General features: G+C 40.5%; 2 protein-coding genes across 3 annotated transcripts; both read right to left on the minus strand.

Annotated features, from left to right (window-relative positions):
• Positions 1-71990: 71990 nt before the first annotated feature.
• Positions 71991-223996, minus strand: nectin1b (nectin cell adhesion molecule 1b; the record flags this gene model as incomplete). Of its 2 annotated transcripts, XM_083695735.1 has the most annotated exons (10): positions 223143-223996; positions 171526-171897; positions 166487-166786; positions 166012-166129; positions 155715-155866; positions 98861-99008; positions 96200-96266; positions 90340-90435; positions 88271-88372; positions 71991-72221 (listed from the first exon to the last, which is right to left on the minus strand). In XM_083695735.1, the coding sequence occupies exons 1-10, from the start codon at positions 223192-223194 to the stop codon at positions 71991-71993; spliced, it is 1638 nt and encodes a 545-aa protein (XP_083551861.1). In that variant the 5' UTR covers positions 223195-223996. The 2 variants fall into 2 exon arrangements, with proteins under 2 accessions (XP_083551861.1, XP_083551862.1); XM_083695736.1 differs by lacking the exons at positions 71991-72221; positions 88271-88372; positions 90340-90435; positions 96200-96266; positions 98861-99008 and adding an exon at positions 141862-144779.
• Positions 223997-238406: 14410 nt separating this feature from the next.
• LOC310822568 (putative nuclease HARBI1) lies at positions 238407-239635 on the minus strand. The gene is made up of 3 exons (XM_083694945.1): positions 239133-239635; positions 238720-239022; positions 238407-238491 (listed from the first exon to the last, which is right to left on the minus strand). The coding sequence occupies exons 1-3, from the start codon at positions 239480-239482 to the stop codon at positions 238449-238451; spliced, it is 696 nt and encodes a 231-aa protein (XP_083551071.1). The 5' UTR covers positions 239483-239635; the 3' UTR covers positions 238407-238448.
• Between the last annotated feature and the right edge of the window lie 48723 nt (positions 239636-288358).

A 288358-nucleotide genomic window follows, 5' to 3' on the forward strand; every position in this document is an offset into this window, starting at 1 on the left:
CCACTCAAGGACATTCACCTTTCTATCCTTAAGCCACTGCATTGTTCTTTTGGCGGTATGTTTAGGATTGTTGTCGTGTTGGAAGGTGAATGACCTGCCCATCTTCAGCTGTCTAGCAGAGGGACGCAGGTTGTCCTCAAGAATTTGGGTGTACTTGGCAGCATCCATTTTCCCTTCAATCCTGACCAATTGCCCAGTCCCCACTGAAGAGAAACATCCCCACAACATAATGTTCCCACCGCCATGCTTCACAGTAGGTATTGTGTGTTTTGGGTGGTGTGCTGTGTTTGGTTTTCGCCAAACATAGCGCTTGGAGTTCAGTCCAAAAAGTTCAATCTTAGTCTCGTCTGACCATAAAACCTTTTTCCACATGGCAACAGAATCTTCCAGGTGTGTTTTTGCATAGCACAAACAAGACTGAGTGTGGCACTTTTTCAGAAAAGGCTTCTTTCTTGCTACCCTGCCATACAGGCCAGCTTTGTGTAAAGCTTGTGAGATTGTTGTCACATGCACAGACAAACTCTTTTTGCACTGTTTAAATTATTTTTATTGAATGTTTTACTTTTAGTATGTGTTATCTGTTGTGCCTGGGAACTTTATCTGTCTCACCGTGGGAGAGTGAGAAACGTCCTCTCGATTCCTTTGTATGTCTTGACATGTGAAGAATTGACAATAAAGCCACTTTGACTTTGACTTTGAAACCAGACCCAGCCATAAAGACTTGTAAGTCCTTCAAAGTTGCCTTTGGCCTCTTGGTAGCTTCTCTGATCAATGTCCCCCTGGCTCGGTAATCCAGTTTGGACGGACGGCCTGATCTAGGCAAGGTGTTGGTGGTGCCATACGCCTTCCACTTCTTGCTGATGATGCTCTGAACGGTACTCAGAGGGATAGCTAAAGCCTTCGAAATCTTTTTGTAGTCTTCACCTAACTTGTGCCTTCCTACAACTTTATCCCGGAGGCCTTTTGAAAGTACTTTTCCAACCATGGTGAATTCTTTGCAGAACCATGCACTTCTAGTAGTGGAATCCTCAAGAAACAGCTGATTTTATTCTGAAGTAATCAAAACCACTACAATTGATGTCAGGTGGGGGGCAATTAGCCTGGTGCTTGATCTGGAAGTTGATTGGTTGCACCTGAGCAAGTTTATAATGGTATACTCTAAGGGGCTGATCACTTAACCAAACCAGGTATTTCACTAATTAATTTTTAATATTTGTCCAGAATTTTTAAAATGTTTATTTTCACTTTGATGATGAGGGTTATAATGTGTACATACAGCTCAAAAAGTTAGATTTGATTTATTTTAATTTCCAGGGTGTAATGTGACAAAAGGTAAAGATTTCACAGGGTATGATGACTTTCTATAGGCACTGTACATACAGCTAAATATCTGGAGAATTGTCAGCCTGAGTCAAGCGGTAGTCTCGGGTACTGGAGTGGAACACTGACTCTGGGGTGTTGCATTTAAGTAGGAACATTACTGTCCTTCTTCTGGTTTCACACATTGTTTGCATGATATCTCTTGTTTGAGTCTGCAGAGTAATGTATGAATATTCGGCTCCATGTATGTGTCTTAGAACACAGTAAACTATAGTTTGTGTATGTGTACTTTCCATCTGTGGTGATAGAATACATCAGTTCTCTCATAGATCTCATAGATCTCTCATTCTCTCACAGTTATTTGGATTCCAGAATACAAACATGTTTTAATCACAAGGCTCTTGCTAAACTTTGTCGTCAAATGAGGACCAAACTGGACAACAGTTGGTAGACAAAGTCAACAACACTTGTGTGCCTTACATTGCTGAATCTCCTTGAAGACTTCCTAGCCTAGTTGCAAATCTAATTATTCATGTGTATCATGTTTTCTATGTCTAGAGAGCCCCATAAATAACCAAGACACAGAAGCCTGCACTGACCGTGCCTATCTTTTCAACTGTGGGCCTTCAAAGGGTTCCTGAGAGTACCAGCCCACTATTCTCAATATCAGAAATGATCAAAAGCTTGAATTGCAGGTTGCTCTATCTCTCTCTCTCTCTCTCTCTACTCTGCCGCGCTGTGCTAAATACAGAAGTAGGCCAAATCATTCCAATGTCTTTCTGATATATAATTTGACTATCATTACTATTGTAGGTTTACATTTGCATGATACTAATCCTGCCCAGTTCAAAACGTCTACACCTACCCTCTCACATCCCTCAAGTTCTGTATTAAACAGACCCATGTACAATAATAATGGTGATGGACAACTGATTCACATGTATGTAAAATATCATCACATGTCATTTTGTTTTTGTAGATGCAGGCCTTCAGAGAATCTTTCCGCTCTTCAGCAAATCTGCTTCATGTAAATCACATTGACATTTTGACATTGTGAAAATCAGTCTGAAAGAGGTTGTTTTTTTAGAGATCTATTCTGAAATGGTGTTTTGTGTGATATGTTTTGTGTGAACACAGGCACATACATGACCACAATATTCTGATGCAATGCCAGGAAAATAAAACTTAAAGCAGACAAAATACATCTATGAAGCCAAAAGGGCTTTGATTGCTTTGACTTGACTGACAAAGAGTTAACTGTTGGATCGGCTGTTCCTTGAAGAGGAATGATCTGGTGATATATGCATGCTGAAAAGAGAGCAGGTGTACAAGGCATGGAATGATGTAGACATGAGTCAATTGGGTGTGTCTTCCACCTGTGATGGAGGGCAGTCTCATTTCTACTTAACAAAATAGGTACTGAAAGTTCATTGGGCAATATTGTTGTGAAGAAGAGCCAGATGGGACTGGATTGAAAATAGCAAATTAGTCCATCACACTGGAAATTTCATTAGAAATAGAAAAAGTGGAGGGCAACATTGTCATAAAGCAATACCATTGGATTTTTTTATTGAGGAAGTCAGTATAGAAGCTAAATATGAAAACCATCAAGTGTACTGGCAGAAAAGAATTTAAATTGTTCACCACACTGACACTGTATAAGTGAACTTGAAGTCTGAAAAATTACGCTTAATTATAATAACACCTGAACTGTTAACACTGTATATTGCACATCAATGATATTGGTTGGAAAGAGCTGTGCCACATACAGTGCCCTGCGTAAGTAATGGTACAATGAACATTTTTCTACTTCTTTTGGCTCTACACTCCAAGTTTTTATTTGAGGGTATTTATGTAGATATTGGTTTCACCATTCCGAAATTAAAGCACATTTCAGACCACCAAAAGTGATGGGACAGATTCATTAAATGTCCAAATTAATCACTCATGTTTAGTATTTGGTTGACAATCCTTTGCATAAAATAACAGCCTGAAGTCTGCGACCCATTGACCCCACCAGATGCTGGGTATCTTCTATGGTGATGCTCTGCCAGGCCTGTACTGCAGCATCTTCAGTTTTTATTTGTTTTGAGGACATTTTGACATTTTGTCACATGACCAACTAACACAGGTTAACATTACGTAATATATATAGCGAAGCCTATAGTAATCAGAACATACTTGCCACAACATTACGTTAACTTTATCGGCTATTCCTAAGATTGAAATTTCATGCATGATTACTGCTGCATCTTGTCTTTGACCAAGAGAATGTAGAATAGCTAGTGAAGGGTTAGGGTTAGAACAAAAGATGATTCAGAGGCTCTCTACTTGTGTACACTCGCCAGATATATAATGAACACAATCAGTTTACAGTCACAATACTCTTAAACAACGAGAGCAACATACTAGACTCTTTGAATATCAGATTTAGTCGGAAATCAATTTTACAAACTAGTTGAATAATAACTCACGTGATATGTTGAAAGTATCTCTCCTAATTATGAGATAACATTCTAATTGCCGAAATCACAATGCTGCAAACGACTAATTGACTATAAAGATATACACTCACTGGCCACTTTGTTAGGTACGCCTGTTCAACTGCTCGTTAACACAAATATCTAATAAGCCAATCACATGGCAGCAACTCAATGCATGTAGACATAGTCAAGACGACCTGCTGAAGTTCAAACCAAGCATCAGAATGGGGAATAATGGTGATTTAAGTGACTTTGAACGTGGCATGGTTGTTGGTGCCAGACAGGCTGGTTTGAGTATTTCAGAAACTGCTGATCTACTGGGATTTTCACGCACAACCATCTCTAGGGTTTACAGAGATTGGTCCGAAAAAGAGAAAATATCCAGTGAGCGGCAGTTCTCTGGGCGAAAATGCCTTGTTGATGCCAGAGCTCAGAGGGGAATGGCCAGACTGGTTCAAGATGATAGAAAGGCAACAGCCACTCGTTACAACCAAGGTATGTAGGAGTCCATCTCTGAACGCACAACACATCGAACCTTGAAGCAGATGGGCTACAGCAGCAGAAGACCACACCAGGTGCCACTCCTGCCAGCTAAGAACAGGAAACTGAGGCTACAATTCGCACGGGCTCACCAAAATTGGACAATAGAAGATTGGAAAAACGTTGCCTGGTCTGATGAGTCTCGATTTCTGCTGCGACATTCAGATGGTAGGGTCAGAATTTGGCGTAAACAACATGAAAGCATGGATCCATCCTGCCTTGTATCAACGGTTCAGGCTGGTGGTGGTGGTGTAATGGTGTGGGGGATATTTTCTTGTCACACTTTGGGCCCCTTAGTACCAATTGAGCATTGTTTAAACGCCACAGCCTACCTGAGTACTGTTGCTGACCATATCCACCCCTTTATGACCACAGTGTACCCATCTTCTGGTGGCTACTTCCAGCAGGATAAAGTGCCATGTTACAAAGTTCAATTCATGTCAAACTGGTTTCTTGAACATGACAATGAGTTCACTGTACTCCAATGGCCTCCACAGTCACCAGATCTCAATCCAATAGAGCACCTTTGGGATGTGGTGGAACGGGAGATTCGCATCATGGATGTGCAGCCGACAACATGTCAATATGGACCAAAATCTCTGAGGAATGTTTCCAGCACCTTGTTGAATCTATGCCACAAAGAATTAAGGCAGTTCTGAAGGCAAAAGGGGGTCCAACCCGGTACTAGCAAGGTGTACCTAATAAAGTGGCCGGTGAGTGTATCTAGGCTTAACCAGACACGCTGCTCGGTCACAGCTTTTCACTAACTTGGCACCCCACTGGTGGAACGAGCTTCCCACTTCATGACTGCAGTCACTACCTAATTTCCGCCATAGATTGAAGACCCATCTCTTCAGGCTACATCTTAACTGTCCTTTAACTGTCCCTCCAATATTTTTTATATGTAGTCCCTGTATTTCAGGGTAATGGGACAATTGGCTTGACAGGTGTTTCTGGTAAGTCATGTGTGTTCCGTCACATCATTTGTGGAGGCATAAGAGAGCTGTCAATGTCTAGTATTGATTCTAGGCTTTGCATTTGCCTTTGGAGTCTGCTGTTGGTGTCTGTCAACATGAGGACCAAATCTCAATCAGATTCAAGACCCTGGTGCTTGCCTACTGGGCGGCAAAGGGAACAGCCCCTCTGTACTAGCAAGCAATGGTCAGCCCCCAAACCCCTGCCAGATCACTTCGCTCTTCCACCTCGGCTGGCCGCCTGGCACCGCTGCCTCTACATGGATACAGCAATCACGCTACTCGGTCACAGCTTTTCACTGACTTGGCACCTGTGGTGGAAGTCTAGGATTTACCACTCTGTACTTTAGCTCTTCGGAGGTAAGAATCAAGAAACAAATCCTGAGTAGCCACAATATCTGAGTCCGGTATTTATTGCTTGCACACAAGAGACAAGAGCGTAACAGCAGCCCAGCGTAGATCCGGGGTTCCGTTTAGCGCAAGTCTAAAGAGACAATGATCAGGTTGGTCTTTTATACAGTTTGAACATAATGGAAGTCGCCGCCAAGGCTATCGGCTGATGGGCTTGTGCTTACGTGAGAAAGGGCGGGAGAGAATGAACAATGGGGAGACTCTCTCATTGATCAATCAGCGCTTTATTACTGATTAATCGGCGTTCAACATTTCACACCTATCGGCAGGATGCGCCTGTCCCCCCATTATTGCTCTCTCTCACCACTCTCTCCGACACCACCGCTGTTCACATGGTAAATTATACAATGCTTCTTAGAACAATGGCTACAGAACTTTAGAGGTGTGGCAAGAGAAAATGTAATCACAGTAGTTACACAAGTTGTATCAATCATATGAAAGTGTATAACCTGAAAATAGTTCTATGAATGTATTTTCCATAACACACCCCACTCGTGGAACGAGCTTCCCACTGCTGACATGACTGCAGAGTCACTACCTATTTTCCACCATAGATTGAAGACCCATCTCTTCAGGCTACATCTTAACTGTCCCTCCTAAAGACCTCTTCATCCCCACTACCCCCCTGTGCAAGTTTCTCTCCTGTAAATAAATTCAAATGAAATAAAAAATAAAATAATAACCTTTCCTCTAGCATTGTGACTGCCAATAGCCCCTGGTCCTAGCATAGATTAACTTTTCTTATGATGACCATTATGAGGCTGAAATATCAGAAGGAATCTATCAGAAACATAGCCAACCCCTTAGGCTAGCCAAAATCAACAGCAATCGCAAATGGTCTGTTAGGCCAACAAAGACTTGGATGACCAAAGAATGCTCAATGATTTTGAGAAGGCCATCAATAAATATCATCTAGAATTAATTTATAGATGCCTGGACTTTGTCAACTTCTGGGAATCTCTCATAAAATGGGTTAAAGTAATGTATGTAAACTAATAAATAATATAGGCTTTGCATTTGCCTTTGGAGTCTGCTGTTGGTGTCTGTCAACATGAGGAAGTTAAATATCCTGTATGTAAACTAATAAATAATGGTTACTTCACTGAGAATATTGAATTGACAGTGTCAAACAAGGTTGCCCTTTGTCACCATACCTGTTTATTATGACCATTGAAATGTTCATGAACTCTTTGAGATGTCTCAAAAATGGGAAGATGGCCAAAATAAACACTTAGAAGAATATGAGCAAACATGAACTTTGCTGCAGTATCATTAGTATGTTAAAAATCTAGAGAGTCATATGTTTTTGTTTAAGTGATTTTATCTTCCATGGTTTAAGTATTGTATGCTTACATTGCTGTATTGTATGAGTGAAAGTGACGGCCGCTCTAGTAATATATAGAACAGCCGTCGACTGCCACTGTGGCGTCGAGAGGGTTAAATGATCTTGCTACTATTCATTTTGATTAAAACATTTAGATTTTCAAACCAAAAATCTGGAGAGGGAAACATCTGTCCATCAATGGAAAAATTACCCTGATTAATTATCTAGTTATTTCACAGTTTACATCTATTTACAGTATGGCTCTACCATACCATGGAGAACCCTTTTTCAAGTTATGTAAGCAAAACATATTTACATTTATTTGGAATGGTAAACCAGAAAAAGTTTAAGGTGTATATATATATATGTACAGTTCCTTCAGAAAGTATTCAGACCTTCACCTTTTCCACATTTTGTTGTGTTATAGGCTCAATTTAAAATTGATTAAATTAAAAGAATTTGCCATCAATCCACACACAATACCCCAGAATGACAAAGCGAAAACAAGTTTTTATACATTTCAGTAAATGTATTAAAATTAAAAATTAAAATGTATTAAAAATTAAATACAGAAATACCTCATGTACATAAGTAGTAGCAATAAGTTGAATTGAGTCCATCTTAATGCAAGGACAATAGTTAATGTAATTTTGGAATTCATATTTATTTAGTTTTTATAGGGTCTCTGATTTGCAAAGGAATCAATTACACACTGTGAGGATCGGGTTTTCATGACAAACTGAGCAAATGGAGAGGAACAAAACTGCTCAGGAATGCGACCCTGGGGAGACTTACAAAAATCTACTAGGTTGAGGAAAAAGCACAGTCGATGGGACAACATCATCTCAGTCACTCTACAATATTGGTCTATAACCAAGTGGCCAAAAAGAATCCCTTAATGGAAAATAATCTCTCATTTTCATAATTGTGTTTGCAACAATGAATTCAACTGGTCATGGTCATCCCCCAAACTCCTGCCCGATCACTCCGTTCTTCCACCTTGGCTGGCCACCTGGCACCGCCGCCTCTACGAGGATGCAGCGGTCACGCTATTCAGTCACAGCTTTTCACTGTCTTGGTGTCCTAGTGGTAGAACGAGCTTCCCACTGCTGTCAGGACTACAGAGTCACTACCTATGTTCCGCCGTAGACTGAAGACCCATCTTTTCAGGCTACATCTTGACTGTCACTCCTAAAGACCTCTTCACCCCCTATTTTTTGCATAAACATAAAAAACAAAAATGTGAATGTCCCTACATTCTCCATGCCAGAAAAACTGATGAAGTCTGAAATACTTCCTTAGAGCCAGACAGGGTAGGAAAATAAGCAGGTCCATACAGAAGTGTAAAGGATGCATAATTTCAGATGCATTAAGCGAAACAAGATTCAATTTCCTCCTGCTTGCCGGAGCGTGTCCCTCTTGTCTGTGAATTCCGCGATTTACTCCTAGGTCTGAACGAGGGACGCCAAGACAGATTTCCCATCACAGCAGATTTGGTGGTATGTGCCCCTGCCCCTACTCACCCCATCCCAGACAGCACACCCAGTCAAATAAATATATCTCTACTAAACCTGATACCTGTCAATGTCCATTTGATTGAATGTTACTGTCCAGCCAGACTCATTGGCAGTTTCTGTTATTTAGAGAATTACCATGAAACATAATAACAATAACTATGTATTGGCAATAGGAATCAGCCCTGGTGAGACTAAATGCTAAACATATATCAGAGGTTATTCAAACAGATTGAATTCCAGGAGGCCAACTACATAGATTATTGGCCTTTCCAGGTCTATGACCCTGCGTACTACCTCTGAAATCCTTTCATTCCCATGTTTAATGAAAGGTTGACATCTGATGGAGTTATTCTCCAGTGGATTTGGGCCCTATACTTTCCTCAGTGGGGAGGGCATGGACTGAATCACTAATTTAAAGCATAAGTAATGCTGCTAAAATCATTGAAAAGTGATTGAAAATATGTGAATTGACAGGATCATGTCTATGTTCCCTCAGCTAACCTTTGGATTATGTCTTTATCTGGCAGGTTTGTATTACTGTCAGCTGATATGTAGTGCAGGAATAGGGCTCATAATGGGAAGATCATTTGTTTTAAGATTCTGGGGAAAAAACTGAGAAAAACAACAAGATAGCCAAAACCTGGAATAATTAATAATAATTTCTGTGATGCTACTATACTGTATGTCCGGTGATGGGTTTAATAATGAACCATTCTATGAATGTGAATGTACTGTTATATCCCCTATAGACACATGTATAGTACATGCATTCTTCATAGACATGCACAAAATGTCTAACTTTCTAACAGCAAAACATTTGTCATGCCATTTGCACACACGATTTGCATCATTTTTTGCATGTGTTTTACCATGTTCATTTTGTTAAGGATTTTCCTGTTGAGCTCATATTGGTTTTCGTTACATTCAATGCACACTGGAAATATCAAATGTGAAACTGCTAAGTCCATTTATTGGCATACATTTTAGGGTTTTCATACTCAGGCATAAAATCAATTGTTGGGAAAACAGTCTCCTCACCACTCCATCTTCTGGGAACAATTGTTCTTCATATTTATTCAAATCACCCCTTCCAGTTTTTCAAAAACAATCATGCATTGCTATCTTTACTTAGCACATATTCACAGTTGATTGCAAAATGTTACTGTTCATTTTACAATATTTCAATCCTCTCCTCAGTAGGCTTTGATTTATACCATGTATGTTATACATTACATACTAGTACTTTGCTTGAGTGTGAAAAGGTGCAATTGATGTGAACCTCATATTCATTATTTCCAGCACTACTAGTGTCTACATAGTGAAAACAGCGATTTTCTACGTTCTGTAGTCAAAAAGACAAGACAAAAGGTCCTAAGGAAATTACGCCCTATGGTGGGTAGGGTCTTGGGGGTAAAGTTGTAAAGTTGTTTTCTGGTGTTCATGGATTTTAATGTTTCAAGAAAATATTATAGAAACAGTAAATAATATAGAAACAGTGCAACAATAATGCAGAAACAAGCATCTTTCATACACAATAATGAGTAATAACAAGGTAATTCCTTTCTTGTTTCTGATGACATGGTAATAATTATGGTAATTGCCAGTAGTTATCACTCATGTATTCTGAGCTGTTAAGTAAATAGCTACCAGATAAACCAATGGACGAGGAGATTGGGACTTGGTGCTAATGAATTACAACTTAATCATCGTTCTATGCAAAATTCACAACAGTTGATAAGGAATTATATGGAAGTGAAGATTACATGGCTTTCTGCCCTGCCTCTCGTTTGCCATTCTTGCTACATTAGGTTACTTTGTGTCTGTGTAGTAATTAAAAGGCAGCAGCAAATCACAGATAACTGAAAATGTGAATTACCCAAATGAAAGCTGTCTCACTAAATGCATTTAAAATGACAGCCATTAATGCAATTCTCTCTGCTAATCTAGCTTTACAGCTAAATTTGAGTTTGCAACTAATTACATGGTTGAGAGAAACATTTAAAATGCTTTTTTGGGCAAAAACATAGTGAATATAAACATGTCAGTGATGAAGACAGTGGACTGTATTGTAGAAATACAGCAACAAAACTGCAGGTTCCAGAGTGATTTTTTTGAGAGACTTTAAAATTCCATCAACAGTGTACATGTCCCGCCATGTTCCTTAGTTTATGTTTGTCTTTGTTTCATGTTATTTCATTTATTGTTTCCTGTTTATTTTTGTGTTAGTCACCTTGTCTCTCGTTTCAGACACTTCACCACCTGCCCTTGTGTTTCCCACCTGTGTGATTGTCTACCCCACCCTGATTGGCTGTGTCTGTGCCAGCTCGTCTTTGTACCTTGTGTCAAGCGTTGCAGCGATTTTTCCTAGTGTTGAGTATTCCTGGATATTTTCATCTCTGATAGTGTTTCAGACTTTGTTTTTGCCTACCCCTTTTCGGATTATCTGCCTGATGTTTTGAACTGCCTACCTGTGTACCAAACCCTGCTTTGCCTACCCCCTTCCTGGATTATCTGCCTACCCATTGACTGCTTACCTGTGTACCAAACCTTTTTTGATAGTGAAGACTATTCTATTGGATTTAAGTTTTTGTCTCCGAGTTGTGCATTTGAGTCCTCTGCCTGAGTACTCCAGCCATTACAGTTGGCACTTACAGGCATCAAAGGGTGATTATTTCTCCTCTTTAATTTCAGTCAGAAGAAAGTGAATTAATGAGGGGACAAGTGAAGCACTACTAATTACATTTGTCATGATTTATTTGAGAATAAACCTAATCAAACTATAAAGAATTACATTTTTCTCCGTTTTTTACTGTATGTATATGTAACAGGTGCAATTTGAATGCACTGTTACATTATGTCCATTCACTTTGAATGTTGACCCCCAGTGTAATTTCACACATTTGCTAATATGCTATTTTTATGGTTTTTAATATTTTTTATATAACTCACATGATTGTAATGAAATCCCTTTGTGATTTTTAGCATGTCTGATCCAACTTTGGAATATAATATAGTTTGGTGTTAAGTTGTTGGGTCAGGGTAATGGTCCCGCCACTTGGGGGTCAAGTTAGTCCGGGCTTGTATCCCCTAGGTGAGTGTCTACTGTGAATAAGCACCATAAGCATTTTACCACTTTCTAAAAGGAATTCCTAATATGTACTCTATTTTGTTGCATTTCAAGTGTTTGTCTATGTATTCTAGTTAACATCACATGGATCTTGTTTGTTTAGAATGATTATATTGATCGCAGAGTATGATAAGGGTTGAGCTTAAGTTGCTAGCTCAAGAGCTTTGTAGAGCTAGCATCCTAGTGTACTTACTATACCAGCTACTGTATTTACTGTACCAGCTACTGAACGTACAACACATGGGCTACAGCAGCAGAAGACCACACCGGGTGCCACTCCTGTCAGCTAAGAACAGGAAACTGAGGCTACAATTCGCACAGGCTCACAAAAATTGGACAATAGAAGATTGGAAAAACATTGCCTGGTCTGATGAGTCTCGATTTCTGCCGTGACATTCAGATGGTAGGGTCAGAATTTGGTGTAAACAACATGAAAGCATGGATCCATCCTGCTTTGTATCAATGGTTGTATCAGGCTGGTGGTGTAATGGTGTGGGAGATATTTTCTTGTCACACTTTGGGCCCCTTAGTACCAATTGAGCATTGTTTAAACGCCACAGCCTACCTGAGTATTGTTGCTGACCATGTCCATCCCTTTATGACCACAGTGTTGATGTATGTAATACCGTTATTAAATAATTTAGTGTTTGAATATATTACTGAGTCCGGGCTTGTAACAGGTGGTTTCAGGTGGACCCAAGTGCAGAGAGGAGACAGGACTCAGAGTTGTCAAAATCAAACATAGCTTTACTTAGAATGTCGCAGGGAAACACAGGTACATCCATAGAACATTAGTTCACGACTGAACAACAGGTGAAACAAAAACCAGGCTTATAGGCCAGGCTGAATAACAAGACACAGGTGAGGACAATTAACTAAAAGAGAAGAATAAGAAAAACAATAAACAGAGTCTCTGGCGGCCACTGGTCTTGTATCCCCCAGAACCCGAAGTGCTTGTTGGAGAGCAATAAATAGCAAAATAGAGGGGAAAATTGATACGCTGAGCTCCCATGTTATGCAGAGGGTCGGGTGGCAGATGGAAGCAATTCAGGAGGAAATGCAAAAATGACAGGACTATATTCATGATTTGGATAACAGAGCGCATCGCTGTAATGTTAAAATGATGGGCATACCCGAGATAGCAGAAAACAAAGACATGATACAGTTCCTACAGAAGGAGATTCCGACCATGCTGGAACACGAGTTCGAGAAACCACTCAACGAGGCTTCATTCGCAACAGGTGCGCAACGAAGCCTCGTTTTCTTAAACCCCGGCCACGGTCCTGTAGCTCCCTCTACAGGCCGAACGCTGCATGTCCCCCCACACATTGCTATAATTATTTCTTATCATGTCAGTTAGAATGTGAAAAACTTTATTGGGCTACTGGAACAAGTATTTTTTTTAATGTATCTATTGGTCTCATAACCCATGCCTCCCTGCTAATTAAATGTTTAAGTTAACAGATTTTGTGGCGGTAAAAAGCAGGTTGCCTGCACACAAATTTACATTTGGAGAGCCCATGTGGCCCCCAACCTGGCGGCTCTTAGTGTTATTATTTTATTATTTTTATTATACTGCCCAAATAGAGGGGAAAACAGCATTTTGCGACAGACTGTGCCAACTTTATTTTCTATGATAGGCTGTACAAATCAATACAAATGCTGTGTACCTGGTGTAGTGGTTCACCAGCAAGCCCCACACAATGCTAGTTATGGCTCTATAGATGACAGAAAAGCCTAATATATCTCAAAAAGGGAATTGCAGGAGTGTTGGGTTGACAGAGACTCGAGTTTGGGTGACTCAAGTTTATGTTTCGGTTTGTGTTGTTTCTCTCCAACTCCTTAGGTTTGGCTGAGAGTTTACCTGTTGATACGTTATTATATGTTTTTTCTTTTGTTTGATTTTCATTATTACATATCAGATAGAACATATGATTATTATGACTTGATTATTTGTAAATCATTGACCGACAGCTGAAATAAAACTAGCTAACTGGAATCTTAAAGGGGCCCCATATAATTATAATAAAAGAAAATGTTAGCATATCTCAAATCATCTAAAGCTGACGTAGCTGTTGTCCAGGAGACACATTTGAATAAATGGGAATCGGAAAAAGTAAAATGTTCTTGGGTAGGTAAGTTATTCTCTAGCCCAGGTACAGGTAAAAGCAGAGGGGTATCTATTCTCATACACAAAAATATAAACTTTACTGAAACAAATGTAGTAACTGACCCAGACGGTCGCTATGTAATAGTGTGTGGACTCTTGATGGGAATATCAGTTGTTCGTTGTAATATACACGCACCGGCCACTTTATTAGGTACACCTTGCTAGTACCGGGTTGGACCCCCTTTTGCCTTCAGAATTGCTTTAATTCTTTGTGGCATAGATTCAACAAGGTGCTGGAAACATTCCTCAGAGATTTTGGTCCATATTGACATCAAAGTCAAAGTGGCTTTATTGTCAATTCTTCACATGTCAAGACATACAAAGGAATCGAGAGGACATTTCTCACTCTCCCACGGTGAGACAGATAAAGTGCCCAGGCACAACAGATAACACATACTAAAAGTAAAACATTCAATAAAAATAATTTAAACAGTGCAAAAAGAACAGTCAGTAAAGACAGTAAATAGCAGCCAAATACTGTGTATTCTGTGTACAAATAACAGTGCAATAGTAGATTGTAGCAATAGAATAGTGGATTGTGCAGAGTCCGTAGTGTTTTTAGGGGGGGGGGGCGGTGGTTTCAGCTTCCTGACAGCTTGGAGGATGTGGCTGGGGGAAGTGAAGGGAGAGAATTTAGCTTCCTGACAGCTTGGGGTATGAAGCTTTTCGTGAGTCTGGTGGTGTGGGCACGGAGGCTCCTATACCTTCTTCCAGAAGGCAGGAGGCTGAACAGACTGTGTGCGGGGTGGCTTGCGTCGCTCACAATCGAGGTAGCTTTGCGGGTGAGGCGGGTGGAGTAAGTCTCTTGCAGGGAAGGGAGTGGGGCACCAATGATCTTAGCAGCTGTGTTCACTATGCGTTGCATAGTGAACTATGCGTTGACTATGCGTTGACTATGCGTTGACATGACGCAGTTGCTGCAGATTTGTCGGCTGCACATCCATGATGCGAATATCCCGTTCCACCACATCCCAAAGGTGCTCTATTGGATTGAGATCTGGTAACTGTGAAGGCCATTGGAGTTCAGTGAACTCATTGTCATGTTCAAGAAACCAGTTTGAGATGATTTGAGCTTTGTGACATGGTGCGTTATCCTGCTGGAAGTAGCCATCAGAAGATGGGTACACTGTGGTCATAAAGGGATGGACATGGTCAGCAACAATACTCAGGTAGGCTGTGGCGTTTAAACAATGCTCAATTGGTACTAAGGGGCCCAAAGTGTGACAAGAAAATATCTCCCACACCATTACACCACCAGCCTGATACAACCATTGATACAAAGCAGGATGGATCCATGCTTTCATGTTGTTTACACCAAATTCTGACCCTACCATCTGAATGTCACGGCAGAAATCGAGACTCATCAGACCAGGCAATGTTTTTCCAATCTTCTATTGTCCAATTTTTGTGAGCCTGTGCGAATTGTAGCCTCAGTTTCCTGTTCTTAGCTGACAGGAGTGGCACCCGGTGTGGTCTTCTGCTGCTGTAGCCCATGTGTTGTACGTTCAGAGATGGTCTTCTGCATACCTTGGTTGTAACGAGTGATTATTTGAGTTACTGTTGCCTTTCTATCATCTCGAACCAGTCTGGCCATTCTCCTCTGACCTCTGGCATCAACAAGGCATTTTCGCCCAGACAACTGCCGCTCACTGGATATTTACTCTTTTTCGGACCATTCTCTGTAAACCCTAGAGATGGTTGTGCGTGCAAATCCCAGTAGATCAGCAGTTTCTGAAATACTCAGACCAGCCCGTCTGGCACCAACAACCATGCCACGTTCAAAGTCACTTAAATCACCTTTCTTCCCCATTCTGATGCTTGGTTTGAACTTCAGCAGGTCGTCTTGACCATGTCTACATGCCTAAATGCATTGAGTTGCTGCCATGTGATTGGCTGATTAGATATTTGCGTTAACAAGCAGTTGAACAGGTGTACCTAATAAAGTGGCCGGTGAGTGTATATATATATATATATATATATATATATATATATAAAATTATTCTTTTTTTCTCTTAATGTTGTTTTTGTCTGATTGTCATTGTTATCTTGGTGATGTTATTTGTTATTTTGGTTATTGTCCATTTAATTAATGTCGGAATTTGTGCACTGCTTGGACACTGTAATTGTATTTGTAATGCAATTTAGTCCTTTATATAAATGTTGGTCGTACATTTAATTTCCTGGTGATTAGATTTTAGGCAAAAGCCCTCAAAACAAACAACAACTGAAGATGGCTGCAACACACCAGCATCACCAGTGTAAGATGTAGACTGTCAGAAAATCAGGCCAACCATTTGGAACTGGTTTTCACAACATCCTGTGATGATGAGTGATCAAGTTAGGTGCGACAAGAACTATCAAACCAATTAAGATGGTAATGCTTTGTATACTGCTTCTGGTGATGGATCAAAAGGGAGAAGAGAGGATGTAAAACTCAGTTCTTGGCTCAGACCACACGACTGGACCCAGAGCTTGGACTGCTCTGCTGCCGAATACACCAAGTAAAATATTCCTTAAACACAGAAGTGTCCCTGTCCTCACAAATGGCGAGCCACCCAGTGAGGGAATTGCCAGAAGACAATTGTGGAATAACAGAGGATTTGATTCCGAAGCTCTGGAATGGAAAAGGAGGATGAACTGGATTCTGGACGTTGTTATCGAACATGTGAGTCATATGGATATTCCCCTCAGTAAAACAATCTAGGAATTGAAGTTCACTTTTGGAACGTTTTAAGTAACTGGCAGATGGAATTGGGTTTCTAAAGTACTGGAATCGGAATAGAAGATTAAAAAACAATAAGATATTGGTCTACTGTGCCTCAGAAACTGAGTAAGAGGTTTGTAGTTCCGCAAAGGCAGATTCATAGCAGCCTAAAGTAATTGGACCAGCTAGGCCCACAATAGTAACCACATTTGGTTGTTGTCTATTTCTAAAGCAACAGGAATACAAGGAGGTTTAAAGCAGTAGCCTTAATAGTACATGACATTTTGAGATTTGGATTGTTATGCCAAATAGTTTCCAATCCTAAAGTAAAGGGATGTGTTATTGTTTTTTCTTAAAGTAGTTGGGAAAGGAGAGACAGTATAAATCTTAAAGTAACTGGATTGATTCCGAAGTATTGGTGTCTGTAGTTGTACTATACAGTGGGGGAAATAATTATTTGATCCCCTGCTGATTTTGTTAGTTTGCCCGATTACAAAGAAATGAGCGGCCTATAATTTTTATGGTACTTTTATTTTAACAAATAGAGACAGAATATCAACAAAGAAGTCCAGAAAAAACACATTATATAAAGTTATGAATTCATTTGCATTTGATCGAAGGAAATAAGTATTTGATCCCCAAGCAAAACATGACTTAGTACTTGGTGAAGAAACCCTTGCTGGCAAGCACAGAAGTCAGACGTTTCTTATAGTTGGTCACCAGGTTTGCACACATCTCAGGAGGGATTTTGGTCCACTCCTCTTTACAGATCCTCTCCAAATCCTGAAGGTTTCAAGGCTTTTGCTTGGCAAGTCGAAGCTTCAGCTCCCTCCACAAATTTTCTATAGGATTAAGGTCTGGAGACTAGCTAGGCCACACCATGACCTTAGTGTGCTTCTTCTTGAGCCACTCCTTTGTTGCCTTGGGCGTATGTTTTGGGTCATTGTCATGCTGGAAGACCCATCCACGACCCATCCTCAGTGCTCTGGCTGAGGGAAGGAGGTTCTCGTCCAAGATCTTATGGTACATGGCCCCGTCCATTGGCCCCTCAATGCAGTGAAGTCGTCCTGTACCCTTAGCAGAGAAACAACCCCAAAGCATAATGTTTCCACCTCCGTGTTTGACGGTGGGGATGGTGTTCTTGGGATTGTAGCATTCAGCATTTCTCTCCCTCCAAACACGAAGAGTCAAATTTATGCCAAAGAGTTCAATTTTGGTCTCATCTGACCACATCACCTTCTCCCAAGCCTTCTCTGAATCATTTAGGTGTTCATTGGCAAACTTCAGATGGGCCTGTACATGTGCCTTCTTGAGCAGGGGGACCTTGCGGGCACTGCAGGGTTTCAATCCGTTACGGTGTAGTGTGTTACCAATGGTTTTCTTGGTGACTGTGGTCCCAGCTGCCTTGAGATCATTACCAAGCTCCTCCCGTGTAGTTCTGGGCTGATCCCTCACCCTTCTCATGATCATCCTTACCCCACGAGGCAAGATCTTGCATGGAGCTCCAGGCCGAGGGCGAAATATTTTGTATTTCTTCCATTTTCTAATAATTGCACCAACAGTTGTCTCCTTCTCACCAAGCTTCTTGCTGATGGTCTTGTAGCCCATTCCAGCCTTGTGCAGGTCTACAACTCTTACCCTGATGTCCTTTGAATGTTCTTTGGTCTTGCCCATGGTGGTGGAGAGGTTGGAATGAAGAGATTGATTCTATTGACAGGTGTCTTTTATACCCATAACAAGCAGAGATTAGGAGTACTTTTCCAAAAGTGACAGGACTAATCTGTGTGCCTCATGGGCATATAACTGGTCTGTATGAGCCAGAATTCTTGCTGGTTTGTAGGGGATCAAATACTTATTTCTTTAGATCAAATGCAAATTAATTTATAACTTTATATAATGTGTTTTTTCTGGACTTCTTTGTTGATATTCTGTCTCTATTTGTTCAAACAAAAGTACCATAAAAATTATAGGCCGCTCATTTCTTTGTAATCAGGCAAACTAACAAAATCAGCAGGGGATCAAATAATTATTTCCCCCACTGTACATCCTAAAGTGTAACTGGATATACATATTTTTTTAAGGTAACAGACCTAAAGTATTTGGTTCAGGACTTTTGAGCCCAAGGTCAGGGGTGGTAGATGCATGGTTTATCCTATAATAATTGGATAGACAGCTGTTGGGAACATTGTTTTTGAGAAAGAAACACAGTTTGAGTTGTTCATATTGTTTTTCATTATATTTGAGGGTGCCACTGGTTTCACAATGATATTGGGGCAGTATATTGATAAGCATGGGGTACATGATATACTTCAGCCAAGATGAGCCCTATGAATGGGCTATGTCCAAGCTCAACAGTAACCCAAATATGTTAAAGAATAAGAAAGAAAAAGGCCACAGCATTACAATCACTCCTTGTTTCTCACAAAAAAATTAAAGAGAAGAATATCTACACTAGAAAAGGAGAATAATGTACTACAGGATCGGTCACATGTCAATCCCAGACTAACCTTTGTGCAGATGTTCAGTTACATCTAATGAAGGACGTTTCTGAGCAAAAGGAAATCATTGCTGCCACATAAACCTTATAAAGCCTTATAGGACAGCTTGAGCAAAAGTACAGACAGCTTATGATTACTTATTAGAAACATGCAATAAGAGGTCTGAACACACTTTGGGATAGACAAACACAGCCAGACACACAAAGGCTGGGAGATAGATTATCTGTTGATACAGTAAGGTTCCTCATAGCCCCAGTGCAAAAGTCAACCACTTATACAACAGCTCATGGTGATAGACCAAGTCATCACCACAACAGTGAAACCCATTTCTCCTGGAGACAGATTCAATAGGAAGTTTGAACATGCTCAGCAGGACCCTGTGGAACTTTTTGCTATTTTAGAATGCCAAGCTGATTTACATAGCTTAACTGATTGTGACACGTGTGTTGTGTTGATGTCTTGTCTGCCCCATTCTTTGGCCAGCAAAAGAATATACAGAATATACAGACTAAGAATGCAGATGCAGAAGCTAGGAAAAAGGCTTTGCTTTCTGTATTGGGTACTTGTTCAGTAAACTGGCAAAAGATAAAGTTACTGACAAAATACAAAAGATACCAAAGGAAGATCCGGCATGATATGCATGTAGATTGTTGGAAGCTTTCAATTCATACAGTGGCATTGTTGGGTTAACTCAGCAAGACCCCGTTTTCAAGTCAGCACTGATTGCACAGAGTGATGCTAACACATGACAAGCCCATGCACAACACATAGATTCTAACACCCCGTACAGAGACATAGTGATAAAAATTACCAAAGTCTACAACACTCCAACACACGACAGACGTAGCAACAGTGACACAATTTGAAATTGATAATTATGATTGTGACCAGATATTCAATCCTGTTCAAGATTCAAGGTTCACAGCCAAGGGGGGAAGGTCTGGAGGTATAGAGTGGGTTATGCAATTGTAGCTCTTGATACAAGGCAGGGATTCAATAAGGTGTGATAGCAACCCCTTGGGGATACACTGGGATGTAGTAGATTAGTAGATTAATATAGACTTTACATCAAATTGTGTACTACTGCAGTCAATGACCATTATATAATCCAAGAAATGTTTTAAGAAAGAGCCGAATCAGATGGACTAATAGAATCACTCTAAAGACAAGTCAGACAACTGAGGAACACCTAGCCTCATCAAAAACAATAGACACTGTCACAGACATTGGACAATGCGTGGATACATCAGATTTTTTTTTTTTAGATGGATTTAACATCGAAGGAGATGAACATTACTGTAGTACAAAATGGAACCTCTGAAGGAGAATCCACAGCCTTAAATTTGAAGGACAGTATACATATTTTCTCTGATTGCATTCTGACACTGGAGGTTGTTATTTGGAGACTATGAACACTGTTCTGTTGCATAACATGGAGCTCAGGAGGGAGCAGCTGGAGCATTACACTTGAAGGACTGGTATACATATTTTCTCAGATCGTGGTCTAAAACTGGAGGTTGTTATTTGGAGACTATGAACACTGTTCTGTTGTATCAAATTATTATCAGTGATCACTACCTTTGTTAATACTTTGTAAATGTTTTGTTTTTGTATTTTTGCCCAATTCTGATTCATTTACTTTTGTCCGAGGCAGACATATTTATATTAATTTGGTTTAAAAGCAAGTGTTTGATATTTCCTGTAAAAAAAAAAATAGTATAACCTTATTTTAAATGTGCAGTGCTCTTGGAGCAAAAGGAATTGACTCCAGGGTAAAGAAAGAATACTAATCCAGAGACAAGTGACATTTGTATCCTGCTTTGTATCCTGCCTTAGACTGGGTGATAGATCAAAAGGGGTAAAACACTAGAAAAGCGGATGTAAAACTCAGTTCTTGGCTCAGACCACATGGCTGTTGTGGTGGAAGTCTAGGATTTACCACTCTGTACTTCAGCTCTTCGGAGGTAAGAATCAAGAAATAAGTCCTGAGTAGCCACAATATCTGAGTCCGGTATTTATTGTTTACAAACAAGAGACAAGAGCGTAACAGCAGCCCAGTGTAAATCCAGGGGTCTGTTCAGCACAAGTCTGAAGAGGCGATTATCAGGGTTGTCTTTTATACAGATTAAACATAATGGTAGGCGCCGCAAAGGCTATCACCGACAAGCTTGTGCGTGAGAGGGGGCGGGAGAGAATGAACAATGGGGAGACTTTCTTACTGATCAATCAGCGCTTTCTTACTGATCAATTGGCGTTCAACACACAAAACTACCGCTATCCATATTGTAAATATTCGCCGTTTCTCAAAACAATGGCTATAAGAGGTGTGGCAAGACAAAATGTAATCACAGTATTTACAAGTTGTATCAGTCATAAGAAAGTGTATAACCTGAAAACAGCTCTATCAGTGTATTTTCCATAACATTGGACCCAGAGCATGGACTGCTCTGCTGCTGATTACACAAAGTGAAATATTCCTTAAACACAGAAGTTGTTGAAGGTTATTTTCTTACATCAGAGAGGATATCCAGCGTCTGGTGAGGTCAATAGGTCGCAGACAGTTATTGCATGCAAGGGTTGTCGACCAAATACTAAACACGAGTGCTTATTATGGACATTATATTAATCTGTCCCATTACTTTTGGTGCCCTGATATAGGGGGACTATGTATAAAAAGTGTTGTGATTTCTAAATGGTGAAACCAATATGTACACAAATACCATTACAAAAGCTAAAAATCTATACTTAACCTCATAGTGATTGTTTGATTTCAAATCCAACTTACACAGGGCACAGGGGATGAGAGAGGGAAAAAAAAACATTTAATGAAAACAACACTCTTTGTAATCAAACTTATATGTATTTGACAAGTAGATTACAGACTGAGAAATCTGTAACATATATGATGGTGGTGTGGTGCAATATGCGAAGGGAGCTCCACCATCTTGAACTTTCCTGTTGCTAGGAATTAGGCACCAAGGACAGATCCAACATTCCACTGCTTCACAATAACCTTTATGCTTAGGAAATGTCAGAGTAAATGAGTGCATGATAAGTAGATACATGGTTTTAGTTATTTCTCCATAGTGGAAGGTCTCTGTTATGGAGTTGGAAGTAATTATCATTGACCTTCTCCTTTTATATGGTTAATTCACCTTAAATATCTACTCAGTGGCACACTATATGATATTTAATATTTGGTGCAGCATAGGCCACGGTCCGCTTAATTTTGTAATTGCCTCTCTAGGTCCATTGCTTCTTCTCTGGGATGGTTGTCAGAACTCATACTATTCTGTGTGACCCTGAGCTGTCAACTGAGTGCCTGTATGCACCTACACTTCCTTCTTACATAATCCTAAAACATTCAGCATGAGACTATGATTGGAAAATTAACCTCTTTCCTCTATGACTTCTAATGACAGTGACAAATATATAGAAGAGAAGTAAAGACGTTAGGAAAGTATAGGATATCAGGTCATACAAATACACCCTCAGTCAATTTCTTGGAATAGGTCAAATGGAATGACTACTCTAGTTCTGAATTAGCACTTCCACAAAGGTTCCATGTGTGACATAATGTAGATGCTGGCTCATTTCTGCAGACAGCTGTTTGATTACAATACTGATAAATGAGATATAATCTGCACCCCCATGCAAATTAATCCTTTTCATGTAGAACTGGGGTACTTTGTATACAGTTGGCAGGTGTTTAATCCATGCAGACCGCGCTGCTGAAAGCCACTACAAGGTGGTGAGAAGAGCTGTTAAGGATGTTTGAAAAGATAATGGTTTGCCTTATCAGATACATGTGTATTGGAAAAATCAAGTTTATTATAGCAGCTCATGAATTGCAGATCATGCATTCTCTCACAGCGTAAAGAAACAGGGGGAAATGTTGTAGCGCAATCTAACATGAATAAGTGCGAGTCGGCTTTAATAATGTAACAGAAGGATTACAGAATGTGTGACAGCAGTAAGTAATGATGCATTTATTTTGTATAACACTTTTTGAGGGATCGTTTGAAGGGGGAGAGTGAGCTGGATAAATTGTCACACCTTTGTTTGTTTATTGGAAATGATCAAGAAAAAGATGACCCTCCCCTATCAGTATATCCTAAGATTAAACATTCAACTCCTGGCTGGCTCAGGAACTTGTAGTTTCAACATTAAACAATTACAAAGACAAATCTCGCTCCAGTCACACTGGATTTTAGGCTTTAACCATCCATCATGGAGCAAATAAAATAATGTAATGTAATCTTGTCTTGTTCACACATTTTTTTTATCATAATGCCATTGCCTATTTGGGAGGTGCTGTTCAAGATTAGGCAGGACGATTATTTTTGTTATGAGCATGGTGTTATTTCTATTACAGCATATTGGATGACTGTCATTCATAGTCTATTCACCCAGCTAGTGCATATCAATCTTCTATGAACTAACAAAAATTGTTAATTGAAGAACTGTACTGTTCTAGGGGAGGAGTGGGATCATTCAAACTGCACTTCTCCAATGGCAAGATAAATTGTCATGCTTTTGTTTGCTAATGGGAAACGATTTGAGCTTGTTAACCACAAGTTGGTATGAATGGGGGGAGGTGTCTAAAATGTTGTGAGGGGGGTGTTGCATATCACATACTGTGACCCACTTTCTACATAATGTTGGATATCACAGCACTACAAACTAGCAGGTGTCTGTCAACACAATGTTTTGTCCCGATTCCGACAATGACAGAAGATGTCCCCCCCCCCCTTTATGTTGGTGACTTTGGAGGGGAGAATAACATAGTGGTTAGTGTAAGTGAAAAGTTAATCCTACAAATAACTCATCTCGACAGTTCTTTTCCAAATGCGAGGTGTTCAAACATATCCAGCATGCGCAACGATGCCTCCTGATGGTTGTTTTGATGAGGTGAACGACCTGGAAAAAATAACTCACCAGTGCCGTCGTGAGCCATCGCTATAAACTTCTGCCAACTGTATATTGTAATCCACTTCACAGACATTGTAGTGCATTGCAGTCTCTGTCATTTCTCTGAAGCCTAACAGGTCAGAATTAGTCTAAAATAATCTACACAAGGAGGGGAAAACAGTCTACTTCAGGTTATAATAAAACGTTTGTACATACAAAATCGGGTTTGTTTGGTTAAAGGGGCAATCTGGAATTAAATTAATGATATATACAGGAGCCATTGATTCTAGAAGAATATAATTGAGAAATGCCTCATGAGTTCAACTGTCTTACATCATCAGAACCCAAATTATAAAGCTTGTTTTACTCCATCATTTGTCAACAATGTAATTGTTAACAAACACTGTTTAGCTTAAAGGTGCAATATGTAGCTTTTTACCCTTAAAAATGTCACTAAATAAGAATGCAGAATCATTGGCTATGATGCACACAGTGTGTGCACCTGCCTGAATTTGCTTTTATGTTTGGGATGTTTCTGGACGTCTACCAATTGCTGTGGGCATGTAACCTGCAACTTGTGTTTGTGTGGCTCATTGGCTACAGGAAGCCACAAGCATTTCTCAGTGCTGAAAGCCAACCTAAGCAACAGAAGCTTTTGTGTGCAAATATGTTTGTAACATGTATTCTAATACATTTTGTTTGGGGATTTGTTTGAAACTTTGGGTTAGGCATCCATAGCATTGTCTATGAATTTGTGAGTGGTTACATTTCTCCAGCCCCATTCCTCAGACCACTTTGTTGTTGTTTGAATCCCAGATGCCCCTTTAAAGCCCTTTCCAAATATCTGTAGGTACAGTTTGTGTGCCATAAATGTTATTTCCAAGTATGTTTCGGCAATAGCAGTATCATTATTATAGTCTGTATATTTTGATCATCATTCAAGCAATGTGTAATGTGTGAGAGGTAAACTTGGGTTTAGTATACCAGATTCATATTAAGATTTGTCCTTGACTGAATTACAATGTTCATGGCAGTCCATGCTAATCCGGCAATATGTTTCATCTGTGTATGGAAAACCACCCCAATACTGTTGTTTGTCAACATAATAATTTTCTAAAATCAGAGACCTGACCTTTTCTGGTAAAAATGAATGGCATTAAAATGGAGTTTGCTTTAGGTCCCTTGAGACAAATAATAACACATAAATGCACCAACTGGAAGTAAAATAATTGTAACACAGTCTTTGTACCACAGCATGAAAGAATAAATGGATTTAATCTTCACAAACCTCCTCATTAGAATTATCAACCAGAGAGGGAGAGTGCGACTAAAGATGATACTTCAGGCACACCAAAAACAACACTAGCATGATGAAAAGCATAGATGGGCAGAAACTAAAATCATACACAATATCAAACAAACAAACAAACATTTATATTACAAAAGCTAGTCCCATTTACACATTCATTATACAAACCAATAGTCTTATGTGCAGAAACTATAGTACAAGGCCACCATAACATCTGTACATTACTATAGTGTGCATACTCAAAACTTCCTTACACCCGGCACTACAAGAAATAAAACTACAAAAATAACACAAAAACAACAATGTCCCGGATGTCTGATCACGATTATCATCTGGATACGAGAATCAAGTCCATATAATGATACAGATATGGATACAAGTATGACAACTCCGGCACACCCCTAGTGGAAGGCATTAGCAAACTAAAACCCTTGAACCATCAACAATGCAAGTTTTGGTTTTACAAATGTCAATATGCGTCACTTTGATTGTGTTTATATAAAGATCCATCTTCCATTGTTTTCATTCTGATAGAAGCACTTTGCTTTTCGAAATCGAATGACCATTATGACTGAATTTGCATTTAATGGACCCAAAACTCATGTTGATAACATGCTGGTCTCTTTCATTTTAATTTAAGAATTGTATGTATTGGCAATTGGACAATGGGACTTGCCATAACAACAAATCTTTTTTTTCTGTAATTGGAATTCCTGCATTTACAGTCGACATGTCTTGTAATACATGGATTGTTTTATACCTACTTACCCCATCTATGGATGTTGTTATGGACAGTCTGCTACATCTGTTCATATCAACCCACACATTGCACAAGTCAAAGAACTAGACATTGAGAATCTTGTTTAAATGAATTAACTAGAAACATAAGTTCCAGAAGAAGTTTTGTGGGCTTGCAAAATCTTATTTTGGTAGTGGACAAAGTTTAAAGAGTTGAGTTGGATGATTTGCTGGGTAGTTGAAAGAAAGTGAGAGTCTTATTATGATAGCAGATAAAGTTAAAAATGGTTTGGTTAGTTGGTTGGATGGATGTATGAATGGGTAGATGAGAGAGGGGAGGTATAGATAGATCAATACAATTCAGAGGTCAATCAGTATGGGTTATACTGAATATACTATGTATCTATGTATCTATCTATCTACAGTGCATTCGGAAAGTATTCAGACCCCTTAACTTTTTCCACATTTTGTTATGTTACAGCCTTATTCTCATGGCCTGTTTTTTGCTCTGACATGCACTGTCAACTGTGGGACCTTATATAGACAGGTGTGTGCCGTTCCAAATCATGTCCAATCAATTTAATTTACCACAGGTGGACTCCAATCAAGTCGTAGAAACATCTCAAGGATGATCAATGGAATCAGGATGCACCTGAGCTCAATTTCGAGTGTCATAGAAAAGGGTCTGAATACTTATGTAAATGTGATTTCAGTTTTTTATTTGTAATAAATTAGCAAACATTTCTAAAAACCTGTTTTGGCTTTGTCATTATGGGGTATTGTGTGTAGATTGATGAGGGGAAAAAATATTTAATCCATTTTAGAATAAGGCTGTAACATAAGAAAATGTGGAAAAAGTGAAGGGGTCGGAATACTTCCCGAATGCACTGTAGATAGATAGATAGATAGATAGATAGATAATCTTGGCCTAAATTTCAACATTCCACCATGTTAACTGGCTGAGAATTTTTGGAGTTACAAAAAGGTTAATAGTTTAAAAAGTTGAAGAGGTATCAGAGAGCTTTTATCAGGAATGATCATTTGGAGTTGTGTGGCACATTTTACAGTTAGATTTGTGTGAATAGCTTAACCTTTTCGCGCGTATGTTCTAGACATTTCCAACGCCCTCCCCAGCGTAAGTTCTTAATGCACGTGACATCAGAGTGCGCAGCTGCTGTTGTAGAATTTGATTGTTGTGCCATATGCACCTGCCCTGTGCACTGCATTTTGAATGTCATTGCCTCGGTAGGCTAAAAAGGTCTAGCTTGTATAGTTTAACTTTATCTTACATTTTGCCTGGATTGGATATCCAACAATTTTTTTCAGCCTAAGACACTGGCACTCGCTACTTATATCAATAAAGTTTTGTGTGGTGATCATTTCTTTATTTTCTGACAAATGACAGAAGGTTAGATGCATTGATGAGAGAAAATGAGAGAAAGTGAGAGAGTGCCTTCGAAAAGTATTCAGACCCCATCACCTTTTCCACATTTTGTTGTATTATAGACTCAATTCAAAATGGATTATATTTAAATAATTTGCCATCAATCCACAAACAATACCCCAGAATGTCAAAGTGAAAACACGTTTTTTGAAATTTCTGTAAATTTAAATACTGAAGTACCTCATGTACATAAGTATTCAGACCCTTTGCTATGACACTCTTAAAATTAGCTAAAATGCTAAACTGTTTGAATTGAGTCCATCTTAATGCAAGGATAATAATTCATGTAATTTTGGAATTGATGGCAAATTATTTTAATTTAATCAATTTTAAATTGAGTCTATAACACAACAAAATGTGGAAAAAGTGAAGGGGTCTGAATACTGTAAGGCACTGTGGATAGATAGATAGATAGATAGATAGATAGATAGATAGATAGATAGATAGATAATAACGGGACAAGAGTTTTTGGAGTTACAAAAAGCCTAATAGTTTAAGAAGTTTAATAGCTTTCAGAAAGCTGTTATCAGGGTTGATAATGGAGTTGCTAGTACATGGTGGGGGTTTAAAAATGTAATGTTTTGGTTCCCACACACCTCTGTGTTAAAAAGTGCACTTTCAAGTTTGTATAGTTTAAAATGTTTTACAGGTGTCAAAACCAAAAGCGACGTGACTCAACTTTACAGCTCTCTGCACGTTGTAAAGTTTAATTGGTGTGAATAGCTTAAAAGTTGGACAAGGAGTAGCGCTGGGAAGAATTGTAATAATAGTAATAATAATGTTCATAGTAGTAGGTTTATTTGTGCTTCGCAGTCGACTGAAATGTCACACCAATTAACAAACATTTACAATCAGCTGCTCCTGCATTGTTGAAGGCTGCTGCCACAGTCTGGATTCCAGATAGATGAGAGAAGGTTAGATATAGATAGATAGATGTAAGCAAGCTGAAGCAAGCCCACTAATTATTATACGTATAAGAAAGAATAATAGTTGGACTTGCTGATCAGCAAGCTACTAATAAGTTATCTGAAGAACTATAGCTGAAGTGTCAAAGCTATTTTTCACTGCAGTGAACAGGATAAATATCTCCAAGTAATGCAGTGTCTGTCCCTCACTCAATCTGAATGCACGCTGCCCCTATCTGCCTCCTCTCCCCTCAGGCTGTAACCCATCATTAGCAAGCAGAGCCAGCCTCACTCTTCCCGCTATCCCTTCTATTCTCTCATAAACATAGGCTTCCCAAGCTGGGCTTGGCATTCTCAAATGTCAGATGAATTGTCCCATGGCCTTCTAGGTTGTTAAATTAAGCATGGCATGCAAACATTTTCTTCTAATGAAGTGCATTAACCTGGAGTACTGGATATTCGTTTACAGTGTACAGTGCTATTTGCTTTCTTTTTGGACTATACTGTTCACCGTGAGAGTGAGAGAGAGAGAAAGAGAGACAGACAAGAAACAGAGAGAATTATCCTGTATTACCCTGCCAATGTTTATTAACATTATTGATTATTGTACAAAAGTAAGAAAAAAACATACCCGAGAAAATCTACTGCAACAAATTTGTCAGTTCAGCACAGTCAATGTGTTCCAGCAGTACTGTCAGAATGAACCATTGTGTGTCCAGCTGTTGAATTTTAAAATAGCATTTTTCCACTTTTGAACATTTGTAACACCTCAGTGACACTGCCATTCACTTGAGGGACAGGAGTGCAGACACACATTGATGTCTGTTTGGTCTATACACTCGCTCAACATCTCTCTCTGTCATGTATCCTTGGGTCACACAGTTGATGAAGTTCGTAACCATGAACTCGAGCTCTTCTGAGTGGTCTTGCACCCTGAATGGGGATGCTAAACGTGGACGTTGTTCATAGCAGACCTCCTCGCACACAGACAAAAGAATTGCCAGTCTTTTATCTTTCAGATATTTGATATGCATAATATTAATCATGTTTGAGCTGTACACATTCAGGTAGTGTGTTCAGATATCACACCATGCTGTGTAAGTAATTTTTTCACATGACCAGAATCAAATGGTGGGACTCACTGCAGCACTATCAATAACAAGGTGTAGTCAAACATATGAATGTAGCTTTCTGTAGATTCAACTATGGATTTAAAGTATGATACTTACCATTGTTAACCTCACTAGTCCAGTGATTATTTTTTCCCCCTCCCTTTTCATTGAGATAATGAGTGACAACAATACGTTTACTGAAAATATGTAATTATTATAGATATCAAAAAATATTGTCATTACAGTGCGACTGACTGAGGTAACGTTTTTAACACTAGCCTTACTAACTGGAGGTACATGTGTGACACTATAATAAAATAACTTGTGAAACCCATGTCCCTGTCCTTCCCTGACTTTTCCTAAAGGTCTGTTTTTAACAGAATAAACGATATGTAATCATTTTAATGATGACCACACCTTTTCTTGACAGCCAACATCTCCAAGTCGTGTCCTGAAATGGTCCCTTTGCAGAAATGGTCCCTTTACGCTTGCCTTACCATAGCTTTAATCTCATCAAGGTGATGGGAAACTGACCTTATAGTTATGAATTGTTTACCCATTTTATTCATAATGGGTTGCACACATAGACAGAAAGACTAACAGTTATTTGCATGATCAATGCACGATTACATGTGAATAGAAGCCAGTGTGCACCCAGCCTTCGAAAATGTTCTCTCAGTCTATTGAGACCTTGTTTTCAATGAGAATCCTATGATATCTCCTCCCATGTGAGTATGTAGGCTGCAGTATGTGTCTCTGTGTAAAGGCCAGTGATGTTGATAATACCGAAAGTGGGCAGTCAATGCATAATGATAATGGATGAGGCAAACAATTTGCTCTCCCATGTATGTGTTTGCGTGTTTATGTCTGCCGGGTTTATGAAAAAACACTTATTGCGCTCAGTTTTTCAGGAACCCACAAAAAATTCATAGCACGGGTGATAAAGAGTAAAGCGAACCTCAATCTGTAATGCTGTTCACATATGACTGAGGGTTGGTCCGTCAATATGTTATATTCAATATGTAGCTCTTTAAAATACAAAATGTTCTAATGATTCTTAAGTCCTCACTAAACACAACCAGTGTATTATTTTTTTCATGGTATTGATCTAATGATCACACTGTTCAATGATCACAACAAATGGACTTCACTATGGGAACTTTGGTAGTAATGATGGCTAGGCGCTTCTAGTGTTAATGATCCTCTCCTCCCAAAATTGTATGAGGTATTTTCCTATGCAACTTGGATGCCTGAGAGAGATGCTATAGATGTACAAATAGACAGATAGAGATAAATATACAGATGCTTGATAGTGTCTTTCAGAATGAGACATAACATTCCTCAGAGATTTGTCATAAGTGCGGTGTGTTTACAGCAAGGAGAGTTGAAGGATGGTAAATTGAAAGGTCTTGTGCATAATCTATCAATAACAAGCACTTGGAGGATTTGCTGGGTGCATTGGTATTTTTATTCATTTACTGTTCGAGGCATGCTACTGCCGTTTCATTTGGTTAATCTCATAGTAATGGTGAGAGGTCAGAGCATCGACCCTCATTTCGCCACTTGGGATCTAACCGATATGTTGTATTGTTGTTGCCAGAATTTGATAAATGTGAAATGTCTTGTAATACCACACTCAGTAAAACACGAGTAAAGACTAAACCAGTTGTCATCTACTACAAGCTGATATTGTGCTGAGCACCAGGCTCTGAAGATATTGTCCACGATTGAGAGTCCTCCCATTGTGAATAAATACTTTTATTCACAATTCATCATATACACTGCTCAAAAAAATTAAGGGAACACTTAATCGTCACAGTGTAACACCAAGTCAGTTAAACTTCAGGGATATCAATCTGCCCATTTAGGAAGCACAAGTGATTTGGTGCAAATGAAAGTGACAACAGGTGCACTGGAGACGCAAAAGCAAGACAACCCCCAAAAAGGTAATGGTTTTGCATGTGGTGGCCACAGACAATTGCTCTCTCCTTATCCTTCCTGACTGATTCTTCTCTAGTTTTGTGTTCTGCTAGTGTCCTTGTCACTACTGGTAGCATGAGGCGGTACCTGCAGCCCACTCAGGTTGCACAGGTAGTCCAGCTCCTCCAGGATGGCACATCCATATGTGCGGTCGCAAGAAGGTTTGCTGTGTCTCCCAGCACAGTCTCAAGAGCATGGAGGAGATACCAGGAGACCTGCCGTTACACGAGGAGAGCTGGACAGGGTCGTAGAAGGGCATCAACACAACAGCAGGACTGGTATCTGCTCCTTTGTGCGAGAAGGAACAGGAGGAGCACTGCCAGAGCCCTACAAAATGACCTCCAGCAAGCTACTGGTGTGCATGTGTCTGACCAAACTGTCAGAAACAGACTCCATGAGGGTGGCATGAGGGCCCGACGTCCTCTAGTGGGACCTGTGCTCACTGCCCAGCACCGTGCAGCTCGATTGGCATTCGTGAGAGAACACCAGAATTGGCAGGTCCGCCATTGGCGTCCTGTTCTCTTCACAGATGAGAGCAGGTTCACACTGAGCACATGTGACAGGCGTGAAAGAGTCTGGAGACGCCGTGGTGAACGTAATGCTGCCTGTAACATCATCCAGCATGACCGGTTTGGCGGTGGGTCAGTGATGGTCTGGGGAGGCATATCCTTGGAGGGTCGCACAGACCTCCATGTCATAGCCAACGGTACCCTGACTGCTGTTAGGTACCGGGATGAGATCCTCAGACCCATTGTCAGACCTTAAGCTGGTGCAGTGGGCCCTGGGTTCCTCCTAGTGCAGGACAATGCCCGGCCTCATGTGGCCAGAGTGTGTAGGCAGTTCCTGGATGAAGAAGGCATTGATACCATTGAACGGCCGTCTTGTTCCCCTGACCTAAATCCAATTGAGCACCTATGGGACGTTATGTACCGGTGCATCCGACGCCACCAAGTACCGCCACAGACTGTCCAGGAGCTCACTGATGCTCACTATAATGTCCATACTGCCCACACCATACTGTACAGTAGGTCACTGTTTTCAATATGCATGTTGTCATCGCAGCGGTGGACTACCTCTTTGTCTCTCATATAGTAGTTGTGAAGACGTGCTGCCGAAAGCCACCACCAGGTGGATGCAAGAGCTGTGAAGGATGTTTGAAAAGATCGATTGTTTGTTTGGCTACCAATAAATGAAACCCAAATTGGCCTGTGCTTTCAACCCCTCTCCTCATTACCATATTGTCAACGGGATAAATTCACAAGGATACGACCCTGCTATGATAAACATTGCTATACGAACAAAAGAGAATAGGAGCAATGAAAGAGAAATTAACTCAGTTACCTTGTTGCCTCAGATTCTTCTGGACGATAGTTCAGTGAAGTATAGGGAAAATGTTAAAAGCTATCAAAAGGTTAGTGTTGCAAATTACGATTGCGGTAGATTGCCTGTGAATCAATCTGTGTAATAAGTGACCTATAAAACTAGGTCGCTTATTTAGGTAACTAGAGTTTTTTGTTTTTCTTCAGAATGTTTTTGGTTAGCTCTGCATTTTGCCAATGCTTTCTCTGTGTACAGAAATTGTCCACTTCCCACTGATCAAAGTACACCAATTAAGGAATCGCGATTTCCATTGGCTGTGTTCCCATAATGGCAGGCTCGTCACTGCAAGTAGTGAAAGCTTTTTCAACTACGACTGTAAGGAGTAGAGCCATTTCGCTTACAGCTGCAAGTAGCAGAGCCATTTCGCTTATAGTCGTAAGAAATACAGCCTTTTAGTCTATGAGTGTAAGGATTAGAGCTGTCTTGCTTATAGCCGTAAGGAGTAGAGCCGTTCCGTCTATGGCCTTTTCATTTAAGAGAGTATGGTCTTACAACTGAGGTAGTATAGCTGTTTTATCTCAGGACTACATCATTTTCATCTGACAACTAACTATCAGCTGAGAACTGAAGATGTCCTAATATGGACACCATACTAACAACCTGCTTCCACCTAGCCCATTTGGGTGGGGTGAAGCGAGGGAAATTGTGGATGTGGATTTTTTACTACCACCTTGTTGTGGATAACTGCTCATGTTCAGTTTGTCAACATTTTCCTAAATAATTAGATGATGCCCTAATTAGATGATTTGAAACTGAAACCACTGTCAATTTCAAGCTTAGTGGCGATTAATCTCCATTGTTTGTAATGTCGCACATGGCCGTATTTATAAAGCAAATGTCCACATTTGTGCCTCTATTCAAATGTATTTGATAGCCTTTACAAGATTTGAAACATTTTCTTATGCACTATTTAGTAGGCTATCATAGTAGAACATCTTTTCTATGTTATTTGATCAATTAATTAAATTAAATAGCATACAATTTGTCACTTCATTTGTCAATATCTTTCATATCCTTGTATTCTTTTGACATCTCTTCATGATAAATGTAAACATCTCAACCTGATAAATTTGCTCAGAAACGGAACCCCATTACCCCGAGGGAATTTGGGGGGTTTATAGAAATTACGTAGAACATTACGAAGTCTGCATTAGGGAAGCTGTGTTCCTGCTGTAGAGCTTTGATTCAGGTCGAATCCGATGGGACTCCACCACGGTTTGGGTCTTGCTTGAATCTCTAGGAATAAATACGGACCAAAACGGTCAGTGCAGCCGCCTGGCTGAGATAGGCAGGCGTGTCATTTGGGTAATGCTCTATGGCCCAAGACCAACCCCTGAAAACAGAAAGGTGTCATGTTATCTTAATTTAGAAATTACCATTGGTTCTGTAGTAGCCTATCTTGCGAATTACATTGGTAAAGAAGACTTGTGTGGTAGTTAGGCAGTATTAGGTAATAACTGAGTGGTTAAAGTAAGGGTAAGTTGTCAGGGGAAGGCATTAGCAAGCATTAGCATTAACAACCAGAATGAGCAACAACAAAAAAATCCAACAACCAACATTTGTGCTGCAAGTCACGCGTTCTGCCTTTCATATTTACCTGCCAGTATAGCTAGATAATACCTTCACACAGAACATATTCTTTAATCTGCAAAAACGATCCCCCATGGTGTTTTAAGACTCACAGTAAGCATAGATAAAATACACAGCTTTGTAACAGCACACACTACACTTGCTCAACATGGTCTCGCACATCCATAATTCATTACACATAGGTGGTTGATTGCAAATTCTGAAAAATATATATTATCTCATGTTATTATCCTCCCAATACGGTACAAAGTGGGAAATCTTAGCAATATGAAAAAAAGAACCAACCCATTTGTTTTGCTCTTGTGAAGGTAAGAAGGACTATTGCTTCCTAATCATTTTACATTATATATACACTCCTAATTTGGAATTTGATAGACACGTTTTGATTTTCCTTTCAAACAGCTGCATTGTGAATTGAGCTTTGATGAAAGCTTTGTGTGGATTTATCAGTTGTGAGCTGGCCCCCTGCAGAGTATACACAAGATGACTGATTTGGACATCAGGGTGTTGAAGGCTGAAGAGTAATTCTGTGACACTAGAAGCCACAGGACACCCTGGCTTGGGTATAAGGGAGACAGACAGGCTGATTTGTCTTTTGTTGCTTTTAAAAATGGTTATGTCTCTGTGAGTGGGTGAGGGTGCATTTCTCAGCACTCTCACTACTCTGTGTACTATCCAGAGCCAAGTAAAATCCCCAAATAAATGTTATACAATTGTCTTCCATCATGACAGGATTCCTACTTCCCATGGGTTGGCGCTTTCCTGCATACATTGTCATAGTTGCATGGTGGGAGAGCAAGTCAAAAGCATGCAATTATAATTTAGAGGAAAGTCAAATGACCATAAATACTACTTTTACAATCTGTTATGATTTCCTCAAATGATCCCTCACAGGTCTAATCCCTTTTTCCCCACTCTCATAAGTTAATTTTTCATAACAATCCAATAAACACAAGCAAGTGTGATACATTTCCTTTTTCAAGACTTATTCAAGAATTTAGTTTTTATGAAAGTTGAAGTCAATCATAAAAGCTATAAATCATTTGACATAAGTTGGCAAAAACTCTATAAAGTAAATAAATGTAGTTGCTGATGCTTTGTCACGAGTTTAGGTTATCGGGTATGTATCATATTAATGTATGTATATTGGTATTTTGATATGGTGTCACAAACCTGAGAGGTCTGTTCTTTTGGTGGGGGGGTGTTACGTATGTTTTAGTTGTCTTGTGTTCTGTTGTGTTTCCCCACAGGTATTCTGGCAATCAATTGGTTTCAGCTGCACCTCATTCCCCAATCACCTCCATAGCCAATCAGAGGACGGCCCGGTCATACTTAAACCCTGCACTTCCTCCCCTCTCCCTCTTCTTCCATTTGTTTGTCCGCCTGTTCAGAGCCTGTGTTGGTGTAACAATTCTCTGTTCAGCCATAAGCGATGCTTTGTGTTTTCCCTTCAGGATACAGGAGAGAAGTGGTATAGATGAGAGCAGCCCATGGGTATACAATCCTGCACATAGGTTACTTTTGTCAATACACACTAGTTAGTTGGGGGCAGGTGCCATCTGCTGTAGTTTTTGGTCAGTGTAGAGTGGGGGCGCTAGATTGTGTCTAGCGGCCTTCTTAGACCTAGGTTAGCCTTAGATTAGGGACTTCAATTTATATTTGTTTCTTTCTTTGGGCACAATTTCCCCCCCCCCTTCTCTCCTTAGCCTTTGTTCAAATAAATTATCCTTATACTGTTTCCTTGCCTCTGTGTCATTGTTCTGCATTGTGCTCTCTCCACTGTGACTGTCTGCGTGTGTCCTATGTTACATGCCTCACCCATTCCCTAGACCTGGGCTGGGGTAGGTAACAATAACATTTAAAACTCATTGAGATGATTCCATAAGATGTTCACTCAAACAGAACTAATATCATTTACCAAAAATCCAGGAGAAAACAATATCAGAATATGACAATTTGCTGTATCTCAGGCTGTGGATGTTGCACAGGCATGATTTTCATATTGCTAGAATCGTCATGCACTTGTTCTTTGGATTCAACCACTTGACTTTGGAAGTCCCTCCCTCCCTTAACTGTTTGGCCCATCACAGCGTTCACACTGGAAATCTGATTTTCTGCAACACAAAGTCACTCTATACAAGGAGCACTCGTTGTCTCATGTTCATGCGGATCACTACTAAACCACTACGATCAAAGTTCTTCTCCCAGCTGGACCACTTTTCTGAGAAGCTGATGGCGATATTGAGGAGCAAAGGTGGAGTGAAGGGTCAAAGAATCAAACAGGTCCTGGATATCACAGATTCGGTTAGTAGAAATGCATGCACAAAATTCACTGTTTTAAGGAGCTTATTGGAAGGCTTTTTTGTCTTTAACTGTTCACTTAGACATGCATATCACTCAATTCTGTAATTTTTTCCTCTGCTCTAGTGTGGTGACATCAACACCAGGAGGGCAAGCCTCCTGAAAGGCCTTGTCATCTACCTCAACGAAGATCCAAACTCTTTCTTCAAGGAATACTTGGTAAGTTGATCACAAGTTCTCTTCTAGTGTAGATACAGCTTTACCCAAACATTGACTGCATAACATTTGCATCTAGAATTTGCTCGTATTTATTGGAACCCTTTATTCCTCTTTGCAATGTTATACCACTGGCTGTCACATAACCCCAAAACCTAAGATCCATCCCCACACTTGAATATCTTTTTTGAATGTTGAAGCATGTTGCCGCCTTGAAGCGAGCTGCTGGTCTGCTCCTCTAGCCTGTTGTTGATGATCTATGAATGCTTAATTATATTTTTGCTTAATATTATAGTTTGTGGTCTTATCTATTTGAAAAGAAATGGTCTGTGTTTGTGTTGTCAGACTTCAGCCCTTGAGGATGCCGACAAGGACATCGCAAATACTATCATGGGGATTTACACCATTCGCAGAGATGGAACGTCTACAGAGCCTGAGGATGAGGGGATAGTGAAAGAGGGCGTCAAGATCATGGGAAACCTCGGCTGTGTCATCATTGGCTTCATCATGTTCTTCGGACTGATTTATGCCCTTGACTTAAGCTTTCCAGTCAACCTGAAGTACACATTTGTCCAGAAAATTGTAATGAACTTGGATGGACACAATGTGAATGCAAAGATCCAGCAGCTAAAACTGAAGATGTTTGGATGATGAGACTTAGAGACTCTTGGGATATTGGACGCTAAGTAGTAACTCCAGCCTCTTTATTTTTTTTTTACTTTTATTGTGACTTACACACACCTAACAGCTGTTCAAAAGGAAATTCAATTAATTTGATTATTGAGGTTTTGGCATTGCATAATTACATTTTGGAAATAAAAGGATAATGTTTGTGTTGCAACTACTGGGGCCTGTTTGGATTTATTATTTTTCAATTGTTAATTATGTCTAAACGGCAGAACCATGCAGTGATCAAATTTTACCTTTAAATCCAGTCATATTACTTTGGACAAACGCAAACCAATTGTAGCCATGTTTAAGCAAAATACTTTGGATAAACTCAATTACATTACTTTACATGGATAAATAAATCAAATGGTGTTACTTTGGATGAACTCAATTACATTACTTTACATGAATACACTGTTTGATTTTGGTCTACGCATAATTATTGGATGCAAATCCTGCCCTCAATTAAATTGTGTTCATCCAATGGATTACTTTTTTGAGTGTATCAATAACATTTTGAATGTAAAATGATTAAATGATAATATCTGTAACTCTTAAATGCCAATAATCAACACCTTTTTCTTACAACCCAAGGCTTTTCACTTCTTGTGAGATAGGTATGACTAATTATTCATCTACCCATATGGTTAGTTACTTTTAGAACCTGATCTCTGGTTCTAAACAAGGATTTACTATGTTATTTAACACCTTGCTTTTGTATTAATACGACCGTAATTTCCGGACTATTAAGTGCACCTGAATATAAGCCGCACCCACTGAATTTTAAAAAAATAATTATTTTGAACATAAATAAGCCGCACATGTCTATAAGCCGCAGGTGCCTACCGGTACATTGAAACAAATGAACTTTACACAGGCTTTAACGAAACACGGCTTGTAACAAAAATAAAAAATTAGCGGTAAACAGTAGCCTACCAAGAAAGTCATTGGTCACTATCTTCCTCCTCCTGTGCACTGAAACCACTGAAGTCATCTCCTTCGGTGTCGGAGTTGAATAGCCTCAGAATTGCTTCATCCGATGTTGGATCGTTTTCATTGTCGCTCTTGTCACTTTCATGCGGAGGCAAATTCCCCGCTGAGCTCATGCTGCCCTCTTCAACACGCAGCAGTCCAGCCTTTCGAAACCCGTTGATGATAGTGGATTTTTTGACAATGCTCCACGCTGTCAGGACCCACTGGCAGACTTGACCATAAGTTGCCCTTCGCATGCGGCCCGTTTTAGTGAAGGATTTCTCCCCACTTGTCATCCAAGCCTCCCACTGAACACGGAGCGCCACCTTAAATGCACGATTTACACTGATGTCGAGTGGCTGCAAATACTTTGTTGTGCCCCCAGGAATCACAGCTGGAATTGAGTTTGTCCTCTTGATGGCTTCTTTCACAGAATCTGTTATGTGGGCCCTCATGCTGTCCAAAACGAGCAATGCCTTGTTCCTGTGAAAGAATCCTTCCGGTCGCTTGCCGTAACACTCCGTATGCCATTCATGCATTAGGCTTTCCGTCATCCATCCTTTCTTGTTGACTTTCACAACAATTTCTCTCGGGAATTTTTCTTTTGGCATCGTCGTGCGTTTAAAAATCACCATCGGTGGAAGCTTTTCTCCCGATGCCGTGCAGCTCAGAACACAAGTGAAGTGCGTTTTTTCATGCCCAGTTGTTTTCAGCGTGACGGATAATTCGCCTTTCCTGTTGACAGTCCGAGTGAGAGGCAGGTCAAACGTCAGAGGAACCTCATCCATATTTATGATGTCGTGCGGGCCGATGGAATGCTCCGCTATCTTTGCATCAGTGAATTTGCTGAACTTTTTCCTCGTAGTCGGGAGGGAGCTGCTGACACAGACTCATCCGTACCCTGATGGACAGGCCTTTACGTCTCATAAATCTGAGACACCACGATGGTCCACCTCTAAAATCCTCAAACTTCATTGCGGTGGCGATTGTTTTGGCTTTCAGTCGGATCTGCACAGTTGAAACACCTCGGCCATCTGCTCTCTGTGTGTTGACCCAGTCTTCGAGCTCATTTTCTAGTTCGGGCCATCTGCTTTTCTTCCCTCTGAAAGCTTTTGTTGTCTTTTTGCACTGAGTCAGTTCCTCACGCTGCTGTTTCCAACGTCTCATCATCGACTCATTAAGGCCAAGCTCCCGTGCAGCAGCTCTATTTCCTTTTCCAACAGCCAGATCGATCGCCTTCAACTTGAAAGCTGCATCATATGCATTTCTCCGTGTCTTTGCCATGATGAGGGTGACAAAATGACTACCGTAATCAGAATGATGGGAAGTTTGAGCGCGCTAGATTTAATCTAAACAGTTACATTGTTTCACCTTAACCCGTTCTGCAATTTCATTGGTCTAATGAAAGCTTCATGCCGCCAAAAAACTGAGCACCGTCACATAATGTGTTTTTTGCTCAGTTTTTTGGCGGCATGAAGCTTGTGAAAGCGGGAAAAATCCATAAATTAGCCGCGTCATTGTTTAAGCCGCGAGGTTCAAAGCGTGGGAAAAAAGTAGCGGCTTATAGTCCGGAAATTACGGTAAGTATTTTAGTTTAAGATACACCTTCTTTTTTTTAAACTTTAATCTATTTTGGTATTACCCAGTAGGTCTTTTGGTCTTTTAGTTATAATTAGTAATTATTAAACCTAAACCTGATGAAATCCAGGATCCAAAGGGAATGAACTCAACTCAACCAAAAAACCCAGACTTGCAGAACAAAGCCACAAGAAATAATTAATATCCTTTCTCTGAATTACATTCATTTACCTCTTAATTTCAACATGTTTATTTCATTGTAATCTCCTTTCTAATTTATGCAATAAAGATATTTAAATTCCATATCAATTCAAGTGTCAATTCTTTCCACTGAATACTAGTATTCACTCAACCGAATATACATTTAATTCCAATGCTTTAGCTTAATTTTAACCGGAGATACTGTATCATTAGCTGGAGTTAGCTAATTTAACTTCACATTAGCAAGGCTGTTGGTGGTGCTAACCATTGAATGCTATTACTATCGTCACGTTAGTTTATGACTAGCGCTGCTAATATAATGACAATACTGACTCACCAAGGGAAATATTTCCAAGGTTATAGCAGCTTGAAACTGGAACTGTGGAAGGGTGATTCGGAGATGGTGGGTTCGTGGAAGGCTCCCATGTCTTTGAAAACTGAACAACTCCATAGATAACTTTGTTAGCTATGAGGCTATCTGCTAGCGGAGTTATGCTACTCCACACTCTAGTTGACTCGACACTGGTCAAAGTAACACTAGTCTTTCATATTCTCAATAATGGAAGTAAGTAGGTCTAAGCAGATCTTGCTAAGGAAAATTACTTTTAAAGCATTTCTTCACACACGTGGCAGGAATCTTCAGTGCATAGTACATACACGTCTGATCAGTACAGGAGCTAACACGGAAAAGACAGAGTGACATGATTTTTCCATGACCCAACGAGGCGTATCTACACTTTTGATTGGTTAACTCACAACAAGACTAGGGTTCTCACTGGTTGATGGAAACCAAAATCATCAACCCATTGAGGGCTGGATTCGAAATCACACCGAAAATCAAAGTAAAAAATTAGAAAACACAGGCTGATCCAACTTTTGTGAATTTTATTACGGCAACTCATGATGTGATTCAGTAGTGTGTATGGCCCCCGCGTGTCTGTACACACTCCTGACAACGTCTAGGCATGCTCCTGATGAGTTCGCGGATGGTGTCCTGGGGGGATCTCCTCCCAGACCTGGATCAGGGCATCAGTGAGCTCCTGGACAGTCTGTGGCGGTACTTGGTGGCGTCGGATGCACCGATACATAACGTCCCATAGGTGCTCAATTGGATTTAGGTCAGGGGAACAAATGGGCCATTCAATGGTATCAATGCCTTCTTCATCCAGGAACTGCCTACACACTCTGGCCACATGAGGCCGGGCATTGTCCTGCACTAGGAGGAACCCAGGGCCCACTGCACCAGCGTAAGGTCTGACAATGGGTCTGAGGATCTCATCCCGGTACCTAACAGCAGTCAGGGTACCGTTGGCTATGACATGGAGGTCTGTGCGACCCTCCAAGGTACCTCCCCAGATCATCACTGACCCACCGCCAAACCGGTCATTCTGGATGATGTTACAGGCAGCATTACGTTCACCACGGCGTCTCCAGATTCTTTCACGCCTGTCACATGTGCTCAGTGTGAACCTGTGAATCTGTGAAGAGAACAAGACGCCAATGGCAGACCTGCCAATTCTCTCGCGAATGCCAATCGAGCTGCACGGTGCTGGCCAGTGAGCACAGGTCCCACTAGAGGACGTTGGGCCCTCATGCCACCCTCATGGAGTCTGTTTCTGACAGTTTGATAAGACACATGCACACTAGTAGCTTGCTGGAGGTCATTTTGTAGGGCTCTGGCAGTGCTCCTCCTGTTCCTTCTCGCACAAATACCGGTCCTGCTGTTGTGTTGATGCCCTTCTACGACCCTGTCCAGCTCTGACTTGGTGTTACACTGTGACGATTAAGTGTTCCCTTAATTTTTTTGAGCAGTGTACTTGAAGTGCATTATTAATAGGCTCTATTTGTCTGAGTTACACGACGGATGAAGAAAACTGTATCTTCCTTCTATCATAATGGGCAACGTGAGATCTCTGGGCAATAAGATGGAGGATCTTACGGCACTGGTGAGGGACAGAGGGAATACTATGAATGCAGTCTTATGTGTTTTACGGACACATGGCTGCAGAAGGTTATTCCTGACGCAAACACCACCACCGAGGGTTTTCAGACAGTCCAGGCAGACAGGATTGACTGTCAGTGCGGAAAAAAGCGAGGCGGAGGAGTTGCTGTATTTGTCAACAACAGATGGTGAAGGAAAGCATCTGTAGCCCGGACATTGAACTTTTGGCCGTAGGACTTCGCCCATATTACTTGCCACGCGAGTTCTCACATGTTATTGTTGTGGTTGCATATATCCCCCCTCTGCCGACACGGAGACAGCGTATGAAACTATGCACACTGTTATCGCGAGACTACAGACCCAGCACCCCAGTGCATTCATTGCAATCTCTGATTTTAACCATGTCACTCTGACAAAATCACTGGCAACGTTCTCCCAGTTTGTGAAGTGCCCCACTGGGGAGAACAAAACACTTGACCTGTTATATGCTAATGTCAAAGACGCCGACATCTCGACAGCACTCCCCCCCCGGGCAGATCGGACCACAACCTAGTCCACCTCAAGCCCATGTATGAGCCTTGTGGTGGAAGTCTAGGATTTACCACTCTGTACTTTAGCTCTTCGGAGGTAAGAATCAAGAAACAAGTCCTGAGTAGCCACAATATCTGAGTCCGGTATTTATTGCTTGCAAACAAGAGACAAGAGCGTAACAGCAGCCCAGCGTAGAACCGGGGTTCGTTCAGCACAAGTCTAAAGAGACAATGATCAGGTTTGTCTTTTATACAGTTTGAACATATTGCCAGGCGCCTACAAGGCTATCGGCTGATGGCCTTGTGCTTACGTGAGAAAGGGCGGGAGAGAATGAACAATGGGGAGGCTTTCTTACTGATTAATCGCCGTTCAACATTTCACACCTATCGACAGGATGCGCCTGTCCCCCCATTATTGCTCTCTCCTACCACTCCCTCAGAGATCACCGCTGTTCATATGGTAAATCATACAGTGCTTCTCAGAACAATGGCTATAGAACTTTAGAGGTGTGGCAAGAGAAAATGTCATCACAGTAGTTACACAAGTTGTATCAGGCATATGAAAGTGTATAACCTGAAAATAGTTCTATGAATGTATTTTCCATAACAGCCTCTAGTCCAGCAGCACTCTGTGACCACTAGGACTATGAGGAGACGGACACAGGAGGCTGATGAGGCTCTGCAGGACTCTGCATCTGTGTTTCTCGGACGATTCTACTATTGTGGGATGTGTCAGTGGAGGCCAGGAGACAGAGTACAGAGGACTGGTGGACAGTTTTGTTGAGTGATGTGAACAGAACCACCTGCTACTCAATATCAGCAAGACAAAGGAGGAAAGGAGGAAGACTAGGGTCCCCCTCTGTAACGTCTTGTCCTGTTCCTTAGTTTATGTTTGTCTTTGTTTCATGTTACTCATTTATTGTTTCCTGTTTATTTTTGTGTTACTCACCTTGTCTCTCGTTTCAAACACTTCACTACCTGCCCTTGTGTTTCCCGCCTGTGTGATTGTCTACCCCGCCCTGATTGGTTTCACCTGTCCCTCATCATCCTTCTCTGTCTATTTAGTCTGTTTCCATGCAGGGAGAGGACGTGGAGGTGTTCCAGAGCCTGTGGAGGTGTTCCAGAAGTACCTGGGGTTGCACCTGGACAATAAATTGGACTGGTAACACAGATGTCCTGTATAAGAGGGGCCAGAGCCGGCTTTATTTCCTGAGGAGGCTCAGGTCCTTTGGCATGTGCAGGACTCTGAACATGTGCTGAACATGTTGTACTAGTCAGTGGTGGCCAGCACAGTGCTGTAGGTGGTGGTATGCTTGGGGGGCAACATCAAGGAAGGTGACATCAAGAGGCTGAACAAGCTTATTAGGAAAGCTGGTTCTGTCCTCGTTGTCACCCTGGACACTGTGGAGGAGGTAGCCAAGAGGAGGATGAGAACCAAACTCCTGGCAATCATGGACAATCCCTCCCATCCCCTACATGACACTGTGGCAGAGCAGAGAAGCTCATTTAGCAACAGATTACCACAACCACGTTGCACTAAGGAGGGCTATAAGAGATTTTCTGCCTGCTGCAATAAGACTGTACAACTCCTCTTCCGGCTGGCTCGATCGGGGTGATCAGAGTCAGGCTGGGGGATGTTAAATCATACTGGACTGTTCTTATGTATATAATGTTTCCAGTTGTCTATTTTATTGTATTATTATATTCTATTGTCACTTTTTGTTGTTGATGTTGTTTGTGATGTGAGCTGCTGTAACGCCTTAATTTCCCCTCTGGGATCAACAAAGTACCTATCTATCTATCTATCTAACTAACACTGACCTGCATATTCTTCTTTATGCAGCCTGAGTCCATCTTTTTCAGTAAAGTTCAACTTAACTATATCAGATGCTTATAATCATTAGTAATCTAACCTCAAGAGAAACGTTACAGATATGAATGTAGAGAATTGGAAACTCCTGAGCACCAAGGAGGTCAAAACGTTCCATGCATAACTAAGAGGATAGCATCATTACAGTAAGACAAGGTCCTGTTTACATACATCATAATTGTCTTACAGTACACAGGTATATTACGCTAGGAGTTCAGCAATATGTTTCTGCTTTACAAATGATTTCCATCATTGAAAATACTGTAAGCCATTGTTGCAACTGGTGTTTGAAATGCGTACTTCGCCGGCCACAAAACGTGCTCAGTACTCATTCTCGTCTAGAAGAATGCGAGAAAAATTACGATGGCCAAGACATGAATTTGTATATTTAAAAGTAATTGTAGAACATGAAATTTAGCCAGGAACAATACCAAGTGGCCACTAGGTGTTCTGGCATGCCAGCTGAATAGCCGATTGATCCCCTGGGTAGAACTAAGAGGAGGTATATTTTATTAACTATGGATGGATAGATGGAGTTCAGAGCTCCTCTAATTGTCAATCAGAGATGTCCATGTCACCAAATCCTCTTTGCTCCCATCCCATTCTACTTCCCTGGCTAACATCTAAGTGACAGACCTTTTAGAACTCAGATGAGACATTTCAGGGTAGATTGTCTGCAGAGACTCAGGTCTCCTCAGCTGGTGATATTAATTAACTTGATGTCTAGGATGGGATCCCATTCTGTATTTCCCGTTATTAACAATATTTGGTGCAAAGCTTATAAACCAAATAGCATCCATGTATGTTGTTATATACAGAATGCAGTCCATTGTATGCAGTATTTGTGAAAGCAACAGCTTTTAAGGTGGGTACCCCATCAGCAGATAATTGTGGGCCAGATCTGGTCTAGTGGTGGCGCATATGGCTGAATGCCAGAAACGGCAAGTATTATATGGGCCAGACCTGATCTGAATGTGGGGGCCAGCCCTGGGTGAAAGCAATTTCCTATGGGCCAGCTCTGGATTGAGGAATGTGGCCCTGATACGTTCCTGTCATAACTGGGTTATGTTTGGTCTGTGTGGTTGATCAGTAATGGGGAACAAAGTCGTACCTGGGCCACATCCGGATGCCAGTAAAAAAACAGACTTGGGTACGATCTGGGTCGTCACAAAATCCTGACATGTGTTCGTGATAAACTTCTTTGAGAGAGAGTGGGAAAACACAAACTCACTGGTGACACAAATGCTGGTTGCTGAATATCCTCAATACCAAAGGGCAGGTTAACTCGAGCGCTTGCTGCTGAGAGATGAAGTGATTGCTTGAGAACTCATCCGGAAAAGCCCAGTTGATTGGATTAAAGACTCTTCTGGAACAAATCCTTCATGTCACTTTTATGTAATGCACTGCTCCCTTTCTCTCTGGCAATCTCTTGATTTGTTTTGTTACCTAGGTATCTGTGTAGCTTACATACTATATAGCCAACAGGACACAGAGGTCCTGACAGTACTGTATTTTTGACTCATAATTCAAACAGTCTTTGCTTTATAGGAGTGGATTTCTCACTCTCCCTCGCTCTCGTTGTCCTGTGCTTTCACCTGCCCACAAATAGTGCAACTTTGTATCAACAAGGTTGTTTTACAGAGGTTGCGTTACAGATGCTTACCATCATAGCCAATGAGGTCACACTGTTCCGTCTCCACTTAGAAAATTCCCAGAAAGTTATGATATACTGTATTATATGTATTATATTATGTGCATATTTCCTAGGCTTATATATTTTGGTAGATTTCAGCGTGTACATGCTTCCTTCTCTGTACATGAAAATATAGTAGAGGGAGTGTCATGCGAGGCCAGTGGAGGTGCGTTCGCCAATAGGAGTGGGAAGAGAGGCAGATAGACACTCAAGGACCACAAAAAGATGGATGAATTCTGATTAAATCTATCAAATTATTCATTATTTATCAAATTATTCATCATGTGCGCTGAAAAATTTGGCCTTGAAAATACCACAACCTAAGCGCCACTGCCAGTGCCCACACCTTTGCGCTAAGACATAGCATACAGTGTGTGTGTGTGTGTGCATTTGTCTGAGTGTCTGTGTTTATACTTTTACAATTAACATTTTGTACAGCAAAAATGGGGGACAGCTTCAGATGGACATCAGACTCATTTATTCTCATCATCTCTCTGATATTGTGTCAAGCTCATTGAGATGCATAGCAGAGAAAGGAGGAAATACAGATGAAATTGACAGATTTTGTTGCCTTGTACAAAATAGAAATAAATTCCAAGTGACACTGGCAATTCTAATGGTAAATTCTTATAGGAAAAGAGTTATGCTACATTCCTCCTACTACTGTACAGTATGCCATTGTTGTTTGCCAATCCTTCATAACAATAACTTCCTAAAATTCCTACAATTTATTAGGGAGAAGAGAGCAATCATCTCAGAGGGACATTTTGTAATAATGCTTTGAGTAGTTATTTTTTATTATGACCAGATTGTGACAAGGATAAGTCCAGAAGTGGACCAACTCTAGCTGTCATACCTGAGCCTGATCTTTGCCAGACCTTGGCTGGTAATGTGGATGTGGCCCAGTTATCATTTGATAAATGGCCCAGATATGGGCCATGCCTGGTTGCTTAAGGCTTAGATGTGGTAACCGTATCTGGCCTATTTCTGGGGTAACCGGAAGACTTGGCAATTTCACGGCTAGGATTTGGCTTAGGTATGGCAACCCGAGCTGGTCTACTTCTGGCCCAGGGAACAAAGTTAAGTTGTATCAGGGCCACATCAACATTCTGGCCCAGGCTTGGCCTTTGTGTGGCAAAGGACTGGCTTAGTTTTGGAAACCAGACGTGGCCCACTTCTGGACCATCATTCCAAGTGGTTACTGGGCCACAAGATACCATTTTCCACAGAATGAACAACAATGGGACATTTAGAATGACATGTTGAATGTGATGCCTAGTTTATCTCTGACCAATTAAAGGTTCACCTGGGGTTATGACCTCACACCAGGTCACCTCCCCCTTTAGGGGACATGTAGACCAGTTGTTGACTGGCCTAGACGGGGGCAGTTGGGCTAAAGTCACTCACCCCTCCTCCCCGCGTTTATCACACCTGGAACAAAGGACACACACCTGGAGCGGCTGCCACTGGACTAACCTGCCTGGAAAGTTAGCATTTCCTCCAGCTAAACGCAAGCAAGAAGCAATTATTATTATTATTACTGCTATGATACGAACTCTATACCATCTAACCAACAAGATTGCAACAATTGAACCTACGTCTTGCCAGAGTCCGCTCGCTGAACATTCATCTTGAGAGTGTCGGTGGACAGGACTCAAATGACGAAAGCTCAAGTCACCTCAAAGTAATTATCCGGGTTCATTCTATCTTTTGTACAAGGCATTGTGTGCTAGTGTAATTTAGATTTAGTCTTGCTATCCAATTATCAAATCTGCTGCCACTTAACCACGTGTTCTTAAGTTACACTTACATTTACAGCATTTCTCTAGGTCTCTAGGGTTGGGGTTAGGGTTAGTATGGGGGGGGGTAGTGAAGGTGAAGCGGTCTTTAGGAGGGACTGTTAAGATGTAGCCTGAAGAGATGGGTTTTCAATCTATGGCAGAAGATCGGAAGTGACTCTGCAGTCCTGACAGTCGTGGGAAGCTCATTCCACCAGCAGGGCACCAGGACAGTGAAAAGCCGTGACCGAGTAGCGCGGCCACTGCATCCACGTAGAGGCGGTGGTGCCAGGCGGGCAGCCGAGGTGGACAAGCGGAGTGATCTTGCAGGGGTTTGGGGGCTAACCATTGCTTGCAAGTAGGGAGGGGCTGTTCCCTTTGCTGACCGGTAGGCAAGCACCAGGGTCTTGAATATGATGCGAGCTGCTACCGGGAGCCAGTAGAGGGTGCGGAGGAGGGGCATGACATGGGAGAATTTGGGGAGATTGAACACCAGACGAGCGGCAGCGTTCTGGATGTGCTGCAGAGGCCTGATGGAGGAGGCGGCCAATTCATCAGTATTGTACTACCCATGAATATTCCCAGTTATCAAAACCCCTCATCCCCTTCAGCCATTCCTTGCTTACCTCATTTGTTTTGTGCTGTTTTATATTACTGTTTAGTTAGAAAATAAAGCTTTCTTTGTGTTTTGATCCCTGTGTCAGAGCTGTGTGTGAACGTTTGCATCCATGAAACTTTGAATCCGCTACCTTTGGAGAATTGAGACTAGATATTGGTAAAATTGGTCAAGTCAATGTAAGGATAATTCAGAGTTTAACTTAAATATCTCTTATCAAATCTTTAGTGGTGCCTTGCCTTTATAGTTACTGTTGGAATAAAAGCAGATAAATCATAAACAAATTGTATATTGATAATTCATAAGCTATTATACGTAGCAGATACCTTTTACACAGCCTATCACTACTTCTACTAATGCTGTCAATTTTGGTCTTCTGAATGCAAGGTCCCTGTCATTTATCTGCCATGATGTCATTACTTCTCATGGTCTAGACTTTTTTATAGTTACAAAGACATGGCTGAGCCAGGGTGACATTGTCGAAGCCACTGCCTCCGAATTTCTCTCACTTTCACCAACCCAGGCTGTCTGGCCGTGGTGGCGGAGTAGCAGTCATCCACAAAACTGATTTCAAATGGTCCCCTATTTCTTTTGGTAACTTCTCATTTGAGGCACTCTGCTTCACAATCAATAGTAGTGTCCAATTATTTTGTGTCTTCATATACAGACCAAAAGTGAATAGGGAGTTCATTGTAGAGTTTGGTGAGATTTGTCACTCATCATGCCCAAACATGGCAGAGTTTGTATATTAGGGGATTTTATTGTCCATGTTTGTTTCCTCTCAAATGCACTTGCCTCTGATTTCATTAACCTCATTGAATCATTTGATCTTGGACAGTCTATAAGAGATCCCACACATCTGAAAGGTCACACCCTTGACCTAGTGATGTCCACTCATCTTATTATTAATGATGTAGAGACAAAATATATGCATGTGACCATAAAGCTATTCTGTTTAATGTAATTTTGCCCATGGCTCCCACTATCCAGGATATTCCTGTTTGCTCTCTATCTTAACTCTGCTACAGCCAGTACATTTTCAGAGGCCTTTTCAAACAGTATTCAACAGCTCCCGTTCCCTCCCATCAGACTGTTGATCTGTTAGATAGTTAATAGTTGTGTCAGGTAACCCTAGATGATGTGGCTCCCTTTAAGACCAAGAAAGAAGGGTTGGACAGAGTCACTCCTGGCTAAATGAAAGCATCCACGCCCTAAAAAGGGAATGTAGAAAGGCTGATAGAAAATGGAAGGCCTGTAGTGACTGACTCAGTGTTTTTCACATTTGTTTGAAGGATCGGATGAAGGAATTGAATGCTTCTGTAAGGAAAGCGAGAGAAAAGTATTTCTGTAATCTGATTTTAGAGAAATCTCATAATAAATCTCATAATAAATATTCTCTCATAATAAATATTTTTCAATATGATTGACAGAATTGTAAATGCCCCATCAAGCAAGGTTACCAGCCATTCTCCCGAAGAATGTGAAAACGTCTTGCAATTCTTTATTAAGAAAAATGTAAATATCAGAGACCAGATCACCTCTCCCATACATGACCTGACTGTTACTTACCAATTAGAGGCACCTGTTAAGATTTTATTGATAACTTTTAAGGCTCGGCTGGGTCTGGCACTGGACCATATTTCTGACCATTTAATCCCCTATGAGTCTCAGTGCAACTTAAGATCCTCAGGCAGGGCCCTTCTGGCTGTTCCGGAGTCCAGACTGAAGACAAAAGGTGACCGTGCCTTTGCCATTAGGTTCCCTAGACTCTGGAACGACCTGCCTGAGGATATTAGGAAAGATTAGTATTCTCTTTTAAAATCTCTTCTTAAAACTCATTTTTATAGACTAGCCTTTAATTGGTGCTGCCCTTATTCTTTTTAATGTGTTCTGTTTGACTGTTTTTCTATTTTTATTTAGGGTTAGGGTTATTTTATAGTAACTGCCTACTTTTAGATAAGTTTTGTATGAAATGTGACGGTCTAAGCCAGCTGGCTAGCTGAACAATCTATGATTGTATTCATTAACATTTGCTCACTTGTTTTAAAAAAGAGAGGAAGTTTTTTTTAATGCTCTCTTTTTTTTTTTTTTAAAGGAAAAGCTATATTTCTATTAAAATAATAATTACATATTAAGATAAGTACAATTTAAACACTCATTTTAGAAAAGTGATCTTTTAATCAAACTTGCTCTAGTTTTACTAAAGACTATATTTTCTTTTTGAAAAATAACACTATCCAAAATGTAGTGCTGTTTCTTTTAAACATGCTTCTTTTTATTTTCTAATATAATGATTATTTCCCTTTTTTTATTTAATTATTATTTTATTTCTTTTACAGTTGAATAAGTTTAAACTTGCTCTTGTTTTTCAAAGAATAGCCATATTTATTTTAATATGCTCTCTTTTTATAAACGGTCACTCTTGTTGTTTATAACTTACTCAAAAATAATTTAATTACATTTTTTTTTTTTTAAATGTACGTGTTCATTTAAAAAGAAAACACTATATTAAAACGTTGCTATATTTCTAAAAGTTTCTGCCATTTCAAAAAGAAAAGCTAATATTCTTTTTATAAAGCTCAATCCGACCTAACAGAAACGATCCAACCAACCAGAGATTTTCTTTCAGGAACCCTCCTCCCACTACTGAGAGTGGCTTCCTTTTTTCATCTTCCTCTCTCTAAATAAGTGCGTGCTTGAAATCTTTTTCACAAGTGAAAATGTTTTTTTGTTGCAAGCTAACGGCTAAAGCTAACAATGTGCAAGGGATTGTGGGTACAATGACCCTGACCTGTCGTAGCGTACTACAATTACTGCTTGGGACATTGATTGTAGCCTATATGAAATTATTTAATTGCTTTACGAGCCTACATACTGGGACAAATGTAAGAATAGGGGCCAGCACTCACTACATTAAGTTAAATGCCAATGCCCTTAAATTAGGCCAAATTCCAACAGCTACATTATTCACTACATGTGTAACATGGAATGTGTGATAATCAGTTGTATTATCAATGAACATTTTTAACATGACATGAGGCCCTCAGACAATAGAATATAACCTATATAAAATGAATGTTAATTATAATCAAAGAGGTATGGCCTGCTAAACAATTAAAACATCTTGGATAGGGCAATGAATCTGCTATTGAATACATTGTTTCAAGGTTTCATAATTTTGTTCAGCAACTTGCTTTGACTTTTACGCACTCGTGAAATTTACTGTATAGGCTTATGTAAATGTGTTTGTTTTTTTTCAATTCAAAAGGTGTTATGGTGCTACTTAAAAACAATTCAGATATTGAAGTGCAATCCATTCAAAAGGATCCTCAAGGTAGATGGATTAACTTGAATATGCTAATTGACAATAAACAGATATGGCTCATAAATGTATGCAGACCAAATAATGACGATTCAAACTTCTTCAAAAATGTTACTAATAATTTATTGAGTCTCCAAGATATTAACAATCATACTATAATGGTAGGTGACTACAACACAACATTAAACACATCAAGAGACCATAAAGGCAATCATTAAAAATATATATAGAAATGTTAGATGGATATATGGAGGTTTAAAAATCCTGAGCTGGTAAAATACACTTGGAGGAGGCTTAATCAATCTAGTCAAATTGATTTTCTGGTAAATATGTGTGTGTTCTCGCTCTCTGTCCCCTTGTGCATGTGTGTATTCTCGCTCTCTCTCCCCCAGTATCTTCTGTGTGTGTGCGTGCATGTGTAGCATACGGACAGGAAGGTAGTGAGTGTCTTTCTCTGAGTAATTAATAACAATTTACTGACACGTTTAAAACATCTTGTGCTTTCCATTGCAGATATGTGACTGAACTGCTGGGGGGAGAGAAGTCCTGTTCAGTGGTGTTGCCAGCCTTGTGCCACTTGTTCAGAGTTATGGAACCCTCAGACGATGATCCAATCTACATAGTGAGATTCAAGGCAGTGTTTACCACAGACCTAGCTAAACGGAAGGACAGCACCAAACTCACATCACCAAAGATCGCTACTGTACTTGACCCCAGGTTTAAGGACCCGACATGTCTTCCCAAAGCTGAAAGGAGTGAGGTGTGGGCTTCAATAAGCAACCTGGTGATGGGAGAGAGGCCTGCACAACAACCATCTGCAGAAACAACAGAGAAACAGTCGCCAAAGTAGAGGAGGATGTCCGTGTTCTTGCTGAGTTCCTCTGATACGGCTACAGATGAAGGGGAAGAGTCCATAGAACAATGTGTGGACTGCTACAGTGGTGGTCAAAGAGAGAGAAGGACCACATGACAATTTGGCACTCATTGCACACAAGTACCTGCCAACCCCTGCAACCACAGTGCCTTGTGAGAGGTTGTTCTCACTCTCAGGCCACATCATCCAAAAGAATAGAGCTGCTTTGTCCCCTGATAATGTAAACAGACTGGTCTGTCTCAGTAACTGGCTGAATGTAAAGGAGGACTAAGCTGAATTGTTGTTGTTGTTCTATGGAGTGAAAAAGATTCAACATTCTGAACTCAGCAGAATCTTTCCTTGTTCTTTTTTTCATATTTGCATGAACTATTGTGGACCTTTTTGAAATTCAACTGGCCCTTGAACATGGGACATTTTTTGTTTTGTAAATTATCATTTACATTTGTGCATATAAGAAATGATTGCCTTCTATGCTGATATCTAATTTTAATGGCCTTGATGGTTTTGATTCAACTAGAACTTCAAAGGGGACCTATAAAATCCTAAAAGCTGGTTTAATATAGACTTCATAACCTGTAAAGTAAATAAATAAATGTAAAGACCCTAGGGAACATTTTAAATAGCCAACAAAGAGTAAAAATGTGTCCCCTTTAACAAATAGGCCTAGGTTTTGTTATTATTTCTGTTAGTGCATATAAGAAATATGCCTTTCAGGCTGACAGTAAATTTTGATGGCCTTGACGGTTTTATTGGAAATTTGTAGTTCACAGGAGAGAATCTGTGTTTATAAAAATATGCTATTAAACAATAGTATTTGTTTTATTTAAATATACTTCCTGTGTGTTGATTCTCTGTGATTTTACATTTAAATATCCATTATTACAAGCTTCAGTCTTAAGAAGAAAAAAGATTTGTGATTTGTGAGGAGAGTGAAGTGGGGAGGTTCTTGGAGGTTACATGGGGGGAGCGAAGCTTGAAGAAAGCAGATAGCTAGAGCGTGAAAAACAGGATATAGTAAATAAAAAGTGAAGGGGGATGTAAATATAATCAATTGTGGGCATTCCATGTGGGACAGGACAAATAAGCTAAGAGTGGGTTATGGAAACCAGATACACTTATTCCATGAGAAAACAGGATAAGGGATAGAGGGAGTGATGATTATGAAGACTCTAATAAACACATGCAGTTGGGAGGTGAAGAAAAGGTCATCAGTACCAGGCACTAGAATCACTGTAATAAATATATGAGCTTACGACCAATGTTGAAGTTAACACGAGAACTCTTTAGAAATGGGAAGGGAAACCAGGCCATGACGAGGTATAGGAATCGGGTGAACGATATTGGTGGCTACAGCCAGGAAGTGTGAATGATTTGCATATGAGGGATGTAACCTAACTTTGAACGGTATTAAGATGGTGGATAGGGAGAACAACGGGATCTACTTCGCGAACTAGGTCGGCTTATTACTTGTGAATAAAAGTCTCTGAATAAACCATCAGCTCTAGTCTTTGGCATTTTATTTCAAAGTATTTTAACTTGGAATTCCACCACAATTGCATCATGCAATTCCTACAGATTTTTCAGGTGCACTTTCAAATTGTGAATCTCCCATCCTACCACATCCCAAATGTCTTCTATTGGATTCAGAGGGAAGGCAGCTGAACAACACTGAACTCATTGTCATGTTCATGAAACCAGTTTGAGATGACTTTTGCTTAGTGACATGGTGCATTATCATGCTGGAATTAGCCATTAGAAGATGGGTAAATTGTGGCCATGAATGGATGCACATGGTCAGCAACAATACTCAAATAGGCTGTGGCATTCAAGTGATGATTGATTGGTATTAACGGGCCCAAAGTGTGCCAAGAAAACATTCCCCACACCATTACACCACCTCCACCATGAGAAGGTGTACAGGTGTTCCTAATGAAGTGCTCAGTGAGTGTATGTCTGTAGCTAGCAAGTGTTCTTGACTTCAAAACATTACCCAACTATCTAACTGACATAGGTAGCAAGTGAGAATGTGTGATCACGTTCCAGGCTGACATCAGAAGAGGCCTTTTAAAAAATAAATGTCCCTCAACAAATCCAGCGACTACAGATTTTCTTTCGAAATAAAAGTCCCACAGTTTTTATTTTTATTTATTGACCATTTTGCCTGCTTCTAACATTGGGGGAGACATGTCACTCCCGCATCCTATACCTTTGACGACAGGGTGTGCATAAACAGACGATATCCACACTTCTGGCAGTGTGGCCGAGTGTGCTTACACCCTGTCTGATCCCATCCTTTTTTGCAAAGATTACTGCTGAAACATTCTATTTCTGTTGTAAAAAAGACCAGATGAATGTGAATAACCTTGTTGATGCGCACCTCCAGTGTTCTTCACATGCTACAACCTCTTAGAATTTCTCAGTGTTAATTGTAATACGCCATGTAATTATAGTTCCCTTAAAATGCTTGGCAATCGGCATTAGCCTTGAGCATTGATTTGTATGCTATTTTGTATGTCTGTTCACCGTGCCAATGTCTACACATCCCCTGAATTAGTTCAGCCGTTTACGTTTACCAGGTACCTTAAAGAATTAGCATAAACATGAACACATTTCTCTAGTCAGACCTACAGCAATTTCCACATAACCAATTAAGATGCTGTTTTTTGGGCCCCATCATGTAATGTCCCAGAGCATTGCATCTAGACAGAGTTAAGTTTGTATTTAATACAGTTTTTATTAAATGTATAAAATATTCCATTCGCGCGCCCATAGATCATGTTTGGTGAAGACCAACATGCAAACTGTTATGTATGCAATTGATATTGTCAATTGTAATGCCTTGTTATTCCCATGCATTAGGTGGCACTCTACGCCACCTGTTAAGTGTAATTGGTAACAATGTTCTGGTGCTAATAAAGCAGAGTTAAAATGGATACCAGCGCCTCGACCTACCGGCAATGACGGTATTGTTTATAAAATTCTACTCAAACTAAGCAGAGAAAGTCGCACTGGGAATTAATTTTAGACAACAAAAACATCTGTGCTAAACATGCAAAAGGGCGCATGGCTAGCACATCAAGTGCAAGTTCAGAGTTGGAGCTAGGAGAGTTATCAAAAAGCCAGCACGGCAAGCACAGCCAAAAAGAGAACAAAGTAAAATGACGGATACCATAATGATGCCTTCGATGAGACTGTGGAGAAATTGGCAACATATATTGAAAGATTTGAACACTTTCTAATGCAAGTGACATAAAAGATGAGAAACGAGTGTCAGTGCTGCTTAGTGTTATGGGCACGAGAACGTATGGACTGCGGCATAGTTTAATTGCACTAGCTCGGCCCAGAGACATGACCTTTCAGTGCATTGAGGTTGAACTATGGGCCCATTTCTCTCCAAAACTGCTCATTATAGCGGAGAGATTTCGCTTTCATAAACAGAACCAGGAAGAAGGGGAGACTGTTTCACAGCAGCAGTTTTGAAAAGACTCTCGGAATATAGTGATTTCGCGGCGCATCTGGAAGACGCACTTCGGGACAGATTTGTTTGTGGATTAAAGAGAGAAGCTATCCAGAAACGGCTATTGAGAGAGGCGGCTCTCACCTTTGACAAAGCAGTGGAAAACACCATGTCAGTGGAGACAGTCTCAAGAGAAGCTCCATCAATGTAAACAAAGTGACTCTGTCCTCTCCCAAAACAAGACATAAATGTAAAAGATGTGGGAAAGGAAATCATACAGATGATGACTGCTGGTACAAAGACCAAGATTGCCATAACTGTGGGAAGAAAGGCCATATAGGGCGAATGTGTAAAAGTAAAAAGAACTGTGAAAGAGAGGGAAAGACCAAGATTAAAGGAAAAACATTCAAGCAGCATGAGAAAAGAGAAGAGTACATCGCTTGGAGGCACGTGACGTACAGAGTGACAAAACAGACACGGATACAGATAATGAATTGTCATTGCATATGATCACTCAAAGAGAGGAATTAACACACATCTTTGTTACACCAGAGATTGAAGGTAAACAGATAGAAATGGAACTAGACACTGGGGCTGCTGTGTCTTTGATTTCAATGGAAAAATATGAAGATGATATGAGACATTCCATATACTGAAAGCTTACACTGGAGAGGCAGTTTCTCCAGAAGGAGTAATTAAGTCAGCTGAATTACCATTGTATGTGGTGAGAGGTGATGCACCACCACTTTTTTGGAAGAGAATGGTTCAGGTCAATAAAGTTGAACTGGCAGGAACTAAAGACTGTACAAAGTACCTATTGACACTCGAGGCTGTTTTACAGAGACATTGTAGTGTTTTTGCGAAAGAGCTAGGCACTATGAAGGGAATTGAAGCAAAAGTGACGCTTAAACCAAATCACACACCAAGTTGTCAGCCACGCGTTTTACCCTACGCCATACGACCTAAAGTAGAGGCTGAGCTGACTACCATCTTGAGTCTTCAAAAGAGTGTTCCTTCAATGGCGGCAGCCAGAATGCAACGATGGGCGCTCCTCGTCAGCTCATGATTACACCATCGAGTACAAGAAAGCCGAGTTGCATGCTAATGCAGATGGACTTTCACGACTGCCACTCGAAGTGAAACACAAAGACAAAGTCGACACTGTGGATGTATTCTACACCCGCCAGATGGAAACACTGCCCGTCAGCAGCAGGGAGATACAACGAGTCACCATGGCTGACCCCACAATGTCTACTGTCTTGGACATGGTAACAACGGAATGCTTCCCAGCAAAAAAAGACACCAGAAGTGAGCTATCACCGTTCCTGGGCGAGCTCACGGTCCAGCAAGGATGTCTGATGTGGAGCATTCAGGTGATTGTACCTCCGAAGCTCCGCCCCATGTGTTGCAGAGGTACACATCGCACACCCAGGTGTGGTAAGAATGAAGAGCTTAGCTCACAGTTATGTATGGTGGCCCGGCACTGACTGATCAGTCACTCCTGCCAGTGAGTACAGAAAGCTCCATGCCTCGCGCCTCCCCACCCCTCGATATGGCCCGCCAGTCCATGGGAAAGGATTCACATTGACTATGTCCTCCTAATGTCAAATGACAATGCCGGTGATAGGCAATTTGTGTTGGTCATAAACATCCATAATATTTTGTTGCCATCTCAATACTGGCCTATTGTTGCATGCCTAGGGTGGCTGAAGTTTTGTATCCAAACATGTCAGCCACTGTCATGCTTATGACTAAGCCTAGTTCTTAAATGGAATTACTCACAGGCCTTCGTAGCAGAGGTTCAGTGTAAAACTGACTTAACGGTCCCTCCTAATGACCTCTTCACCCCCTCTACAAATTTCTCTCCTGTAAATAAAAAAAATAAAAAAAGTTCCTTCTTCTAGCATTGTGACTCTCTATGGCCTCTGGTCTGAGCATTGATTACTTTATCTTATGATGATTGATGGATAGATGATTCACTTACTTAAACAAATGTATTTATTGTAAGTCGCTTTGGATAAAGGTGTCTGCTAAATGCCATGAATGTAAATGTAAAACATGGAACTGGGATATTATTGTACCGTATTGTGTAAATACATGGACTGGATTTAGAATAATGTTCAGAAGACTACATCCCTCCCTTATTTCAAAATAAAGATAAATGCTATAATGCTCACTTTTCGCACAGTATCTCCTTAATTAGATATATGGGAGGTCTTCTGTTGGTTCTCATTGAGTAGCGGGGCAGACTCGCTGGATCTTGAAATTCCTGATTTGGATCTGGATCAGGGTCTTGATCTGGTTGTTCAGCAGCAGGTATTGGCTATGAAAGCTTTTTGAACAAGGATGAGTTTCTGGTCGCCGATGTCCAGAGAATGTCACTGTTATCATTGATCCTTTGATTCTCACAACTTTGTAGGGTTCAGTGTAACATAGTTCTTATTCCCATACCTATAACATATGTAACTAGAAAAAAAAATTCCAGAAAAAACCTTTTTGGGCTTGCAAAGTCTTATTTTGGTTGTAGAAAAAAAGTTTAAAGATGGTTTGGACGATAGATAGATTTGCTGGGTAGTTGAAAGAATGGGAGAGTCTTATTTTAGTAGGGGATACACTTAAAGATGGTTTGATTGGTGGGTCGGGTGGATGAATTAATGGTTGGTTGGATTGTTGGTTGGTTGGATGGACGAATTGATAGATACTGCAGATCGATAGATGAGAGTAGGTTATATAGATAGATAATGTAGATAGATAAGACAGATGATGTTAGATAGATGAGGGAAAGATATATAGTTAGAAGCTGGGTTGGTTGGATGGATGAATGGATAGATGAAAGAGAAGATGGATAGATTAGAGAGGAGGGGTATAGATAGAATGTATCATAGGCACCCACTGGTCCTCATAGAAACCCATGTTCGTTTATGCAACTTAAAAAGTCTAAATAGTATCAAAACTTGAATGGAAGTTATTTAAATGGAGTCAGTCTACACATGTTAAAGTTTAATTGAGGTGCCAAGATTAAAATATGAAAAGGTGGATGCATTTTGAAATGTCCCCATTCACAGCAAATGGCGATAGAAATTAATAGGATTTCAGGCAAAATTATTGGGACATTACTATTGAGGGACACATCATTTGTGGTCTCAGGGTGACATCCTGGGCCAAGAAACCAATCAAATTGACAGAGGGGTAGGACAAACAATAATCATAACAAGATGGTGGCTACTTCACTGGAAAATGAGGATGTCTTCCACTACAGTTTCCATAATTAATATATTTATAACTTAAAACTTTGTGGGCTTACAGAGTGTTATTTTGGTAGTGGAAACAGTTTGAAGAGATTTCGAGAGATAGGTTTGCTGGGTAGTTGAAAGAAAGGGAGATCGTCTTATGATGGTAGTAGATAAAGTTAGAGATGGTTGGTTGGATGGATAGAATGTTAGATATATAAATAGTACATAGGTTGAGCCAGGGGTACTTCAGTGGAGTGGGTAGAGAGTTGGTTGTAGTATTGATGCATTGTCTTTACATGTAATCAAAGCAATTGTGTTAAATTCAACAGGGTAAGATTACCTTATACAAGTGACTTGGGCATACATTGAATCAACAATCTAAACATGAATACACACCTTGGCTCTTTTTCTTTTCCAAGGTTCCTTTTGACAGCTGTGTGCCCACAGTTTTTTTTCTGTCTATTTTTGCTACTGTAACATACAGCTAACAATTTTGGGAGGCAGGCTAACATTACCTAAGAAGTATAATACAGCAGTTTATCAATTAAAAACAAATCTAACCCCTAAAGAAGCTAGTTAACTAGACGTTCTAGCCCAGCTATGCTAGCTAACGTTAGCTAGCTACATAACATTTTAATTGGATTGGGAAACAGCTAGCTAGCTAGCTACTTACATGTTCTAGCAGGCTCATCTGACCGAAAATGGAGCTTGATGTCGGGATACGATGAAGGAGGGAGGGTACAGCTCCATCCACAAGCTGGCTATCCAAACCAAGAGCTTTCTGCTTGCTCTCCCGTGCAAAATGGACGTTGAACACACAGGTGTTTTACTTCAAGTCACCGCTGTGACCGTGTCTCTACAAAAACGCAATCCATCTCTTCTTCACTACGTCATCTCTCGGGAGGTGAAAAAAGGTTCTGCGTTGGGTATCCCGGGACGACACAAACACGGGGTGACTGCATGCTAACTAGCTAGTTGAAGGGAGGGAAGAGCAGGTGAAATGAGGCGAGAGAGGTAGAGATAGATCAGAATAGACAAATGAATAGTTATAGATTAGATTACATAAATGGGTTGAAACGAGTGTCGGTCTCAGTCAGATAAAGAGGGACTGAGAAGTATTATTTGACTACTATTATTAGTCAACTTTCTGAGCGGGGCATCGTGACGAAAGGTTGCCCCCGCGTTGATTCCACCCAATTTAGGCCCAGTGATTGTATGTGAGGGAAAATGGGGAAATGTTTAGATTGATATATCTCGAAATTGCAATGTAATATATTTCTCATACCTTTGTTGTGCTTATTATATGCATACAAGTTCCCAAACAATATAATTACAAATAAATTATGGAATTGACTTTCCAGGACCTTTAATGGTTATTAGAAAGCTTTTAACAGGGTTGATGATGATTTCTGGGTAGTTCAAAGAAAGTGAGATAGGTTGGTTGATTGGATAGATGAGAGAAGGGAGGTATAGAAATATCAAAACAATTAAGAGGTTAATCAATATGGGTATGAAGCAGTAGTGACTGGTGAAATGATGATGGACAGGTAGTTAAAAGGTTAAATAAATATAAGGTTGGAAATATATAACATTAGATAGATAGTATGTTAGAAGGTCATAGATAGATAGATACGAGGAGCCATGGGTAGTTCATGGGTATCAGACATTTTTATCAGGGTTGATGATGATTTTCTGGGTAGTTGAAAGAAAGTGAGAGGTTGCTTGATTGGTCGGATGAATGCATAGGTGAAAGAGAGGATTGATAGATGAGAGAGGGGAGATATAGGAAGATCAAAACAATTAAGAGGTTAATCACTATGGGTTATACTGAGTGAAGCAGTAGTGACTGATGAAAAGAATAAATGATGATTCTAGGTAGTTGAAAGGTTAGATAGATAGAAGATCATAGATAGATTAAGAGGATAAGCCTGCAGTAGTTCAGTGGAGTAGGTAGAGGGTTGGTTGGTTGAGATTGGTAGAGTTGGTTGGTTAAGGGGTTGGGAGTGGTTTCAGTGGGGTAGAATTTACGAAATTACATTGGCCTAATTTTGACAAAACTATTGTGAAAGATGAGTCTTGCCATAGAGATTCTTTAGGAGTTGATGTGACGCCAATTCATCATTAAAAACATAATAATGAAGTGCAAAGTGGAGAGCTAGGAGTGTAGGCTAATCCAGTAGGCATATAACCATATGAATTTGGGAGTAATATTTTGAGAAATCAACGCAAAGCTGTAAGAAGCTGACCCCCTAAGGGGTGTTCAACCTTTGTTGAACCAAGATCAACTTTTAAAGTTGTCTGTCTGCCGAGATATATCAGTCCAAATAGGGAGCCTTAGCCATTACTGATAGCCTACTGTTACGAACCCAGCTCACTAAGGGATAGGGAAATGACATAACCCAAGGTTAAGGTAAAATAAAGTTATTTTTATTTAACAAAAGAACTCAGGGTGTCTTCCTGGTTCCAGACAATGTTTACACTAAATCAAACGATAACAGAAAAGGCCTATGGGCGCTGTTTAAATCAAAGTAATAAATATAACAAAAAGAGCTCTTACAAAAAGGTGAGCTATGGGCTAACTGCCTAATTGAAAACAAACGAAAACAAAACCCTCGCTGCCTGAACCAGATCGGATCCCCACTCCAATCAGGAACCGCTGACAACCAGGAAGTGGACGGAGCCTGCTGGACACACACATAAGAAAACAAACCTAAATAGACAGCATTCGTAACACCTACCTTCGTATTTAATATGCACAAAACAAACAGAAAAGTCATCCAGATATAATAAAAGGTAGTTCTCTAAGTTGGAAAAGTGGAAATAGATGTATTTCTCTACCTTAGTGGGACCGCTGGCACTGGGAGGAGGCAGCTAGTTTCTTGTAGTCAGGGCAGTAGTAGCTGGTTGCAAGCGTTAGGCAGGCCACAAGGTGGTCATCCGTCATTGTGGATCTGTACTTTGATTTGATTAATTTCATGTGAGAGAAAGCAGACTCGCACAAATAGGTTGATCCAAAAAGTGCTGTCAAGTTCAAGGCACATCTTCTGAGGTTGGGATACTTTTGCTCCAGCAGTAGGTTCCAGAACTCTCTATTCATGCCAGGTGTTGCCCTGGATTTGATCTCAATGTCATTTTGCAGTGTGATAATGTCATTCTCAACAGCAGAGCAATCCAGGTTGAACAGTGACACTATTTTGGAGGCAATGCAATCCACATCAATACTTGCACCAAATGGAAAACACAGATAGCTGGCAACAGGATTGATGGATGCAAAGTCAGTAAAGCGATTCTGAAATTCTGACAAGATGCTCTGAACTTGCTGCTCATAACGTGCATTGTCAAGCTGCACAAACTCTTTGCCCTGACGTTGAAGTTCTGCCCGCATGTGAGGAAAGTTCCGCAGGTCACAGCGTTGCAGCCTACTTGACAGCAGTTGTAGCTTGCTTATAAATATGTTTACTGAACTGATCATGTTGATGACATATTTATCCTTACCCTGCAACTCTAAATTTAACTCATTGAGCAGGTAAATCCAAAAGCCACTGGTAGTCCTCTAGCTGTGCATATTCTGCATGTTTTGAAAGCTTCAGAAAAGCTTTGATCTCAGGCAACAACTCAGTGAATCTCGCCAGAAATTTACCTTTGCTTAGCCATCTGACATCTGTGTGCAGCAGCAAGTCTGTGTGTTCTGCACCCGACTCCTCCAAGTGAGCACGGAATAACCTTCTCTGTAGACTCCTGGCCCGAACAGAACACACAATCTTCATCGCAGCATCCATCACTTCTTTCATGTTTAAAAGCTTCCCACACAATGCTTGCTGGTGAATTATACAATGATAATTAAGGAAGTCCGGGAAAGATTCACTTTGTTTGCACAATGCAATGAACCCACTAGTACGGCCTACCATCGCTGGAGCACCATCAGTTGTGATGGAGATGAGCTTAAAAAGAGGCAATTGGCTCTTGTTAACAAATTCCATGAAAGTGTGGAAAATATCTTCGCCTCTAGTGTGTCCTTTCAATGGCAAAATGGTGAGTAGCTCTTCAAAAACCATGTCTCCAAAAACCATTCTGATAAAAACACATAACTGTGCCATATCCACCGTATCAGTCGACTCATCGAACTGGAGAGAAAAACACTCACATGCGTCAATGTCCTTCTTCAGTTGCTCCACGACATCCTCTGCCATTCCCTCGCATCGCCGTGCAACGGTATTCCGGGATAATTGCACATCCTTAATAGCAGCCACAATATCAGTTTTATTCTTAAAGTCACCGAAGAGTGCGTCTGCAGCCTCGTCAAACGCTTCTTTAACAACTTCGCCGTCCTTGAAAGATTTCTTGTGTTTATCAAGAACGTGACTAACGCGATAAGATGCCATCGTTGCAGCCTTACCCTTGGTGTTGGGCCTGGTAAAAATGTACTGCTGTGCTGATAACTGACCCTTCAATTCCCGAACCTTTCTGTTGCGTTGAGCAGTTTTAGCAGGGAAATCCGTCTCGTAGCTGTTGTGCATCGTTTTGAAATGCCGCTCCAAATTGCCCTTCAAATTGCCGAAGGGTTAGACTGATAAACGGAACAAATAAGCACTACGCGCAAAAGCAAGTTTGATGGAGATGGCCCCTGAGGCTATAGGCCAACTGCATTAGGGGGCATGTCCAACAAACATGCATTTGCCTACAAAAAAGCGAGGCATGCTGCTTCTGTACTTATTATGACATTTTTAATGATGAATTGGCGTCACCTAAATAATCTTTATGGCAAGACACATCTTTCATCATAGTTTTGTCAAAATTGGGCCAATCAGTGTAATTTCCTAAATGGGGCATCTGTATGGCAAGAACCATCATTCAGTCACTTCGATGCTAACATCAGATGTACAGTATGTGCTCAACTTTCAAAACTCATAACTGATTGAACACTTGTAACATAACCTGTCTTAGTTAAAACAAACAAACACTGTTTTATTAGCCATACAATCAATCGAATCAACTGTTGGAATGTGGTAATTTTTGCAGACACCCCCCAAGACAACATACATGCACTCACACTATCTCAGTGATCTCATACTAGACATGTGTCTGTGTAGGTTCACAATTAGATTTCACCCCCCCAAGCTCTTTTTGAGTTACAAAAAGCTGAATAGTGTAAAAAGTAATGAGTTTGAAAAACATAAATGTCAGCAACTCAAGTTAGACCTCTCTGCACGATTTAAAGTTTGATTGATGTGAATAGCTTAAAAGCTGTAGGAGGAGTAGCACACTGAAGAATTTGAATAATAATAATAATAAGAAGAAGAAGATGAAGAAGAAGAGCAATAACAATAGTTGGACTTTCTAATTACACAAATCCTGTTATTTTCTATTGACACCTGATGTATATAGCTTATGTACTAGTGTAAGTTCCTGCATATCCAGGTCCCCTCCGTCTCCTGACCCATCATATACTCCCCTTTCCCCCTCACCTATTTCCTGTTTATTGATTGCATGGAAAGAGGTAGGTAACGGTATAAATCCTTCTTTAATATCTATGTCAGTCTTAAGTCTGCCGATTTGTGCTTCTCCCCACAACTCCCTATAGCCTGAGAGACCGCAGAGCTCATAGTCCAGCATGTCTTCCAGGTGTTTGATCTTCCGATGGACATCGTCTCCGACCAGGTTCCGCAGTTCACTGTCCGGTTCTGGAGGGCCTTGTGTACCCTCATCAGGGCAACAGTCAGTCTCTCTTCTGGATACCACCTGTCCTCCAATTCTGCAGCCTGGAGCAGTCATCTCGTCTTGGTTGAATATGCGCACAACACCCCAACCTGCTCCTCCACAGGCATGTCTCCCTTCCAGTGCCTGCTTGAGTACCAGCCTCCACTGTTCCCGGAGCAGGAGCCCGAGGTGGAGGGGTCAGCTGTCGAGAGGTTTGTCGCGTGCTGCCGTAGGACATGGAGGAAAGCTCGGTTGGCTCTGCTGAAGGCGTTACGATGGCAGCAAATCCAGGCCAACAGACGGCGCAGGTCCGTGCCACCACTCTGTCCAGGGTAGAGGGTTTTCTGGTTGTCTACCCAGGATCTCCCCCTGTGGGGGGAGTCCTGCAAGCTCTCCCCCTGCTTCATCAGTCCCTTCAAGGTGTTGAGGGGGGTCAACCCGGTGGCCTACCGTTTCCAGTGCCCCAGAATATGCAGATTAACCCTACCTTCCATAGATTCCGGCCTGGGACGTCCTGGATCCAGCCCTTGTCCGGGAGTTTTGTCACTTACACCCTGGGCTCCCCGGGTGAACTTCTGGTGACGTTCCTTAAGAAGGGGGTTGCTTCCCCAGCTGGCCACCAGAGACGTCTTTTGTTATTTTTGTTATCCATCCGTTTTTGTTAATCAACCTCACCTGTGCCTTGTTATTTTTGTCCAGCTTATAAACCTGGTTTTTGCTTCATCTGTGTTTCCCTGCGACATTGGGTCCACCTTAAACCACCTACCACTGCATCCGTGAAGCTTTAGTTGCACACATTGCAGGATGGCAGGAGGATGAAATGTTGCCATAAAAGTCTTTATACAAAATCATTTTCATGTCCTTGTTGACAACCACATACAGTTGCAAACAGGGATGGAAATTAAGTTCACCCGAGGCGAAGGGGCTAGAAAACAAAAACAGTAGCAGAAGGGGCAAGAAAGTATAAACAGCAGCTGACTGGCCTGTCAGACAAGTGAGATTTTCAGTGCGAGGAACACATTTTAAGGTGTTTGGCGAACTTCAGCCAAACTTTACTTCTGCTCTGGGGTGGGAAGGTTAGTTGTGGATAGTGGGCTGGCCACTGGAGACAGTGTTCATGATGACGTAGCTAGCTAGTTGATTGACATGCAAGTAGACCATTAGCTTTGCTTCTCTGCCTTCGCAACAGCCGGAAAATGCACACAAGCTTAGTTTGGTAGTCAAGGGAATGTTGTTGTGTTTGATAGCTGTGTTGTCGTTGACGTAAGCTAACGTTTGACAGCAGCAAATAGGCCTAATACTTCAATAATGTATCCCAAGAAATGTACCGCCCAAGAAAACAAAACCGGACAAACACAAAGAGTATGGAAAGAAAAGGGAGAGGTCGTTCTTGGCGACATGGAGGAAAGGAAGGGAGGACTGGCTCTTTACTGATGGTGAAATGATGTGGTGCTCTGCTTGTATAGCAGCTGCCCCAAACACTGGGAACAAAGGGCTAGCTTTTGCTTTTAGCTTTTGTTCTTTAAAGCAATAATACGTTTTTTGTTATTTTATCACTGTGTTATTGTTACACTCTTTTTGTTACAACCTAATTTAAACATTTTAAAACGTTCCTGGAACATTGCTCTTTGTACTAGCAAAATAAATGAGTATTTATCTACATAAATTATCAAAGAAAGAGAGCTTTGCCAAGATATTTTAATGCCTTTCTTTGACTCTTGACTTATTCTCAATGTCTTTCCCATTTCAAAGCAAATACAGCTCACCTAGCAGATACAGACCTATATGCGCTCAACTCGCATATACAACTACATAAACTGGGCTAGTAGATCTTAGCTGGGCTGTTTCACTACCCTACAGATAGTCTGGTTGTGTTGGCTCGTGGTAGGGTGCAAGTGTTGCCGATGAAGCTGATGGCATAGGAGCTCCATATAGAAACACATGGGGGTCCGTCGAAGGACCTGGTTGGGCTGGTCGGGGCCCATATGTAGGAGTGGGTATTTGAGGCTTCATGTACAGTAGGAACTGCAACATAATGTGGCGATTTTCTTGGGTACAACCTCTCTTCAGCCTTCATTCTCTAAGGCAAGACGCTCCCTCTCCAGACTGACGAGCTCTCCATCTTCAACACCAGTTTCCCGATCATGTGTCTGTCAAGTCCTTTTCCATCACCTCCATCATTTCAGTTCTTGGGCCTTTGCGTTTGCAAGCACCTAATGACAACAAAAAATAAACAGCCTATCAACAAAAGCTCATCTCTGACATACACTCACCGAGCCCTTTATTAGGAACACTATTCTAATACTGGGTAGGGCCTCCCTTTGCTCTCAAAACAGCCTCAATTCTTCGTGGCATCGATTCATTCATCGAAACATTCCTTTGAGATTCTGGTCCATGATGACATGATTGCATCACGCAATTCCTGCAGATTTTTCAGGTGCATTTTCAAGTTGTGAATCTCCCGTTCTACCACATCCCAAAGGTCTTCTATTGGATTCAGAGGGAAGGCCACTAAAGAACACTGAACTCATTGTCATGTTCATGAAACCAGTTTGAGACGACTTTTGCTTTGTGACATGGTGCATTTTCATGCTGGAAGTAGCCATTAGAAGATGGGTAAATTGTGGCCATGAAAGGATGCACGTGGTCAGCAACAATAAGCTCAAATAGGCTGTGGCATTCAAGCGATGATTGATTGGTAACGGGCCCAAAGTGTGCCAAGAAAACATTCCCCACACCATTACACCACCTCCACCATGAGAAGGTGTACAGGTTTTCCTAACAAAGTGTTCAGTGAGTGTATAATTGATAATTATATTGCAACAATTGCATCAATGAGATATCAACATTTTTTAAATAAACGTATAAAATGTACTTTGGATTCCTAAAATGATAAGAAGTGAACATACCAGTAGAACACCTTGGGTAGAGCCTCTAGGTGCAGGTTTGCTGGTGCTGGGACCCTCATCTTCAGTGTCTCCCTCATGAGAGGAGTTGTTGCTGGGTCCAGCAGAGGATGCTGAACTAGGACCTGAGGAGGAGAAAGAAGTTGGAGAATTCCACAGTGTAAAATATTTGTTTGACATTAAGTTGCAAAGATCATGAACATCAAAAATGTAATGTACACTCTACGTCACTATTTGTAGAAGATACAGTAATACAGAAAGAAGCATATATTTAGCTCATCTTACCAGGTGGCACCTCTTCAGTCTCGTCATCATAGCTGAAGGTTGTCAATGTGACCATGTCATGGATTGGTCATCGGGCGGCAACCTGTGTTGACATCAAAATCAAAAGTTCAGTTAGCTATCTTCTTACTCGGGGTGTCTTATTTCAATCAATAAAGAATGTTTCTAATTAATAGCCAGCCAATCAACTAGCCATCAAGCCAACTAGACAGCCAGCCATCCAGACAGCCATAAAGCCAACCAACTAACTCAGCTATAGCTGGCTAGCCAAGCTAACATGCAATACAAATATGCACTTACCCAAAACTGTGTCCATTTCTTTGTAGTACGGGCAGTACTGGGGGTCTGAACCTGTTTTTCTGTTGTGCTTTGTGCACTCTCGATACTTTCGATTGATCGTTTTAGGTAGTCGTCTGTCCACGTGGACTGAACGGATGGAGATTCTTCACACACCTGCTTAAATATTTCTTCCAAAAATATATGGTTATGAATCGTCTGTTCAAACCGGCGCTGGAAGCGCGGCTCACCACACACAGATATGAGGCTCAATGTCTCCTCTCTTGTCCAATGTCTACCTTTCTTAGACTTCGACTTCTTGGAGGATGCCATGTTTAGTTGCTGCTGATGGTACACGTGTGTAGGCAGACGTTATGTGTGACTTAAGTCAGGGAACGCACAGAAATGCCCATCTCAATAATTGTGGGGGGTAATACAGGATAATCTACATTGTCCTGTAATACTAATCCTGTGTCTGATGTAGAATATATTTTTCTCTCCATATGTATTCCCTCACTGTTTAACCATATTGGATTTGATGGTCAAGATTCTGAAAGTTTGGTCCAAGGTGAAGACACAAAAAGCAATATGATATACTGTAGTACAAGTGTCTGTATTCTTATGCACAGAAGACAACAAATACATCATTGCGAGTTTGTGAGGTTTAATGTTAAACTGCATGATTTTCTTTTCACACATCAGATACATTGTTAATATTTACATCAAACAAAATTCCAAGTAAAAAATACAAGTTCAAATGTTTCACATTATTTTAAATTACCCTAGACGTGCCAACACACAAATACTAAAAGCTTATGTTTCCACAATGATTCAGATATTCTCCTTCCAAGGATATAATAAAATAAATATGCCTCATGTAAAAAAGAAAAAAAAGAAAACAAAAATGCTACAATTTACTAAATAACAGGGGAAAGACAGCAAATAAATGCATGGCAATCATTTTCAATAGGACATTCAAAATAATTTAATGCTGTAGTGTAGAAAACCTACTGCTTCAACAGAAAAAAGCACAACTGAATAATATGCCTTTGCAATCAATAATAATAATAATAATAATAATCATTATTATTATTATCATTATTATTTGTATTTGTATTATTATTATTATTGATTGCAAAGGCATATTATTCAGTTGTGCTTTTTTCTGTTGAAGCAGTAGGTTTTCTACACTACAGCATTATGTATTATTATTATAATTATATCGAGAAAGAAGAGGAAGACTAGGAGGAGGTAGGAACACGACAATAGTAAATGTGTCACAAGAGGACAACGTGTTCCAGTGTTTGATACAGCAGGTACAGCAATAATACACTTCTTCAGCAATTCAAACCAGAGACCACTGGTAAACCTAATGAAATACTAGCACATACTGTATATATAGAGCCATTGCAAGACAAGAAGGTGAGCACAGGAGAAAGTCTCACAGGTTTTACTCCATCCCAAGAATCACTTTAAAAGTTACATCTTATTACCTTCAACACCTCTAAGGTAAATCTTTTTTTTTTCACACTGAGCACAAACACTATTATTTATTTATTTAAACATAACTCTGACGTGGAAAAACTATGTGAAATTTAATTGTATGGAAAAGGTTGTGTTCAGGTGGCAGTAACCTCACTGTCTTTTCAAACACAATCAGTTATGGATTCAAATCAACACTGTCACAGTGTAAAGTTGTTCTGTAAAATAAATGGTGTACTATATTATATAACTCTAAAAAAATACAATAACATATGCTATTCTCTGCCAGATACATTTTAGATTGTTTGATTTGAAACTTTTTATATCAATATAATTCTAAAACCCATGTTCAAGATAACGGTGTGGGTTGTCTTAGAAAATGTGTCTTTGCTACTGTACTTGGCATGATTAGAACATGTTAACAATATCACATCTCTTGAATGTAATGACAGAAATCAGTTGTGGGAACACTTTCAAGTTGTTCAAGGACAGCCCTGGTGTGTGATTGTCATATTCATCTATTGCACCTGCAGTCTAAGGAAGAAACTTCCTTTTTATGATAACCTTGTTATACATCACAAAACATAATGGGAGAGTATAGTATATTTTAAAGCAACTACCCATACTTCCCATCAAACAAACAGGTGGTTGAATGTAAACGTTGTCATGAAAACAAATGAACATCAACTGTATGGTACAGTATGCTCTATTTCTTTGGCAACTACCAGTAAAGAACAATAAGAAAATGAAGGAAAATGTGTTAAGCAAATGCCCTGCAAAGAAAAACATGATTAAAAAAAATCTCAAGAAAACTGATTGGATCTAGAGCCCTTTTGCTTTTTTGTTATCATGGTGAGGACGACATTCACTGTGAATAATCCAAAATAATCGAATCAGTCTTAATTATTTATGTTATTTATGTTATGAAGTGATCCAAGATTCAGATGAGACACTGCCAATTAGCGTTAGTTTAGAAGATATCATGTAATTTATTGTCATTGTAGGGGTAGTCCGTTTCATTATTATGATAAAAACAATGGTGACAGAAATTAAACGTCATATATTTTCACCATCACACACTCTATCACACATACTGTACGTAAGTATTTAAAGAAGCAAGCAAATGATTAGCAAACATAAAACAAAAAGCAGTACATACAAAAGTGTAACAATCAATAAAAGGTCACTACCACTGTGGGAAAAGTAAAAAATAGAATAAAATTAATTCTTGAGTGACACAATGGTGTATATTGTACATGGTTGGACACTTGGCAAAAAAAACATATGCAAGGATAAAATAAATGCAAGGATAAGGAAGCAATCAAGGCAAGTAGGACAAATGGCTAAGTGTGAGGAGTGAAAAGCTTGGGCAGTGGAATGTGAGGGCAGTGGTGTCAACAATCACAGGACAAGATGAGGGGTCCTACTGACAGCCTCTGTGGAACATGCAGTGCACAACACACAAGGTTTCAGGTCCACAAACTACTGACACTTTCATCATGGCAGGTGATGCCCACTTCTTTATTAGGCTCATGGGACAAACAGAGGCAAGGTGGGAATGTGCATACCCTTTCAACATAGCTTTGTCTATTTCAGAATGCATTGTGGTTCTTTTTCATATGCCTCTCACAGAGTTACTGTAAGAATGATTTAGGATGTCACACAGATTGCTCCTTAGGGAAAGTAAAGGGAGCCTGAGGACCATGAGCAGGGTAGCTGGTGTACATTGAGCTATTGGATGGATTCTGTGTGTAGGGGTTTTGGGGTAGGAAAGTAACAGGAGCGTAGGCCTGAACAGGTTGCAGCTCAGGACAGTCTTCCTTGTTGACGCGATGATAGATCACATATTCAATCGGGTTTGATAGCTCTTCGTGACGCTTCCCACAGTTCTGTGAAAACAAGAGATTGAAACAGAGAAGAAGAAAACACTGCAAGACCAAAGACAAAGGGGTAGGTACAAGATAGGGGTGCCTAACACATCATCGTCTGCACTTTTTAAAGAGTAAAATGTGCACTCATAACAGTTACAGCAAACAATAGCAAAAACACAGTATTTAACGTAAGTGGTATTGATCTACTGATATGGATATACTGACTCTTCAATCATATTAGAGTTGTATTTATTGGTAGAGCACAAGGTTAAAGCTGCCCTCCATAAGTAAGAATTGGCTGACCACCACTTTGAAAAGCTCAGTGTAGCCACTTTTAAAAGTAACTGACAGTTTTGCTAAATGACTGCCCTTAAACAGTTAGTTCAGAGGTAAAATCATAGTAAGATTTGAGGTTATCAGTAGCACACAGACCTTCTGCAGCGCTTGTTGTTTACACACCTCTCAGACTGCAGAACAGCAAGGAAGATGCATACTGTACTGCACTCAGTTAACCTTATACTGTATGCTGCTATCTCCAACAATTTCAACAACTTTTCAGGGTTGTTGTGTTTGTAAACTGTCTCACCGGTTATTACGCTCAAGGTCATGTTTTCCCGTTGTTTACCTGGAATGGTGGGCCAGCCAATTCCCACTTGCGGAGGGCAACTTTAAAAGAGTGATATTGTATACCGTAGGGATAATACACTCTTACAAAAAAGGTTCTTAGGGGTTCTGTATGGCACCATTGAGGTGCGACGAAGTCATTTATAGAACCATTTCATCAAAGAGAACTTATCTCATTCCTCGCAACGCACCTTTTTGAGGTTTTGGATGTCACATGAACATGAGCACGGATGTAATACATTTAGAAGCAAATAAGAACCAACAACACAACTCTTGTTTGATTCTAACTGTATCTGTGCTCATGTTCATGCATGTGTTTTGTTGGGGTAGTTTGTCCGGCACCCATTGGTGTGAAGTGTGTGTAAGTCTATCGGTGTGGCACTCCTCTTTTTATAATGGAAATTGAGGTTCACCTTTGAGGTATATTGAAGTTTTGTTGTGGTCTGCCAGTGTGAAATTTCCTGCACTCTTGCTGAAGCTAGGCTACTGCTTCTATTAGTTCAAATTAAAATATCCACAAAATAGAACCATTTAAGGTTCCTTACACTATAAAATAGAACCATTTAAGCTTCTTTAGACATAAAAAAGGTTCTATACCATGATTCATAAATCGCACAATCTTTCATAAGAACCATGTAAAATGGTTCTCTATAGCACTTTTATGGGTGCCTTATATGTATCAAAACATGGAACCCGGTTGGTTCCATATAGAACTGTTAGTTAGTTCTATGGTGTGTAGAACTAATAGTTATGAATATTTTGTCTCACTTACATTATTGTTCATATAAGTCATGTGTAATAAATAACTTTTTTTGCGTCAGTGACAATAATATTTAGACTTTTTCGAACTCTCTGTTGAGTGTAACCTAAACAAGTTTTTAAATTGATTGTTAGCCATTATGCAACTTATTTGCTTTTCACACTACTTTCCATTCCTAATATTTAGTTTGCATGTAAAGTCTGAGGACTGGAAAGAAAACTTTAATCAAAGAAAAAAGAGTAAAAAAATAGTAATTTAACATCCGAGTTACAGAAAAAAAATGTTAGATGAAATTATGTTTAACACAAACCGTATGTCCACATGCAAAAAAAAAAGTGAAATGAAAGATGAAAAATGGATGTGAAAATATAACTTACGAACTGTCCCCAAGCATCTTTACATCTACGATAACGATGATCCCAACTCTGTAAGTATTTTGGAGGGACAACACAACCACAAATAGACTGAATTCTATCTGAGCACAGTATATATTCACTAATTTCAGGCATAGAGAAAGAGGGAGGGAGGCCAGTTGGGCTGATAACGGCCCATCATGGTAAAAGCATGGAGAGCATGCATTGGCACTCTTGAAATGGGGTCATAACACAAACAAGCCCAACATGGTATCATTGATAAACTTTCCTATACTACATCTAAGGGAAGTACTATTTCATAAAAATAGAAGATGTCTAGGTTAGTGGTAGCCCTGTGTGTCAACTTTATCTCATCAATCATTCTTACGATATCAAAAGAAGGAAAAGAAAAAAAAGATGTGGTGGGTAGGCAGTATTTGGCATTAACTTCAAGGGGTTAGGGTTAGGCATAGCTTATGAAGTGGTTAGGGTAAGGGCAAATTGTCCGGGGATGATTCAGGTTGCAAGTCTTGGTTATACGCCCTCCATCTACCCTAACCTACCAAAGCATTATACCTTTTGTATCATAGCTTTGAAAAGAACATCTTTTAATCTGACAAATAGGGAAAGTGCTTAAACGTCAACATTTGCATGTCCAGGTTATGATGGGCAGACAAGCCATAGGGTTGAGCTCTTTTGCTTTTCACCCAAACCAATAAAACTAATAGCCTGAAATGGCTTAAATGATTCATCTTTTATTATTTTCTTAGACATCTTGTATAATACTATGACTCCACTGGCTGAACATGGACATCTAAAAGGTCTGAAAACAAAAAATATGAAAAAGTATGAGCGTGTCTTAGTAATGACATTGAAAAGTATAAATAGAAAGACAAACAAATACGATTTCATGAGGAGACAGAAATCTGTCTTGTCTGGTCACCCATTACTGTACTTTGTTTGGTAAAAAGCTGCGGGATGGGGCTGATGAAATGTAACCAATCTCAAATCCATAGACGGAGCTATGGATGCAAGGACTGACCATCCATGACATCAAAATGCTAGTTTAAACCATGTGTTAAGTTTGTTTACAATTTAATTGTTTACAAACAATGGAGTAAAACAAGCTCATACTTTGGGTTCAACTAAGCTCATGAGGCATGTATAAGTTATATTCTTCAAGAATCAATAGCTATATATAATTGATTTATAAATCCAAATATTGATATACCTATCCCAGAATGCCCCTTTAAAAGACTTGCTCAGTCACTGTCTTCAGGCACACATGCCCATGTCATTGATAATACTTTCTTAAAAGTTATTTTTTTCCAGGTTAGGAACGCTGACGTTGCCTGAGTAAACTTGACTGTCAGGTGATTAATTTTGTCACTGTTAAAACATCTAAAGTGGTGTTTTCAGAGCATGACTGGGAGGGAACATAATATGAAGTGGTTCCTGTGTTAGTGCATTTGTGATGATTTCATCAGGCAGCTTCAAAATTAAGATCAAATACCATTCCATAGTCATTTTGAGTTTGTGTTGAAAAGCCTGTTCCTTTCAAGCAATGAAACTTAAAATATTATAAGATGCTTTTTATTTTGTTCTAGCCTGGTTACTCAGTCAGTGGTAATGCGTAGGCTACCTTCAGTAGTATGGGTATGCATGCATACACTGTAATGTAATGGATTTCATACATTACGTTTTTTCATGGATGATTTCCATGCAGTTAATGTTAAGGTACCATCTGCCCTTCACTAGGAGGCCACTTCCTGTCAGCGGCTCATGTGCAATTGTTTATTTCAATAGAAGAAGAGCCAACTCACTGAACAACCGTGATACAGTACAAAACACTTTTATGCTATTACTATTATGTTATGTTAATTAATTAATATTTGTAGCTAATGTCTTGGAATTGTTGTGAATTAAATATTGTGGTGAATATTATCGGAAATATTATTCAGTCCAATAGAAGTGCCAATACCATCCAACTCTAACAACAAGTGTGATATGAAGGTTTTGAAGTTGTTGCCTTCATTCATTCTCCATCCACAAACGATTACGATTTTACAGATGTAAAAGACATGAGGGGGTCACATCTTCCCCTTTTCCTGTCATAAATCCTGCCCCCACTCTGAGGTTCCATTGGGGCTAAGACAGACATCAAATTGTTTTTATCTGAGTTCTCATCACCAGAGAATCATTTGCATAAATGCCCAACACTACCCGCATACCAAAGTTATCAGAACTTTCAGAGAAGGCACTCATACATGTACGTATAACAGACAAACGTGTTGGTGCACATGATTGGCTCATCATTGATCATTTCTTAACACATTAGAAATGCCAACGTATTACCTGTGAATTTATTTTGAACAGTGTGTGTAGTCCTTGCAATTGTTCTGCAACAACACTTTAGGTTGGATTCACTATTTGTTTGGTATCATTCTCTCCTAAAATATGAAACAGACTTTGGCAATAATTGCAGACATGCATATGCCCATGAGAACATTTTAGGAATTTTACCTCATGTACATAAATATTCAGACCCTTTGCTATGACACTCTTAAAATTAATGCAAGTATAATAGTTCATGTACTTTTGGAATTAATATCTTTGTTTTATAGGCTCTCTGATTTGCATAGGAATCAATTACACACTGTGTGGATCAGGTTGTCATTACAAACTGAGCAAATGGAGAGGAACAAAACTGCTCAGGAATGCAACCCTGAGGCCTGGGGAGACTTACAAAAATCTACAAAGTTGAATGGTGGAGAGGAAAAAGCACGGTGAGAGGAAAGAGTCGATGGTACAACATCATCTCAGTCACTTGGTCTATAACCAAGTGGCCAAAAAGAATCCCTTAATGGACAAAATAATCTCTTATATCCATAATTGTCTTTGCAACAATGAATTCAAGTGATACAGCAAAGAAAGTGGCTGGAAATGCGTTTATTTGGTTTTACTACAAAGCATTAAGCTTGGTGCAAATCCAGCCCATGCAATGCAGTTTCCGCACCATCTCTTGTGTGAAGAATAGTGGTAGCTGCATCAAGTTATGGGCATTTTTGTCACTGGCAGGGGCTAGGGAATTTGTCAGGATCAAGGAAAAATTATGAAATTTGCTGAGTTGGTCGTGACATCCTAATCTACACATTGTAATTGATGTAATTGATTGCTATACAAATCATAGATCCTATGAAAACAAAGATATTGATTCCAAAATTACATGAACTCTTATCAGTGCATTAATATGGACTCAATTCAACTTATTGAGTAATTTGTTGATGACATTTTTGCATTTGAGCTAATTTTAAGAGTGTCATAGCAAAGGGTCTGAATACTTATGTACATGAGATATTTCTGTATTTCAATTTTAATAAATTTACAGAAATGTCTAAAAACCTTTTTGCTTTGTCATTCTGGGGTATTGTGTGTGGATTGATGGCAAATTATTTTAATTTAATCAATTTTTAATCCAATTAAATTGAGTCTATAACACAACAAAATGTGGAAAAAGTGAAGGGGTCTGAATACTTTCCGAAGGCACTGTAGTAGCCAAATTAATAATTAAGCAACATTACATTCTGGACAGCTTATTATTACTAAAGTCATATTCTCAATGTGTTAATAACGGAACATGTACATTAACATTATATTGCTGTGTTAATGATGCAAGTGGATGCATGCATACCATGACTGTATTACCATGGACTGATGGTCTAACCATGGTAAACATGGTCTTACTTGTCAGATTAAGATGGAATATTAGCGTAGAACAAGAACAAAAAAAATGTAAACAGATAATATAGCATTTTCCTGCTCTGATACCACTTTATCTCATAGTAACTACCTTCTCTGTTTAGAGTCTTAGTTGTGAGGTTAAGATGGGATACAAGGCTAGAACAAAATGGAAATAGGCATTATAGCATTTTAAATTTCAATAGTACCTACCTTCTCTGTTTCTTGGCTATAAGTCAAATTAAATGTGTGGTCATCCGTTTCAATGATTCAAGAACAATATGGAAACAGTGTAACAATGATATGGAAACAAGCATCTTCCATGCAAAATAATCAAGTGGAAACTACAAAGTGCCTTACCTGGTAATATTATTACAATGTTATTACCCAATTATTCCGAGCTGTAATGTAAAGTGCTGCCAATTACTTTTTAGCTTTTATTTTTTTTGGTCTAAATCAGATCACTTTGCTTTATGCACTGTGACTGCATATTAAAAGTACTTGTACTTGGAATGTGCTAATTATTTAGCAAATTGTTGAGTTGGTGTCAGTCTTCATTATAAGCATATTGATTGACAACTGTCAACAAGGCAATAATAAGAATCACTTCAACCAACAATATCTATATTCTAAATACTTGTTTATATGATTTTAAAAATATATGAAAAAAAGCCTATCTGAGGCACCATTTGTAGCAGCCAGGCCTCTGATGCATCCATTCATTTAGAAGCAGAGGATTATATTACAGATACTGTTCCACATGCCTTTAAGATATCCATGCAAAAGACTGTCATGCAACTGCAGTACAGGTAAACCACCAAGATACTTATAGCTATCAATGCAGGAAACCATCAAGCCTTCAATGATAATTAAAGATGAAATGTGGCTATTCAGAAATCTCCTCCAAGCACAAATCATGCAGAGATGCTGACAGCGGGAAGATAGGGTAGGTTGACAACACTCCATTAAATTATGATATGATTTAAGCCAGAGCAACCTTGTGTTAATATCTTGCCTTTCCATGTTTATAATAATGCAAACAATGTATGTGTATATATATAAAGAGAGAGAGAGAGAGAGAGAGAGAGAGAGAAATAGATATTTGTATCTTATATTGACTGCCACTTGTGTTGTTTCTTCTTACATATAGTATTAAATGCTCTATAATACCGTAATGCTCTGAAATAGTCTCCATCTCAATCTTACTTCCAGGAGAGCCATCATGGAATAAACAAAACAGAATCAGACCAAGAGACACAAGGGAGAAGAGGGAGAGAGAAGAGGGAAACACAGAGAACATGAAGGGAGTTCAGGGTGTTGTGTGACAGTGAAGGAGTAACTTAGATGAAGGGGAGGGAAAGGGAGTGCACCGGTCTGAGTACCTTGAGGCCAGAGTTTGAGGGAAAAGGCCTACAATGGCATGCGCTAGTGTGAGCTAGGCTGGATGGTTGCATACTCGACAAGGTCCCCGCCAGTGTGAACAGAGCTTCGTGGGCTGGGAGAAGAGGCCAAAGCTGCAGTGTCCAGCTCTGCATACTGGACATCACAGTCCTTGTGGCCAGAGTTCTGGAGAAGAGAGGCGAAAGGTGTGTGAGGAGTGAGAGAGAGAGAGAGAGAGAGAGAGAGAGAGAGAGGGAGGGGGGGAGAGAGATTGCAGAATGACAATGAGTGAAAATATTCAGTAGGAGTCCCATGATAATGAAGACATACTGAAGAGTAAAGAGTGTTTTGTGTATCATGAACAAAGTAAGGAAAAGGATTGAATGGATTGAAAATGGTGTGAAAGTGGAATGAAAATAGTGAGAGTAAGCATGATATAGATGGAGAACACATAAATGATGATAGGAAACATGACAAAGTGAAGAGTAGACATGAAGACAGAAATAATACATACTTGACAGACGAAAGGACAAAAAATACATTAAACACATAATCATCAATAATAAGAGAACAAGAAACATTAGTGACAGGAAAAACAGAAAGGTAGACAGCCATTCAGCCCTTGCCATGGAGAGATAGAATTTACTGTTTCGCATTGAAACACAAAGATGTTACACATGACGCAAACTGGATATTCCAGGAATTGACTTGTGATTTGAGAAATATTAATCAGCATCCATCAAACATGGAACACTGCAGATAATATTCTATTCAATAATCTATTCAGCTTCTCTCATATGCAAAACACCTCAATAGCTTCTGGCCAAGGGTTGGCCACAGATGAACACAAACTAAAGGCAGTCAAAGACATCATAAACAACCACATAAAGGAGGGCAGACATGGGAAACAGATCAGACAGAAGAAAATTCAATGTAAGACCCATGACAACAACACAGCACCATATAGTATATGTGAAACATACAGACAAACATACAAACATACAGACTCAAAATATGCAACATAAAAAGGTCATACTGTACACAACAACCTTTCAACAAACAAAACTGATATTTTGATTTCCTAAGCCCATGTATTGAAGCACGATCTGATGAGAGTGTCCTGGAATTTAGGGTGTCAATTCAAAGGAGAAGATAAAAAGAACATTGCCTAGTCCTTCTGATATACAGTGGGGGAAATCATTATTTGATCCCCTGCTGATTTTGTTAGTTTGCCCGATTACAAAGAAATGAGCGGTCTATAATTTTTATGGTACTTTTATTTTAACAAATAGAGACAGAATATCAACAAAGAAGTCCAGAAAAAACACATTATATAAAGTTATAAATTAATTTGCATTTGATCGAAGGAAATAAGTATTTGATCCCCTACAAACCAGCAAGAATTCTGGCTCATACAGACCGGTTATATGCCCATGAGGCACACAGATTAGTCCTGTCACTTTTGGAAAAGTACTCCTAATCTCTGCTTGTTATGGGTATAAAAGACACCTGTCAATAGAATCAATCTCTTCCATTCCAACCTCTCCACCACCATGGGCAAGACCAAAGAACATTCAAAGGACATCAGGGTAAGAGTTGTAGACCTGCACAAGGCTGGAATGGGCTACAAGACCATCAGCAAGAAGCTTGGTGAGAAGGAGACAACTGTTGGTGTAATTATTAGAAAATGGAAGAAATACAAAATAACCATCAATCGCCCTCGGCCTGGAGCTCCATGCAAGATCTTGCCTCGTGGGGTAAGGATGATCATGAGAAGGGTGAGGGATCAGCCCAGAACTACACGGGAGGAGCTTGGTAATGATCTCAAGGCAGCTGGGACCACAGTCACCAAGAAAACCATTGGTAACACACTACACCGTAACAGATTGAAATCCTGCAGTGCCCGCAAGGTCCCCCTGCTCAAGAAGGCACATGTACAGGCCCATCTGAAGTTTGCCAATGAACACCTAAATGATTCAGAGAAGGCTTGGGAGAAGGTGATGTGGTCAGATGAGACCAAAATTGAACTCTTTGGCATAAGTTCGACTCTTCGTGTTTGGAGGGAGAGAAATGCTGAATGCTACAATCCCAAGAACACCATCCCCACTGTCAAACACGGAGGTGGAAACATTATGCTTTGGGGTTGTTTCTCTGCTAAGGGTACAGGACGACTTCACTGCATTGAGTGGCCAATGGATGGGGCCATGTACCATAAGATCTTGGACGAGAACCTCCTTCCCTCAGCCAGAGCACTGAGGATGGGTCGTGGATGGGTCTTCCAGCATGACAATGACCCAAAACATACAGCCAAGGCAACAAAGGAGTGGCTAAAGAAGAAGCACACTAAGGTCATGGAGTGGCCAAGCTAGTCTCCAGACCTTAATCCTATAGAAAATGTGTGGAGGGAGCTGAAGCTTCGAGTTGCCAAGCAAAAGCCTTGAAACCTTCAGGATTTGGAGAGGGTCTGTAAAGAGGAGTGGACCAAAATCCCTCCTGAGATGTGTTCAAACCTGGTGACCAACTATAAGAAACGTCTGACTTCTGTGCTTGCCAGCAAGGGTTTCTCCACCAAGTACTAAGTCATGTTTTGCTTGGGGATCAAATACTTATTTCCTTCGATCAAATGCAAATGAATTTATAACTTTATATAATGTGTTTTTTCTGGACTTCTTTGTTGATATTCTGTCTCTATTTGTTAAAATAAAAGTACCATAAAAATTATAGACCGCTCATTTCTTTGTAATCGGGCAAACGAACAAAATCAGCAGGGGATCAAATAATTATTTCCCCCACTGTAAACCATTATGACTACTGGGCAATTCCACGGTTACAGAATGACCCTGGAACTCGATTTTTCACTTTCAAACGTATGACAAACAAAAACCCTTGATAGCAAAGTTTAACAAACTATACAACTCTATGCACTAGGACAATTACTACTTAGAACAATTCCAACAGAAAACCCCCCCAAAAAACAATTACTTTAAGAACTGTGTAGTAACGGAATGACCCTACAATCTCCCCTGTTTTTTTAATGTAACCCGTTTCCCAAAAACTCTGTTAAATATCTGCTCCAAATTAAGATTCAATTATGTTTAGGATTCATATATGTCTGCAGAAAGAGTGGGGTGTTAGCTATCATATTATACCTTAAGTTTTCAAATATCTCTTTTGGTTGTTGTGCTACAGTAAGTGACGTGGATTTACAACCGGTAACAGAATGACGGTAACAAAATGACAAAATGAGCCCCCACAAAAATGCATGATTTATGGATTTTAATGTAATTCTGTACATGCTGATGTAGCTAAAATAGGGAAACAAAGAAATATACATTAGACACTCTCATTAAGGTAAAAATGTATTCTTTTATAAACGTATATATAACATTAAAAAGAAAAATTGAAGAAAAACCTCACAAAACACAAGAAACATAAATTGGCCTTTGACACGTTTCATTTAACATGATTCAAATCAATAACATTTGTTGCTCTCAATGTCTTTTTCTTCAATTTACAAAAAAGGCCTACACTTTTGTCACCAAAAAACTGAAATACAAGTAGGCCTATGACATGTGTCAACAATGAAGTAAATAAATAGGGATGATGGTAATGAGTTGGCCGGTTTGCAGGCGAACCAGGAGATTAGCCGCGGGTCCTGAAGTCAAACGCATGCAACTAGGGAGTCCATGTTTTTTTAATTGAGCTCCTCAGCAGTGTATTCACTCAAATACGGGATGTGAGAAAACTTGAAGGTCTGAGACGTACATACACTAGGCCGAAGTTTAGAATTTGGCCACCGGTGTGACGAGGTCACAGGAGTACCGCAACGGCACTAGTGAGTTTTAGTTCATTCACCTCGGCAAAACAACCAACAGGAGGCATCGCTAAGCATGATGGATATGTTTACAAACATTGCCGCCTGATGAATTATATGAAGAGTAAACATAGGTTGTTGTTTCAATTTGGAAAAGGACAAATTATTATCTGGTCGGAAAAATTCTAAATGATGTCCTTGGTTAAACCTTCATTTAGAACAAATCATGTCTTGATGAACACTTATAAAATTATGTCAGACATGGAATATGTGTGTCCGCAAAATTGCATATTATTAACTCATAGCGATATAATGTTTCTCAATTGATTCTGCACATTTCAGCAGTAGGCTATATGGACACAGCGTGCTCACGAAGCAAATAGTGCAGTTTTTGTCAATAATTTTCCGCTCTGGCACTGCAAGTTCACGTTGAAAGTATTTCACATGATTGAAATGGGAGCTTTCATGAATGAATCAAAAATGTTTACATGCCATTTACGTGCAATGACGAGAATAAAACAAATTATGTTTTCACTGTTTTACTGCCCGTATCCAACGAGTCATTTGTAGATGCCTACTGTCCAGAGATAGTATATTTCTTATTTTTATTATTGAAGTATATTTCGCAATGGGATGCTGTCTAAAATGTTGTGAGTGGGTGAAGTGGGGGCTGTGTTAAACAAGCTCTACCTTAACAAGACTGAGCTGCTCTTCCTCCCAGGGAAAGCCTGCCCTCTCCAAGACTTCTCCGTCACAGGAGAGAACTCTATTGTGACCTCCTTCCATACAGCCAAGAACCTTGGGGTGATCCTTGACAACCACTTATCCTGTGTGGCAAACATCACAGTAACAGCACGCTCCTGTAGATTCTTCCTCTACAACATCAGAAGGATATGTCCATTCCTCACCAGAGAAGCAGTACAACTTTTGGTCCAAACACTTGTGATCTCTCGCCTTGACTACTGCAATGCACTCTTGGCCGGTCTCCCCGCCTCCACCATCAGGCCTCTGCAGCTCATCCAGAACGCTGCCGCCCATCTGGTGTTCAATCTCCCCAAATTCTCCCATGTCACTCCCCTCCTCCACACCCTTCACTGGCTCCCGGTAGCAGCTCACATCAGATTCAAGACCCTGGTGCTCGCCTACCGGGCGGCAAAGGGAACAGCCTCTCCCTACTTACAAGCAATGGTCAGCCCCCAAACCCCTGCCCGATCACTCCGCTCTTCCACCCCGGCTGGCCGCCTGACACCGCCGCTTCTATGTGGATGCAGCAGCCGCACTACTCGGTCACGGCTTTTCACTGTCCTGGCGCCCCGCTGGTTGAATGAGCTTCATGACTGCAGAGTCACTTGGGCTGACATTCAGTGGGTAGAATCTGACATTCCAAATATTAACACGTACTGTATTAAATACATTTGAATAGAATCAGTGGCTATGGCCATGGGAGACATTCCAAACATAAACTTATCAAATAAAGGGTGGTAGGCCTGCCCACTCTATTCAAATACATTTTAATAGAATTAGTGGGGAAAGGTGAGCGAATTGTTGACTATTTGGCATTTATAATAGAGAACAGTGAAGTTCTTCATTTAACGAGTTCATAGAAGATTGACATGCAAACATTGATTTTACTGTAGCCTTTGATGTTACATATTTTAGACAACTGCAGCCACACCCCCCCTTCTGATGTGCCTGATTGTTATCATTAAAAATGTTGAACGCATGGCAGCTGTATGAATTGCCCAACAGATTGACTGCATAAACTTCCAGTTCATTTTGGCAGAGCCTATTGTGACGCTTAATGATAACAACCTACATAGGACAGCAGAAGATGACATCAGCCCACATGCTCAAAATGTTTTCAATTAACAAAAGCGTCACAATTTATCCAGCATGCTCTCCTTCTTGAAATGATCCCTCAAAAAGCTCAATACAAAATAAATCCATCATTATTATCATTATTATTACCTTGTGTGAACGAGAGAAGGCTGCCTTTCGGGCAATTGTGGACATTTGCCCCCTATTATGACGGTTTTAGTGATAACAACTGTTGGCTACTTTTCTATCCAGTCTCAATCCCACTGAAATCCAACATCCTTACTCCTGTCTCGCATGAAAATTCCTAACTTCATTCTGTCATCATTCTGTTACATTATTAAAGCCGATTATTAATGTCAGACTGCGCTAAAACATTTCCCTGTTTCTCTGCGTTGTGAGAGAATGCATGATGATGGCATGAGAGTAGATAGTTGGTCTCATTAAAATAACCTGATGCTTAAGCCATTTCCATTCTTCATCTCTGCAATTCATGAGCTGCTATAATAAACTTGATTTTGCCAATTTAAGGCAAGCTGATAAGGAAAATCAACCAAACATCATTCACAGCTCTTGTCACCACCTTGTGGTGACTTTCAGCAGCACTTCACACTGTGTTTCCGCTGCAGCAGCGGCATTGAGGTGGGTGTACCCCACTGCGGTGTTGTCGTGCTTGTATTCAACCCCTGCCAACTGTAGTTGATAGAAAGAATGTTACAATTCCTCAAATCCAAGAGTTTATGTGTGACAGCAATGAGGGTCATCGTCTTCATGCTGCATTAAGCAATGTGTAGATTCAACTGGGGACCAGGGGTGGCTCATACGGGAGAGACTGGACCCTGTTGTTGTTGATCCCTTTGTAAAATTCCCCCTCTCACTATCCTAAATGACTGCAAATTAATGCCCACAGTAGAGGATGTGGAAAGCTCGTACAACTTTAAAGCGATTCACACTAATCCAACTTTAAAATGTCCAAATTAAGCTCTCGTGTTTAGTATTTGGTCGACAATCCTTTGCATGCAATAAATGCCTTAAGTCTGTGACCCATTGACCCCACCAGATGCTGGGTATTTTCTCTGCTGATGCTCTGACTGTTTGAAGAAGGGCCATCCAATGAACATTGGATGGCATTTGCTTGTACTCTAACAGACCAGATGTTTCTGTACACTTCTGCTGCCGTCAGCAGCTACATAATCATTTAAGAAATTAGTCAGTTCTAATGGCAGCTATAAATGCCCAAACCATAACACCCCCTTCACCATGTTTCACAGATGAGGTGGTATGCTCTAAATCTTGGGCAGATCCTTTTTTCTCCAAACCCTCCACTTGCAATCACTCTGGTACATGATAATATTTGCCTTATCTGTCCACAATACCTTTTTCTAGACCTCTGCAGACTTTTTAGGTACTTTTTAGCAAACTGTAACCTGACCATCCTTTTTGAGGATAACTAGTGCTTTGCATCTTGCAGTGAAGCCTCTGTAGTTCAGTTGGTGACTGAACTACAGTTCGTATTCTGAGGATGGTAGTCTGACACATTCACGCCTACCTCCTGGAGAGTGTTCCTGATCTGTGGGACAGTTCTTTTAAAAAAAATGTTTTATTATGATGAGCATTCTTTAGTCATCCTTGGCCCGTTTGTGATTACTGAGCTTACAGTGCTTTTTTTCTTCTTAATGATGTTAAAAACTGGCTGTTTCTTATAAAAAATAAAAAATAAAGATTTCTCACATTGAATGACACCTCTTTGGTCCTCATGTTCATAGACATCAGTAGCAGACTCCAAAGAGAAACACAATGTCTAGAATCAATACTAGACATTGACAACTCTCTTATGTATGCACAAATGAAAACCTTCTAAAGCCAAATGTCACATTACTTTTGGTGCCTTGAAATAGGGGGACTATGTATAAAAAGTGTTGTGCTGAATGGTAAAACCAATATGTACACAAACACTATCAGATAAAATCTGAGAATCTCTACTTTAACCTCATAGTCATTGTTTGATTTAAAACCAAACCTTCGGAGTATAGAGCCAAAAGAAGAAAACATACTTCACTGTCCCATTACTTATGCAGGGCACTGTATTATAATGTAAAAATGCTGACATCTATATTGCATTTGATTTGAATCAAAATATGTACTACAAAATATGTACTTATTATGACATTATAATGAACAGCTCAATGTTTTATATCTCTCTTTGATGTTTGATGGGGAAGAATCAGGTTGACAGATGTCTATGGTCTTTACTTTGGATAGAAATGACAATGTCAAAATGCTGACATATGACGTCATCTAATTTGAAACAAAACGTACGCACAAAAAAAGCTTTTTTTACGTTTGATGGTGATAAATTAAACCAGTAGATGCATCCAACTGGGGTTCTGACCCAGATCACCAGATTGAAAGACATACGCTTTACCATACTAAGCTAAAGCCTAGACATACTGTAAGATCAGGGAGCTAACATGTCTTACTGTGTCAGGCAAGGCTACTCATCACACAAACATGATGACCAAACCACATCTGCTTCACCTGACCCCCAGTCACACCACCAATGTGCCTGACAGGGGTTCAAACTTGGGTCTTTGTACAAATTAGAATGTCAAAATACTGACATATGGGAAACATTTCCAAATTGCACAGTTCACTTGAAAAACCCATTGTATTGCTGTTATCCCTTAAAATGAACATATAGACATTTTATTATAAAACGTCACATTTTTACATGTCAGTTTTCACCTATTTGTTAGACGTTTGAATTGATGGAAACTTGCCCCCCTTTGACATTTGATTGTGAGATTGGGTTGGTGAGTTGACAAGCATGACATTTTTTAAACAAAACGTCAAAATAAATTGTCACATTTTGAGAGAAGTTGACAAACAATAAGCCTCACCCAAGCACAGGTTTCCCCTGAACTGCATGTGCAGCTGAGCAAAACCCCACTGCTAGCAGACATCTGTGATAACAAGGCAAACACTTCATAGTCAATAGTGACACACAGGGGTGATGATATATTACAGTGCAATCCTTCTGCACAAGGGTGCCATGTAATTGCAGCAGGATTACAGAGTAATTTAAGAGGAGGGGAATGGGCAGCAGAGTGGGAGGTAAGATACAGGGTCAGGGCATGAATAGCAGAAGCAGAGGACAATGGGTAGATTTGGGATTACATAGTAGGTGAATGATGCTGATGCAAATGATGAGATGAGGTGCTTAGTCAGACTACCTGCATTGGTGAGTGCCTAAACACACTTAACATGACGTACCTCTAAAATGTACAGACAGGACATCCTCACTATCTGCTCATGACACTTATCATATGTATACGTAGGAACCCAGCCCTAGTCTAGCAGGGAAAACACTTTCTATGAATTGTAGTTGTCTCCAACCCTGGACATTATTCACCGTTGGAAGTATAGTACTATAAGATGCTGATCAGCATAGTTATGCTCCATTGGATCTTCCCTCTCTGCCATCCACACATGATCCTTACCTGAGGCAGAATTTGCTTGTCCCATTCCTCAAGGAGCCAAGATGTGCAGCCCCTTTACACTTGCCCAAGACATTGCTACTCACCGGTTTATCAGTGAAGGGGGTCGACTCAGAGGGCGCCATGTCATAATAGGGAGGCTGGAGAGGAAGTTTCTGCATTTCCTCATCCTTGTCCAGATGAACCACCTACAGGAAACACCACAGCTCAGGAGTGATGTGAGGATGGCCATGAGCTCAAATCAGAACCCTCCATCCAGCACTATACACCTCTACCAAGAATAACCTTGTGAGGGGAGCAGTATTCAGCTCAGTTGAGCTCAGTACACCATTGAAGGCTTGACTTCCAGTGGGCTGGGTTATCTTAGTCACGTAGGATACGGCACACTTTGTTTACTACTCAGATACTTTGTTTACTACTGTTTGATAATCAGTTTGTCAGTGAAATGTTGTCTGTAAAGCTTTGTTTTCCTTGTTAACAGGCATCTGCAAACAGGAAGCACTTCTCTCCAGATGTGATCCTCCATCCCTAACTGAGGTCCCCGCAGGCATCACAACTGTTTGTGTCACTTTAACTACTGTAATTTCCACACACAACTTTGAAACAAAGTTCTATAATGGATTCAAACAGAAGACTGTTGATACAACATAATGTTCTACGATTATGATGAGACAAACAGTTCAGTTACAGTTTACTGTGCAGCAAAATAATAGTAAAGACAAAATGGAAAGTAAGAAATGCCAAGAATACATAGTGTAATGGTTTTGGTTTTATATGTATAGTAAATAACATCTGTCATTAGGGCTTGCAACACCACTGATTGTCTATACAGAGGGGTCCATATTTTAACAAAAACAGCAAATATACTGCCACAGCAACTAGAGAGTTTTTCAGGGCCAAAAAATGGAAAGTTCTTTTGTGATCAGCAACTATCCACAGTAAGGTTTATAGAGGCTCTTGATAGCTTTCTAATCTTTAGTAGATAAATAAATGATTTCATCTTACATTGTGGCTGCGGACAAAAATAATAAGTCAAGTTCAGTGTAAAGATAACACCAGATGTTGCTGGTGAGCTGGTGAGAAAATCAAACAAAACAGATTGGTCTTACTTTCTTGATTGTAATAGGTTGGTGTGGTATTTAGCTTGCTGGGAGTTTTTATGGTTTAATGTGCCTGAATGTGCGATAATCCTTTAGCAAAGAAGCCCTTTTAATAGAGATTTTCAATAATCATTACTAGGCTATGTCATATTTCAGTATAAAGAGGAAGCTTTACATATATAAGCTTTACAGAAGATATCTTGAGACACCAGAAAAAATAAATTTTAAAGGGAGGAAAAACTATTTGCCAGTGTTTGTGCACAGCGTATGTCCTCATGTCAACCATCCAGCACCATCCACCTTCATGCCCAAGGCCCCATACCAATATCACAAACTCTGGTATGTAAATGCATAATATGAAGCCACTTAACATCTTACTTCACATTGATGGGGCAATACATAAATTCTCAATAAAGACATTGTTAGGGACACATACAGAGGGACTGTGAGATGCATAAGGGTGGGAAAAGGTCAAAAGGTTAAGAGGGGTGTCAGTCAGGGTGCTCACCCTTTCATGTAGTTTTTCTCCACAACACATACCTGGTATACACAACACACACATAGGTACACATACTGTGCACTACTGTATATTGTATAGTGCTGTGAGACCCAGCTATGTCAATAATTGATGGTTTTATACATGTACTGTATAGGCCAGTCATGTTTGTGACCCAGAAAACAACAGCATGAAAAATAAATAGTAAGAGAGGGCTGTAAATTAAAAGCTAAACATGAACATTTATGACAGATGCTGGTGGTCTCTTTATCGTTCAATGGAGAGGGGTGGTGGGAGAGAGATGCCTTATGATTTAAAAAAGTAAAGGGCTCTGATCTTAACATTACAACATTCTGCCTCGTGAAGGAAAGGGGCTGTGACGTTAATATTTATTCAACTCCACACTGCTCACAATTTGTACATTTCTCATTTGTGTGTCATCAAAAGCTTTTTCTGTGCAACTGAAAAGAAAGTTAAGAGAGAAACATGGCAAGCTCTCAGAGTCTGTGACAGCACATCCACCGCTTATGGAGAGGATGAGAGTGAAGGAGGATCTTACCTGGATGTCATCAGATGTCAAGTGGCCCATCATGTCACTGGTCTTCTTTTTGGGTGGGGGGGGAGCTGGCTTGTGGGCGGGCGGGAGGTCGGTCCTGTTAGGAGAGGGAAAGGATAACATGAGACTCAGCACAGTAAGAGCTTTCCACTTTCCAAGACCCTTACCTTCTACACCACTCTATAATGAGAAGTCCTGCCTGCACTTGCCTTTTTGGATTTTGATAGACATCCTGTTTGTGGCTTTGTTGCAGTGGCAGCCATTTCCCCTGCCCTTTCAATGGCTCTCACTGATGAGACACTGCACTCATGAGACTGGGCTGTAATTGGACACTGAGGTGAGGGGATGTGGGGACAGAGGGGTGTGAGGGCAGGGAGAGTGGGCATTGTGAGTCAAGTCCTTAGGATGGGGGGGGGGCGGGTGCGAACAATAGTGTCGGGGGGGGGGGGGGGGGGGGTTGCCCTCTTTCTCTCCCTGTGCACATCCCTGGCTAGTAATGACACACCTGGGGAGGAACAAGAGCCTAACAAAGCCAGCACAAATACACTTTACCTTGATTATCTGTGCATGTATACCACCAGTGTAAGACATAATAAGTGTCCCCCCATTATTCATAAAAGCAACTAAATCAAACCATAGAATAGAGATGATTCAACAGAAAAAGGAAAACCCCACATGAAATACTTAGTATAATAATTGGAGTTATTATTTGGACTCATTGTTCAAATAGTTTGAAGAGAATCCAAATAATTATTACGGACAGGCAAGCATAAGGGTTGTCTCTGTGTAATTGCTACAAAGAAGAATCTCTTCCCTCAAACATGTTAGCAGTCAGATGTCATCAGTCATATTCTGACATGATATCAGTAGTGATCAAAGATAATGAAGCTGAGCACAAACGCAGAGCTGTGTACCTACATGCATTATCCCCAGCTCCTCCTGCCTCCCCATTCGCACTGGTCCGTGTCCTTATTGAATAACATGACCTTTCCACAAGGCCAAGCTGGCTCTTTCATGTGCTGGGCAATTTGCGCATGAGTATGTCTCTTAACTCTTTCTTTCATGCTCATTGTTTCCAGTCCGTAACAATTTGTCTCCAGACAGGGGCTTCTGTACCCCTGCCAGGGATTCATGTGGCACCCTTTACAGTCTGCCATCACGCCCGGCACAGCAGAGCAACAGAGCACATTCTGTGAACAACACCACACACAAGCTGTTCCAACAATCTCTCAACAGAAGCAACCATCCATTTTCTTTGAGGCAGATGAATTTTAGTCAAATGGAGAGGTTGTAAATACAATGTTTCTGCACATTTAGCAGAATGTTCACTGGGTAATGAAATGCTGGGATCCATTTCTTCTGATTGATAGCACTGATAGGAACATACAAATGAAAAAACTAAAAAATCACAAGATTTAGCAATCTGCTAGTGCATTGTCATTTACTCCCCTGCAATGTTTAGGATCAAGCATTGTTCTTTCAAGAAATGTACCGTATGACACTTTGATGCAATGTTGAAAATGTGTTAAATCAATGTGCAAACAGAGCATTCGTGAAACATGCACAGGTGCAATAGGAAGCTACATTAATGGACCTACTGGGCCCGGTTTTGACAATAATAAAAATTGGTGTCTGTGTCAAACTGTTTTTCACCCAATACTTGGAATAGTATACATTTCAAAATGCTTGTTGTTTGCATGAGAGCCTATTTATAATCTATGAAGTTTAAATCATTTGTGCAGATGGACAATACACAACGCGTATGGTCCAATCACATACTGTATATGTTGGATTCCAAACCAAGTATAACTGCACAGATCCACCCCAAGTATTCTGGGATCTTTAAATGTGTCCTCCTTTTCACATGAAGCATCAATGCCCCCCAAGCCGTCTTGTCATAGCTTTCTTTTTTTTCTTTTTTTTCTGCTATTTTTGTAATCACATTCCACATAAGCAGCAGCCTCAAGAGAATGAGAGAACATAGGCTGTCACAACTGGTTGACAGCAAAGAGATGTCCCTGAGTAAAAGACAACAGCATCAAGCCAGTGCACTCTCAAACCCTCAAAGCAACACTAACTATACACACACAGGCATGCCACACCACACACACACACACACACACAGATAGTGAATTGGCATGGTTTTATTTCATCATATGTGTTTATAAATGCAAAAAAGTGAACGCAGCTGGACATTATGGAATTTAGGGATCAGCTACAACAGTGTCTTTCTTTATAACTAAGTAAGTTAGTAAATGTCAAGGCTACCTATGGTTGGATGTATATGTATATTTATAGTGGTAGCAGAAAGGATGTTTTTTGGGGGGAGAGGTAGGAAACTAGGATGATGATAACAGGCAGAAACAGTCATAGTCAGGCAGTCCGTTATCCTGCTTCAAAGGAATACAACAATGAAAGGCAACTAAATAATTAAGTGACTTTTTCCTCAAAATTCCCTTCTGGAATGTGTCATTTTGATATACAGTGCCCTCCATAAATATTGGAAAGAGGGAGCATTTTGTCTTCTTTTAGCTCTATACTCCCAAAAGTTTGGATTTGAAATCAAACAATTACTATGGTGTAAAAGTAGAGATTCTCAGCTTATTAAACATACTCCCCCTATTTCAGGGCTCCAAAAGTATTGGAAAAAATCAGATAATGTCTAAATGAAGTACTCATGTTTAGTATTTAGTCGACAATCCTTTGCATGCAATAAACTGCCTGAAATCTGTGACCCATCGACCCCACGCTGGGTATATTCTCTGGTGATGTTTTTCTGCCAAGCCTGTACTGCTGACATCTTCAGTTTATTTTTGATGTCTAAGATGTCTCTTAGTTTGACAGACAGATGTATGTGCTTTGCTCCATATTCTCTACCTCAGTGGCAGGGGAAAATGACTATCACTGGAAGCTGTTGGATTATGGAGCAGTGTCGATGGAGATGCAGTCCTCCCAGTGGAAAGCTGTGTGAAGTGGTAGAGCTGATCCTTGGTGCTTCCATTGATTTCTGTTGATCACAATCTTATTTGGCAATTTAAATGCTAATGATACTTTTAATTGCATGATGGAATAAATGCAATCTGATCTTTGGGAGTCAATTACCTTCATGCTTTGTCTGGCTCCAATCTTTTCAAAGAGTGGACCACAATTGCTTTGCTTATGCAGTACTCAAGAGCCTAATGTGTTTGGTATTGACCAAAGAGAATATCACATTTCTGACAAGTCTATCAAAAACACCACTTTTGAATGTTCAAATTCAATCACAATTAGGATACAAAACATTATACACAGGATACACTACAATAGGTGTATCAGTTCGATTTTAATCACATCATTTGGGAAATAAGCACTGCATTTACCCATACTGTACTAATCACAGACTAATTAAAACAGTGTATGATTCAGATCCACACTCAATACTACAATGCTCCATGTTGAATGATCTTAGAGACAGTAAAGATATAATCATACTTCAGCCTTGGCTTACATCTAATAAGTGTCCAACATCAATAACCATTTATCATATTTTCATGGGTCTCAGCACAGCCTGCTGAAAAGCATTGGTGTCCACTCAGTAAATGTAATGGTACACAAGTTTGAATAAGCCCTCAAATAAATACAGAACATGTTCAAATCCCTGCCAGCATCATCTTTCAAATTGCAATATGAAACCATATAACCATATTGTATCTATACTGTAACTGCCACTTCTCATGTTTTTTCTCCGTCAAACCACAATGGAGTGCTTATCAGTTATTTCAAGTATCCTCTAAATCACAAAGATGCTGTGTTTCAGTGAGCAATTTCAGTGAGCAAATCAAATTATTTCCTACAAATAAATGTATATCAGTTTCCTCAAGGTAATCTTAAGAGACTAGCATTTCTATCAAAGCCTGAGAGAGTGAGAAGTAAATAAACTCCTCAGTCATAATTCTGTTGTTATTTTCCCTGCTGGTGACCTCTGACTATTACATTCTGCATGTGATTAATCTCAAATGCTGTCAGAAAATTTGACATCAGACAGATTTAGAGTATTGACTGTTTGCAACTCTGTCAATAGAGACTGCACTTTTTTTGAGGTTATTGAATTAATTAATTTAGCCTTATTTTGCAGTGCTTTTCAGCATTTTGGACATCATACATCATGTTACAGCAAGAGGCAGAGCGATGAACACAATATACGATGAACACTAGTTTTGACGATGCCCATCTATTCTGATCAGAGGATGATTACTGTGCGAATTCAGCCTCCAAAAAGGCTATGATTTATTAGGATTCACCAATGTTGAGTCCCATCATGTGATGTCCTATGAGGGCAAACACAAGCATGACTGGTGAAGCAGTCAGGCATGTTTTCAAATGCCCAGGTTTGATCAACAGCTTAGCAACATGCAGAATGAAATAAGCTAGCAAGATACTCCCTTCTCACCCTCACCTTAAACACTCATATAAAACTACATTTTATGAATCACTTATTACAGTCCTGAACAAATCCAATACTTCCACTTCCTTTCACAGCAATAAGTAATGCATTACCAGCATTTACATACAGTGGTTCAACATTAAGAAATATAATGTACTTGTTCTTAGACAGTGACCTTTTTTATGACAAGCTGCAACCAACAGACAATGAATACAAATATTCACCTGGAAAAATAAATAAAATGTCTTTATATCACATTTAATTCCATGTAGCATCTCTTTATCATGCCCATCACAAGAATGCAAAGACAAACAAACAAAAACAACAACACCACTGCAACACCTTTACCTTTGTGCATATTTGACAACCTGCGGTACATGCAAACAGAGACAAGCAGGGGCAAGAGGTAGATAAGGGTGGTAGACTGACCACTGTTACTGAAGGAAATGCTTACAAATAGAACTAAGATATACATTGTAATTATAAGACACATAGCATTTACTCAAAAATAAATATTTGATATGTTATACTTTTTCAATAATTTCGTATTCCTGTTTTTTCTTAGTTGATTAGAGTGTACGTGGTTTTACAGCTCCACAAACCTGAGATATAGGAATTTGTATCTAATTTCACATGAAATCTGGCTCCCACGAGTCGAAAATGCAATTACAATTGAGCTGTGTTTTTATACTAGCCATTGTTACAAGCTAGCTTCTATTGCAAAATTGGCTATCCAAATGATTGAGATAAGATCCCGACATGTCAAGTGAATAGGTAATAATACATATTTGCTATGGAGAGTTTTGATTTGCCTGCTTTCAGTAACAAGCTACGATTTGACAACAGAGTTGCCTGGCAAGTGACTCGAAGTCCGTCCCTGACTTCAAAGTCTGATGAGGCTCTTTAATGTTGTTGGCATGATGCATCGATAATGAAGGGACTGTGCCCTATGCTGGTTGGTGTACCACCTGTATCTTGTATCTTTCTGGTCCTGTGTAGCTCAGTTGGTAGAGCATGGCGCTAGCAACGCTAAGGTTGTTGGTTTGATACACACTGGGACCTACAGTATATACTAACATTTTATTGTATATACACTCACTGTACTGTAAGTCACTTTTGGATAAAATGGCATATATTATCTTTGCAATAAATGCAAGAAGAGTGCAATAAGATTGACCCTTTATCTTGATTTCACAAGTCTGCTCTAATTTTGTCCTTATTTTAAGCTATAACATTGCGCATATAGGTAAATGTTTGCCTTTTATATATTTTATTAATATGTTTATATAATGTTCATTTTCAATATTTAATTTACAGTGGTGTGCTCAAGTATGTCACTTGCAGGCCACCGTTACATGCAGGCAACAAAATGGAGGAACCTGAGGGGGGAGAGCAGGCTGGGGTGAGGGGTTGAGTGGGGGCAGGTGCCTCTACTTTCCTTGTGGGGGATTCTGGCTTCTCTGGAGCCTGTGTCACACAACTATCAGCAACAGCAGCAACAGCAATGCTGAGGGGGGGAGTGGGAAACAGAGAGTAGTTACTTTGGCAGAAGAGTGAAAAAGAGAGATAGATTAGCAGGGAGGGAGAAAGAGACAGAAAGCAATGGGAAAGGTGAGCACGTATGTGATTCATTTGTCCTAAAAGGCATTCCTGAGAGGGTTAGGATTGGGGTGGTTTTTTCAACTCCTCAGGGTTTGGCATGGAGATTAAGTTACCATAGAACATTGGGACAAGTTATTCAGTTTGGCACATACTCCAAACATTTCTGACGGTAATATCAACTATTTTAATATCAAATCAATTACATGGTTCTGGAGAGGGCCCCCTAAATAAGCATCTTAATCTCATCATGTGAGTTTATTATGGACTGGTGTGCACCCACAGCCAGATGTAATGCAACCCCACCTCTGTTGTCTTGGTGATATTTCTAAAGAGGAAGAGAGCCAACCCCTGCACAGACCTGTATGATTCCCATGGGCCAATAGCAAACTTTGAGAGTATAGCATTATGGCAACCATAGAAAGCACACTAGATCTTATAGGCAGGTGTTCTAGACAAAAGCAATTAGTATCATATTTCTTGCATCTCCCACTGTTTTTGTTCCAATACATCACCCATCACACTTTTTATATATATATATATATATATATATATATATATATATATATATATATATATATATATATATATATATATATATATATATATATATATATATATATATATATATATATTATATATATATAATAAGCACTGCATGTATATATTAATAATTTTATTTGCAACGCCTGTTATAGCTGTGTTCCCCTCTCCTGTTCTAAATTCTGAGGGCTCTTGGAGGCAGAGTGGTACCTGGCTCAATGTGGCAAGGAAAGTAAGTTAAATGCAGACTCCCTCCCCATATCTATCCTTAATAGGTTTCTGCTGAATTAATTAGAATAAATAATGCTGTAAACCTCATTCCAAAAAGATGCATGCAGCGCCATTTGATGAAGATGCTTTCTAAATAGAAACATTAGCTCGGAAGATAAGCGATTCTCATGAAACACAAATGTTGTAATGGAGGTAAAAAAAAAAAAAAAAAAAAAAAAACGTCACAATATTTCTACTAATATTAGTGTTTTTGCTCTCTAAATTGACATTACAAAAATTAATTAATACTTTTTTAGAGGAAACTCGTGTCTCCTCTAACATTCGACCGCAGCCTATGTTAAGAGGACCCCGTCGGTTTACTGCGCTTGCGTGCTGTAGTAACAACACGCTTTGCAAAGAGACGGAGAACACTTTATTCCATAGGTAATCTCATCTCTTGGATGTGTTACAGCTATGTAGCTGGCAGTCGTTGATCACAACAATGTTGTAAATGGGCTAATAACGACGGTGATCGCTATAAAAAGAAATTGTACTGATGACGACTACAACTGAACTGGGACATTTATTATTATTTAGAATTATTGGGATTCAACAAGCCCAAAGGCCAAACAATTTTGTCATCCCATCAATCGTGTCGTCGTCAAACTGCGTCAGCGAAGTGATGGAGAAACGGTGACGTGTTGAGGTGATCAATCACGCAGTTTACCGAGCTAACAATATGATTTGTTGGTTGTGCTGAGGTCAGATATATTTGGAAAACGAATGGTGCTGTGTATGCATTGCAATTGCTAGCTATCACTGTGTTCCTAAATAAGTGTTACCTGTGTCTTGAATGACGTATGAGGAGTTCCCTCGCGCGTGTGTCGCTATAACTACTGCATGTATGCATAGTAAAGTCCACACAGGCTCCTTTGTTTGGCAGAAAGCTCAAAAAAGGTACAATTGTAACCCACTACCCAATACTATCTCATAAAATGTATATGCCATATCTCAGAATCGACTGGGCTTCCCGAACATAGTCTGTTCACTGTGACAGAACGTTTCTTTTTTTCAGAGATTTGCTGTTTTCTACACAGTTCTATCTATGAGTGAGAAAAGTGTGCATGTTGACAGACAGTCTTCCACTGAGTCAGAGAGGTTAAGGCACATTGACAAATTTCCCAAATGTGCAGTTGTTCCCCTTTAATAAAGGTAATGGAGTAATCATTATCAACTTCTGTGTGTGGTCTATTGAAGAATTTGAAGAGAGCTTTGTTTTGCCATCATGTTTTTCACATATTAACGTAATATAATATATATGTGGTGACTGACGTGCATGCCAGATGCAAGGCAACCTGTTGCAAGAACCCTCCCATTATATGTTCTCTTGTTTTTTGATGGGTAACATAGTCAACGAACTCCGGTTTCAGTGGTCAGTCACAGTGTCACATTAATATAATGAGTGAAATTGAAAAATAGAAGGTCATTGGGTGGGCCTGGGTTTCAAAGTTTCCACCCTGGCACACCTGTGGCTACGCTAATGGGTGAGGCCCTATTACCCTGATTAAGCTGACCTCTGAAAGTTTAGGAGGCTGTTTGCTTATAAACCTCATGAACCACATTACTTGACATTACTGACATTGATTGACTCCTGCTGCAGTATAGTGTTGCATCCTTCTGTAGTGTTCTCTCCTAATCTACCACCCACCCATCCAATGCAATACAAACAGGTGGACCCTTGGTACTCACAGGTCATTATCTGTCTCAGTGCGGGTCTTCTGCTGCCGCCGGTAGACCATGAAAACGGTGACAGCTACGGCAATGATGAGTCCTGCAGCCACGACACCTCCAAGGATCCCGATGACACCCCCTGGGGGACCCTGTGGCATTGGCTTCTCTGTGGATGAGAGATATGATAAAGTTAGAACATCTCTTCTCAGATAAGTAATACAGTAGCAATACATCAAGTTAGGGTACTACTGGAATGACATAAAATGATTGTTGAAATCAGAATTATAGATTCCCATCTCCAAAGCAGGAAACAAATGTATATGATAAGTTCCATAAATGCATCCAGTACACACTTCATACAGCACAGTAACACTGACTGATTTGTGTATTTCTGCCTAGATATCACTTCTCACACATTGAGTCTAAACCTTCACTGAGCTTTACCACCCATGCAAAAGCCTTATATACATGCCCTATAGTCATATAGTGGACCTCTTATCAGATTTCATGGCTTGTTTGCCGACTATCTTGCTTATGACAAATGGAGCTGTTTTTCTTCAAAACACCACACCACACCACTCTCACACACACACACACACACACACACACACACACACACACACACACACACACAAAGAACACAATGTAAACAGAAGAATAAGCAGCAGTTGTTTTTTCTTCATTTTGGGGATAAGAACATTTTCCTCCATTCCTTGGCACTATATGAATATCTCACTGAAGGCTGCAGCAGTTTATGATGTCTACTCCACTGGTGGAAAAACAGCACAAATTGGCAAGGACATAGTGTAAACTGACTGCACTCTCAAGGGCATCGTAACACTATTGCATTGTAAGTACTCACCAGCAGGGGGTAATCATGCAATAAAACAAAATGTACCTGAACAGAACTAATATCACTGTCAAACTTTGGATGACATAGGCATTAGTCTGAATACTAAACCCATCCTATTGATTTATATACATTTTTAAATAGGAGCATTGGACTATTATGATCCAACAATCCCACCAAAATTGAACTTCCCAGCAATCCCACCAAAATTGAACTTCATTTAGAATGAAAGCCTACACTAAAAGTGGATTTCTTTGAGAGGTCTCTGAGAGTGTCAAACTTAATTTGGGACCAGTGCCAAATGGGACATTTGAGGTAGGGTGAAATTAAATGGTTTATTGGAAAATAGTTTTGATGCCCTTTAAATGAATAATTGGTTTCATAAAGGCCAAGAAAAGCTCCACTATGTGAAATTACTTTTATATAGAAACTAGATTATTTTTTTAAGTTTGCTTTAAGATCAAATCTGACCATTATTTTGATCAGAGTCAATCAAGAATGAAAGATTACGTGAATTAATAGAATGTGTTCAATGCAATTGGGATCCAGTAGAGAATGACTAAAAAAATCTGTCCTCTCCACAGTAATCAAGTAAAAAATTATGATGTAAACTCATATTCTCAGGGATATAGAAAAATAGTATTTCATTCATTAGGATATTAGGAAAACATAAATATTTATGTTCTCAGACACAACAGATTTCTTGACTGCATGGTTCATAATATAATGTTAATCAATGTCTTATGTCATTGGACCACACAGTCCTTCCTTTAAGACAAACAAACCTTGCAAAATAAGCTTTAGCTCATGGGTGTGGGGATGAGTACCCTTGTATACCCAATCAGGTAATTTATTTGTAAAATGTCTGTCGACCCACCTAGCTCAAGAGCTCCCCCATAGATTGAAAGTTCACAATACTGTTTAAGGAAGCTATGTGTACATTCAACCTAATATCTGTATTAGGGTTCCACAGTCAGTAGATGACTGCCATCCATGGTTAGACAAACCAGTGGGCCAATCAATGACTTTAGTAGCCCTGGTGTGGTGTGACACTGCAGAAACTCACCTTCCCCTCTTAGAAAAGCCTATCTCTAGCCCCCCATGATGTTTCCATTATTATGTCCTCGTCCCTCCCGGTACTGACAGGACAAGGCCTCACTCCCAGGGGGCCATTCCCAGACAGGCCCTGTCTGCTCCACTGATTCTTTCCACAATGATGGATACACAGAGGACTACTTCACATAAGACTGCACAATAGCAGGCACGTTACCCACTTTGTACCCAACACACCCTGCCTGCCTCAAAGTAAGCGATTACATGTCAGTCCCATTAGATTGCTTTGTGCCATGCCACGACTGCTGCTGGTCTAATTCCCTGCTTTGGTATTTAAAAATCGTGTCGTCAAATTTACAGACCTGAAGAAATTCAACAGGTTTGTTTAGTTAAAAATCCCTCTTTCTCATAATGCATTTCAATAAAACGTCTGAGCATGAATCTGATCTTGCTGTAGCATGGCAATGGATAAGGTGGAGACCCCAGCTGCTGTCTCATCTCAATGGACAGCAAAAGCCAGTAGGCCCGATTTCCTTGGCCATAATGCAAACGCCAGACACAATACTCTATTGTGTAACAATACTCTATTGTGTAACAAAAACACACAGGGGAGTGGACTTGAACAGAATGACATTTTCCTGTTATGAAGCCCCAGGCACACAGCAATACAGGATTAGGATATTCCCCTTTCCAAAACACAAAGAGGTGGGTTTGAGCATCTGTTGGTTATCAGAGTGCATTATCATACTGTAGCTATCAATATAGGAAGAGCGGGCACACATTGCTAATGTTTCAGTCACATTAGATCAAAGGCTATCACTGTTATAGCAAACATATTTCCAACTTGCCTCCGACATATGATTCCATTGCATCAAACAGGTATACTTCATTCTGTATTCAAAATGATAATGATGGTAGTTATTTAGTGTGACCTATACCTGTATTATAAAATGCACAGTAGTAAATGTAATAAGATACTGTATATAAGAGTATGAGGTTAGATAATTGTATAACAAGATAGAGGAAAGGTAGGTCCTACTTATTAATTACCTCTCTCAAGATCTGAGGTGGGAAATCAATACATTCCTCAGAATCTATGGTCGAGCAACACGGCAGCAAATTCAATTAGTTCAAGCAAAAAGGTAGAACTGTACTAGACGATGGATGCCAGAAGATTCAATTAAATGTATTGCTGAGAAACTGAATTGCTGAGAATTCAGTAACGTGTCTGAATGTTTTCTAGGGTCAACACATTATATTAAATGATACTGCCCAGTCTGGGACGGGGAGGGGGGGGGCGGTGGATTTGAGATTGGCAGCCTAGTGATTCAATGACAAATACCAATCTGAAACTTTTAATACCTGTGCAGTGCTCAGCTACAGAGCTGGAGGTTGACCTGCTACTATAAATCACGTTTGTTGTGATAGTGTGCTCCGATGCCCATTGAATTATCTCAGTGAAAGCAATGGCCTATCGCTTCAATTGCATTACAGACTACAGGCAGTATTGCATGGTAAGTGCAAGTTTTCTCCCTGCAGCAACTTAGAATGGTAGTGATCAATAGGTTTGTAATGGACTGTAAACTTGCAACAATTCCAGAGCAAGAGAGTAAACACAATGACCCAACTATCAGCCAGACACTGAACAGGATTTACATACAGTACATCACATCAGTTTGTGTGTGTGTGGGGGGGGGTGAACATACACATGGTGCAGACAGTGGAAATGTGTTTGTGTTTCTTGACAATTGTTTTGCTATGCATACAGTAACATACCAAATGAAGAAAAAAAAAAAGGGTTGTTTTAGTTTGAATTTAAAAGCCTGCGTGGGCGGGAGTTGGCATAATGACACACCTTGCCCGAAACATTAATTCAAGATTCAACTTCAATGTTTAACTTCCACAACACACGCGGTGGGCAGCCACTGGAGTTGCAGCAACTCCGGTTCTGACCTTCAATGACATCTTCGGTTTTGACCCACATTGGAAAATTGAGCCCAAAGCATGCTGAATTATTGCAAGCCTGCAGAAATGACCAGGAATGCATTTAACCTACCATGATTTTTACCAATGGAAAAACAATTCAAGCCACAGAAGAACATTTGCTCAGACTCCTTTGGGTTTAAATGGGTTGTTGTCAAAATACATCCTGTAGCTGCCACAGAAAGATTGTTATTGATTTTCAATAAGAGTAAAGCATCCACCCACTCATTGCTCTCTCTGCTGTCAGTCCCTTAGTGGGCAGCTTTGTGCTGATGGACTTGACCGTGGCTATTAGTTGTCCAACACCCTCTGAGGTGGCATGGACCTCATTCCCTTGTCATGTCTTCACTCCTCTGTGCTCTCATAGCTTCACTGGAAGTGTTCTTTGAGTGTCTCAACCATAGATTGGCTGACATACTCACATACTCTGTCACAACCCCAAACCCCCATATGGCCCTGCCTCTACTTTGATAAGCTTTGTGGAATTTTGTTCACATCAGTTGTTAAGCCATGGAGAATCAAATTTCCCTAGTGGTCAATCAAGGAGGTGACATTGGTAATGCAACTTCTCAGCAGGTCACTGTGCTCACTGCAGAGGTCAGACATTTGGCCAGCCAGTGGTCCCAGGAGAAAGAAGAACACATTGGGTAAGTGGTTTGCATATGCTTATTAGTCATTCATTTGTCAGACATACTATGGAATGCTTCCGCCTTCTCCCAACACAGAAGGAACTACTGGTTGAGTAGATGTGACATACTTTTCATTGATCATGGAGTCAACTCTGCCTAAATTCTGCACAGAAATTAATTGCCCTTCCAAACATGCATGTGGCATTTTCTCTGTTAGTGTCAAATAATGTTCACATTGATGATTGACAATGCAATGCAATCTCTAGCCTCAACACCAAAAGCTTTTGGTTCAAACATGTGGACTATAAAGTTACCAGCCTCACATGGACTCATTATTCACACATAACAAAGCAGTAAGAGTTCACATGAGAGGCCAAGGGTTGTGTAGTCCCCAGCTGGATACGGCTTTGCCCACTCCAAAGCCAAACAATCTGTCACAGGCTGCAGCGATGCAAGATTTAAATGGGAACAGGTTCACTTCACCAGTGCTAGCAACTCACTGCCATCTGACCATGCTGAGGTCTAGCAGGGTTAATCAAACAGTGGCATGGAGTAGAAAACACACAAGATAATGATGTCACACATACAGAATATGAGAGAGACGTGCATACAGTAAGTCTGATGAGTGAAATGCAATGCTCACACATTATGCTAAGTGTTTTCATTCTCAGTAGAAGTTTCATGATTGTTGTGCTTTGTGAAAATGTTCCAGTCACAATTCTGATCATATTCCAAGAGTGAATGTGGCTGCTGGCTCCCTCTCTTCCCATCAGAAATGTTAAATGGTCTCTTCTCCACAGGGGCCATAATACATTCCAGCAATCCTGGGGAGTTTTCAAGTGGACAGATTGGGAGTCTGCCTACTAACCCATGCCAGCTCAAGACAACCAAAGCCAGTTCAAGATGGCCACCTGTTCCAAAGACCACAGTGATGGTTATGCTACTGCAACCCTCCAGAAATTATGGCCAGGAGACTGAAAAAGAGTATATTTTCAAAACAGGAGGTAAATGCATTGAGTCTGTTTGCAATTTATTCCAAGGGAAATTTTTTATATCCTAGTTTTTTTCCATATGGGGTAAATACCGCAGGCCTCAATAAAGAAACAGAAATGCGGTTTAATGAAGTTCAGAAATCTGTGTTTTATGCTGCCAACTCAGAGCGGCACTTGGTGTTTTCTCTCCCGCTCTCCACCCACTCCCTCTGTAGAGAATCTCATTAAAGTTATATGTTTCCATAGCTGTCTCCTCTGGGAGTGAGGGATCCTGATGTCATCCTCTTTTCCACAGTAGTTTACTGTCTGGGGAGGGATGCACCCCATTTTCACCCCTACACTGTCAGCCAGAGACAGGGGCCTCAGGGGACACACACTGGGATTGTGTCTGATTGTCGTTTTACACCACTCCACAGAGGGCAGCACTTCATTAAAGATAAATTGCTAACACCTGGAATGTGTTTATTAAGATTAAACTGAGCCCATTATGGACCTAATTCTCTGGAAACCGCTAGGATGCCATGAAAAACACCTGAGGCCAAAGTGTTGCTCTGTGACTGTGATGAAAAATATAGAACAAAGAAATTAAAACAATAAAAAAAAACACAAACTAATATTCCCAGTTCCTTGATGAAGGGAGATTGATTGATGGATGAACAGTAATTTGAAAGCTTAGTATTGCAGCAGGAGCTTACTTTACCGTATGTGTTACTGCTTGTGCATTATTATCATCTTACTTGTGGTGTAGAATAACTACATCCATATCTTAAGAGTTGACATTGTGCTTTAATGTTACTACATTTAATACACCTTATTGCTGTTATGAATACCTAACATACTCATTAAGATGTAGTGTAAATATGATAGATTTTCTCCACACCTACTGTATAAAGATATAGAAATTCCCTTCCACTATGGACTAACAGTTCACATGGATTGTGTATGCAAGCATGAGATTATGTCTGTACCTACCCATCTATATCAGCTGTAAGCATCTGGCACAATACCGAGTCCAGCAAGCAAGATGAAGTGACTACAAGTACTACAGGCCCTGTCAGCAAATATGAGATTGCCGGCTGTCTGGTTGATGCTGTCAGGAGGTATTACCTCTCATGACAGCTGAATAACAACAGTTCTAATTAAACCACTGCCTCCTAATGGGGGAATAAACTGCAACATTGCTGCTCCATGTGAAATGTCTCATTTATTAACTTAAGCAACCTGGTGGCTGTTGTCAGGATGTAATAGCTTATTTAGAGCTGCGTACCTTTCCATCCTTCCTGCCGCCCACAGGCCAACACGACACCACACTGCAATTACAGCCTGTGTAGTAAACCTTTTAATGGTGTGCATCATTTCCAAGATAAAAAGAACATTCTCTGCAATGGGCAAAAGGACAGATTTCTTCATACAACCCAAACAACCCTTCACTGTTACCGATGCTGGGACTGGCAGATGGAGATCTCTTTTCCAGTGGTGTGATGGTGCGATTTGAGTTGTGACCCGTAACCCTGCTTGTGTGGGGAGCTATATACCATTGGTATGCATCACTAATCTCAATGCTAGCCGTTACTCCATGAAAAAGTGATCCCTTAGCTCTGTGCAGCACAGAATGGGTGATACAGCCCCAAGACTGCTTTAACTGGCAGTCTCGCTCCCCAGCCCTTTCAAGCTTCAGCTGGCCTCGTCTCTGTGTTGAATGTTAATTTAATGGAGGCTCTTGGCTCAGAGCTCAGGAGCCACAGTACATAGGCAGATCTGTACCCTCCCCTCCACCCCACCGTGTCTTCCATCTCCTAGCACTCTCTCTCTCTCTGTAAGCAACATTACTTGTTGGTGCTCAGAGTGTCTCCCTGGTAAGCATCAAGAGGTTACTGCTGTAATTTCCTTCCCAGTTAAAAACTAGCAGAGTGTGGATACAGTCAGTCTGAATATGTTCAAGAACAGTTTCACAACATTCGGGCCCATGTGTCTGCACAGCCCATCTTGACTTCTAACCACTTTCGTTCTCCCCTGTAGCTAAGCAAGCACATCATATCAAGCACCACATACGGCCAAAGGATTCATAAAACCACTTTGTTTGTCAGCTCCCTTGGAAATTACCATTGATTCTTTTATATATAAACTCGTAGCGATTATTTCAAGAGGGAAATATAAATTCATCTGTGGATATAAAATTATACAAGACATATTTTCCTCTCAGGCACCTTCATTTTATAATTTGCCACAGTTGATTATCCATTTCAAGATATCTATTATCATGTGTGAGCATTTAGCTGTATAGTTAGCTCTGTAAAAACTACCTACTGTGTGCCCCTTTGTTTACAGGAAGGCTTACCGTCTGAATGAAAATGAGCATGACTAATCTGTTTACCTTGTTTTACCCTAAATATCATTGGCTGGTTCTAATGTCTCCTTGGATACACACATTCACAGGGTCTTTGAAGGTGAAAAATAACACTTTTAAGGTGATGGAGTTGCTTCTGAGAAGAATAGTAGTTACAAGCACACAAGAGTAACCAAATACTGTACCATTTGTGAGGCTTGTTTTCTATTTCTCATTCCAAGGAGCAAGGAGGTAAAGTTTTTGAAGAAAATTACTGCCAGAACAATTGTCCTCTGAGGCAAAGTTCTCCCACTGCTCTGGTGGAATGTATTCCTCAGGCTGGCAGTAAAGTTGGGTTGATTGTGGTTTATGGAAAGCCAATTTGTTATGAGGACTCCATAGCTTGCTGGTTTATAACAGCACACATTACAGACAGAAACTACAGTTAAAAAACATGGTACAGTAGTTGGTGGAGGGAGTGAGTGATGAATGAAGCAATTCTTTAATCTTCCTGCCCCTGCTTCTTCAGAAACATTAACACAGAGTACTCATAGAGGAAGTAAACCTCCTTAAAGTCACATAGGGAATTATATAGGTCCCAACAATGCCTTCAGTATACTACAGCACACCTTCACTGGCAAAAAAGCTATTTTCTCTCCAATCTAGCATACTCTTTCCAAAGTCAAATCCCCCTGGTGAGCTGAAACAGCATATCTCATGGAAATAAAATCAGGGTAGAAACTGTTGAGACATAATTCTGGAAGAAAGAAAAGAAAGAAGAAACAAGATAACATCAATGATTAAAAGTTGCATTTAAAAGTGCAGCACTGATTAAGGTGATTCACGGCACATGACCAATTATCTCAACTTCAACATAACTAAAATTGTGCAGCATAATAATACATGACCAGGGTACATCCAGTGTTTGCATTGTAAAGTAGGACCAGTGAAGCGTAGAGTCATGGACCACATGGTATTTACTGTACTTGCACTGCTCACATGAAAGTAACAACAACATTTAAACAACTATATAAAAAAATACTTTGAATTACAGTATATTAGAGAAGTAAGAATTAAGAGGTGTATGATCTGACTGCTGGATGCCTCAACAACTCAGTGAGTGGTTTTCAAACAATGTCACCTACACTGTATGAGAGAAGTTTCTTTTGAAGATTTCTTTGGGACAGATATATGCAGTGCTCTGCGTAAGTAATGGGACAGTGTATAATTTTTTTCTTCTTTTGGCTCTATACTCCAAAAGCTTGGATTTGAAATCAAACAATTGCTATGAGGTTGAAGTAAACACATTGGTTTCACTGGGTATGCTGGTGATGCTCTGCCAGGCCTGTACTGCAGCTATCTTAAGTTGTTTGTTTGAGGTCTTTTTGCCTAAAATCTTATCATCAGGAAATGTCCACTGTTTGGCCCTGAAATGAATTTGGAGGCATTTGCTTGTACTCAAGCCGACAAGATGTACACTTCAGAATACATTCTGCTGCTGCTGTCAGCAGTTACAACATAAATTGAGTCAGGCAAGCCAGTTCTAGTGGCAATTATACATGCCCTAACCATAACACCGACTCCACCATGTTTCACAGATGAGGTGGTATGCTGTAAATCTTGGGCAGATACTTTTTTCCCCCAAACTTTCCTCTTGCAATCACGTTGGTACATGACAATATCTGACCACAAGACCTTTTTCCACACCACAGAAGGCTTTTTAGGTACAGTCATGAGAAAAAGTTAGGACACCCCCCAAAATATTAAGTTATTCTCTTAAAAATATGGACATATCAATATGTTATCTTCTTTCTAACAATGTCTATAGATAAAGGGGATGTAATTGAACAAAAAACTATGAAAATGTAACTTTGTAATCATTTATTTAACGAAAAATTAACAATAATGCCAATTCCTACTGAGGAAAAAGTTAGGACACCCTATGCCCTAATAGCTAGTATTGCCCCCCTTGGCTGAAATAACCTCAATTAGACGTTTCTTATAACTGTCTACAGGTCTCTGACATCAATTGGGAGAAGGTTTTTCCCACTCCTCCTTGCAGAATTCTTTCAGCTGTGTGATGTTCGAGGGGTGTCTTGCATGCACAGCCAGTTTCAAATCAATCCACAGCATCTCAATAAGATTAAGATCCGGGCTTTGACTTGACCATTCCAGAACTCTCAATTTATTTTTCTTGAGCCATTCCTTGGTAGATTTACTGGAATGTTTTGGGTCATTGTCATGTTGCATGGTCCACATCTGCTTCAGCTTCAACTTTCGAACAGATGGTCTCACATTTTCCTCAAGCACCCTCTGATACAATACAAAATTCATAGTGGATTCTATGATGGTGAGCTGACCAGGCCCTGCTGCAGAAAAGCAGCCCCAAACCATGACATTTCCACCCCCATGCTTCACAGTTGGTATGAGGTTCTTGTTCTCAAATGCTGTCTTGGTTTTGCGCCAAACATGTCTACTCTTACTGTGCCCAAATAGTTCAACTTTGGATTCATCTGTCCAAAGCACATTGTTCCAGAAGTTCTGGTCTTTCTCTAGGTGTTCTCTGGCAAACTTTAGTCTTGCCCTGATGTTTTTTTTTGACAGCAGGGGTTTCCTCCTTGCACACCTCCCATGTAATGCAAACTTGTTCAGTCTCTTTCTTATGGTGGATGCATGTACTTTGACATCAATTGTGGCAAGAGATACCTGTAGGTCTCGTGATGACATTCTGGGATTGTTGGAGACTTCTTTAAGCATCTTTCGGTCAGCTCTTAGGCTGAACTTGCTTGGGCGGCCTGACCTGGCCATGTTGGTGGTGGTTTTAAATGTTCTCCACTTGTAAATTATTTTCCGGACAGTGGAATGGCCAATTTCGAATAGTTTGGAGATCTTTTTATATCCCTTCCCAGACTCATATGCATCTACAATTTTTCTTCTGAAGGCCTCAGAGAGCTCTTTTGATCTCGCCATGGTGATGCAACTCACTTCAACAATCAAGAGCAAACCAAACTAAATATCTGAGGTTTAAATAGGACAGGCTCCTCCAAAATCCTCTGTAACGCTGTTCTAATCATTTGCACCTGATGTGGTGCTCTTTATTATAATTTTAGGCATTTTAAGTGGAACTAAATGTGGGGGTGTCCTAACTTTTTCCTCACAAGAAGATTGCATTTCTATTAATTACATTTTACCAATCATTTTTTAAATAATTTGTTTCAGTTGTATTTGTTTAGTTATATTACCTCAATTTTTCAATATTGTTCAAATGAATATCAAATGTCCATATGTTTGAATATGTTGAAGAAGACAAAGGTTTTCATAGGGTGTCCTAATTTTTTCTCATGACTGTACTTTTAGCAAACTGTAACCTGACCATCCTTTTTGAGGATAACTAGCCTCTGTAGTTTGGCTGGTGACATTCTGCAGTGGTAGTCTGTTCTGGTAGTCTCTGACACATTCAAGCCTACCTCCAGGAGAGTGTTCCTGATCTGTGGGACAATTGTTTTGCCGTTTTTCTTAATTCTGGTGAGCATTCTTCGGTCATCCACTGTAAAAGTCTTCCTTGGCCTGTTTGTGATTGTTAAACTCACCAGTGTTTTTATTTTCTTTTTAATGATGTTCCAAACTGTTGATTTTGGCAAGCCTACGGTTTTGGCTATGTTTCTGCTTTTTCAGATTTTTCAGCCTAGTAATGACTTCCTTGACTTTTATTGACAACTTTTTGGTCCATGTTCACACCAATAGCACTCCAAAGGCAAATGCAAAGCCTAGAATCAATACTAGACATTGACAACTCTTATGCCTACACAATTGATATGACAGAACAAACCTGACTAACCAGAAAATAGGGGGACTATGTACAAAAAGTGTTCATTTCTAAATGGTGAAACCAATATATACACAATATGATTTCAAATCCAAGCTTTTGGAGTATATAGCCTAGAGAAAAGCAAATGCTTCACTGTCCCATGTTCCTTATGAAAGCACTGTTTATAGGAGATATATAGGAAAACAGAGGACTGATGCATCTCTTTCTCCAATCCCCTTGTGTCTGTTCTTAAAGTTGAAGGGGTGAGCCTGGTCCTCTACTGCACAAACAGGGATATCTCTGCTGTCAACCCGGGAAGCTGTCTGAGCTCAGATCTGCTTCGGACCAAATAATAAGGGTGACTATTGCAATTCTGCACGCATACCATCACCCCCCTAACCCCAGCCCAGTGCAGCCCTGCTCCAAGTACACACAGCTCAGACAGACACTAGAGTTTCAAAGACATTTTATTTCACCACTGGAGCTGCTTACTTACACCACTAAATACCGCCTTGGAATCTCAAGACTGCTGCAGCCACAGAAAGTAATCTGTGAGAGGGGAAAACCAGGAAAAAGGCTTAAAAGAAATTGACCAACTGAAAAGCATTGGAATTGTGCATGTCCTTTGTTGGAAACATTGACAATGCAGTTGGGGAACACTGTGTGTTTTTCCTATTCTTACTTTGTTGGGTAACACTTTACATTAAGGTCACAATTATAATTAGTTAATAAATCACTCATAAGCAGTTTATTACAAACAGTTACAAACAGTTATAACTCATTAGTTTAGATTGTTCGATATATTGGTGCTTGCCAAATAGGGAAGCTTTTATAAAAGCTTTGAAAACTAACCCTGATGTGAAATACTGCAATGTTATTTGCAATTGTTGCATAGTGGTTGCACAGTTAGGAAATTGTATTTGCTACTTTTTTTCCCTGGATTTGTGTAATTAAGGGTGTAATTACTCTGAATTAATGTATCTAGCTATGCCTCTATCCTACAATTATCACCATGACCATCCTCATCAGACATGGTCGAAACTGAGACCCTCCACTTATTTATTTCTTCACTTATATATTTCTAGTAAGGCAAGACCTCAATGGACAACAGCGATAGCAGACCAGTTCTCCAAGCAAGAATAGGAAAAATACACACAGTTTTCCCCATCTGCACTGTCAATGTTTCCAACAAAGGACATATTACCCATTGTTGTTAGCACAGAAATATTTGAAGGGCTGATGACTTCGTAAATTAGCCTCAAATAACTGCAACCTAGACCCAGAAGGGTGACTGCACATGCACGCAGACACACTAAGGTAAAAGAGTAAAACGTTGATTTCACTCATCTTGTGACACCAGAGGTGATGACCAGCACTGTATTTGCATTTTCTGACTTCTTTAAGATCATATTTGTTGTCTCTGGATTGGGTTCAATTTACTTGTGGTAAATTATTGTGGCAAGAGAAATGAAATTTCAGTAGGACATCTCTGCCCAGTAAAAACATACTTAGGTATTCTGTAAGCACACTCACTCACTCACTCACTCACTCACTCACTCACTCACTCACTCACTCACTCACTCACTCTCACACACACACACACACACACACACACACACACACACACAGATAATAATGCCAAAATCTTCAAATCCATAGCAATGTGTGATGATTTCCAAGGATAACATTATCACACCTAATATTTTATTCCAGACAAAGGAGCGCTTATGCAAATTCAAAAAAAGGTATCATGTTTCTTGGGTACATTCAAATATAACAGGTATTTCCACTTGAAATGTGGTCAAACAAGACAGAAGAAAAACAAATCTTTTAAAAGACGTGTTGGGCTTTTAACACAAAATACAGTATCTTTTGGCTCTACACCACAAGCATTTGGATTTTAAATCAAATAATTACTATGAGGTTAAAGTTGATTCTGAGATTTTATTTGGTGTTATTTGTGTACATATTGGTTTCACCATTCAGAAATTACAACACTTTTTAGACATATTTATCAAATGTCCAATGTCCTGCAGCCATCTTCAGTTGTTGTTTGTTTTTAGGACATTTTGTCTTAAGTCTCCGCTTCAGCAAATTCAATGTTTGTTCAATAGAATTTAAATCTGGAGAGTGAACAACTTTTCACTTTTTGAAAAACTCCACAGTTGCTATGGCAATATGTTTTGGGTCATTGTCCTGCTGTATGATGAAGCAGACTTTGGAGGCATTTGCTTGTACTTGGGCTGATAAAACGTCTCTGTACACTTTTGAATTCATCCTGCTGCTACCATCAGCAGTTACATCATCAATGAAGACAAGTGAGCCAATTCCAATGTAAGCCATACATGCCTAAGCCAAACCCCCCCCCCCCCCCCCCTCCACCATATTTCACAGATGAGGTGGTATGCTGTGGATATTGAACAGTTCCTTGCCATCACTCTGGCACATGTTCATCTTTGTGTCATCTGTCCACAATACCTTTTTCCAGAATTCTGCAGGCTTTTTTGGATACATTCTAGGAAACTGTAACCTGGCCATCCTGTTTTTGTGCCTAGGTGTTTGCGCCTTGCAGTGTATCTTCTATAGTTCTGCTGGTGAAGTTTTCTGTGGGTAGTAGTCTCTGTCACATTCACGCCTACCTCCTAGAGAGTGTTCCTGATCTTACCTCTTCCTTGGCTTTCCAGGCCGTTTGCTCACAAGTGCTTCCTTTCCTTTTAATGATGTTCCAAACTGTTGATTTGGGTGTTTGTGATTTGTATCAGATTTTTTTCTGATATTTCAGCCTCATAATGGCTAATTCTCTGACTTTCATTGACGTCTCTGGTCCTCATGTTGACAGACACCATAGCAGACTCCAAAGGCAAACATAAAGCCTAGAATCAATACTAGACATTGACAGCTTTCTTATACCTACACAAATAATGTGATGTAACACACTTGAAGAACACCTGTCAAGCCAATTGTCCCATCACTTTTGGGTAAAATAGAGGGACTATGCATAAAAAGAAATAGGGGGACTATGCATAAAAAGTGCTGTTATTTCTGAAAAGTGAAACCAATATGTACACAAACACCATAGTAACTGTTTGATCTCAAATCCAAACTTTTGGAGTGTAGAGCCAAAAGAATAAAAAGTGTTTCACTGTCCCATTGCTTACGCAGGGCACTGTATATTAACCTTGTCTGCTGAATACGTTATTGGATTAATTTCCGCCTAAAAACCTGACCCAAACTAAACTGCTTATAACATTAGAAATATGATGATCAGATGCAAAAGCAGGATGCCATTTGATAGGTAACACCTTGAAGTTTTGTGTGGATATGCTCAGATCATAGTTCAGAATAACATACTACACATGACAAGGAGATAAAGTCATCAATAATCAAATTAAAGCAGAATTTGGGACCAATTATGGGCCTGTTCAGCTTAATAAGCAAGCACACAGCATTAGAGGCACCAACCATCACAGTACAAAAGATGATTAATCCACCTAACAATGTGATGTTTTGTTAAATCTCACTCTTGACAGCCTACTCTTCAGCAATTAAAGTTTCAGAAGAACTGGGAAAAGTTCAATTTAGCAATAGCAGAGTGAAACATTGTTTCATTTTATTGTCTTAATTTCTTTGTCATTTCTTATCTTCTTTTAAACTCGGCCACTGCACATGTTATCTATGACATTGCCAACAGAACTTATTCATTCTTCAATTGAAGAAGGTTCCTGGAAGTAGGTCTCCACCACCATCTTTCTCTTTTCCAAAACAATCCACCAACAACGGCTATCTATCCAAAGTAGCAGAGATTAGACCTCAGTATGACCTGGATCAAACACTTTAATCAGACATGCATACTTGTGCTTGCTTGCTTGCTCTCTCTCTCTCTCCCTCTCTCTCTCTCTCTAAAACACACATGCACTTATAAACAGGACTAGATGATTTCCAAAGAATCACATTTCTGATGAATCAATGCACAAAAACAAAACTTTTTTGCCAGAAAATCAACTGTTGATAAATGTAAAAAATGTGTAATGTCATACATTTACTTGTCACTTCTCTTTAGTAATGTTCGGCTAAACTGTCTGTGTCAGTTTCATGGTAAGAATAACGCATGTCTTGTATGTAGAATAGTCAGAGTGCCCCTTGTGCTTGATTAATGTTTTTTCCCTTCCCTTTTCTTCTCCCTCTCTCCATCTGCTTTCATTTCCCAAACAGCAAAGAAATTCACAAATTACGTCCCCTTAACCCAACTCCTCCCTTCCATCTCTTGGCAGGATGGCTCGTGTCTCACATTTAAATCATGATGGCTTTGCCAGGCAGCCTGGGCCTGTGGGAATTCAGAAGGGGAACAGGGGGAACCTGATCTGGGGAGGCAGGCAGCAAGATGACTCTACATTTGACCTGGGAGCTGAGCCAGGCCATATCCCCAACATTGTCCTGATTATTTGTTGTGCTCACTCAATGGCATCAAACCATGGATGAGAAGGAATAAAAAAGAAATGGAAAAGGGAGGGAGCAATTAGAAACTCTTCCCTCCTGGAAAATTAATTGAAAAGATGGTACAGTGTCCCTCCATTGATAGATAATGTTTTATCACTTTCTATGTACAAAATAGAGGACTCATGACTACAAAATAAAAATGTAGACATTGCCAAGCCATCTGCAATCTATTAAGCCCAATGAATTTGAGGTTCCACTATTACCACATCACACAATATCTATGACATCTATTCAGTATAACTGCATCTTCAATGAGAATGGTTTGAGGGAGAGATAATACAGCAACACTTAAGCCTACAGTACTCTTATTCTATTTTACATGGATGGGCAGTGGTTAACTCTTTATCTCAGTGTGTTCAAAGGAGAATGTCTCACTCTGCTCCCTGTTCTCAACAAGGAGAGAGATGACTGAGTCATTGACAGCACACACTCATGCCTCCTTCTTTCACCTCTCTTTGACTGTAATTTTCCATTTTGGGGAGCAGACAGTCCACCAATATTTTTACTTGATGCTTGTTCCACTGCAGTTCACAAGAAGTCAGAAATTTTAGTGAATTCAGGTCTAAAAAAAGAAATCAAGCCTTGTTGAGTGTAATTAATGTACCAAAGGCTTGATTCTAACTGTTCCCTTTCATGATTCATTAGTGACGGCAGCAGTTACCATGTCATCATTACTCACTCCAACATTGTGGTGCTGACAAAGCTGTTTTGCTGGAGACTGAAGCACTAAAATCAGACAATGAATGTGAGCCATGTTGGTCTTGGCTGACAGGGGGTACAGAGAACCCCTGCATTGCAGCCAAAACAGCCCAGTTGGGTTAGCGCTAACACAAGAGGGCTACAGGCTCAATGTTAAGCCATAGATTACATGTTTGGGGTGAAGCTGTGAGGTGAAACTCTCCCTCCCTCTCTCAAGGTAGAACATGTATAGAATTCCAATAGGATGTTGTAAACACAGAGCATGCTGAGTCTATAAAGCAAATATCTGAGAGGTTCTTCTCTGTTGAGCATAGCATCGAAATAGCTCCATGAAAGCATTTTCTTCCATACTGTACAGCTTATAGAAGAAAAGCAATTCATACATTTTATCAAGTGTGTATAACATTTTGTGTCATTGCCACCCGGAAGGCTTGACCATCTCCCATCACAAACATGAGATTAAGATTCAATTGCTACTCTGTGCACCAGATTGTATTGCAATCAATACTGATTTCTCAAGTGCAGAGGTATAGGAACATTTTAAAAAAATCTGTTATTTGTGGGTTTGAGCAAACTGCAGCTGTTGCTGACACAGGCATAAACTTCACAAATGTGCTCCTGTAACCCAAGCACGGGGTACATTGGGTCAACAGTATGCACCACAAACAAACATTGTTTTCAGCCCCTGTACAATAATAATAGACTTCAACATCTACTGTACAGTATGTGCAAGCATCTTAGGTCTCAGCTGTTATTCATGTGAATTCACAAAACAAACAGCCATCAAACCATTGCTCCCAAAATCATTATCTACTCAACTGGACTGTCAGATTTTTACCATGGACACTCATTACCATCTCCTTCCTCACACAATCAGTAGTCTTTAGCTTTTGTCCAAAAATATCTTGCACTTACATTTTCTCATGGTTCCATCTGACCACCGGAGGGCAGCAGACACTGCCCATGAAACTAATTAACACACAGGTGTTTCTGATTCCAGCTCATTCAGGCTCTCCTTAAGAGAGGTGTGTTTCTGTTGTATCTGTATTTGCCATGTGCTCTAGTTTCCGTACAATTCCTGTGACAGTCCTAGACTTTTCTTCTTCTTCTTCTTCTTCTTCTTATTATTATTATCATTATATTATTTTCTAAAGTGTTCCCTTGTACCATACTGTGGATATTCTCCAGTTAGTGGCCTATTTTGACCTACACCATCATTCCCTCATCTTGTCTCATCTCTGCTCCAGATCAAGAACATCGTGGCCCACCAAGGAGTATTACTGGGGCGCCAGCAAGAACAACTCTTACCAACACCCTCCAACAACTCCACACCACAGATCCCGGAGTGGCAACTGCCCAAACCTCAGTGCCCAGTGCTTCAGTCGTTGGCGTAAATCCCCCAGTGAACCAGTTCTGTGAACCTAAGATCCCAGCCCCCAAGCAGTATGACAGCAACATGGGAAAGTGCAAGGAGTTCCTCACTCAGTGCTTCCAGGCGTTCAAGCTGCAATGCTCCTTGTTCCACACCGACCGGGTCAAGATCACCTACATCATTTCTCTGCTTTCGGGGAAGGCCTTGGTGTGGGCAACAATGGTGTAGGAACAGCAGGCACCAAGCTGTAGCTCTATCTCAGCTTTCACCTTCAAGCTGTGACGAGTCTTCGATCACCCAGTCAGCGGATGGGAAGCGGCGAGTCAGCTATTCAATCTACACCAAGGGTCCAGGTTGACTTCGACTTTGCCATTGATTTTTTAACCCTGCAGAGAGTTGGTGGAATACACCCAGTCTCCTGGTTTTCCGAGCATCCCAAGGCACCTGCGCCAAGCCCTGATGAACCCACCTGATGAACGCTACCTGAGCACACGGGAATGAGACAGGCGTATGCGCAAAGGTTGCTGTCTCTACTGTGGAGGCCTCCGAAATTTCCGTTCTACATGCCTGGAGCTGACAGGAAATGCTGAAGCCTGCCAAGGCAAGGGGAGACTCTGACGAGTTGTGCATTGACTCCCAGACCACCTAGTCACCGTCTATTACTACCCTCGACTCTTCACTCCTTGCCTCCTTGGTCCGCTCCTCTGCCCGACAACAACAACAGGCAAACAACCATCAGCACCAAGTTCAGGACTTTGAACATTCTCCTCTATTCTGTGTTGGTCAATTAAATGGATATCAAGAATAAATAATATATTATGTTACAGCAAGCTGATTTAAACCGTGAGGGGACATATACCACCAATCAGGTGTACTACAGCTAGAGACACTAGATAAGAACAAATAATCAAAATGAATTGTACATTTCTATGTACTCTTCCCAGAATGATTATACTGACTGCTATCAACTTGCATTACCTGTATGTCATCTTCTTTACAAAGCTAGTCATGAATTCAATTCAGAAAGGCCAACACAATAGATCATCTGATTGATGGGCACTCCAGAAAGGACTGACAGAACAAAACAAGACCCTCCATTCCAATTCCCTCAGAAGAGATGAGTTTTCGGGCGGGCGAGAGGGAGAGAAGAGGCTGATTTAGACTCCCTGCAAATGGATGGCAGAAATAACTGATACAATGTACTACTGTGCAGTCTAGTACAAATCAAAGTAATTAACGCCACTTGCAGATGAGATAGACTGCTGGAAAACTCACCTTAAATGAAATGTATTACTTCACCTGCCTTTTTTGAAGACCTTATATATTTAAAGGAATGAGCCACAGCTTGTTTTTGTTGCCTGTTGTTTTTGTGTGGTTATGTGATGTTGATGCCGCATTGGTAGCGCTCCTTAAGTCAGACTCTTTTCGTTAGAACAGCCTCCCTCAGATTTTTTTACGTTGGTTTCATGCTTTAACAGTTAACATTTTTCCACAATGGCAAAAAACACAAACTTTGTAAGCATCCTGATCCTATACCCTCTTTGAATAGCACCTGACCCACACAGACCCACACAACCAGCGCTATCCTTTCTTTCTTAACTTTATTATCATTATTATTACTTGACTTGCTACTACTGCTACTGCAAAATAAAGTAAGCTGACCGAAAAAGACTGACCGAAAAAGAGAGAGAGAATATTAAAAAGCGCAGTGAGTTGTCACAACCACACAAAAAAAAGAAAAAAAACTTTCCAGCAAACGAAGCCCAGCCAGCCCAAATCAATTGTCAAAAAATCTGACCCGACCACGCAGATCATTTTAACTCAGAGAACTCTTAGTGGAACTTAACAATTGAACGGTTTAGTGTCATGTAGAGCTCAGTCTCATTGTATTTTGGGGGATTTTCAAACACTTGACATTGGGATTGTTTCCAGTTTAACCATCAAAAACATTCCACTATTAAGTTATAATACAACATACACCTACAACAAAACAATGATTATTTAGTTCCATAAATCCTCTGTTGGTGGTAGTCACGCCTACCACACAAGAAACAACTGTGATTCTAATCATTACTTCTTGTATGTATAGGCTACTGAGCTGTTTGGTGTACTTCATGTGGCAAGTTAATGCATGTGGCTTTTCATTGGCAAGTGGCCATGCAGTTCTGCAGTCAGGCCCACCGGGTGGCAATTGTGTTTATTGTAACAAAAACTCCTCACAGGATACCAAATGATAGTCAAAACAAAGACCAGCAAAACAAATACATTCTGGCATATATAAATTCTACCAGCACACCCTTGACAAAGCTAATGTTTAAAAATGATTTCTTTAACATTTAAGCCTAAATATACCACATTTTTGTGTTTTCCATTTCACCAAGAGTTAGTGTGGGATTAACAATACTGAATTGAGCAATACCTTGATTCAACTGAAGCAAAACAACAAATACAAAGACAGGTTCAACAGGAAACTCCCCTGCAACCAGATCTCTGGATGTGACCCATTGTCCATGCCGGTACTGTTTACCTTTGGGTTGAAAGTGGAGCTTAGCAACCTTTTGTCAAGAGGCATATTGTGCTATGTTTCTTATGGATTCAGAGGCCGGATCTCCATTCATTGATTCATTTTTTATGCTAAGAAATATATTTAAACAGGAAGCTTTTAGCTGACTCTGGCCATTTGTTATACGATTGGGATACACCAGTATATCATGTTTCTTTTTGATGTGATGTTATATGATAGAAAATACCTTCCTCCTTACACGTACATAAATGAATATCCACACAAACACAGTTCTATCAACTTGTGGACACTGCGTTCACGGTTAACATATTATAGTGGTTTCTGTTTTGTGTAACAAAAAGTGAATGCCCCCCATTGCTATTTCCAGTCACTGTCAGTAACAACTTCGTCCCATTCATGACACTCACCCCTATTTCCCAAACAGGCTTATGCATTACTACACGAAAACCACTTTTAAAGGAAAATTTCACAGATTGTTACCATACATTTTTTGGGTTAGGGTTAGTGTCCAGGTTTTTCTATTCAGACAAGGAGCAACTTGGGAGGATATGGACGGTGTTGTAAATATTCATTATATTTCATACACATCTAAATTAAAGCATGCACTTATTATTAAACATGTGTTCAATAATAGGAAAAGGAAAAAGGCTGTGATATGTAAAAAATAAAACATCCCAGTCTGTTGTGCCTTATTGCTTAATAATAATAAGTGTCATAACGCTCCATGCCTGCATCTATTAGGCTCTACGAATATGTACAAGGCTGTAGGAGATATAGTGTAACATTTATGCTTCATAAGAGGGTGTTTCAAATAAAGTGTTACCACAACACATTCAGTCTACAACAAATATCAACAACAAGTCTGCATAATATATTGTTCCTTGTCCTGTAGTTAAAGGGTTAGCTGTCTAGGCTCTCTGGGTAATGATGATCAGTTTGTGTAGGTTTTGCACGGATCAGCATTTAAAAGTTGTGCTTGCAAGTACAGCATAGTAACCTAATCAATGGAGCTCTTGGTTGTTGACTGCATATCGTGGGTAGGGGCAATATAGTGTCAGCAGTAATTTCAGGCACTTGGCGTTAGCTGGGATAAGAGACCCAGAAAATACATTTGGTTTGGCATTCCAGATACATGTTCTGTATGTGTAATGTAATACATTGAATATTTTGGGATTTGATTTTGAGATCTTTTGATGTCTTATTTAGGCTTATAGGGGCAATTTGGGATTCAAACAACAAAAGTGGTGACCCAACACTTTTTTTGGTAAACAGCGGAGTAAAAAACAAAATAGAGAAAGAAGTTCCTGAAGAAACTTTGTGGGCTTGCAAAGTCTTATTTTAGTAGTAGAAAAAGTTTAAAGATGGTTTGGACGAAAGATAGATTTGATGGGTAGTTGAAAGAAAGTGATAGTTTTATTACGGTAGCGGATAAAGTAAAATATGATTTAGTTGGTGGGTTGGATGGATGAATTAATAGATGTTACATATTTAGATAGATAGATCTAAAGATGGATATCTAGCGTTAGATGAGAGAAAGTTAGATAGATGATGGAATGATAGATAGATGACAGAAGGTTAGATAGTTGAGAGAAGGTTAGATAGATAGATCAATGGTGACACTTGCAGGAGATAGCTCCTCTTATCACCAGACCCAATAAATGGACACAGCAAGCACCACCACTCCAGTGAACCACTCTTCACGGGTCTCCCTCATCTCCTTCAGAGAACCTGGGTAACATCTGTAACCTTAAGTACTTTCAGTCAATTCAGTTCGACCCCTCACTATGGGACCCTGCAAAACACCCTGATTGCCTGGTCCTAACTGGAAACTTGTTTGTTGAAGTTTTAGTAAGCCAATGGACTTCATGTATGTCCAGTTTAGGCAAATCCTGAAGACAGTGGGAGAAAAATACAATATTTTCAGTAGAGTCAGAAGTCAGAGTGGAAACGGAAATTAATTTACAGGGGCAGGAAAATGTGGAAGTTCTTAGTGCAAATAAACTGAGAACAACTGGTAGCATTGCTATTTTGTGCTAGCTGTCTGTGCAAAGCATGCTTAAGTTGTAATGACTATGAGCATGTCAGCAATGGTTTGCTGAGGCTCACACTAGGGACCTAGGTTTGTAACACAAGGTAACTAGTAAATGCCCAGTAGTCTTGGAACTATGAACAGAAGCTAGCCAACCTTCCTGCCCACAGGGTGCTAATATTTCTCACACAAGGTGAGAAAAACATTGCTTGTCAAAGCTAGTCAAGGGCTCAGCTGTCCGGAGACAACAAGTCACTTAGTTAGCCAACCGGCCAAGAGCTAGCTGTAGCCTACACAAGGGACTTAGCCAGCTATAAGAATAACCTGAGGACTTATCATCGAGTTAGCAGGGGTTCAACAATTACAAAGAATTATTGCCAAGTCAGAGAGTTAACAGATTCTCACAAGGTGAAACTTGGCTTACCAAATTCTTTGATAATCTTCATTAGAATGTTGAGCTTGAGGTACACAATAGTGTGTGTCCTATAGTGAGGAGTTGAATTGAGTTGACTGAAAGAAAACCATGTTTTGAAGTTATACATTGTTTCTTTACAATTACATTGTTTACAAACAATGGAGTAAGACAAGCTTATATTTTGAGTTCTGATGCGGTAAAGCTGCTTACACTCTACACAATCTAGACATTTCTAAGGTTGTATACCATGGGACCACGCAGCCATCATACCACTCAGGAAGGAGACGTGTTCTGTCTCCTAGAGGTGGACGTACTTTGACGCAAAAAATGCAAATCAATCCCAGAACAACAGCAAAGGACCATGTGAAGATGCTGGAGGAAACAGGTACAAAAGTATCTATATCCACAGTAAAACGAGTCCTATACCGCTCCAAAACCGCCATAAAAAAGCCAGACTACGGTTTGCTACTGCACATGGGGACAAAGATCTTACTTCTTGGAGAAATGTCCTCTGGTCTGATGAAACAAAAATTTAACTGTTTGGCCATAATGACCATCGTTATGTTTGGAGGAAAAAAGGGGAAGCTTGCAAGCTGGGAACACCATCCCAACCGTGAAGCACAGGAAATCATGTTGTGTGGGTGTTTTCCTGCAGGAGGGACTGGTGCACTTCACAAAATAGATGGCATCATGAGGAAGGAAAGTTATGTGCATATATTGAAGCAACATCTCAACAGCCAGGAAGTTAAAGCTTGGTTGCAAATGGGTCTTCCAAATGGACAATGACCCCAATCATACTTCCAAAGTTGTGGCAAAATGGCTTAAGGACAACAAAGTCAAAGGTATTGGAGTGGCCATCACAAAGCCCTGACCTCAATCCTATAGAAAATTTGTGGGCAGAACTGAAAAAGCGTGTGCGAGCAAGGAGGCCTACAAACCTGGCTCAGTTACACAAGTTCTGTCAGGAAGAATGGGCCAAAATTCCACCAACTTATTGTGGGAAGCTTGTTGAAGGCTACCAAAAATGTTTGACCCAAGTTAAACAATTTAACAGCAATGCTACCAAATACTAACTAAGTGTATGTAAACTTCTGACCCACTGGGAATGTGATGAAAGAAATAAAAGCTGAAATAAATAATTCTCTCTACTATTATTCTGACATTTCACATTCTTAAAATAAAGTAGTGATCCTAACTGACCTAAGACAGGGAATGTTTACTAGGATTAAATGTCAGGAATTGTGAAAAACTGAGTTTAAATGTATTTGGCTAAGGTGTATGTAAACTTCCGACTTAAAGTGGCTTTCATACATAACCCGTTCATCGCAAAACATTAGGCATGAATGGAATGCGCATTGGGCACAATCAAATATCAACATGTTTCGATATTGTTCAGGGCGATCATCACAGAGCCAATTTATCAGGCTCACATCAGCTCACTTGTTCTGAGGTGGGAAGGGTGATGTTATGCGCCAACGTGCCAGCTGCAGTCAGTCCAACGGAGACATTTAAGACCCACCAAAACCACCTCTTAACACAAATGCAGCTGTTGTTGACAGTGGTGGTGTATAGATTTAAGTTGTTCATTTGAAAAGTATGCCTATAGTATAATAGGTTGGACATGTGGCTCAGACCAGAGGTGGTCCTCTGTGGCTCAGTTGGTGTTAACAACACTGAGGTTGTGGGTTTGATTCCCGCTGGGACCATCTATACTGAAATGTATGCACTCACTGCAATGTAAGTCGCTTTGGATAAAAGCGTCAGCTAAATGGCATATATTACATGTATTTCTAGCCTATATGTATATTAATGCTCTAGGCAACAAATGCATAGCTTATCTGAAAGCTTCACAAATTCTCAGAATGACAGGCTCAAATCTGTAACGATTGCCTAATTATGTCATTGTCATAGCAATTATGTGATACTGTATTTGATCAACTATCTGACAATTCAATATAGCCTATGGACTGGGGGACTATTCGTGTCCAGCCATTTAACGCTATCACAAAAGTAGTGATGTGCAGTCTGCGAACGATACGTTCTTTTTGAACAACTCTTTTTACTGACTTGAAAATCATGATTCGTTTTCCGAGTCACTCCTTAATTTGAGTCATTCATTTGACCTGCTGGTTGCAATGAATCCTACAGCAGGATTAATACAGGCTCCTCTGGCTCAGCGTCTCGGATACGTGCTTCGACCACCAACTGTTGAAATGACTTCAAAAGAGAGTTGTTTTTCACAATCTAGTCCGTAACAAGACCTTGTTTCAAAGGTATCAGGAAATAACCGTATTTGTATGTCTAGCAATCACAAGTTAAAAGAGTTTGAAGCACACTTTAAGTCTCAGTAAAAAGATGACTGCTCTAAAGTAATAAAACCTGTGGACCCCCTTTGCTGAACGAGAGGCTTGTAGAATCAAGAGACCTTTGAGTTTTCAGTTCATCGTCCGCCGTTAGGGGGGTCCTGCGTGTTCTGGGCATTACTGAATCAAATGAATGAATATAGTCGAACTAGTTCTCTATCATAATCTGTTCAAAATTGTTAGCGTGTTAAGAGGAAAATTAGATGTCTACGTTGTGTCAGTTGCAGCTATGTTGAGACAGGCATTGCATTTGGTATAGTATGGATAAGTATGGGTAAGTATTTCAAAATAGTGTTGATAGTGGCAAGTATCCCAGATGTAGCCCATCATGGTAATTGATGAATTGTGTATAGCTAGCTATAATGCAAATGTCTTGGCTGATAACAGCAGAAGAATAGCAGTTTTGTATGTGTCTAAAGGAGAAACATTACCATATTTACTGTTTACAGGAAACACATTCAACATCTTCAAAAGTGGTATGGAAAATAAGTGGGGTGGCAAAATGTATTTCTGTCATGGACTAAAACATTCAAAAGGTTTTATGATCCTACTTAAAAACAATCTAGATCTTGAACTGCAATCCGTTAAAATAGATCCTCAAGGAAGATGGATTAGCTTGAATATGCTAATTGACAATAAACAGATATGGCTCATGAATCTAAACGGACCAAATAATGACGATTCAAACTTCTTAGAAAACATTTATGATAATTAATTGATTCTCCTAGATATGAATAATCATAGTATAATAGTAGGTGACTACAATACAACATTAAACACCAATAGACTGTAAAGGTATTCATACTACCACACTATCTATCTTAGATGTATTCCTGTACTTCATGTTATTTCTTCATAGAGGTATAGAATAAATACTGCTGAAGTGTGAAATTCATGATCAGCACTGTTTCGGAGGGATTAACCTATGCAATTTTAGTTTTTTTTTTTTTACACGCTGTTACTTATTGTCTCCTGTTGCTGCGTCACCGCAGGAAAACTCGTTTTATTAGACCAATCACTTTGAACCTTGTATTTTTTGTACTTGTAGTTTCAGACTGATTCCCCGGCCTAATCAGAAGCAGAAGCAGATAAATAATGAATGCCCTTCCCAAAGATGCCAATCAGACTTGCATAGAATTTGTTTTTACAAGCTAATGCCAGCCCTAGTCAGTCACTTCCCTATCTTCGAGTGTGTACTGCACATATTTCAGCTGACTGTATTACGAACGAGACAAGGTACAATTCTGGATTTGCAACAAGGCTGGAGTTGATACCGGCAGCAATTCCTACTATTCAAGACCCAACTGCAGTTACAACAGCTAATCAACCAACAGTAAGTATCTAGCTTGATATATGAGTTGAAAACACATTTTGATTGAAAATAGATTGCTAGATAGCTAATAATAATGACATTTACATTTATGGCATTTAGCAGATGCCTTTATCCAAAGCGACTTACAACAATACATTTGTTTAAGTAAATGACTGATGCTAATAACAGTGCAGTGGACTAACGTTAGCCAACACAGCAAGCAGTTCCTTACCACATCAAGTTCATTAATGAATTGCATTTCTCTAGCCTGTCTGTGCTGTATAGGTAACTTAGACTGTTTTGCAAGCTTGGTTGTCACACATTTAACTAGCTTGTTGTCAAACACAAACTGGATAGAACTAGGCTAGGTTTTAGCCAGTATGATTTCAAGCCTGCCTGCTGACTTACTAGTTATTATTATGAATGCTAACAAAATACCCTGTTTCCTTAGGGTTACTTTACATGGAAGACCCCACTGTGACATTGGTTGCCAGACTGACCCTCCTCAAAGAAGATCTGTTGTTGAAAGGAACTATTTTTTTTATCAAGATCTGCCTTCCTCCTGCTGTCAGTGTCAAACATATTTATCAAGTCATCATTTTTATAGGCCCAACTACAGGCCCAAACTACTGAATTGAATATTAATTGTCTTTTTGTATATGTGTGTACACTGCAATGCAAACCTTTTAGAAAAAGGTATTAAATAACTGTGACCTTACAGCAGTCTGTGTCCTTTATTCACACGATAAAAGAAAAAATTGAAATACAACTAGCCAGCATTGCAGTGAGAAAGACAGTAGTTTGTTTATATTGTGAGGGTTGGTCTGCCATCAGCTGCCTACTTTCTGCCAATCACATAGTGAGCTCATGAATGTTAATATATGCGACTGAAACGGTCTTTGAGGGGAGAGAGAGGGGATGGAAACTTATCTAAAATATGTACTTTTTTCATTCAAATAACCTTTACACATTTACTTTGTATATAGTCAGGAATGATTTAAAATGTTAAATAAAGCTGCTGGATGTGAACATTAACAATCTTGACGTGGTAAGATACGCTTTCCCGCTGGGACCATATATACTGAAAAATGTATGCTCTCACTGCAATGTAAGTCGCTTTGGATAAAAGCATCAGCTAAATGGCATATTTTGTTAATATATTTACTTTATCAAGCTAGTTGGGTATATTATATTCTGGGATCTTTTTCTATGGTGCCGAAAGTTTAAAAACCTAATTACCTGCCTACACTCACATTCCTGGATTACACACCACACTGGATTATTGGTACAGCAATCTTGTCATGGTTTTCCCCTGCTATTTGCTTTCATTTGATAAATTACAGTTTCGTTTCTAGTTCGTTTTTAGTCACTTTAGCATGGTTATTTCTGTAGCCAGATAGCTAGGTGCCTTTGAGTAGTGACACGTTTTAGCTATTCCGCTATTTCTGAGGCACACAACAACAATTTAAATGGCCGAAATAAACACTTAGAAGAATCTGAGCAAATTTGAACTTTGGTGCAGTGTCGTCATTCCATGAAAAAACATTTTCCAATGACAATCTATGTTTTTTCCACTCAAATGTTAAAATAGAGAGTCATATGTTTTTGTTGACGTGATTTAACCTTCCATGGTTTAAGTATTATACCCTGAAATTACTTTATTGTATGAGTGAAAGTGACGGCCGTCCACGGGCGCTCTAGTAAAATATAGAATGGCTGTCGTCGGCCGCTGTGGGGTCTAGAGGGTTAAAGAACTCAGGTGATGGAGGTGAAGCCCTACATACAGTGATTATCCCACACACTACCAGTCAACACCTTCAAACCCAGCCAGATGGCCAATCTATTCAAAACAATAATATAAGCTTTTCAACAAAAACAGATAGACTAACCAATCCCACTTATTATACCAAAAACTGACAAAGTAACTAGCAAATCACACTTAATTCAAATACAGATGGAATTCTACCCAGTCAGTCCTGATGACAGAGAAGATTCCACAGCTCTAGACAAATGTAGGGAGTCAGTGTACATTTGTCTAGAGCTGTGGAATCTTGTGTGTCTTCAGGATTGGCTGAGTATGAATAACATATACAGTGCATTCAGAAAGTATTCAAACCCCTTAACTTTTTCCATATTTTGTTATGTTACAGCCTTATTCTGAAAAGGATTCATTTCATTTTTTCCCTCATCAATCTACACACAATACCCCATAATAACACAGCGAAAACAGGTTTTTAGAAATGTTTTCTAATTTATTAAAAATAAAAAACTGAAATATCACATTTACATAAGTATTCAGACCCTTTGCTATGACACTCAAAATTGAGCTCAGGTGCATCCTGTTTCTATTGATCATCCTTGAGATGTTTCTACGACTTGATTGGAGTCCTCCTGTGGTAAATTCAATTGATTGGACATGATTTGGAACAGCACACACCTGTCGATATAAGGTCCCACAGTTGACAGTGCATGTCAGAGCAAAAACCAGGCCATGAGGTTGAATTGTCCGTAGACCTCCGAGACAGGATTGTGAAGCACCTGTGTAAGGGTGAAAACAAATTTCAGCAGTATTGAAAGTTCCCAAGAACACAGTAGCCTCCATCATTCTTAAATGGAAGAAGTTTGGAACCACCAAGACTCTTCCTAGAGTTGCCCGCCCAGCCAAACTGAGCAATAGGGGGAAAAGGGCCATCGTCTGGGAGGTGACCAAGAACCCAATGCTCACTGATAGAGCTCCAGAGTTCCTCTGTGGAGATGGGAGAACCTTCCAGAAGGACAACCATCTCTGCAGCACTCCACCAATCAGGCCTTTATGGTAGAGTGGCCACGACAGCCCGCTTGGAGTTTGCCAAAAGGCACCTAAAGGACTCTTAAGACCATGAGAAACAAGATTCTCTAGTCTGATGAAACCAAGATTGGCCTGAATGCGAAGCATCATGTCTGGAGGAAATTGGGCACTGCTCATCACCTGGCCAATACCATCCCTACGGTGAAGCATGGTGGTGGCAGCATCATGCTGTGGAGATGTTTTTCAGCAGTAGGGACTGGGAGACTAGTCAGGATCGAGGGAAAGATAAACGGAGGAAAGTACAGAGAGATCCTTGATGAAAACCTGCTCCAGAACGCTCAGGACCTCAGACTGGGGCGAAGGTTCATCTTCCAACAGGACAACGACCCTAAGCACAAAGCCAAGACAATGCAGGAGTGGTTTCGGGTCAAGTCTTTGAATGTCCTTGAGTGGCCCAGCCAGAGCCCGGACTTGAACCCGATCGAACATCTCTGGAGAGACCTGAAAATAACTGTGCACTGACGCTCCCCATCCAACCTGACAGAGCTTGAGAGGTTCTGCAGAGAAGAATGGGAGAAACTCCCCAAATACAGGTGTGCCAAGCTTGTAGCGTCATACCCAAGAAGACTTGAGGCTTTAATCGCTGCCAAAGGTGCTTCAACAAAATACTGAGTAAATGGTCTGAGTACTTACGTAAATGTGATGTTTCTGTTTTTATTTTTAAGAGGCACAGAAGCCCTCAAATCAGCATCCATGATTGACTTTTAGGTTTTAGGTGGGGCACAACAGACCTATTCAATGGAACACTGACCATCATATTCTTCTGTATGCAGACTGACCTCTATGGGTTTGTATTATCACTATGAAGAGTATGAACTAGGCTGTTTGAGAGAAGCTCAAATCCTAAGCAACCTTCCCAGTGGTGAACTCTTTTGTGGCTTTTGACAAGTCATAACTTCTCACTTAAAACGTTTTTGGTCATTAATCTCCAGGGTTTTTACACCGGAAGGTGATCTGTTAAATGACCATCATTATCCTGTGAGACAAATGTGATGAAAAATCTTGTGCAGGGTGATTTTTACAATATCACCGGATCTGGATCTAATAGAACACCTTGGGATGTTGTAGAACGGGAGATTCATAGCTTGAAAGTGCACCTGAAAAATCTGCAGGAATTGCGTCATGCAATCATGTCATCATAGACCAGAATCTCAAAGCAATGTTTCCAACATCTTGTGGAATCAATGCCATGAAGAATTAAGGCTGTTTGGAGAGCAAAGGAAGGCCTTACTCAGTATTAGTAGAGCGTTCCTAATAAAGTGTTCAGTGAGTGTAGGTCAACGTGAGTTGGTAAACTGCGGCTCATGATACAGAGAAGTTGGTGTAGTTTGGCTGTTAGCCAATTTCGTTGGAATGGATCGCTGGCTGCAAGTGGTTGCGAAAGTTCACATTTTGATTCAGCCTATTTGACTTAAACATTTGTCCCAACTAGAATCCAGGCAAGGCTAGGCGGGGGAAGTGTATCTGTGCAGTGTAAAGTTGGACAAGGAAGTGCAATTCTGACTGCACGGTTTGAAAACATGACAGTGACAACATGATGGCTTTTGAAATTGTCAATAAAATGTCCTATGAAGTCTCTTTAAATAATCACCACATAACACAAGCATCAACTGAACATAAATGTGCAATCAATTGATCTGAAATACCATAATGATTTATATCCTACCACAGTCTACACATCGCAGCATATAGGGCTTTTCCTGATTCAGGTACACGTGTCAAGGAAACATTCATGATTGGTCAGCATTCAGCTGCTCCATGCAGTCTGTGAGAACTCCTCAGCGCCTTGCTCTAAAAATTGTGTAAGCCTCGATCTCGTGACTAACTCTCAAGCAGTCGTATTATTATTATCCAACTTTAAAACATGCAGAAAGTGCTAACTCACTTTTGGTTTTGTTACCTATTAAACTTTGTAAATGTTACAAACTTGAAAGTGCAGTTTTTAACATTGAAGTCTATGGAAACCTAAAGATGCACTTTTTGAACCACTGCCGATCTTACACCTTTTAAGCTATTAACACCATTTCAACTGTAAAATGGGCCTAAGACTCCATATTATTATCTCTGATGGATGCTTTTTGATACCTATTCAACTTTGTAAACTATTAAGCTTTTTATAACTCCAAAACCTCTAATCCTGTTAACATGGTGGAATGTTGATTTAGGCCAACTTTCTGAGAGCCCCATTGTTAGCCTTGAATAAAAACAACAGGAGACCTGCAGAACACATTCTAAGAATGATTACACAACAATACACTCTCTTTTCTACCCCATTGAAACCACTCTCACCCACTTAACCAACCAACTATACCACTCTCAACCCTCTACCCACTCCACTGAACGACCCCAAGCTCATCCTATCTATCTAACATTTTATCTATGACCTTCTAACATACTATCTATCCTTCCAACCAGATATCTATCTGACATTTCAACTACTTAACCATCATCCTTTCACCAGTCACTACTGCTTTACTCAGTATAACCCATGCAGATTAACCTCTTAATTGTTTTTGATCTTTCTACTGTATACCTCCCCTCTCTCATCTATACATCCTCTCTTTCATCTGTCCATTCATCCATCCAGTCAACCAACCTAACCAACCTATCTACTTTCAACTACCCAGAAAATCTTAATCAACCCTGATAAAAGCTTTATTAAATCTTTTAAACTTTTAAGCTTTTTGTAACTCCAAAAACTCTCATCCGGTTAACCAACCAACTCTACCACCCAATCAACCAACTCTCTACCCACTCCACTGAAGTACTCCAGGCTCATCCTATCTATCTATCTGTCTATCTAACATTCTATCCATCCATTCATCCATCCATCCATCCATCCATCCATCCATCCATCCAACCAAACCATCCCTGACTTTATCCGCTACCATAATAAGACTATCTCCCTTTCTTTCAACTACCCAGCAAATATTTCTATCTATCGAAACAACCTTTAAACCTTTTCCGCTACCAAAATAAGACATTGCAAGTCCACAAAGTTTCTTCTGGAACTTATTTTTCTAGTTTAAGCATACAATACCTAAACCATGGAAGGTAAAATCACTTCAACAAAAACATATGACTCTCAAAAACATAGATTGTCATGTTTTTTCATGTAATGACGATAGTGCACCAAAGTTCAAATTTGCTCAATGCTTAAGTGTTTATTTTGGCCGTTGCGAGACATCTCAAAGTGTTCAAAACAAAAGTGAGTAACAGATAAGCAAGAGGAAAAGTCAACCTTACAATTTAAATTGTTGTTGTATGCCTCAGAACTCGCGAAATAGCTAAAATGTGTCACTACTCAAAGACAACTAGCTACCGGCACTAATCTAGCGGTAGCTATCTAGCTGCAAAAGTGACTAAAAACGAAACTATAAGTTAGCAAACAAAAGCAAAATGCAGGTGAAGGTAGGTAATTCTGGTGAGAGCCATACTGTAGCTGGCAAGCTAGCTAATGTTTTCATCTGTAAATCCATTGGTATCAATAATGACTAGACTGCCAGATTTATTTCTTGTTTTATTTAGTAGCAATTAGTTGTATTGCTGTCCCATTGATAGCCATACTATGATAGTGTGGTTAGGATTTATGACAAATTGTGAAGGGGATTCTAATATGAAAATAAAAGTAAATGAACTTGTAATTGGCATTCATCCTTAGATTTTGAGTTATTCACCATTATTTCAGACATTACACAAATAGAAACATTGAAGGCAAAACCCCAGTAGAATGCAGGTATGTTCTAGAATTCTATTGGGGGCTAGAGGGTTAAACAAACAAAGTTTCAATCCAACAAGGATCTTTGCCAGATCATTTGTATTTGAGGCGACCTCCACTTTAATGATGCCAAGGTTCTTAAGAAGTATGAGTAAGCAAGTATTAAGTATAAGCAAGCTGCTAGCCTTTAGCAAAACAACTTTATATCGGTGTTGTGCTCGTCAACCGTTCATGGATATGCATATTGCTCTTGCCTTGGTTCTCACTGACTGGCTTACGCTCATTAATGCAATCAATATTTATTAGCCTACCCTTCTGTGTTGGTGGACAATGATTTCCATTGAGAATGAGCCCACATGAGTATCTTGTCATATGCTATACAGCCGTTGACAATTATTGGCTGTTCCGTTTTGAGCTGCCTATTAACTTGTTGGGAGTGTGGCAAGCATGATACAGGATTCCACCCCTCTGTAGTGAATTTCTGCCTCGAACATCCCCGGGCGTTTAATCAGGGTCACAAGCTCTCAGGTGAAAGCTTGTGTCCACCTGCCAGATACAATACAAAGGCACATTTAGTTATTGTAGTCAGTAAATACACATAAGATACAAATTCAAAGACAAATCATTTTGGTAACACACATTTAACAAAGTATAACTCATTGTGAGTAGCCTACAGTATGTATGATGCCTTATAATGTATTCACAATATCATAATATGTAAGTCAGTCTATTGTATCTTTCAACTGACGGAAAATGGCTAAAAGCTCAGGATCATTATGAGATGATTTAAGACATTATAATGCAGTCATACATACTTACAGTTTAACATGTTTTATAATATGTTATGAACACAATATGATCATGTTGTAAATAAAGTGTTACCATAATTCTTCTCTACCATATTTCTGTGAGCTCTTATAATATGCATTATTAGATGTTAGATGTTGCTGTTTTATGCATGTTTTTCTTCCAGTTTCATTGAGAGTTCAACTAAGGCAAGCACAAGGCATCCCAATACATCCAAGGGACTCAGTGGTCAAGCACATATACACACACACACTCGCTGCCTCTTTCTCCTCAGGGGGAATGATCACAGGGACTGAGTGTTCCTAGTAGGACTTTACAGAAGAGGGGTTTCAGCACTTTCTCACCAGATGGTTTAAGGCTTTCGTTCTGCCCCAGGATGACGAGTTTAATTGAAGAATACTAATGCACAGCTGGATATCAGAGCTGTATAAACCATGACTGGCTCTGTAATGTCCGGGCATGAAGACAGGGGCGGAGTGTGTGGAGGAGTGGTGTGTATGCAGTGGCTCACCGTCTCCCCAAAGACACTACCCAATTAATTAGAGGGATCCATTTGTTTGTGAGCCTTCTCATTAACAAAATGAAAGAAAATGTTTAAATAACAAGGCTTTTTTCCACTTTATTTAGAGATGGGTATACAAGCACATTGCTTGAGGGATTGACAAGCATGTTTTATCCTGGGTGTTAATTCAGGTATGGCTTTGTAAAAAATCAGGTTATGTTTGATCATCTGTGAATGTGGGGTGATTTTGGAATGTTGAGTGCATTACTGTACAATAGTAATTAATGTACAGCTGTAATGAGCTATGCTAGTACCGATGTTTTACAAGCTGACAATACACAAATAAATAACAGACACGACTTTATTTTAGAAAGTATGAATAATATACATCTATGTCTATACATAATTCAATATCAATATTTGTTTTTATATTTGAGTACAGAAGTATTTCTCATCAACACTGAGGAGAAAAAGACACAGGTGCAGGTCGGGTTTGAGTTATAAGGTGGGGTGGAGCTGGGGGCAAGGGTTGCATTATGGCTTCATGGTAATTCAGTACTGTCTATAGCTACCCAGTAGTATGTTTTACATGAAAGTGCATAATAATCACGTTTCTTAAGTGATCACAGATTTGTGTATGCCATTAATTTCTTATGTTGACGTATTGTTTATGTAGGTTTTTCAAGACCATTTAATGTACAAACAGCGAATGTTAACAATGCCTTAAACACATTACTTGAATTCATATAAGGTGAAGTGTGCAACACCTGTAAAGCAAAGTTGAATGTTACAGCATGGTTGAAAAGATTGCTATCCAGTTATCTTAACATAGAAACTACACTATAACATTAACTACCTACAGTATATAAATTAAATTAACATGCCATTCTCTTAATCATTGTCTGCCTGGCAAATAAGATGAGATGGGAAGGAAAATTCCTTCAAATACACATTGAGAACAAAAGGAGACATAATGTGACATTAGTAATCAATTATTGGCTAATTACAAAGAAGTTGAACTTACTCTACCTCTGTGATTGACATGTTGCCTTAGATTTAAGTCTTTTGAGAATTAATTGATGATACAATGAAGAATATTTGTTCTGTTGATTGCACTAAATATCAAGAAACAAGGATCTGTTGTTGGAATCTTTTGTGCACAATTCTGACAGCTATGCTGAAGGGGAAAACACTTCATGTTTCTGCATCTGTATCGTGAAACAGTCTTACTGTGTGATTCTTATTTTTTTTGCTACTAATACTATATAATTGAGTTTGTGCAAAAAAACTCTTATCTGGGGAACAGTTATCTTTGTTTGGATGTATGCCGTTTTGAATATAGGAGAAGCATTACACAGGCATATTTCATAATTATGAAAAGGCCACAAATTTACCATTCACATTAAAGGGGTAATCTGGGATTGGTACATACATTTTGGGACTTTAAAATGTTTGATATATACCCATTGATTCTGGTAGAATGTAACTTTGAAATGCCTCATGAGTTTAGCTTAACTGTCTTACTGCATCAGAATATATACCCAAAATATAATGGAGTTTGTAAACAATGTAATTGTAAACACACACTGTATAGCTTCAAAACATGGTTAAAACTATCATTTTAATCTGTACTTGCATCCATAGCTCTGTCTATGTGTTTGAGAATGGTGACGTTTCTCCAGCCCCATCCCTCTGCTGTTTACCAAATAAAGTGGTGAGGAGAAGACTGTTATTGTTTGAATCCTAGATTGCTCCTTTAATCTATGTAAAACACATTTAGACAAACAGTAGTTTAGGGCCAGTCTTGGGGTAATGTTTTTTTGGAATACTTGAATGAGTAATTACTGTTTTATTTTTCATGAACAGTAAACATAAGATATGCAGTATCATCCCATCCTAAGGTATGGATAATGGACACATTAAGGCACCTGTGAACAGCAAGTGAGATAGCTGCAGCAATGTCTCCAGGTGCTGTTCTGTTAAAGCTGCTCCCATTGTTTCAAATGAAAGCCCCGCCGCACACAGCAAGCGGGTGGACAGCTGGCGACATGGTGCTCTGGGATCAATTTGGCTACAAGTCTATTCCATCCTGTGTGTCGTTAACGGCAAACGGATAAAACTGCCTTCAAACCTACGTTTTGAACACAGGTAAGGCTGTAGAAACAGCATAGAACAGCTCGAAACATTGGCGTGGCTATTCCACTTGCTGTTTGCGGGTGCCTTTAAAGCTTTGAATGTGTGACCCCAAAACATAACACTGATCTTTGTAAACATGGGCTAGAAATTGATTTGGTTATGTTAAATCATAAATTACAATGCAAAGTAAGTGTAGGTACTATTAAACCAGCAACAAAAATGCAAAGAATGTCTAATTTGAAAATACATAAATACATGGTCTGACTAACCAATAGATGGAGTTGCTTTCATTACCTTACCTTCATTCTCTTTACTTTAGAGACACAATGTGTTAATTTCTGAGGACCTTGATGAAAATGTTATTATCTAGTGAATGAATATGCTGGCAAAGTAATTGCATCATAATCAAAGAATACGATAACAAAACTGTCTGGCTACAAACATAGCAAATTTGTATTGGAAGCACAATAGGACACTAGTAAACATAGCTATCATAACAATTTTTTGATTGTGATAAAACATTTTCTTTGATATTTGAGACATGAAAAACTATTTTTGAAAATAAATCTTCTAACCTGCATAGTTTTTCACACTGTCTCCATTTCTGAAATGATGGGGAAAGTGAAATAATGAACATTAGTCAGTTATATTATGGTGCAATAAAGTTTGACAACCAAATATCTGCATTATCATGTCAGCATTACAGCACTGTGCGCCTATGACCGTCTACCTAATCAACATATTGTGTAGGGGGCTTTGTTCAATGACTTCAATGATAATGGCATTTTGAACACAGTCTCCTAATTAAATTGTGTGCCTATACATGATAGTACACGTTCCCAATTAAGTGTCCTGGTTGACGCATAAGAGATTTTGGGACGATACCTCAACAACTTAAGATACGCTATGTAAGTGTAAGTGAATTTGCATGACGATTAGGCAGTATTAGGCATTAACTCTGAGTGGTTAAGGTTAGGGTAAGTTGTCAGGGGAAGGCATTAGCAAAAATTAGCAAACATAATTAGCAAGTTGTTACTAAATGATAAAAAGTCAGTGTAACTTTCTGAATTTTAGCATGTGTATGTGTTGAATACAAGAGCAAAAGCAAACAGTTCACTGCCTCTTTTATTATAGACAACTCCATGAGACCTTCAACTGCAAATATTTAAATCAAGTAGAAAACAGAGCAATAAACATATATTGATTGAACTCATTTACAATCTATGTATTTCGAAAATGATTAAGGGTAAGAACTATGCATAAAAGATACCATGGCAACAAAACAATTCACATCTCCTTATAAGTGCAGGCTACAGTACACATGTACGCTAGCTGTGCATTTCAATAACAAGGACAATACTTAAGCAATAACACACAAGAGGGTGTGCTATATCGTGGATATCAGAATGGTTGTGATGTGGTCATAGGCACAAGCACAGTACCACATAGTAGCTCATACAGTGGGGTACACTGTACATGTATGAGTAATTTTGTAGAGATGATTCATAAGATTACTATTGACTGTAAGTGGGTTGTGAGTACTCCATACTGTATAACCCCATATTATCAAAACCCAATATGCCATAAAAGGCCACGGTGACAAAGGGCTTATGGGATGGAAGGAAAAGAGCTGCAGAGAATGGCCAGCTTATTGTGAGCATGGTGCAGATGTCCACACTTTAGTGCCACAATCCAAGATTGGGTTCAAACTGGGTTTTTCTCACCCTCATATTGCCATCTCCACCCTCTGGATTTCAGTGATGTACTTCCATATCTCATATCATCCCTTAACATCTGTCTTGTAGAAAATAATTATGGAATACACTTATATATTTTATCTTATTCAATTTAAAACAAAAATGCATAGCTACAAATATTAAATTGATATGTTGTACTCTTAAAACTTATTTAGACCAATCTATGATGACAAAAGGGGAAAATACCCAGTTAATTTCTGAACAAACATTTCATGTCTTGACACTTAAGGCTCACAGGACTTGATAAGAAATTACCTATAAGGCTGAGAAGTGAATAACAAATAAAATATGACCATAGAAAAGAACCACTTGCACCACAGTAAACATACATATACATCATATCATTTGGAATAAATATTGTCTGAACATCTGATTTAAAATTATAATCTTAAGAGAAAGGCAGTGTGGGTTACATTACCGATGGACACATTTGGAGTACGAGCTGTTAAAAAAAAACTGGTACTGTGGTAAGAGATGCATCAAAAGAAGATGGACCATATTCCATCAGATATAGTACACACGTCTAACCATTCAGTGATTTGGGACAGAACATCATTGACTATTGAAATCATTGAATGCTTTAAAAGAAATAAGTTACTTCATTGGGTCATCACATGTGAGTCAGTTTTTTTCTGATTTGTAACACCCTCAGAAATACAGTGCCCTGCGTAAGTAATGGGACAGTAAATATTCTTTTCTTCTTTTGGCTCTATTCTCCAAAAGTTTGGATTGCCTAACCAGACGCTGGGTATCTTCTCTGGTGATGTTCTGCCAGGCCTGTACTGTAGCCATCTTCAGTTGTTGTTTGTTTTGAGGTATTTTTGCCTAAAATCTTATCATCAGGAAATGAAATGGATGTTCAATTGGATTTAAATTTTAAGCTTGACTTGGCCAGTTAAGAACTTTCCACTTTTTGTCCCTCAAAAACTCCCTAGTTGCTATGGCAGTATGTTTTGGGTCATTGCTTGTAATCAAGCAGATAATATGTTTCTGTACACTTCAGAAAACATTCTGCTGCTTCCGTCATCAATTAAGACTAATTAGTCAGTTTTAGTGGGAACTATACATGCCCAAACCATAACACCCCCTCCAACATGTTTCACAGATGAGGTGGTGTGCTGTAAACTGCAGGCTTTTTAGGTACTTTTTTTTAGCAAACTGTAACCTGACCATCCTTTTTGAGGATAACTAGTGGCTTCCACCTTGCAGTGAAGCCTCTGTAGATCAGCTGGTGACATATTCTGCACATGGTAGTCTCTGACTCATTCATGCCTACCTCCTGGAGAGTGTTCCTGAATTGTGGGACAGTTGTTTTGGTGTTTTTCTTAATTAGGGTGAACATTCTTCAGTCAACCACTGTAGAAGTCTTCCTTGGCCTTCCACCATTTGCGATAGCTGAGCTCACCAATTTTATTTTATTTATTTATTTGTAGAGTTAGAGTTATTTTTTTTAATTATTTTTTTTGTAGGGTTAGGGTTATCTGTCACCTCTGGCCACGGCAAAATTGAGTTGAAATGGACTAGTGTTGGACATTAGCTGTTGTGTTTCTGTATGTGCGCATGATTTGAAGAGGCAGCCACCAGAGACAGAGAGGCGAAAATAGAGTCTACTCCCCTAGAACAGCCCTGGCAATAACAACATGTTCATATGCAAACCGAATGTCGGGTAGGACACTCCATTTTAGAAAGCGCTTTTTCCAGACTAAAACAGCATTCGTAAATGAAATATTTCGATCAAGGGATCTCGTTCCCTGATCGCTACCAATTAAATGTAGTCATGATTGTTGATTTTGTCATGCCTACGGTTTTGGCTATGTTTCTGATAGTTTTTCTGATGTTGCTGCCTAATAGTGGCTTCCTTGACTTTCAATGACACCTCTTTGGTCCTCATGTTGACAGACATCAATTGTAGACTCCAAAGGCAAACACAAAGCCTAGAATCAATACTAGACATTGACAGCTCTCTTATGCTTGCACAAATGATGTGATCGAACAAACCTGACTAACCAGAAACCCCTGTCAAGCCAATTACTTTTGGTGCCCTGAAATACGGGCTCTATGTATACAAAGTGTTGTCATTTCTAAATGGTGAAACCAATATGTACACAAATACCATAAAATAAAAGATGACAATCTCTACTTTAACCTCATCATTTGATTTAAAATCCAGCTTTTGGAGTATAGAGCCAAAAGAAGAAAACATGCTTCACTGTCCCATTACTTACGCAGGGCACTGTATACATTCACATGGCTGCATACCGACAAGTTCTTTCTTTTGTTTTGTTGCAGGTATATACAGACAAGTTCTTTCTTTTCTTTTGTTGCAGGTATATACAAAGTCTGCATCATCCCTTTGTATAACAGAGAAGCCATCACCGGCATATCAACACCTACTGAAGTGGCATCTTAGGTGGGATTATGGTAATAAGATATGTACTGTATATCAAATCAATCTATCTGTCATAATTGTTTTGCAGTCAAAATCTGTCTATTATACATGAACAGGGTCCCTATTGTAGTTGTCCCTAAATAAAACCCAACTATTATCTCAACCGTATATACATTATTTACAGTGGAATGTTGAGCTCTGAAGCAAACATACATTATACAAAAGTAGATGGAATGAAATTGTGATTAATTATATATAACAGAACACTCAAACCAACCATAATGGACTGACAATACAAATGCCTGCTTATTTTCCTTTTCCAAGTTGTTTTCAACTATGCCAGTGGTTCCATGATGTACAGAGTGTAACGTCGCGCCCTGCTCCTTAGTTTAAGTTTGTCTTTTTCATGCCAGTCATTCATTGTTTCCTGTTTTATGTTGTTATGCTCACCTTGTCTCTCGTTTCAGACACTTCACCACCTGCCTTGTGTGTTTCCTGCCTGTGTGATTGTCTACCCCGCCCTGATTGACTTCACCTGTTCCTCATCATCCTTCCTTGTGTATTTAGTCTGTATTCCACTGTCTCTGTACCAGTTCGTCTTTGTACCTTTGTGTCATACGTCCCAGCATTTCCTAGTGATAAGTATTCCTGGTTTTAGATCTCCGAGTGTGTTTTCGACTTTGCCTTTTTGCCTACACCTTTTCGGATTATCTGCCACGACCTACCTGTGTACCAAACCCTGCTTTGCCTACCCCCTTCCTGGATTATCTGCTTACCAATTTACTGCCTACCTGTGTACCGAACATTTTTGAAAGTAAAGACTATTCTATTCGATTTTTGTCTCCGAGTCGTGCATTTGAATCATTTGCCTAAGTACAACAGTCATTACACAGAGCATAAGTCAATTAAGGTTTTTGCGAATGATACCCAAAACATTGACTTGTTCTTGAAAATAAATGGTAATTGACCTTTGTTATTGTAAGGATTTGGGCCACAGTTGATCTACAGAGGGGTATGTATTCTGTTTAAAATCTAAATTAGGATAAATTTAAGATTTTAAGTTTGTGCTTTCGCAACCAAAGGTTGACACATTTTCAATTCACATATATTCTCAAAGTTGATTATTTCCAGTTTGGACAGGGAAAAGTGCTGGAGGTCAAATTATGAGGCTGTAATATACACTCACCGAACACTTTATTAGGAACACCTTCTCATGGTGGAGGTAGTGTAATGGTGTGGGGAATGTTTTCTTGGCACACTTTGGGCCGGTTAATACCAATCAGTCATCGCTTGAATGCCAAAGCCTATTTGAGTATTGTTGCTGACCATGTGCATCCCTTCATGGCCACAATTTACCCATCTTCTAATGGCTACTTCCAGCATGATAATACACCATGTCACAAAGCAAAAGTCGTCTCAAACTGGTTTCGTGAACATGACAATGAGTTCAGTGTTCTTCAGTGGCCTTCCCAGTCACCAGATCTGAATCCAATAGAACACCTTTGGGATGTGGTAGAACGGGAGATTCACAGCTTGAAAGTGCACCTGAAAAATCTGCAGGACTTGCATGATGCAATCATGTCATCATGGACTAGAATCTCAAAGGAATGGTTCCAACATCTTGTGGAATCAATGCCACGAAGAATTGAGGCTGTTTTGTGAGCAAAGGGAGGGCCCTACCCAGTATTAGTATAGTGTTCCTAATAAAGTGTTCTCTAAGTGTATATCCACTTACTCCTTCATTTGATTAGAAATGATTGGAGCTACTTTTGACTTTAAAGAGACATTATGGAGATGATGGTTGAAATATGATATAAAAAAAAACCTTGGGCCTATCTATGCAAAATTATTCTCCCATCATTGTGTTTAAAAGTTATGAAAGTCACATTTTAGTACATGGATTGGTAACATACTGAATGACTGGGATGGAGCAGAAATGTCCATTACAAACCTCACATCCTCACAAATTTCATAGGCACTGAACACTAAAATACCAAAGAAATAAAAAAATACAATTATACACACTCTTTTATAAATCATTTTGTATGTAGTTATAATCATTACAGCTGAAACAATTATAGTGAAATAAAAAAGCTTCTTTGAGGACAGAATACCTCTTCCATGTGGTTATTTTGTTTATGACTTCCAAATAAAACACAACAGGGCGGTTTGTAAAGTGATATATACAAATATGTATATCTATATATCTTATACAGATATGTATAGATCTATATCTCTAGAATCTGGGTTTGTAATCAACATGTTCATCCAAAGACATAGATAAGGCATAGTGGCATGGTGGACAGTCAAATATTCAGTTAAGTCAATTCTAAGAGTTGGTCTTTGTCTCTGTAAGTGAAATCATATTGTAAGAAACTGCCCACCAGCTCACAAATACCATATCCCACCTCTCAACAAACACAGGCAAGAAGTTCACTGATAAGCTGCAAACACAAAGACAATTTTCTGGCTTGATACAAAAGAGAAACCATAACACACACATACAGTACTGTACTGTATATCCACTCCCTCAAAAAAAAAAACACATGCAAAAAATAAGGCTTAATACTCACATTGTTTAGAGTTAGACAGGTATTTTTTTCATGTCCCTTGCTTGACATATTTACCAACTTGTATTCTGTTCCATATTTTGCATTTATTTTTCACAATATATTCTGCTGCTTATATGGTGGATCTCAAAGCTGTGGTCAAAGGGTACTATGCTGTGGACCACAGCTCCTGGCACCTTTTTATTGTGGTTTAAAAAGAAGCCAACAAAACAATACCACTCTGAAAAATGGTTGTAGGCCCATCAGCAGATTACACTTTTTTGGGGCAAGGAGAACCAGTTCCTCATCACTGAAGAGCTGTTTGGAATTTACTTTGTGAAAAAAACACCACCCAAAGAAATAAACAAAAACATACAAGCTTCTGACTAATTCATTTACATAATATCTATCATGATAGTTTTGTATTCCCTTTGCTTGAAAAAGTTCTCTGTAGGCATAAATGTTCGCCCAAATAAAATGTTTTCCTTGTGTCCATTGAAGGCTCCTGATAGAAGGTACTGGGTCAATTTAATACATTATAGTCCTAATTTTCTCTGATATAACCTTGATAAAAGGTTACTTATCTGACACAGATTAGATCAAAACACATGATTATGATCTCTCAACACAAAAATAGACATTTCATTACAGTGATCTGTTTTAGAGCTCAATTACACAGGTAAACCATTTCAAGTTTAAGTGACATGAAATGAAATGGCATTTCAGAGCATTGTTGAAGCATTATGTAGAAAATACTGGACATGCCACATCCTTAATGAGTTAAGATGTTACTGGATGTGAGTGTTGGACACATTGAAATGTAGAATGCTTTAAGATAACAGCCCCCTTCTCCCCTGCTATCGCAGTCCTTTCATGTGGGCACCAAGACAGTTTAGCATCTGAAATGGGGCACATATGCACTAGCATCTCCTCCAAGATCTATGCATTACTGCCATGCCCATATGGCTTAGTGTGTTGACACATTCCTCAGCTCTCTGCACAGGCATTTTACCCTGAGTGCTGGGTCTTCAAATAAATATAAGGCATGTCTTTGGAAAGCAGCTATAATCTACACATTTGTCCACTGAGTGTAAAGTTAGAGATGTCCCAATCAGTATACTCTGCAGGGTGCTGTAATACATTCTCAAACCCAGTCTCCTAGTGTTGCTAACCTTGTTGATGGAGAGCAGGAGAAGAGAGGAAGGGCTGCCATGACAAACATCCATCTTTGAAAACATTGACGACAAAGTCACATACCTCAAATCTATTGCATCATGTTTCATACTTTACCCACAGGTTTCTGATCACCTCAAATCCATACAAATTATATATAAAAAAAAATATCATAGCAGAAAAGGCAATGGTAATGAGTTGAATAAAAAAAAGAATTCATACATCCAGTGTAAGACTTTCACAAATGTGCTCAGTAATACCTCATCCCTCAAATTCTCTTTTTTAATATATTTAATACATTTATAATAACATGAATAAAAACATAAAACACCAGTATTTTTCAAGCGTCCAGCTCTCTGCCCTTGAAAGTCAAGGGCGGTCGGCATGAGTCCAATTACAAACCTTTTTTTCTATTATTTTGCAAATTCATCTAATGGATTTCCGATATACCATGATGTGATGATGACATGTTGTTTCAAGCTCTTTAAAGTTGACACTGCATTTTCTAATGTGGTTTAGTTGAATGGTTTCTGATGGGGGAGGGACAGGGGGGATACTAGGCTTATCGACAGAGGAATGAGATCGAGGGAGATATTGGGAATGGACAAATGGAAGAGTTGGGGCTGATAATCGAGGTGAGGGGTGTGGTGGGATGCAGGTGGGAACAGAATGGGTTTCGTTTTTGGGGAGGGGGGGGTTCATGCCACTACACATACCACTCTTTCTTTGAAATGACAGAGCCATCGGTTTGGGAGACCATATCATCAGCAACCTCAGGTTCCGGGTCATACTGGAAAGCAAGAGTCCGTTCATCGTAATCTCGGCTTTCTCCTTCATCCACAGTGAAATAGGGCCTCTTCAGGTCCTCCGCGTCACCGTCAAAATCACGATCGCTGGCCTCAAAGCCTCCAGGGCCGCTGATCTGGGCTGGCTTCTTCTCGTCGTCAGAGTCGTCTGGGTACTGCAGGTTCTTGGGCATAGGTGGGTGGGTGGGTAGGCCACCAGCCTTGCTGTAGCCGTTTCCAAACACATGTTTTTTGGTGCTGTAGTCACCCTTGAAGGTGCGCTGGCGACGGCGCAGGAACACGAAGAGGAGTGTGGCTGCCACGCCCAACAGGACGACTCCCCCCACAGCACCCCCGATGGCGGCGCCTGCATTGGGCTGCTCCTTCGGGATCTCACGCTCCCCAGGGTTGTTAGGGAATTCTGGGTAGGAAAAGACAGATGGAAGGGGACAGTGTGTCAGTGCTCTGGTGGGAGGAGGTGCTCTGTGTGCAGGTGCTCTTTTTTGGGGGAAAGATGAGGGAAGGGAGACAGGGAAGGATAAGCAAAGGGAAAAGGAAGGACCCCCCCGACCCACCTCGCGCGCCCCTCGACGGAACCCCCACCCCAATGAATGCTTTCAACCCTGTCTGCAAAAGCAAGCTTTAGTCATCATCAGCCACATGCATCTCTCAGAGGCAGAGAAAGAAGGAAACAAACACAGCCAGTCTAGCACAAACCACCATCAAATAGGAAATAAAACATATATTGACATAGTAACTAATACACTGATTCCCAAGAAGCTTGGGAACTGCTGGTTTAATACAGTGTTCAAGAATATGAATATTTGTTTTCTCTGTGGTCTATATTTTATGCAGACTGTCTCTATCTTTCAAGCCTAAGATTGAGTTCACAATCAGTTTAGTACATATGAAACAACGCGTTTTGAACAAATCAAAAATGTATAGTCAGGCTGATACTGTACATAGTTAGATGACCATATAGTGAAATAATCAAACATTTCCAGTACCAGAATGAGAAATATGAAAGATCCTTCTTCAATACATAATATCATTAGCCATGCTGTATGTAATATCAGATATTCTAATAAGACTTACTAATCAGGAAAGGTGGCACAGAGAGAGTGAAAAGTGAGACACAGGTAGGTGTTCCAGTCTACGCAGTCCTTGCCAGGACAAGGTGGCCTTATGCCATAGATGTGAGATACTGCAAACAGGGTGCCAGCCTTCATGGGCTGAGTGGGAGGGGGTGAAGCCTACACAAAGACTTTATTCTTATCATCTAGAGCTTTGACCAAGCCCTCAAATTCAAAATGTGACATCTCTGTCTGCCACAAGTTATACAGTACCCCAAACTTCTTTAATACTGTATCTTTTCCTGCCCCCCCCCCCCCCCCCCCACACACACACACACTTTCTCCTAATTTCCATCACCGAATACAGATAAACTGTACTCGCCACAGTTCTTGAAGGCAGAGGCAGAATTCGGAGAGACAGAGTGAGGATTATTCGAAAATGATCAAAGCCCTGCTCAGATGTGGTGCTTGTCTAAACCTGCAGAGCTGCAGTACATTTAGCTTCAATAGCAAACAGCTAAACCTTCAACAGAAAAAAAAGAACCACCGCATCTAGTAAAAGGCTATCAGGGGAGAGGATTCAGAGAGCGAGAGAAAAAAGGGAAGAGAAGAGACAGCTCCCAAAAACATTCACCTACAGTGTATTGACTGTGACGCCTTGGCTAAGAAGACAGTAAAGAACAGCTTCACACATGCATGCAGCTTGGCAACACAGTAAGGAGAATGCTGTGAATCACAAGGCAACAAGGCTATCAGTTCTATTGGTAAACACTGTGTTAGAATAGCTTATACAGTTGCATTCTTCACAGGGATAATCTTAATTTCTTATAGGATACACAGTGCAAAAATGACAGAGTTATTGGATATTGCATATGGAAAGTAATAATATTGTGGGGATGAAACACACTTGACACATGACCAGTATATCTTCCATTCTGAAACTGTATCTATATTCATGATTTTCTAGGGAAAATTAGCTTGGCCAGAGATGTCTTGCTAACATATTCACACATCTTGTGGGATTACAGTGATAACAACTAAAACTTTTGAGAAATTCATATTTCATCCACAGGCAATCCACAATTATGAATTTAAATAGAAAAAAAGACTGACGAGGACAGCATAGAAAAACACATACATGCACATAAACATGGAAAAAAGGAAACAGCAAAGCAAAAGCGAATGGTGGTAGGGGTAGAGTATATTGCCCTAAGAAGGGATCGAACTCACAACCTCCCACTTGTCAACCAGCCCTGCTAGCTACTGTCCCAAGAGGGTTAATTCCATAGGCAGAGATACTAACAGGCGTTATACAGGAAACACTATCCCCTTCATTCGGCAGAGCGTGTCCTCATGCTTCACTATACCAAGTCCCACATGTGGACACACCTCTCCGAAGGCACATACAATCAACATCCCACTTCTAACACCAGTTACAATATGTAACTCACATGAAACAAACAAAAGACAAACCACTCATATTTTTGGTAATAATTGGTTCTGCTTCAAATTATTTTGATTTGGTCCTAACTCAAAGCCATTACATTAAATTAGAACTGCAGGCTCATTAGAAGAACTGATAAATGCTACAGCAGGCTAGGGATTGTTCTCCTGCCCAGTGGGTTGCATGACTATGACTGAAGTCTTCCTCTCACCCTTAATTACCAAGACACTCTAACAATCCACAATAAAAACCTCACAACCACAGTCACGGTCACTTCCTCTGCATCCAGCCCTACTCCCCAGGCTGATGAGAAAGCTCTGAGATTTCTCGAGGGCAGATTTCTCAGATATTAGCTCAGGTCTTAATCTGGACAACTAATGGCATTATTCAGACACAGGGGCTTCACTACACACATGAATGAGAGAGCAGTGCCAGGTCACAGTGCCAGGTCTCAGCATCCCCTTCAGACACTCTAATTGGTTGGATCTTTTTTTTTTTTTTTTCCCAATCAAGAATACTGAGGCTATATTTATACCAATTTCAAACGAGAAAACAACCAACCCAGACCATTAAAACAACCGAAGAGGGCCAATGAAAAGACGATAGCAACAGCCTTCAAAGGGAAACCCATTCACCTTAGTTTTTTCGTGGAAACTATAAAGGATCAAGTGACGACACTAACTGACACGTGTTGTGTACACATCAACACTAATAATTTCCGAGTGAGATGCTTCATTCAGAGTAGATACATGAAAACAACCTCCCAACACACTTGTGTGACACTCGCCAGTCCCACTGTTTATGCAACACGAAGGACATAAAGGATAACCTTGAAGGTTGCGATGGCAGTTGTTTTATAATGTCTCTTGTTTGTGTTTCAGCCTGAAAAGAAAGAATGGGAGTGGAAAGAAAGAGTGTTACTGTAACAGTGAACATACTTCTCTGAGAAATGGAATGCTTCCTCTGTCAAAAGGAGGATAAAGAGCAAGACCTCAAACCACCAGGCAGAACTCCAATCAGCCCTTTCTTTAGATCAGACTGCAGAGGGAGGCGGACACTTCCTTTCTGATAATTTTAAGAGGCGCGTCTATGGAGAGGATCGGTTCTCACAATGTGAAATGTTTATGGGCTGCTCAGTGTGAAGTCTTTGCTGTGTTTCTCCCTCCAGCAAGGTCACATTCTCCAAAATCTATGAGAGACCCATTCAATTCCCCTGGCCTGCAAATACACACAGTTAACAAATGCCAAATTCATACATTCTGCACAACCCTGGGGCATTTTCTCCTCCAGCGGAAAATCCATGTAGTCTGTACATTTAAGTATGTGAGATTAAAATGGCCATGGCACACACTAATCACATTCCAGAAATACTAATAATAAAACACAGTATGAGCAGATGAAATACATAGGGCTTTTCGACAGCACTGAGGAAGGAGGAGGTGTTTCTGCACCATGCTGTAGAGAGCGACAACACCTGCCAGGAGAAAGATACAAAAAAAACCTTAAAGCCGCTGATACTGTTCCAGCCAACAAAAGGCATTGTCTATTTACAAGCCTTTGGGAATTTGCAGATAGCGAGGTAACCTTGAGTACCAAGAGCCAAAAAGTTCTATTGAGATAAATAGGTGCCAAGATGTACTATGAAAGGCCATAATTCAATCCAGAGCCATGATAGATTTATACAGCAACATATGACATGAGCAACTGCAGCCCTTAAATATACTTACCTTGGTATATTCTATTTTATTAATCATTATATTTGTAGTATTTACATTTGAGTTTAGAGAGCATATTTAATTAATTATCTTTACAATGTTCTGATAAAACAGTTTTCTTCTAAACCTCTTAACCACCAATCAACAGCTTTTGACAGTTTCATTGAATGAAACAATGTGTTAATGCCATATGGTAAATGAGTGAATTGCGAAACAGGGAAACATCTCAAGCAAGTTTTTCTACACCAATGTGACGTGTCTGAGAAATATTCATCAAAGTACACAAGATACAGTTATGTGGGAAAGACAACACTATGGGAGAAGAGGATTCAGAGAGAAATTGTTTCGCAATTCTAACTTGCAGAGATAGCTTCTGGGTGTGCTAGAGTCCTGTCTCCACACGCAAGAGAGAAACAGGTACAAACATTCCTGACCCTTAACGCAATCACTTGGACAAGCTGCCGTGACAGAGATTGGGGGCAGCAGGGAGGATTTAGAAAGGCTCAGGGTGTGGTATTTTAATACAACTAAATGAGCTGAGGAACAAGAAAGAAATGAAGTAAGGTGGGTGAAAAGAAGATGTAACAATCCTGTCTGAGAGGTGGAGGAGAGCCCACACAAAATAGACAATGACATAACGAGAGTGTAGGAATGGGGACAATGGGGGAAGACACATTCATTCAGCGATTCGACAGATCGTTGTTACTCTCCTGTCTGGATTCGCCAGCGGTTGTGAAGTCATGGAAATATAATGCTGCCACAAAGAATAAAAGCTCATCAGTGACAGGAATTTAGCATGCTGTCTGGAAGTCAACACTGAAGCAAAGCTCTTTTTCTCCCTATCACATATTCCACTCACTATCTACTGTTTCATTCTGTGTTTGTCAACACTTTTACTGTCACCGATTTTGCGGCGGCATAAGATTTGGTTATGCGTAGGTAAATGTCACTGATGTCTTTAAAACCTTTGGACCTGAAATTCTAATTCAATTCCCTGGAAAAAGCAAATAGGTACTGTAGGGTGCAGTCTGTTCTGGGTGAGATAACAACACACAATGAAATAATACTGGCATCAAACATAAAAATCTGACCACTAACATGACGTCCTGAACATGCATTGCCTTCCATGTCTGTCTGAATACCTTGGACTGTGATTGGTATATATAATATATTTTATACCTTTTCTAAGACATTGGGATATAATGTGAGGAAAGTTGAAAGTATTCTAATGTATTATCTCCATGAAGCACATATCAAATACGTTGACATGCATATTACAATCATTGGAGTGGTTTTGCATGAAACAGGCACATCACAGGCACTTGTGCTGTGAGAGATAAAATGCATATATGCATTTCTGAGCCGATCTGCATGAGGGTGTGGACCATGTAATGAAATAATGGATAATAAGGTTAGCAGATGCGCTACATGTCATACACGTAGCGCAAGTCCTCTTTATCTGCATGTCAGTGTCAGTGCAGAGAGAAGAGAGGGAGGGGCTGAGGTTGTATACCAGCAGCTGACCATTTCTCTTCTTTGTTGCTTGTCTGGCTGTATTATTTTGAGACTGTAGTGTGTAATGACTGAATCACCACAGCGGCAGCAGCAGCAGCTTTGGAGCCAGTGGCCTGACCCTGGGACTCTGACCTACTTCATCAGCCTCCTAGGGTGGCGCATTGTGTACGCCATGAGAGTGGACAGAGAGAAGGAGGAGGAGGAAAGAGAATAGAGGAGCTGAACGGAGCTGAAGGGGCTCAGCCAATGCCCATCCTCCATCTGTCTGCATCTCCATGCCATCCCTCTCTTCTGCATATCCCCCCCCCGAGAGCAAGAACAGCTAGCAATACAGAAACAAATGTTAAGATAAATCACTAACATCTTCCCTGCTCTGCTCTCACACCATCCCTTGGTGACTCTGGACATTTCCGTTTCACCCCAGTAGCTACCCCCCACCCCCCCCACCCCCCGCACACACACACACACACACACACACACACACACACAAATAAAAAGACTCTTCCACTCTAAACAGCCCCTCCTCCATTTCATGCAAAGCTGCAACCACAGTGTTTTTTTCCCTCTCAGTACTTTTTCTGGCACAGCACATGATGGCTTTATGGGCAACCCATGGTGTGAGAGAGAGAGAGAAGCTCATGCTAATGTCTCATTTGGATAATGAGGCGTGAGCTTGGTGGGATCCTAACAGCGAGAGGCCCTTCCTGTAGAAAGGAGATGGAGCTTGTATCACGCTCCATCAGCCTACAGACCCATACCCACCCAGGTGTGTGCTGGCCTGGGACTCAAGAGATTCAAGGAGTTAGCCTGGAGATAGGCGATGGAGCTAGAGACCCCCACACAAGGGGCTTTGAATATGTTCTTCAATCGTCCCGACAGCACGTCGACTTACAGTAGGGTTTCATACATGCACAGACCCTTGATTCATGAATAATGCATGATACCATGTGAGGAAGTAATGGAGCAATGTGCCATATCAGGCGGATTGAGACAGGCTTGGTCATGACAGGCAAACACAAATAAATTTCACATTGCTGGGAGAGCTTTTGCAAAGCTGACATCGTAATGCCTCTTGTCTGAGTCAGGGAAAGAAAGAAAGAAAGAAAGCTGTAGAACAGCAAATGCAATTTGGCGTGATATATGGTATGATACTTGGTTTGTAGTACTGCTTAAATTCACATTTCCAAGTTTGATTGGAACACAAGCAACAATGACATACATGCACACTGCTATGTAATCACCTTGAGAAAACCGACAAAGGCACACAAGGCATACAGAGGCCCTTTCAGAGTTGATGAAAATTGACCACCCTAAAAGAGCTATGGCTGCTAGAGATATTTCTATAGTCCCTGGTATTTGAAACAGCTTATGCGGAGTGACAGTTTTAATGAAGATAGAACTTAATAGAATCTGCCAATATATTTTTAGAGTTAATGTAAATTAAATGATTTGTGACACTGTCGCCCCTCCTCCATCTCCGTGTCTCTGCCCATCATGGCATGTCTTTGGAGGATGGAATATGTGACAAGTAGTTAAAGCCAAGGATTGACTCAGTCGCTTACATAAAAGTATGTAAACATCATCCTCTCTCTCTCTCTCCCTCCTCTCTCAATCCCTGTTTGCCTATCTATTTCTGGCATCCATTTTATCTCCTCAACTAAATTCCAATATCAAATTCATTGAAGCATTTATTTTTGTCACATTCCTTTATTTATTTATATTTTCAGTGGTGTGTCTATGTTTTATTCATTCCATTTTCACCTTGTGGTGGAATTTTTTTCCCTTTCTCTCTCAACTTCATTTTCTCACAGAGGAACGGGTGATTGCTTGTTCAGGCGAGCGTGAAGAGATGTCTGTGCCAGTTGCCTGTGCTTACAGAAGCATCTATCCCCACACTTTCTTGCTGAATTGAGGAGAACTCAGTCACTACATCCAGTTTAACCCCAGTGGTGAGCCCCACAGCACAGCTGACAACACAGACTACCTCTGCTCTCCTAAGCAGCCGGGGTCCCACAATGCTGACAACAGGAGATGAAAGTTAGAAGGCCTGCTTAAGGCATTAAGGCATTGGCACATGCCTGCAAGTAAGCCTGCATGAGCCTCCCACACTGGCCGACCCCTGCAAAACATTTTGCCTTTAACTTTTGATCCTTTTAATAAGTCAAGAATAATTCATTTTCAGTGTACTACAAAGGTCACTACAAAGGTAAAGAGGTTGTGTGGGCCCTAAAACATCAATTGCTTGCAAATATCAATGCATGCAATCAAGTGGAAATGATTATCCCAACACAAGAACTGGCAGACATTTTCCCACAAAAACAGTCACAAAAAAGTCACTGTGTACAGAGAGGGCGAGCAGTGGAAAACCACACTCTACTCGTTTCTCAGGGGTGATAATGACATAATTGTTAGGCCATCTTTACAAAACCATCATTCATTCACCATGGCTAGCTTTGATTGTACACAGTGTGATGAGGGAAATGTTGATCATCTTAATTAAAGGCCAATTCTGCCCTCTTAAGATGTTTCTCATCTTTAAGGGTTAACCACATCATCAAACTTTGACCAAGCCTTTACTGTAAGTCTCTTCTGACTGCATCATTCAAAAGATTGCAAAGAAGTTTGACTGCTGTTCCTTATATTGCTAAAAAGCTATAAGTAAGTAAATTATCAAAAATAGCCTTCATTGTGCAGCTGTTTAATTGTGTCTATTCTTTAAGATGACCTCTTTGGCTACTTAATAATTAGCTGATGTGTTCTGTAGGGACTCTCTAACTACATGTCAACTCGCTCTCTTTTTGTCTCTCAGGGGATATCTGAACTGAATGTGATTTCAAAAAGGTATGGGAGGTGAGTAAGAACATACCCATTAGATGTGTCTGTCTTCTGGCACAGACACCTCTCTCTCCCCTCATCATCTCCCTTTCTCTCTCCCACTTTCACTGTCCTTTTTTCTCTCTCCCTCTTTCTCAACGTGAGGATTGATTAAAATAGAAAAGTGGTTCATTAGAGTCTGACAAGTGACACCATATCTCCATAACACATGTATTTAGAGAGAGTGGTTTCAGCCTACACAGCTTACCATGGTCGATGCCATGCCTGAGACAAACACTACCTCCAACTAATTGAAACATGGTGTTCTGTGCCCTTTTCTTGGGAGATGACAGTTATACAGCCACACCATATCCATCTGAGCAAACTGAAAGGAGGTTTATTAAAATAAACCTTTTTCAGTGCATCACTGGTGTTCCTCAGTGTGGGAAAATAGCTTTCCTATGACACAAACAAGTTGTGGGGGGTATTTTATTTTCCAGACTTTTCAAGCAGTGACAGATCAGTGGCTGGTTATATTTTCATGTCAATCAAAAAATCCCAAATTAAATGAGAAAGAGAAACTACTGCCAAAACGTACAGTATGCTACTGGTAGTGCTGAGTTTGAATCTCAGGAGAGGAATACTGGCAGTAAATCAAAAAGAGCTGGCCTAAAGTGCTTGGGAGTTAAATGTTCTTATTTGTCTCTACTTGCCCATCCCATTTACTGAATGTGTTATGTATCCTCAAGAAATATAATGTATAATACCTTATTGATTTTGTAGAGCAATATAACTCACCTGAATGCACTCAAGACCAAACACCTCTAAAATATTAGCCTTTTAATAAGGCAAAGTGGTAATTACTGTACTGTATGTTCAGCACAAAGCCAGTAATTAAACTTCATAATGCTACTCCCACAAAATAGGCTGTCTTGATCTATAAGGCTAGCAGGCATTTGTATACTTTTCTGAGAAGTAGGCTAGTCCCTCTCTCTCTCACACACACACACACACACACACACACACACACACACACACACACACACACACACACACACAGTTGTTAAACAATAGTGAGAGCATTATGCTGACAATCCACTGCAAGACAGGAAGGGGTTGAATTTCACAGAATCAGCAAAGACAGGAGGAGACTTTGTAAGAGAAGCCAGCCCTGTTCCTTGCTCCTTAACCTGTCAGTTGTTACTATGGAAACTGGTTGCATATCTTCTAGGGACCCTTTGGGAAATGGGGTGCACCAAAATGGCACACAAGGATTTTTGTCATCTAATAACATCAGAGAGTGACGAGACTCATCACTCAAAAAGTCAGATCACTAATGCTGCCTTACCTGTTAAAAGTATATTGGCAGGAAACGTGTATACTGGAATGTGAAAATGGATGAAGTAAAAACCTGACTCATGTCTCATGTTTAATGTTCATTTTATAGCATAATACAAAAACATTCTGCTCACACAAGATTACACACTCACCCACACACAGACATACAGTACACTATAGACACACATGCATGCATATAGTACTGTTCACACACTCACATTAGGAAAAGGGAAATGTATTAAAACATTCAATGACAGAGTAGAAATGACCTCATTGCAGGTTTTTTCTTTCTTTCAGAATTTCATGCAACAATCTCCCCTAGAACAAACAGTCAATACACCACAGTGTTTCCTTACTTGTTTGTTTGAGAAGCAAAAGCTATAATATGTTCCATTCAGACTTCAGTTATCATGTTGCTAACCCTGGCACCTCATACAGTCGGCTCACAATGCATAAGATGACATCACTGCATCCTACATGGTGCCTTATTCCTTGGCTTAGCCATACCAAGAGAAAATTGCTACCCTATATCCAGTCAAGAGAGAAAAAAAATACAATGCAAGAGCACTGTATAGGGCACAGCTGTTAATATCACGCCAAGCAGAGCGTCTTCAGAAACAGAACATGAGTCAACATGCAAAGCAATGCGTGTTGGAGCAGCCCACCCCCCAAACCAAGCAGAGGAAGACCTATCCAGTCAATCCAGAGCAAAACTGTGACAGTCTCTTGGCTCCACACACAGCTGGTACCAATAGAGAGGATCTTCACAGCCATGAATAGTATGGTGAGATCTGGGACATACTGCAGTGAGAGCTTTGATCGCAAAATTCCTTCCCGTATGTATCAGACCCCAGTGAAGCCACTGCAAAGTGGTTTGTCCGAACAATTAACTGGGAAGGCAAGGGAACTGTATCAGTTTTGTTCTGCATTTTGTTTCCCGCCCAGAAGACAAGAAAAAAAGAAAAAGGATTGATATTTAACTGCAAAGAGGCTAAGGCTGTTCTGAGAAATGTGAGAATGTTGCGAAAAAATATGATCAATACAACAAACTCCCCTCCCATATCATTGATGTTATTTTGGGTGCAGATGACAGGCATGCTTTATCCTGCTCCTGCCCATGTGCCTGGATGTGGGGCTCTGTACTGGCTCTGTGATGTGACAATGAGGAATGCATTGAGAGGCAGACACAGCAGTGCCTGTTGCCTCTAGCCTGTCACACACCATGACAGGGAGCCTCATAGCACAGGCAGGTGGACACCACATCCAAAACACAAGCACCGCCTCAAGCAACTCAACTGCTCCTATTGTATGTAATGGGGTGGGTTTTGGTCAGCCAATGCCACTGATGTCACTATCACATTTCCAGAACCCCTACTGCGATTGCATTGCCGCATGCCAGTCCTTAGAAACACATTCCGAAAGCCAGAGCAAAAAGAAGCATCACCCTTGTAACCTACCTGTGACGTTGACCTCCACAAGACCAGTGCGAGTCCCGATGCCGTTGGTGGCGTCACAAACGTATGTACCCGACAGCTCGTAGGTCACAGGCCCCTTGAAGAACAGTGAGTTGTTCTTGATCTCCACATTGTTGGGCAGGGAGCCATTCAAACTGTGGAAGAGAGAGGCAATATTAAACCCACCATAAAAGGATAGAATTACCCCAACCACAATAACAGCCTCATCTCCCAAATGTAGAAAAGCAATGCAAACATCATGGAAAACCCAGTCTCCAGTGCAAAACAACCCTACCAGCAATGACTTAAAATGTTACATTTCTCCCATCATCCATCAAGTTCAAACAAAGTTATGAGGGAAGAGAACCCAAACAGATCCTAACAGGCAAGCAATAGCTGATGCCTGAGGACACAAGTCTTCTGAGCAGAAGGAAAACAAAATGCTGAAAAAAAGCCGACCCTCAACTTTAACACAGCTTACCTGGCTGAACCCAAAACACAGGGGAACTGTCAGTGAGGCAGCTGATCAAGCGATAAATGCAGAACCTACAAAACGCTAGGATGTCCATAAACACCATGGCCCCTTCCACTGGCCTGAGCTGGTTATCAGTTTGTGGAATCTTTACAGTTCACTATCCCTGGAACATCCAGACCTGCACTGTCCTTTGATCAGGTCAGTACAGACAAATGTCAGAAATCTGTAACATACCAACATTAGATGCACTCTTTCACTTTTCAGTAACATTTTACGGTTCCCTTTGTAACTCTGTGCTTAGAATCATAAGCATGTATTGTGTATTGATCCTTTTATTATTCATCATTGCTTTATGGTGTCATCTTATTTTCTTATCATCAGTTGCCTATAGTTGATGACAAATTAGTTCAGAGATAGGATCACACCTCCCCTTGCACTGTAGATTGCTGAACATTATATACTTTAACAATTGTTATTGTTATTTTTACTGACTATGCTTTGGTTTTACTTTTTATTTATCTATCTATTATTGTTCTCTCCATGACTACTACTCTCTGATACTGATACAAAGTTTCAATATGTGCGGAATGTTCCCTTCCCTGGCGAATGATGCTGACAGGCAAACATTTTTAAATAATTATGAGGAAAATCTCTGAATGATTAATCAATTAGTAAAAAATAAAAACAAAAAAACAGAAATACATTTGACAAGGTGACACGTAGCCGAAAAGGGGCTTGAGTTCACTACCTAAAATGGTGACTCCGCCTACATTTTTACCTTATGTTCCCGGAGCTCGGCTCCAATTTAACCCGTTTATAGCGCGCGTAAACCTTGCACAAACTACGCGCCTCTCATTCTCTCATTTATCATGACTTCAAATCGGCTCCCAACTAACCCAAATCTGTGGGCTGCTTTTAAATTATGCTATCAAATAAAGTAAAGTAAATTCATATCTATTTCATTCGTATGACTAGTCGGCGTTGCCTTGGGCAACATAGAATGAACCTTGAAAACAAACATCCGATTGGCTCACTAACCTAACTAAACTAAATACTTGGAATGCTTCCAAATACTACTGTCAAATAAAACAACTGTTGAAAAGAATAAAAGGCTATACTGGAAAATATGCACTACTATCTTTGCACTAACTTTGACAAGGATCGCAATGACAGGGTCAGTTCAATATATTACATATAGCCTACTCTAACTCTTAGCTCCACGAATGAAATAACACCAACTAAAAATGCTTCACTGTATTGACTAACAATGGATACATTTGTAGGAAGGTACCCAGACATACATGTGGAGTTAATTTTGTTTACTATAGCTCACAAGCAGCAATGTTTTTAAATACTGAAAGGGGTCTATAACACATTGTAAGCCTATCCATTAGAATTGCTCAACGATTTTTTGCAGAGGTGGTTAGTACCTCAAATAAAACATGAATGCCATCGCTCAACCATGAACCTATTCAACTATGACCTACTGTATCTTTACTCAGTATTTGGTCAAAACTATCAAATGCTATATATCATTTACAAACGGTCCGTAGGCTCTGTCCAGCTTCTGCCTCGAAAAAAAGAAAGGAAGATGTAAATCACATAGCGCTGGTAACTTACTTCAAAGGTGATACTAACTAGCTACACAAGCTAGCTAGCTATACGTTTGTTTTGATGCTGTCATGACTGGCTAACTTAGAGCTACCTAGCTGGCTTGAAACAGGTTGTCGTTGAAACAACTTTTAAACACTGATATGCGGTGTGGGGCCACTGGTGTTGCTTACTAGCTAGCTAGTGTGTGTGTGTGTGTGTGGGGGGGGGTGTTATTTCACACATACAAAAACAAACATTTTCGTGACATATTTTTTTGATGGCCAACATTTCGTCACATCCTGAGGCGAGGTCACTGTTTAAAATATGCCTGTTGTCATCGCAGCGGTGGACTACCTCAATGCCGCTACTGCAGCAGATAGTAGTTGCGAAGACGTGTTCCTTCCATTGAACAAAATCATCACGAAAATAAACATGAGTATAGTTTATGATTGCAGAGCCATGCTTAATCAGCTTGCTAGAGAGATTAACTCATTGCACGAATGACAGGATATCTTTTATTTTTGGCCAAACAGAGTTGATTAGCAGATCAAGTCGTGAGTTACAGGAACATGAAGAGTGGACATTGTTAAAATATCAAGTTATCTTAACGGGGACCAAATTGTGTTTTTCAAATATCCTTATCTACTCTCATACTGTTTGTTAGTCATCACACATTCTCTCGTATGTACAGCACGTGACAGCGCAGATAAACGGGGAAATCTGACATGAGTAAGCGCAAATCGGCTTTGATAATGCAACCTAAACAAATAAATACATTTTGATTTGATTCTATGGGTTACAGACAAAAGTTAGGAATTTTCATGCGAGATTTGAGGTCTCAGTCAGATTGTGACTGAATAGAAATGTAGATAGGTTGTACAGTGAAGATTTTTTTTTTCTCTCCCTGCCGCTCGTGCTGGGACAGAGATGCCTATAGTGCATTGTGCATAGTATGCAAAACGTGTTTAGCAATGTTGAATTCCCTTCACCTTCCCACACCCATTTGTTAACAATGGGGTGCTAACAGTCTAACGACCCGCTTCAGGTTTTCACCACTGGTCATGTTCCTCTAGTGTTAGGGTCAAATCTGACTGATTTACAACTTTTCCTAAATCAATAAGAAATATTGTGTTTTTCAACTGATTGCCTCAAGACCTTATGTTTTCCTCCACACTAGGCATATGAACATATAAAATTGCTGATCACCACATTCATTGAATTTCAAGTGGTTTAGTCAACTTTGTCACACCTAAACTTTGTCACACCATCTAAAATGACTGCCATAGGAAATTAATGGGTAATGAAATGTAAAAATACATACATACAATATGAAAAAATACATAGAAATGTATAAATACATTTTCAGTGTCTGTTCTTGTATAATTCACAGCAGTTACTCATGTTAACCACTAGCTGAAGAAATTGTTTCACAGCTTAAAAAGGTGTTAAACTAAATTTGGTGATGATTTATGTTTTTTGTGTTAATATAAGAGCAGTTAAAACAGACCGGACACAACACTATAATAAGGGGGGAGTAATGAACACAGGAGAAAGGTTAAATCATTTGTATAGGCCCTATTGGATGATTCAAAACTGAAACCACTGTAAATTTCAGGCTCATTGATGACACGGCAGTATTCATAAAACAAATATCCACATTTGTGCCTCTATTCAAATGTATTTGATAGCCTACATGTTATTGTGTGATTTACAGAAATGAACATTGATTGATTGATTTCAAATAATAGTCCTTGGGCTGCTGATGAATCAACACAGAATGGGCCAAGAGGCAACAACCCTTGTGGCACAATTGACATGTTTCCTGGGTGCTTTACAGCGTTTTTTTCTGCACAATACTAGGCTTTTATTAGACGTCCCGTCTATATTATTTGATCTGATTTATTAAATTATATTAAATTAAATAGCATAGGTTACAATTTGTCACATCTTTCACGATTGCTTTATCGTGTGTTTTTATCATGTGTGTGACATTTTAAAACTGAATCTAACGTCATCTAATCAATATCTTAGAATAGATCATCAGTAGCCTAGAGAAGATGATACATTCACTCAGAAACACGATCACACCTTTCCCCCCACATTGTAGGCTTGATCGCTGCCCATTACAGACAGGTTGGATTAAGAGTCAAAGCCTGTTCTCGTCCACACTAATGGAAAACCTTGCTCAATCAAATTACATGATTTGATATTTAGGTGATATGAAATGACAGTGTAACTAGTGATAACTGACAAACCGTCTATTGACAGTTGAAGTTTATTTTTCATACTTTTTGACATGTCAAACAGCAGAGAGATGCATTTACAAACCAGTAGCTAGCTGTCTAAACCAGCTAACAGTAAGGGTTTTCAATAAACATGAGGCAAATTTCTCATTAACTGTAACTAGCTATCTACCGTACCTACCAACATCACAAGGAAAGAAACATGCTAGCTGCTAGTGGTTTGATATATCTCAACTATCCTGGTGGATTAGGCTAACATTGTTGTGAATGTATGGTGACTGTATCCAGACAGATCTACTGCATAAACATCCAGCTGATTTAGCCTGTGATGTGTTGTTGATTAGATATGGCTGAATTTACAGTAGCCCAGAGTTAAAAAGTTGGCTGCCGGCATGACGATGCCGTAGGCGTACCGCGACGGCAGTAGTGAGTTTTATTTCAGGTCATTCACCTCGGCAATACAACCAATCGTTGAACAATTCTAATGGCTATGCTTATGATGTGTCATAGTGTGTTTACAAACATTGCTGCCTGATGAATTATGTGAAGAGTAGCTCATTTGGAAAAGGACAAATTATTGTCTTGTCGGAGAAATTCAAAATGATTGGACAAACCTTAATTGAGAGCAAATCATGTCTTCATGGATGATGTCAGACTTATAGCGATATCATGTTTCTTAGTTGATTCCGTGCATTTCAGCATTCGGCTATACGGCTACGTGTCAATAATGTTTCACTCTGGCACCCAAGTTCACATTGAACGTATTTCACATGACTGAAATGAGAGCTTTCATGAATCAATCATAAATGTGTACATGCCATGTCAATGACAAGAATAAAACTAATTATATTTTCTCTGTTTTACTGCCCGTATCCAACAAGTCATGTATAGCTGCCGACAGTCTGTATTCGCCCTTATCCATGTCATGTATCATGTTGGCTAAAAATTAAGTACTTTCATAAAGGTGTCATATAATCGCTGTAGCCTTGGACAGTTGTTGATACAGTTTAAGGAGGACCGAGCAATGGGACCAACTACTTTACTCTCATACTGTCATCATGCATTCTCTCAGCGCAGAGAAACAGAGGGAAATGTTTTAGTGCAGTCTGACATGAATAAGCGCGAGTTGGCTTTAATAATGTAACAGAATGATTACAGAATGAAGTTAGTTAATTTTCATGCGAGACAGGAGGAAGGATGTTGGGTTGCAGTGGGACTGAGACTGACTAAAACAATTACATCCAGCTCCAATCACACTGGATTTTCGGTTTTTGACTGAAGTCTGTGAATAGAGACGTGCCAAAAGTGAGATTTATTGACACAGGTCTGTTTGCTACAGTTGCCATAGAGAACAACTATCACCAGTAGGCTAAATCTCGATTTTCGTTAAAATATGGAAGCAATAAAATAATATAATGTAATCTTGATTTGTTCACACATTATTTCTCATAATGCCATTGCCTTTTTGGGAGGAGTGCACCATCATACATTTTGGACACACTCTGCTGTATCCCGTTCTATCACACTCATTGTAATGGAAAAGATTAATCATACATCAGCCTTAACATTGACGGAAGTCTGTGAATAGAGACGTGCCAAAAGTGAGATTTGTTTCACTGGGATCTCTGTTGTAATTACACAGGTTTGTCATTCACAATCGCTTGCTTGATTGTGATTGTGTGAGCAAGTCTTCTCTCCCTTCCCCTCCCCTTCTAACTATACCTCAATTGCTCTGCTTTGATTGTTAATCTAAAATGATGAAGCAAGCGATTACAAATGACAAATTGAAGATAAAGTTAAGTTATACAAGCTAGACCAACCTTCCGAGGCTATGACTCAAAACGCAGTGCACAGTGTAGACACATATGGCATAACAACCATTCTCTTTTCAAAAATCATTCACAGCTCTTATCACTACCTTAAAGTTAAGCTACTGGATACAAGCTAGACCATCCTTTTTAGTCTACCGAGGCTATCACATACTGTATAAAACGCAGCACGTTTGAAACAACTTATTCAGCAAGCTACAATACAGTACTCTTGCAATGTAAACATATTCATCATGCTCAAAGATGCCTCCTGGTGGTTTTACTGAGGTGAATGACCTGAAATAAAACTCACAGGTGCCGTCGTGGAACTCCCGTGTCATCGTCACACCAGTGGGGACTTTCTAAACTTCTGCCTACTGTATGTGTGACATTCATGATCTGTAGGCTAAACATTTTGATTCAGCTCCTGTGTGTACATGCTTGAGCTCAGCTTACAACAAGCTCAAATCGTTTCCCATTAACAAACAAAAGAGTGACAATTTATCTAGCCACTAAAGAGATACAATTCGAATGCTGAGAGCCCACATTTGCTGAGAAATCCGCACACCTTCCCCCACTATATAATTTACTGCCCATCACCGACTCACTTATTGCAGCAGAGATGTTCATCATGGCTTTGTGATCTGTGTAATGTTAGCCTATGTATGCTGCCATGTTACGATGTAGTTGTCGTACAGAACATAAGTATTTACAAGTCACTCCAATAGCAACTTGCGCTCTGGTAGTCTAGATATCACACTGTTAGGCATCACTTTGTGTAGTGGTGCTTGTTGACATAGACTCCTGCTAGATTGTAGTTCAGGTTGGATGAGTTGGGATTGATATACTGACATACACTCACCGGCCACTTTATTAGGTACACCTTGCTAGTCTCGGGTTGGACCCCTTTTTGCCTTCAGAACTTCCTTAATTCTTTTAGCATAGATTCAACAAGGTGCTTTTTTGGTCCATATTGACATGATAGCATCACGCAGTTGCTATCATGATGCGAATCTCCCATTCCACCACATCCCAAAGATGCTCTATTGGATTGAGATCTGGTGACTGTGGAGGCCATTGGAGTACAGTGAACTCATTCTCATGTTCAAGAAACCAGTTTGAGATGATGTGAGCTTTGTGACATGACGCGTTATCCTGCTGGAAGAAGCCATCAGATATATATATACTTCCTACATCTCTGCATAAATGAACACAGACATTTTATTATGTTTGTGATGTAAAATGGAATTGATAACAGTTCTCTGAAATATGCAACATTTTGGCTATAGTAAAATCAACTGTCCAATGCTACAGCAATTATATGACACCTATACACTGTGAGTTAATTAACTTGCGCTTATTCATGTCAGATTGTGCTAAAACATTTCCCACGTTTCTCTGCACCACGAGAGAATGTGTGATGACGGTATGAGAGTAGATAAGAGTTGGTCCCATAGCTTGGTCCTCGTTAAAACAACCTGATATTTAAACCATTTCCACTCTTCATCTCTGCAATTCATGAGCTGCTATAATAAACTTGATTTTGCCAATCTATCTGATAAGGCAAGCTGATAAGGCAAAACATTCTCTTTTCAAACATCGTTCACAGCTCTTGTTACCAATGTGTGGTGGCTTTAGGCAGCACTTCACACCTTGTGTGTTGACCATCTTTCATGACGAGTGCTGTGCTACAAATATTCATGAATTTCAACGATGACTGCAGATTTTCCACTTGTCTATCTTTTACTACGCAACAATGGAAAACAGCATTTTGAGGGGGGCTTGGCTTACTCAGTAAAATTGCCTCACTATTTCTGTCCTAGTAACTGGAAAAAATATCTATAAAAATATATTGACTTTTTTTATTTATCGTCACCCACAGCACCATTCTATTTTTACCTGCTTTTCTTTTCAGGGAGACTTTTTACAGTGCCTTTAAGAGACGAATGAGAATAAAAGATATAAAAATAGGCCATTTACTATTGACTGAATCCTACTGCTATTAGACAGCTTCACGGCCATCTTAGAAATTAGGTTGCTTCAGTGGAGGTAAGAAGAGGGCTATAATAATATTGGACGCTTTCCCAGACCGACAACAGTTATTAAGCCGCTGTGCTTTACACTGCAGCTGCTAGAGTTTAAGCCCCATAATGATCTGCTCTTGATTTCTATAAACAAACTGGATGCTACAAACACTTCCACCTTAAACTCCTGAGCCTGTTCTCAATCAGAGGAGCAGTCGTGCTAGTGCACCAGAGCATTAAAAACAATGAAATGCTTAATTTATTACAGCAAAAGAGGGACAAAATGACATTAGAAAGAACTGACAAAATCAGGTCATACTGTAGCAATTGCCACACATTGAGCACTTGAGCTACAATAAACAGGTATGCGCTGAGGCTCTTCAATGTTAGTGGGAGTGACTCACTCTCTTTGCATAATTAATGACTAATGAAAGGTAAATTATAAACTCATCGTTTTACAACAACAACATGTGAAAATTTGAACAATAAACTATTAATGCTTGCTAAGTCTGGAGCGTTTTTCACAAATTGAGAGTTGAGATGTAATGGTTCATTTGATTTTCCTAACAGGCTTAATATACTCATAATGGCCCTGCAAACAACCTATGTCACAATTCAATAATCAGTTTCCTTGTGTGCCTATACAAAATGCTTCACACCCCAATTGATACTGCAGAATTGAAAGCCTAGCAAACAGAGACATTATTATTATATAATTATTTAGTTGTGTCTTGAGATGTCTCTTTGAATGACCGTGTGCGTGTTTGTGTGCGTGTGCGTGTGCTTGTGTGTGTATGCCTGGCTGACTGTTCTGGATTGTTCTGTCACAGCCTTGTGCTGACCTCCACAGAGGAGCCCAGGGGAACCTTCACAACAGATTTGGCATCTCGTTTCCACTGCTGCAATGGCCGTCCCATCCTATCTGTCAGTACAGTGCCCTCGTCTTTCTAGATCACTGTCTAACCCTCCTTTTCATTCTCCCTATCCTCTATCCATCTCAACCTCTCTTTCCCTGTGATAAAATACTAGAGTGGTACATCATCTCCATCTTGCCTCTCCTGGTATCAGTGTTTCTGCCCTGAAAGCAAAGTCTATGTAAAGGAAACTTCCCCTTCCTCATTAACAGTGGCCTGTTTTGCAGATACAGTGAGGGCACAATAGACTATTAATCCACATCCACATTTCGCTACCCAGCAATTACAGGACAAATTGTTACATTTATCTCTCTATTTCAATGTTTAATTCCCTCATTTTAACACTGACATCCTGAGAAAAGCTCCTATATATCTAAAGAGTTATACAACACTGTTTATGTAACTGACATACCAGTACAACACAACACAATGAAAGGAAGTTACAGCTGACGTGTGTACATTTTAATTGCATTTGTATGATGTCACGGTGCTCAATGTTTTGACTATATTGTTTGCGCAACACTAACCTTTATGCGATTAGTCAGAGTGGATCAAACCCATGGTTATTTGGTGAGCCCCCAGAGGCCTTGAAAGCATGTTCATATTTCTTCCCCCCCTCACACACAGCTATGTACTGCATTTGCACTGATCATTTGTAAGGCAAAGCACTGATGTCAGCTCAATGGTATGCAGTCCTAATCCACTGCTCCTAATTCAACCTAGTTCTAAACCTCTCCTCTATGCTGACGATAAAGACCTGCTTTTACAATCCTCTCTAGAGGACACACAATAGTATAAATCCTTTTCTCTATACCACTACCTGAATGGTAGTAGGGAGTCTTCATAGTGGAGACAAAAATAATGCTAGCCACGTAATGTTTGAATTTGTCTGGGGGCTCACACATTATCTCTGGCTATCAGGTAGAGGGATGTGTTTGCAGTTTTCTTAATAGGTCCATTGTGTTCTGCTCCAAGTCTCATTTTCATCAAATTAGCTATATGTAGAAAAACCAAAGGGATGAATTAATGATTTAGATTTAGCGAAGGAGGAAGTAAGGGATGCAGTCTAGAAGACTGAGAAGCCTATGATTTTAAAACACAGGTGGAGAGTGGAGAATAATTACTCACATAAAAACTAGCACTCTGCATTAATTTAACTTTTAAGAGCAATAAAAAAACATTTCCATCTAACAATAAACAATAATGTGCTTAAACCCATGTTGGAGATGTGTGTCAGACTCACAGCTTCCACTGGTATACAGTGACCGGGGGGTTAGCATCAGCATTGCAGGTGAGCTGCACATCCTCACGGTTCAGGTACCAGTTTCCATCAAAGCCTTCAATCTTGACCTCAGGTTCGTCTGCAGGGGAGATATATGATGTCAGTATATCACTCAGCCATTCACCAAACAACACACAACTGCAGATCACTACACCTCCACTGAGGCACAACACATGTCTGTAGCCACATCTGGCTAGTCGTTCATTGGATGTTCCAGTCTCATCAATGAATATAGTAAAACATATCTATGTGGTTATGAAATACTATGTTGTGACACATCTGTGAATAGCAGGATTTCCTACATAACAAATTAACAATGTAATATGCAGTGCAGAGTAGTCTAATGAATAAAGGCACTAAGACAATATGCATGCTGGAGTTCTTCTCCTTTTCTCACTACCTAAACCTTAGTAAACATGCCATGATAGATTCTTACACTGCACATTGAGCACAACGCTGTCAGTGAATCTCTCATTGCGATAGGTGACGATGCAGGTGAGTTTCTGTTTGTGGGTCTCACGGCTCGGTACCAGCATATAGTTGCTGCGCACTGTGACAGTGCCGTTGGCGTTCCGAGTCTCCTGAAACGTGGGCTCGCCCTTCAACCTGGTTTCCCATTTGATCACGCTAGGAGGCTTCCCATTGGCTGAGAAACAGGTGGCTACCGTCATCTTACGCTTCTGAGCCTGGGCTACAATGGTGGATGTGGTCAATGCCATACGGGTCAGAGGCCGAGCTGGAGAAAAGAGACAAAACAAATCAAAGCACAGTGATTAAGGAGTGATTAGATCTTATCAAAAGTGCAGAGTGTCAGCCTTACAGCAGTATGGCTCCATTATTACCTGGAGATACTAATATTGGAGAGGTCCACTGTCAGGATTCACAGAGCCAAGGCCTCCACTGTGTCTGTTTGGTCGAATGCTATCATCTTAATAACGTCCCATATAAGTATTACTGACTGTATTTTGGCTGTTGTGTTTCTGTTGTCGTTTTTTTGTCAGTTTTTGTTGTTGTAGTTTCTTATTATTTTTCATATATATATGATCATGTTGTCTGTTGGTTATTGTCCGACTTCTGATGCGTGTATTGTGTTGTTATAATTAATTATTATTAATACAAATATTATTAACAAAAAAAAGATTGTGAACAGTGTTAAAGAAATCAAATTAAAATAATACTTATCATAGTCCTTTTTGAAATCATGTCAGTACCCTTCATTGAAAGTAATAGCTCTGATTATGAAGTAAATCACTTTTTCTGCTTTTGCCTTTTTTCCCCAATATAATTATCATCTAAAGAGTATATTTATCTCTACTTCACCTAACGTCAGCCTAAGATTTGGTATAAATAACAATAATAACAGTCATTGAAAGTTATGAATATAAGGAGGTGTGATGAAAAAAAAATCTGTGGTGGTTCAACAAAAACAAAAACATATCTTAAACAGATGCAGAAGCCACTTGCCTTTCCAAATGCACCAATGTCATCCAATTTTAATCCTTTATGAGCTGCCAATTATTATCAATTTACTAGTGCTACATCAAAAGGCAGGCTTGAGCCTGAATAAATGCATGACTGCAAGGAGATATGAATAGCAGGTCTGTGCGAGTTGCAGATACGACATGAAGAGCAGATACGACTGTGAACACTGTCAGTCTGTTATCTACACACAGGTTCCTGGCATTCAATGAACTGCTGAGGCCTCAAAGGAACTGGGAGGCTCGCTGACACAAAATGGGGTTTTGGAGTTGACAAGACACTGGCAACAGGGACTACTTAAGCCAAGTGCTTTTCCTTTGCTGGGGTTTAATGGAAAACACAACACTCAATTTCTAATTAGATCTCTATTCAGAGTCAGCACACAACCTTTTCAAAGTTGCCTCTCTGTAAGATAAACAACACCTCTGCCTCTTCCTGGGATTACCACATGCACACAGAACCAACAGAAGTGGCTTTAATGATTTCTGCATATATACATAAACACTCTACAGCAACATGAAAGCAATCTGGCCCTCTCCTCTATGATTAAGTGCTGAATGTGGAAAATTGATTTAATTAAATGTTGTCTTTTTTTGTATTGGCCATTTCACAATTTAGAAATTACAACACTTTTTATACATAGTCCCCCTATTTCAGGACACCAAAAGTATTGGAGAATTGGCTTGACAGGTGTTTCTAGTTAGTCAGGTGTGTTCCATCACATAATTTGTGCAGGCATAAGAGAGCTGTCAATATCTAGCATTATTCTAGGCTTTGCATTTGCTTTTGGAGTCTGCTATTGGTGTCTGTCAACATAAGGATCAAAGAGATGTCAATGAAAGTCAAGGATGCCATTATGAGCCTGCAATATCAGAAAAATCTATCAGAAACATAGCCAAAATCTTGAACTTACCAAAATCAACAGTTTCTAACATCATTAAAAAAGTAAGAAACTTTCACTGGTGAGCTCAACAATCGCAAACAGGCTGGTTGGACAAAGAAGACTTCTACAGAGGATGACTGAAGAATGTTCACCATAATTAAGAAAGAAACTGTTCCACAGATCAGGAACACTCTCCAGGAGGTAGGCGTGAATGTGTCAGAGACTACCATCCGCACAATACATCACTAGTTATCCTCAAAAAGTCAGGTTAGTCAGGTTACAGTTTTCTAAAAAGTCCCTAAAAAGCCTGCAGAAGTCTGGAAAACGGTCTTGCTGACAGATAAGACAAATATTATTATGTACCAGAGTGGTTGCAAGGAAGGAAAGTTTGGAGAAAAAAGGATCTGCCCAAGATTTACAGCATACCACCTCATCTGTGAAACATGGTGGAGGGGGTGCTATGGTGTGGGCATGTATAGCTGCCACAAAAACTGGCTAACCTCTTAAACTCCAATTACGTCCTGATCTCTGCTTTCATTTTATATGTTTAGATGTCTGATCAGTTAGTCATAACACAGTAAACTAAATAGGTGAATGTTATATACCCAAAGAAAGGTGCGGATCTTGGCTTTCGATAGATGCCATAATATCTTTGTTTTGGTGACGGCACAAATTACATCACCTCGGTATATGGGCAGCGCTTCAAGTCGCAAAGTCCAAAAAGATGGTATGCTCCCATCTCCAGACGCTCTGAATACTTGCAAGAATATTACAGAACATACACATGTTTGGTACTGGTTGAAACAGGACAGTCTATTGGTTCTAAGTTACTGGTCAGTGTTGTGTGAAAGTGAAGTGAATCTACAGCCCAAAGTGTCGAGATGTTGATTTAGCGTCAAACATGTCATAACAGTCACCGTACAGGTCTCTGTGTTTGATCAGACATCATATGTATGCTATGTAGCTATTTATTAGCTTGTTATAAACATATCTAGTATAGTTTGCTGTGATCAGACAAAGATTGAGTGCGTGAGCACTCTAAATGCACAATAGGGTCATTACATTGAAAGAGCGCTTCCAATCAGAAGGTGTAAAGGTGATTATTCTTAATATTACTGTATTACTGTATTGTTTATAGTTGATGTTGTTGTTTGATAGTCACCCAGAATGTTGTACAGTTGGGTGGATTGATAAGGTTTATTGATTGTATTATGTTCTTTGCACATTTCTATGGTTCTAAAAGAAAATAAAGCATTTGGACACTTTGGAGAGATTTCGGGACACCTGGAGAGGTTTCAAGTAAACCACTCACAAAAAGCTGTATAACTTCTGTTCTGTTAGCAGTAGCAACACAATTCTTTTGCACACATGTTATTGACAAATTGCTGAGGCACTGTGAAGTGTTTTCAGCTCTTGTGACCTATAGTAGACTTGTCAATGTTGTGGAAGATGACTAGGAAAAGGAAAAAATACATTTTCTGAGCATACTATGATCTGAGCATATCCACACAAACTTCAACGTGTTACCTATCAAATGGCATCCTGCTTTTGCATCTGATCATCATATTTCTAATGTTATAAGCAGTTTAGTTTGGGTATATTTTTTAGGCGGAAATTAGTCAAATAGGGCATGGAGTTTAAGAGGTTAACCCTCTAGGCCCCAATAGAATTCTAGAACATACCTGCAGTATACTGGGTTTTTGCCTTAAATTATTATATTTCTCTAATGTCTGAAATAATGGTGAATAACTCAAAATCTAAGGATAAATGTCAATTACAAGTTCATTTACTTTTAAAGATGAGAGGCTAAACTTTATTTTCATATTAGAATCCCCTTCACAATTTGTACAATGTATCAAATCTACAGATGAAAACATTAGCTAGCTAGCCAGCTATGGCACTCACCTAATTACCTGCCTACACTCACATCCCTGGATTAAACACCGCACTGGATTATTGGCTCTAATATGAACAATTACTGGACACAAATCGATCACCCAAGGTACAGTAATCTTGTTAATCATTTTTCCTTTGACAACCTGTTTTTTCCACTCAAATGTTAAAATAGAGAGTCATATGTTTTTGTTTAAGTGATTTTACCTTTTATGGTATAAGTATTGTATGCTTAAATTACTTTATTGTATGAGTGAAAGTGATGGCCCTTCATCATACAGTAAGACATTGACCCCAAACATACTGCCATGGCAAATAGGGAGTTTTTCAGGGCCAAAAAGCGATTGGCCAAGTCAATCTTCAGATTTAAATCCAATTAAACATGCATTTCATTTATGATGATAAGATTTTAGGCAAAAAGACCGTAAAACAAACAACAACTGAAGATGGCTGCAGTACAGGCCTGGCAGAGCAACACTAGAGAATATGGGTCGCAGACTTCAGGCAGTTATTGCATACAAAGGATTGTCAACCTAATACTAAACATGAGCACTTTATTTGGACATTATATTATTTTTTTCTGCAATACTTTGGGAGCCCTGAAATAGGGGGAGTATGTTCTAAATGGTGAACCCAGTCTGAAAAAAGTAATTGTTTCAAATCCAAACTGTTGGAGTATAGAGCTAAAAGAAGACAAAATGCTTCCTCTTTCCAATACTTATGGATGGCACTGTATATCACATCTCCAACACATGAATACTCTGTGGCGTGGCGTGTTTTCTAAGGTAATGACACTGATCTTACAATTAACTCTTAATGGTCCAGTATATAGATTTTAGCTTTAAAAATAACCATGCTAAATAACCATGACAAATCGGTAGCAATCAAGGAATGAGATCACATGATAAAGAACGTTCAGTGAGGCTGCTGTTTTAATCATCAAGTGTCATTGTCCAGCAGTGGCCTCTACATACTTATTTTACACTTTGTTTGCAAGGCTATGCACATACAGTATATTCCTCTATTAGAAAACGTTGTATATTAACTACATGCTTCACCTTTAACAACTAAATTTGTTTTTATCATAAGCAGTGTTTATGTCCCTTTTCATCATCTCTCATAGCATACCAAAATGTTCTTTTGTTTCTGTTTTTGCTTTGCTTGCTCAATCATGGTTCATATGGCCTGTAGTGTTATATTGTGTTATACTATAGCCTTACCAAAGACAGTGAGGTTGACCATATTTTCACGGTTCCCTGCAGGGAAGGTGGTGTATTCGCAGATGTAGGCTGCCTCATCAGACAGCCGCAGGTTGTTGAACACAATAGTGGTGTCCTCAAGGGAGGGTGTGCGGTTACGGACAGCCGCATGCTTGAATGCGACCCGCTCCTTGAAGGGTGCCAGTACTGAGACGCCCAGGGCAGGGTTGGCTATGGCCACGTTCTGCTTGGTGCCATTGAGAAACTTCTGCCAGGTCACCTGGGAGATCTTCACTGGTGGGTTACTATTGCGGAAGATGCAGCGAAGCTCCACCTGGGAGCCCACAAAGCCTGACTTATTGGAGTCCATATCCACCATTTGTCCAATGCCAGCTGAAAGACATAGAGAAGAAGAAAACATTTTTTAATTACTATTTACAAGAAACCACGGCCAAGCAGAGCATTGCAGTCAATACAACAATAATGCACAACAAATCAATTCAGCCTACTAGGCAGTGCACAAACATTGCACACACAAGCACGCTCACACTCAGACTCAAGCTCACTTCTTAATCACATGGATACACCCATTCACTCACCCAACTCCCTCGTTACCCTATCCTCACACCACAACACTTTAAGTCAGTACAACTTGGCTTCCGTGGAAGGGGATCTGGGAGTTGTTATTAACAATATAGGTACATCTTTGCACCCTATTTCTTTTTTTCACTTGGGTAGTGTTTCTGATGAGATGGGAGGAGAGAGAGAACCAATGCATTACTAATGAGGGGGTGTGGGGAGGAGGGGGGGCAGTGAGCCAGAGCCAAGTCCCTTGTTGCCCTGCCTCCTCCAACTCCCTTGCACCAACCTGGCCAGAGTAGTCTAACTTTAATTACTTTTCAGTCGCAAACAGTTCAATGGCCGCCTGAAGCATCCATTAAAATAAACAATGTGGAGTCCTGTGTGAGTGCTCACACAATGATAATGCTCACATTACAGCAGCTACATAAAAAACGATCAATTAGCCAAATGAAAGGGCCCTCTTCCCCTTCATCACTGCCTGTAAAGGGTTCTGAGGCAAATCAGGTCAATGAGGAAACGGGTGCCTCCTACAAACTTGTGGTTTAGTCTCTCATTGATACACTGTGTATTCCTGGTCCTTTGTCAAACTTAAGCCTGTGAGTACCCCTCTCTCTGACTATAGCCTTGTCATCTGATGAAGCATCAACTGTCCCCTGCTACTTAACTTCCTCTATCCTTATCCCTCGCTTCCCCCTGCCTCCACTCTTGCCCTCCTCCAAGGTGCTGCACTTCATACAGACATACATTTCCATTCACATCGCCCCTCTCATCCCAAGTATCAGAGGCACAACAGTGCCCCAAGTGCCCCCCCTCAAGCTGCGGACAGATGTGTGTCCTTGGCTAGTTGAAGAGGCTGCTCTGGAGCCTTTGTGCCCTGTTTTCTTTAACAGATCTTTGTTATCTTAGGCGTCACATTGTAGATTTATGTCCCTCCTAGTCCCCCTCCAGGTGTTGTCTGATTGGTCCCATTTCCTGGTCAGACAAATCCCTGCATGGGTTTTTATTTACAACCAAACAAAGCTATAATTATCTCCTCCAGAGAGAAATGAACCCACAGGAAGAAAGACAGAAATTCCTGTGTTAATCATGTTGGACTCATAAAAAACCTACAACAGGACCAACTCTAAAACAGAGTGGAGAAGAAAAAACACCTGGAGTGGGTGCTAGTCTTAGTCTGAGCCAAGACATCACACTCACAGCAACTCCTTAGCAATGAGCAACAGCACTGCAGCGATGGGTATAATTGGTGTACTCAGAGACAAATCTTTGAGGCAGTCTTAAAATGTGTAAAAGGATCCCAGATTACTGCATCTATAAAGACACTGAGTGAATACTGAATCTGATCCTATACCTACAGTGGCATGCTGAAACTCAGGTTGTATTCAGACTGTATGTATCCATAGCTGTGTAAGAGTGTGTCTCTGTGTGTTTAAACAGATCGTGCTACACAGTGTGTGGATGTGAAAAGGCTCAGACAGTCAGCTGAGGGGCACAGGAGCACAATACATATGCAGATATGAAAGCTGAGTGATTCAAAAGCAAATGCTCTGGTTTAGACCCTGGATCTGTGACCATGAGAATGAACAATAGACACAGGTTTTCTTTGCTTTGCTCTTCAAGCATGGTTGTATATGTTCTCATTCAAGTGCAGTCTTTTGCTAGCAGCAGATCAAAAAGTGCCAACCTTATTAAGGGACTGGGCACACATCATATTTCATTTCCTCCAGACCACGTCAACAAGACATTCTCTACAGAGATTTAAAATCACTCCAGGGATTTAAAAAATGACAGATTGATTGACTAATACAGTTTGACAGGGAGGACTAGCGACCTCGTCTTTTCTACCTTGAGAAACACCTGTGTCCTTGTGCACTCTTGGCAATAGTTTATTTCATTATATTATCATTATTATTAGATTATCAGTAGTGGCAGTGGAAGATATAGTATGATGCTCTCTGAAAAAGCAATTCAATTTAGACTGTGCTGTGGTAAAACTCATGCATATTTAGCATTAACCCATTTGAACACTAAAACAATACTGGCAGAGGTTGGTTGCAGGAGCTGTTGTCGCTCCCTCCTCTTTGGGCCTGGTGGTCCCCGCTTAGACTGCAGCAAATAAACAGCAGCCCACGCAGATGAAGACCAGGGGGAGCGGCGTAATTACACAGCCACAACCCCCAAATCCTCTCTGTGAAGGACCAAGGGCCTCATGGGGACACCGAAGGGTTCCTTGGCAGTGCACAAGGAGAGAAGTTGTAATTAGAGCCTACACCATGGAGCTGCAGAACGACAGCACTGCAGAGAAGCTAGAGCAGGGTACACAGAGCTGGGGAGAGAGAACTTGGGAGACAGAGCTAGAGAGATAGAGCTCTGGGGAGTGAGCTGGGGCAAGAGAGAACTAGGGAGAGATAGAACTGAGGAGAGAGAGACCTGGGGAGAGAGAGAACTGGGAAGAGAGAGCTGGGGAGAGAGAGAGAGCTGGGGGGGTGTCTAGTGCCTGGCCAAAAGAAACATCCCTCTAACAGGATGGAACACACCTACCAGGCACCATTGTCTTACAAGTCCGATGTCTTACAAGTCCGATGTCACTTTACCTGAACTACGCCTGATGTCTTATAAATGATTAAACTTTTTTTTTTATTCTTGATTTTTAAAGATGTTCTGTATCTGTTGAAATATTGTGACATCACATCAGGCTAAACCAGCTGGCTAGCTGACCAATCTATGCTAGATTTTGTCTTCATTGCCAAACTTCATAAATAAATACTGCACACTCAACTTGTAAAGTCTTTTGTCACGCGATCATGTAACTAAGAAATTTGCTGGAGAAACTTGAAAATCATGTTTGGATTATTGTTTTGTTGTATAGTCATGACTGGTTTGACAGTCCCATTGTAACCATGGTAACTGTTTGAAAATGCATATTTTTGCCAAGCTACTTTTTATCCTTCCCATAATTGCTTGCGAATTTAGCAGACAGATCACTGAGGACGAAGTCGTGCTATCTGTTATAAGACAATGACCAGGCGCTTGAACTGAACTGTACACAGAATGTTCCACTGTAAGAAGACCTAGGCTGTCAGGCAACATGTGCTTTCTGATGTTTGAATATGGCGTTGTGGGATTCATTACATCACCAAGCAGCAGCTTTTGACAACTCAAATGACCTTGAGTGGTGCATAGCTATTATGCAGAGAGCTATAAGCCCAGAAGGCTGGCAGCAACAGATACCACTTTAAGAGCAATTGGACTGTATTTCACTAAAAACTCATATCAATTTGGATTAATTTACCATTTCCCAATGTTCTTCAATGAGCAGGAATATACCACAGACTTGTGCTATGGAGGTGAAGTGAAGAAAAACAAAGGCTGACACTAAACTCTTAAGACAATCGTTTTCCAAGGCTGGTCCCTTCGAGCTCAGAGCATAATTTCTGAGTATAACTCAAAAGACTCACCTTTAAAGAGTCCTCTGCAATGCTATGATAATGCAGTTAGAGGTAAATATTGCCTTGATGAGAGGTTATGGCTATTTAGACCCACACCACCCTGGGAGTGAATATGATTAAATGCAGAGGGTAAAAATGGCCATTGTGTCTTATTAGTGTGCCATTTTTAAACCCCTACTCATTAGGAGACATTTTTTGTCTGCATCCTAGATTCTGTAAGGGTAATGGCAACAATGCTGAAGTGGGATGCCACCAGAGGCAGTGTGGCCAGCACAACACTGGATAATGGCTGTTTAATGCAGTCCCAGTTCCCACGGCAATGACACAGGCCTCTGTCCTATTCACGGGCACACGTGGACTGTTCAGGGAAGTCTGAAGCACTGAATCCAAAACGCACGGGTCAACGCACGCGTGAGTACACACACACACACGCACGCACACGCACACACACATTAACACAATGACCATTCTCTCCCACTGGGCTCTTCTGTGTCCCTCCACCAAAATAACTTTTTTTTACCTGCATCAGCTCATAACACTAAGCCCAATTTTTCCATTCTTGGAAAACTGTCCACCCCATTAATTATCAAATAAGGGGAAGTTTGGACGCATTAGTAACTAAAGACTAATGTGTATACATATTGTGTAGACATAATCTAATGGTATAACTGACTGTCTTGAAAAAAAAAGAAAGAAACAAAACTACCACTGTGTAAACTCCCAGTGTGAAAGTTTGAGTTAACGTACAATGTTGTAGTAGTCTGTCTTTCAAGTTGATAATTCTATTTTTTTTCTTCCTATTTGTGCCTGTTTGTGGTGTGGTGGTGTATGTTGGAGAGGTGTCAATTTAGATTATTTACTATTAGGTACTGTAGATCCTAGTCTCTAGGGTAAACAATAGCCTGCCTGCTATTCTAGCTACCTTTATGCTCTGTGCCTCCCTCGGCTAACATTTCCTGCAACAGATGGTTAACAGCATCGCTTCAAATTTCCAACTCTGCTCTCAATACTCAAATTTGAAATGTTCTTTTGTATTACACACTATCCCACTCATGGAGAAACATGTAACATCTGCTGTGCTGTAAATGTAAATCATTATCCACAATATGTATTTACTTAGCCTACTTCTCTATTCAGGGTCACTGACAGGGTGTTCTCCATGGAACACTACGTATTTAAAAAAAACTATTCCATGGTTTTATCCAATAAATAAAAGTGTGTGACCCAACTCCAGGGTACATTAGTTGAATTATTCCACCAAGGATATACACTTACAACCCTCTGGTTCATAGTCCAGAGCACTGGCTAGTCAACCATATGCTACCATCTCTCACCTTATGAGTCTCCACCCACATGAGTATCTGTCCCAAACACAATCCCACAAAGATGCCTGTTGTCATCAGTTTGCCTGTACTCAAGCTCCTCAACTTATTTCCTCTGTAAAACAATAATTCATCTTTACATGTACCACTAGAATCAATGTTACTAAATGTTGATATCTGAGATGTGAAATAACTGTTACACAAAGATCAAACTGCCCCCACCCTCACTGCATTAGGGGCTTTTTTAAAAAACTTTTTACAATGACATAAAGTGCCTTCACATAGGCTCCTTGCCAAATATATGTTTTTTTTTTAATAATTAATGGTATTTATTCATTTTTGCAGAGGCAAATAGGAAATTGAAAAAGTGTAACAGTATCACAGAGCCCTGCCCCTCCCTATTTCCCCTCCAGCTAACTACAAACAAGGCCACTGTAGTTTCGGTTCTACTACGAAAAACAAACAGTGATTACATTACCTGACCAAATGGCTGGATGACATCAACCCTGACACAACATAGCAGGACAACTGTCACTGAGCAAAAGTGCAGGCAAAACAAGAGGGAGGGAGGGACAATGATTACGATACATGAGCAATGGTTTTGGTCCACAGAAACTGACAGAGACGAGCAATGCCCAGTTTCATTGCCTACAAATCTTGCTGTATCTGGAAAAAGAAAGCTAATAGAGTTAAAGAGTGTAAAAGAATATGCCATAATAAAAAGTATCTGATACCTCTGGACTTTGCATGGCATTTACAATGGCCAAACAATTACTTAACAAAGTAACAAAACCATAATGAGCACTAGTTATCTTTCAATAATTCAAAGGTATCCTCCGGCTTAAATGTATGGCAACTGCTGGACATCTTAACAGGAAAAAGCTCTGATCAGTAAACAAAGGCGCTATAGGCATTTTTAGAATGTGGTGCATGAAACATGTAGGGAGGAGTTAAGGGGGGGGGGGGGGTGATATAAACCTGAGGTAGAGGATTTTGGGGAGTTAGAGGGTGTGTGTGTGTGTGGGGGGGGGGGGCAGTAAAAGTGAAATGCTAGGGGTCAGCCATGGTAAACAGATTACAACTCTCAGGATTTTAAGAGGGACCATGGTGCATGGGGCACTACATCTCTTGTGGAAAGCTCAGTATTAGTGCAGGAAGACACAAAGGCTATGCCCACAACATTTGACATACTTGTGTGATCACATCAGTTGTATGTTCCTCTTATTATACGAGATAAAGAGCATACTCTGAAAGATTTGGTCTCTGATTACGGGCCCTACAGTATATCTCCTATTGTGGTAAAATATAGTAAGATATAGGTTATTATAATATGGGTTATTATAATATGTAGGATATAGGTTTTGATAATATTCATCACCATTTTGCTTGATTGAGTGCTGGATCAGTATTAACAGTAGCAGCCCCAAACATATGTACATGATATTTTAGGTTAATGTATTTACACTACAGTGCATTCATTATTTTGAAGCACAACTCTAAACTGAAAAGTAGTGTCTACTCCTGAGCCAGCAGTACAACTGCACCTTGCACTTGTACCGCAGATTCAGCAAATCCAGCAAATCCAGCATGAATTGCATATAAAGTACTGCCAAAAAAGTCCTGAAAAAGAGCCTGGACACAAACAACCACGCATGACAAATCCTCCTCTCTGCCCATCTGTTCCATGGTACACAAGTAAAGATAAGTCTTGCAAAAAGTACAAATATGGAATACTCTATGTCCATGTAATATCGTGGTCAATGGTGTAAGATACACAATAAAATTCTAAGAGGAACGAGTCAAATGAATGACTGAAATCGAACCACGTCTCTATTGAGCCTTTGGCTATTACCATACATCATTATCACTTTCTAAACAATTGATAAAAAATTCTAACATGCTGGTATAAAATGTGATGTCACATACATGACCTTCAAGAATGCTCAAGAACACAAAATGTTGACATCTGACCCATGCTGACCTTATCTGCCAAAGCACATATTTTTTACAAAGACCACCTGATGTCTTCCATGTAGGGGTTAATGTCTCTCCCATGCTAAAGAGAGGGATCAGCAAGACCGGGAACTAAACAAAAAATAAAGAATACAAATTTAAATAAATATTTGATAGGAGTCACTTGCAATATTCTCCACTGTGCCTTTTCATAGAGGGCGGTCTCCATATATATCTTGAAAGAAAGTCATGTTGCACATCTCATAAATTTTTAAAGATGTGTGGGGAAAAAGTGCAAGCTGTCATCAAAACGCATCCCTAATTGTGCCTGGGGCATAAACAGGACAGTGGGGGCACTGTGAACACAACTCTACTTGTTAGTATACAAAATAATGTTGTTCTTCTTCTACAGGGCTGGAACAGGCCATTTATTCTATCAGGCTCATTAACATGTAGGAGTGGGAATTCACACTCCAGCTGGAGTGGGCAGTGGGCTGACGACCCCGTCTGCTATCAATTAACAGGCACACTTAGTATGTGTTGGTCTAGCCATCCACAGGGGACTCTGACAAATGCCATCCTAATGCTGAAACTCAGTGCCGAGCCGACCCAAGTCATTCTGGAGAGGCAAGCAATGTAGTCACCATCCAGAAAGGCATTGCAACAACTATGTATTCTCAACATGATTTGTTAATGATCAGAACAGAATCCTGTGAAAACGGCTACAGCACATTATACAGTATAGTAGTAAATCATATAGTGTACTTGAAAATATACACTCAAAAGGATGCAGCACTTAAATAAACATAAACCTTTTTTAAAAAACATGATGATATAATTATCTGCCAATGAATATTGATGTTTACAAAGATTGTTATTACAATGAACACCATAGAGATATGACTTCACACACATACTATTGCAGAGTGTTTCAAAAGCACATTTTGGAACCATGGATTGCCAAATGTCCCCTTCTCACGTGCCTTTTGATCATAAAGCTCTATGAAATTGTGTGGTTCTAGGCATAACTCAGAGACCAGAACTGAACCATTTCCTAAACCGTGACCACAACAGATCTTTCCAATGGGATTGGGGTAATGATCCAGCCTCCATATTCCACACACACAACCATTGGAATGCTCACCACATCTCAGGACCATGTTCACTGCTGCATGTGTTATCCAGCTGTGATCAATTATTGACTTTCCCACCACTCACTGACCTTCAATACACACTCACTCTCGCTCACTCCCACACCCCAGTATGAGATAAACATGTGTTTACATGCATCTACATCTCTCACATATCAATTTCCACTTTTGATATTAAGAAATCTCTCTGATCCCAAACTCTGTTATTCTACAGTGCCTGATAACAGTTTCCACTGAATTGCCAATAGTAACTAGACATGTTAATATTGCTCTCCCGGAAAGACCAGTGAAAACATCTCAAATCACCCTATGGTCCTTGGTCCTTGTCGTATTAAGTCCCCTTATAAGTAGGTAAAACAACAACAATATAGGCTAGTCATATAGAATTGTGGTGCACAAGGAAAAAACTGAGGAACGTTGAATTGCAGTTGTAATGAAATTGATTAACTGTCAACCATTCAGACATTTCAGCATTTTAACTGCTGTATGGTACGTAATCGGCCTTTCAATTAAGTGAAAAGCAGCTGGCATGTAGACATGAGCAGGGAACCACAAAGCCGCAGAAAGGGGAAAGGAGGAGACCAACAAATTTGAGGGGTTGTGTGAGTTACACCAGTCTCCAGTGGTCTTTAGATGTCTAACAATGTACAGTAAGAGTATATTGACATAAGAGACCTATGATATAAGGGAATTCTACAATGGATTTGCATATGGAAAATGTAAACTACAGAACAAAGAAAATACAGAAGTCTAGATCTTTAAATGTGAGAGGATAATGGAGAATGAAGTTATAGCTAATTCCTGAGTAGTTTCTCTCACACCAAATCATGAGGTAATTGACTTGGTTTGTTTGTTAATGTTCCTTGAAAACAGCATGGTGGGTGGGCTGTGGGTAAGGGGGCACATGGAAAAGCCAGGAAATGGACCCATAGGTTTTCAAGGCCAGTGATGAAAACCCAGGAGATGGTCTCACCATGTTCAGCCCAGAGAATATTTTGCTAAACCTGAAACAACTGTGTGTTTTTCCGATACACTACTAAATAGTGAAAAAAAGTCACAAGTGTCTTCAAAAAATTGTGGAGTTCAAGGAAATGTCAGTGCAGTCACATTGTACTGTGACTGTTCTGCCCATGGGCTCTGCCATCAACTGCTATCAAGCCTCCACGATAATTACCCTCTTAACTACAGAATATATTCTGTAGTTAAACTTCAGACTGCATCAATCTGGACTTGTGGGATGCATAATAACAAAGTCCTGTGTCGTCCATAGAACTCTTAAAGAGTGAAATGAGTCTGCAAAAAATGGTTTTTGTCTTGTAGGCTTTGATGAGAAAAATAAGTAAATATATAAATAAGTATTGCTGACAAATCATGACAGTGTATTACTATTGATCTGGAGTGAGTGAGGCGGGAGGATTAATAATATATAATAGCTAGATGAAAACAACTATGGACCACCTACCGGATTCCTATTAGAGATATGTCGCAGTGAAGGCAGGAAATGCCGTTTATCAGCGCTGTCATCTTGAATTATCATGACTCGTCAACAACATCTGATTGGTGGCACCAGAACCTTGGCACCAATGCATACACTATATTTTATTACGCTAAACACATTACTGCAAATTTCACATTCAGTGTGGACAAATCAAAGCTCCTGGACCCTATTTGTCCAATTACAAGTAAATAAGTAGCCTAGCATAATGCTATACCATACGTGATCAATAGAATAACAGCAATGATATGTGACAAATAGTTTACAAACTTACTGTAAAAAAATAAATACATTTGAATGGAGTAGCGATAAGTAGGCTACAGATAAAAGCATGCCGGCATTGTCACAGATGAAGTATAACTAAAAAAGGCGTTACATAATTGTACAGTATAAGCCTAACTTTTCATTTTGGGGAAATTAAGTAAACAAACATCATAAGAACGGGGATAAGCAAGGTGTTGACATCTGGTCAAACATATAGAAAAGCTTTAAAGGTGTAGAAAAACATCAAACCTCATTAATGTTCAAGTACAGACCCCGGTCAACTAATATCAACACTCATATTTCATTATTAGGAAATGGTTTGGCTTCTGTTCGATTAAGAATCATTGCCCAGTCTCGGAGTCATTCTGTTACCAAAAAGCCACATAAGTGTAAAATATTTTCAAATGTCTCTGCTTCATGAGGAGTGAGGATATTGAAAGTTTAGAAAAGTAAGAATTATAGGTAGATCTACCAAATACTTGTAGTGTTTTGACTGATATCAATTTTGTTTATGAAATAATAAGTGATTAAACCTTCTGTTACCAAATTTGCGACAGAATGACCAAATCAAATCGGTAACAGAATTACTGAAAGTGAATGGTCTAGATTCATTTATTGTACAGGTTGTACAGAAACTAAACAGGTTCTTAGGCTGTCCCTGTGGGAGAACCCTTTTCATAGAGGGTTCTACATGAAACCTAATAGGATTCTACATGGAACATAAATGGGTTTCAAAAGGGTTCTTCCACAGGGACAGCCAAAAACAGTGGGAAATCATACTGTAGTAGTTAAAAACCACTGCATCAACATCCTCACCAAGCACTGAATCAACATTCCATGCTCCAATAAATGGAGATTTCATTGTTGTTGAGTACAGTGGGCAAAGCAAAGCCAGCAAATCACAAAAATATGGAGCGTAAGTAACTTCCATTGAGAATGATGACATACATGTTGCACACTTCTACAAAAAGGACATTAAGGGACTTATCTTCATCATGAAATAGCACACTGACGCATATAACAGATTATTTGGATCACTTCCCACACCAGTTGCAGACAGTGAAGAACATTTTCATTTTGCTGAGGCAAACTAGGAACAGCTTGGGTGTCTGTGTGTGTGACATAAACAGATGACATAAACCTATTTTATTTGTTATTTTTTAGCTGCTACGACATCATGTACAGAATGACATTCAAATTCAGAAATTATGCATTTCTGTAGGGGATCCATTTAGTCATTCTGTTACCGGATGTAAATCCACTTCACTTACTGTAGCTCAACAACCAAACAAGATATTTTCAAACTCAAGGTAACATATGATAGCTATCACCCTATTCTTTCTGCAGACATATTTGAATCTTAATTTGAAGCAGATGTTTGCTGTTTTGGGGAAATGTGGTTACATAAAAAACCGAGGGAGATTTTAAGGTCATTCTGTTACAGAAATTTGAAGCTGCATAGTTCTTAAAGTAAATGTATATTTTTTATTTCTCAACTGTAAAAAATTATGTAACTACAGTATGATCAAACAACTGTTTGCAAATCCAACTAGCTAGAACTCTAGCTATAACAAGCTAACAGAATTGCTGTGATAGCTCCATCTAATCTTAATACTGAAAACTGAAGATTTTGTGTTGAAACGCCAACAGCCGGTAGATGTTCTGAAACTCGGTGGTTCAGATCAATAAAACTGCATTCTAAAACTGCCAAAACAGTATTAATTTAGCCTATCATGCACTCATGTTCACACAAATGAAATCTATTGAAGCATCACCGTTTTGGAAGCATAGCTTTTCTGTTCAGTCTATATTAGCAATGGTTCAGTCCACCTCCCCCTATCATGGATCAGTCAGCAGCCTGTCAGCAGCAAGCAAGGCCAAGGCTTGTTCACAAATGTCGACACACACGTCTAAGATGTGTGTGTATCAGCAAAATGAATATGCTTCTACCGTCATTTCTGGGCTATGAAAAAAAAGACTAAATGCAAAATTAGGAAATAATAGAAATATAAATCGCAGTCTAAAAGTCGTATTTGGCCAGGTGGAGTACAAAGTTTTACATGGCTTTCAATGAGGAAACATGCTTTTTGGCACCAGCCACTGTAGTTCTCCCCTTGGCCACATGGTATAGCCGGCTTCAAAATCTCTCCACAGGATTGCTCCCCTGGGGAGGGAGTAACAGGGAGAATCTACAACTCAATTAGGCCGTATTGAAATAACTGTCACTCACTCAACTGTGCAGCCAATGGAGAGGCCCACTATTTCAGAAAATAGGGCGATTAGAATGCTAGGCTTGTGAACAGGGCAGGGAACCGTCTCCCAGGATGCAGCAGCTCTCAAAGCACAGCTGATAGTGGGATTCAACCTCAAGCTTAGCTCTCCACAAACAAGCTCCATCCCAGATGAAATGATTCACGTTACCACTTTCACTCTGCCATTAACAGCATTTTAAGTTTGCTGACACAGGCTTTGTACTAACTCTGCTGCTGGCTCAAAGACACAAAGGACTTACTTGTGGGAGACCATGCCAAATTGTTGTAAACTGTATGAAGTAGATACACTTTTTCCTCCTGATTTTAGAAGGTTATTTGGAGCCCTTCCTCCCTGTGTCTATAGGGTGGGCTGTTTATCGTTTGACAGGATTGACAAGCTCCCTGGCAGAGCTGATTAAAAGCTTTAAGGTCAGAGAAGTGGGACAGCTATTGAGCGAACACCTGTCTCCTCACTGTGAGCCGGCCCCCGCAGGGTGTGTCCTCCATCGGTGCAGGATCAATGGCTCCATTAAGCCCCTATACTGACTCCTGTTTGACAGCACTGCTTTGGTTTGCAAAGGACCTCTCACCTAACACCTCTATCTGCTTCCCTTCTCCACTGCACATTGTATGTAGTTCTTGAAATACTTTGAGTGTTTGCTTGATGGGCAGGGTTTGCACTTTTGGGACTATTCCACTGGTTCTATTGTGCCAGGCAAGTTAAATGAAGCCGAGCTAGATTTGAGCTCTTTGCTCAATACAGTAAAAAGTGTTATGTGATTATTCATTGTCAATTGATGATAAAAGAACTTTGATATCACTGTAGGTTGCCTGCTGGAGTTTTGTCAAAGGATTACAGATCATCAAAGAGATTTTCAAAGTTCAGTTGTATCTCCCCAAAGATGGCAAAATTGCAGAATTTGCCATCTCTATGTAACACATCCGTTCATCCTGCTATTGGTTTTCTTCTGAGAGGGAACATACGCACTGCGGCAGCTGGTACTGTTAATCCAAGCATGGACATTTCAATTATCTTTTGCTGGAGTTTGGCTGATGGTGGCTATACCTATACCTATACCTAATAAACTCAAGTTCTTATGTAGCCATTTTGAAGTGATTGCTCAGAACTACCCAAAAAGGGCTCATATCTTCTTTTATTTTTTATCTAACTATCATCTGGGAAAGAATCCGAATCCCATGGCTTTGGAAGTGGGGGAAGAATAGGGAGATTCTATTCACCTTAAATACCTCTAAGTATGTCATGCTCTGCACACTGCCAACATCCCACAGAATATCTCTGATTTCACAGGTTTCAAGATCCTCTCCCACACAATGCAGTGGTCTAACCGGTCCATGGTGATATGATTCAGTGCTGAAGCACAGAGGCGTATGTGCTATGGGTTTATCTACAGCAGCAGCAGACCTTGGTTCCGTGTCTCTCTACATGCTACTCTGGTAGTTTACCTGGCTTTATTCAATTGTGCTGATGTGGCTCATGACCTTGTTTCAATTTTATTGAAGAAAGTATGAGTACTGAATAGACAGAATAAACAAGAAGGAGGAATAAGCTTTTAAAAGAAACATCATCAAAGTGTTCAATCCCATCCTACATCCCACTGCACAACAGAAAATCCTTGTTTTGATAGCCGTAGTAATTTTGATGAACAGTCATCCTAGTTTTAACAGCAAGCAATATAAAGAAATTAACATTTTTACTTCACATTATATTCTCCATGCATTCATACATAATTTATAAATAAGACTGGCTTAAAATGGTTGCTTTCTTGACCTCATGAAGTTCAGTGTTGTGACTTATTTCAATAAATTGTGTATTTGGAAACCTCAGAAAGGACGTCATCACTTTGTGTTTCTACTTTTAGTTGCTAGGTAAGGATTGGCTATACAACAGCAAAGTGAGAGAAGTGATCTAACACTTCACTGGCAAGGTGTTTTCACATAGGTGTGGAAAAGCAGGGCTTATTCATGGGAAGGGTTGAGGCCTTAGTGATGTGCCAGAACACATACAAGCTATGTGTACTAATGACCTTGCACCCAAACATACTGTATCATTATGCATGCATTAATGACCATGGAGTTTCCATCATTATGTATTATGAGAATGCTTCATCATCTGCAGAAAAACATTGATTACCACTTATTTTGTTGCATACAGTTAAGTCAGTGCTCAAGTGATGTAGTCCAGTTGTGTGTTTCCAAGGGGCTGCCAACACTACATTATAATTGGTTGGTCCATGGCAGATCCTATGAGAGGTATTTGCATCAGGGATGAGTTTCTAATTCTAATGAGCTGCCTTTCTAGTACCATTGAGTGTGATTATGATGCTAATGTGGCAGCTAAGATAAGAGATTGTTTGGCATTCATAAGATTACAAATCAAACAGTGAAAGAAAAACATGAATCTGTATCCTTTGTTATATATACACTCACCGAACACTTTATTATGAACACCTGTGCACCTCATGATGGAGGTGGTGTAATGGTGTGGGGAATGTTTTCTTAGCACACTTTGGGCCCGTTAATACTAATCAATCATCGCTTGAATGCCACAGCCTATTTGAGTATTGTTGCTGACCATGTGCATCCCTTCATGGCCACAATTTACCCATCTTCTAATGGCTACTTCCAGCATGATAATGCACCATGTCACAAAGCAAAAGTTGTCTCAAACTGGTTTCACGAACATGACAATGAGTTCAGTGTTTTTCAGTGGCCTTCCCAGTCACCGGATCAAAATCCAATAGAACACCTTTGGGATGTGGTAGAATGGGAGATTCACAGCTTGAAAGTGCACCTGAAAAATCAGCAGGAATTGGATGATGCAATCATGTCATCATGGACCAGAATCTCAAAGGAATGTTTCCAACATCTTGTGGAATCAATGCCACGAAGAATTGAGGCTGTTTTTAGAGCAAAGGGAGGCCAGTATTAGTATAATGGTCCTAAGAAAGTGCTCAGTGAGTGTATATTTGGTTAAATAATAAATAGTAAAGCACATTACATATCAAAGCAAGCACCTGACTAACTTGAGCTTGAAGCATGTGTTGCTGTCAGGCATGTGTTTACATTTTTGGGAACCATAATGTTTAGTATATGATGGAATTAAAACCTTGATCTAAGTGATTCAACTGCCCTTCTCTCACTCTCACTGATGTGAGGAAGGGAATTATCATTCATTATATTCATTATAGTCTCTTGGCTAATAATGAGTTGAAAAGTGACTGCTGTGAATAAAAAGGTATTTCCCTAAACCACACTTTTCATTATTGCTTCATATTCCTTGCAGATTATTTCAGAACAAGAATAGTTTATTAGCATACTGTACCAGTTCATTGTGGTAACTGAGATTTGCTTTACCTTCAAATTCATAATGCATGCATTAGATTTCACAACAAAAGTATCAAAGGTAAATGCTTCCTGGGAGGTGGGTACATTGATGTTGTACGGCAATTAACAATGTATTTGTATTCCCAAAGCAGACATTTTTTGGGCAATTATCATGCCTTTTAAAATTTTATAATAATTGGAAATATTATCTATTCTCATGAAAACAATTGTCTTTTTCCCCTCTAATCCTGAAAAAATAGAACAAATAAAACTGTTTAATATTTATGTGCCTGTTTCCAAGCTACAAGCGGAATTCACTCAGCTGCACTAAAGCAAACCTTGAAGTGACCTAGTTAGAAGAATGCCAGATGACAAGGCCATGCCTTCTCTCCATCCCTTAGACTAGCCAAGCAGAAACTTCTACACAGAGCATTATTTTTTGCACAGGGATTCTTATCAACAGTGTTGTGAGAGGATGCAGTACAGTAAGTTCTGTGCCCTAGTCCTGGGCTGATTAGGACGGTGAAGGGCAGCTCCTCGGTGCTCCAGCTCTCAGTTGCAGGCTGGGCGGTTGGGCTTTGTTAATGTGCTGCCACTCCCCTCAAGGGTGAGCAGGCCTGGGCAGGCTGAGCTCCCCTGTTTCCCACAGCTCAGCCAGCTTGACTTTGCTTGGCTGATGAACTGTGACGAGACACAGCTCCAAGGTTGTTTGTGCTGCATATTGCCATGCAGACCAGTCAGAGGAGGAGCATGAAACATTGTGGCACACCACTGATGACATTCAGCCCTTATATCAGCTGGCTCTACAACACTCTCGACACAACACTAAACACCTTAAGGATTCTCACTGTCTGAATGCAAAAGATGTGGGCGGGTGCGCCAGCAGCTTGTGTTTCAATACATGCAGGTGAGGGCATAAACAAACGTCACCTTCATGCAGAGACATGATTTACCTGACACACCTTCACATGAGTTGATACTGTTTTTGTTCTGAACCCAGACTTCAGAGTAATTGCTCCATAAATGAGTCAACCGCAAAAAGTGGAGTGGGTGTGTCACATTGTGAAGTCTATCCCTATGCCATTTGTCCACCCCTAATGCCATTTCAGCTTCAAATTGTGAGAGCTTAACCCACTGTCTATGGGATCCCAAATATGAGGTTCCACCATGTTGCAGTGGTTGTTATTTTGAGCCTTCAGCTCTCTCTGAGTCACAGAGAGCCACCGTACAACATTACTTTAGGATTTAACTCTTGCTTGTGTGCCAAAACATGACCAAAACTGCTCTGGCCCTCTCAGGGTAATTCAGGGGCTGCTACAGCAGCAAATCAATGAGCCCATTGTACATTTTACAGGCAGCTCAACAGCTGTACAAAACTTTCCAAACAGTGTGTGAGAGTCTGCTAACATTTCTGTGGGCTTATCATGAATAGGACATATAGCCTCAAATTGGCCTTATCAGCCAGCATGGATTCATTTGGATATCAGGCATAAAATATATTGATATACACATTTATATTATTTTATTTTTTTTGTCACCACCTTCAACATTTATGTAAAGACCTTACATTTCTGAGCATAGGTCATTTACCTGAAATTGACTCGCTGTGGATTTAGGGTTAGTACTTTAAAAAGCTTCCAAAGGAGAGAGAGGATGCATCACGTCTAAATATTCACTTCAGTTCGGTTGTCAGATGGGTCAATAAAGCCACACTGCCCTGCATTAATAAAACAGCAGGGTCGAGTGTTTTAATGCTAAGGTGTGTACCCCTCTACCTCTGACAACACTCTCCCTTGTTGACCTTCAAGCGGTGGTCACCCTGGGAGCTGGCTTGGAGAGAGCAGTATCAAAGGCATGGCCTGTTCTCTCTGTCTCTCAGGGTCGTGTGGCAGATCCACCAAGGGGCTTGACAGGAACACTAATGACAGCAGCAATGGAAGAGTACAGACAATCAAACAAAGACAATCAAACTTAGGACATAAGAGTGCAACTCACCCCTTTTTCACCAATACCATTGGTGCTATACTGTGACAATGAAAAGGACCATTGTTTGTATTATCTTAATCTGTAATATATCATAAAGCTTAGAAAATAATTTAAGTATGTAAGCAGGGATACTGTACATCACAGCACCTTTTGTTGAGGGGCACAACCCATACATCTATTACCTATGGGCTTGAGTCCACAGGGCTTGAGTAACCTGCAGGTATCAAATTGTGCAAAGATGGCAAAAGGAAAGGTGATATGTGGCAAGTTTATAAAAAAAGGCAAGGCAAGAGAAAAAAGTAAATGGAGAGGGAACGTGTTTTCTTTAATAGCATGTGACAGTGCATTATCTTGAATGTTCTCTGTTGGCTGGCTTCGAGCATGTCTCTCTCTGTGTACTTAGCGTGACACACAGCACTCCCTTGTGATCCAATACCCGGAAGGAGGGTGTGAGTGAGAGAAAAGAGCAAGATAAATTGGAGAAAGAGAGAGAGAGAGAGAGAGAGAGAGAGAGAGAGAGAGAGAGAGAGAGAGCAGCTGGGGTACCAAATCAAAGGGGAGACATGAGGCTTGTTTTACCCAAGTGCCATGATGGGGGAAGACGAAGCGTGTAGTGCATCACATTTTCATATGAGCATCAGTGCACAACTGCATGGAACCAAAGCAGCAGAAAATATCCTTGAGGAATGGCTGAATACAAATGTGGCTTATTTATAGAAGCATGATGAGTACATAGTAGAATGATTTAATTCAGTTAATTAAAGGGCAGCAATGAACCATCATACAAATGTATACTTCTACCTCCATCTAATGCAGTGGATGCAGTGAGGCCATTATTTCTAAATATACCATATTAAATACACCAATCCAAAACGATGAAATTTCCATTGAGCTGTACACACAGTCTCAAAAACCTACACTCTGTTTCTGTTTCAATGATGGCCAAACATGGATCGGAATGCCCCGAAAAGAAGCTATCATCAAACGTGTTTGGACACGTACTGTAACATGGGAAGCATAGTGATAGAATTGGAAGCAAGTAATTCTGAGAACTCTTGCAGTTCAATGGCCACCACACTATAACACAACTGGCAACACCAACTAATTTAGTTATTGATCAGGTAATCCGCCCCGCAACCCCACCCCACCTTGCCACCAACATGAGCTAACATTTCTTAATGCACATATTAACTATTAACTGTTTATCTCAGTATGTTGTTATTGTATCTGTTTACCATTAACTATTGTTCACTCCTACATTAGTTCATGTTTATTCATGTACTATTATTGCAAAGTGTTACCAGTAATCCTATATGGAAGAAGCTACAGCATAGTATACTGTATCTCTCCAGTGTTTGGGCCTAGTTCCATGGCACACCTGGTTCCCCAGTCTTGGCACCTGCCCCCCAGATGCAGAGAGCAGTCGGAACGCTGTGATGTGGTGGAGGAAGGAATATGACAAGAGGAAAAACAGCCCACAGGATTACAGGTAAATAAAACAATCGTATTAAAAGGCATACTGCTGTTTAAACATGGTCTTAAATTTAGCATAGGCCTATAGCGTCAAACAATGTGCAAGGAAACAGGGAAGTACTTGTTGACACAAGAAGCAGTTATATCATGGGGCTGTATAGAGCAGGCATGGAAGTGATCATACATGATTTCCATATCAAGTAGTAAAGTAAATGAAAAAGCCTTATTGAACATTGAATGGGACTGGAAAGGGGAATGCATGCTTCTCAGAGCGGGCCAACATAGAGGTGAGGAAGCACACCATACTCTACCTTGAATAATGATGAGGCAGTAAAGGTCACAGCTCCACACAGAAAGCTTACTGCCTCTCAATGAAAGAGCAAATGTGTGACCCCATTTAGCAATGTGCCCCGCTGGGGTTGGCCTGTGCAAGCATGACCGTCCTAATCCTCAGCTCATTGTGTGTGAGCCTTATGCTCTCTCACTCTACTCCTCCCTCAAACCCATCTACTAATAAATGTGCACTAAACAAACACTTGACTCCCTAAACAAATATATGCACACAACAACACTGTTCTACCTGAGGACAAGTTTAACAACTCTCCCAGTTTATAATTCCCACCAGGGCACTAGCCCAGGCCAGTTGATGTTGCTCTGGATTTGTTTCCCTTTCAGCTGGAAGAACTGGGCAAAAAGGGTGTGGTCAGCTCTACCACAGGCTCACTCTGAGAGCAAACCTCTATGTAATTTCTACACATTTTGCTAACCGCGATATGGCCAATATGGGATTGTTGAAACCCCACTAGCATCCCTGCCAGCTGAATATGCCAGTGTCTCCTCTGAGCTTGCAAGCATCAAGGCTTGACAGCCATGACAGTTTCTAAAAGGGTACGGAAATGTTCTAACTGCACTTCCAATATTTGTACAAAGGACACTTTGCCTCCAGAATAAGGCAGTTCTGGAAGATAATGGAGCCGTACCAAGGGAAAAGAGCATTTTCGCTCTCTCACACTCTTCCCATCTGTTTGGTCCTTTTTTATCACATGCAGGTGGCTTTGTTGTAGTTTTTGGCCAGCTCCTTTATTGGCTCATGCCCTGTTAAACTAAAGTGTACCATCATCTTTCATTGTCTGCAATCTGATTATGAAATAATGTGGGGGTCTGTGTTACCTACACAGAATGCACATCCAGAATGAATCATAAACGGAACTAAACAGGATAATTATGTGACAGCAACAATGGTTCTATTCATATCACCAATCTCTTAGTTTTTTTTTCCTGTAACGGCTTTTGAACAGTGGCCAAACCAGACTTAGTTCGGGGAAGTACTGTAGATGCAAGCAAGGACTTGTCCTACCTGTCATAGCGCACGTCTGAACTTGGGGGTGGGTGGGGCAGCGAGTGCAGAGCTGCCATCTGATAAGTGCACATTGTGATTATTTATTTAAAACCCTCCAATGACATTCTAGTGTGTGTGTGTGTGTGTGTGTGTGTGTGTGTGTGTGTGTGGGGGGGGGGGGGGGGGGGGGGGTAAACTGAGTGGCAGTGTCCTTATGGAAGAGACACTCAGATTCCCTGTGCTTTTATTGGATGGATAGTCTTGTCCCATGGTGCACCCTTATTTCTGCCATGCTTGCTCGTTTCAGGATTCCTTGTTAATGAATAAAATAATTCATTCTCATGAATAAAACATTGCTGACATCATGTATCTCTCACACCACTACGTAGGCCATACTGTACAGTACGTATCACATCTGAACTGGATATAGTAGACAATATTTTCAAGATACATACAACTTCAAATATGTTATTTCACATCTGCTCACTTGATCCCATTTGGAATATGTAGCCCTTTATTCCATGTGTTGCTAATGGGTAAGGTAAAATGAAACTTAGCTGAATGAAAACATAGCTTTTGAATGTTACATAAAACCAAATGCGTAAAGGTTTTTGCCGATTAGGTTCAATAGCATGCCTGATTAATTTCATTGTAGTTCACAAAACCCCATTATTATATAAACTATCATTATTTGAGACTGTTAAATATTTATTTAGTTCTCTTACACTATCCTGAGATCTAACATTAATTAGACTCTTGCCTTTCTCCGGTCTGACAGTCATCTTGAACAGCTGAAATCCTGGTTAAACATCACTGTTTTTACATGAGTAATGTTCAGGCTTACTTATGAAGTGCCAATTCAACATTGTTGCGCTCTAGAGTGGTACTAAAAACCACTGGTGCTCAAAACCATCTGCATACCGCAATAATTGTCCCCCACCGATGAAATCAGAGAGGGGACTATAAAACGATCTCTGTCCCTTTGTATGTCACAAGCTTTTTCTCCCACACCACTGGGATCATTTTGATTAAACTCGGGTGAATGATGGTTTTGCCATACAGATGGAAGATGAACATGAAAATTACACTGATTGGCCCAATTTTGATGAAACTACAGTGAAAGATGTGTCTTGCCATAGAGATTGCTTATGAGTTTTGAGGTCATTAAACGGTTCATAATAGGGTGCAAAGTGGAAAGCTATGAGCGTAGTATGGGGCCGTGTCCACAGCAAGCTTTTGTTTTTGTTAAAGCAGCACTGGGCTTTTGTTGTTGCTTGGCTACTTGATACAGTGCTTTAGCTAACTATTATGCTAACACAAACTTTGTAAGCATGTCTATGCTAGTAACAGAGTATCTTGCTAGCAAGAGGGAGTACAATACATTTAGAGAGTGTTTGTTTCATACAAAAATAGCGTGTATATTTTTTTCAAATGAAGTAGCCGCCATCTTGCTGTGAAATGTTTGTTTGAACTGCTCCTCTTTTAACCTGATTGGTGGCTGGTGTAAAAGTCACATTGATGGCCGCAACATTTATCAAAAAAAAAAAAAAAAAAAAAAAGCCTCAGCTCCATGCTTTGGTTTTACAGCGATGAAAAAGCGACCTGTAGATACTCACGGCGTGACATTTTACTGATGTACGGAAGTGCGGTTTACAGTTTGTTTTCCAATCGTCTTTTAACTATGATGCAGGTGATTGATGGCGATGACTGCTATTTATCAAAACTGTCATTATCAAAACTATTTTGATAATGACACCCCAAACTCATGAAAAACTTTATTGAAGCATAAAAATAACAACAGTGAATATCCAAAGTGGTAAGCTATTCGTAGTGAGGGTCAATGGGAAAACTTGACTTCCGTACCCCAGTAGTTTAAGATTTCCGGGATTTTAACGCTTCCAGCGTGAGTAAGGAAAAATAGCCGCTGTTTCAAATTAAAGCTTGCTGTGGACACAACCCCTTAAATGCAGTAGGCATATAGCCTAACAAATTTGGGAATAATATTTTGAGAAATCAACGCCACAAAATCAACGCCAATCTTCCGCTGATTGAAGACCCATCTCTTCAGGCTACATCTTAACAGTCCCTCATAATGACCTCTTCACCCCCTCTACAAGTTTCTCTCCTATTAAAAAAAAAAATCCCTCTAGCATTTTCCCTGGTCTGAGCATTGATTACTTTATTTTATGATTACTGACAGATAGATGATTCACTTACTTAAACAAATGTATTTGTTGTAAGTCGCTTTGCATAAAGGTGTCTGCTAAATGCCAGAAATGTAAATGAAAATCTGTAAGAAGCAAGACTGATGGTGAATCAAATAAGCACTACAGGTTCCGGTAACTTTCCAGTCTGGCTATGAATGCAGCTGTAGGCATATAGTCTAACAAAATTAGAAATAATATTTTGTTAGTGAAGTCTTTTATGCAGCATAATTTAATACCAAAAGTTGGCCGATATCAATATGGTCGCATTTGTAACCATATAATTTGCCTGTGCAAATATTTTGTTTTAGCTATCGAATCAACAAAAAGCTGTAAGAAGCGAGACCGATAGAAATATTGGCTGTGCAGAAATTTGTGTTTGAAGTATCAATAAGAGTTAGTAGTAGCCTAATGGTGCCAAAATAATTTTCTATTTGTTCACAGAAGGTGATCGCACCAAGAGAAAATACTTCCCTGTGCTTAATGGGGACACAGCACTGTAAAACACAGACAAGACAGAGTGTCATAGTAAAAAGTTTATGAATAAACGTCTTGCTTCATTCACAGGTTTCTCCAGCATTTCCTTTTCATAGAGGGGCGCTACATCATTTGTGGGGGACAACATGTTTGCTGTACACTTGTATTTGTCATGTTACGCTGACCAGCCTCACTTTCCCATCATACCCCTCCCCAAAAAGCCCCCAATCCCAAAGGCATGCTGGGTAGCATTCTTCCCCACCTCTGTTCCCATTCATTGTTTCACATACACTGCCACTCTGCCCCGGCGGCCAGTGCCCCTTGCATGTCTTTCCCTCGGCCCCAACAATCCCATCATAGTGCTTTGCCAACACTTCTGTGTTCCGTTAGTGTCTGGCATTCCTCCACTAATTGCATGCAACTGGGTCCTCAATCTCTTTTACACCCAATCAGTGGGGACAGAGGGCATCCCACTGTTGATTATATGCCACAGGAGCTTGGTAACAGCCTAGCAGAGGATCAGACACGAGGGGGAGGGAGGTTTGGCCTGATCTCCTCTTACCTCGTCGCATCAGTCTGTTTGTCGTCACTCACAACAGGACCTGGAGCAGGTGGGGGAGGGGTGACCAAGCCAATTATTTTCACCTATCTACCTCTTCCTGCCAGCAGACATGTAATCGTAAATGGTCCCAGTGATCCCTGGGCAGGCTTTGAGCCCTCTGAGAATATGATTTAACAGATGAAGCTGTCACAGGAAACAGCTTGTGTTCAGCAGTATTCTGAGCCCCTTGTAACCGGTCCTCCTATTAGACATTCTCAGAAAAAACACCTTATTATCTCATCTGGTCCTTCACTCCTTCATCACGCTGGCCTACACAGAAAAATAGACAACAATCGTTTTCTTTTGTCTATTAATATGTATGCTCTTGTATATGACAAAACAAAAAGGTTTGTCCAACTTGACTTTCTGTTGCTTTCCCAAAAGGACAAGAGTGTGTCTCTTCTTTCCCCAGATAAAAATGGAGAACTGCAGTATGGTGTATGAAATAATGATACCAGCAGTGCCAGCTCTCAGAGAAAGAAGGGTGGAATTTCAGCTCTGCCGCAGTGAGTGGCGAGATGGAGGGGGAGATGCTGTTACAGAGTGAGGAGGATCAGGTGATGCACGCTGACAAAAAAGCACTGTGGAGAGTACAAAGACAACCCAGGTTATTACTGTCAATATAAGGGGGGTGAATAGATTAATGTGAGACACTTTTTTCTTTTTTTACTTTCACCCTTGTTTGATGTGTCAGCGTTCCCTATGATGAGCAGGAAATAGGAGATGAACTGGCTTGTCGGGTTGGTCTCTGGGTTGTCAAGGCTATAGCTAAAGGCAGGGGGAAGCCACATGCTCAACATAATGTGCTATCCTTTAACAGCACAAAGGCAGATAACAGAGCAAAGCATTAAGCACAACAAATATGAGGAATTTGAGCTTTAAATGCTGGTTGATAATAAACAGGTATCTCTGTCCTTGGTGTGTTAAATAACAAATCATGTGAACGCAGAGGTCCACTCTCTATGGTAGTGCTGCCTCCCACAAATGATGACAGGTTTCCACCCCCTCAGTGTTCTCATATTGTCTAATTGTGAGGCTTTCTTCAAAAGCCCAGCCCCACTCCTTTGCAAGTGAAATTTAAAAAATGCATTAATGGAGAGAGTGTTTCTTATTGAAATGAACAAATTGAACATTTCGCAGGAATTATTCTCTAAATGTACCATAATGGCTGATTTAAGGCCATTTCACTTGGTGACAATACAAATGACACTATAGAATTCAATTCAAATGTGAATTTAATTCACATATTCAAATGTGGTGTCAAACTGTCACTGCTTGTTTCTTTGTTTTGTGTGCATCTGATTAGTGTTGGGTCATAATCCTAAGAAACACTTTCTTAGAGAGCCACCTCAGATCTACACATATCATGAATTCATATTTTCATTCACTTTACCAGAGGCAAATAAGCTTTTTTGACTCTACTGATGAATCATAAACAATGAAAGTGAGTGGACATCAAAGTTGCATAAAGAAAGCTTTCATTGAAACAAATCCATTAATATGAGCCTCAATGCTATTCTCAAACTAGCCACACATATGGAATAAAAAACACTAAAACATCTGAAAAATCGATATATCATTGTGTTTGCATATGGGGGTAGCCTGTTTAACTTGAATAGGAATTTAGAAAACAGTTTAGTTATATGAAGGTGCTTTCTTATGTGAACTTAAACAAGAAAATCTTTGCTGAGGAAGACATTGAAGTCTAAACTCTCACTTCAATATTCAAGTGATATTTTTACTGGAAGAGTGAGTAATGGAAAATGTGTAACTGGTAAGAAATGCAGAACATTCTTCTTTCCCTCTACCCTAAGATGTGTGACAAAACCACAGGGAAAGAGATCCGAGAGATTTTGACTGAAAGGAAAGACGTATACTCAAAGAATGTAAGCAATATACACATTGTCTAAAGGTGTTGGTTATGCACAATCTAATCAAGATGAAAATCAAGATAATAGCACATGTTCCAGCCATCCATGTATTAACCTTAGAATGAACAGCTTTGAAACTGCAAACTGAGCAAGATTGTGCAATTTGACCACACTGAGCAACACAGTGTATTGTATGTGTAGTCATCTGCAAGATCCTGACCACAAATATATGACTGCAGTTAGCTATCTGCATCTATTATCCATTTTATTATGTTGGCTCATGAGCAAATTGCACCCATTGCCCTCCATCGCATCAGAGAATATGGCATAGAATAAAGCATATATATTTTACAATTACATGTCTGCTGGCAGGAAGAGGTAGATAGGTGAAAATAATAGGTTTTAACCTGCTATTGGGAGATTTTGAGAGTAGGGACATTAAAACATTGCATTCTCTGGGTTTATCTGAGTCAAGCATACCCTTTTTTTTGTGGAAAACAGCCCTGTCAGGACCTGTATGCCTGGCCACCTCTTTGTGTCACTGTCATTTAGCATCTGCACATGCCCTGTCAGATAGAATGCCACCCTAGTGCTGGCTGCTAGCCCCCACATGGGACAGGATGCTGAACAAAGGCCCCTGGATGATAGATGATGTTAGCCAGTAAAAGGTGGCACTCCCTCACCAGTTGTGATGGATAGGACTCTGAAAGGCATCAGAGGCTACTGATAGACAGAAGGAGAGAGGTAGAGAGGGAGAGAGAGAGAGAGAGAGAGAGAGAGAGTGCGCACAAATCACATATCACTAGCATGCCACCTGACTATCACAGGAGCCAAGTGAGATTTGACATGCTACTTTCACTTTAATAAAACTGTGGTCCAGATGGTAGAATATACACAAAATAGTTCATCAACACAACCCTCCTTAACACTGACATATTTCCGGGCACTGCCCTGGACCATGGGCACCAAGACAAGACTTGTGTCTTCCTGGTGAGCTCTGGCACCCAGGGGGTTCATGTGTGAGTCATGGGCTGGGCTGATACAGAATGACAAGCCAGGCCTTGGGGTGATGGTCCAAATGCCATCACGCCACACTGCTCACAGCACTGCAGCCCTGAACACTCCCATTAGCTATCTAAGTAGGCAGCTGCTGCATTAGATTTTAAATTTTCAGCCCGAACCCGACAGGACCCGACGGGCTCGAGCCATGCCGGGCTGGGCTTGATATTCTGATTGATTCAGGCCGGGCCAGGCTCAGGTTTGCTGTGACAGAGCTGTCAACAGAGCTGGGTTTTTTTGTTTATATAATCTTCCTTGGCTGTGTGTGATAACTCACAGCACACTTACTGCTGTCTCTCCCTCTGCTCTAGTCAGTGATAGATGTACAGCAGCAGCATCTCACCTCGCATACAATTAAATGTTTTTGTTATTCTTATATTTGTTTCAACATTCTCAATTCACTAATGTGCTTCTGCTCTGTCATGCTGTCTTCACCTGCACCTGACAAAGAGTATAAGATCAATTGAAAGCATAACAAGTAGACTGAAAAGTTACCGGAGCTTGTAGTGTGTATTTGATTAATTTTCAAGGATTTTACAGTATTATTTGAAAACAGTCAATTGATCAAAAGGTGCGGTCTGAAGTGTGCTTTCCTCTTTGCAGCCTATTATGACGTTTTTAATGATAACAACCTATCAATTTACCTGCACCATCACAAGATTAATCAACGTCACCTCGAAACTCCTAACAGATCACTATGGCAAAACATTGTCCCAGTGGTGTCGTAGATAAAGCGTGTGATATACGAATGGACGACAGTAAAGCATGTGACATACAAACGGACAAAGACAGATCCGTAGTCCCCTCCCCGATTTCATTGTGGGGGACAATAACACACTTCTTCGGTCATCCACTGTAGAAGTCTTCCTTGGCCTACCAGGCTGTTTGCGATTTCTGAGCTCAGCAGCGCTTTCCTTCCTTTTAATGATGTTCAAAACTGTTGATTTTGATATTATTTTTCCGGATATTTCAGTCTCATAATGGCTTGTTGACAGGTTGCCAAAGGCAAACACAAAGCCTAGAATCAATACTAGACATTGAGAGCTCTCTTATGACTACTTAAATGATGTAACAGAACACACCTGACGAACCAGAAACACCTGTCAAGCCATTTGTCCCATTTCTTTTGGGTACCCTGAAGTAGGGGGACTATGCATACAAAGTGTTGTAATTTCTAAAAGGTGAAACAAAATACCATCAAATAAAAGCTGAGAATCTCGACTTTAACCCCATATTAATTGGTTGATTTCAAAAAGCCAAAAGAATAGAAAATGTTTCACACGTCCCATTACTTACGCAGGGCTCTGTAAAAGGGTTCCAAAAGGGTTTGTCCACAGGGATTGCTGAAAAACAGTGGGATGCGCCAATAAATGGAGACTTCATTTCTGTTGATTACATGCCAGCTTGTAGAAAGCAAAGCCAGCTAATCACACAAATATTTCTACCTTTGTTTCCCTATTTTAGATACATCATCATGTACAGAATTACATTCAAATCCAGAAATAAAGCATTTCTGTAGGGGAAACATTATTCTGTTGATTACCATCATTCTGTTTTCGGATGTAAATCCACTTCACTTGTGTAGAACAACTAAAAGAGATATTTTTAAACATATCATATGATAGCTAAACCCCTACTCATTCTGCAGACATATCTGAATCTTAATTTGGAGCAGATATTTAACAGAGTTTTGTGGAAACTCTTACATATAAAAACAATGAAATCGTATGGTCATTCCGTTGGTCAGAAGACATTTACAAATTGGAGCCCTATGAATGGTAGACACTAGTATGGGGTGGAACTAAAGTGGAACTGACCTTGGTCAAATATATTGTGTCACATCTTATCATATCAAAGTGGGGGAATACAGAACATTTTTCTCCCTGAGGCAGAGAGTCTCAGGCAAGATGTGTGATACACAATATACAAGGATACTTTTCAGCTTTATATGCAGATATTAAGTAGACATTGTGGCACTGGGGATGTCCTGTGCTTTGGAACATAAGGTCACACAGCTTACAGCTGTGTTATTCATGTGTTAAATCACCTTGAACACTGAACTCATGTGAATAGTTGTTCTGCTCATTGTCTGACAATGTCCATTATCCTTACTACATGTTTATGCCAACATGGTTTGGTCAGATACATGGTTTACAGAAGAAAAAAAAAACATCTGTTCTTCCAATTGAATAAATAGATTTTGTCACAGTGACTGAGTGACACACACTATGCTTGATGCTAAAGACAGGGGTCAAATAGCACAAACAACAAATGCCAAGTGTGCTTTGACTGTGACACACCTGGCAATAGTGCGGCCAACCTTTAAATAAGGGTGTAATTGACCCCTCTGGCCTGTTGGCATTGTTTGGTTCCAGCAGCGTCTGCTGCTTCAGTCAAGCAGCACAGACTGCAGGAGCTAATGTACCGATGAAGGAAGTGAACCAGCTGCATTTTTTTTAAAGGTCCAGAAGGGGGAAATGGAACTTTTGTATGGCCAAAAGATTGAGAGGACTGGAGAGGAGATAGATCTGCCAATGCCGGACCACCTCCGACTTTGTCCTGGGAATCATAACAGGGCCCTGAGTAATTTACGCTTGTATATCTAAACAAGGAGCAGGCAGCTCACAGATGGGCCATGTTCACTGACATCTGTGTTTACGTAGGGCCAATATGCTTTTGTTGTTGCTAAGGTCCAGGTGCCTTTACATTGCATGGTGGGGGGGGGGGGGGAAGGGATCCATTTAAATTTTTTACTACTTCCCCTCCACAGATAGACATAATAGGTAAAACAATTCTCTGTCTAGGATATTTGTGCCAATGAAATCAATCAATTAGCTGTAAGCGCTCAGATAAGTCCCTTTCTCATTATGCAGGGGGGAGCGGTGCACTGAGGCTCATGCTGCAGAGTGCACTTACTCGTGTGCACAATGAGGTCAGCACGTGACCCCCCTCCAGCGCTGGGTACACACATCCCTTCTGCAGAGCTATGGGCAAAGCGTTAAGGACCATCTGAGTGAACCCTTAACATTATGCCAGCCTGACACATCTCATTGGAACACAGATTGCTCACAGAGCATGCTGCAGAGTGCATATGACTAAATATACATATACACATGCAGCAATGCTCCAGAGGATTGCATAGCAGAATCTCTGCAGTGTGTAAAGGAATTTGGCATGAAAACACAGACTGAACTCTCAGCTGTAATACATGAGTTGAGCTATTGGTGTCTGTTCTGATTCTGACCTCAAATTACAAATACCTCTCCTGATAGAATAAGCATTTCTACTAACTTGATCCATTTGAATAATTTTCCTGGGATTTTTCCTGTGCCTTCTCTTTGACTTATAATCAGAGCAGTCTTGAGCTTTGAAACCTGGGTTGACGTCTTCTGGAGATTTATAGTTGGCTGACATCTTCTGACATTCTCCTATAAATATAAATCATAAGTCTGCATTCCAAGTCAAGGAGGAGGACGCGATGGCAATGGCAGACTTAGTTAAGAAATTAGCTGCTGGAAGTAGTATGTCAAAATGTATTTTGGTCTATATTCTTGTTACATGATTGATATTATGTAAAACAAATACGAAATTCAAACAAGAAAAAAAAAAGAAGAAGCTTAATATATCAGGGTTAAGAAGAAGTGTTAAGTGGAAGGGCCATTCAAGCCTCAATCTTCAAAATCGCTATACACTTGGGACGAAGCACAGAAAAAACTAAAACTACCTGAGGGGACCTGTTTCAGAGAATGAGATAAATCAAACAAAATTAGGTGGATTGAGACAAACATGTTTTGTTTTTTTAGAACAATCGTCTCTGTAATCCCGTTTTTCCTTATTTGGGAGTCAGTGCATCTCACATTCACTGCATTAAAGTCTGTTCTCTAAAAGAGCAAAACAAATGAGTCTACACATACAAAGGTTTAGTCATGCATCACAGAACCATATAACCATACTAGCCCTCAAGATTGCATTGACCGAGCTATGATGTCATGGATAACTTCTAGTTGATTGGTAAATTGAATAACAGCATATTCATGTTTATATGTATTAAATTGGATAACAGAATATTAATGTTTACATGAATTAAATTGGATAACAGCATATTCATGTTTACATATATTAAACATATATTAAGCTTCACACCTTTTCTTTCATCACATAGCTCATCACCTCACCCCTACTCATCCTGCCATCACACCATCTCTCCTCAAATCTCATACCACTCTCTCTCACACACCAATTTAATCTCACTTAATATCTGGCCTCGCTCTCTAAAATGTTCCTTAAGTGAGGGCTACCACCACAGCCATTTTCTCAGGCAGCAGGACTAACATGGATTTTGTCCAATCATTTTGCACAAATCTCTCTTGAGGCAAATCTAACTGGAGGCTTGACTGTATTTCCCTTCATAAATGAACTATCTGGGTGTAAGCATGCATCCCCTACTCATACTAGGGTAAACAAAAATGGCTAAATATGCACTTGTTTGCACATTGCATGTAACACAACCCAGAGGACTACTACAATAAGAAATAATTATCATCTAAGATCAAATCAAATATCAACCATGCAAATGTGCATCCCCACAGGGATAACACTAACTTAATCTGCATGGTAAGTAGTTGTAGTCTCGGATGGCACTGGGTTTTCTCCATGATGGATTTTCCGAACTTGGTGCGGGAAAGCAGTTGTGGATGTCAAGGCTCCCCTGACACTCATTCACTGATGATCAATTTCCCATCCTCCATCCTCTCGCATGCCCCCACACATCAGCATCAATCCAACACAAGTAAATACAGTGAGTGGCTTAATGCATTTTCCTCCCAGGGGACTTTTGTAGACCAAAATGGCATCTAGAAGTTAAATAAATAAATATCCTGGTGAGTGGTGGAGTGAATCGCTTTCCACAGAATAGTGAGGCAGGCATCCCACAGCTTTGTTTTGTTTTCTTACTCCCTCCAACTGCCTGGGATGTACACAAGCCTCTAACTACTAGTGATGCAAGGGCCGGCTCGAGACCTGCTTGGGTCAATAAAAAATAATAGTGAAATCAGGTCAGCGGGTTCAGTTCTATGGGCTAATAAATGTAGGCTATGTTATGGATTGGTATTTTATTTCCTACTTTATAGGCTTATATTCTTCTAAAATTAAAATGATGAAAGATTCTGTTTAATCAGATTTATATTCTGCTTGTTTGTGCTACTGACTAACCTACTTATCCTACATTTAAAAAGTTTAATATGTGCAGGTTCGGGTCAGTTTTGGATCATTGTTTTATCTGCATGATATCGGGTGGAATGGGCTTGGGCCATGTCTATGAAACTGTGGGGCGGCTGCGGGTCCATAAATAGCTGACCCGCGCATCACTACTAACTACTGTATCCTATGAAAAACAATAAACAGTGCCTTGCATAAGTAATGGGATAGTGAAGCATTTTCTCTTCATTTGGCTTTATACCTGAACATTTTGGATTTTGGATTGGAACAATCACTGAGGTTAAAGTATAGATTCTCAGCTTTTTAAATAGTATTTGTTTACATTTTGGTTTCACCATTTATAAATGACAACAGTTTTTATACATAGTCCCCCTATTTCAGGGCACCAAAGGTAATGGGACAGATCCCTCATATGTATTGCCTGAGTTTTGTTTGGGGAATAAGGGGATTTGTTTGAAACATTGGGTTTAGCGAATGTGAGTGTCTCTGCTGTCTGGCTCATTTCTCATGTTTCCGCAAACATTAACAAACATTTCTATAAAAAATACAATTGCACTTTCAACCACGCAGGTCCTTTGCACGTTTCAAGGTCATGTAACTAAGACATTCACTGGATAAAAATGTGAAAAAGACTGACAGATTAATTGGAGAAGTTTGTAGAGTGGCGCCAGTCATGCAACCGAATAGCGTGCACCCTTGCACTCTGTGGGAAATTTAGGGAGATACCTGTATACTGTGTACGGTATCCATGACAGGGTTTTCTGTCACAGTATGAATGCACAGCTGCTGGTAAAGCACTCATTTCATGTGAAGGGTGTCGTTTCAAGTGTCTCCGCTGGCTGGCTCATTTTTGTGTTCATGTTTATGTTTATATTTCCAAATGAAGTAACGGCTGCACTTTCACAAAAACATTGCTAGTTTTGAGGTCATATAACTAATAAATTTGCTGGATAAAAACGAGAAAATAATCGACAGACTCATTGTTTCAGTTAGAAGTAGTCTGCATTGAGTGAGGGGAGGCAGAGAAAAGGGGACACACTCTGAATTGTCATTGCAATTCCAATTGCAGTGAAAATAGGGTGCAATCCTGCATATCCTGCAAATTAAGCACTCATGTTAGCCGTCGGAAGTTACATCATAAATAATGACAAGTTAGCCAGTTCTAGGGGCAGCTATACATGCCCAAACCATAACACTCCCTCCACCATCTTTTACAGATGAGTTGGTATGCTGTAAATCTTGAGTGAATCCTCCTTCTCCAAACTTTCCACTTGCAATCACTCTGGTACATGATAATATTAATCTTTTCTGTCCATCAGACCTCTGCAGGCTTTTTAGTTTATTTTTTTTAGCAAACTGTAACCTGACCATCCTTTTTGAGGATAACTAGTGGTTTGCACCTCGCAGTGTAGCAAACTGTAACCTGGCCGTCCTTTTTGAGGATAACTAGTGGTTTTCACCTTGCAGTGAAGCCTCTGTCATTTGGCTGGTGATGTATTCTGCGGATGGGAGCCTCTGACACATTCACGCCTGCCTCCTGGAGAGTGTTCCTGATCTGTGGGACAGTTGTTTTGGGTTTTTTCTTAATTATGGTGAGCATTCTTCGATCATACACTGTAGAAGTCTTCCACGGCCTACCAGCCTGTTTGCGATTGCTGAGCTCACCAGTGCTTTTTTTTCTTTTAATGATGTTACAAACTGTTGATTGCAAGTCTAAGGTTTTGGCTATATTTCTGATTGTTTTAATTTTTTTCACTAAATAATGGCTTCCTTGACTTTCATTGACAACATTTTGGTCCTCATGTTGACAGACATCAATAGCAGTCTCCAAAGACAAATGCAAAGCCTAGAATAAATACTATACATTGACAGCTATTTTATGCCTGTACAAATGATGTGATGGAACTCACCTGACTTACCAGAAACACCTGTTAAGTCAGGTAAGTTAATTGTCGTATTACTTTTGAAATAGGAGGACTATGTATAAAAAGTGTTGTCATTTCTAAATGGTGAAACCAATATGTACACAAATACCCTCAAATAAAAGCTGTGAATCTCTACTATAACGTCATAGGAACTGTTTGATTTCAAATACATAACTTTTATAACTTTATATATATTCTTTTTTTTATAACTTTTGAAATGAGTCAAGAGCTGAATGATGAGAGCAGAATGATAAAACACAATTCAAACAGGAGGGATGAGGTCATCTCTTGTTAAACAAATCAAAAGGCAAGATTGCAGAGTCAGTGAGTGCACTTGGGGAAGACTAATTAAGAGTCCTTCTTTAACATGGCCCCCATACAAACTGCAATCAGGAGTTTGGCAATATGCAGACTGTCAGAATCAGTTCAATTAGCTGGCTTCATCCACAAAGCAACACCATGATAGCATCTCGCTTTAATTCAGAAGGATTTTTCAGTCATTTGGGAAGACAGTGTTTACTTCTTATTATGGTAGGGCTGCATGTCAAAATATCAATCTAATCCCTTGGCAATGACATGAAGGACAAACAAAGAGCTGTGGAGCACACCAGCATTCTAAACAGCCTGAGCTGCTGGTCAGACCTGCTTGGTGAGGCTCTATTTTCTCTCACTTCTACACACTATTCTAGCCAACCGTTTGATTAATCCCTTAGAGAAGGTAATCCAGTGCTACCCATAATCCACATCAGTTCTCTCGCCCCGTGGCAACCTCTGCACAGCGACAGCTGGATAAGCCATGTTCGGACTTAGGGTGCAGTGGCAGATCCAGCACGCCTAGTGCTCTATTACCCAGTCCGAAGGCTGAGATACAGGCCCTGTCCTCAACATACACCATTGATCTGGACCCAGCCCAATTGTGGGAGCCAGGTACATTAGATCGCACTATAGATTTAAGCAACTCAAGGATCAAGCACTTGAACAGTACAAAGCTACAGTCATGAGAAAAAGTTAGGACACCCCCCAAAATATTAAGTTATTCTCTTAAAAATATGGACATATCAATATGTTATCTTCTTTCTAACAATGTCTATAGATAAAGGGGATGTAATTGAACAAAAAACTATGAAAATGTAACTTTGTAATCATTTATTTAACGAAAAATTAACAATAATGCCAATTCCTACTGAGGACAAAGTTAGGACACCCTATGCCCTAATAGCTAGTATTGCCCCCCTTGGCTGAAATAACCTCAATTAGACGTTTCTTATAACTGTCTACAGGTCTCTGACATCAATTGGGAGAAAGTTTTTCCCACTCCTCCTTGCAGAATTCTTTCAGCTGTGTGATGTTCGAGGGGTGTCTTGCATGCACAGCCAGTTTCAAATCAATCCACAGCATCTCAATAAGATTAAGATCCGGGCTTTGACTTGACCATTCCAGAACTCTCAATTTATTTTTCTTGAGCCATTCCTTGGTAGATTTACTGGAATGTTTTGGGTCATTGTCATGTTGCATGGTCCACATCTGCTTCAGCTTCAACTTTCGAACAGATGGTCTCACATTTTCCTCAAGCACCCTCTGATACAATACAAAATTCATAGTGGATTCTATGATGGTGAGCTGACCAGGCCCTGCTGCAGAAAAGCAGCCCCAAACCATGACATTTCCACCCCCATGCTTCACAGTTGGTATGAGGTTCTTGTTCTCAAATGCTGTCTTGGTTTTGCGCCAAACATGTCTACTCTTACTGTGCCCAAATAGTTCAACTTTGGATTCATCTGTCCAAAGCACATTGTTCCAGAAGTTCTGGTCTTTCTCTAGGTGTTCTCTGGCAAACTTTAGTCTTGCCCTGATGTTTTTTTTTGACAGCAGGGGTTTCCTCCTTGCACACCTCCCATGTAATGCAAACTTGTTCAGTCTCTTTCTTATGGTGGATGCATGTACTTTGACATCAATTGTGGCAAGAGATACCTGTAGGTCTCGTGATGACATTCTGGGATTGTTGGAGACTTCTTTAAGCATCTTTCGGTCAGCTCTTAGGCTGAACTTGCTTGGGCGGCCTGACCTGGCCATGTTGGTGGTGGTTTTAAATGTTCTCCACTTGTAAATTATTTTCCGGACAGTGGAATGGCCAATTTCGAATAGTTTGGAGATCTTTTTATATCCCTTCCCAGACTCATATGCATCTACAATTTTTCTTCTGAAGGCCTCAGAGAGCTCTTTTGATCTCGCCATGGTGATGCAACTCACTTCAACAATCAAGAGCAAACCAAACTAAATATCTGAGGTTTAAATAGGACAGGCTCCTCCAAAATCCTCTGTAACGCTGTTCTAATCATTTGCACCTGATGTGGTGCTCTTTATTATAATTTTAGGCATTTTAAGTGGAACTAAATGTGGGGGTGTCCTAACTTTTTCCTCACAAGAAGATTGCATTTCTATTAATTACATTTTACCAATCATTTTTTAAATAATTTGTTTCAGTTGTATTTGTTTAGTTATATTACCTCAATTTTTCAATATTGTTCAAATGAATATCAAATGTCCATATGTTTGAATATGTTGAAGAAGACAAAGGTTTTCATAGGGTGTCCTAATTTTTTCTCATGACTGTATATTTACAGCACTGTCTTGTTTCCTTTGACAGTTCCCTTTGTTGCTCTGTCTGTGGTGAGTGAGGTAAAGAAAAAAAAAAGAAAAAAAAAATCAGAAATTACAACACTTTAGAAATTAGAAACATAGCCAAAACCTTATGCTTGCCAAAATCAACAGTATGGAACATCATTAAAAAGATGGAAAAAAAACACTGGTGACGTATGCAATTGCAAACGGGCTGGTAGGATAAGGCAGACTTCTATAGTGGATGACTGAAGAATGCTCACCATAATGAAGAAAAAACCCAAAACAACTGTCCCACAGATCAGGAACACTCTCCAGGAGGTAGGCGTGAATGTGTCAGAGACTACCATCAGCAGAATATGCTGAGCTAGAGAGGCTTCAGTGCAAGGTGCAAACCACTAGTTATTTTCAAAAAGGACTTCACTTACAATTTGTTAAAATGTACCTAAAAAGACTGCAGAAAAAAGGTCTGGAAAAAAGGTATTGTGGACAGAAAGATTTCTTATTAAAGAATATTATCATGTACCAGAGTGATTGCAAGTGGAACGTTTGGAGAAAAAAGGATCTGCCCAAGACTTGCAGCATACCACCTCATCTGTACAACATGGTGGAGGGGGTGTTTATGTTAGGCCATGTATAGCTGCCACTATAACTGGCTAACTAACAGCAGCAGTAGAATGTATTCTGAAGTGTACAGAGACATCTTGTCTGCTCAGGTACAAGCAAATGCCTCCGAATTCATTGGATAGCTTTTCATCATACAGTAAGACAATGACCCAAAACATACTGCCATAACAACTAGGACGTTTTTCAGGGCCAAAACATGGCCAGTTAAATTATTGACTGGCCAAGTAAATCTTTAGATTTAAATCCAATGCATTTCATTTCCTGATAAGATATTAGGCAAAAATACCTAAAAACAAACAGATACAGGCCTGGCAGAGCATCACCAGGTAATATACCCAGCGTCTGGTGGGGTCAATGGGTCGCAGACTTCAGGCAGTTATTGCATGCGAATGATTGTCGACCAAATACTAAACACGAGTGCTTACTTTGGTATTTTGTCCCATCACTTTTGGGTTCTCTGAAACAGGGGGAATACGCATAAAAAGTGTTCTGAATTTCTGAATGGTGAAACCAATATGTACACAAATATCATCAAATAAAAGCTGAGAATCTCTACTTTAACCTCATAATAATTGTTTGATTTCAATTGTTTGAAACAATCAGATGTTGCACACTTCTACAGTAAGGACAGTTTAATTTTCAGTGTGGATTGTTAGAAATAGTCATTGTGCATAGAGTTGTATGGTTTGTTAAACTTTGCTATCAAGGGTTTTAGTTCGGCATACATTTTATGTGTTAACTGAAAAATCTAATCCCAACAGTCATTCGGCTGCAGTAGAATTACCTAGGGGTAAATACTGTATAAACACAGCTTCTTAAAACAAACAAATGTGCCCATGGCAGAGGTCAATACCAAGGACCCATTAAAACCATTCAAATAAAACATTCCACTGAAATAAAATGGCACAGGGGGAAATCTGCAGTGTGAGCCATTGAAACAGGCCTGGTATATTTGAATATTTATCACACGGAGGCAGGCATGATGCAACTGCTGCTGACAGACTCATGGTGAGGGGCGACTTCAAAGTGCAAATTGTGACTGAACATTGCCTGAGTGTTAATTGGAAATGTTGTGCAACATCTTTCTCACTGAAGCATGTCATTAGGAAAGAAATAAACAGTAATCGTAATAATGCCGAAAGACAGCAGAAAGACAGCAGTGAAGATTTAAGAGCACCTCTCACCCCGCTCAACAGATGAGGACAGTGTTAAACACACTAATTGATGAGGACAGTGTTAAGTACACTATCTAATTGAGCCAAATGGGAAATCTAAACAGCAGACAAGCTCTACAAATTCAATTGTTACCAATCACTCAAAACGTCTTCAAGGTGGATAAAGGTCCTTGAAGACTTTCTAAGGAAAACATATTCTTATAGTACATCAACCTAAAAATGTCACCCATTTTGTTCAGTTTTAGCAATGCAAAGTATGTATCTCTCGGCCGAGTACTATGAATACAATGTTCAGATCCGGCCCGGCGCCACAGAATTTTGTGGCCCCTCAGTTTTGTGCCCCAAAAACGTTGATGAATCTGAAACGTCTCTTGTCAAGTCATTTTATCCACTCCACAAGGGGTTAACTGTCTCAAGATCCCCTCGTTGCTCCTCCCGCCTCAGAAAACAACACTAATTTGATTGACTTAGGCTAGACTCTGGAAAGACGCTCCCCTTAAATTGCCACTTGTAGGTCAGTCTTATTTGAGTGTGAGCCAGCCGCCTACTGAATGAAAGCCAGGTGCCTGGACTAAAGGTATTGTTAGGTAGTCAGCAACATAGTTAAAGTAAATAAACCTACCTACCTACCTAAAGAAATCACCAGCTAACTATAACCTATATATTTTGGTATATGTTTGAGTATAATCATTTGAATTGTTCACAAAGTGGTCTTTGAAATTCACTCTTTCTTTGTAAAGCGGCACAGTTAGTAGCCCGCTCTCAGCTGGCAAGACAGCTGTCTATGGCTACAAACACACTGTATGTTGTTGTATGATCAATTATCCAACCTGTGTTATGACCAAGCTCAAATGTTTTTTTTGTGTGTGTTTGTTTTGCTTAAATGGTTGTGCACCCTCTGAAATGTGGTCCCTTAGTTACTACTGAGCCTGATTCAGGTACAAAGCACCTGTTGGTATACTTACTTATTTCCAGTATATGTGGACAGACTTGCCCTAAGACAGATCTCATCTCTATTAACACGCTTAGAACATTTATAAGCCGGTTGAATCTGGACAATCTAAACAGTAATCTAAACAAAAGGTAAATTCAATTATGTACCAACAAAGTGTCAATCTTCCCCCAAAAAGTATTAGAAAACAATAAAAGAATTCAGAATTGACAGGATCAATAGACAATCTTATTAACATTAAGATGAATAAATTATACTATGTATCTTTTAAATCAATGTAGTAACAAGTGACACATTATTGCTAAAAGACAGCATTCAACCAGTGATGGGATATGGCTGTGTCTGCCTCCGATGTACTCTATATGCCCATGCAGGTGTAGTATTGCAATGCCATAGTGATAAGAGCACCCCATGCCACAGTTCTAGTACCCCTATGACTGTAGGCAACTCCCTACCCCCATTCCCTGACCCCTATTCCCCTGTTGGTCAGTCTGCCACAAATCCGAAAAGCCTCCCAGCATCTCCATGGCGACGGGCCCCAGTTGAACAGATGGCCTCAGTGTGTTGAGCGGCAATTAAAGAGGCAGTGTCGAGCAGGGGGAAAGAAAGTGGGTCAGGATCAGGAGGAGCAGGAACGTGAAGCCGCCTCTGCCTCAGGTCCGCTCGTGGACGAGCACTTGTGCACTCAGTTACTCATACACACACACACACACACACACACACACACACACACACACACACACACACACACACACACACACACACACCAACACACACACACCAACACACACACTGTACATATGTTCACACTTCACTGCACCCACTCCATGCTCTACACTATGCCCAGCAAAAACATCTACCCCTCCCCACCCGTCATGAAACATCAGCATTGTGAGAATGGAAGGTGGGGAGAAGAGAAAAAATACGTAACCTAAACATGGAACCACCTAACCTAAACATGGAAAATGTACCCATAGATAGAAGTCAGAAAAACTTACATTGGCAAATCACAGCACCCAGTCAATGGGATTAATCATTTAAACCCCACAGAACGTCACACAGAATCAGCCCCCTGTTGTCAGGATTACTTCCACAAGAGCGCCGCTCTGACAGGGATTGCATTTTCTCTTTCTGTTTTACCATTAATTCACAAACAGCAGGGATAAAACTCCCCATCAACCATGTGGGGCAAATCCAATCGGTTTCAACCTCACACTATTTTCAGGCAGTATTTTCCTGATCCATTTCAACCTGGGACTTCCATTCTGATGCAAGAGGGATACTGTGGCATTGTTTTTACTTATTTAAAAAGATCCCACATAGCTTCTAAAACCCACTTAACTAAAATTTAGAGTGGCTTGAATTAAACTAAGTCAGCATACCAGCATATTATTTAACTGTTAATCAATTTACAGTAGTTCTATTTGGTATAGGTTTCATACGATCTGGAAACAGAAAAACACTTGTTACCATTTTTATTCGAATGGCTTGAGGTTTTTTCAGCTTAACAAGCTGAAAAAAATGGAATTAACTTTTATTTGCACAGCTCTTTTCGTCCAGACAACAATCCCAAGGTGCTCAGTAACGAAGCTCCAGCCAGGAAGACAATTTCATGGTGAACTGGAGTCACCCCTGGAACACCACCTCATTCAAACCAGCATGCCCTGCACAGCCCCTCCAACCCCCGCAGTGCATACATGTAAATCTACCTTCCTCTTTTACCTTAAGGCTGTTTCCCCTTGCAAATAAGTTTTCCACAGTTCATCTCTGAACTTGGCAACCTGAATGGTTTGAGTGAACAAGCAGGAGCACAGTTTTTTTTCTTTATGGGGGTCTGCTGGAGCACAAAATGGCCTTGGTATCAAATTTCAAATGTTTTATTATTTGTTATTTTTTCCCCTTCCAGTTTCAAGCTTTGCAATGCTGACAAATAAACCAGAACAAACCACAGTATCAGAAGAACATGCGTGACCCTGCTTCCATCTGTAATACATATTTATAAACATGCATGCCATGTCTATATATTATGGGAGCAAAGCATTAGATAAACATTAAAGAAGAAGAATGAACCAACGGAAAAATAAAGTAGATGCCAAGACAACGTATGTGTTGTTCAAGCATAAATCTGCAAGACATACATATGTGGGGGCCATTGTGTGTAGGTTTTACTGTGCAATGCTGTATGTGTGCATGTCGAATTACTGCAAAGTGTAATTCAGATGCATGGCAGGCAGAAACCCTCTCCCCCAACCTTTACCAGTCATCCTGATGTAACTTCTGGCATCAAGGTCTGCCCAACAGAGACTTGGCCCAACTCAGACAGACACACTGTGCTGCTGTTAAAGCTCTCTCCAGCTCCCTGGCTGGTTCATTCCACCACCAATCATATAGCCATGTATGCAGTGTGCTGCCAGGGAGGAAGCTCCGATGTGGGAACTTCTGGCAAGGCTATTCTGAGAGAGAAGGAGGGAGGGGGAGAGAGAGAGAGAGAGAGAGAGGCTGCTCTGGGACATGGGGCCTAGAGAGATGAAGAGAGACAGGGTGAGCTGCAGCTCCTCTCCAGGGGGAACAGCTTCTCCTCTCTGTGAGTCAATCCTGGGGCTTAATGGGAATAATACATCAGCTATGCTGCAGGAGCCCAGTGAGCCCTCTGGTAGGGACACAGTGAGGTTGTACACATCATATATTTATGAGAATGAATATGGGGAGCATCATATTGACAGCTATACACGTTTGATTACACGTTTGATTGAGTAAATTGAGTGTGGGAAAGACTTCTTTAGGAGGGGCTGGGGGGTTGCTGACTTAGGACATTTAGAAAAATGAATAGACTGAGTTGACATAATAAAACCACACCCTAACACATACAGCTTCTGTGCATATGAATCAGACTGTCCTTTGGAAAGAGGCTGATGCAGTCTTTTGTCATTCACAACTAAAGATAGAGTAACCCCTTCTTCTCAGGTGGCTGGAATGACATAGCATGACTGTGCTGAGTGACAATAGGTGGAGTGATTCATCTAAACTACTAGAATCCCATTGTCAGTATCAGTGTCTTTTACCAATGTGACAGTGGTTAGCAAGGGAGTTTGTACTCACCACTAATCCACTATTCGTACCCCCCCCCTTTCTCTCTCTCTCTCACATGCACGCTCACACACACATACAAAAAAAACATCCACACTTCAGTGATGGTCAGAAAGAGGGATCTTACAGGTGGAGGCGTTTGGCTGACTCTGACTCAAAGATGCAGCTTTAAAGAGAAACTCAACCAAGCCTGAAACTGGGGAATCGATAGCAAACTGTTTGGCATTAGACCCTGCAGGGCCCATTGAGGGAATAATGCCAAGCTGCAGGCCATCTCTGTATATATCTTCTTATCTCTTTCTCTAAGGCTGTCTATTTGTCTATCTGGACTCTAGTCCACAGGGCCATCTCAAAAAAGGAAGATAGGAAGTGCATAAAATCTGCTAAACTCTTAAAAAACATTTCTTACCACAGACATATATGTGTTTTTATCGTTTTGACAAATAATTATATTGTTTCCTAAAAGACAACATGTTATGATTACCACATATAGTGCATTTGATTAAGAACTGTTGTTGCTAAAACATTAAGTAAGCTAAAGCATTGCAGTGAAACTATGAAATACAGTTAAATGGACTGCTATTAATCATAACCATTTTACTACAGGTATGTATACAAAATATGAATGATCTACTGTCCATGTGGATGAAATATGTAGTTGAAAGGAATAGTTGAAACAAGGTTCTGTAATGACTAATACCACACAGAGCTGACCAATAATTAGTCATCTGTCTGGCTGCACAGGGCTAGGGCTTTGCATTGGTGCATTGGGAGCTTAGCTATCTGTCCGGGAGAAATAAACATGTGTTTGTGTTTTCTAAGCAATATACAACCAAGCTGTTGCTTTGAAGCAGCCAGTTCCCAGAGAGATTTCAGCTCAGAATATTAAATGAGCGAACACCATCACTCATTAAAAAAGGAAACATTTTATGCAACAAACCACCTTTTGTATATTGCCCTAAGCAATTCGTCTTGCACCACTGTCAGAGATAGATAGAGAGAGAGAAAGAGAGATAGAGTCAGAGAGAGAGAGGATGGGGATCCAGCTCCAAGTTTTTGCTGTAAAACAAACAAGCACAGCAGAGGAGGCTGGTGGAGGTAGAAATCGGAAGAAGGGCTCATTGTAATGCATGGAATGGAATGAGGAATGGTAATGCATGGAATGGAATGAGGAATGGTATATTGTTCCATTCCATGCATTACAATGAGCCCGTCTTCAGATTTCTACCTCCACCAGCCTCCAGTGAAGCACAGGCAGTATATCAATTTTCTGTTTGTTTTCATCCTGCATATTTTTCCCTTATCCTCTGACAAGGTTTTGCAATAATCACAAGGCCTAGTCTCCTTAATGGAAGCCCAGTTGTCTGTAAATTGACTTGTTCATTCAGAAGAGAAGGAGTAGGGGCTGTAGTGATGAGATCTGCTTTATTTCAAATGCATAAAGGCTTTAGTGAGGAGACCAAGAATTATCTGCTCCTTCAATCCCAGATGACTAACCGCCCCACTCATATATGACTAATCTGTCCACTTGTAAACCCTGACACAGTATGTAAAGGAGGGCTTTTTGCCATATATTTCATTTGTTTATCTCAAAAACTATAGCAGAGAAACTCAACTAAATTAATCTGGATCAACCTGAAGCCTGAAATAGGGTGGTCAAAGTTGGTGGAGAGGACATACATGAGTCATTATTCATAATGTTTTTAACTTCAATGTAAACATTATTCGTAATGTTTTTAACTTCAAGTGAAACAGTTAGTAGCTAATTCAACAGACTAGTTTGAGTACTGTATAGCTCTGATTAGTCATTTGGGAGTCATTGTCAGTGTAGAAACCCATCATGTCAGTATGTGGACATTGAGGATTGTCAAAGCCTCTCAGATGAGTGATTGTTTACTTTTTTGTCTGAGAAGATTTAGTTACAATTAGAAACTCTAATGTGTCTAACGTCCGCTGCTGGAACAGCACTTTCAAAAATATCAGAAAGGGAAAAGGAAGGAATGTAGTCAGCCAAGGCCTCTTTCCCAAGAGCACCGAGGGATTTAACCATTTAATCACAAAATCAAGACAAGAATCAGTGAATCAGATTATTACCAAATCAGAACATTGGAGGCAAGATTGGATACTCTTTATTGATTTATTTTTCTCTACTATGCTGATTCTACAATTTAGGCTGAAACAGAACAGGATTTCAAGGGTTTGAAGCAAAACATTACATCTTCAGTTTGCAGATAAATGTGTACTCCATTCTGATCCAACATGGTGATCGTGGATTCAAGGAAGTGAAAGGAGATGGAGACACTCCACAATACCGGCTCCACAGTGAGCTCCAAACCTATGCTCAGTTAGGCCAATGGCCAGGTACTGTATAGTCTCATCATCAACAGAGACCAGGCGAAAAAAGGCCTACATGCTGAGGCTGCATCAGGGCATCTTTTAAAGATATTTTAAATCACTGATTTCATCCCCATTAATATAACGTAAACTACAGACTTCCAACAATAGAAGGGAACTTAATTTAACATTCACTCTTTAATACTATTTGTGCAGTCATCCATGAGCAGAGAACACTACATTCTGTCATAACCTTTCCATTATTTAGGTTCAGTGCTTATCATGATGTTTTATTCATCGGTTGGCTGATACACTGCCTTTATGCAGAGACCTCTGAGTGCACTAAATGTGCACAGTTGAAGTCATGTGAAAACAGCAGAAAAGATGCTTTATAAAATATTGTGTGGCACAATTGAAAATGTATCTTAGAAAACTGAAATTCTCTGTGAAAACACTGTTGATGATGAGAATTTATAGGCAACTGTTTGGTAATGATGACTGGCCATTTGCAGAATGCCAAGAGACAGACTTAATGAAAGTTGCACAAAAAAACTTACACTGTTTTGACAAGGATTTACTAAATAGCTGAATCAAAGCCACACCAAGTTTCATACACAAAGAGACATGGTTTGTGCCCAAATGTCTCTATTACTTCTTAAGGGAAATGCCAGCATAAATCCCCAGTTGGTTTCCCTCGAGCTGGTCATCCAGGGGCTGTGAGCTCTCTCCCATCCATCACCTCAGCAGGGAGGAGGTTCCATTTGCCTTCATACTCAAGCCATCAACCTAACTGAAGCATACTAAAGTCTCACTTTAACTACATCAAGACTGACACACCAAATTACATGTCTGACAATTATGGTTTTCTTTAGAAGGAGGAAAAACACAGACACAATGATAATGAGCATTCCAAACAACAGCTTTCCTCTCTGGCCCTGTCCTCAGGTTGAGAAAACACTTCACTACACTACTGAAGTGTTTAACATGTAACGCCATTCACCATTGCTTATTTGATCAAAATTTCAGTTTTTAACATAATATCGTTGTAACTATCTTAAAGATCACACTGAAAAAAAATTGGAAGCATTTTCATGACTACCACACCTTTTTTTGATAGCCAACATGTCCAAGTCATGTCCTGAGGCACTCCTCACTGTAGCTTTACCCCTCATCATGGTGAATCGAAACTAACCTTACAGTTATGAATGGCTTACCCAGTTCAACCGTAATGGCGATGTCAGCAACATAGATGGACAGACAATAAGAGTTATGTGCATGATCAAAGCGATTACATCTGCAGCATGCACCCAGCCTGCAAAGAGAAGACACGTACCCTTCATCACACCCATATGTCCAAACATAAGCTTATTACATTTGTATTACTCAATCCACAATATTTTTTTGCTCTCAATTAGTCCTGATCTTTCTCCACCTGTGTGTATGTAGGCTACAGTAGCTTATGTGTGTTTCACTGATGATAAGGGCAGGAGATCCACGTGTAGGAAGTCAGACAAATCTGCCCCCATTACAGACATTTGGAAAACTTTTGTGCATAATTCAATTGTTTGTTATAACTCAGGAGACAACATCAATATTTGTTTTGAATATGGTTTGCATGGTGGAGCATAGTAGCTGACAGATTTGTCTGTGGATGCATTTCCGTAAAGGCACAATGCCACTGAAAGAAGAAGCAATTTTGTGTCCACTTTAATTTTTTAAATGTTTATAACATTAGCAAATGACTGGTGTATAGACCTTCTTGCATACTGTAAAATCTTCTTTGGCTATGCACACTGCTAGCCAGCACCTCTCAGCTGCCCGATCACTCCATTCTTCCACCTCGGCTGGCCGCCTGGCACCGCCGCCTCTACGTGGTGCAGCAGTCCACCCCACTGGTGGAATGAGCTTTCCACTGCTGCCAGGACTGCAGTCACTAACTATCTTCCGCCGTAGACTGAAGACCCATCTCTTCAGGCTACATCTTGACTGTCCCTCCTAAAGACCTCCTCCCCACTACCCCCCTGTACAGTTTCTCTACTGTAATATATATATATATATATATATATATATATATATATATATATATATATATATATATATATATATTCTTTTTTTTTTTTTTTTTTTTTTTTTTTTTTAAATGACAAATTAAAAAGTTATTCTTCCTTCTTCTAGCATTGTGACTACCAACAGCCCCTGGTCCTAGCATAGATTTGTTTTTCTTATGATGATTGGTGTATAGATGACTCACTTACTTAGACAAATGTAATTGTTGGATAAAGGCGCCTGCTAAATATCTAAAATGTAAATGTAAATGCACCTGCATCATGCTTTATCCTTCATCAGCCTAGCTATACTTTTGTGGCCACTATAACAAATCGATTCACATAGCACCAACCAGAGCAATGGACCTAGATACTAGGCAGTAATAAGACACCATGCACTTCTTGCAGAGGAAAGAGCGAGGTAGTGGGGCTGTAGCTAGCTGACCGGGTGCAGTGGGAAGCTACACGGCTAGGTTCACCCCCTCTGCCCTGTCTGTCCAAAAGTGCATGTGAAAGCAAGTATTTCAAACTGACTATGCTACCTAATAATCACAAACCTTTTAGGCACAACTAAACTGCAAAAACACAAACTAATTGGGACCGAATCCATCTAGAAACTGTTTATTTTATACAAAAAAGCAAGATGTATTTTTTTCAGTCTTGTATGCATTGCCACACACCAGAATTAATATTAAAATAGTGACTACATTTTAGGCACACCCAAACTACTAGCAAACCAGCTAGCTAACTAGTTTCAGGGGACACAATACACACTGTTTGTTTCATAAACAGATGGGGTCAGCTAAATATGGCACCTCCTTACTTATTGACAAGATCTCTAGCAATTCGGCAAACAAGGAGCAATAGATTATACAGGCCCTCAGCTCCATGTAGTTAGCTCTCTGGCCAGCTAGGTTTCAGCAGATGCAAGTCAGTTAGCTAGCTGTAACACAGCTGACAGGAACTAATCAACTAGAGGGGTAAAAAAAAATAACTAAGACCACTGGAAAGCTTAGTTTATGATGCATGTTTATTTAGTTTTACTTAAATATTTAGTAAATAGTCACGATCAGTGAAGTCTGCATCACACACAAGTCACAACATTGTTAACCCTAACCCTAACCCTAACCCTAACTCTAACTCTAACCCTAAACCTGCACTTACTCTCAATCATGCACATAAACTCAGACACTTCTTGATAAGAGTTCAAGCAACCACCACAAACAATCTTTCATGACAAGCTCTGTGCTACCAATCTTGATGAATTTCAAGATGACTGCAGATTTTCACTTGTCTACCTTTTACTAAGCAACAATGGAAAACAGCGTTTTGAGGGGGGTGTGGCTTAAAGTTAACCTTTCCCAGCTTGAGCATGGTGTTTACTGTTTTTAGATGGACAAGAATGATGTTAAGCATAACATAGCACAGCATAGCACATCGACATACAGAGCTTGGACTCAGTATTGGCTGACACTCAAAGTTCAGTACTCAGAATCGGTATTGCAATGAAAATGTGGTATTGGTGCATTCCTAGTTGAAATCCATATGAAGGAGAAAGTATTTTATGTAGTTGTAAAGTGGCATTGTACATCTCTTGAAATCCTAGGGCTGGCATGGTAATTGTATAACTGTTGGTTACACAGTTATGGACAAAGGCTGTGAAAAAAAGTAGGAGGAATGAAGTCATATTTTGACTATTTGAATGATAGATTGAGATCTCAACAGCAACCCAGACAGACCACATTCTGTTAGGGAGTGGGGGCATTAGGTATTCCGAGGCAGATTTGGGACAGACTATTTGATCAGTGCCTCATCTGACATAAAAAAACATAATTCCTCTTATTCAAGGTTCAAGGTTAATTTATGGAATTGCTGCATGACGTCTAAGATCATTTTTACTATATAAAGAAAATTAGATACAGGTTTTATCAATCCATACTCTCCAACACATTACAGGCCTCACATTTTGAAATCACATTATCACATCACATCTCATATTATAAAACAGTCATACCAGTATACTACAAAAGTATAGAACAACAAACGTTGTAGTGAACAACAAAGGAACACAGAAACATCCACACAAAACAGCTGCACAACCTGAATAATAAAGTCAGACAAAAGACTTTTACAAGTAGGAAGGTTCAGAATGACATTAACTATGCTTGTTGATGGGAGAGGCGAAGGACGATTAAAATTCCATTATCCCCACACAGAGTCAGTTGAGAAATAAATTAACAATTGCAAATTTGGAAGCAATTAAAGTAATTCAGCAAAATCTCATGCAATACATATTTTCTAAAACAAAGGTGTGGTTAATCTGTGAGAAGAGCATATTGTCTAAATTGTACCTCTAATACGATTTTTTTTTTAAAATGTATTTTCCTATCCTGCATTTCTGAAGTACTTTCATGCATGATGTTGTGTTCTAATCCATATACAACAATGTCACAGATGTCTTATATTGTAAAATATATTGACTGGGGATTGTGTTTGCTTGCATTTGTTAGATCCAGTCCCAATTCTATGTGTTTTTGGGCAACCAAAGCAGGGTCCAAAGCATGTGGATTTAGCAAATTACTTGGGGCATCAAAGGCACATGGCATTTATAGAGACACCATTTAACCTCAGAGTGAAAGACTGAATTATTGTCTTTGCATGTCAAAAGAATGGACAAAGAATTAACTAAAGGTGTGCAGGCTCGTTGCAGACTTTTCCACTTCCTCAGATATGACTGAAGTGAATAATCAAAGCACCCTTTGGTAGTTCAATATGTGGTGTCAAACCAACTATGTGACTCTACATATCTCCTATTGTAATATAAAACAATAATTTATAGCCTAGAAATGAATTAGACTACAGACAAAACAACTCCTACATTACCTATACAAAACACTTTTAAGACACTTGGTGTAGCCTACAATTTGGAGAAATGTTCCACTCCCTTGATTGAACAGCTTCAAAAGATATCTAACATGAATCCCAAGAGAACCAGTTAATCTTGATCTTCCCCACAAGCAAAGGGATCATCTCAATGTAAATCAGACAGGGCCTCTTGATCAAAGTAGAGCATCAGTCTTAAACATGTCACAAGGCATAAGGAGCAAGGTCAACATCTTACGACCCTGTTTCTGCAGTCTTCATCTTCTGGATGAGCGTGCTGCTAATATAATTATCTTCATCCATCTATCTATTTATTTATTCATTTATTTCAAGTACATAAAACCAGCCAAAATACACAACTATTATCTAAAGGAAAAGTTTAAGATTTAGTGAAGTAAGAACAAGTGAGACCTCAACCAGATCAATGTATCCAAGTTTGACCCCATTCCATATCTTCCTCCACTGCCAAATGAAAATTTCAAACCATAATCTAAAAACAGAACATTACAGTTGCAAGCAAGCACTGTAGCTGAATCCCTTTGCATAATGGTTCCATGTCTTGACTCCAAGCCACATGCACAGAAAGGATTAGCTTTACCAATCCCCACACATATGATGTTACTCTTCCTTCAACAAATCTCACAAAATATCACACATAATACTGTATTTCCTAGAATAATTCAAAGTTGAAGCATTATCCATAATCATTTCAGTAACTGGTTTCCACGGCACAGTGTAAGTATGATAGAGGACCTTTCAACCATGATTTCTAATGAAAAGATGACTGATTCACAATGATGAAAACTGGTGTTAGGTTGTGGGTGGAGCACTTGCAGCTGAATATCCACACAAGTTTATGGATACTGCAACCTCGGTTCATCTAAACACACAGTATGTGAAAATGTATATACCCCTGTTGTATGGGTCTTAATATGCAGAAAAGACTTTATAGTGTAGGAAGAACTAGTTTAAATGGCCTTGTGTCAAAGCCTTGCATCACAATATCGTAGTCCTATTTCTTCAGCCTGACTTTTCAGTCAAGTAATTGTTAACAAGTACAAAATGCATTAAATGGAGCTGCTGTCACAGCTCTACTGCTAAACTTTATGTTTTTGTTATGGCAGGTCCAATGTTCTGGGCATGTGAGATGAGGAGCATACTGTAATTGTTTTAGATGAGACAATTCTCCTTACACCATACACACCTTATATGCTGACCATTTAATGGATAAGAGTGTAAACACACAAGACATAATGTAACTAAAAGTGTATTTAATTGTTTTTTAAACCTTCTACAGAGATCAATCACTCTATATCTGTATCTCAATATCTGATACAATGACCAACAACAACCACTCATATACAATACGGTTGTATATAGATTCTTTGTCTTATGAATTAATATGGGGTTTACTATAAAGTATGCATTAATCACAGAGTACAGAATATCATCATAATGCAGTTGAGTTTTGCAATAGCATGTGCATTGACTATCACCCTTGATATTTAAGCCTATTGAAGCTCTACTGTTTGCTTCATCAGCTGAGGGTTGTCATCATCAAACATGCTTTTCTTACATGAGCTACTCGATTTACCAAAGCCACAATTAATGTTGGCATCTAGCCTTTGTGAGTTGTATGGATCACCTAGGTTAGGAACTACGTACTGTCCGGAGCCTCTTCCTTAACGCCATCTGGCTGCAATCATGGTCATTTCACCACAGCTATTCAATTATTTTATAACCAATTGCATTAGTGATGGATTTGATTAATTCCATGGTTTTGCATTCACTTTAGTGTTCAAAAGTGGAATTAAACTGATTATAAAATCAAATAGGGCAACGAGGAATACTCTGTAGTGTTGTTTTAAACCCATCCTTCAATATTGAATACAGACATATGGATAACTAAGGAAACATGTGAAATGATTGAAATGTCTCCACTGCTTCTTACCTTGTATGTTCACAGCTAGCAGGAGTATCCAAACACTCGCAGACATCGCCATGGCACTTCAACTACCCGGACCTTCTCTGATACCCTGAGAGTGGATGGATATGGTCACTCTAGACGATTTGGACCAGGCATGCAATTTGAGCGCAAATACCAGTCCGTTGGTTTGGAATAGGCCTATGTAGTAACCTTGAGACAATGCTGATGGCAGGCACTTTCAAACCTTAAGTATTTCCAATGTTACGTTGCTTTGAGCTGTGTGATTCAAATCGACGACGGCGTAGCGTAACTGATGAGTAGAGATCTCCAGTAGTCGAGAATCCACAGCGCCTGTAATTTACGCCAATTGAGTTTTTATCTGAACAGGAATGGAGTTGGGTTAAGAAGAGGGTATATAATATCAGCAAGAGGGTTCAAAGTGTATATTTTATTCCAGTTAGGCAGATTCCTCCTTATACCTCAGTCATGTGTTTCATCCAATGCTGCAGATCGGCACTGCTCGACCCCTTTGGAATTGTGGAATAGAGACAAGAGGGCGGGAGGTGCTCGATGCTTCAATGACCAGTTCAAGAAAAACACAACCGATTGTTCTCAATTATGTGTACCTCTAAATGCTAAATATAGTGTATCCGACTTCTGTAGTGATCTTCTTTTGATCTTACTTTTTTTGAACAAAGCAATGCACGAAGTTCCGTCTTTTTCTCCTAGAAGGAACCTCTTGATGATGAGATGTTACTCCGTGACCGCAGTGGACTTTCATCCGTAAATCTATTCGATCAAATTGAGGTCTCTGGTAATAATCGGAGCCCTTTTCATAAAATACTCTGCAATCCCCGCTATGCGGACTTCCCCACAAATACGCCACAACCTGAACTGCCACACTGTAGCTGATAACCGCTGAGGAGAGATCTGAATCGGATGACGCTAGACAAGGAGGGGCTTGGACTGTCATGCAAACAAAGTAACACAGCACTCAAGTAGAAAGTTTGCCTTCCGAAAACTTCAGTGTAGAACAAATGTGTGATGAGTTGACACATTAGCCTATTGTTTCGGAAACGTTGAAACACCCCGCTTATAAAAGTAAATACATAGATTCAATTGCTCTGCAGATTTTTTTTAATGTTGGTAAGAGGCCTATATAAAATTACCACGTGTTTTTTTAGATTAGATTAGATTCAACTTTATTGTCATTGTGCAGAGTACAAGTACAGAGACAACGAAATGCAGTTTAAGTGGACAGTGGAAATAAAACTACTCAGCTCTTGATGTTTGTAATCACAAAAGTCATGTTAATGAAATGTTGTTACAGTGTTACTACCACAAATAAGAGCAATTTGTGGGGAGTTTTAGACCCAGGAACCATCAACAATTGCGTTTGACCATTGATAGTTTAGAGCTGGCTTCAATCAATCAATCAATCAAAGGGAAACAACCATGCAACAAATGTACATATACGATTAAAATAAAAGCCAGGCATATGTCACAGTCATTATGTCACAGTGATCATAATATAGTAGGGCGACTAGAGACAATAATACATCATATTATGAGTCATGTTGCTTATTAATAGTCATACATAATTGTAATCAGTAGACACTAGAGAAAAGTAATATATCATTTTCTACTTGGTACTGTAAAATATTGAAATAAGGGATGAAATAACCATTTAAAGGACACACATACCTGGCACACTTTTGGCATTTGTTTGTGTTCTCTACACTCTTACAAACATTATCAACCATCATTAGGCTCACTGCATCCAACATGTATTTAGTTCATTCAAAATGAGCGTGGTATTGGTCCCATAGCGCTGGTTTGAGGCCATTTTGAAAATGGCTGCCAGGGGGGTATAAGACTATGGCTGTGTCTCAAACCAAAGGCAGTTGCCTGCTGCCTCTCTGCCTCCAAAGTCACCATCCTTCCAATGTATTGTTTTTGAAGGTAAAGAATCTGATTTGAGACAGATTCTATGGTAGCGGCTACATCATACATGTTCACGCTTCACGCATGGAAAATACTTAATTCTTGTTGCTAGGTTACCAGATACAGTGATTAGCTGGCAAGATAGCTAGCAACGATTAGCGATTATGCTAACACAAACTTCGTAGGCACTTCTATGCTAGTAACAGAGTAGCTTGTTAGCATCAGGGGGCAAAATACATTAAAAGGGTGTATTTTCTTGCGAAAATTCATCTATTTATTTCAGATGCCTAATTTTCTAAAATGCCTAATTTTCTCCACCTTGGTGGATTTCGTCCACCATTAAAACGTATATCTAAGATAGATATAGATACAAATATATCTATACATAGATATAAATATAAAAAATATCTATATATATTTTGCATTTCGCAGTTAGCATATATCCTACCTGGTAAAGGACGCATGGTGCCTTAAAAATTGGCCTAATGAATGCACCTTAGACATCATTTTAAGGTACCTACTGAAAATACAGATTGTAACTTCCTGCCGTCAAATGCTGCCTTAAAAGACAGCATTCTTCCCGATTGAGACACAGTTTAGATCCGCAATGGCCCGTAAAGGAACATTTCAAGGATTGTCACCACAACTCATCAGCAAGTTAGTTGATTGTTGTCTAAAAAATACAGGATTTAAAAAATATATATATATATATGTTTAAAAGGTGCTAAAGTGCATTGTCACAAGAAGAATAAAAAGTTTCACTATGTTGATGGCATACAGTATAAAGGAATGTTCAGTTCTGTTGCACTTGAACTTTGGAAGTCTAAAATGACAACCTGAGGGGAGGAGCCTAAAATCAGTGAAGAGCCTTCCTTGTCACTAGTTTCTTGAATACCTCTGACAACTGCCTGCTGCACACCAATGACCTTGCCAGACACATTTACAACTCTGGCCAGCCTGACTAAATAGAAAAAATCTACAATGATTCAATAAACTATATGATTCTATAAAGGTTCAATAAACCTGGTCATCAGTTCAGCTAACATTAAATTGTTAATCTTTAAACAGATGTTGCTGTCCGTTCTTACAAATGGAAACCATGTTTTCCTCAAAGCTCAACGGTTTCCAGGTAGCTGTAGCTACTTACCAGCTCAATCTCCAGCTCCTTGACCACAGTGGAGCAGTTGTTGTGTCACCCAGCATACCTGCACTTTAGACAACTTCAGAGTGTGTTCCCAAAAAACGGTAAATTGACTGGTGCTTTCTAAAGTCAATGGCCATGTGTTTTGTTTGGGACACATTTAGTTGGAGGAAACAGTTGTCGCACCATGACACAATGTCATCCACGATAGGTCCATGGTCAAGATGATAGTCCTGGAGGAGACTGATGATAACTGAATAATCAGCAAACTATAATATATCTGTTCTCATATTGGCTGTGACATATTGGCTTTTGGCCCACTACAGAGAGAATCATTCCTGAAGAGGCCACCGTGCCATTGTAGTCCTGAACTGCATATAGCATTCCTCATTGAAAGGCTGTGATCCAAGGGAATCTACCTTCTTATACAAACAAACCATTCATTGTATAGATACAGTCCTGACATACACTTTATTAGGTACACCTGTTCAACTGCTCAATGGTTCAGGCTGGTGGTGGTGGTGTAATGGTGTGGGGGATATTTTCTTGGCACACTTTGGACCCCTTAGTACCAATCTTTTAAACGCCACAGTCTACTTGAGTATTGTTGCTGACCGTGTCCATCCCTTTATGACCACAGTGTACCCATCTTCTGATGGCTACTTCCAGCAGGATAATGTGCCATGTCACAAAGCTCACATCATCTCAAACTGGTTTCTTGAACATGACAATGAGTTCACTGTACTCCAATGGCCTCCACAGTCACCAGATCTCAATCCAATAGAGCACCTTTGGGATGTGGTGGAACGGGAGATTCGCATCATGGATGTGCAGCCGACAAATCTGCAGCAACTGCGTGATGCTATCATGTCAATATGGACCAAAATCTCTGAGGAATGTTTCCAGCACCTTGTTGAATCTATGCCACAAATAATTAAGGCAGTTTTGAAAGCAAAAGGGGGTCCAACCTGGTACTAGCAAGGTGTACCTAATAAAGTGGCCGGTGAGTGTATGTTTAAATGAATAGGTGAGTGAATGTGAAAATACTCCCCTCTGGTGGACAATAACTCTGAAGATGTTAAGATCAATTCAGTAATTTGGTGAGGTTGTTATAGCATTTTGGATTGGGTTCAAGATATTTTCCATTGTGCATGGTGAACATACTTAGCTCATACAGCTGTATATTTACTGAACTACAGAAAATGAGTTTAACCATCACTGGAACAAATGTGGAATACCAACAAGACTGTACAGGAGCCATGAGAAATTACCTGACCAGACAAAAGAGCTTTGAACCTCTAGAAATAATTTGGGGTCAGTGTATTGTATGGATTGTAACATTAATCACACTGACAAAACAAACAAACAGTGGAATCGGCTAAGAAATTGCAAGATGTGCTACAACCATGTACTTAATAATAAGAAAACACAATGTAACATGACATGCCATATAAACACTTGTGCACAAATAATCTCTTGTGCACATACTGTACCCTGAATTCAGAAAGCAGGCAGTCATCTGCAGAATATTGTTTAAAATTCCTAACACTCACCCAGAAGATGTCTCTTCATATGAATGTCTTTTTCTAAAACAACATAGTATATTAACTGTGGTCTAGTATATTACTGTGGTCCTCTGTGGCTCAGTTGGTAGAGCATGGCGCTAAACGCTTAGGTTGTGAGTTTGATTCCTGCTGGGACCATATATACTGAAAAACGTATGTACTCACTGCAATGTAAGTCACTTTGGATAAAAGTGTCAGCTAAATGGCATATGTTATTATATTATTATATATAGAAGAAATATGTTTGGCAAAATGCAGTAATATCAACAGAATGTGGTAGATAGAGTGAAAGGATGACTCAGAGAAAATACTTACTCATGAGTAATGTGTACCACAATGAAAATGTATGGGTAACACAGCAAGACAGTGTATGTTTTGGTAATTTAAGGTCAAAGAACATAGGATTTGAGTCTACAACACTGTACATTCACATGAGTATATTCTACTACCACCAGGAAGATCATAGTTTCCTCATCAAGCTTAACAGACCTTCACATTTGCATCACATAACTCTGATTACCCTTTTATTGATTGATTTAATGGATAGCTGATGTCATTCTAAACTACAGTAGGTTGTGTCAGGGCTCTGAATATAAGTTTTGAAGACTCAAATCAAAAGAACTTAGTGGTAGGATGAAGGTGTTGAGAAGTAAAAAATCACATTCATTTGGTGACACGTTGGATGTCACCGTCACCAGAACCATAACCTTGATTATGTATTTGTGTGGCCTGCTCTACTGTTCCTTAACTTACTGCTTGCTTTACACATTCAGTCACTGGTCACTAAATGACTGGTGTCTTTTATTGACATTAATGGCAACATCAATTATCAATTAGAGAGAGGTGGAGGATGAGATTTGTGTATGTGTGTGAGAGAGAAAGAGTGAATTAATTAGTAATTTAGCCTACTAAAACTGTACAAAGATGGATTTAATGTCAAGAGGGAGAGTTCAGGGGAATACTGATAGATATGAGCACAAGACAAAGAGTAGTCCCACAAACCTTTGTCTTACGGTATGTAACCCATAGAGACATTTGCACAATGCCCCAATTGAATTTCCCTCAATGGCTATGTCGATAGTGTACCTTGTGTATGCTAGCTAGCTCTGAATGCACGCAAACAAGACAGCAGTAACACTTGTAATGTGTTAATGCACTGTCTGACACACAAACTCAAGTTGAACCTGAAAGGAACTATGAGAGAAAGTAGCCAGGTAATGGTTTATCTTAATTACCTAGTGCGGGTTTATTACTAGCCAATTCATTCCGTTGTTGTTAGCCAGTTAGCGTAGATTCACATAGTGTGGTGAAGCTAAAAAGCCAGGCTGATAACAGTGAAGTGGGGGAAGCAGGCTAATGGTTGTGTACCGTAGGCTAGCTAGCCAAGCAATGCTGCGACCAAGTGTTAACTAGTGTGGAAAACACAAGGGAGCAAACTAAACTCTATCTTTTATCTGGTGTAGTAAAAGAGGTCTTTCACTTTGTGTAGTAAAAGAGGGGAGCACCTTGATGGCGGTGTACACAAGGAATGCTCACCCACCAGCTTGCAACAGAACTTGTTTGATAAAGTAGCTAGGCTAGTGACTCATTCAATCTCTTGTTGGCAAACCAAACTAGAGGGAACTTTGCTCGGTAAGACTGAAGCTTGAATCAGCAGGATTCCTGTGAGAAAGAATAAGCCACCTAATGCCCCGGGGAAAGCTGTTAACTTTCCTGTGGAACAGTTAAGCTAGGTAGCTAGGTTCTATTAGAACACTGTAGACAGGCTTGCGAATGATGAATGAAAACAATGAAATGGGCATGCTGTGCATGAGATCTTATAAGCTGACTGGGGAGGAGTCAGTCATTCAAATTGCTCCTGGCCTGTTCCATGCGTGAATTAATAGGGTTTCAGCAAATACGGTACACATGGGTTCATATCCCATAGTGAGATGTCGAACCGAGTCAACTGAAAGACAACCACTGTCATTATTTGGTATGTAAGGATGACAAAAGTGTAAATTCATGGAAGTAATTTATTCCTTCTCTTTTCCCCTTTGTTGACTTTGATGACAAAATAGTCAAACTCACCATTTTGTGAGACATAGGACTAATGCTGTAAGTATCCACCTGAGCTCCACACATTGTTTCCCATCTGAATTCCATTACAAACAGGACTGCTTGGTTATTCTTTCTCAGGCTGAAGGTGGGATGTTCAAGCACATAGAGTGTCCTGCTAATTAATGGGACAGTGAAGCTTCTTTTTTTTTCAAACATTTCAAACGATTACTATGAGGTTAAAGTAGAGATTATCAGCTTTTATAGGGTACCAAATAGTGATGGGACAATTGGCTTGACAGGTGTTTCTGGTTTGTCATTTCTGCAGTCATAAGAGTGCTCTCATTGTTGCACTCATTGATCCTAGGCTTTGTGTTTGCCTTTGGAGTCTGCTATTGGTGTTTGTAAACATGAGGACCAAAGCGACGTCAATGAAAGTCAAGGAAGCCATTATGAGGCTGAAATATCAGAAAAAAAATGATCAGAAACATAGCCAAAACCTTAAACGTACCAAGCTCAACAGTTTGGAACATCATTAAAAGTAAGGAAAGCACTGGTGAGCTCAGAAATCGCAACAGCCTGGTAGTTCAAGGAACACTTTGACAGTGGATGACTGAAGAACGCTCAACACGACTAAGAAAACCCCAAAAACAACTGTCCCACAGATCAGGAACACTCTCCGGGAGGAAGGTGTGAATGTGTCAGAGACTCCCATCCGCAGAATACATCACCAGCCAAACAACACAAGGCTACACTACAAGGTGCAAACCACTAGTTAGCCATAAACACAGGACAGCCAGATTGCAGTTTTCTAAAAAAGAACCTAAAAGAACCTACAGAGTTCTGGAAAACAGTATTGTGCAGAGATGAGACAAAGATTAACATGTACCAGAGTGATGGCCAGAATAGTGTGTAGAAAAAAAGGAACTGCCCAATATCCGCAGCATACCACCTCATCTGTGAAATATGGTGGAAGAGATGTTATGGCTTGGGCATGTATGGCTTCCACTGGAACTGTCATGGTTCCATCTGAACACTAGGGATTGGCAGAAACCACCCCAAGGACTTATTAGAACTCAGGTGCATCCCATTATTAATTAAGGACCTCTCCATTTAAGTTGTGTGTTTTCCTTGGTTCAGTGTCGTAGCTTTATACTTGTTATGTGTTCCAGTCTCTCTCCCAGGTCCTTGAGTACCTAGTGGACTGGGAAGGTTACGGCCCTGAGGAGCGTTCTTGGGTGCCTGCCTGTGATGTCCTTGATCCGGGTCTCGTCCAGGACATCAATCGACTGCGTGGTGGTCGTCCTGGCTCCACGGCTGGAGCAACTCCTAGGGGAGGGGGTACTGTCACAGTTCCAGCTGAACATTAGGGGGCAACAGAGACCGCCCCAAGCACTTATTAGCACTCAGGTGCATCCCATTATGAATTAATTCTCCATTTAAGTTGTGTGTTCTCCTTGGTTTAGTGTCACATGTGATACTTGTTATGTGTTCCAGTCTCTCAAGTGGCCCTCTAGTATATGGCTTAGTTTATTCTCTAGTATCCAGCATTCTTAGGTTTAGACATAGTCTTTGTTATTTTCTAAAAGTCCTTGCCAGTTCTATCCTGTGAGTAAATCCCCTCGACTGCTCCCCTCTGCTCCTACACTACACAACCTTACAGGAACTGGCTCACTTGTCTTCATTGATGATGTCACTTCTGATGTCATTAGCAAGATCAATTCTGAAGTGTACAGAAACATCTTGTCAGAACAAATGCCTCCAAACTCATTATACAACACTTGATGATACAGCAAGACAATAACCCAAAACATACTGCCAGAGCAACTAGGGAGTTTTTTAGGGCCAAAAAGTGGAAAGGTCTTGCCTGGCCAAGTCAATCTTCATTTGGATATTTGATAAATCTGTCCCATCACTTTTCGGCTGATTATTGAACTGGTCTGAAAATATGATGAGTATGCTAGAACAGCTGTTGGCTAAAATCAATCAAGCTTTATTTATATAGCGCCTTTCATACAAAATTGCAATACAAGGTGCTTAACAGTAAAATTGAAAATACATAAGTACAGAACATACAAGCATACATACATATATACATACATACATATATATATACATAGAGAATAGAATAGAAATAAGAATGGATTAAGAGGGTAAATAAAAAGAAAACAAAAATAGAAGTGCAAATGGATTCAGAGAAAGCTAAGCTAAAAAGGTGTGTCTTGAGGTTTCTTTTAAAAGTGTTAATGGATTGTGACACCCTAAGCTCATGAGGTAGGTTATTCCAGAGGCGAGGACCATAGACACTAAAAGCTGCCTCCCTGTATTTCTTTGTCCTCGCCCCGGGTATGACTAAAAGACCAGTGTCAGAGGACCTCAGAAGCCTCGATGGACTGTAAACTGAAAGCATATCTGACAGGTATTCAGGCGCTAGACCATTTAGTGATTTGAACACCAGTAAAAGGATCTTGAAATCAATTCTAAAACTGACAGGCAACCAATGAAGAGACTTTAAGACAGGAGAGATGTGTGCTCTTCGTCTGGTCTTGGTCAATACACGTGCTGCTGCATTCTGAATGATCTGTAGCTTGTTTATAGTTTTTTTAGGTAGACCAGAGAAGAGAGCATTGCAGTAATCTAACCTGTTAGTGATAGACGCATGCACAAGTCTCTCAGTATCTGCCTGGGAGAGAAATGGTTGCACTTTGGCAATATTTCTAAGGTGATAAAAAGCATTTTTAGTGACATTACTAATGTGTGATTCAAAATTCAAATCAGGGTCTAGAAGCACGCCGAGATTTTTTGCAAGGGGCTTGGTGTTTTGTGCTAGAGACTTTAAGCTAGTGCATAGTTTCTCTCGTTTGACCTTTGTTCCGATGATTAAGACATCCATGTTATATTTGTTTAATTGCAGGAAGTTTTGGGACATCCACGAGTTCATATGATCAATGCACTGAACTAGTTTATCAATAGGGCTGATGTCATTGGGTGATAAAGACATGTACAGTTGTGTATCATCGGCATAGCTATGAAATTAATCCCATGTTCTCTGATAATGTTTCCTAGAGGCAGCATATAGAGACTGAACAACACAGGTCCCAAAATGGAGCCTTGAGGGACCCCACACGTTATGCTACTGTTAGCTGAGGAGTGTTCACCAAGGGAGACCGAAAAAGCCCTAAACCAGTCTAAAATGGAGCCAGAGAGATCAACACAGTTTTGTAATCTGTTAATAAGTATGTCATGATCAACTGTATCCAATGCAGCACTTATATCTAAGAGTACTAATATTGTGAGTTTATTGTCATCCATATTCATTCTTAAGTCATTTACGACCTTAACTAGTGCTGTCTCAGTACTATGGTGGGGACGAAAACCAGATTGACATTTCTCAAGTGTACCGCTGAAATGAAGTTAATCATTTAGCTGTCTGAATACTAGTTTCTCAAGAGTTTTACTTAAAAAGGAAAGAAATTGAAATTGGCCTGAAATTATTTAGTACTAAAGGATCCAGGTTATTTTTCTTTAGGAGGGGTTTCACAACAGTATTTTTCAATGCCTCAGGGAAAGTACCAGTGAGCAGGGAGTAATTTGCAATCGCTAGAACTTCATCCTCCAGGCAATTAAACACAGTCTTAAAAAAGGTGGTGGGGATGGGGTCAAGTGAGCAGGTAGAGGGTTTTAGTTCCATAACTTCTTTCCTCAGCATTTCTTTATCAGTAGCAGCAAAATCATTCATAGTGATCTTAGGCAGAGGGGTAGTGTCCGAAGACAGGGGCTCACGCACATTCTGTAAAACATGTTTGAGGTCCAGCCTGATTTTTGTTATCTTGTCCCTGAAAAGTATTCTAGTTGAGAAAAGTATTCTAGGATTATTAAGATTATTAGAAATCAGCTTTGAGAAATGAGCTTGTCTTGCATTTCTAATTGCTCTGTTGAAGTTGGTGAGGTGTTCTTTAAAAATGTCAAAATGGACTTGCAGCTTAGTTTTTCTCCATTGTCGTTCAGCTCTCCTACAGTTTTTCTTTAAGTTAATAATATCCCCTGTTCTCCATGGTGGTTTCTGTTTAGATTTAGTCTTCTTAAGTTTGGCTGGTGCTACAGTGTCAATGGTAGTCTTTAACTTATTATTAAAATTGTTGACTAGATCATCACAAGAGGACAGAAGGATCTGTGGGGGTTTGTTATTAAAATGATTAACAAAAGTTTCAGCAACTTCCGGGGTACGATAGCGTTTTGTAACAACCTGCTCAGTAGCAAAGCTAGATGATGATAATAATGCAGTGAAAAAGATACAGTAATGGTCTGATAGTGCCAAGTCAATTACAGAGGATACATTAATCCTTAGGCCATGAGTAATAATTAGATAGCGTGTGACCGCAGTTGTGTGTCGGCTCATTAACATTAACATGAATGAAGTCCATAGAACTCAACATTTTTAGGAACCCAGCAGCTATAGAGTCGGCCACGTTATCCACCTGTAGATTAAAATCACCCAATAGCATAATGTTGTCATTATTTGTACTGACAATGGACAACAATTCAGAGAATTCATCCAGGAAGATAGGACACTGTTTGGGGGGTCTATATATGGTTATAACAAGTACAGGAGGTTGGGATCTTAACAGTATAGCATGATCAAAAGAGCGGAAATCACCAATAGGGATATTTCTACAGTTCAGGGCATCAGCAAATATAGAGGCAGTCCCACCACCTTTTTTACCATTCCTAGTAGAGTGTTCAAAACTATAGCATTGAGGGGACGTTTCAATAAGAACAGCAGGTCCGTCGCAATTTAACCAGGTTTCTGATCAGATTATTTTTAGTTATACCACGGGTAGTACATTTTAGCTGATGGTTGAAAGATCTAACATGTTGCCAATAGTAACTGGGATGGTATTAGAATGAAAACAAACATCTCTACTGTGAGAAATTAATGAGTATTCGTTAATTAGTCCAGGACCCTTGTGTTGACCATGACAGGCTGTAGGAATCACACAAGGTATCTGATTTGATTGACTTTGTTTTGTTGGAATGGGTGATGTCGTTACCACTATCTATTTACATGTTTTACTCTCTGTGTTTATGAGCCAAAGGGAATGCTTTGATAAACTTTACGAGTGTTTTGGGTTCATTAGATCACAGAAGATTGGGCACACCTAGCAGACATCCTGTCGACGATTAAATCAATACACCATTTTCTCTATTATGACATTTTAATGTTTCTTCGATGTGTATATAGTCATATTTGAACTTATCTTAGCGTGTGCTTTATGACTAGTATTTTGATGTAATTTTCATTATTGTGTGATGTTTCTTTCCAGTATTTGTATGTGTATCTTTTATAACATTCCACAGAGATTCAGCGAACTGGTCAATCAGTTCATTTCAATCAGTTAATCAGCATCCACTTATTTTCAGAGAATTTTAATTCAACTTTTGTTTAATGGACTGTCTTCCCTGTGTCTCGGAATTTCCTGTTATTGCAAACTTTTTTTCCTCCATTGTGTTTCATTTGCACTCTCTCTCTTCCTCTCTCTCTTACTCAAGAACAAACTTTTAACAGTGAGGTTTTTAATAAAAAAAAGAGTATCATTCAGAGCTAATAATGATCAGGTCTGAATGATGCATTATAGAGTTCAAATAATGCAACTAAAATCCCAGATGGTGCCTTTAATGTTATGGACGCCATACCCTTGATGAGTATGCCACATTGTTGAGGAGAATTGTCAGTCAAATTTCAGATATGTGTTGCCCCCTGCCTCACACGTACTGTGCTGCCACCAGAGCAGCCCCAATTTGCTTTTAAATTCCCATTTCCAGCAATGAATTTGTAAACAACTGTCTCTGTTCTTTCCACACCAATGCTTTGATGTGACCCAGAGGTGATGCGAATGGGATTGACAACACTCTCCTGCAGGGTCTTTTGCATTTGGAATAAATCACTGAGAGTCTTCCCCCTCTCAGTGTTCTGATCTTGGACACTAATACAGTACATCTCCCCTTAGGTGGACAAGGTGCCTTGGGGGAAATGAATCACATTCATGTGGTTCACTAATGCACAGCTGAGATAACACCTTGGGATTGTTGGTAGGCAAGAAGAGGGCAATATAGATTTGACAAAGATGTATTTATTCTTTCTCATGCTATTTGGACAATTCAAAATTAACTCCTTTCAACGCCAGGTTAAGATATGACTTGAGATCCCTGAGACATTCCATATGCTTATAACAGTGGTTTGGAGGTACAGTATACATAGGATCATACAATGTTGCTGACAATGGAACATACAGCAATGTTAACTAATGTCACACACAATAAGCACATACCGGATCAGTACAATAATGGCTGATAAAGGTGGAGAGATGGGATCACAGTATGCCATACAAAGCACAGATGGAAGCCATTATTTTCCAGATCAGTCCATCCAGAGAGGTCTTTTCCAACTGCTGAGAAATATAGAGTGGCTCCAAGTCAATTCTAGCTACTGTACCCTCCCCCCGTGGAACTCAGATCATTCTAATTTAATAAATATTCACACAGGCAGGGTTATAGTTTTCAGGTGTTGTTTGCTGAATACTCACGAACCATAGCTTTTGGTACAATAGAAATCCCTCTGAAGATTAGGTTAGAATAAATATTTAATTTGTAGGGATTCAAGGTCGTATATTGCAGTGTTGTAACATGCTGTAGATCATCCCAAAAATATATTTTAATGGATCAGTTTGTCTTCAGACATAGTATAATGTCTTATTTGATTAAAAGAAGAACATAAGAAGCCCTTTTCATACATTTAATCAAGCCAAAGTATTTACACACACAACATGATACAATGTTTCATTTAATATGGTTGTTAAGTATTTATGCCATAAATCACATGACTGATCTCAAAATATCTCTCCCTTTTTCATATTTTATGCCTTCTGCCTAATTCAAAGGAAGAAATTAGAGCATAAAATTACTCAGCACAGCTGTGTGGAGGGAGGAATTTTGGCCACAGCATCAACATAACTTTATCCTTTCTCTCACCCCAAGATAATGCGTGCACTGCACAAGGGAAATATGATTTTATAGGAAGGTGAAAAAAGTTATCCCATTTTGAAATGGGGGGGTGTAGTCTCAAACCTACTCGAAACAAGCAAAACAATTCAGGAAGTGGACAGTTGCGGGATCTGTGATGAGAGCCAGCTTTGTAGAGTGTGACCAGTCAGAAGACCTGGGCCCGTATCCTTAAAGATTCTGAGAATCCTCTCAGAGAGCTCCTAACTTAACCTAAAAATTCCTTGCCAGGAGTTTTAGCTTAGAAGTGATTCCAGAACATTTTCAGTGAACTCTGAGCCAGGAATGGATGAAAAATCCTATCTTAGTGAGGGGGTGTGGTTGACCCCGTTGCTAGGTATGAGTCATCATTTCAAAAGCCGTGATTGGTTGATCCTACAAGTTTGATGAAAATGAACTTTTGGTGATAATGAGCAAAGGATGTACCCTCAAATCAATAAACATAATTATACACTCTAATCTTATGCAGACTATAATTGTAAATAATATTTCACATTCAAGAAAATATCTGGAAAATGAATAGTAAGCTGTAGGGGTTATAGCCTAACATTAGAATCTAAAATATGTGAAAACTTAAGCTCATTACACCCTGTTCAAATAATGATTTGTGTCTCATTTGCTCATATTAATATCCTAGCTGGCATATTTTGTACTTTCACTTCCATATGGACCCCATTGAAAACAAGATGGCCTATCTCAAGGGGCTGTCCTTAATGAAGTAGAAATTGCAACGTTACAACTCAGTGTGAACTTAACGAGGGTAACACAGCTCAGCTTTTAACAATGTCTGTGATTGCTGGCTGGTCTATTTATGAAGGCTTGTTAACAAATATCCTACAAACACAGAAAATGGAGAAAAAAAGGAATCGCAAGCCGAACTGGACTGAGGAGCAAGGTTTGTTGCTGGCCCAGTTGGTGAACGAACATAAAGGTATGTTACGAGGAAAATTTGGCCCAACTGTCACTAGCCAAGGCAAGAGGCGCGCCTGGGACACAATATCCCAAACAATCAATGCCTCTTTTCCACTGGTGGTGCGGACAGGCGACGATTGTGAGAAAAGGTGGTATGTGCTGCAGTCCAAGGCAAAATATGAGATTGCAGCACACAAGCGGGAATCCTCACTCACAGGTGAGCAAAATACTATGGCCTACCACATAATCTGGCAACTTGCTCCTGCTGGCAAAGTTAATTTACATGCCTAAGTACTGTGTTCATTGACTGTTTCTTTCTAGGGGGTGGACCACCTGCAAAGCGGCTGTCCCAGGTGGCCGACACTGTCTTTCAAGTCCTGGGACACTCTGAGGTCAGTGTCACCGGGCTGCCAACAGGCATTGACACGTCAATGATGCAGGCCCTTGAAATGCAGCAAAGGTAGGACACAGGGTTATTCATATCAACAGTGTTTATTCATTGCAGAAGCCATTTCATGTGTTATCCATGCTCATTGTATTAAATTAATTTAATCAAAACAATAATTAAACTAGGCCTATGTATTTCTGTAGCATGGAGCCATCACAAGAACCGGGCCCATCAAGTTTGCTGCCTGAACCATCTGCAGCTGCTACTCAGGATAGCCCGGCGGATCAAACACCATTCCCATCCGCAGCACCTGCTCCGTCAGCATCCCTGCTGGAGAGAAGATTGCAACTCACAATTGATGTGTTTGAACAACAAAAAAAAGTCCTTTCCCTTCAGGAGGAGTACTACCGCCTTAAAATTGAACACCTAAAAAATAAACCATTTAGAGATTGTGTTCTGTGTCTTGCATTTAACAATTGCAGGTGATGTGCAGTAAAACTGTGGTAGTTCTTAATACCATCACAAGTTCTCAAATGACATGGGGCTACAGCTTGCCTGAAATGTAAATTTGTGAAGTTTGCCCTGTAAGGCAGTCCACTCTGGGCTAGGTTCCCCTGTGGAATGTGAATATCTTCTTCACCACCATCCTCATCGTTGTCTCCATCCTCATCCTCATCGCCATCCTCCAGAGGTTCTGCAATCTGTCTAACCTTGCAAATATTGTGTAATATTGCACAGGCTATGATGACTTTGCTGACTTTTTCAGGCCTCAGCCGCACCTCTCCGTGGAGAACATGAAAGCGCCTCTTAAGCTGGCCTATGCCACGCTCCACCACCGCTCTTGTTGTCTTGTGGGCCCTACAATAGAATACAGACCTTTAATTATTTGATGGAAATATTGCACTACTTGGATGCTCTAACATATTGCTTGCATTTCATTTCCATGATTTTTGTATTGTTTGGCTTACCTGTTATAGTTTAGTTGGGGCCCTTGGCGTGGCTGGAGGTAAGGTGTAAGGAGCCATGGTTTGCATGGATAGCCACTGTCCCCTAACAAGTGGCAATTAGCTGGCACATAGCGTCTCTCAAAAAGCTGTCTGATGCCACTCTCGGAGAGCATTCTCGCATCATGTGTGGAGCCTGGCCATTTAGCCACAATGTCCAAAATCTTCCAGGCCGCATTGAACACTATTTGCACATTGATGCTGTGGAAATTCTTCCTGTTAACAAAGACAGCCTCGTCCTCTGATGGCGCAATTATTCTCACATGTGTTCCATCAATTACACCCACAACGCCAGGGAATCCTGCAATGTCCATAAATGCCCTTTTATGTGTGTGTAAAGTGCGGGCATCCAGCGGGAATGAAACAAATTGTGTCACAATATTAGGTTGTGACAAAGCTGTCAGTGTTTGGGTGATGACTCTGCTGACGGAGGATTGGGACAGACCGAAGTCATCACTGCTGCATTGTTGCATTTTCCTTGTTGCCAAATACCTCAGGGTTGTGATTACTTTCTTCTCCGGTGTAATAGCGTTGTGGCGTCGAGTTGGTGAAGTAATTGCATCTCTAAGGAGATCCACCACAAACATGATTCCTGCACGATCCAATCTGTAGCGTCTCAATAATTCCCTGTCATCCAGTGTTTGCAGGACATCTCTCCTGACTCCTCTGTTGGCCATTTTGTGCAGCTGCTTAGGGTAACTCCTAAGCCACTAAAAGTCCTCTTCCCTGCTCTTAGCAGATCTCGCCTTAGGAGCCCTTTTAAGCGCTAGGACTCTTGAGGAATAGCTTTTATATTAACTGGGATTTTCGTGTCACTTTTAGGGGAAATTCTAAGAAAACGTCATGCCTCTGAGAATTTTCTTAGAATTTGGCCGCTAGGAGCCACTTTTTGCACAAAAATTCTTTAGAGATACGGGCCCTGATCATCACAGGTCTTCCCTCTCAGCGGACAAGACGGTGGAATGGAAGCCCCTCCCCTCCACTCAACCTGTGTTTAAAGAGCACAGTCAAGTGAGGCTTATGAGGAGTCCATTGCTGAATTGCTTTTGTAAAACTTCCTGCCCCCCCTAACAACAGAGTGGTTGGCTTTGGCTCTGGTTCTAGGGGCTACAGTCGAGCGCAAGAAATGGATGGAGCTCTGCCTGCTTGCTGACCACTCGACTAGTGCTATGGCTACTGGCAGAGTGATGGAGCGTGCGGTGGTTGGCCAGAGAACTAAACCATTGGAGAAGGAGAGGAAACATATCCTTGATGACCAAGGTCAAATACAGAAAGAAGGAAGTGGAGGGAATATACATGCCATGCACTACACAGGTGGTGCCCATCTCTGGTGGTGCCCATCTCTGGTGGCAGCGGCACCGGGACTGCCCCCGGCAGCCCAGGACCAGGACATTGGCGTCGCTCTGCCTCTCGCTCCGTTGGGACCTCCCCTGTCCCGCCAGGGGCTGTAGACACTGTTCCCTGGCCGAGGCACATCGTGTCACACAGGCACACTGTTTGTTCCAGGTGTAGTTCACAAACCCCCAAGCCCTGTTAGCCCCTTAGTGGGCGGGCGCACAACAAAGGCGCATGGGCCATTGGGGAAAGGAGCTTCTTCATAACAAGAGTTTCTGCAAAACAACATTTTTTTGCCGATCTCTCACAGGCAGGTCAGCCAAACCTTTCGGGCCAGGCAGAAACCCTGACCCCTCTGCAGGGCGGGGTGCCTGTGAATGCGACCCCGCCAAGGGGGCTGCCACTCCACGTACCCCCTGTTCCCTCCCGAAAGCCATGACAGAACAGCACGACCGCTGCATCCTCGTAGAGGCAGCGGTGCCAGGTGGCCAGCCGAGGTGGAAGAACAGAGTGATCGGGCAGGGGTTTGGGGGCTGACCATTGCTTGCAAGTAGGGAGGGGCTGTTCCCTTTGCTGCCCGGTAGACGAGCACCAGGGTCTTGAATCTGATGCGAGCTGCTACCGGGAGCCAGTGAAGGGTGCGGAGGAGGGGGGTGACAATGGCGAGAATTTGGGGAGATTGAACACCAGACGGGAAACAGCATTCTGGATGAGCTGCAGAGGTCTGATGGCAGAGGCAGGGAGCCCTGCCAAGAGTCTGTTGCAGTAGTCAAGGCGGGAGATCACAAGTGCCTGGAGCAAGAGTTGTGCTGTTTCTCTCTCGTGAGGGACAGACCTATCCTTTGGATGTTGTTGAGGAAGAATCTATAGGAGCGCACTGTCGCTCAGTGTTGGCGAGAGAGTGAAAGAGCTACTAATGTCATTAACTTTCTTTTCAAAGTAGGTGGGTTGAGGAGTGAGGAAAATGTTAACATTTGGGAGGCGGGTTTTACTCTATTTCCTCTCAGCTACCCGGAGCCCTAATCTACAAGCTTGCAGGGTTTCAGACAGCCAAAGAGTGCGTGGAGAGGATTGTGCCGGCCTTGTGGTCAGTGGACAGAGAGAATCAAAGGATGAGGAAAGAGTGGACAGGAGGGTGGATGAGGCTGCATCAGTAGATAGAAGGGAGAAGGATTCAACATAGGTGTGGGGGGACATGCAGCGTTCGGCCTGTAGAGGGAGCTACAGGACCGTGGCCGGGGTTGTGTCGGCGAGACTTTGTTGCACACCTGCTGCAAATGAAGTCTCGTCGGCGAATGTTTAAGATGTGTGTGCTTCTGCCATTTCAGTAGCGAAGCTAGGAGAAGGCGAGGTGAGCTGGGAACGGCGGCACGACACAGAAGTAGAGACTTATCGAGGAGGCTGGAAAGCCCAAGCTGAGAGAGAGAGACGTATCGACGAGGCTGGAAAGCCCAAGCAGTGTTGATCTTTTTGTTTTGTAATAAACGGGAGCGAGTCCCTTACCGCGACCTTGCGTCTGCCTCTGTGTACAAACGGACTTTACCACAATAGGGTAGGGAGGAAAACAGAGGAAGAGAGAGAGACGAGCGAGAGGGTTCGCAGGTTGCAACGAGTGGATACAGTATGGGTAGAGTCTGACTGGGAGCGGGTGGATTTGAGGGGAAGGGACAAGGATACAAAATGATGGTCAGAAGCTGGAAGAGGGGTAACAGTAAGGTTGAAGGTATGGGAGGAAATTAGGCTTCTGGCAGGATAACTACACCTACACACTGAGTCTAAACAGGATTAATTTAATTTACTAGTCTAGAGACAGAAGTTCACCACTAAAGTAAAAATTAACTTTGTTGAATACAGTCCCTGCTGGACAAGGGAGCTGTCCATACGGTGCTGAGCTACAGCTGTTATTAACAGGTCCCCAAGAAAGGGTTAGGGTTAGATAAATCATGCCAAAAGCTCGCTCACACCAACCCAAGAGAAAAACCTTGTTGGTGACTCTGAACTCAGTCTCAGCTCAGGCTCCAACCTTTTCACCTATGCTTCGAGGTTGACCACTGTAGAACTTTCCACTTTTTTAGCTCAGAAAAACTCCCTAGTTGCTATGGCAGTAAGTTTGGGGTAACTGTCTTGCTATACGATGAAGTGCCTTCCAATGAGATTGGAAGCATTTGCTCGTACTTCAGCAGACAAGATGTTTCTGTACACTTCATAATTCTTCTTCTTGTTCTATCGATCTGGAATTCCACTCTAACTCTCAAGAGGGAATTCAGTTCCACCCTGACTGAATCAATAGTTTTTTTCCTATCCTCTGAGATGTCCAGGTGTTGTTCTTGTTCCAAATAATGTAATGTTAACTCAAATTCAGATATTCTACCCAGTCTACTTCTGTTGAGATTGGATGAAAAGCATCAGCATCAGAACCAGCAAGAAAATACCCAGTTCAGTTCTGAAGTGTTCAGAGTGTGGGTTACTTTGTCATGGGCTGCAAAGACACTCTCAACTCAATACTGTTCCACACTTCCCTCTGACCCCATTGTGACTGGTTATCTGTGAAGACATGCATGTGTCAACTAATCACATTTTTGATTGAGGGATTTACTAGGATAATATAAACAAAATAATCATCATGATGGTAGTGAGATGCTTATTCAAATAACCTGATAACTGTACTTTTAACATAACAGTGCACCTAATATATTCCAAAGCTTATCATCACCAGTCATTTCTTTTTTCTCTTCCTTGTCTCATATTGGCTTAACTTGATGTCTCTTAATCTTCTGTCTATTTGATTGCAGCATTTGCACTGTGCACTGTTCATCAACCTCATCTTTTATGGTGCTCTATTTTTACTGTGACGTTAAAGGTTAAAACTACATTTATTTCACTGCACAGACATATTAGTCTTTTAGCATGAGTCATCATCAGTGAAGGCAGCCATTAGAGAAATGGCTTAACCTCCAAAAACCCCTAAAGGCAGATGATAATTTGTGTTGTCAGTAGTAGGCTAAGATATCTTCACAAGATCCTCTACAGTGAGTTACAAACAGCAATTCCAGATCCTCCATTCAAGACTAACTACGCTCATCAAGCAATAAATTATCTATTTCCCTCTATGGGTTATGTGCATATTAAATTCTAATTATATATAACATAGGATTTGTGATGTCAGGCACTTGGCTAATTACTAAAAATACAAACATTTGCAAAGACACTTTGATTTCACAATAACACATCTCTGTCCTTTTCAATTTGATTGTTCAGTGTTAGCAATGACATTCTCAGCATCATACTTATCACCCAAAGTTCAACGGAGCGTACGAAAAGGCATTTAAGAGATGGTGATATGAATTGGGATACAGTATATTGCCAAATGGAGTGCTGCCATTATTGTGCAATACTCTCCTGGTTAATTTCCCTTGAACTAATAGCATGAATTTCAGAGCCAATTATAAAGTATGTGAATCCAAATCAGGCAGATGAGTGCTTCACATAATGTGCTCTGCATTAATTTGGAGTGGAGTGGTGACTCAGTGGTGTGGATGCCATCCTTCAGGCTATCAATGCAATTGCTAGAAAGTTTTTCGATAAACATTCAATGGCCCCTGCTGTAGTTTCTGATGTGAATAGAAACATCAGAATACAGAGAACAAATATGTACTGGTTGTAGCTGGTGCAGTGGAAGAAGATTTCTCTGCAACTGTAAGATCTTGAACCAATGTGTCAATACTAGGGCTGTCAGTCAATTAAAATATAATCTAGCGATTAACCTGGTGAGGAAATGATTTTTCTTTTCCTTTTTTACCTTGCAATTTAGGTGGTCAGAGATCTTCTTTATAGACAAGAAACCCAAAGTGGTGCCTAAACAATGGAGTTATATTTTACTTTACAAGTTAACAATGAAGAGATGGCCACCAAATCAAAAGTGTGAATTGCCATTCCAATTCAGACAAAAGAGTGTTAATTGCTTGAACGGAGTTGCGTACTTGTTCCTTGTTACACTCTTGTTTACGTCATGCAACTAAAGCATTAGTTGATTAATCTATTTGATTAATCGATTAATCTAAAGGTAAGCAGGTCAAACCCGTTTTGACGATTTATGGGAAATAACATTTAAACTGTAAAACCATGATATATTTTGGTATTTAACAATAGTATTTGCACCAATAAACAAATATAAATCGTAAACTCACTCTAAAACTCTACGCTTCCTGTTTTCTTCCCATTCACCGGGTCAGTTGCCCATTGTCAATACAACGGTTTTTGATATTCAACTGTTGTCATTTCGACAATATAAATTATTATTATATTATTACTATATATATATATATATATATATATATATATATATATATATATATATATATATATATATATACAGTGGGGGAAATAATTATTTGATCCCCTGCTGATTTTGTTAGTTTGCCCGATTACAAAGAAATGAGCGGTCTATAATTTTTATGGTACTTTTATTTTAACAAATAGAGACAGAATATCAACAAAGAAGTCCAGAAAAAACACATTATATAAAGTTATAAATTCATTTGCATTTGATCGAAGGAAATAAGTATTTGATCCCCAAGCAAAACATGACTTAGTACTTGGTGGAGAAACCCTTGCTGGCAAGCACAGAAGTCAGACGTTTCTTATAGTTGGTCACCAGGTTTGCACACATCTCAGGAGGGATTTTGGTCCACTCCTCTTTACAGATCCTCTCCAAATCCTGATGGTTTCAAGGCTTTTGCTTGGCAACTCGAAGCTTCAGCTCCCTCCACAAATTTTCTATAGGATTAAGGTCTGGAGACTAGCTAGGCCACTCCATGACCTTAGTGTGCTTCTTCTTGAGCCACTCCTTTGTTGCCTTGGCTGTATGTTTTGGGTCATTGTCATGCTGGAAGACCCATCCACGACCCATCCTCAGTGCTCTGGCTGAGGGAAGGAGGTTCTCGTCCAAGATCTTATGGTACATGGCCCCGTCCATTGGCCCCTCAATGCAGTGAAGTCGTCCTGTACCCTTAGCAGAGAAACAACCCCAAAGCATAATGTTTCCACCTCCGTGTTTGACGGTGGGGATGGTGTTCTTGGGATTGTAGCATTCAGCATTTCTCTCCCTCCAAACACAAAGAGTCGAATTTATGCCAAAGAGTTCAATTTTGGTCTCATCTGACCACATCACCTTCTCCCAAGCCTTCTCTGAATCATTTAGGTGTTCATTGGCAAACTTCAGATGGGCCTGTACATGTGCCTTCTTGAGCAGGGGGACCTTGCGGGCACTGCAGGATTTCAATCCGTTACGGTGTAGTGTGTTACCAATGGTTTTCTTGGTGACTGTGGTCCCAGCTGCCTTGAGATCATTACCAAGCTCCTCCCGTGTAGTTCTGGCCTGATCCCTCACCCTTCTCATGATCATCCTTACCCCACGAGGCAAGATCTTGCATGGAGCTCCAGGCCGAGGGCGATTGATGGTTATTTTGTATTTCTTCCATTTTCTAATAATTGCACCAACAGTTGTCTCCTTCTCACCAAGCTTCTTGCTGATGGTCTTGTAGCCCATTCCAGCCTTGTGCAGGTCTACAACTCTTACCCTGATGTCCTTTGAATGTTCTTTGGTCATGCCCATGGTGGTGGAGAGGTTGGAATGGAAGAGATTGATTCTATTGACAGGTGTCTTTTATACCCATAACAAGCAGAGATTAGAGTACTTTTCCTAAAGTGACAGGACTAATCTGTGTGCCTCATGGGCATATAACCGGTCTGTATGAGCCAGAATTCTTGCTGGTTTGTAGGGGATCAAATACTTATTTCCTTCGATCAAATGCAAATGAATTTATAACTTTATATAATGTGTTTTTTCTGGACTTCTTTGTTGATATTCTGTCTCTATTTGTTAAACTAAAAGTACCATAAAAATTATAGACCGCTCATTTCTTTGTAATCGGGCAAACTAACAAAATCAACAGGGGATCAAATAATTATTTCCCCCACTGTATATATATATATATATATATATATATATATATATATATATATATATATAGTAAAATTAACCGACTTCAAATATTGGTGCCCATATCATCTTTGATTAGCTTCCATTTATGTTAAACAAGTACAAAGCAACCTAGCGGCGGAGGTTTGGAATTCCGAGACACTGAAATGAATGAAAAACGTTGACACGATTTATCAAGCCATTTAATCTTCCCCTTTCAACAGCGTTTTTTTCCATATGGCCATTTTAGTTAGTCATGAACTCGGATTAGTTAATATAAGCCATTATATATTATAGTATTACTTATTGTATTTGGTTCCATTTATTGCCATTAGTTAATAGGGCCATAAATGATAGCTTCTCAACTTTTACACATATACTGTATATGAAACCTGCTGTTGTTCCGCATTTCCATCTAAGCTTTCAACTTCAATATGCTAATATCTCATGCAATTGTGACCATGGTAGTCAACAGTCATACCTTACCGATGCTCAACCTAACCTACTGTATGGTGGGGCGTCAAGATTGAAATATCAACAAAAAATACGATTTGCAATCCAGATGCACGTGTCTTGTCTACTATTAGATCCTGCATGGGCATTGGGAATATCTTGAATATCTTGCATGCATCTTGAAAGCACCTTTTATTCACGTAGTAGCGAGCAAGTCACCTCACCCTTTACTGCACTATGCTTCACACTGTAAGACAAAGTGGAGAGGGGGGACACTAGCTGCTTGGTGTCAGGTGTCAATGCCACACACACCACTAGTTGAGATTATCACAGTAAGACAACACTTAATTTGCATAATTTCTATATGGCCGAGGTATAAATGTCATGCAAGGGTCATTTAATTGATTGGCTTAATTGATTCCCGAGATGTGCAGTATTAGCAGCAACAGTGGCAGCGGTGTTCAGATCAGCGTTGTTGAGCATGGCAGTGAGAGCAGTAGAGGTGACAATCCTCGGCGCATTTGAATCGTTGGAAGCTCGCTGGTCAAACGGCGACGCCAGCACCTTGTGGACGTTAGATCTCATCTGTATCCTAACCTCGGGTTGGACTGCCTGATCGACTGGGTAGGAGTAAGTGGCATGAACTGGGAGCAACTTAGGCCGCTTCTCCGTAGGAGACAGCGTGACCTTCTTAATCATATGTTACGTAATGTTAATTAATCTTGGTGGTAACAATTTGGGCCTCCAAACAAGACTTAGTTTGCTTCAGCGCATGAAGGCCAATTTTGGGGAGTTCAAATGTATATATATATTCCAAATGTATATATATTCAGATATAATCAAACATCAAACCTATAAATACCAGTAAGCACCCTCTGCAAATGGTCTCGAAAGGGCTAGGTGATTCCTAGACGCTGGCATAGGGGCATACTTCACACACAGGGGTCAGGGTGTTATTAGACATGGGAATCTGAAGTACAAAATTGATTCTTTTTATCAGGGATGTGGTGCATCTAAGTCCCAGAGGAAATGACTTATTCCTCCACGTTCAGATCGGGTTCAGTGAGCTTCTTTGATTCTGAACGCAAACTAAAGGCTCTTTTCAGAGCCACACACCTTTCTCATTAAAAAAGCACATTTCCAGTTTTATAATTTAGTAGTGTCTTAATCGTATAAGTCAAGAAAGCAGGCTTGTTTTATTTATTGACTGACAATGATAAAGTGAAGCTAGCACATTGCCTCAGCATAACGGCGTATGGAATTTAATTTGTAGTCTCTTGCTACCACCTTTTGGATATTTTTGGTAACTGCGCTTTGCAAGACATTTGGTTTCACAACAAATTCCGTTGTACAACAATTTTAATCAACAGAAAAGTTGGAACTCTGGTAGCTCATACACGCGCACACACGCCTGCGCACAAACTCACAGTAGTAGATTGAATCAACATCCATTACCTGAAATGAGAGACACTAAAAAGTACTAATTAAACATTAAGCATTAACACATAAGCATTATTTTAAATGATCATTAATGATACAGTGCCAAGTAAAAGTATTCTGACCCTTTCTCTATCCCTCGTGTTTTGATTCCAGGCTCCGGGGTAACAAAAGGTGAAGTATCTGAGGGTGTCTGAGGATTTATAGGCAACATTTTGATTGGCAACTATTGCGGCATCATCAGAAGCAGCTTAATTTGATTGACACAATAAATGCACAATAAATCAGCCATGGCAACAGTAGCCGACTGACACACACGCCTGCGCACAAACACACATAGGATGAACACATTTGCCTTTATTCATGCTTTGTTCATAGCTCTTAAAACTCTCAAAATGTCTCCTCCTCGCTAACTATTAAACACAAGTAGCAAGCTTAGCCATTGTGTTTAGTCAGAACGTATTGCAAAGCATGCTATATAGAAATGTTCCGCCCGTTATGTTGCAGCCTGGCTAGCTCTCCGTCTCGCTCGCGCGGCACTGAGATGATTTTGCTAGGCGAAAATTCGATTGGTTTGATATCGTTAACTAGGGCGCAAGTCTACTATTTACACAAATTAATTTAAAAAAGCCCCAAACGGAAAATGTTAGCGGTTTTCAGTTTGATGTAGACAAGACATTGGCGAAGACACACATATACAATTCGACTTGTTGGATTTTGATTTCGGAGCTGGCCATTGAGGTCAAGGTAAAACAAAAATATAGTTCCTAACCCAATCAAAATCCAATAAGCGGGGTGACGATAAGACAGGGGTTGTCTCTTCTCATCTCATCTCAGTGATATTTCAGTAATAGTTTGAAAAAACAATAGAAAGTGTGGTCGGGGACTTTTTATTTGAATAAGGGGAGTGACAAATATTTCTCTGGACACTTTGCTTTTGAAACGGGCCTAAAATTCTAACAGCAGCAAAGTCTTGACTGCCTTCGTCTTTTTTAAACGGTACTTTTCGACCAATACAAACACTCTTAGATATCGAATGCCTTGTAGTTCGTTTCAGTTATTTTTGATGTAATAAATCACCAAAATGCTGGTTATAAATATGTGCTTATTATTCAACATCGTCTTTTGATTAGCTTTCTGCGCGAAACACAGGCGTTTATGCTTGTCAACAAATGCTAACTGCGTATACGTTATTTCTATGCAGAAACCACCGACAGTTTGCTGCAGTAAGTGTAATGATAACATGAACTGACAGGTAATGACTGGACATGAAATGACTGGCCTTGCATACAAGTCACAATCTTTTATTTTCCAATAATGCTTTGGTGTTTTTATCAACACAATCCCAGGCTGCGTGCAGTCATAAATCTGCTGCTTTGCAGCATTCATTGTAAACCAGTTGCCAACAGATATATTATGTGTTCACCTGCTCATAGCCTATGGAGGAGACACTTTATCCTAACAACAACATATGTCTGCAGCAACCCATAATACATAGTGTATGTGTTATTTCCCAGAAAAAGGCCGGAACAAGTAGGATTTAAAATGCAGAATACACCAGAGATAAGATGGTGACGAGTGCATTCTGTCTGCAATCACAATCAAAATCACAGGACAGACTATTTAATGTCACTTTTTTTGTCACTCTTCAGAAGGCTCTGGTGCTGGTGGTAAGAATGTAATTAAGTATGCCTTGTACTAGAGTTGCTTCATTTGTATAGTTATCTATTATCCAGAATGAGTTGCAAATAATATTACGGACACATTACACGTTTGAACCAGCAGATGGCCCCACAAAGAACAACACTGCAAAATCAGAAACTGATGAAGATTATCTGAAGACACATCCCCTCCCTAACTCAACCATAGTAGTTCAACTAATTCAGATATAATACAGCTAGCATAGGTGAGATTCAACGAACTGCCCGTTCATGGACTGTCCACTCAGCATGATTGTGCAATTGTAACAGCAACAAATGTATTGGTAAGTAGGTCTAACATAAGCCAATTTCCCTGTAATTTACACATCTACTCATAAAGAGCTAAACAATAATGCCATTATTTTGTTCTCAGCTCACCCATAGCACATTAGCAATTGCAATCATTTAAGTCTGCAGTTCATATGTTTGGCTAGCTAGTTGGCTAACCGTTAGCTAACAAATGGTTCCTAAGCTTATACGTTTTTTGTTTTTTTTATCAAAGCTACCCGACATTTACACATTATTACGTGACTACACTTATTTTAAGCTTTACACTACAATATATTCTCTAACTAATCAGACTTGCCTATTGAATTGAGTTTCCTATTGAAAACCTATAGTTCAATACATTTCAAATTAACCACTTTAGGAACTATTTGAGCCTCCATAAACCACATGACACGTGTTAGCCAATAGAAACAAGAAGCGATTTCATGCCTATGCCCAGACTACTCCACTTAAATGTGCAGGTTATGTTGAGGCAGAATTGAGATGGCAAGACAATGTCATAAAAGATGACATGTGAAAGAAGGAAATGTTGAGGCATTGCTGGGGAGGAAAACATGCTTTGCATTAAAGATACTGAATGCTGGGGAAAATGTGAACACAGTAGGGCAGACAGAGTGATTCAGCGATTTAGCAAACGAATACCCATCGCTTTTTAAAGGACTAGGTCAAATCAATGGTTACAGTCATAAAGTTATAGTCGATGAGAAAGTCCCACCTGTAGCTCAGGGTTTAAGGAGAGTCCCTTATCCAATGCTAGAAGCTGTAAACCAGCAATTAGACCAAGGTATAATTCAGGAAGTGAATGAAGGATCAGAATGGGTTTCCAATATTCTACTCATCCCAAAGAAAGACACAAAAGAAGTGAGGCTATGCGTAGACCTTAGAGAAGCGAATCGTGCTGTGATCAGAGAAAGACATCCAGTACCAACTGTTGATAGCATTTTACAAGCAGTGCAGGGAGCAAAAGTGTTTGCCAAGTTGGATGCACGTAAAGGATATTGGCCCCTGAATCAAGACACCTGACTATGTTCATCACACACAGAGGGTGCTACCGTTTCAGAAAAGTCCCCTTTGGATTATCGAGCGCACCTGAAGCCTATCAGAAGGCTATGGACTCAATGTTATGTGGTGGCCTGGTACTGTCTGTTACATGGATGTGGTGATTTTTGCTGAAAATGACAAGCAATTAGAACAGAGACTGAGACAAGTGTTCCAGAGATTTATGGACAGAGGTCTAACCCTGAACCGAGACAAGTGCATATTTGGATTACAACAGATCGAGATACTTGGACGTGATCATGGCCGAAGGAATCAAACCAGACCCAAGGAAGGTCGAGGCAGTTTGTAAAGCACCAACACCTGAGAATGTACAGTAACTCCGCTCATTCCTAGGCACCTATGGATTTCTGATGAAATTCATACCGAACTATGCAAACCTATCAGAACCACTAAGGAAGCTTAGTAGAAAAGGACAAGAATGGGAGTGGACAATGGAAACAGAGAAGTCATTCCAAGCAATGAAAGAAGCGTTGGTAAGTGAGCCATGCCTAGCATACTTCAAGCTAAATGCACCAACAGTAGTCGTTAGTGATGCAAGCCCAGTAAGACTAGGAGTGGTCCTGGTACAAACCCAATCAGATGGACAGAGCAAACCAATAGCCTATGCGAGCCGTTCATTGACTCCTACAGAACACCACTATTCTCAGATAGAGCGTGAGGCTCTAGGATACGTTTGGGCAGTGGAACATTTTAGAACATACTTGTGGGGTGGCAAGCACTACAAACAGACCACAAACCCCTCATTTACATGTTCAACCCAGTGAAGGCAACACTGTTACCACCCCGAATACAGAGACTTGGCTTCAGATTACAACCATTTGACTACAAGATTCAAGATTCAAGATTCAAGATTCTTTATTTGTCACGTGCATACAAGTATACAGTGAAATGCAAAAGTGACAGTGCCACAGAGTAGTGCAACAATACAATAAGTTTTAAAATACAATAAAATAAAAATAGAAGTACTAAAAAATATACAGTATGGACAGTATAAACAGTATAAACAATATGAACAGTATAACCGGTAAGCATATGAGTAAGCAATATAAATAGCAGATGGATGACTATGTGTGTGCATATGTGTTAAGATGACAGTGCATGTGTGAGTGTCTTGAGGGGGGCACTGGTGGGGTCATCGTTGACGATTCTGATGGCGTGGGGGAAGAAACATTTCCAAAATCACCACATCCATGTAACAGACAGTACAAGATCAAACACATAGTGGGAAAATCCAATGTTGCGGATTCATTATCACAACTTCCCTTCCCAGAGACAGAGGACAATGGGTATGTGGAAATGTATGTGGACAGAGTGCTTTCAGTGACTATACATGAGGTGCAGGCCATAACATTTGAGAACATTGAACAGACAATGACCGAGGAGGAAACACTCAAACATTTGAAGACAATTGTGGAGACAGGAAAATGGCCAAACCCAGTTCCGGAGGAATTGCAGCCATACAACAGATGTACAGGACAGTTATGTACATACTATTTATACTGAGAGGACTGTGTTACCAAAAGCAATGGTGAAACAAGCGCTGAAGATCGCACACGAGACACAGCAAGGAGTGGTATGTACAAAACAGTATCTGAGGAGCCAATTCTATTGGCCTAGCATGGACCTAGATGTTGAAAGACTGATTAGAAACTGTTCCACTTGTGTGCTCAACCAGCTGCTACAGAGAGATCAACCTCTCAAACCACTTGAACTACCACCCAGACCTTGGACGAAGATAGGTATTGATCTAGTAGGCCCTATCCATAACAACTACATAGTGACTGTAATAGACTATTATACTTAATTTCCAGAGGCTATTGTTATCTGACATATCTTCAGCCACTGTCATTACAGAATTGACCAAGATATTTGCACGATTTGGATACCCCCTAGAGGCCGTTACGGATAATAATGGCAGGCAGTTTGTAGGACAGCTTTTTGAGTATTCCTTAAATCATGTGGAATCAAACACATTTGCGTATTGCCATACTATCCAAAGTCCAATGGCAAGATTGAGAGATTTCACAGATATCTGAAGAAAGCCTTCAGAACAGCCAAATGTGAAGGAAAGACATGGAAAGAGGAACTTCCAAAGATTCTAATGGCATATCGCTCAACGCCACACAGAGCGTCAAGAGAAACACCAGCTATTCTGATGTTTGGACGAGACATTCGCACAAAGTTTCCAGACCTGGAGAAGGAAGGTGAGAAACCAAAAGAAAGGGAGAAGACAAGACACATCAGAAAACATCACAGAGAATACAAAACCAAAATGAAACAGTATGCTGACCAGACAAGCCAAGCAAAGGAGCACAACTTCAAAGTTGGTGACGTAGTGTACATTGCCAGCATGGAGAATGGAAAGCTCGCTATGTGCCACTCAGAAACACCGCAGACAACTCTTTCGAACTGGTCAACACAGAAGATGGATCAAAGGTCATCAGGAATGTCAAACATCTTCGCCACACTCCAGTCCTTCTGGCTTTGAGAGGCTGATTACATCTGCTCCTCCGACCTTAGACCCGCTGCAGTTCGCATACAGACCAAATAGATCCACGGATGATGCAGTCTCCCAGGTCCTCCACACCACTCTCTCACCTTGACAGTCAGAAGGGGGGCTATGTGAGAATGCTGTTTATAGATTACAGCTCAGTGTTCAATACTATAGTCCCCACAAGACTGGCTGAAAAGTTGATTGGATTGGGACTGAACATTCCCCTGTGTGCCTGGATCCTGGACTTCCTGATGGCCAGGCCACAGGTGGTCAGGGTGGGTAGACACACCTCCAGCTCACTCATCCTGAGCACAGGGTCCCCCCAGGGCTGCATCCTTAGTCCCCTCCTCTACTCCCACGACTGTGTGGCTAAGTCCAGCGACAACTCCATCATTCAGTTTGCGGACGACACAGTCGTGGTGGGGCTGATCTCAGACAACAGTGAGAAAGCCTACCTGGACGAGGTGGCGGACCTGTCACTCTGGTGTCAGGAGAATAGCCTCATCCTGAATGTCTCCAAGACAAAAGAGCTGATTGTGGACTTCAAGAGAGCACAACAACTAAGGACTGTGACGGCCGCCGGGGTGTGCGGGCGCGTCACGGACCCAAACACAGTGTAAGCAGAGAGGTCCACACCAGAATTATAATCAAAGATATTTATTCGGTTAGCGGGGAGAGGGAAATGATAGAGAGAGGGTGGGGGTGAGAAGGCGTCGTGTCGTGAAGATAGCAGGGGGGTTCGGTACACGGTGGGTGGTCCTCTTACGTTCCAGGTCGGGGCGGCAGCGGGGTAGTCAGACAGGCGAAGGTTGGCAACGTAGCGGGCTCTCCTATGGTCAGGGGTCATACACTGGACAATGGTGACTTGGCTTATTCTCTCTCTCATCAACTGCTCCTTGGTTCGCCGTAGCAACTCCTCCCCACTGGGTGCTCCGTGGGCTACTTTTGTACCGTCTCTGCTGCTCCTGCTGATGCCCTTCACCTGTGCCTTGATGGGCAGGAACTCCATGTATGGGCATACGGTGATTATCTCCACGGGTTGCAGCTGTGGCCCCTTGGGGCGCAGGAACTCCATACATGGTCCTGCCAAAGACAACACGGGGCAAGAGAGGGACAGCAGAAAAAGCAGAGACAAAGCGAGGCGAGATATATACTCCATTTACCACCGTCCCACACTCACGCATGGGCTTAGGCACGGGCCGGGCGCCACATATCCCCCTCCTGAGCTCCGACCTCGCGGGAGGGGCGGCCCAGCCTCCTAGTGCGTCCCGCCGTGAGAGAGCGTCGGCGTTCCCATGCGCGGCCCCGGCTCGGTGGACCACGTCGAAGGAGTAGGGCTGAAGGGAGAGGAACCAGCGGGTGACCCGGGCGTTGCTGTCTTTGTTCCTCGCCATCCATACCAGTGGTGCGTGATCGGTGACCAGGGTGAACTGCCGCCCCAGTAGGTAATACCGGAGGGACTCTAGTGCCCATTTAATGGCCAGGCATTCTTTCTCTATCGTTGAGTAATTTTTCTCTCTTGGGAACAATTTACGGCTGATATACACGATGGGATGTTCCTCGCCTTCTCTTAGCTGGGAAAGGACGGCACCCACCCCGGTCTCCGATGCGTCCGTCTGTACCACTAGCGGCTGTTGGAAGTCCGGGGTCACCAACACTGGGTCCGTGCAGAGGGCCTCCTTCAGCCCTGCGAACGCCTGTTCCGCCTCCGGCGTCCATTCGACCCGATCCGGCATGCGCGCGCGGGTGAGGTCGGTGAGGGGTCCTGCCAGGGAAGAGAAATGGGGAACAAAGCGCCGATAATAGCTGGCAAGCCCTACGAAAACCCGTACCTGTTTCTTTGTCTGGGGGCGGGGCCACCCGCGGATCGCCTCGACTTTCCCTACCTGGGGCTTGACACACCCTCTCCCGATCGTGAACCCCAGGTAGTTTGCTTCTTGGAGGCCGAGCCGACACTTGGCTGGGTTTGCGGTGAGCCCTGCCTCTCGTAGGGCTTGCAGCACAGCCTCCATCTGTTTCAGGTGGGCCCCCCACTCCTCTCCGTGGATGATGATGTCGTCAATGTAGGCGGCCGCATATTCGCGGTGGGGACGGAGCACGTGATCCATAAGCCTCTGGAACGTGGCCGGCGCCCCGTGAAGCCCGAACGGTAGCTGTACGAACTGAAATAGTCCGTCCGGGGTGGAGAACGCAGTTTTCTCTCTGGCCTCAGGTGCGAGGGGCACCTGCCAATACCCTTTAGTGATGTCCAGGGTGGTGATGTACCGGGCCCTGCCCAGCCTCTCGATCAGCTCGTCGACCCGTGGCATTGGGTAGGCATCAAATTGCGAGATCGCGTTGAGCTGGCGAAAGTCATTACAGAAGCGAATGCTCCCGTCGGGCTTGGGCACCAGCACGATGGGGCTGCTCCAGGCGCTCCGCGACCGCTCTATGATGCCAGCCTCCAGCATCGCCTGCACCTCCTGGTTTATGGCCGTCCTTCGGGCCTCGGGGATACGGTAGGGCCTGAGTTTTACCGTTTTCCCTGGGGTTGTTATGATGGGGTGGGTGATCAGGGTGGTGCGCCCGGCGGTGGAGGAGAAGACGTCGCGGTGCCTGGCGACCACCTCGGTCAGGTCGTGTCGTTGTCGTTCGGTCAGCTGCTCCCCGAATGGCACGTCCTCCGACTTGGGTTTCTGTGTGGAGAGGGGGTTTGACACAGACAGCATGGCGGCGGGGGCCACCCATTTCTTTAATAAATTCACATGATAAATCTTGGTGGGCTGCCGCCTTCCCGGCTGTCTTACCCGGTAGTTGACTGGTCCTACCTTCTCCATCACCTCGTATGGCCCGTTCCACTTTGCCAGGAACTTGCACTCGGAGGTAGGTACCAGGACAAGGACCTTGTCTCCCGTCACAAACTCCCTCGGCTGCGTCCCCCTGTTGTAGGTTCGGGCCTGTGCGGTCTGGACCGCCTCCATGTGTTCCCTCACCAGGGGCCACAGGGTGGCCATCCGTTCCCGGAGCTCCTCCACGTGCTCGACCATCGTGCGGTGGGGGGATGGCTGGCGCTCCCAGGCCTCCTTAGCCAGGTCTAGCATTCCTCGGGGCCGTCTCCCGTACAGCAGCTTGAAGGGTGAGAACCCCGTGGAAGCCTGGGGCACCTCCCGTATGGAAAACATCAGGAATGGGAGGAGCTGGTCCCAATTCCTCCCATCCAACTCCATCACCTTTTTTAACATCTGTTTTAGTGTCTGATTAAACCTTTCCACTAAGCCGTCTGTTTGGGGGTGGTATACTGACGTGCGAATTTGCGTTATGCGCAGGAGTCAACACACATCCTTCATAATCTTGGACATAAATGGGGTGCCCTGGTCAGTTAAGATCTCATCGGGGATGCCGACCCGCGTGAACATTACCACCAGCTCCTTGGCGATAACCTTGGTGGCCATGGTGCGGAGGGGAATGGCCTCGGGGTACCGGGTTGCGTAGTCCACTATCACCAAGATGTACTGGTACCCACTGCTGCTCTTGGGGAGGGGCCCGACCAGGTCCATCGCAATGCGGCTGAAAGGAACAGAGATAATAGGGAGGGGGATTAAGGGGCTTCGTACATGGGGACGGGGCGCCACCATTTGGCACTCGGGGCACTGCCGACAGTGAGTCTCCACCGCTTTCTTCACTCCGGGCCAGTAGAACCGTGCCTGAATCCGATCCAGGGTTTTCGCTACCCCCAGGTGCGCTCCCAGGAGGTGGGTGTGGGCCATCTGGAGAACTGAGGGAATATAGGCTTTGGGCACCACTAGCTGTTCCTGTCTGGCCCCGTTAGTCATGTTCATACGATACATTAGACTGTTCTTAATGGCAAAATGTGGGTTTGGCAAGTCCCTTACCCCGTCCATCCGCTGCCCATCAACCACGCTCACCTGCTGCAGCACGCTGGCTAGGTTGCGGTCCTCCATCTGAGCTGTCCCGAACCTCCCCTTCAGGCGGGCGGGCAGTGGGGCAGCGTCGGAATCCTCCAGGAACATCCCCATTAAGTCGGCGCCATCGTCAGGGGAGGGTGAGTCGCTGTCCGTGACGACGGCTTGGGTCTCCGCGAAGGCCCGTTCTGCGGCGGCGCTGCCGGCGCCCTCGGAGATGGGGTCCGTGGAGTCTCCCGCTCCCTCCTCGTTCACGGCGCACAGTTTGGGCGGTCGTGGGGTTCTCTTCCCTCGGTGGGCCCCCCGGGCCGGGTCTTCTCGGGTCATGTGGCTCCACAGTTCCTGGAATAGGGGAGTGTCCCTCCCGATCAGCACCTCCACGGGCAGCTCCGGGACGACTCCAACCGTCCCCTGGAAGACGGCCCGGGTGGTTTGGAGCCGGACGTGGGCAGTGGGGTAATGCCTGGTCTCCCCATGGATGCAGGTTACGGCGAGGGTTTCGGGTAGGTAGGGCCGTTGGGTGTACTGGGGCCTGGCGAGCGTCACCGCGCTACCCGAGTCCAGGAGCGCCGTGGCGTCCTGCCCATTGATGCGCACCGGGGTGATCGGGGGTGTTCCCGTCGGCTGAGCCCAACAGGCCGTCAGGAGCCCGCAGGGACGTCCGGGGTCGCTCGCCGAGGGCATGGACGCCTCCTGGGCGTGGGGGCAGGCCCAGGACAGATGACCCACCTCACCACAGGAGAAACAGCGTCTCCGGTCGGCCGTCGCCTCCGGGCGACTCGTCGGTAACAGGGGCGGGATTCTTTTCGGTGTCCGGGCCACCCTCATCACGCCCTGGGCGGCCTGGTAGCCTTCCACCAGGGATACCAGCTGCTCGGCGCTCTGGGGGTTGTTCTGGCACGCATACCTCCGGGCCTCGTGGGGCAGTGCCCTCATGTATCGGTCCATGACCACCCTCTCCACCGGCCCCAGGGAAGGGGGGTCAGATACCAACCACTTGTTGGCCACCCGAGTCAGTTCGTGCATCTGGGCCCGGGGGAAAGCGGCCGGGTCGAAGGTCCACTCGTGGAGCTGTTGGGCCCGGGTCAAAAGGGTGTGGCCGAGCCGCTTGACGATCTCCGTCTTCAAGGTTGGGTATGGCACAAGCCCGTCCGCGCAGAGGTCCTGATAGCAACTTTGGGCCATGCCTGACAGAAATGGAGCCACCAGGCCTGTCCATTGATCGGGGGCCCAGCCTTCCCTCTGTGCTGTCCTCTCGAACATCTGGAGGTACGCCTCCACGTCGTCGTCCCCCGTTGGTTTGACCAGGAATTGGGCCGGAGTGGCGGACTTGTGCTGGCCCTTGGCCAGCAGGCCGGCGACGAGCTCCTCATGGTGGGCTTGCTGCTTGACATTGAGGTCCACGAGCTGCGCTATCAGCGCCTGGAAATCCGTACCAGTGGCCATGGCGGGGTCTGGACTGGTTTCCCGGTGCTTGGCCCCCTGGTGTCTCTGCGGTTCACTGCGTTTGGGTCCCGGGTCGCTATGCCCGCATTCTCCACCAAATGTGACGGCCGCCGGGGCATGCGGGCGCGTCACGGACCCAAACACAGTGTAAGCAGAGAGGTCCACACCAGAATTATAATCAAAGATATTTATTCGGTTAGCGGGGAGAGGGAAATGATAGAGAGAGGGTGGGTGAGGATGCATCTGACGTCACAACCCTGCGTGAGAGGGCTCTCCTCATGAGGCAGCCTCTCCGCAGATGGGAGGGGTCTCTCCACAGCGCTGTTTCGCATATCTTGGAGCATGGATCTGCACCAATGCAGAGAAGGATCCAGACGGAGTGCTATGACCCCTGAGAAGGAGGCCAAGCGGGACTACCACTATCAGAAGGTCATGCGCCCACATAGCCTCAGACACATACAATACGAGACTGTCGTGGCTGGACGAAACACCCTGAAGCATAAACCTCTCGCCTGTCCATAGTGGGGTACACTCGAGCCGAGACCGAGACCAAAGTCACCAACAATGTTTGTCTCTTGGGTTGGTGTGAGCGAGCAAGCTTATGGCACCATTTATCCAAGCAGGTGTGACACCAAGTGTGCTGTTCGCTCTGCTGCCTGAACCAAGGGGGCCACACATATCAACCAATCGTTGATGTAAGTGAGGATCTTTAAACCCTTGTCCGAAGGCTGTTTCGGCACGCATTGTGAGTGTCTGTGGGGCCAGAGGTAAGGTTAGATACGTGAAACGTGTCAACGCACTGACACACAAACTCAAGTTGAACCTTCAAGGAATTACAAGAGAAAGTAGCCAGGTAGTGGTTAATGGTAATTACCTTGCGTGGATTTATTACTAGCCAGTCATTCAGTTGGTAGCGTAGCAAATGCTACCGAGCCAGGCTAATGTAGACCTATGGAAAATTAGGCCTAACTATTAAAAGTTCATTGATTAATAAATAGGAACTAATAAATAGTATAAATAGAATAAGTTCATTAATAGAATACATAGGACTTAAAAAGGGTAAAACTATTACTATGTTTGATATTGAATAGAGTTTCATGGGTTAAGTTCATGTATTGAATTATTTACATGATGTAAAATGTATTTTGTTTTCTTAAATACTATGTTCACAATGCTGGCAATATTGTAAAGGAATTTACTTTTGATTTCTGTGAGAAAAGATTCAAATGTAAAGTTTGTGCATTTTGTTTATTTTCATGAGCCAATGAAAAAGTGAGTTGAAGGTCAGGTGGAGGAGAAGGAGAAGTTAGATTCGGGATGACGAACGAAGAGAACGCATGGAATGTGCTTCTGTGCTGAGTAAGGTTAATATTGTGGAAATAGGTAGCCCACTTATTTCTGTGTTTAGAACAAGGTAATAATGCGTTATAAGTTATTGCGTTCGGCGTATGACCTGTTTTGGAACAATTTCTCTGCAGAGGAGTAACCGTTCAGACGGTCAGCCACCTTGCTTAGCCTAGCCTAGCCTAGCTCAACAGTGAGATAGCTAGCTTTCTTTGGAGTGCTTATGGACTGTGATCGACCAACACGGGAGCTCAAGACGTCTATAGCCACCGGGAGAGACAGTAGCACACAAGATTCCTGCCGTTCGAGAAAACTGCACCGGTTGCCGAGAGAGGAGCTTCGCGCGGCTGCCTGCTCAAGGAACTGGGAGTTTCGTTTTTGTCTTCTAGCTCATGAGAGTGAAGGAGCCGCCATTTTAGGTGAGCTACAACGCACGCAAACTACAAGCGCCAGGCCTGCAACGCACTGGACTTTGGTATAGTTATCATTGCCGGCTTTAGAATAGGTTTTATTTCTTTTCATTGAGGTTTACAGTGTTTACCATTTACATTTTGATATTTGTATGTGCACGTTAAGTGTTATTGTATTTCATTTCATGCAATCTATTTTGGGGATTTAATATCAGTGAAAGAAGACTGATTTGAATAAAATAACAAAAGACATGTAATTGGTGGGACTGTGTTAATGTGAACAGACAAAGTAAAAATACAATAATAGTTAGAGATAACATTTTATTTAAAGAATTCAGGTTAGCCACCCCTATTAATTGCCCAGACCAGCAAAGGGGCGCTACACTAATAACAGTGGAGTGGGAGAAGCAGGCTAACGATCGTGCACCATCAGCTAGCTATTCAAGTTTTTCAATGCCGCAACCAAGTATTCATGCGGAAAATACAAAGGGCAAACTAGACTCTTTCATTCACTTTGTGTAGTAAAAGAGGAGAGCACCTAGACGGTCATGTACACTACGTGAGCTAGCCCACCAGCTAGCAACAAAACTCATGTGGTGCCCGAGAGAAAGTAGCTAGGCTAGTGACTAACTCAATCTGTTGTTGGTGTACCAAACTAGAGAGAACTTCGCTTGGTAAGAGTGAAGCCTAAACCAGGAGGATTCCTGTGAGGAAGAATAAGCACCCCTGGGAAAGCTGTGAAGCTTCCAGTGGAACAGTTAAGTTAGGTAGCTAGGTTATATCGGAACAGGGTAGAGGGACTTGCGAGTGAAGAGTGTAAAGAATGAAATGGCAGTGCATTGCAATTGCCATGCAAAGCACTTACGGCCTGTTCCAGGCATGACTGAATAGGGTTTCAGTGAATAGGGTATGCTGGGGTGCATATCCCATCGTGAGATATCGAACCAGAGTTGACTGAAAGAGAACCGAGTCAAAATGGCAGTTTTCTGATTACTCAAATAACTCATCGATGTCAGCTGTGGTACTGAATGCTGCAATGCCTATTGCTTATGATTTGATAAGCCTTTTTCATATCTACACCCTCCACCCACCCCATTTTATTTACTCTGTTGTTTTCAAAGAGCCAGGCTGTTCCCTGCCAGAGGGGCAGAGGAGACAGACTCCAGAGGGCAGCTAGCGACCAAGCTGAACCACAGGGTTATCTAGACAGATTCCACTATCGCACATCTGTTCAATTAACTGGCAGCTTTCTCAGAAATGGATGATAAAAGAGAAGAAAAAATTGTCAAAATAGACAAATTGAAACAGAGGCCCCATGCATATGAAATTGGGAATACATAGATGGACAAATTAAATAAACAATGTTAAATTTAAGGATTTAACACTTTTACAAAGACAGCCTCAACAATATGCATAATATAAATATCCTGGATCTCTGACAAGTGATAAGGAAAATTAGCTTCTTCTTCCTCAACTGGATTCATGGAAATCACATTTTTCGCTCCCTGATCTGTGTTTCTTCTCTCCAATTCCCACAGTCTTTGCTTAGTAAGCACATAAGGCTAATTAAATAACTTGGGTCCTGTGTTATCACACTGCAAGCACAGCCCCGGGCTCTGGCGGCCTAACATATACAGTCATGAGAAAAAATTAGGACACCCTATGAAAACCTTTGTCTTCTTCAACATATTCAAACATATGGACATTTGATATTCATTTGAACAATATTGAAAAATTGAGGTAATATAACTAAACAAATACAACTGAAACAAATTATTTAAAAAATTATTGGTAAAATGTAATTAATAGAAATGCAATCTTCTTGTGAGGAAAAAGTTAGGACACCCCTACATTTAGTTCCACTTAAAATGCCTAAAATTATAATAAAGAGCACCACATCAGGTGCAAATGATTAGAACATCGTTACAGAGGATTTTGGAGGAGCCTGTCCTATTTAAACCTCAGATATTTAGTTTGGTTTGCTCTTGATTGTTGAAGTGAGTTGCATCACCATGGCGAGATCAAAAGAGCTCTCTGAGGCCTTCAGAAGAAAAATTGTAGATGCATATGAGTCTGGGAAGGGATATAAAAAGATCTCCAAACTATTCGAAATTGGCCATTCCACTGTCCGGAAAATAATTTACAAGTGGAGAACATTTAAAACCACCACCAACATGGCCAGGTCAGGCCGCCCAAGCAAGTTCAGCCTAAGAGCTGACCGAAAGATGCTTAAAGAAGTCTCCAACAATCCCAGAATGTCATCACGAGACCTACAGGTATCTCTTGCCACAATTGATGTCAAAGTACATGCATCCACCATAAGAAAGAGACTGAACAAGTTTGCATTACATGGGAGGTGTGCAAGGAGGAAACCCCTGCTGTAAAAAAAAAACATCAGGGCAAGACTAAAGTTTGCCAGAGAACACCTAGAGAAAGACCAGAACTTCTGGAACAATGTGCTTTGGACAGATGAATCCAAAGTTGAACTATTTGGGCACAGTAAGAGTAGACATGTTTGGCGCAAAACCAAGACAGCATTTGAGAACAAGAACCTCATACCAACTGTGAAGCATGGGGGTGGAAATGTCATGGTTTGGGGCTGCTTTTCTGCAGCAGGGCCTGGTCAGCTCACCATCATAGAATCCACTATGAATTTTGTATTGTATCAGAGGGTGCTTGAGGAAAATGTGAGACCATCTGTTCGAAAGTTGAAGCTGAAGCAGATGTGGACCATGCAACATGACAATGACCCAAAACATTCCAGTAAATCTACCAAGGAATGACTCAAGAAAAATAAATTGAGAGTTCTGGAATGGTCAAGTCAAAGCCCGGATCTTAATCTTATTGAGATGCTGTGGATTGATTTGAAACTGGCTGTGCATGCAAGACACCCCTCGAACATCACACAGCTGAAAGAATTCTGCAAGGAGGAGTGGGAAAAACTTTCTCCCAATTGATGTCAGAGACCTGTAGACAGTTATAAGAAACGTCTAATTGAGGTTATTTCAGCCAAGGGGGGCAATACTAGCTATTAGGGCATAGGGTGTCCTAACTTTTTCCTCAGTAGGAATTGGCATTATTGTTAATTTTTCGTTAAATAAATGATTACAAAGTTACATTTTCATAGGTTTTTGTTCAATTACATCCCCTTTATCTATAGACATTGTTAGAAAGAAGATAACATATTGATATGTCCATATTTTTAAGAGAATAACTTAATATTTTGGGGGGTGTCCTAACTTTTTCTCATGACTGTAATGTAGCCTAGGCATCCTATAATGCAGACAGTGGCAAACTCAAATCACCTTCCCCAGCCATCTTTAGAGTCTCTCTCTCTTTCTTTTCTCTTTCTCACATACACACGCACACATACACACACACACACACACAGAGAATGAGAGAGAGAACACACAAGAATACAGAGAGTGGATCCCATTCATTCCCACACCTATTGCTACTGGTGAGATACAAACCAGTGTTTAACGACCCATGTTTTCATAAACAAACTATGGCCAGCCAAGTGCAATCTCATCTCCGATCTCCTTATATCAGAGATGCCAATATTGACAGTTCTCATCTGGGATTTGCATACCTCTTTACAAACTCATAGACTCTTGACAGTGTTTCCATCATCACAACCATCCAAATGTGACAATTAGTTATATCTCAGGCTGTAAAGCTCACACAGGCATGATTTGCATATTGCCAGAGCCGGCTAGCGCTTATAAACACAGTGGGAAAAACACTTCTCTCAGTGAAACGATTCCTCAGATATGCCTACTTCTGTATCTCCCCCTCCTGATTGGTTCATCAGAACAAAATAAGTGCCAGTATCCGCGCAAGACCCACCTACAACATCACGTTGACGACAAGTCACTAGGTCAAGGTGTTCACTTGGGAGAGTTGATTGTCTGCAGCACACGGTGTCTCAGTCACTCCAGTCACTCAGTACTAGGAGGACTAGTTGTCTTTAGATCAATGCAGTCAAAGTTCAAAACATCATAGCAGAAATAACCAAGGCTTTTACAAAGAGGAGGCTTGTCAGATTTGATTTAAAAAAAGCTGTGATCTGCTTTAGCACCTGCATGAATTCTCTAATTTTGCCCGCCAACCAGTCGTCTTTGTCTTGCGCAAATACGACAATGTTTGTGGCTGAATTTACTTTTCAGAGCTGGATTAATGGAGTCATAGGGTGACTTTTTCTCATCCTTTGGTGAAGATAGCACTCCTAATGTTGTCAGGCAATATTGATTTTTGGGGCCAACTGTTTGCCTCTGTGTCCATGCCAACAGAGATAATATATGTGACTAATTGAATAGCTCACTGTGTGTTGATTTGGATATGACAGAGCAATTATCTATTCAGAGTCACTTGTGAGATGTATAGTTGTTGGAAGACGTGAGTGCCATGAATGTTTGTCAGATTGTAATAGTAATTTGAAATAACCTATCATACATTTGTCAGCTGAAAATTAATAGAGTGAGTACTTAATGTTGAACATTTTCTTTCACAGTTTACATCTGTTTCTTGCAACACAAAACGTGTATGTAGATAAGGCCACCATAACATGCTCATCTGCAAGTTGCTGTAGTGTGGAGTCCACACACTTCCACAAAGCACCTCTGGAGTATATTAGGCATTAACTTTGAGTGGTTAGGGTAAGGTTAAATTGTCAGGGGGCAGTATTAGCAAATACCAGCATTAGCAACAAGAATTAGCAAATAAAAACGCTAAAAACACTTTAGTCAAAATTGCCCCAAAGTGACTCAAACCTGTGACGTTTACCTATAAACGACTGCCCTGGTTTCATTCAGAGAGTAGTAAAAGATAGAAAAACAAAGCTACAAAGCTTCTTTTTAGACACATTTGGACATTTTGTATTCCAAATGTTCTTAAAAGGCAACTTATAAACTCAGTATTGCTACAGTACTTGCATCATTAGGAATAGGAATTAAGGGTTTTCATGCTACTTTTAGTTTGATTTTGACAAGGAATACTGCCAACCATCCACTACTGCACTCTTAGTCTGGTACTTGGCCCAGAGGGGCAAACACTGTTTTTCTAGTAAACATTGTTATTTTTACATACAATGTTTTTTTTAAGTGACATGCTACATTTCCCTTAATTGTTTTCAAAAAGAGAGGTTGTTTTTTAAATGTTCTCTCTGTTAAGAAAAAGCTATATTTCTATTAAAATAATAATGTTTTATTAAAAAGAGCATTTGTGTTACTCGTGAACGTCTGAAGAACCAAAATGACGGAACACACAGAGTTGAATAGCCCGATGGCGTATTTAATAATGATTAATAGGGAGAGGGGTAAGGGAAAGAAGGATAATCCAAAGGGGGGTCGGCAGGGGGAAATCCAATAGTGGAGAGGGGTCGGGAAGAGAGGGATAATCCAAGGGAGAGTTGTCGGGGTCCGTAGCAGGAGATCCAGTAGTACAGAGGGGTAGGGGTAGGTCCGTGGAATTGCAAGGGATGTCCAAGGGGAGACGAGGGCTCTGGGGAGGCACAGGAGAACACGGTGAATCACAAGGAACACGAGAGGATATCAAATGGCTGAAGCATCTGCGGGTTACGTGGAATGTTACCATAGACACAGTACGTTCTGGCACTGGAGACTGGGCAGGGTTCTTATAGGAGGGTGATTGGGAATGGGTCGCAGGTGTGCTGATTGGAGATAGGGAACAGGTGCACTGGCGACTGGGAGGTGGACGCTCCAGCGATGATCGCAGGGGCCTCAAGGTGGTGCCAGAGGACTGGTTAGGGAGAGGGACCGTAAAAATTTGATTTTGAAGATGTAACTCTTTTTTACAAGCGGTTGCTTCTTTCAAAATGGCTCTCCATTTAAAAAGTTGATTCATTTATTTCCAAACCTATTCTGATTTGAAAACAAAAAGCCCCATTTTATTTGAAATGTTCTCTTTTCATAAATGGTTGCATAAATTCTTCATAACTTCATCTCTTCTAAAATCTAACAAGTAAAATTGTCTCAAACATGCTCTATTGTTATGAATGTTATCTATGTTTAATAAAACATTTGTTTTGAAAGCTGTTGTTTCACTAAAGACCATTATTTCGTTTTGAAAAATGAAAAACATGCTCTTTTTCAATTTGTAATACTTTATTTTGTATAATTCAATATTTTATTCTATTCTATTCAGTAACTATTTTTATTCATACCTTACTCTAAAATAAGAATAAGAGTTTAACTTTATATGTATGTGCACTTGAGGAGTGAGTTTACCATCTGAACTCGGTTACACTTGGATAATTACTTTATAACTGTTTTGACTGATCCTTCCCAACATTGAAGTGTTGCTCACATTAAGCAGGCAGGGACACTATAAACAAGCATTTGTAGAACTAGACCATCTTGCTGCTATAACTTTGCTAACCACCATTAAAGCTAGCTGTACACAATAGCTCCTTATGAAATGTATTCCAACAATACATTCAATTACAGAGAGTTTACAGTGTTTATGCATATTTCTACTCCACTTAGGAATTATAGGTAATTTAGGTCAGACTACCAACTCTCTTAGTCCTGGTCCATACTGTACTGCGACTTGTACAAAACAGTTTGTGTGTTACAGAAGAAGGCACGCAATTTAATTAAATCACGAGACTAGAGTCAAGAGAGATTTACATTTACATTTTTACATTTATGGGATTTAGCAGACGCCTTTATCCAAACGACTTACAACAAATACATTTGTTTAAGTAAGTGAATCATCTATCCAACAGTCATCATAAGACAAAGTAAACAATGCTCACACCAGGGACCATTGGCAGTCGTAATGCCAGAAGCTAATTATTATTATTATTATTATTTTTTTATTAACAGGAGAGAACTTGTACAGGGGGGAAGTGGGGGTGAAGAGGTCTCAAGGGTTGGGGTTAGGGTTAGTACAGGGGGGGTAGTGGGGGTGAAGAGGTCTTTAGGAGGGACTATTAAGATGTAGCTTGAAGAGATGGGTTTTCAATCTACGGCAGAAAATTGGTAGTGACTCTGCAGTCCTGACAGTGGTGGGAAGCTCATTCCACCAGCGAGGCGCCAGGACAGTGAAAAGCTGTGACCGAGTGGCGTGGCCGCTGCATCCATGTAGAGGCGGCAGTACCAGGTGGGCAGCCGAGGTGGAAGAGCGGAGTGATCGTGCAGGGGTTTGGGGGCTAACCATTGCTTGCAAGTAGGGAGGGGCTGTTCCCTTTGCTGCCCGGTAGGCGAGCACCAGGGTCTTGAATCTGATGCGCGCTGCTACCTGACAGAGAGAGTAAATTTTATATTTATTATTCTTTTTGGAGGGTGAGTAGTGAACGCTACTAAGAAAACACTGCTAAGACTACTAAGTCTCTAGTTACTACACTACTAAAAATTTTATTTAGTTTAACTATAACCAAGCTACAGCAAAATGTAGTTAAACTAATAGTTGAGCTAAATGTCGTGGGACTACTCCCCAACACTGTAAATAGCCTAGTAAATAATAGCCTACTGTTTGTGTGCTGTTTGTTGATTTTGATACAATATGGCAGCTAGCCACTAATTTCTTTGTTTGAGACAAGTTTTTGCATGAAATCATGGAACCGGTTAAAAAGATGGTAAAGCTCACTCATTTGAAAATGTACTTCATTGGTGGTAAAACAGCAGCAAGTGCTTCTAGGCCAGCAAGTAAATAGGAGCCTGAGCCCCGCCAAAATCAGGAACGTGCCACTTCCATTGAGTTAGCAAACATAATGCCAGTCACCGAGTCAGACTTGTTCAGAAGAATGCTACCAAGATATGGAGATGGACTAGGTTATGTAGCTACAAGTGGACTCCTTGGCATATGGGTGTGAAAGGATCTTCAGTCCCTGTTGGTATTATTCTTTGTAAAACTAAGCAGGCCTTGTGCACAATACAGTATGAAGATTTGCTGTGTCCAAAAAGTTAGTGACATTTTCATAGTGTGGGGAGAAGAGGTTTTAGATACAGGCTTCAATAACAAATATCTGGACAAACATTAATTCTCTGCTTTCCACAAGGAATGGGTGCAGAATCTCCTACCTGCACTTGGTAAGCTACCTGTGGCACCCAGTTAATAAAAAAATGAGTCTGCGGAACAGGAGAAGAGACAAGAGGGTATGCTTGAGCAACTGTGATGTCTGCAAAAGATATATATATATATAAGAGTATTGCAGTCAGAGGGCACGCGGACAATGAGAGCAACAAAACAGTTTTCAGAAATTATGGCAGAGAAGAGTCCTAAACTCCAGGCACTCATGAATGCAGGCAAATACGCCTCACATGATATTACGAATGAATGAATCAATCATACAGTATGCTGAGATTTCAAGTATTTTATTTTCAGGTTTTAAGATTTATAAGGGTAAACACATACCAAATAGTTATACATAACACAGTTATACAAAAAAGAAAAAAGCTGCCAGACAATATAGATTAAGCCTTTACACACATTTCTACATTTACAGATCTACATTTAAAGTTGTTTTTTCTTTTAGATAGTTTACGAATGGACCCTATATTTTTGGTTGACTTGGACCTATGGAAGCGTATTCTCTCCATCTGTATTGTTAGAATCATTTCATTAAGTCACTTCTGAAAGCAGATGATTTCTAGTCCAGTAGAATGACTTTCTTGACTGCAACCATTCCGAGCAGTCTGAGCATCCGAAGAGAGCAAGTTCAGGTTCAGGAGCAATGTCTTTTTCATAGATCTTAGAAAACCATTCAAATATGTTTGAACAGAAATTGTGCAAGAGAGGACAAAGCCAAAAAAGTTGTGTTAATGTATCCTCCGCTGCCTTACATCTGTCACACAGTGGAGAAATTGTGGAATACATTCTGTTCAGTTTTGTCTAAGAGTAATGAAGTCAATGCATGACCTTATTTTGTATCAGTTTATACCTTGCATTGATTGAACAAATATGGATTCTAGATAATCCCTCCTCCCAGATTTCATCTGACAACTCAGTATCTAGTTCACTGGCCCAAGCCAAATTATCAAATGGTCGGTGGATACAGAGGTAGTAAAAAGAGAAACAAAATAGGAAACCAGATGTTTGGAGTCAGGAGGAAGTTGCAGGAGCTCAATAAATGAGTAATTCTTTGGGATAGTTTCAAAATATGGAATGTAGTGTCTGATTTAGAGGTAATGAAAATAGTGTGACTGCGGGAGGTCAAACTTCATTCTCAGGTGCTGAAATTTAGCAAAATGTTTGTCTTCATATAAATCACCAATGGTTGAGAGTCCCCTTTCCTCCCAATCAGGAAACACATTATCCATGTGTGACGGTAGAAATTAAAGGTCTTTGCAAATATGGGTGTAAATGGAAACGTCAGGCAATTGTGAACACTTTTTGTTTAAGAATTTTTAAGGAATTTCTTAAAATAAAATTGTTACCAACCAATTTATTTGGAGATTCTATTTTAGAAAAAAAGCATGGCAGAGAGGGAGGATTTGGTTTTGTCTTGAACGCAAACTACCCATCACTGTCATAAACCTCTGAGCTGTTTGTGCTATTCACAATAGTGAGGGAAGTTCAGCTCTTCTTACTGATTTTTTTTAATCTTTCAATTAAATGTGTTTGTTTGATTTAAAAAATATAATGCACCTCTGATTCTCAAGAAGAGAATTCTCAAGAATCATGACTTCTCAATTACCACATTGTCATGGCATATTGTCATAGGCAGGTTAAGAGTGAATTCATTTTCTGTTTGTTGTTTTGTTGAAAAATGAACACAAGACTTTTATTATTCTAATCTACATACCATTAATTCATGACACAAGCATACATAAGGCCTGTTACATTCAATGCAATGGAGCAAGATTTAAAGGGAATTGTGGGTAATTGAGAATTTTTGTTCTGTATCTTGTATTATCGAACTAACCGATGTACCTATGATGTGGGTTGTTTTTTTGTTTTTAACTGTATTAAATCTGTGCTCTTGTTCATGTGTTTTGATGGGGTGGCCTTTTCATCTATGGCCTTATGGAGTATAGCCTTTTCGTCTGTCGCCTTACGGAGTATAGCCTTTTTTGTTTATGGCCTTATGGAGTTTAGCCTTGTCATATAGGCTTTTTGTCTATGGCCTTAGAGAGTGTAGTCTTTTTTAAATATCAGGTACCACTCAATAACGCAAAACAAATCCAATCCACATCTGATTATGCATAGACAAATTGCACAAGTTCTCTGGTCTTTTTTCAACATTGTACTCCCCACTCATTGCTTGCTAAAACCCTTTTACTAAGTCTTTGAAGTCCAAGTGCTGAGGCAGAATGAGGATAGTAACCGGAGTGCTGCAGCAGGGATTATATCTGTAGATCTTTAATTTAAAGCTTGGGTTTCAAAGCCCTGCAGAGAGAAATGAGAGAGTTAGTGAGTGACCATTGGACTATCAACAAATGGGTGGGCAGTGACGCACTCATCACAGGGGCATTCAGGAGTTGGACAACAAGAGAAATCACCCTCTTCCTGTGTGAGGGCATTTTATTCTGGCATGCCCTGCAAGAGCTAAATAATTTAACATGTTTTTGACTACAGTCAAATGGCATTATAAGCTTGCATGGCCTACATCAGATTTTGTACAGCCAGACTAAAATGAAGCATAGGAGGCAAATGTCACATTGTACAATGTGACAAGAAACAAATGTGTTTTGCAGTACAGTAAAATTATTTCTTCATGACTTATATAAAATAAAAAATAAAATATATAAACAAAATAACAAGCAATAATAAGGAACAAGTAATAAGGCCAATACATTTTCAGACTCAAAACATAACAGTGCTGACTTCTTTGCTTTGAAGAAGACTTAAGTGAGCCCTGTCTGTTTTCATATTATCACCATGAGGGCTAGGGACTCCTATCCTTGAAGTTACAGATTCAGTGAAAAATCAATCTCTTTTAATGCTTATGTGAGGGACACATTTGGTTTTCAATTAGATATTTACCAAGCCCCACAGCAGGAGGTTACGTCAAAGCAGCAGCACAGTGTCACTGGGCCTGCAATAATGATGTGGCTAATGTGCCTATCGAACCACATGCGGAACGAGAGCTCAGTCTGCGGCAGTATCTTAAGATAGCTCTACACAGTCTGTTTCTTCTGATAAGGTGAAATCTGATTCAGAGAGATCAAGAATGCTGCAGAAATATAACAGTTGACTGATAGAAAATAAAACCTAGTCAACGATCCTCAGTTTAATAACTCGACAAGCAGAGTAGCACGATTCCTTCATGTTGGTCTCATGTTCCTGTTGAAAACCCTATAGCCCAACGCTCTTTCTCTAATGCCTTTTTCTCTGTGTGAGTTTGAATTATAGCTTCTGAGCATGGCAGGAGGTTATCAGTTTTCACTTCTTGGTAAAACCTACCTTATAAAGTTATAAGAGAGTTTAGTTTGTTTGGATGCAGAAAAAAACAACATTTGGACATAAGATAAAGTAAATAAATAAAGAACAGTATCTGCTTCTGCTGATAAGACTTCTGGTTGATAACCACCTTTATTCCCTCAACATGTGAATTTGCTGATCCAACTCTAAGCTCCAAAAAGATACATAGGCAATAAATTGCATTGTTTAACATATGAATCAATGATAGCAGAACACAGTTAACACATAGATGAATGTCATTTTTAGGACATCCTCAGGTGCTAGAGTCAGCTGTCAGATCAAACTGCTATACTCCCTCAGGGGTGAGACCAAACTGCCATACTCTCTTAGACGAAAAGGCTATACTCCATAAGGCCGTAGACAAAAAGGCTATACTTCCTAAGACTGTAGACGAAAAGGCTACACTGCCTTGTCTTTTCAGCAATATACCATATCATAATCGATAACAACAAATGTATGACATTTGCTGTTCTTTAAGGCAATTCATCCTGTTTAGAAAATTGAAAATATAGTTTCCAATGGCCCCCCCAGCGTAAGTTCTTTATACATGTGATATCAGATAGCACAGCTGCTGTTCCAGAATTTGATTGCTGAACCATATGGGTCTGCCCTGTGCGCTGCGTTTTTATGTCATAGCCTCAGTAGTTTAATTAGGTTGGTCTAGGTTGTATTGCTTAACTTTATCTTCAATTTTGCCCTCATTTGATATCCAACAAATGTATTCAGCCCAAGACACCAGCACTCACCACTTGTATCAATAAAAAAATCACTGACAGGATTGTGTGTTAATTTCTTTATTTACTGTGTTATTCACATGTTTTCAAATACTGGTTGATAAATCATGAAGGTTGTACTGATCATAATTAGCTAATGATGCTAATTACTGTCTTCATGCGCATCCATGTTTGTTTTCATTTGTCATCATTCAATGCCTTCTGGGTGTCACGTAACACCTGTCAGACTAAAGATGTCTTACCCAAAATGATGGTTCACTCGTATGTCGGGAAACTGGTAGCAAAACTTTCCAGAACAAAAAAAAAGTGGAAAGGGAAAAGTGAATGATGGGAGTGACCCATCTTGTCATCTCGTTTAATCTTTGGTTGGATGCAACCAACCCTTCCACGGACCTACTCCTCTCTACTACTGGATTCCCCGTTAACGTACCCTGGACCGGACCCCGACAACTACCCCTACGGATTATCCCACGGCTCTCTTCCCCTCCCCCGAACACTGGACCTCCCGCTATCGACCCCCGGACCGGACCCCGATGACCCCTTGGATTATCCTTCTCTCCCCTACCCCTCTCCTTATTATTATTATTATTATTATTATTTACTATTAAATACGCCTTCGGGCTAAACCCTACCCTCTCTGTTTGTCGTCATTTGGTTCCTCAGACGTTCCATTGTAACACATCTCAGCTTGCACAAACATCTCAGCTTGCAGAAAAACAACCATAACCACCATCGGATTACTTTCAACTTTTGAAAAGTGTTTTAGTCAATTATTTCAATCACTAGTGAGCTCACCCGTAATGTTACACATTGGAAATTGTAATCGCTATAAGCTAATTTATATTATGGTTTCTGGCAGCCGAGAGTTGGCTCAATTACACCGCTTGTAAAATCACTCTTTCTGCAGAGCTAGGAATAACATAGCCTAAGTCTACATTTTCCGATTTGGATGAGAACTGTGTTATGCTGTTGCTACTTCTGTGAGCGTCTACAAACTCTACAGTAAATAAGACGTTTACTTGTTGTCTGTGTTTTACAGTGCTATGTCCCTGTTGCGCACAGGGAGGACTTCTCTCTTGGTGGGATCACCTTCTGTGACCAAATAGAAAAATTATTTGGCCGCCATTACGCTACTATTACTGATATGATGCCTTTACTTCAAACACAAATATCACAAATAGGCAAAGACAAAATATTTGCACAGCCAATATTTCCATCAGTATTGCTTCTTATTGTTTCTTCTTTTTGCTTTGCGTTGATTTAAAAAAATATGATTCCCAAATTCGTTAGTTAAAACAAAATATTTGCACAGGCAAATGATGTGGTCACAAATATGACTGGCTATAAACCAAAGTTACACAGCTCTGGTTTCCATATTGATATAGGCCAAGTTTCGGTATTAAATTATGCTGCGTAACAGACTTCACTCACAAAATATCATTCCCAAATTCATTAGGCTATATGCCTACACTGTAGGCCCTACAGACTGAATAGTTACCAGAACCTGTAGTGCTTCTTTGATTCATTATCAGTCTTGCTTCTTACAGCTTTGCGTTGATTTGTCAAAAGTATTATTCCCAAATGTATTAGGCTATGTGCCTACTGCGTTCATTTTAAACAGAGGTTCTCAATGAAACAGGTTGCTTTTTCAGCACTGTAAAACCAAAGCTTGGAGCTGACCATTTTTTTTTGGTGCCGAGCTCCTGAACCCCCGACTTTTTCAGAGCTGAGCAGAGTTGAAAAAGATTCAACATGAAAAGATGAAAAGCTGGTGGTAAATTATGGTATGCAGATTAGAATAATTAAAGTCTTGTGTTAATTTTTTAAGAAAAAAATAACAAAATTAATTGAAAGAACTGATTCTTTAAATTCAAAGAGTAAAAAAAAAAATCAGTATGATGAGCTGAAGAACACAAGCAGCTCAGAGGTTTATGATAGTGATGGGTTGTTCACGAACAAGCAGGCTCTTTTTGGTGAACGTTCGGAACCGAGTCGCAAATCAATTTTTTTTGTGTTTTTTGTTGGAAAATTAACATGACTTTAATTATTCTAATCTACATAGGCTTGTATGACACCCGCATACAGAAGGCCTGTTACTCATTTTAACTCACTTTTTAAACTGTTCAGCTTTTTTCCTCATAAAAACTCCTGTCTTTTAACATGGGAGGCGGGGGAATGTTGATTTAGGCCAACATTCTGAGAGCCTCATTGTTACTGCAACTGCTTTGGAACTTTCAGAACTCTTGAATAAAAACAACTGGACCTGCAGAACACATTCTTTAAATGATTACACACTGATGCATCTGTTGGCAACCAGTTCAACCCCACTGAAACCACTCTCAACCACTAATCAACCAAATCTCTACCCACTCCACTGAACTAACCCAGACTCATCCAATCTATCTGTAATGACAGGAGTACTCAGGCACTCAAACGCACAACTCTGAGACAAAAATCTTGAATCAAAAGGATAGTCTTTAATTTTCAAAAACAGGGTTTGGTACACAGGTAGGCAGTCAACGGGTAAGGCATATAATCTGATGAGGAGATGGCAACAGGCAGAGTCAGGGAAATTGCAGATCAAAAACCGGGAAAACAAATAACACACGGATAGATCGCTGGTACGTTTTGCACAAAGGACAAAGACGAACTGGCACAGAGACAGGGGAACACAGATTAAATACACAGGAGAGGGAAGGATGATGAGGGACAGGTGACACCAACCAGGGCGATGTAGACATCACACAGGCGGGAATCACACAGGGCAGGAATTGAAGTGTCTGAAACAAGAGACAAGGTGAGAAAAACGAAATAAAACAATAAATGAATAACAAGAAACAAAGACAAACATAAACTAAGGAACAGGGCGAGACGTTACACTATCTATCTATCTAACCTTCTATCTACGACCTTCTCATTGTCTTACATCATGATTTTCATTCTAGCACGATTACACTTCGTCTGAACTACAGTGTGGACTGAGTCGGAATCTGTTGTAAGACAATGATGATCTTCTAACATACTGTCTACATAACCTTCTAACCATCTATCTTTCCAACCTTATATCTATCTAACCCAGAGGTTCTCAACCTTTTTTAGACCAACGTCCCCATAACTAATTATCAAGTTCCCAAGTTCCCCCTTTTTTTCACAACAAATCCTCTTACAATGTTGTGATTTGCTGATGTTTTTTGCCATCCTGTTTCATGACTACATTTTTCCAGAAATGTAGTCACAATTAATTTTATATAACTCCAGTAGGTGCATCACATTGTATTTTACACATAAAAATAATAATAATATTTCCAACATCATGAACTACATCAGAACAGACAATACAAATTGTCCAGGTGTGTGTGTGAAAGAGAATATAAAAAAGTGAATTATCATAAAGCAACTGCCGTAACTGAAAAATCGCTGGAGAAGGTCACACAAGTCAAAGTCAACACGATTTTAGCTACTGCTATGGAACTTTATCCATAGCTACCCTTATATTTTGAATGCCTTGCCATAAAGTGACCTGGGCCTACAACTATGGCTGTTGTTGTCTGCCAGCCCCTCCAAGCCAGACCCTTTATTTCTCTCTGACCTGTCCACATTCCTGACTGAGCTCTTGTCCCTATCACCATCAATTCTACTGATGGTTGATTTCAACATCCATGTTGATTCTGCTGACTGTAAACTAGACACTGAAGGAGGTTCTTAGTTCATGTTGATTTCCCCACACACAACTTGACCTGGTTTCACCGTTGAAAATCTGACTGCCGCTGACCTCACTATCTCCGACCACCAAGCCATTCTCTTTGATGTTGACATCCCCACTCCTGACCTGAAGCAGAAATGCACCATCAAGTTCCGGAATCTTAAGGCCATCAACACTGACTCTTTCTCTGCCTGCATCTCTGACTCCCCTCCCCCAACAGAGTCAGAGTCCTCTACAGAACTGGTGAAGTTCTACAATGACACACTGTCCACCTGCCTGCCTCCACCCTTGCTAAGTGACTTGCTGAGATGCAATGCAACTTCCTCAAACTGAACTGCAACAAATCAGAAATCATACTTGGCCCAAAGTCCCTCTCCCACATTACCAAAGACTTCACTCTCAACATTGATGACTACCCTGTATTTACATCAAACCAGATCCATTACCTCGGCGTCATCCTGGACTCCACCCTCTTATTTGAACCTCATGTCAAACACACAGCTAAAACTGCCTTCTTCAACCTCAGGAATGTTGCCCGTCTCTGATCCTCCCTGTCCTTGTGATGCAGAGATCCTCATCCATGTGTTTGTTACCTCCAGACTGGACTACTGCAACTGTGTTGTATTTGGGGCCACCAGCAGACCGTAACATGTTTCGAACTGCCCACTTGCTCACTAGAACCCACTCCAGAGACCACATCATTACAGTCCTCCAAAACCTCCACTGGCTCCCAGTCCGATTTAGGATTCAGTTTAAGATTTTCCTCACCACCTACAAAGCCCTCAACAACATGGCACCCTCCTACCTCTCTGACCTCCTCCTCCAGCACACCCCTACCCGCAGTCTCCGGTCAGCCAATGCCAACCTCCTTGTCCCCATCACCAAAACGATGTAAGCAGAGCTCAAGCATGCACAGACAGGAGCTGAATCAAAATATGTAGCCTACAGATCATGAATGTCACACATATCAAGAACTGTCTAAGGCTACAGCAATGATATGACACGTGTATGAAACACCTAAAATAAAATGTTTTGAGAAGGCTAGGTTACTGCCATGTGCCCAGTGATATTGTTGCAAAAGCGTGAAACTTTTAAACTCTGACCAACTGTGACCACAAATATGTATTGGTGACAAGAAGCTATAAATTGTGCCTGTGACATCACTACCTGCGCTCCGCTATCACACTGTGTAATTCCAGTCACTCCCTTTTCCTACTCTATAGTTCCTTGTTCAAAAAAGAGAAGGGAAGTCGACAGTGTAACAAAGGACTGACTAGCAGTGTTTGTTTGGAAGCAGCGGGTTGCATGCGTGAAGCAGTAAGTGTTGGCGTTTTAATCTCTTGTCATTTTTTTTTTTTTTTTACTGTTGAAATAACTATTTTTTTAGATTATTTTCACAATATGCAAGTTTTAATTTTATATTGCATTTGCTGAAGCAAGCCAACTAATTATATAATTTGTTTACATTTTACATCCCTCCCATTTTAGTCAGCACTAGCAATGCACACTGTGGGGGGACATGCAGTGTTCGGCCTGTAGAGGGAGCTACAGGACCGTGGCCAGGGTTGTGTCGGCGAGGCTTCGTTGCACACCTGTTGCAAATGAAGCCTCGTTGGCTAGTGCTTAAGATGTGTGTGCCTTTGTCATTTCAGTAGGTGAGCTGGGAACGGCGGGACAGGAGAGAGAAAAGGGGCGACTGCAAAATCGCCGAGTGGCTTTTGAGTTGGCTGGAAAGCCAACGGACAGTATTACTAAGAAACTTTATGAATAAACGGGAACATTCCCTTACCGATATACTGCGTCTGCCTCTGTGTACGAACGGACCTTGTTACACACACATTGTCAGCTCCAGACACAGATTAGTACAGACAAGCCAGAACAGCCAAGACGAGATGGAACTTCATGGCCATGTCACAGTTTTTTTTATTTCACCATGTTAAAAGATATGAGTTTTTGAGTTACAAAAAGCTGAATAGTTTAAAAAGTAAACTCAAGTTAGACCTCTCCACATGTTTTAAAGTTGTATTGCTGTGAATACATTAAAAGCTGTAGGAGTAGCATACAGAAACATTTGAAGAATTGGAATAATAATAATTATTATTAGAAGTATGAGCAATAATGATAGTTGAACTTGCTGAAGCAAGCCCACTAATTATATATTTTTTTTACATTTTACATCCCTCCCATTTTAGTCGGCACTAGCAGTACACACATTGTCAGCTACAGGCACAGATAGGTACAGATAACAACCGTGACTATATGGCCATGTTGTGTAAAATGCAGCAAGACTGTACAGAATACAACGGTAAGAAATTATGCAGCTAAGTGATCTTGTGGTTTGAGCTAGCACAGTGCTATGTATATTTGCAAGCTAGAAAAACCTGTTCGCTAATGTATTTTAGTAGAGTTGCTTACAATTTTACAAAGCTAGCTTCAAAGTACTCTCCGTAGCCATACCTTCAAATCACATTGTTGACACGCCTCCTTTGGAGTTCTGGCGAATTTTAGATTAGCTGTTCTGACTTGAATTGAACTGGACAGAGCGATGGGCGAATGTGCTTGCAATTTCATTGGATGTTACATTCCAAGAAACCACCCCTTACAAGCCCGTAGAATGGTTGCTTATGTTATGTGCGTTGTCTTTTCTGACCAGGTAGGACTATTTTGTTGAGAGTTTTTGTCTATGCAAGCTTGCAACATTGAAGAAAATGGAAGAAAACCTGAAGCAAAAATGTAATTCTGTCTTTTCGGAGCTCCGCCCAAGCAATGTATTTGATTGGTTTGACCTATCATGAAGCATCCCTCATTTCAAATGGGTTTTCACTCCTTTGTAGCTACTTTCTGCAAATGATTTCCCCAGGCTTCGCGAACTATGAAAGCCTGGTCTCAAGCCTAGCTTCAAAGTAACTAACTAAAAATGTAATAGCATCCAACTGCATGCAAACATTAATGCTGCATAAATCCACATAAGAGACACTGTGCTGCTAATGAATTGGTCAACATTATAGCTGAAAAATACTGACGGCTCATGTGACGAACTGTCAATCAAAAGTGTGAGCGTCACGCCCAGTCAATCCTGTAGTCTGCTGGGTTGAGAAATTGTGATGAGTACTTCAAGGTACTCATCAAGGTGTGATGAGCTACTTCTTGTTTATTTTTAATCATTTTGATTTTAAACAATAAAAGTATGTAACCTAACATTTACCCCAAAATTATTTCATGATTTGGAAATCAAAGTAACTTTAGTGGGCCTTTAATTAAATCTCCAACAAAATATTGTGTCTGTTTATGCCGCCCTTTTTATTAAGACATATTGACACATTGACACATTTGTTTGTTGTTATTCTGTACATCTCTAATTGCCGCTTTTAACTAGTTCATTGCTGAAGTGGGATATTCAGTGTTCCTTTTATATATTTTATCAGTGTTAAATATGTTGCATGTACATTATTCCAGTGTGACTACATAATTGGTGTGAAAATCTCATCATATTTGTATTTTGCACATTTATATTACGTATGCATGTCTAACCTGTAGTTCCCTGTTTAATTGATTCTTGCAGAAAAAAAACATTGCAAATCCTGCTGTGGCAATCATTGAGTGCTGGGGTGGTGACAACCCTAATAAAACCCCTCAAATGATATACCCTCTCTGGACCTGATCTTACTGCCCTGTGGCAAAGAATATTAGTATTCAACCCAGCTTCATGTAAGTGCCGGTGAGTGTTAACTGAGTAGTCAGTTTATGGTCATCAGACCTGGTTTCACTTCATTTCATGGTCCTTCGACTTGCTGGATACAATGGTCCACCACAGAAGGATGCCAAACCCTTACTAAGAGGAACCTACAAACTGTCAACCACCAATTCCCAGGGTAAGGAAAATAATTACAAATTGTGTTTTCTGTGAATGTCTTTTGAGACAAACAAACTCTCACATTACAGAAAGAAATCATCTGGTTAGTGTCAGGAGTACAACATTACAAGATTAAAATAAATGTTCCTTTTTCGGATGGGATGGCAACAACTATAAACAGCTCCTTTCCAATTTCTCTGGAGAGCTGTATTGCTTTCAATATGCTGATGTGGTGCTATTGCTTTCACTGTTACAAATGGCCTGGGATATTACAATGAACACCCCATTCTGAAATCCATTTACTGTCTGCTGATTTAAAATAATCTCTGAATTGAAATAAATGTGTTCCTCCACCTCCAGGTAATACTCATTAAAATAATATTAATGAAAACTGCAATTCATGTACTTTCTGTACAACCCCATAATGTTAGAACTCTGTCCTGATATTTCCCAATGAGTAGTCATCTCTATCAGGCCTATATACTGTATAATTTATACTGTCAGTAACATACAATATCTTGGATTATCTCCTTTCTGTTTACTCCCAATGATTTCTCCCTCTATGCTATTGTATCTGATCTTATGAGCTGTCATTGTGGTGTTACACTGTCTTAGTTGGCTTATGCTGAGTAAAGCAGTCGTGACTGGTGATGAGAAGAAAGCATGATGGCTAGGAAGTGGAAAGAAGGTGAGTACAGTTGACAGTTGTATTGTAAAAGTGGGGTATGAGGATACGACTAGGCAGAGGAGACTATGACACTGAAATAATTACTTTCTAAACCAATTAAATGACCAAAAATAACCCGGTTCAAACAGTGATATCATAATGCAATTTGGTGCAAGAACAACCAAGACACAGCCTTTAATCATAGACAATTTATTATGCTAGGGGGAATTAAAAATAATTTCTTAAATTAGTTAAAAAGATAAAATCCATAAATCTAGTGCTTTTCAGGTGGAAGACAAGGTCCGCTGTTGTCTGTTCCTGTCAGTCTTGTTATCAGAATCACAGCCGCAATCCGTAGACCATGCAGTAAATTAACAACTCAGGTCAGTATGACAGCATTCTAGCCACCGCAGCAGCAACTTGAGGGAATATCAGCAGACACAGAGAGTCAGACTTGGTTCATTACCTCAAACTTAGGCAGAGACACCCCTATCAGACAGTAATTCACTAAGTTTTGCATGTGAGGGGTATATATGACAAAGGGAGAGAAAGACAGTCAGATAGAGGATGAACCACCACCATACACTGCTGTGCTTAATTGTAATTATCGCTCAACCGCTGCAATCATGAGGTGCCAAAACCACACGTGTATAATTAATTCACTGCAATCCCATGAAGGTAAAATCAGTGCACTATGTAGAAACTGAACACACAGGTTTGCACCCTGTTACACAGTACATACAGCATGTGACAGACTTGGAGTTCCTTGTGGTCAAGATTGGAGGCCCTGATTGCAGCTGTCTACAGACCACCAGATTACAGTGTGTCATAGTTCTTACAGAATTTGAGGAACCTCTTAGACTCTTTGGAGATAATCAATCATCACCCAATGATTATCTGTGAGGACTTCAATGTGGATCTGCTGTCTAACTCAACTAAGCCCATCGTGCTAATCCTGCAAAGCTGCTCCCACTGAGAAAAACTGTTGGATCCCATTTTCATGCCTTGACCACAAACTTGCATCCAATAAGGTGTGTTGCAGACATACTACAGCTATCACAATCCTGTGTACTGCATTCTAACGCATCTCTGAATCACAGCATAACATTGGCACTAGTCTAAGTATATGAGTAACAATTCTCATCATATCAAAGTAGAAAAACGAATTCAAGCTCCGTTGTAAAAATGTTTAGATTGCAATAAACGTACATTGTGCCAGTTAAAAGCAAATAGAAATATCAAGAGTAAAATCCCACCGATGATTATTAGTAGAAACAATTAAACACAGTAGTCTTTTAACATATTTTCCTGTCTCCGTACAAGTGCTTTAATTTTAGAAATGACGATGCTTGTGCTATACCAGTGCCTCAAACAATCTTTTCCAATTAATGGAGCAGGGCGTAAGTTTGTTGGGGTCTGCTACCTCTTGCCACCGCGGTGATAATTTCGAGTCCACTCCCCTAGAACACTCCTGGCAGTAACAACATGTTTATATGCAAACCAAGTGTGGGGTAGGACACTCCAATTTAGAAAGCACTTTTTACGGAACTCATTCCCTGATTGCTACTGATTAAACATATCATTACAGCCATTTAGGAGGCTTCAATATCACATACTGGACCTTTTAAAAACAAAAAGAAAAGAAGAAGAAAAAGTGTATCCAGGTGAGATACAAAGCTCTCCATATCAAAAGCAGAACTGCACATCTGAGTCATGATCTGCTGAGACAGTTAACGACTAACAACACTGCAACATGTCAATATTCCCATGGACTGTTATTGCAACCATTTCACTTAAATGTTATACTGCTGGCTCCAGAGTACAATGAATTCATCTTGTAATGAGTCCTAAATTATATTTTATATGAATATGCATAATACATAATTTCTTGAATAGAAGCAGGCAACTGAAATCCTCACAGTGACTATATTCATGCATCAGTACACTGTAAAACAACTGAAGGTATTCACAGGAATTTCATGTCATGAGAAGAGCAACAAAACACCCACTTGATTCCCTTACATTGCAGAAATGGCCACACAAGCATTGAACAGTGTTTGTTGACCTTTCACTGCACATCCTCCAAAGTGCAACCTTTCCCTAAAACAACAACAATTGTAAACAACTATTTTCCATCCATGACATCCCTGGTGTGTAGAGACAAAATAATAAAAAAATACTTTACTCTCCCATTACTTACACAGTGCACGTCATTGAATATTTTCTTTTGTAATTGAATATTTTTCTGCTGTTTTGATGGAAAGCTACAAGGATGTGCTAGACTGGAATGCCTCCCATTTAGCTTGTTGGCCTAACATGTACACCTTGGCAGGAGACACAAATACAATCCTACCTTAAGTAGCTCAGTCACGTGAGAGTGAGCATGTGTGAGTTATTGAAATGTATTCATGCCTGCAATGTAGAGGGAGCATGGGGCTTCAGTAATGGTTGTCAGGGGCTGGTATGCCTCAGTGAACTGAAGACAACATTTTCTGTCTCAATGGCTGCTGGGATGTTAAAGTTATATAACCCTGGAGGAAGCCACAGATGAGAATGTCACTTGTGAGTTCTAATGTAGTGCTATGAACAATATTTGCAGTATCAAACCCACACAAACTGAATGTTTCAATGCAAAAATATATTTTTATAGATTGTGATAACACCTTCCACTTTCTTCCAATATCACCTCCTAGATAATTTTGTAAAGCAAGAACTTTCTCTGAATGCAAAAATAAAAGCCCCCCCCTAAGTGAAAAAAAAGTATACTTAAATGTATTGAAAATAAGTTAAAGGAATTAATTATATGCTTAAAATATATTCATGTTTTTCTATACATACTTAAAAGTAAACTAAAGTTGTACTGACTTTGTATATTTTTCAAAGTATACTTTCATTTCATGCCCTTAAATTTGTTCAAATCTAGTATACTTTTTGTATTTTAAATTGTACTTTAAGGTAATAACTTGACAGACTACAATTTATCTAAACTGAATCCATTCATTTTCTAACTGGATATTCATATATAAATAAGGTCACGGTACCTTCACCCATGTTAATATACAGTTTTGACTGCAGTGAGGGTCTTATCTTGTGTGCGCAGTGGAGAAGATACACTATCTGCAGTGATAACCAACCAGGGCATGTCTCCTGTACTTAGGCCTATAGCATATATTCTAAACATACTTCATACCATATGTTTTGCGGTTTTTTAGGATATGCTACCAGTTTTTGTTCAAAGTTGCAGAGGAAAGGCTTTACTCACAGACAACCAAGATCTAGCCACAACTGAGTATCTCATTAATCCCATTAGATAAAGTTTAAGTAAGTATAGAAAATCATGCATATTAATTATACTTATATTTTCAAAACACTAAAGTATACTCTTTTTTTTTGGTTGGGTTAGTGATAATAGGGTTATGAGGTTTAAGAATAGATTCTCAGCTTTTCTTTGATGATATTAATGTACATATTAATTTCACCATTTTGAAATGGAAGCATCATTTATGCATAGTCTCCCTATTTCAGGGCACCAAAAGTAATGGGACAGATACATATGATGTCCAAATTAAACACTTGTGTTTAGTGTTTGGTCGACAATCCTTTGCATGCAATTACTGCCCAAAGTCTGCGACCCATTGACCCCACCAAACGTTGGAAGTCTTCTCTGGTGATGCTTTGCAAGGCCTGTACTACAGCCACCTTCAGTTTGTTTGGAGGTCTTTTTGCGTAAAATCTTATCAGGAAATAAAATGAATGTTCAATTGGATTTAAATCTGAAGATTGACTTGGCTAGTTGCTATGGCAGTATGTTTTGGGTCATTGTCTTACTGTATGATGAAGCGCCATCCAATGAATTTGTAGGCATTTGCTCGTACTCGAGCAGATATAATGTTTTTGTATTCTTCAGAATACATTCTGCTGCTGCTATTTGCAGTTACATCATTAAATAAGTCAAGTTAGCCAGTTATAGTGGCAGCCACATTTACATTTGTCATTTAACAGACACTTTTATCCAAAGCGGCTTACAATAAGTACATTTGTCTAAGTAAGTGAGTCAACTATACAACAGTCATCGTAAGTAATGTAGGGTGTTGGGGGGAGGAGAGGCCTAAGGAGGAAGAGCCAAGGTGTACCCTAAAAAGATAGGTCTTTATTCTACAACGGAAGATAGGTAGTGACTCTGCCATCCCGACAGTGGTAGGAAGCTCATTCCACCACTGTGGCGCCAAGACAGAGAAGAGCCATGACTGAGCAGAGCGACCACTACATCCTCGTAGAGATGGCGTTGCCAAGCAGCCAGCAGAGGTGGAAGAACAGAGTGATTGGGCCGGGGTTTGGGGACTGACCATTGTTTGCAGATAGGGAGGGGCTGTTACTGCTCTGTAGGCAAGCACCAGGGTCTTGAATCTGATGCTACCTGCTACTGGGGTTAGGGTGCGGAGGAGGGGGTGACATGGGAGAATTTGGGGAAATTGTATATACATACACACTCACCGGCCATTTTATTAGGTACACCTGTTCAACTGCTCGTTAACGAAAATATCTAATCAGCCAATCACATGGCAGCAACTCAATGCACTTAGGCATGTAGACATGGTCAAGACGACCTGCTGAAGTTCAAACCAAGCATCAGAATGGGGAAGAAAGGTGTGACTTTGTGACTTTGAACATGGCATGGTTGTTGGTGCCAGACGGGCTGGTCTGAGTATTTCAGAAACTGCTGATCTACTGGGATTTTCACGCGCAACCATCTCTAGGGTTTACAGAGAATGGTCCAAAAAAGAGAAAATATCCAGAGAGCGGCAGTTCTTTGGGCAAAAGTGCCTTATTGATGCCAGAGGACAGAGGAGAATGGCCAGACTGGTTTGAGATGATAGAAAGGCAACAGTAACTCAAATAACCACTCGTTACAACCAAGGTATGCAGAAGACCATCTCTGAGTGCACAACACATCGAACCTTGAAGCAGATGGGCAACAGCAGCAGAAGACCACACCGGGTGCCACTCCTGTCAGCTAAGAACAGGAAACTGAGGCTACAATTCACATGGGCCCACCAAAATTGGACAATAGAAGATTGGAAAAACCTAGCCTGGTCTGATGAGTCTCGATTTCTGCTGCGACATTCAGATGGTAGGGTCAGAATTTGGCGTAAACAACATGAAAGCATGTATCCATCCTGCCTTGTATCAACGGTTCAGGCTGGTGGTGGTGGTGTAATGGTGTGGGGGATATTTTCTTGGCACACTTTGGGCCCCTTAGTACCAATTGAGCATTGTTTAAACGCCACAGCCTACCTGAAAATTGTTGCTGACCATGTCCATCCTTTTATGACCACAGTGTACCCATCTTCTGATGGCTACTTCCAGCAGGATAACGCGCCATGTCACAAAGCTCACACCATCTCAAACTGGTTTCTTGAACATGACAATGAGTTCACTGTACTCCAATGGCCTCCACAGTCACCAGATCTCAATCCAATAGAGCACCTTTGGGATGTGGTAGAACAGGAGATTCGCATCATAGATGTGCAGCCGACAAATCTACAGCAACTGTTTGATGATATCATGTCAATATGGACCAAAATCGCTGAGCAATGTTTCCAGCACCTTGTTGAATCTATGCCACAAAGAATTAAGGCAGTTCTGAAGGCACACGCTCACCGGCCACTTTATTAGGCACACCTTGCTAGTACTGGGTTGGACCCCCTTTTGCCTTCAGAACTGCCTTAATTCTTTGTGGCAAATATTTCCGGACCTACCTGTGTATATATATAGCTATGAACAGGAAACTGAGGCTACAATTCACACGGGCTCACCAAAATTGGACAATAGAAGATTGGAAAAACGTTGCCTAATGTTACAGTTAGGTCCGGAAATATTTGGACAGTGACACAATTTTCATATTTTTTTGTACGCCACCACAATGGATTTGAAATGAAACAATCAAGATGCAATTGAAGTGCAGACTTTCAGCTTTAATTCAAGGGGTTGAACAAAAATATCGAATGAAATGCTCGATCGGGTTGAGATCAGGTGATTGATTCGTCTATTGCAGAATATTCCACTTCTTTGCCATAAAAAACTCCTGGGTTACTTTTGTAGTATATTTGGGTCATTGTCCATCTGTACTGTGAAGCGCCGTCCAATCAACTTTGCTGAATTTGGCTGAATCTGAGCATACAGTATATCCCTAAACACTTTAGAATTCATCCGGCTGCTTCTGTCCTCTGTCACATCATCAATAAAAACAAGTGACCCAGTGCCATTGGAAGCCACGCCCAGCCCATGCCATCACATTGCCTCCACCGTGTTTTATAGAAGATGTGGTATGATTCGGATCATGAGCCGTTCCAAGCCTTCTCTATACTTTTTTCTTCCCATCATTCTGACACAGGTTGATCTTAGTTTCATCTGTCCAAAGAATGTTGTTCCAGAACTGGGCTGGCTTTTTTAGATGCTTTTTTGTAATCTGGCCTTTCTATTCTTGAGGCTTATGAATGGTTTGCACCTTGTGGTGAACCCTCTGCATTTGCTCTTGTGAAGTCTTCTCTTCATGGTAGACTTGGATAATGACATGCCTACCTCCTGGAGAATGTTCTTCACTTGTCTGGGTGTTGTGAAGGGGTTTTTCTTTACCATGTGAAGGATCCTGCGATCATCCACCACTGTTGTCTTCCGTGAATGTCCAGGCCTTTTTGTGTTGCCGAGCTCAGCAGTGCATTCTTTTTTTCTCCGAATGTACCAAACTGTTGATTTGACCACTCTTAATATACCTCTTTGATGGATTTCTTTAGTTTTTGCAGCCTAAGGATGGCCTGTTTCACTTGCTTTGAGAGCTCCTTTGACCGCATGTTGTGAGTTCACAGCAAAAGCTTCCAAATGCAAATGCCACACTTGGAATCAACTCAGACCTTTTACCTGCTTAATTGATAAAGAAATAATGAAGGAATAGCCCACACATGTCCATGAAACAGCTTTTGAGTCAATTGTCCAATTA

The sequence above is a fragment of the Argentina silus genome (assembly GCF_951799395.1).
Source record: "Argentina silus genome assembly, chromosome: X".
Lineage (NCBI taxonomy): Eukaryota > Metazoa > Chordata > Actinopteri > Argentiniformes > Argentinidae > Argentina > Argentina silus.

What these genes read in the sequence shown, in the direction of transcription:
- LOC310822568 (XM_083694945.1), bottom strand. Translation starts at nt 239,482, where the DNA reads ATGGACATTGCAGGATTCCCTGGCGTTGTGGGTGTAATTGATGGAACA. An exon ending in CCCCAACTAAACTATAACAG is followed by an intron (nt 239,023 to 239,132) that starts GTAAGCCAAACA and finishes ATTCTATTGTAG; the next exon opens with GGCCCACAAGACAACAAGAG. An exon ending in TTCACAAATTTACATTTCAG is followed by an intron (nt 238,492 to 238,719) that starts GCAAGCTGTAGC and finishes TCTCTCCAGCAG; the next exon opens with GGATGCTGACGGAGCAGGTG.